We start from the raw sequence: 278,116 nt of genomic DNA on the forward strand, positions 1-278,116 counted from the left end.
CCATAGGTGTAGTGGCATTTCTGGAAAAAAATCTTAGTGTAGATAACAACTGCATTAGTGAAGGTCCTTTTTTACACCATACCTATGCATTAGCACAGCTATCTCTATGTAATTATATCAATGGCTGAAAACCTCAGTGTAGGTTTTATTAAGACACAGAGGCTAGTCAGAATAAAAACAATGTATCCTCTTTAGTCTCTCCCTTCTAGACAATGAAAGAGTACAGTTGGGCAAATTATTTTCAGCAAATGTATTTTTCAGGGCATTGAAATTATTTTCAAATTTGGATCTAATTCAGCTAAGGAGTTTTGGCTTAATTTTTTTTAATAGTCAAAATAGTTTAATCATTTTGAATTTTCATTTAAAAGCAATGTTCCAAAAATGGAACAAAGAACAAAACAAAACAATCATGTTTGGTCAAATTCCATGTTGTGTTTGATCTGAATCAATGTTTTTTGTTTGGAAGAGAAAATGAAAAATTTCTAGTGTAGATTTGAACAGAACCAAATTTCCGCCCCCAGATTTTTCAGATCACCCCTGGAACTGAAAAATCAATTATTCATTCAGCTCTTCTGGAGTGTGGCAAGCGAATTAAATTTCATTGTAGTAGTCCGAGGAATCCTCTTGTAACTGCTGGATCCCCACACATACCTATTTCACGTTACATTTCAAGCTTTGCCCATGCTCAGGCAGAATGTTGCTAGTTTGGGCTATGCTCAGTGTGGTAGTTGCTAACAGATTTCTAGTATGGTTTCCTTCACCAGTGTGGGCTGGGGTTTACGTGCTCTGGACAGCTGTGGTAGCCAAGTGATCCTTATAATGCAATTCTCATTCTAAAAACAAGAACAAACCTGCCCACATTGGCCAGGGACATCTTTCTGGAGTCCTGGCAAGCAACAACCAGGCTTAAGCACATAGAAGATGGTAGAATTTTGTGGTGGTGGTGACGGGGAGAGATAAGAAAACAGTGTTCCAGCTATGGTGCATGTGCAGGGAGAAATATTCAAAAACCCCTGCAAGAGGATGTTTGTTATGGGCTCAGTCCTGCAAAGTGCTTGCTGTTTCCAGGGAGGTGCTCAGGAGCTGTGGGCATGCCATAGTTTGAGCCTGTGAATGCTTAAAAAGAGAGGCTCCCACTGGATTCTAAACCATAGCTGCTTGTATTTAGGGCTTGATCCTGCTCATTGGCAGCATGGAGAGTTCTCTCTCTCAGCACCAGGTGCAATGTGAGAAGCAGGAGGAGGAGCACAGGGGTACCTAATTCTGCACTAATGAGAACACTGCTGTGTGGTTGCCTGGCAGCAGGCCTGAAGCCCAGGAGGGAAGCAAGGAGTTGACTGCTTTGTAATGACCATGCCTGTCCCTTTCCCTCTCTGCGTGTGCAAGTATAGGAATGCAGTTAGGCTGACAGTCCTAGTGCAAGCATAGCAAAGTGGTTAGGCTGACAGTCCTAGCATGTGTGGACAGAAAAATGAAACTGACAGGACTATCTGATGTGCTTTAGGATGTTCGATAGCCCCTCTGATCATGGGTAAGCTCCTGAAAGGCAATTCTGATCTGCAAAGCACTGTCCAAAGCAGATTTCATAGTGGAGCTAGTCAGTTGCATTTTGTTGCTCCATTGAGAACAGAGGACTTCCACATACCTGGCCAGAGGCCTTTACAAGACAGTATCTGGCATAAATGCTGGGCACTGCTGATTCCTGATTAAGAATCTGAAATTTAGCTTCTAAGGGGGCCTGGTGGAGAGAAGGCTGGACTGGGATTTAGGACACCTGGCTTTGCCACTGGCCTGCTGGGTGACCTTGGGCAAGTCTCTTTGCTGCTCTGTGCCTCAGTTTCCCCCCTCTGAAATGGCGATAATGATTCTTTATGGAATGCTTTGAGATCTACTGATGAATAGCCCTATGTAAAGACTAAGTGGTATGATTACTATTTTAAAAACAGTTCATTTGACTAAATATCCATGTATTAAAATGTGACAATGGCCATCACAAGTCATCACTGGGAACTGAGGGCTGGCCCTCCAGCGCTTATGAGTATGAGCTTCCTTAGCAGATTGCTGTAGTAGACTCCTATGAACGACCCACTAGAAAGGAAGATTGTGTAGCACACACTGAACAGTGCATTACACAGAGAGAACAGGGGTATTGTCTTTCAGATCAATATTTCACCATTTATCATACAACTTTTCAAGGGTATGTTTATTTCAAAACAAGGATGTTTTCCCTCTAGAGGTTTGTATTTTAACACAACAAGTCATGCAGTAAATACATCTTGGAGTTCAAGGCACTACAAGGAGATGAACAAGTAACATTTACATGCCCCTCCCCACTTTAAATAGCCAGAGTTCTCTATTCTTCTCTACCAAAAGCAATGTATTCCATGAAGCATACATTCTATATATGAAATCATGTAGAATTGGGTATGTTTAGTCCACAGAAGAGAAGGCTGAGTGGGGACATAACAGTCGTCAAACATGTAAAATGTTATTAAGAGGATGGTGAGCAATTGTTTTCCATGTTCGCTAAGAGTAGGACAAGATATAATTGGCTCAGCTTGCAGCAAAGGACGATTAGGTTAGATATCAGGAGATCCTTTCTAACTAAAAGGATAGTTAAGCACTGGAATAGGTGAGCTAAGGAGGTTGTAGAATCCATGTCTGTGGAGGTTTTTTAAAAACAGGTTGGACAAGCACATGTTGGGGATGGTCTAGGTCAGGGATCGGCAACCTTTCAGAAGCAGTGTGCCGAGTCTTCATTTATTTACTCTGATTTAAGGTTTTGCGTGCCAGTAATACATTTTAACATTTTTAGAAGTCTCTCTTTCTATAAGTCTATAATATATAACTAAACTATTGTTGTATGTAAAGTAAATAAGACTTTTAAAATGTTTAAGAAGCTTCATTTAAAATTTAAATTAAAATGCAGAGCCCCCGGACTGGTGGCCAGGACCTGGGCGGTGTGAGTGCCACTGAAAATCAGCTCACGTGCCATCGGCACTTGTGCCATAGATTGCCTACCCCTGGTCTAGGTATATTTCATCCTGCCTCAGTGCTAGGGGCTGGACCAGATGACTTCTTGAGGTCCCTTCCAACCCTACATTTCTACAGTTCTGTCTCTGCCTTGTACATGACTATGTGGGAACTATCCTCCTGGCTCAGATCGGTGGTCCATCTTGTCTAGTACACTGTCACTGAAGGCTGGACTACACTGAAGATTTACATCAATACTACTACATCTCTGAGCGGTGTCCAAAATCTACACCCCTCAGAGATGTAGCTATGCCGACCTAACCCCTAGTGTAGACGGTAATAAGCTGACAGAAGAGTTCTTCCGTTGACCTAGCTATCGGCTCCCGGGGAGGTGGATTAATTACTGCCAGGGGCGAAACCCCTCCCGTTGCTGTAATGCGTGTCTGCCTTGACGGCCTATAGTAGGACAGCAGCCGCGTTTTAAGTGTAGACAAAGCCTGAGGGTAGCCAACCCCAGATGCTTCAGAGGAAAGTGCAATAAACCCTGCACATGCTGAAAACCATGGAAAGGAAATGCAGGGTTATAACTATTAGAGCTGAGCTGTCCTTAACTGTACATGCTGCTGCATGGCCATGAGCTAATTATGTCTGAATCACAAACGTAATTCAGAGAAGGCAGTTTCCTCATAATGTTTCACTGATGCATAGTAAGATATTTGAAGGAACTTCTTATATCTAGACAAGGATTCTGAAGGCTACTACATTATTCAGAAATGTTGTGAATACTGATTTATGTCTCCGTTTTATTTTAAAATGTAAGGGCTCAACTCAAGAAACAGGGACTGTCATGGGACATAGTCACCTTGTAGTGCCCCTTGCTGTTGGAGTGTGGTGCAACTGGTGCCTTCAGTTTCCCTGTCCAAGGTGGGTCTCCCTACAGTGGTTTGTGCTGGAGATGGAGCTTAGCCCTTCAGCCAAATGACAAATTTAACCCCTTCTGGGGTAGGAAAAGTCCAACTAAGAAGTCCCAACAAACACAAAGTTTCCTCTGCCTTTCAGGGCTTTTCTTTAACACACCTTCTGGGCCACCTTTGAGAGTCTCTCTTGCTGTGGGATAGAGCACTTGTCCCCCACCAGGCTGATTCTCCTGGAGTACCATTTTCAGCCCCTTTCTGGGCTCTTTTCCCTGCTCTGATAGAGCACTGGGTCCCTGGGCTTGTTCCCCTGGAGACCCTGGCTCAGGGATTTCTGCAGAGACCTGCCCATTCCCTGTGGTTTCCCTCCAGACCGATCTCACTCAGCCCTTTTACAAAAGCCAGGTGTCCGCTAAGCTGTCACCTGACCCTCCTCAGTCCCACTCCCTCAGGCTGGGAACATTAATTCATTACGATGCAGGCATGGCTGGCCACATCCTCCCTTGAAGGAGCCAGTCACAGGGCCCCATTTGGCTAAGTGCTGTACAGTCAAGCAACAAATGAGCCAAGCCATGCCCCAGAGAGCTTTCAATGTAGTGTCAGACGGGATGCAACAATGGCATGGTGCCAATTTATGATGACTTTAGATCCTTTTGGGCAGGGACTTTTGTTGTTCTGTGTTTTGTACAGCATCCAGCACTGTGGGGTTCTGGTCCTAGGGTGACCAGATGTCCTGATTTTATAGGGACTGTCCTGATTTTTGGGTCTTTTTTCTTATATAGGCTCCTATTACCCCTCCACCCTCGTCCCGATTTTTCACATTTGCTGTGTGGTCACCCTACCTGGTCCCTGCGTGTGGCTCCTGGGCATTACCACAATACAAGTAGTAATAATCAATTTTAAGTTTAGAAGAGACCATTTTGATCACTTGATCTGACCTCATGCATAGCACAAGATTTCACCTGGTGATTTCTGCATTAGTCTGTAATTTCTGGTTGAGCTGGATCATATTTAGAGATGAGTTCAGGTGTCAGGTATTTATTAAGGGTGTGGAAAAGATGAAGCTCTTTAAACAGGGAGGCAGCATACAGAGGTGTTTCCCTGCCTTTGCTAGCCAGCCCTGGCTGCTGAGTAAGGGACATGTTTCTTCAGCTTTGCTGCTAGGAATGCCTGGGGCTTTGGTGTGATGCATCCAGTTCTATCAGGTGATCTGACCTGACTCAGTGGGGTGCATGTGCCGTGTAGTGATAAAAAGAAACAAAGGGCTGGAGGCTAATTAGTGCTCTCAGGGCTCTGAATTACACATATCTGTTTCTTTACTGAGTCGAGTGATGCATCTTTCCAAAGGAAAGGTTTGTGTCACCGACTCTACCGGGGCTGACGGTGGGTTTGAACGCAGCACCTTGAGCACTAAAAGAATGAGCTTCTGTTGCATGAGCTAAAGAAATAAATCCTCTAGCCAGAAGCAGTAGCTGTCTCCTAAACATCTGTGGATCAGCCCCTGGTTGGGGGACATGAGACACAAACTGAATACAGGCATCATCAGCTGTACTTTATAAAGAAGTGCAGTGTTCTTCTTAGGCCTAGAAGTAATTCCGTCGTATGTAAATCTACATTCCTGCTGTTTGTCACTGAAATGGGCATTTTTTGCTAGGGTACCTGTCTCCATACAAGGTATGGGGGTTGTTGCTGTGTAGGGTTTAAACAAAACTGAAATCAATTTGAGTCCATTGCATTAGTGGGGAAAACACTGTTATCTTCAGAAGCAGAACAGGTCAAGGGATAATCCAAAAAGGAAGAGATGACGGAAAATGCAGGAGGCTGAAATAGCCAAAGATGCATTGCCCTAACTAGACAGGCACTGAAGACAGATGAAGAGGGAGCTCATCAGACATCCCTGGGGGAAGTGAGGTCCACAGATAGGGGGGCCCTGAATTGAGTAGGCTCTGTCCTTAGGGTGACCAGACAGTAAATGTGAAAAATTGGGACGGGATGGAGGGTAATAGGAGCCTATATAAGAAAAAGACCCAGAAATCAGGACTGTCCTGATTTTTATAGGGACATCTGGTCCCCTATCTGTCCTTAGCCCAAGTCACGTGGAACCATGGCGGATGAGCAAGATTTTAACTCACTAGGATGGATGCAGGGAAAGATGGTTGCTTAAAATGCTGAGGGCATAAATCGCTCAGTATCCTATGGTTAAAAAAAAAATATTTGGCTTGTTAGCAACCAGCATAGGTCATGATGAAGTGGCTGTTTGTTCTGTCCCAAGGGGACACGCTCTGCAACTGCCACAGCCTCTGGAGCAGTTTCAAGGGAATTTAAGGATATAAGAAATGATGATCCCTAACCAGACAGGTCTGGCAAGGTGGGCAACCCACCATTGCTGGCTGGCAAGAGACAGGCTGGTTATGATGGGCAGATATGTGCACTACGCTCTATTCTTCTCCTCTCTGTGGTGGCTCTGCTCTTACCCTAGGCTGACTGGAGTCATTTAGTGCAGGACTTTGAAAGCTGCTCCTGGTTTCTCCTGTTGTGCTTGGTAGTAAAGCCTCTCATCAAGTAACTTGGGTAACTCTCTGAGTCCATTAGGAGCTCACTGCGATGACTTTGTGAAACCCTCTAATTCAAAAGAGAATTAGTCATTGGATCCCACAGCCTCTGTCTGTCCAACTCCTTTGTTCGGGGCACTTCATAGTCCTGATTCTTCTGTTTAGCTGAGCAGACAATCAGAGGCCTAATATGGGAGATTCAAAATAAATGACCTGCACCTGCACCTTTTGCTCACTGGCTTCTTTCATGAGATCTCTCAAAGCTGCTCTTTGCTGAGGATGCCCTTTGAGAGGTGGACAAAGCAGTCTCCTGTCCATGCATTCTGGATGCTTTGAAGTAGACTGGTACAGGGCCTGGTGTTTGGAGCTGCAGAGGAGACCGACATAAGCTGGTACAAAAGATCTGAATAGGCACCTATGTGCTTTCTTCCTGAATAAGAGAATGTCTCGGTACATTGTACCTATCCAGTTTGTTCAGGGCCTTTCCCAACAGAGGCAGTGTGTCATAATCTAGTGCACTGAGTGTAGTATGGAACTGGGAGTTAGAACTCCTGGGTTCTAATCATAGCTCTGCCACTGACTCACTGTGTGATGATGGGCAAGTCACTTAATCTCCCAGTGCCTCCCTTTTATCTATCTACCAAATAGGGAGAGTAATACCTGCTTCACTGAAGTGCTGAGGCTTTGTGTAACTATTCAGGAAAGCAGGGCTTCATTCTTAACATGCCTTTAGATTCCTTAATGAGGGTAATAACCTAATGTTCACAATCTTAACTCACTCATCTTCAGCTTCTAGATACTACCATGACTGACACTATGTAAATACCTAAAATGTGCAATAGCAAGTCACTATCCTATTATTGACCTCAGGATTCTACAGTGTTCGTCTGGCTTCAGCGAGTTATGGAACAGAATAGCTTTCTATAAGGATTCTAATCTTATCGTGGTCCACTGCTCTGGTACCTAATAAGGCCTGAAGCTGGTATTTATGCTCCCCTTAGTTTTATGTGAGGACAATACCTTCAGTTTTGAGACCTATTCAGTAAGTGCCCAGCTATTACATGTGTGTATTTCAATGTCTGTATCATTTGCAACACCTCCCTGTGTCTTTACGGGCATGTAAGTGGATCTGGTCTTCTGGAGATTTTTAAGTGATCTATAGAAACATTAGTCTTTAGAAATGTATACAACTAGCAAGAGAGCTCAACACACACAGCACTACTGGTGTTGAATTAACTAAAATAATATCCCATAAGGCTTCTGTTTCTAACAGTCATTTACACCATTCCTAAATGAGTTTTGATCAATATATTTTAATGGTGAATTTTTTTCCAAATGGGAAAATATTCATATTATTTTTAATACAGTTGAGCCTACCAGGGGTCAGGACCCTTTTGTGCTAGGTGCTGCACAAACATTGGAAGAAATTAAGGGTTTACAATCTAGGTTAATCGACTCATTCATTTGTTGCATCTGGTCAAACGCATTGGTGCACGTTGGGGGAGGGCAGGACAATAGGCTGAGATTTTCAAAGGAGCCAAACAGAGCTGGATGCTCAAATCCTATGATAATTCAGCCTTGGGGATTGTCTGCACAGGACAATTGACCAGAATAGCTATTGCAGAATAAATTATTCTGGAATAGCTCCTGAGGTAGACACTTGCTCTAGAATGAGTGCCTTTTTTTTCTGATTTAGCTTAAACTGCTTCAGAAAAAGGCACTCTTATCCCAGAATAAGAGTTTGCACAGGGGGTGGGGCGATATTCCAGAATAGCTATTGTGGAATAGCTTGTTCTGCAATAGCTGTCCTGGTCAATTTCCCCATGTAGACATGCCCTTAATGCTAGCAGAATGGACAATGTTACTCACCATCTCATCTTAGTTATCATCAACTAGCAGGGGTCTGTAGTCCTCACAGGAGACTCTTAAGGAGGGGGACTTGAAGAAGGGCAAGGGCGTGGCTTTACAAAATGTTGGGGTCAGATTGTGCTGGCAGCAGGAGGGAAAGCACTGAGAGATTGATCTCTCCACGCTCCCAGATCGTTAGCAGACTATGGGCCAAATTCAGTAGTGTTGGTGTAAGCTAATTGATGAAACAGGTGTAAAAGTGGCAAAGTAGCTTGCTTGGCACCAATTTCACAGTCAGTGGCTGTGCAAACAGAGTGCAATTGTGATTACTTTGAGGTGCACAGTGAAGAGGGTATTCTAGTGAGGCCACATGTCCACTTCTTGGAAGGTTTATTATTAGCCATAATGTTACTCGAACAGCGTTCTGCATCAGTAGTTGCAGGATAAATTACTACACAGAGCTCGCCTTTGCTAATATTCTGGAAGGCAGCCCAGGTTTATATCATGCAGGATGTCTTATAGCAAGTACAGTTTTTTTTCCCCTCACATCTGTTCTCTGCAACCTTTTCTACTTGGAGTAATGCTGAGCATAGCAATTGCCACTCAGTGTCCTCCAACATCATCAAATGCAAGGAGTTATCTCAATGTAATATTGCTGCTATTTTGGACTCGTATTTCACCTTTCATCTGGAGATGTTAAATCACATTTCTGGGGTGCATTAGTCCCATTTCACAGATGGGGAAAACTGAGGCCCAGAATGACTGTGACATGGCCCAGGTCATACAGCAATTGAGTGGTAAAGCCAGGAATAGAACCCAGGTGTCCTGATTCTCTGTCCCCCACTCAAACCACCGATAGCATTTCTTAGTGCCCATATAGGAGCAATCCATCCATCCCATTAATGCTGTAACCCATTCATTTTCCCTTTGAAAACTACCTTACAGTATGTGATGCAATGGCACATTACTCCTGCTGCTGAGACATTACCTTGTAGAAACTGTTTGATGCAAATAATCTTAGCTTTAAAGCATTCACCGTGGCAATAACCTTCGCACAAAGGATGTGTTCTAAAGCCAACAAAGCTAGGCTGATGTTAGAAAATAACTATTGCTTGAGAATGTCAACATTTGGCGATGACTGTGCCTTGCTATTAATTTTAAAGTCAGGATGCAGCTCAAAATGCTTTTGGTGTCAGTTGCTGACTGACTGACAGTTGGTGGCGCTAATACGCTGCATGGCTTGCAGTGCCTGCTGGAAGTTGTAGTGCTTTCAGTTTGCTGCAGATTCATTATTACAGTACAGGTAATAAGTGATAGGGGGATCAGGGGAAATAACTCTGTGTAGGTCACAAACAGACAGCCTCCCCTGTAACTAGCCGTTCTGTGAAGCAGAACACAGTTGTTCATTCATTAAAGATTAAATCTTGCTAGCAATTATTTATATTACATTAGGGCCTAGGAACGCTTAGCTAAAATCAGTCCCTGTTTGTTTTGCTGTGGCATAGTAAGAGACAGTCCCTGCCCTGTGAGTTTACAATCTAAATGGAAGAGAGAGACAAGGGAAGGGTGGTTATCCCCATTTTACTGATGAGGAGTGGAGGCACATAGAGATCAAGTGATTTGCCCAAGGTCTTGCAGGGAGTCTATAGCAGAGCTGGGAATGGAATCCCAATCCCCTGAATCCCAGTCTAGTGCCTTAACCACTTCTCTATTTCCTTAAATGGTGTTTAGTTTCTCCTACGCATCTGAACAGAGAACGATGAGTTCACACAGGAGTCTAGCCACTCTGTCATATTCACTATGCTAAGTGCGATAGCCAAGGGCAAGGCAAGCACTGTATCCATCTCCGGGATGCCAGACAAAGTAACATTGAAGGCAAAACAGTCTTGTGCTTGGTTCGTCCCACACCGTGAGCCCAAAGGCTAAGCAAATAAACCTTCCTCCCACAAGGTGTCTCCATTCCTTCAGGAGCGTAAAAGGTTTCAGATGACTTTATCATTCAGGCATCGACTCACATTTCCCTGATGTGAACCAGTCCAGCAAATAAAACCCTGTAGGGGAGAGAGCCTATGGAAACATGATACAGCTCACAGGATATACAAGCATCCTTCCTTGTCGGGGAATGATACTGCTGGAGTCCACGTTTTGAGGGATGAGTGAGTGGGAGAGATCAAAATTTGGTCATGGCTTTTATCTGACTATCATTGTCCTTTGAGCAAACCCTCTGAAGCTGAGCACAGGTCTCAACTTTATGTTAATAACACTAAAGTCTTGTTACTTTTAACAGTTTAACTCCATCAGTGTCCTTTTCAATATACACCAGCAAGTAGGAAGCTATTCAGTTTACTCACGGATTAAATCCCTGCTAAGCGATTCCTTTTGTATGAAATCACTAAATAGCGAGCAGCCTGTTTTATTATTAAAGAAGTCATTTATTATATTTTATGTGGTATTGAGAATATAGTGGCCACAAGGTGGTACCATTGCACAGGCAAATGGTGCACACAGTGCCTTGGTGGTGGATTACACAAAATGTAAATTTCAGATTGAGGTATCCTAGCCACCGCAGCTAGGGGGGAGAGGAGGGATGGAACATCAAAAGTTGAATAGTTTATAGCACAACTAGCCAAGGGTGTTCAATCCCATTGTATCGCTTCCTTTACATAAGTACTCCTTAAAATTTTGAGTTTCCACTGTCTTTCTTTAATTACAAATGTAGCCCCCCTACTGAACAAAAACAGCCTCACAAGACTCTTGCAATTCATTACAGGTGACTTGTGGATAGGGCATAGGGCTGGGAATCAGGAGATGTGGGTTCAGTTCCTGGCTCTGCCACAGACTCTGTGTGATTTTGGGCAAGTCACCTAATCTCTACAGACACAATCCCAATATGCAAAATGGGGTTATAATTATATTCTCTTCTCCAATCCCTTGTCTTGTCTTCTTAGATGTGAGCTTGTGTGTACGACACCTGGCACAATGGGGTGCCTGTCTCAGTTGTGCTGTTTGTGCATTGCCGTAATTACTTTGAAATCCTTGTCGGGAAGATGCTATAATGTTTCAAAGCTTTATTGATCAAATAAAATGAGCCCTATACAGATTAGGAGGTCAGTGGGAAGTCACTGGAGTTCTGTGCAAGCACAGGGATTCGCCAGCAGGGATCCCGTAACACGATTGGAGTCGTATTTGACTTGGCCCTTGCCCTTAACCAGGCTGGTTCCAACTCTTAATGCTTCTGCTTACATAATGTTTCAAAGATTTGGCCTTTTTCTGTCATCCAGACTGTTGAGCTCTTAATCAGGCCTTCATCTCCTATCTCGACTGCTGCGATCTCCTTCTGTGGCCTTGTTGCCTGCTTCAGTGACCTCTCTCATGCCCACGTGCAGCACTGCTGCCAGGATCATCTCCCTGGTTCCTCACTCCCACCGCATCACCCTCCTTTTTACATCTCTCTGTAGCTCTGCCCCACCTCCATCACATCAAACATAAGCTCCTTGTCTTTGCCTTTCAGGCCTTTCATGATTAGCCCTGCCCTGCCCGTCAGATCGACTAGCTTTCTCAGCCAGTGATGGAAGCCTCAATCCCACCTCTCCCTCAAGCCCCCACGCCCTTTCTTCCAGGCCATCTGTATGTCTGAGGTAACACGCACCATCAGCGTTCATAACGTTGCCATTCAAATTCCTCCTTAAAACTCACCTCTGCTATGAAGTCACTTGACGTCTTTAAATCAAGATGGGGTGTCTTTGCCTAAAAGAGATGCTCTAGCCCAATCAGAAATGAGGCGCTTTGTGAAGGAACCACTGGCTTGTGTTATACTGGAGGTCAGGCTAGATGATCAGAATGGTCCCTTCTTGTATGGCCTTTGTAACGGCCTTAAGATGTATGACTATGCAAATAATGCTTCGAAATCCCTCCCATCTACCATTGGTCAGTCAAATGATGAGCAGTGACTTCTGCTTTTCTACTAAACCATACTGCATTTATTGTTAACTTGTAAAAATGTCTCTGTCAACCCAGGCCCCACCCCATTCATCTGCTTCGTGTCTCTGTCACATCCAGTCTGACAAACAGTTTGTCCCTGATCCAAAAAGTTCAGAGATTTCTTTGTCTGCACAGTACCTAGCACAACAGGGCCCTGATTCTTGACTGCAGTTCACAGGCACTATTGTAGTGTTCATTATAAGGATGACCAGCCAGACCATCTTAAGGACTTTGCTAGAGACTGATCAGGGTGGTGCTCAACCTGCAAGGCGGCTATGTCCAGATCTGCCTTGATGATGATATGCATTGTAAAGTCAGGGAGTGGAAGCCTAAAGCCTGGTCTACACGGGGGGCAGGGATCAATCTAAGTTACACAACTTCAGCTATGTGAATAGATCTATTCTATTAGATCTACTCACTGTGGTGTTTTCACCACGGTGAGTCAACTGCTGCCGCTCCCCCGTCGACTCCGCCTGCGCCTCTCGCTGAGCTGGAGTACAGGAGTCGACGGGAGAGTGCTCGGGGGTCGATTTATCGTGTCTAGACTAGACGCAATAAATTGACCCTCACTGGATCGATCGCTGCCCACCAATCTGGCGGGTAGTGTAGACATACCCTAAGTCCTTAGCTGTCATTGAAGTCAGAGGCAAAACTTCCATAGCAGTTCTAAGACCCTAGCACTCTATCAGCTGTACTTACATGGACAACTAAACCTAAGGCCCTGTCTATACTTAAATGGTTTGCAAGTCTAGCTATACAGTCTAGCTACACCAGTAACCTTCCTGGCAATTGTGCTTTTTCCAATGAAGCTTATTTAGGAAACTGGTATAAGTTATACAAGGCAAAAGGGCTCTGCTGTTGGTATAACTGCATTGACACTAGGGCTTTTGCTGTCAGCAAAATAAACCCCAAAACACCATCACTAACATTATTATGTCAGGAAAACTTTTAAGTGTAGACTTGGTCTAAGGAACTGATGGGAAAATAAGTTTGTGCAGGCACAGAAACACAACAAATAATAAAGTGCAAAAATGGAAATTTTTGACTTTGAAATAACACTGTAAAATTAGCTCAGGGAGGGATAGCTCAGTGGTTTGAGCGTTGGCCTGCTAAACCCAGTGTTGTGAGTTCAATCCTTGAGGGGGCCATTTAAGGACCTGGGGCAAAAATTTGTCTGGAGATTGGTCCTGCTCTGAGCATGGGGTTGGACTAGATGATCTCTTGAGGTCCCTTCCAACCCTGGTATTCTATGACACTTCTCTATTTTAAAGTTTTAGCTCTCGTGGCAAATCACACATACATAATTTTATATATTATATATGTGCATATGTTCATGTATACTGTACACATGATAAAAACATTGTGAGCATGGTCAAGATTCAAAGACCAGGTACAAGATTAGAACTCAGGAGTCCTGTCTCCCACTCCTGTGCTCTGTTCACTAGGCAGTGCTGCCTCTCCACTAAATGCTACATTGCTAATATTCTGGAAGGCAGCCCAAGCCTTAAATACAGACAGAGGGGCCAGTGAGGTGCCTGCTAGGTCATATTTTTTGCAAAAGAATAGCTGGTTTAAGATGTAACCATCAACATTTGATGTGTTCCCAGTGTGACATTGTGGCCAAAAGAGAGAATGTGATCATGAGATGCATAAAAAGGGGAATCTCTGTAGGATTCTGTACTCAAGTAGGAATAGAGAGGTTATTTTACCTCTGTCTTTGGCAGTGCTGTGACCGCTGCTGGAGTCCTGTGTCCAGTTCTGGTGCCAACAATTCAAGAAGGATGTTGATAAATTGGAGAGGGGTTAGAGAAGAGCCACGAGAATCACTGAAGGATTATAAAACATACCTTAGAGTGTTAAATTCAAGGAGCTCAATCTATTTACTGTAGGTTAATAAAGAGAAGGTTAAGGGGTGACCTTGATTACAGTCTATAAGTTCCTACATAGGGAACACATATTTAATCATGTACTCTTCAGTCTAGCAAAAATAGATACTACACAGTCCAATGGTTGGAAGTAAAAGCTAGACAAATTCAGACTAGAAATAGTGTGTAAATTTTTAATGGTGAGAGTCATTAACCACTGGAACAATTTACCAAGGGTTGTGGTGAATTCTCCATCACTGACAATTTTTTAAATCAAGACTGGATGTTCTTCTGAAAGATGTGCTGTAGGAATTATTCTGAGGCAGTTCTATGGCCTGTGTTATACCGGAGGTCAGACTGGATAATCACAATGTTCCTGTCTGGTCTTGGACTATATGAACAAGGGAAGTGCAAATGGGATCTGTTTAGAGCAAGACAACCTTCACCTTTCCACTCAAAATATTGGTTAAATATATTCATTTTGATTTACAGGTGTATCCAAATATCGCTGTGGAACACAGCGAGTCCCTGATCTCGCCTGAGCCGCTAAAGCTGCTGTAACAAAACAATGCAGGTAATGAGTTAATGCCAATGTGTGATGTCCCAACCTAGGCCCCGTGGTTCTGCTGTTTTATGGTACTTGTGTTTTGGTGGCTGGGAGCTAGGAATTTCTTACCTGGTTACTCTTAGGTTTATATATTAAAACCCAATGGCAGGTGTAAAATACAGATCTTCTCCTCTCCAGTCTTCATGTGGTTCATTGAGATATAATAGGTTTTCTCTCAGCTTCTCACTGGAAACCAGTTGGGCCATGTAATTACTTAATGGACAGTGATCCCGGCAATCCGTAGGAACTGCTGGGCTGGCTTTTGCAGTTGGCCAAGAGCAAAAGCAAAGTCTGAAGCTGTTTGATGCCTGCAAAGGCTTTTTATTGCCTGTAGACTCTGTCACCATGAACATTATTCGTATTCTAGAAGGGGGAGAATGAGCCGCCATAAACCATCTTGTAAAATGTGCCTCCCCTCCTCGGGCTGGGCTGCCAAACAACACCGGCTTGTGGTCATTCAGGGCCCTGCCCAGCTCCCTTTATATGTGGCCGACCCAAGGCCACTCAGCACAGCAGACTGCATGTGGGCCACTTAAAGTCCTAAAATCAAGGCAAGGCTTGTCCTGCTAGCTGGTGATGCCCAAACTGTATTTGCCTTGACACCACTAGGAGAAAACGCAGCCTGGTAGCAGGACCCTGAAGGGGTGATCCCTCTCCCATGGGCATCAATGGCCGGACTTCAACGGGAGCAGGACTGAGTCCTGGCTGACCAGCTGTCTTGACCTGTCATGGATTCAAGAGTGTCTAGGACTGACAGCCACTAGGCTGCAACACTGCAGGCCATGGTGCTCTTTCAAATTTGTCTTGCCAGCCTAGGCCTTAGTTCACCAATTGCGGGGCGACGGGGCAATGCAACAGTGGGTTTAGTGCAAGGGGGCCTGCTGTGAGAATTTAGGCCTACTGCTGTCACGGCATCTCCAGTAATTTCTTACTCCCCGCTCCCACTGGTGCATGAAGGGTGGGGCAGGCCCTCACCCTACCATGGGGCTGGCCCAGAGATTTGTGGATTCACAGGATTGATTCAGACGCGGGGACTTCGCTACACTATGCCTGATGCGATGCCATCGACTATGGTCACTCTCGCTGGTGCAACAGTTCTCGGTTCACTCTGCATGTTGGATGATGACTGGCTCTTCCCCCCCCCCCCCGGGTATATTGGGTATTCAGAGAGTGCCATGCACCCAGTGGAGATGACAATAAATGGGGGAAAGTTTTAAAAATGAGAATTACCAAAGGCTGGCCTTTAAAAGCTAGATAGCAGGGTCTCATGCACTGGTTCTCAACCAGGGTTCTGGTAGGTCCCAAGCAGGTTTCCGGAGGCCCACCAAGGACCAGGCTTCAGCCCTGGGTGGCAAGGCTCGGGCTTGAAGCTCAAGCCTGAGCCCCACCACCTCCATCACTCACCTCAATGAACCACCCAGCCTTTCTGAGTTGGGGGAGCACAACCAAAAATTGCAGCATCACTGCAGAAGAGAGATCTCCCCCTGCCATCAGAAGGGGCTGCCTCACACACATTGACTCCATGAGCAGGCAGCAGCTAGCCAAGGAGATGCACCACTGCTCTTCCCTGCTACATCAGCACTTCAGAGAGCAGGGCCAAAAGGAAATCTGGGGGGAGGGGGAGGACATATGACTCCGTGTGCCCCCTCGCCTGCATGTATCACCTCTGGTTGGGGTCTGCAGGTTTGTCTATTTAAGTTTAGGGGTTCCTGGGTGGTGTTTAAAAAAAAATGAGAACCACTGGGCGGCTAGGACATGGGACTTGGAGTCAGGAGACCTACCTTCTGACCTGCAGCTTGACCTTGGCCAAATCACTTCACCTATCTGTGGTCCTGTTTCTCTTCCCACCCTTTGTCTGTTTTGTCTATTTCAACTGTAAGTAATTCAGGGCCACTACTGTCTCTGTCAGGTGAGTACAGCACGTTACACAATGGGGCTCTGATCTCAGTTGGAGCCCCAAGGCGCTGCTGTCATACAAATGAATATTAATAAAGAGATGAGTTGGATTATTGTCACTGGTGGGCTAAAGATTGAGCACACAATGATTGAGAGCTAAAACATTGTACTCCTTTTGTGTCCCTGTCCTCCCATCTGCAGGCTTGTTTCACCCATCTAGGCCTTGCTTTCTGGAGCATAAGTTTGTGAGGCAGGTGCCGTCGTTTACTGTGTGTTTGTGCAGCACCTAATACAGTGGAGGTGTCATCTGACTGAGGTGTATAGATGTTAATAATTATTTGTGTTGCGGTAGTGCCAAAATGGGCAAGTTGTTTCCAAGCATGGCTGAAGAAACAGTCTCTGAGCTGAAGGGCTTGCATTTGAATGCATCTAAACTCTGTCCTGGTTGTCCAGATGCCACAGTGTTGGGCCTGCTAGTAAGGCAGATATAGACTGATAAATTCAGATGAAACCAGATGTGAATATGGTCTTCTTAGCATGCTCTCCAACCACATCCCCAGGATTGACCACGCTGGCTGGGCTGCAGCCTGTGGATTATCTGTAGGGGCAGGGAAGGAAATGTATCCTACACATGATGCCATGTGCTTTGATGTATTCTGCTGTTCAGATGCTCTGATTTGAACACAGCCTCTTGAAAACAGTGTAGGGGTCCAACTTCCTTGAAGCAAAGGGATACACATTGACCACAGGATTGCTCCTCTGCTCAGTGTCCTCCTTTTAAGCCCCCTGGGCCTGACCCTGCTAACCCTTTCTTGCTCTCATTGAAGTGGATGGGGCAATTCTGGGAAGGAAGGGTTTGCTGTTTGTGTGTAGCTAAATAATTTCTTTCTTTAAGAGAGAGAGAAAATACCTTTTCATCTCAGGCATGCTTTGAATGGGCCAAATTCTCCTCTGTCACATGGTTGCTTTGTTCCATTCCACTGGTGCCAGGTGGGTCAGGAGCTCGCCTAGCCTACCATGGAAGGATCACCCCAGTAGAGGGAGCCTATGACAGCACACAGCCAATGTAGTAGCTCCTATGCCAGCTTTTTGCTTACCCCAGCATAGGCCACATGGCCAGGGGAAATGATTCTTGACTACTGTAATTGCTCATTGGGGCTGTTGGCAGCTAGCGTAGTTTAGAGCAGCCCTAAGGCTGCTCTGACTTACACTGGGGAACCAGCCCATTGCATCGCCAGGATATGATCAGGTGAACACAAAGATAGCTAAAAGCCACCTTTGCACCCCACCTTTGCTGTGTTTTTCTCTGCAGTCCTTTGCTACAGCTAAGATTCTAGCTCAATTTTTGTAGTTCGTCAGCTTTAAAGTGATGCTATTAACAGTTTTTGGAGCGCACCCCTTTTCTCCATAGTGTGACCTGATTTTTTTAAAAATAATTATTATTCATTCCTTTTTTTAAAAAGTGACAGGGATTTTTTGCTCCCCTACTGATGTCTTTGGAATAAGCCCAGGAACACCACCACCAAACATTCTCAGGCCCACCTCCTCCTACCCCTTCCACGCCCCTCCCAGACACTCAGCTTTCTTGGTGCCTCTGCCTCAGGAATTTCAGCTTTGCTGATGCTGCTGTTGGTCATGGAATGCCTGGGAAGCACGCACATGTGGACTTATCCCCAATGTTATGCACAGACAAAAGTGCAACTGACCATCAGTAAAAGAGAGTAACCCTCAGTGCACAAAATGTTGCCAAACGCACAAAGCTGACAAACAGAACCATTTTTTGCTTTAATCTTTCTGTTGCATAACACAATAATGAGTGCAACATTTAATGGGCACAGTCAAGGACACAGAAAAACAACAGAACCATTTAAGTGTGTGTCAAATTTAAAGTGTCTGAGGGTTTTTTTCATTAAAGATCAACACTTAAACAGAGCAATAAAAAACCTGGGCGAGTGTTAAACCCTAACTGAATATCACAAGAGATATAAAGACCTGTGAGGTTCTCCCCTCATCCCCCAATAATCTGTAGGCAAAATTAGACTCTACTGAACGTAAATAGTTAATAAATAATTGAAAATACCCTCTTACGAACAAACTGTGCTGGGGAATTGTAAAAGAATTAGGTACCCAAATGCCATTGCAATTCACTGGGAATCCTGAGCTTGCAAAGACTTACACACATGCATAACGGTATGCACTGTGAGTAGTCCCATTGCAATCAGTGATGCCTGAGGCAGGGACAGTCCTTTGGTTCTGTTTGTACAGCACCTGGCACAATGGGGTCCTGGTCCATGATTAGGGCTTCTGGGTGCTAGGGTCATGCAAATAATAACACAATGCGTCAGGTGAAGCACAGGTATAAGCTTTTGCAGGATCGGGGCCTGGGTGTCTAGTTCTCTCTAGCTCCTTTGAAAACCCCAGCCTACATAAAGCAGAACTCCACTCAGCTTCCCTTAAATTAGGCATTTTAGTAGCCCTGTATAAATAAAAAAAACTAAAAATGGTTTTTTACAGCTTTTCTGATTCATATTATTTTCACATACTGTAGGGAGGAACTGAGAAGTGTCTTTTCCATTCTGGAAAAGCTTTTGTTACTGCATATGGACTTTCAGCCTCCTACTGATTGCGTGGGAGGTGTAACATAGGAACTGCCAGATTGGATCAGATCTGTGGTTCGTCTAGTCCTGTATTCTGTCTCTGAGAGTGGCCAGCACCAGAGGAAGGCATTAGAAGACTCACAATAGGCAGAAATAGGATAATTTCCCCCAGCCCTCCCCTCACACATTAGGCATTCTCCTAAGCCCTATTATTTATATGTATTGTGGTAGCACTTAGGAGCCTGGTCATGGAGCCTGGACCGCATGGTGTTAGGAGCTGTATGAACACAGAGAAAAAAACAGTGGTCCTTAAAAAAGCTTATCTAAATCCCTAATAGTTAGAAATTGGCATAAGCCATGAAGCATGAGGTTTAATATCTCTTCCAAAATGTTAGCATTAACAGTTATAATTCTTGAATATTCTTGTTATCCATATGAATGTCCAGTATATTTAGGATGTTGTATAGGTGTTGGAAAAATCAGTTACGTACACAGTGGGCCCGGTCCTGAGCTAGTGGAAACTAGTGTCACTCCAATGACTTCATACAACATACGCCAGCTGAGGATTTTGCTAGTGAATGTGTTTGTGTTGCTCAGGAAGGTTTTTAAGTTGGCACAAGGCTGATGTGTATTGCAGAAAGAACGGTCCGCTGAGTCAAGGAAAGAGGTTTCTATGGTTAATGCATATATTAGGTCTAAATCCTGTCCTTGGCTCGGCCAGAGACTTGCTGTATGACCTTTCTGTGCCTCAGTTTCCCCACCAGTCAAATTGGGATGATACTTCCTGACCTCATAGGTGTGTGGTTAGAGTAAGTTTAATATTTGAAGTACTCAGATACTCAAAATACCACAGAGAAACCAATATATAAATACATAAAAATAAGCAAGAGAACTCTATCATTAAGTTTATATTGAGCCCTCCATAACTCAACATGGGTGTGATCCAAATCTCACTGAAGTCAATGGGAGTCTTTCCAGTGACTTCCTGGGCTTTGAACCAAGCGGCATAACTATCTGTAAATCTCTTTTTTGTACTGAACTTTTGGATTCAACCTAAGGATGGAAGTTATTGGAAAGTTTTGAGCCAGGTCTACTAATCCACGTGACACACAAGTGAAAATAAATGCATATACATTTTCTGCCTTGAAAAGGCTCTAGTACATGCATACCTGAAATGGGACTGCAGATTTTTCCAGGTGGCTAGTCCTCAGTGAAAGCTGATCTCCAGATCAATTACAAATAAAATAGTTGTGATAAATGCATTTTTGCCCAGGCACGGTATGCAGCTACCACCAATTTTGGATTTATAGGAGTATGAAACAAAAAATATTATTTTACAATATTAATTATTAAACATCAATAGTAATTAGTTTACACAGGTGTGTGTTTTGTGCTCTGTTTGCCTGTGGAATTTCTCACCTTAAGTTTTTAGACTATGTTATGTAGATTCTACAGCAGCCCAAGAAACTGAGAGAGAGAAATATTCTTTTCTTAAAGAAAAGTATGTGTATTGAAAAACAAAAACTAAGGTTCCTGTTTAGCAACGTACTTAAGCACGAGCTTTAAGTGGGTGAGTTGTCCTTTCTCTTCAATGATACTCTCAAGCTCTTAAAGGTAGGCAGGTGTTTAACTACATTGCTGAATCAGGATCTCAATCAGGAAATAGAAATAATTCATTTGGGAAGGTCAATTTACGCCCTGATCCTACAAACACTTAAACACATGCTTACACATGTGAGTTGTTCCATTAACTTCAGCAGATCTACTTAATTTAAGCATGTTCATAAATGTGTTTGCAGGATCGGGGCCATAGGAAGTCTTTTGGGTTATTAGTGGGGTTATGAATTGTATATGTTAATGCAGAATGAGTCCAATTCCGCCCTCAGATTTGTCTGCACAAATTCAGTTGGTGCAAATTTAGCGTCTGCCAGCAAAAACTGGATCAAGTGTGTATTCAGTGTGGGTGAATTAAAAGGGCTATGACAAAATTGGATTTCCTGATTTGGGGTGTTTTAAAATGTCTTTATACAAAGATATATATTGAAAAATGTTCTTAACAGCCTTCTGTAAACTGGAAAATAAGAAGATCCCAGCACAAATATACATCCACCTAAAATATTTTTCCTGAATGTGCTTGTTGCTTCAACATTTCATGTGGTTAGAAAAACAAACTCCAGCAATAAGACTCTTCAAATCTGCATTATAAAATAAAATAGAACATACACTCCCCATGGTAAAATATTATTCACTAATGTGTTCCAAAAACCATGCTAGGCAAAAGGCAGTAAAAGTATCTTTTTTTTTTTTAAGTTGAATATAAAACCTAACAGATGTGTTTTTCTGTTCTGTGAAAAAGCACCTACTTATTGAAATATATGGGAAACTCGAAAGAGTTTCTGAGGGATACAGTATTTTCTCTCTTTGGGGAAGGATGTGGGGAGCAGACATTTTTGCATGTTGACTTAATAATTTGTAAGTTTCCAAACGTTCTGTTGATCGGTGCTTATAAATGTGTAAGTTGCAGTGATCAGTGGATTCTTTGAAACGTACACGTTTCATAAATAATGATCAGTGTGGATCTGCCTATAGTAAATAGTGCCTTTATGATACAAGAGGGAAGGTGGGGAGAGAGACCAGGTGTAGCTTAAGATTTTGTAGCTATAGACCCACGTTTCTGGTTATTTCGTAATGGGGTGTGTGTGTTGGAGTCAATCATTTTATACTTAGTGGTGTTTTTCCCCCACAATCACATGAGTGAGCATCCTTTTAAAATAACCTTTATGGTAAATATATACAAATATTGGTTTGTAACAAGTATAATCGAAAGGGCTTGATTTAACTGTGTCTTGCTTTATACTTTGAATCACAGCTGAGGGCTGTATTCCCTTTCGTATCTGTCAGTTGCATACAAGTGAACTGCATTAAACCCTCTGTTCTGAAATATTTTGTGTTATCCCCACCCCCCCTCCAGCGACCCTTGTCCTTACGATTTTATTTCAGTTAAATGGAGGGTCTTTATAAATCAGGAATATAGTAGATGCATATCAGCTGGAATAAAATTTCTTACCCAGATCTGTGCTGAGGACTTTCAGATTGTTTGTTTTCCATTGGAGAAGTTAAGAGCGCATAGCCTGTCGGAGCTTTTCCTAGCGATCTTTCTGTCACAAACTACAACATGAAAGTAAACCATTTATTTACCTTTATCGTCTTCTCTGGTTCTTGAAAGACGTTCTTCTGTTATACACTTGAGAAACAAATGCATGGGAATGCAGTTCTGATTGGTGGGTATGCACACGCATATATAAGGTAATAATCATCTAGTTTCCAGGTGCTTGAAAACTGTCTTTTTAAGCAGATCGTAACAGCGGTCTATTTTATTTATTTATTTGAGAGACGGAAGGTGTAACTCCAGCACACTCCGTTCATTTCAGCTGGAGTGACTCCGGATTCAGACCAATGTAAACCGGGTTTAATTTGGATTTGTGCCTTTCAATGCATCAGTTTGCTTAGGCGAGTCAATTTCACACACTAGTGAAAGGACAATGCTATCTAATAACACGTGAAAACTAAAGAGAATGCACCGTTTAAAAACACGACTTAGCCAAAAAAAAAAAAACACAGGATATGACATACAGAAAACAAATCTGCGACTTTGCTCCGAGCTGACATTGATGGTTTAAAAATCTGTAGTTTGTAATCATTGACTCATCTGCTCCATTGTCTTTACCGCTTCCCAAAGAACCCCTTACAAAGGGTTAGTAGGAGGGGCATTGTCTCATTCCTTGTAGGTGTGCATTTGCTTTAGGTGTAGCGTAAGACAAGTTGGTCCTTGTTCATTTTCCAAACACTTGTGAGGTGTGGGAGGGGAGGGAGGAATAGTATTTTTAAAGAGATCTAACAAATCTGGTCGAATATTTAATATATTGGAGCGGAAATCTTTAACGTATCCGGTCTTTTAAGTGTTTAGTCAGGAACCTATTAGTAGTCAGCTGTTAGAAGCAATGTACTGTGTCCGTTTATAATAAAGAAGAGCACATGACATTGACCATGCCAGGATGTCCTCACCTGTTTTGATCCCGAAATGTGGGTGGAGGCGAGGGAGAGATTGCGCTTGAGGTAGAAGGAAATAACCACAAATAATTACACTTTTTAAAAAAAGAAAAGCGTTATCAAGAATCCGAGCGGTTTAAAGAAGAGCTCGGAATGACACCTATTGAAAAGGCGGTTTGGACCACAGAGTTAAGGAAGCGTAACAGAACTGGCTGGGTACTAAATCTTGGATTCTACTTCTGTCTGCTTTGGGAGGCTGAATTGGGGCAGAGTCGCTCCAGATCCTTCTTGTTGCTAAACTCCATAGCTCATTGTCTCGCTTTGTATCCCTTGGGCTGCTCTTTCAAACTACTAGTTATCTGCTGTGAAGCCTCATGCTCCAATTGCCAACCCTAAACGGCCCTTACCAAACTGTTTAGTTTTAAATGCGCTTTTATGTTCTTGCAGGAAGACAAAAAAGAGGCTTCCTTCCACTTTCAAGGCATCCTTTAGCAAGTCGTGTTTTTAAACGGTGCATTCTCTTTAGTTTTCACGTTATTAGATGGCATTGTCCTTTCACTAGTGTGTGAAATTGACTCGCCTAAGCAAACGGATGCATTAAGAGGCACAAATCTAAATTAAACCCGGTTTACATGGGTCTGAATCCGGAGTCACTCCAGCTGAAATGAACGGCGATGTCCTGGAGTTACATCAGGGGAATTAGCTGATTTTGGCTCAAACGGTATTAAACCCAGGCACTTGCTGTTGGAATGGGAGCTGGAAGGAACACTTCCATTAAGGATTAAAAACCCATCGTCCTGTCCTTTTAGAAGGAAAAAAACCCTCGGTGTAAGTAAATGATCTAAACTGTAGAGGAAGGGAGACCCTAAAATAAATGGCCCCTCTTCTAAAGCGGGGTGGAATTGGTTTGAGTCCATGCACGCCAGTTGGCTTGGATTATCTCACAGCGCCACCGCAAACCTGTCATGCCTCTCTGAAGAGAGCACAAAGATTTCAGGGCGGCTGCGATCCTCCCTCCTGCCGCCCCAAGTTGTACCCGCAGACAGACTGTTAACTTGGCATTGGAAGGGATGGGGGAAGGGGACCCTACGTGGGTGGGTGGGCAGTTCTGAGGAAATATTGAGCGGGGGAAGGGATCCTTTCATTTGTTCCTGAAGTGCCAAATTTTGGTGGCAGCTGTTGGGGGCAAAGAGGGTGCCCCTCCCCTGACCTGAGTCGGTGCCCTCTGACCCTGCTATGAATCCTTAAAAGCCAGACTCCCCTCGGGGACTGTGGCACACGATTCCCTATTGTCTTGAAACCTGGCACGTTTACCCCTGGGTCAGAGCTCGCTCTCCCTCACCCACTCAGCGAGACAGTGGAGTTTCCACCAAGATTTTGTAACCGATTAGACTTTATTGGATAAGCATCTTAAGGGAGCCTGGTCTGATATATTTTAACACATTAGAAGGACAGCAATCGGCTCTATCACTTGGAGCAGGGAGCGCCAATTATTTGAAAGCCCTTTCTCCTTGTTAATACACCATCCAGGGTCAGAACAAGTGGGATTTTTTTCCATTCCAGCTGTAGGAATACGTTCAGGGGCAAGTTAAATTATATATTACAGTGCCAGTGATACAAATAAAATGCAAATAAATCGTTCTTAACGCAGGAAATACACTTAAGATTCAGTGGGCGAAGGTAACTTTCCTGTTCCGTATAGATCACCCACTATCGTCTGTAAATCTAGTTTGAGTACTCTTGATTTCTTTCTTTGATGGTTTAAATGATCTCGACTCATTTCAGAAACAAACAGTGCTTTTCACAGTTGAGAAATTGTATCAAAAGATACTATTATTACACATCACATGAATGCTTATTTATACAATATATTGTTGTTAACCATAGAACATAAGAATGGCCATACTGGGCCGGACCAAAGGTCCATACAGCTGAGTATCCTGTCTTCCCACAGTGGGCAATACCAGGTGCTTCAGAGGGAATGGACAGAACTGATTGTTGTTCTTTAAAAAAAAAAAGTCAGCCTTTCCTTTTGCTAAACTGACAAATCACTCGATGCATATTTATCAATTCAGGGGGAAAGAAAGGTTAGTGTGGTAAATATCTTTGAACAGAGATCGCGTGGAGATTTATAGTTCATCTAATACCATGTATGTCATGCATGTAGACAGAATAATTTAGAGTCCCCTCTTCGCCGCCCCCCCCCCATCGTGTGTGAATGAAATATACATTTTTCGGATGAAAAGATTTAAATATTTTTTTAAATCAACTTTTATAATCATCTAACACTTAGTAGAAAGGCAGGCATTTAAAATGCAACTAACCGTGGTCCCTTTTTTGAATTTAATCAACTAGGTTTGAGACTGAAAAGAAATTTTTATTTCTCCTCCTAAACATAAAGCAGGTTAAAGAGAGGGGCTCTAAATAATGAGGCGAGGAAATCCATGCACTGTCCCTTTAACTATGGAACATCTGATTCCTTCATCTGGCAGATGGTCTTTGAGCACAGATTTGCATTCATTGTCTTGAAATCTGTTTTCGCGTTGGTGTTATATAGATTTCAGGGGAAGATCTATGCACAGATCAGAATACAAAAGGGCCATGAAGAAAATAACGCCAAGCCAAAAAGATTTTTTTTTTATTTTGTAAAGTAGGAACCACTCTCTGGTTTATGGATGAAAATAGCTATGTCATTTCAGCGGCTACATTTTTTGCCTAGATGCAACGCAATAAAAAGTTTTAAGGGACGATTTCAGAGCTCTGGTGTAGTGTGAAATTTTGTGTGCATTTTATGGATTGGATATGTGTGGATCTCTCTCTTTCTCCCTCGCTGACGCGCACAATCTGTCACCAACCCGTTATAGAGAGCACCTCTCTAATGTTTGGATTAGATCCTATTTAGTTTCCGCTGAAACTCTTTCTAACGATGATCCTAAAAGAATAGCAATAAGACATTCCAGATTTTCAAAAAAGGATGTTTGTTTTATTGTTTATGGTTACAAAACTCACCATCTGATGGCAGGGACACATACTATATAAGTCTCCTAGAATTTTTTCTCTTGTTTAGAATAACAAGATAATACCCTAGACTGAGTGGGTTCCACCTGAGGTTAACATACTGAAAGCGAAGTAATTTTGGTAAGGAACTTATTCAACAATCGGAAAAAGTCTGATTACTGTTGCTTTTCCCATTGGCAATTGTTGGTAGCCCGGAGCTGGAGTTATTAGTGTATATCAGCTTTATAATTGTCTGCAATCCTCCAATCGGGTGAGTCTATGCAAATAGAGTCCCCTAATATGGAAATATGCTCCGCCCCCTTCCTAGTATGTTTTCTCCCTATGCTGTAACCCATTGATGGTGACTAGCTTGGGGAAGCATCCTGGCTTCCGCAGTTCGGTGTGTAATCAGACTCTTGCGCTCCATTTCTTCCTTTCTTTCACGATTTATCGCGATTTTTTTTTTTGGATTAGGCAGCAATCAGTTCCCTCTTCCCGGTGTCTCTGAGAAACAGGTGATCCTGGTTAACAGCGGTCAGTGTTTGGATGCTGTTTCCTCGCCGGCGTTTGCAGGATGATAGGACCGGGCGAGCCTGCATGAGAGCATAACTTTACTTTGCAAGAGGAAAAACTTTCTATTTTGGGGGGAAGGCGTTTTCACCAAATCCCGTAGCGTCTAAAAGCAGAAGAAGTTGGTTTTAAAGCTGGACTTCTCCACTGGTTTTGGGATCTGTGCGTGCGTGTCAATTTCAAAGGCAGCTGCATTTTTTTTTAAAGAAACGGTGGCCTGTTGGAATAGACTTCTTAAATGTTTGGGATTCAAGATACTTTAGGAAGAGGACCCATTCTGAAAGAGAAATCTCTCGCTTCTGAAATGGATTCCGTCAGGTCCTGGGTCAGAAATGTTGGGGTGGTGGATGCAAACGTAGCTGCACAAAGGTAATCGAGATTCGTGTTTTCCCGTTTGAAAGCTCCCTTTCCTCCCGCTGTTGATCAGACTCGCGACTGAGTTTACTTCCCCGCCCCAGTCAGGGAAAATTCAAGAGGGCAAAGCTGAAGCGAGGGACAAACACACAACAGATGAAGTCAGAGAGCAGAGATTGGACGCGGGTGGGGGGACATAGCAATGCAAGCGAACAATAACTCTTTAGATCATTCTATGCCCGGACGTCTGACTAGGAATGTTCTTCCGGCTAAACGTAATGGCCATGCCTATTTTGATCCCAAATCACCTTGTTTTCCTTGATCCCAAGGCATACTTTGTATAGCTAATGCCACCCTGCTCCCCACTCAGGCTAGATGCACAGGGTTAGGCAGAAAGCAAGCCCAGCGTGGGTTTGAGTAACGAGGGAAAGGGGAGATACCTTTACCAAGATTTTGCAAAACTACCGGTCTCAGCGGTGCAGCAGAGAGCTCTTATGTGAATGATCTGAGTGGAGGAGTCCTTGACCCTACTTACCAACTCCTTGCGTTAGTCTTGTCAACTCAGTTTAGATCTCAGTGCTGGCTGGAATATAAAACCTATACAACCGCAGAGGAGGATGCATTCTTGCTTCTGTTTAGGGGATAAGCTCTCTATTCCAAATATGGCCAATAAATACGCTCCAGTGCCGCGTTCTCTTAGTTACAGACTTCCTCTCCCTATTTTCTTCTCTTCTATTTCTCTTTTTATGAGGGAGTGACAGGAACGAAGCCCTCCCTAAACAAAATATGTCCCCACGTTCCTCAGGTACCTCTTTAGACAGCCTTCGGGCACACGTGTGCGAAGGGGCTGAATCGGCCCGAGAAGAAAGTTGAGGATAGAGACACCTTTACTTGAGGAACATACAACCCGCATTGCATATACGTTGGGCTAGGAACCAATATACAAATACAGCCCTATATGCCCTCACCTCCCCCATCTGATCTCTATGGAAGAGTTTTCAAGCAGCATGAGAGGAGATATCATGTTTGTTTTTTAAATGACTATTGATAGTTTAATTTATATGAGGAGGAAAAATACCTTGATGGGGAAAGCGAAAGTAAAACAAATGTTAGATGCACTGTAAGAAATCGCCAATTCACAAGGGCTAATTGATCGGTGTTCGCATTGGGACGTCACTAATTATTCTAGATGTCTTGTAAAAATACAGTGATCAAAGTTCTTATACTCAAGATGATAAAAATCAAACTATTAAGCTGGCCGGGGGTGGGGGGAGGCGGGGAAAGAAGGGAAATTGTGTTGTTGCCCAGTCACATTGTACCTGTCCAGTTGGAGTTAGAAATAAAGGGGGATATCTGACTCTTTGAAAAGCTACAAATACTTTTCTCAAGTCTGTGAAGCAACAATATTAGATGAATTCATTTCAGGAATTAAATCTGGAGAAAGTAGGAAAACTTCATAGCGATGCTGTAAGTGAGAAATCTTCTCCACCGTATCTGTCTTCTGTGCCTTCCATAAAAATCGACATAAAGAAAAGAGTGGAACCCATTCTGCTAAAAAACTAACTCCTAAGATTTAGAATTTCCATTGTATGAAAAGATCCCGAATAATTCAAACTCGGTAAATGCGCGGAAGAAATCACCGCATATTCTGTAGCATGTGTGACAGAAATCAGGCAACCGGTGTTTAAATTACACGTAGTCAATCCACAAAACGGCACCGGGGAAGACCCACAGGTTGATTCAAATGGATCAGTGACTAAACGATATGAAATTGGTAGAAACTTCGCTGCCGAGAAATGTAGGCATATTGCTTGAACCCAGTTGCCTTCCCACCTCAGTACAGACACCTAATTGGGAAGAGATTTTAAGAGCGTTGACCTGGGCTAAAGGAAAAGTGAACTCAGTTGGAATTTTATCATTTTTCAGATCCTTTAGCATTTATATTCTACGTTTATTGTAGTAGAGACACACCCCTTGCATTGTACCCAACAAATGAGAATGAAAGGGAAAAAGAAGATTGATCAGAGGAAATTATCAAATATTTCTCCGGTTTTGGAATAACTTATCTTGCAATCTTTCCTTTTAATATACAGGTTCTGTTAATTATTCTTCTCTACGGAGTGAAAATCAAAGCATAAGAGGGAAAATTATTTAATAAAGTTTCCAGACGCTAACATTTGGGAGAAAAAAGTTCTTCATTTGGCTGCCACCAAAATTCAAGCACTTTTATTTAATTTAATGTTTTAAATCGAAAGTGATGTGGGTGCACAAAGGTGGAGAGGAAAGCACCGAGATCAAAGTCATTGGTAACAATTGACTGTTAATAACCCAATGTGCGACATAGACCAGGAGAATCCTACCCCCGCTCTAGAATAATTTTCTGTGCTGATTTTTTTGATTGCTATGCCACCTTTAATTCATCTGTTTCTCTCCCCTCCCTCCCCAATTCCATCTGTTTCCTCCACAGCGGAGTAGCTTTGTCCAGAGCCCACTTCGAAAAACAACCACCTTCCAACTTGAGGAAATCCAATTTCTTTCATTTTGTCCTGGCTCTCTACGACAGGCAGGGGCAGCCGGTGGAAATAGAGAGGACCGCCTTTGTGGACTTCGTAGAAAATGATAAAGTAAGGCCTGTCTATTTTTTTCTTACCTCCCCAAATTTACCGTCCCCGCACACCCCTTCTAGTACCTGCCCTTGTAAAGTAGTGTCATTCTCAGCCACCCTTTCCATAACAAAATAACAATCCCTGGTTTTGTGTTCAGGGGTTAGGTAGCAGGACGAGGGCTTAGTCCCCTGTTCTCAACATGCTCGCCTCCTTTGCTGTAATTAACAAGGTTTGTTAATTTCTGCCAGCCCGGGAGATACAAGGGGAATTTCATTCATCCGCTTAAAATAAAATAGAATACAATCACATAGGGGTCCAATACATTGTTGTATTTTTTTTATTTTTATTATTTTATTTTTTTTTGCATATGCCGGGTCTGCCAGGTTTTATTAGTATCCTAATCGAGTTGGAAGAGCGGGTGATTTGTCCTATTACCTGCTAAGCCTGTTCTTTTCAGACTCCAAAGTCAATGGCTGGGTGTCAGAAACGTTTGCTCTTGAGTTTTAGATCCAGGCTTTAAGCAGTTAGAAACCTTCTTCCTTCCCTCCAAACTATGTTTGGTTTTAGTTTAGTTACGGGCAAGGACTTTTAATTATGAAGGACGACATGAATAATTGTCTTCTGATGAATTACAGTCCCAGTTCACCTGAGAGATTTCCCGGTAACCTAACCTTCAGGAAATAAATACCGATAATGACTTATTGTAAAACTATTTCATTATTTTGCACGTACAGTTTTGTTTTAAAAAATACCTGCCAGCGTCGATCTGCTCCATATTAGCTTGCTTAAAATGTGTAAATTCACCCGATAAGGGAAGAGCGTTTATGTTATAAAGTTGGGAGCTTTATAGCAAGTGGAAAAGTTTCTGCAATGCCACAGGAAGGGATGTCTGTCCTGGGTCACTGGGAAGGTTAATTTATCCCAATCAGCGGATCCACCTCTCAAAGATCTTTCTTGTCACATCCATTAGTGATTTGCAAGCGGGTTGCTTTTGTGCTCCAACAGCACCAAATAAATTCTGGGACGATATTTTTAAATCTCTTTCAGGAACAAGGCAATGAAAAGACCAATAACGGCACACACTACAAACTTCAACTCCTTTACAGCAATGGTAAGTCACCTACAAAAGGCAGGGTGGGAGAGAAGGGGAAAGAAGGGGTTGGGAGGGAAGAACCCATGATAAAGTTTTAGACCTTGAAGAGATCGCTTCTATAAAATACATTGAAGTCCCTTTGTCTCTCTTTTGGAAGCAAAAATCCTCACTGTGGACAGTTGCTTTTCAGGTCTGGCCAACATGACACCCTTTTGTAAACCCATGCTTTGAAAAACGTCACCCTTAGACTTTCAGATGATGCTTGATAGGAAGTAAAACGAAATAGAAAAGTTACAGGATGGCTTAGGGGAAACAATCTCTGTAACTGTTGGATTTCCTATTTCTTCCCATTCTCTCTTTAGGTGTCAGAACTGAACAGGATCTGTTTGTTAGGCTCATCGATTCAGTCACTAAACAGGTGAGCTGAGGCCGCTTTTGTGTTGTACAGTCCCCACTCTTTCATTCCCCTCTCACCCTGGGCTTTATTTTCTCCTTCTGAGTGTCTGTATTGCATACCTTAATTTCCAGTGCATTAGCCTCTTCCTTCCCTCAGTGATCCCAGGATCACAACAATTTTTAAGTGACACTTGGTTATATGCATACTGCCTACCGTTGTGCAAAAAAAGACTTTGAGGGTGGGAATTGCAAGCCATAGTGCGTTGCAGTTTTTAAAAACTGACTATTACAAGAAACAAACAAACAAACCAAAAACCTCCTCCATATATTAATTTCCCTAATTTTCATAGCCCATCACTTATGAAGGACAGAACAAGAATCCAGAAATGTGCAGAGTTCTGCTTACTCATGAAGTCATGTGCAGGTAAGACAATTTTATTGGTGGCATAGGATTTATTCAGTTAATAAGTTTAGCTTCCAAAGATACTAAAAGGGGTTTTCCCTATAAGTTGTAGATATGAGGAGTTTTGTTTTTGCGCAGGGGACACTCTGCCAAAAGAATAATTCTCTTTGCCTGGATACAACCTTTGGTTTGTGTTACATACCCATTTATTTAGTACTACAGATTTGGAAACCCTGCCTAAGATCTGAACTGCACTATTTTTGTTCTATTTTGCACTGGGTTTGGACAACAAAATGAAAGGGCCCAGAATTCCCAACTTTGTATTTCTTTAAGCTTTTCCAGTTTGCTCTTCTAAAATGATTACTGTCAATTTCCAGAACCCGCCTGAAAATTAGAAAGAGCTCCCGATTTATTTTTCCCAGGTTACATATTTTAACATTATCAATTAAATGAACATAATTAACGTCCTTTAGTTCTGTCCCCAAAATACATCTTTGAAATAATTTTTTGTTACAAGCAATACTTACGGAACTTCTGCTTTTTTGTAAAATAGACAAAAAATTTAGGATGTTGAAATGATAAATTAAAGGATAAAATACTGCTAAAGATGTTTTTAATAACATTTGTGTATGTCTTTAGGTACATGTATCTTATGTATGTACATCTTGCTTCCATGATAACTTCTTATTTTTCCTGCTCACATAATTACTATTTTTGATGCATTTAATAATGCAAACAGGCAATGTCCTTATATTAAAATGTGTTAAATTGTGCACAGAATGCTCTTTCATAAAATGAAAGGCAAACCCAACCTTGACCTTTATTAAACATGTTTGTGATTTATTGTAATAGGTTTTTTAAAAAGCTCTTGGATCGAATGTTGCTTGTTTAAAAAAGCACATTGCACTAATAATTTTAAGTATTGCCTTCTAAGTGGATGATATAGTAAAAGCGATTTAATAGGATAGAATTTGTTGCTGAGGGGAAAGCATTTTTCACATTTTTCAAAAGGTAATGGAATAATTGGTGTACCCGGGAAACTGCAATGAGGGCGAAGTATGCAAAAGTGTGTGTGTGTGTGTGTGTGTGTATGTGTGTTCATACGTACACACGCGGGCACACCCGCATGCAAATCTTGCCTCTTATGTCACCCTCATTAACTGAGTAACTCTCTACCATTACTTCTGAACATTACAAATATTACTTTCATAGATGGGTGTGTTTATATGTGTGATACACAATTTGCTTTTTGTCTTTACATAACATATAATTCGCTCTGTGCATATGTATATATTAAAGAAGAGTGAGGTGGGGCAGGTTACTTTTTGGTTTCTCTAAAACGTACGTATTTATTTTAATCTATATGCTATCCCTGTTTGTGAAAGGCTTGACTTGGCCATACTTAGATAATCATTGGAAAAGCAAAATCTTTGGATTTCTATACACTAGGGTTTCTATTTGTAATAACAAAATGACAGCTAGTGTAATCCATTTTTTTCACTCCAGCTGGATGGAGAGAGAATCTATATTAAGAGTGAAAAAAACCAAAACAACCTCCTTTCTTCAAAACAAAATGGACTGATCTTTCCTTTGACAATAACCAACATTTTAAAAGTACTAAATAAACTCTCTGCTAAGCTTTTGTATACTGGGCTTTCATTGATGCCTATAAATATATTCCATGCTTGATTTAAGGTAATGTTCTACAAATGTAAACCATTATTCAGTTTGTACTAAACTCCTGCTTGATAGATTAGCCAAGGAAGAATTACAATTCAGGGCTGTCCTTTCCACATAAGACATAGATTAGTGAACCAAATCAAAAGCTCTGTGTAACCTAATCAAGACATTTGATTTTTAAATGTCTTGTTCAGAGATACTTTTAAAACAGGATGCTGCCTATTTTGAAGAGGTATTATACCATCATTTTGAATAATACCAGGGGGAATAAATGAATCCAACTCTAGTTAAACTTGACATTTTTTTAAGCACAATAATCAAATCCTCCTCGCTCTATGCTGCTTACGTGGTAGCATCAATTTTTAAAGCCCCTACTTTAGTTTGCATTAGTAACAGTACATAAAACATTAATGTACTGTGCCCACTCTGAGGTCCAAACTGAGGCCTGTTGTTGTTTTTTTTTTTAAATTTATAGGGTTTGTTTTCTTTTTCTTGTTAGTTACAGGTAAATACCCTTTTGATCTTTTGATTTGATTTGTCATAGAAAATCACTCAGTTATTCATGCTGTATACAGACAAGTGCATCCAAACATCCCCCCCCCCACCACGCATCTTCTAGTCAGACAGTGACAGATGTATCCTTAGCAGGAAAGTTGTCTAAATATTGATGTGGATGCAACAATCTGTCATCTCAATTGAAAGTTTAAAATCTCAACTCCCCCCCGCCCCCCGTATAATGAGTCCCTTCAGTTAGAGCTTTTTATTTATTTATTACAGTTCTGAACGTTTTAGCAATAGGCTTTATGCGTTTGGGCTATTACAGTGTAAAGAGAACTGTCCATCTGGGATGGAGGTCTCTCTTAAATATCCAGTGTCTTTTTTCTTTCAATGGTAGGAAATCAAGGTAAACAGTTTTTTCTCATGGAATAACGGTTTGTAGTCATCTTGTTCTACCAATTATCAACTAAGAGAAAACTAGTTGTTATGCTTCTGCCAGCAGCCCGCGATGCCCTTGGTGTGCAGAGGGTTAAAAGGTATTATAATTTGAACAGAAGTAGTCTCAGGGCCTACAGCTGGCTAATAACAGAGTTGTATTGAGTGCAAGCGAGCCCCACAGCTGTGACTTTCGCCACAAGGCTCAGACTAGACAGGAGCGCTAATCAGCTGGGCCAGGCGGCCACTGGGGCCTGTGTCTTTATCGTCCAGATGGTGTGAATTTAGACACTTTTGTTATGCAATTGCAGGGAGGAGTTGGGGAGAAGAAAACAAAACAAAGGCCACCATGCTGTGAGCTTATTTGAGTTTGAAATTAGAGACAGATTTTTTTTTTTTTAAAGTTAAGGGCTGAATTTTAAAACCATTTTAGTTGAGCTGGTGGGTGGGTCGGGGGGAAGGGGATGCATAAGCCTTTCTTTGATATAGGGCCTTATGGGGCATCTAGTTTCTAGGGCTGGCTTTGTTGTTCTTGTTGGTTGTTGCTTTTTCCCCAGTACGCTTCATATTGCTAGACTTATTGTATCCTGTGTGGGTCTGATTATATGAGAAAATGACATAGCTCAAAGCGTGGTAAGGATTTATTTTTGTGATGATAAGAAGTCTTAGGCCCTGATCCTACAACTTTATGCAAGTGAGTAATTCCAATGGGACCAAAGGAATGACGTGTGTGTGTGTGTGTGTGTGTGTATAAAGTTACTCAGGTGCTTAAATATTAGCAGGATCAGGATCTAAATTTCCACTTAAAGCAATGTTATGGGCCAAGTACTGGAGTCAGTCAGATTTTTACCATTGATTTACCTGGGAGCAGGGTTAGCCCAGTAAGGAACAACTATTATATAACGACCCAGTTGGAAGATTGTCAGTATTTAAATGCCACAGTGATAGGTTGTTTGAAGTCCCTTGGATAGGGGGGACCTGAAGATTTGAGATGGACTTCAGATGAAACTCCTGACTGGACTATCCTGAAATTTTGGAAATAATCTGATCCACTGCTAAACTTGTCATCTTCTGGAAAGGGGTAGTGCTTTCAGGATAAAATATTTCATGTGTTCTGGGGCTCAGAAAGTACTAAGGTGAGAGGAAATAGTTTAGTCATCTACCAAAAATGTGCTACAGTGGAGGCAAACAATGAAAAAATGAATATTTGAAAAGTGCTTGGACATCTTCAGGTCAAAGGCATATTTTTAGTAATGCTTCAAAGCTCATTAATGTGATAAGAAAGTATGCAAACTAAATCTAACAATGAGATGGGTTTATACCAGGAAGCAGGTATGTTGAATCCCAAATCTGCGTAATTTAATCTAAACAACTCTACAATGTGCTGACAACCTTTCTTGGAAACATGTGTGGACAAAGAGATTTGGTGTAGGTACTATTGCTTTATTCTGTTTGCATGTTATTGTGACATTATAATCTGATGTGTCTGTCTGAGTTATATGACCATAGGATATCTTTTGAGTATTATTGCAAAGAAAGGAACTGGTTTTTGTTAGTTAGCAATTAAAAAAAAACCACATCAGTGTAAAACTCTTTTAAAAACTGAGCTAGTTTTTTTGTTTGATAGCGGCAAAGAGTATACTGCATTAAAAATGAACAAGAGATTTGCTCCTGATTTCATTTCCAACTGGTCATAATATATGCTGCTTTAAAATAGAAGTCAACCCTTCTACTCTTCTAAATGAGGGTTTTCTGTTTGTTTTTTCTTTAGAATAGAAAATCTGAAATCTTCAATTTTTATTACCAAAGTATGAAACTTTGTCTAAATGGCCAATGGGCAGTGAAACTTATACAAGGTGCACTCAAAAACAAGTTAGAAATGGGAGTGAAGGGAGGAGAGAGTCTCAGCAGTTGTAAATTATTATAGCTTCACTGAAGTCAATGGAGCTATGACAGTTTACACCAAATAAGTACCTCCCCCAGGGATTCTCATATATCTAGTGAATCCTTTATTTTGAAAGGAATGGACTCAGTGGATAACTGTGGGATTGAGGCAAAGGAATACAAAAAGTGTCAAAATCATTCACGTTAGTGCTGCTAATGAAAGAGATCTGCTTGTTGCATCCCATCTTGCTGGGCTGTGTAAACTCACAAAGGGAAAGCCAGGCAGTTCCTGTCCATGCTACAGCTTGCCAATCAAATGCATGTACTTAAAATGCTTAATAGCTGTGAGATGGCAAGTTTTATGTCCCTGTTTATATTTTAAGCATTGTATATCTGAGTATTATTGACTTCAAAAGAGTTAATCCTTCATATTGTATTGCCTTGGACTCATTCATGCATTTTTATCTGTTTTTCCTCTGGTCAGAGCAATTCCCTGTGGAAAGCAGCTGAATTCAGGCTAACTAGGAATTTTGAAAATGCGTTCAGCCCCCTCAAAACCACTGCACATAAAATTGAACTGTCTGGGCCAAATTCAGCTCTCAGTTACATTAGCGTAAATCCAAATAACTCCATGAAAAGGCAATGGGACTAGCTGATTGGATTTATGCTGGTGTAACTGAAGCTGATCCACTGGTGGTTGGGGCAGAAGGGAATTTTGATACAGTGTGCTTAAATGTTGTTTCCCGCTGCTAACATCCTGGTTATGTCAAATGGAACTGTTTGATTTACCACAGCATCAGGATTCTCATAACACGTCTAATGGGCTGGCCAGATAAGGATCCTGGCTTTTGGTTTTCAAAGAGAATGGGCATGTACAAGGGTCTTGATCTGGTGCTAAGTGCCCTGTCTACATTGACGGCAATGAGAGTCGAGTGCTCCGTTACCTCCCAGACTTGGGCAGCAGTGCTCTCGCAGGATATATGTGCATGCATGTATGTACGTACACAAGCTTACACGCGCACACACGTAGTATGCGTGTGTGTGTGTATCTTTTAAATAAAGTCCTTATGCTGTACTTCAATCATTGTATCCCTTTGGGGGCAGGGACCTTGTTATCTTGCATATGCTTGTAAAGCCCTAGACATACCCATGGGAGAGAGAACTTGTATGTTGGTAAACTGGGTCCAAATTATATTGCATGTTCATCAGAGAGAGGCTGATGCATACAATTTCTATGCCATCCCATTGCTGACCACACTGTATAAACTTTGTTACATTCCCATTTATAAATAGGGTTAACAGATGTGGAATAAATGGGCAATCAATTATTACAGAGTCCAACAAGTTAGTAGGTTGCTTATAACCCTGGCTTGTCATCAGCTATGACACCTTCTACTGGTGGGCTTTTAACCGTCTAGAACACATGCTGTTCATGTCTGTTACATGCTTACAACATCTGTTAAACATTTATAAATGGAGCCTTAATATAAAGTGTGACCATATTGCTTTTCCTTTTGGCTGAGATTTTCAAAGGAGACTAAGGGGAGCCGAGTGTCTAAATCCCGTTGACATTAAATGGGAGTTGGGCACCTCCCTGAGACCCCTTTGAAAATCCCAGTTAGAATTTTCTGGATACCACTTAAATGTCCACAATGCCTTTAGTACAGAGTTCATTGCTTTGCCGTTAATACTCACAGAAATCCTCTCATTTTGGTCTCCTCCCCTCTCCAGCCGGTGCTGTGAAAAGAAAAGTTGCGGCAACAGAAACGAGACTCCCTCGGATCCTGTGATCATCGACAGGTAGGAAATAAAGCTCTCGCTTCCACACTATCCACCAAACCAAACCAAACTGCTGGGGTTGCTTGGAGACAGCCATGGGTCTGTCTCTCTCCTGTGCTTTGATGTCTATGCTGCACAATCCTAAAGGGCTACCCTAAGAGCTGGTTATTTTCAGAAAGGGTGTGGGCTTCCTTCGGTGGAATTTTTTTATTTTAATGCTGTCCTACATCTACCGATTTAAATTTGACCAAGTATTCTGTGCATGGTAAGTCTCTGACTACTGTCTATTCACCTGGGATGGGATCCAGCTGGATCACTGGAATAGATACAGTTTCAAGTAACCTGGCAGCTTCATTAAAATTCCTCAACAAAATAATGATGTTGCAGTTGCGGCTTTTTTGGGAAACACGTGATCCAGGTTTTAAATGCATGGTTTTGGGATTACCATACATCTTCTCCAATTTCACATATTTCTTGGCCTTCAGTTTCTGAGGGGGGGGAGTGTGTGTGTGTGTGTATTCAGTGACAATGTAAGGAGGCAAATTCGAAACTGATAGAAAAGGAAACAAATTTTTTTTTGCACTGCCTGCAGTTAGCCTGTGGAATTCATTGACACAAGATATTGAGGCCAAGAGCTTAGCAGGATATAAAAAGGGAAAACAAGAGTATGCAGTGTTCTTTTAATAAATATTAAATAATACTCAACTGAGCGCTTTATGTAGAGAGATCTTAAGACCTCATGCTTCAAGGCAAATGCTTCTGTCATCAAGGGTCAAGAGGAAACTTTTTTCCTTGGGACAGGTTATTCTATAGCTACCTATTGCAGGGTTTCTTCTTCTGTGGTACTGGCCATAACTGGAGATAGAATATTGGAGTGGATGGACTTTGAGTCTAATTTCTTCGTTATGCCTACATTGAGTGCATAACATTAGTAGCATATCTACATAGCATCTTAGTCATAGAATATTAGGGTTGGAAGGGACCTCAGGAGATCATCTAGTCCAACCCTCTGCTCAAAGCAGGACCAATCCCCAAATGGCCCCCTCAAGGATTGATCTCACAACCCTGGGCTTAGCAGGCCAATGCTCAAACCACTGAGCTATCCCTCCTCCCCTACATTTATACTTGGAATTAAGAATGGTCAGGTTAGTTTGAATAAGTATCTATAATTCCCTTTCCTCAAATTGTTACTAGACAATTTGATCCTAATCCTTTACGGAGGCTCTGAATTTTTTTAGCTGCTTTTTTTTCTTTGCCTTTATCTTTGCACCTTCAGAGTGTGGCTGAGACTAAAGATGGAAATGCCAAAGAACCACAGTATTCTGGCTAGAAAAAGAAGTGCTGGACAGGTCATATTGAGCTTGTCTGCACAATTTCTAGCCCATATTTGGCTGACTTGAGGTCTGGTTTGAGTCTGTATTTGAGAATTATCCAACCTCAAGTCTGAACTTCTTGAGGTTTTCCCATTGCAGCTGGGGAGACAATATGGTGCACTGGCTGAGGAGTCAGAAGATCTAGGTCCTATTCCTGGTTCTGCCTCAGACTCTCTGTTTGATTTTGGGCAAGTTACTTTCCCTCTCTGTGCCTCAGTTTCCCCATCTGTAAAACAGGAATTATGCTGTTTTAAGTGATTTGAAATCTGTGAATGTAAAATGCTTTGGAAGGGAAACTGTTATCTTATAGACAGCCCAGGGCTTTTCGTTCTAACCCAACCTTTGCAATACTTCATTTCTGAGGGATCTTTGAAGACATTAAGTGTCATAAAGTCCTTTCACCCCAGTCACCTTCATTGGTGAGAATTCTGCCACATGTTAATGATAACACAGGTCCCTACCTGTAACAAAGATGATTCCCACCAGATACATGGGAGTATGTTCCAGATGTCTGTCGACTGTTTCATATGAAGCTTGTTCCTCTTTCTGGCAACCATGAGGGGGACTTTTTGCCAAATAATTACAAATCAAGTAGAGGGGGATTAGATGCACTACTTAGCTGAAACAGTCCATGCATTATACTTGTCTTTAAAGGCCGTCCTCCAGATCAGGGCTGGAGCAGTGTGGGTGGAGTATGCTCTGCCACTGGGGAGCAGCGGGCTCTAGTGAACAGGGCACTGGACTGGGAGTCCAGAAACCTGAGTTCTTTTCCCAACTCTGCCACTGACCTGCAGTGTGACCTTGGGCAAATTGCTCACCTCTCTGGCATCTGTTTTCCCTCCCACCCTTTGTCTGTTTTGTCCGTATGGATTATGAGCTTGCCAGGGCAAGGACAGTCTTAACCTGAGTGATACTATAATGTAAATAGAATAATACTACCAATGATGTACCTATTCTGTGGATAAACAGAATTTAATTTTCCAGAATCTGGCAATCCGGCACCTTTCACAAGCACTGAAAGCCCTTTTAGGATTTTCAAACTAATCAAACAAAACTATAGTCAATGAATGATCCCCTCTTACCTCCCCACAAATGCTTGGGAGTAGTATGTGTTTCTGGAACCATCTGAGAAGCTGGATTCTAATTATTTTAGGGGATTTTACATTGTTTATTGGTAGAAAACAAACTGCTACAGCTAGGCACGCCGCACAGGCAGGTCACATTCCTCCACAGTCATACGTGCTGGTGTGTGTGTGTGTATTTAAAGAGAGGGTTTTTAAAATTATTATTCTAATTCAGGGGCCGGCAACCTTTCAGAAGTGGTGTGCCGAGTTTTCATTTATTCACTCTAATTTAAGGTTTCGTGTTTTTAGAAGGTCTCTTTTATAAGTCTACAATATATAACTAAACTATTGTTGTATGTAAAGTAAATAAGGTTTTAAAATTTTTTAAGAAGTTTCATTTAAAATTAAATTAAAATGCAGAGCCCCTTGGACCAGTGGCCAGGACCCAGGCAGTGTGAATGCCACTGAAAATCAGCTCACGTGCCGCCTTTGGCACATGTGCCATAGGTTGCCTACCCCTGTTCTAAATAATGGCTTGTTAGTTTAATATTGGCTTCCTGTATTTATTTATTGTTCTAACTTAAAAATATTAACGTTAAAACTATTCTTAGAGAGAGCTCTGCCATAGGTTGAAGCAATATTTAAATATGGAGATTGAGATGTTACAATTTAACAACCGTGTTGGAATGTAGCATTTCTTCGGTGAGTGACTATCACATACTTGAAGGCAACTGTGGCTCTGGATTGAAAGGAGCTAAAGTTCCATCTACACTAAAAAAAATTAATAAATTGCAGGCATGATGACCGAGATCTTTGCTGTCAGCAGGGCTCCCGCTGACTAGTCGGGGGGACCCACTTACAACATGACCTCATTCTCTTCTGTTGGGCAGGTAGGACCGATCAGTGCTTTACCATGGCCCAGAAATGTGCTGAAGTCTCGTATTTTAGCACAGTTCAGGGTCGCTGGTGAAACACAGTTTAGTCAGTGTGCAATGCAAGATTGAACCATGCCTGGGGCTCATCCTGTTGTCTGGGGTTTTCCAAGGAGCCTGAGGAAGTGAAGTGGGAGCTAGATGCCAACCTCCTTTGGGCTGTTCAGAAAACCCCAGCTGCTGTAACTGAATCCTCTGACCCAAGTGGCTGATGCCACATAGATAGACCTTGGTTCTGCAGACTTGAATTTACTGAGGGGGACATTCCTTTCCTTTCATAGCAGTTAATGTTAGTCTTGTCTTGAGCAAGGACTGCAGGATCAGACCTAGAGAGAGAATGAAAAATAAAGGAAGAAAGAAGGGAAAGTTTGATGAAGAAAGCTTGATGTTCAGCTGCCTCACATCCAGAATGAATCTGTGCGAGAAATGAGACACAACTAGTCTTCCATTTAGAAGGGAAGGAAAACTGAGATCACCAAGGGGCTGGCTGGATTGAATATGATGCACTAGCATTCCCTTTCTGCCTCATTCAGTTCATAGGCATTGCTGTTGCTGCAAGGGTTTGTGAGAAAATGGTGATTGGCACATGGGAAGGCCCATCTCCATTGTAATCCCTACCATGGTAGGGGACCTGATTGTTACATGGCTAAAACCGGATTCCATCTTGCAGCATAGAAGGGACTAAAACATGCTGCATCACTGCGAAAGGCTGCAGCGCGGTCTGGGAAGAAACCAAACACTTCTTAGTCCCCTCTGTTTATTGTTTATATTCACAGTGCATGCTGGGGTGCCCTTTTGTTTCAAGCAGCTTCCCCAGACATTGTGGCAGTTAGTGTAGTTAAAACTAAGACCCTAACTAAACATATAGGATGCTAACTTAAGAGTGCAAGGAGCAACTAGCCCAGAGTCTATTCCCATGCTGATGCAGGTTATGCTCTCCCCATCTGACAACATATTAATCTGACCATGCACTCGGATTCAGCCAAGAGGCTGAATTCTTGGCCCAGACCTTCAGCTGGCACGAATCAGTGCAACTCCATTGGAATTACGCCAGTTTATGCCAGCTGAGGATCTGGCCCCCTTGTGTTTTATCAGAGATGTTACAACCCTTTGAGCTGAAGAATGCACCTTTCACCCCTTTAATTATTTTTTGCCTTTTGCCTGCACTCGTAGCCTGGCCTGTTGTAAATTCCACCCATGTGGTGCTGTGCAGTGACAACTCGGTGACTTTTGTGGCTGAATCATGGGCATCTTGTGTTTATAGTTAAAGACGGGGAAATAGTTCAGTGGGAAAAATAACATCAGGCAGCCCTGAACAAAGTCCAAAAATCGTCATGCTGAAAAAGGCTATTGCTGCTGTAACCTTTGCTCCGGGGACTCGATTTAGATCCTAAGGACCTAGTAGTTATTTTCTTCTCAATCTTGGAAACTGATGTTTTTCTATATGTATTAGAGCATGAATGTTGCCTCGCTTGCATTCGCCATCCAGCCATCTCCCTGGGTAACTATCTGTAAATTACCTAATATGGTCCACACCCCTCCAAGCGAATGCTGATGCAGAATCCCCCTAAAGACTCATTCCAGCCTTACCAGTGGAAATCACTTACTCAGCAAAACACTGAAGAGTTATTGCGATTTTAGGAGCAGGCAGGTGTGCAGAGCTGTTATTGACAGGAAGACTCTTCCCCCAGTGCTTCCCCTAACTCATAGCTTTATGTGTTTGCTCTTCAGCACACGGATAATGTTGTCAGCAGGATGTTGGTTGGGTGAGTCTCACTTGGGTTGTGCTCTCCCAGTGGTGAAAAGTTTTCTCGGTTGTTGCTGTGTCATTCAGGATTTGATCCGACTGCACAGTGTCCATTTCCCAGTGTCTGGAATATTGTGTACAGGGGGAGTTTTTGGAATAAAATCAGTAAATTTCCCCTCTACGTTTTTCCCTCCCCCTCGCGGTGGGCCAGATTCTGATCTCACACACCCTGGTTCCAATTTGAAGATGCTTCCTTGACTTGAATGGAAACACAACAGATTTACACCGGCATAACTGAGATCACAATCTGACCCATAGCTATCATTAATGCAAACTATATATTGTACTTGTAATGAGGAATCTTGCTACCCTAAATCCTGCTATTGCAGCCTTCCATATGCAGAATGGGTCAGATCTCCAACTAGTGTAAACAGACCTAGCTCTGCTGGTTTCAGTATGTTCATATTTCAGCATGTTCATGCATTAATTCTATACCCCAGCCCAGTCCAGAATAGTTCCCGAATGGGTGTAGCCTCCATTGGATCCTCCCTCTTGGTTTATTTTTTAAGTTATTATCTAGGATCTTGGCAGCGTTATGGACTCTGCAAAATTATCGTGTTCCGCCAAAGCCAAGTTGGAGTCTTTCCTGTGGCTGAAATGACACTTAGTGCTGTTGCAATGTATGGCAGCTTCTGGAATGTAGGGTGTTGCCTCCAAGACTAAGATTTTCTCATATGCGGAAGGAAATGCAGGATGACAGTAAAACAGTGCAGGAATTCTTGAGGCAGATCTTTGGGAAATTATAAACCCTTCCTCTTGCCAATGAAACTTTGCAAGCTTTTGTGGTCTGTATCCTAGATATCATTGAGTCTGGTTATTTTTCAGAGCCTGAAGTATAACTGAAAAGGAAAAATGGTCTTGTAGGTGAAGCATTGGACTGGGACTCAGGAGATCTGAGTTCTATCCATTGCTCTGCCAAGAACTCCCTGAGTGACCTGGGGCAAGTCACTAAGGTCCCCATCTACAGAAATAGAGGTGATAATGCTTTCTTTCTCCCATCCTCTCTCTGCCTCAGGGGCGTCTTTAGCAAGTGCGGGGCCCGATTTGAACAGTTTCAACGAGGCCCTGGCAGGGATGACTTAAAAAAAATGTAAAAAAACACGTGGGGCTTGTACTCACCAGGCGGCGCTCCTGGTCTTCAGCGGCAGGTCCTTCACTCGCTCCAGGTCTTCGGTGGCACTGAAGGACCTGCCGCCAAAGTGCTGCTGAAGACCTAGAGCGAGTGAAGGACCCACCACCGAAGACACGGAGTGCTGCCGGGTGAGTAAAAATTAAAAAGGAGCCTCTAGCCAGGGAAGAGATTCTCAGCCACTTGCCCCCCTCGGCGGCCCTGCCCCTGGGCGCGGGGCCCTCTTAGGCATGGGGCCTAAGATTTGGGGGAATTGGTGGAATAGGCCTAAAGCCGGCCCTGCTCTGCCTTGTCTATTTAGCTGTTGGGACTGTCCCTTACTGCATGTACTGTTTAGTACAGCGCCTCGCACAGTGAGGCCCTGATCTCACCTTTGTCCTCTAGGTGTACCGAACTACAAATGTTACCTGTGCTTACACAGGGGGGCTCTCTGTGGACCATAGGGCAGTTTGAGTCCACTACTGGCTTTGAGTTACTAGAACTTGCTCAGGCAGCAGAGAGATCCTGGGTTTAGTTCCCATTGTTGAAGAGGGGATTGTTCTGGAAAGAGCCGAATGCATATTTGGGCTCAGTATGGAAGCACTGATAATCCCGGGGATAAAAGAGAGGAACAGAATTTGAGTGAGCTGTGGGGTGAGGTGGGGAATATTATCTTGGTTTAGAGATGTACTGAACTTCTGCAAAAGACTGAGGGCTAGATGATCCTTACCTGGGCCAGTGGAGCGATGCTGGTTTATAGCAGCTGAGTATCTGGCACTATAATTTCAGTAGGTGGTGCACCGCAGAATTGGTCAGATATTTAGCCATTTGCTGGGCTAGTAAAAAAAAAAAAAAAACTCCAAACCACCAGCACTTGTTAGCATCTCTGCAGAGAAGCCAAAGAAACTGAATTACATGCTTTCACCCTAGGGGGGTCATCCCTTCTCAGCAGAGATGGGCGCAGTGGGGATGCAGTTTGCCCTGCTGCTACCCATGACATCGCTGCTGTCTGGCTAACCGGAGGGCTGAAGTCTCCAGGGCTGTCTGGCACATTTCACAACCACTGAAAGTCACTTCAGGCAAGACAGTCGCTGCCAGATACAACTATTATAAATGTGCCACTGCAGTGTCCGTGTAGCGTGTTGAAGGGCTGGGTTTGATATGCCAACGTAAGAGAGGGGTTATGTTGCACCATGTCTTGCTGCAACCCAAGTGACAGCTGTGATTTATACATGCATTTTTTAGATTGCACACTCATATTGCTCACTGGCTCGAAATATCTGGAGGCGTCTCTTCAAATTTCTGTTTTTCTGTTTTCAATGATGTTGGTGGTTTTTCCTGCCATCTGTAGCAGAAATGGATGAGGAAACCCTATGTTCTAATGGTTAGAGCGCAGGAGTGGGGGATGGAAGACCTGAATGTTCCCAGTTATGCTACACACTTGCTGTGTAACCGTACGCAAGTCACTTAACTGTCCGTGCCTCAGTTTCACTTTTGTGTAAAATGGTGGTAATGGCCCATCTTTGTGAAGTGCTTTGGGATCTTGGCATATAAATTATTATTATTTTTTTCATAAATCTCTTCTAGCAGCAATTCTCAATACTTGGTCGCTTTGGAGTTGTTCTATTTGGGCCGCTTCTAATTCTATTAATTTCCCAGCTCCTTGTGAAGCTGCCAGGGAGACGTAAATGACTCTCTGAAGCTGCTGCTGCTATGGAGAGAAGTTATGAGAGTGAAGGGGCTGCAGCTCTTTGCTGCTCCCCGCAGTCCCCCTCCAGCTACCTCCCTCACTCCTCCGAAGCCTGCAGTGATCTCTGCACTTGTCCTAGGCAGTCAAAGTTCTTTGTTTGCTGCTAAACCCAGCACTCCTGCAAAGAGCTGCTGTTGTGCCATCTGTCTTTTTATGAATTTTTTAGTAGATTGGATGTTTGCGAGAAATCAGTAAGTTAGAATGCACTAGCCCAGCCATTTGACAAGTGGTTTCTTAGTCCCTTTAAAAAAAAAAAAAAAAAAAGAACAAAACCAAGCCCAAGTTTTTTTGGAACACTCCAGATTCCAAAATGGTAATTTTCCAAGTGAATACCGGAAGAACAGTCACGTAGATGGCGAGCAGAGCAAACTGGCTGCTGGTTTCAGCGTCTCACTTAATCAGTTTGTATGTGGCCAGACAACAGATTTGTCAGGGAGCTGAGTCAAAACAAGCATAAGAATCTCCTTGAATGCATATGCCAGAAAAAAGGGAAGGATGGTCCAGTGGTTAGGGTGCAAGCCTGAGATTTGGGAGACCCAGATTCAATTCCCTGCTCCACCACCGATTTCCTGTGAGCCTCTCTGTGCCTCACTTCCCCATCTGTACAAATGGGATAATAGCACTGCCCTCCCTCACAGGGGTGGTTGTGATGATGATAAATACAGTAAGGAGTCTGAGGTTCTTTGATACTGTAGGGATAGGAGCCAGGATTGCCGGAAACTCCCTAGAAGTGGGGGAGCCACTGGTGCCTGAACCCTGGCCTCCCTCACCCCTGCCTTTCCCTGAGGTCCTGTCCCTGCCATGCTGCTTCTCCCAAGGCTCCACCCCTCCCTGAGACTCTGCCCCTCCCTAGACTCACCCCCCTCCCTCCATTGCTCGCCCTTAAGGCAGGTAAAAAGTGGAAGGGCATAACCCTCCCACTTTTAAAAGTGACAGTGCTATACTCCGTGGTCCCATCCCTCCCTGTTCCGGTGCCCCTGAGAGGAGCCATATAAGTACCTAGATAGAAGAAGAAAGGGAAGGTAGATGCACTCTCAACATGATGCTGTCCTGTAGTAATGATTTTTGGGTGGGATGGGGTGATAGGTAGGAAGCAGGAGTAGGAGGCGGGAGATGGGTCCAGGATTATTTCTGGAGGTGGTGTCAGCAACATACAATGGGTCAGAGCTTCAGCTGGTGGAAATTCACATAACTCCATTGAGGTCGGCCAGGGGAGGTTATGGCCCCAGAATTCCAGGCTGGCCAAGGCTGTATGCCTGTGCTAAACTTTATTTCTTCTTAAAAGTTTCCCATCAGTGCTGACAACTGCTACCACTGGTGGGAAATCTTAAGAAAATAAGTCTAATGAGAACAAGTCCCAAAGGACTTTAGCAACTGTGCGATCTGATAAGATCCAATGATGCTGTAGCACAATTTGGACAGCCAGCGTGGGTGGAGTCCAACCTGGTTAGACTCTCTATGCTCTAACCCGGATAAAGAGCATTGCTGCCTGGTTAACCCCATGTTAGGTTCCTGATTGGCCAGCTCAGAGTGAAATCCTGGCCTCACTGAAGTCAGTGACTTAAATGGGCAGGAGAGGATTTCACCTAGTCTAAGCACCAAGGCCAGTGTAAACATAGAGTAAAGGGGTCGAATGGCCTGAGAGCAGCTAATAATAAGGGGTTTCAACGGGACAAAAGGGAAGGGCTAAAGGAGACAACAGTTTGAGTAGCCATTAGAGCCAGTGAGTTTAGAGGGGAGGGAATGGAAGAAGCATATGATGAAGACAGTTATGTGGCGCAGCTGGCTTCCCACCAGGACGCACGCATTTGGGTGTGTAACGCACTTGGGAAGTGTGGTGTGCATTCCCCTTTGTGGTTGATCCTCCCAGGGCCAGTGGTGTGCTATGACTCCCAGCATATGGAGAGTCAAACCGTAGAGATCTGTGCTTTGGTGCTGACGGGTCCCAGGTTCAAATTCTGCTAGCTGACCCTGTGGGCATGTTGTTACATGAGCACATTTCACCTGGACGCAGTTCTCATAGGGAAACCGTGCAGAATGCTCTTGGGGTCTGCTGGTTTCACGACTCACATTGAAACCCACGGGGGCTGAATCCCTCCTACCCCCATGCACACACAAACTGAAATTGGAAGGGAGTTTCCCATGAGCCAAAATTCTGTGTGTACAGGAGAGGAGGGTGGCAGTTGTTTTTGGCCTAGTGGGTTTAATAATTCAGACACACAGTTCTGGGTGTATAGAGAACAGATGGGCTGGTAATCAAACCTACATGGTTTCTGCCCGTGCTTTGCCAAAATGAGTGTCCAACTCATTGGCCCCACCCACACTGGAGGGATGGGAGGTCAACAGTGGTGGAGTGTGGAGAGCCATGTTAGACGCTTGCCCAGGGTCTGACATGGCTACCCTAGTGTACCGGGGCAGCAAGTTTGTATAATTTTTAGTGGTGCCCAGAATGGATCCAAGTCCCGCCCCTGCCCCCACACCTGCCTAAGGCTCTGGGAGGGGGTTGGGGTGCAGCCTGTGGAAGGGAGTTTGGGTGCAGGAGGGGTGAGGGGATGGGTGCATGCTCTGGGCTGGGGCAGGGGGTTGGCATGCAGGAGGGGGTGGGGGCTCAGGAACTGGGAGGGAGTTTGGGTGTGGCGTGCAGGCTCTACACTGTGGCAGGGCTTTGGGGTGCAGGAGGGGGTGAGGCGCTCACCTTGGGCGGCTCCCGAAAGCAACCCGCACACCCCTCTGGCAGCGGCTCCTAGGCAGGGGGGCCAGGGGTCTCTGTGCGCCACTGCCCACAGGAACCGCCCCTGCAGCTCCCATTGGTCACAGTTCCAATGGTAGAGTTGGCACTAGGGGTGGGGGCAGCGTGTGGAGAAGTGACACGTCGTCCAGGAGTAACACGTTGTGCAGAGCGAAGGTGGGCTGGAAGACATTTTAGCCGCACTTCGCTGCCAGTGGTGGGGGTCTGCAGGCCCTTTTCAATCACCTGGGGGCGGCAGGCAGGCCCGGGAGATGCTCCAGGGGAGGCACGCGGGGGCGGCAAGCAGGGCTGGGGGAGAGACCTGGCCCCAAACATTGGGGGAGCTGGGGCCCTGTTCTCTGAATATTCCTGGAGCATGGGCACCACGGGCCCATACAACTTGCCGCCCCTGTAGAGTACGCTTCCTCTGCAAATACCTGACCTTAAATGCTTCCCTGTTCCTTGGCACCTTTCCACCCTCCTACCTTATCCTCTGTCTAGACCTTGTTTTATGGACTTGTGCCCTCTTCTCCCACAATTTTGCTATTCATGACAGTCTCCTGATTCCCTTTGACACCTTTTTGTTTCTCTATAATCCCTCCCTTGGTCAGAGCATGCTTTCAACAGCTGTTGTTCCTGGTGGGCTCCCTTATAATCCTCATCCTCTCTTTGCCCCCAATTCCTGCCTCTGTAGGCTGTTTGCTTCATTCCCCTTGTATGTCATTCCTGAAGGCCTCCCCTCTGACAAGTGGGGTCTGTTTCCTCCCTTTCTCTTATTCAGTGCCCGATCCAAAGTCCACTGGTTTCCAGAAGACTCTCATTGATAGACTTTGACTCAATCTCTCATTCCATATGTGATACTTATATTGGCACTGAGTACTGCAGTATATGAGTGCCTCAGAATCTGTAAAGTATTTATCCTCTACATCCCTGTGAGGCAGAGAAGTGCTATTTTCCCAAATCTACAGGTGGGGAAACTGAGGAACAAAGAGACTAAGGCCCAGATCCTCAAAAGTATTTAGGCTGCTGACTTCATTAGTTTCATGCTCTGGGCCTAAGTCACTTGCCCAGGGTCACACGGGACATCTGTGACAGAGCATGGAATTAAACTCCGATCTCATGAGTTCCAGGCTAGTGCTCTCACTACTGGCCCATCCTTCCCCTCTTATATGTAACTAACTTTTCCATTTATGTTTGCAGTGCTGTTGCAGCCATGTTGGTCTCCGGATATTAGAGAGACAAAGTGAGGGAGGTAATATTTTGTTGCCAGACCAATCTCTGCGGGTGAAAGAGACAAGGTTTTCCGCTTACTCAAATCTCTAGCAGTATAAGCTCGGAAGTTTATCTCTTTCACCAACAGAAGCGAGTCCAATAAAAGAGAATACCTCACCTACCTCCTCTCTCTAATTTCCATTATGTCTTTCTCTTGTTTCCTTTGTAACAATAATGTGTTTCTCCCTTCCAAACCCCACTTCTTTTCCAACCTCTGTTAATTTCCCTCCCAGTTAAAGAACCTGGTGCTTATTTCTCTGTGGGCGTTCCATTTATAACTCCATGTTTGGTGGTTTTTACTTCAAGTGGAGTCCATTGAGCTTGTAAATTGTATTGGATCAGTGAGCCTATAATGAGGCTTCTAAGTCCAAACAGTGCAAGTCTGCTGGGATTTTATTGTTCATAAAGCTTCTTCCCTGGGGAGTGATAGTCATTAGGTGTGTGCTGTGTTTAATATTTGGTCATGACAGGAAGCAATAATTTTCGTTCTTTACTGTGGCTCCTGAGTAGTTTTTAAGTAGTTGGCTTATTTGAGTCACAGGGACTGTGAAGCAATTAGGCAAAAAAGAGCTGCTGTTCTCAGTATGAATTTGTATTTATCCTACAAATGCTATTAAATAAATGTGGCGACTTATCGCCATGTTGTGGCTTTTAATCACAGTTTTGCCCCTCTTGTGAACTCCTTCGGTCTGTAGCACCCGACGGGAGGTGGCAGAAAGCTGTTATCATCAGACAATGGTACTACTTTTACTGGAGGTATTGGATATTTATGCCTTCAGAACAACGACAATCTGCGCTGCTGTCTGTGCATTGTTAGCCTCGTCCCTTACAAGCCCAATCCTACCCTTGTTGAAATTGACTTCAGTGGGAGCAGTAGCAGGCTTATGTTTATGTATTTTTCCACCTAGAAGTTAGTGGTAAATAATTTGGGCCAAGGTTTTTCAAAAGTGATGAAGGATTTTGCGAGCCAAAAATTAGGGAACCCACTTGAGACATCTTAAATGGGCCTAATTTTCAGAGAGCAGATACTTAGCACTAGAACTGGTTGAGATACTTTTGTTGAAATGTAAGAGGGAATTTTTGTTTTTTTGGGGGGCAGAGGGGAATGAAAAGCTTTCATTTGGGGTAAAATTTTCTGATTTTCACCTGAAAAACCAGATGCCAAGAACCATAATATATTCAGGTTATTTTTTTGGGGGGGGGGGTGTCAAAAACTATTCCATGGAAATTTGGGGGAAGCATTCTTTTTTCAAAATTTCTTGTGATCATTTATAATTTTTCAACCAGGTCTACGCAGCATTTTCTGAAATGCTAAGGTGTCTCAAACTGAGCCTCCAAAATCACTGGATCTTGATCTGTAGTTATTTTCCAAAGATCCATGCCCTCTCCTGGTTCCTGAATGCCAATGGTAGCTACAGAAAGAACCAAACTATTAATTTAATAAAAAATCTTCTGAGCTATAGGTGGTTTTTTTTTAAATTTAAATATGTGTTTCAGGTGGTGTGTGGGGTGAAACTCTCTCTCTCTCTCTCAATTTTCTTCCCAGTAGCAGCCTGACACAACCAGCATGAAGAGGACAAATTTCACTCTCTAGCTTCTTTGGCTTTCTGGTAGAAAGTTTTCTTTTGACACCGGGAAGTGGTAACTTAAGTCATATATAAACACTCCCTCCACTCTTGTATTGCACACAGGGATGCAAAGTTGGGGCAGCAGAGAGGCAGGGTGGCGGAGGTAGGGGTGACAATGCAAACTGAGATCTGTCGCTGTCAATGCGGTTCCATTGCTGCTGTGCATAAGAAATTATTCACAGGAAAGCAAATCCAGCCCAGAGAGAGGTTGCATAAGGTGCAGCTTCCTAGCAGTCAGTTGGCGGAACTCCAAGGTGTGTGGAGTTTTTTGTTTTGAGAGCGATCCTTCTCCTTTGGGGAAGGGGTGGGGGTTGACTGTGGTGTGGTGCCTGGTGAGAGACTTTTTTTCAACTGATCAAGGGCACCCTCCCTTCGATTGCTGCTTTTCAACTGTTTTTCTAAGTTTCTCCCTGTTCTCTCTATTCAGGTTTCTGTAGCTGACTGAAGATGCATGATGCCAATATTCTTACGCCATGCATACCCTAGGGTCTGATTCAAAGCCTATTGAAGTTGGTGGAAAGACACAATGAAAAAGACTTTAATGGGCTTTTGGATCAAGCTCCTAATAGGGAGCAGGAATCAATAAACATGTGCAGCAGCATCCCAACAAACCACTTTTCTTATGTGGGCAAGGAGGGAGTTGTGAATAGAAAGGATAAGGAGTCTGAGGCAAGGGAGTATATAAAGCCAGGGCCACAGTTTTGAGCTATTGTGATCACAAATAGTTTTTGGTCTTCCATTAGCCTTTTCTTCAAAAGGGAATTTAATTATGTTTCACCACAATTTTTAACCACCAGGACGACAGTGTAGTCTAATAGATACACCACTGGGAGTCAGGAGACCTGGGTTCTATTCTTGGCTCTGTCTTGCTCCGCTGTGTGACCTAGAGCAAGTCACCTCCCCTCTCTGTGTCCCCACATCCCCACCCACCCTTTGTCTGCCTTGTTAATTTAAACTAGAAACTCTTTGAGGTAGGGGCTGTCTGCCAAGCACAGTGGGACCCCGGTCTCAGTTGGCACCTCTTGGCACAGCTGTAATACAAATGATGATGGTAATTGACAATGCTGACCATGACCGGTTGGAGTAGACAAGGACAAGTTGTGTTCAGCATCCTGTCTGCTAGCGAAGGGGCAACCCAGCTCCTCTCGGTGTTTAACTACACCTCACAGAGCTGTTGCTGAACGTGACTCGTGCTTGCTTACACTGCTCAGACAGCATCTTGTTGGCTAGCCTGAACTTTAATGTGCAAACCTGAGTGCCATCAAATTTCCTTATGAAAATGATAAGCCGGAGCAGGTGACCCATGGAAGCTCTGCAGATCCAGCCATGGAGTTCATCAGAACATCATGGGGGCTGAAGAGCTTAGTGACTGAAATGACTCTAACTCAGCAGCCTATGGAAGGTTGAGCCCTGTTCCCCCCAGCTCAGTTTTTGTCATGAAGGCAGTGAACTCTGTGCTGCGATAAATACGATCTTTTCTTTTTCTTTTTTTCTTTTTCTTTTTCTTTTAAAATCTCATAGGAAATCTGGATCCCCAGCAAAATAAAACAATGTGGTCAATTACCATAAATCCTTTCAGATTCCAGGCTCTGCCACCTGGTGGGAGGTTTCTCCTTTGACAACTTTTTCCCTTTTGTTATTGATCCTCCCCTCAAAGAACCATCCCACTTAATCCACAGGATGCGCCAAGAGTACTGTCTGCCTCTTTCACTTTCCACCATTACTGTTGACTGCAAACATGGAGCTGTATTTTCAGACTGGTGGTAGGTGTTTGCTTGCTCCCTATTAGTCTGTTCGCTTTCTCCAGGGGAAAGTTTTCCACCAGCGTTTTTTCCCTCTGGATCCCTGCGTAGATCTTTGGTGCTCTGTGCAAGAGGCTCGTAGAAGAAAGGAAAGGAATAATTGTCTTGCTCGTATGGTTCCGTACCCAAGAGCTGCATTGCAAAAACACAACTGTGCAAAGTGTATTTGCATTAACCACCCACCCACACATGCGTGCACACTTTTTCAAAAGGCCAACCTTGGAGGAACATCCATTAAGTGTTTTTAAAGAGGGAGCATAATGAGGGTAATTATAATGGAGTTGGAAGGAGTTGGAAGCCGTTACAGTGCGAGTATGTCACCAGCCTATCTTGTATAAAGAAATTGGACTTGCTACAGTGTGTGTTGGTGCCAGATACAAACTGGATTTAATTATTTTTGAAGTGCCACAATTGTGCACTCAGATACTACATTGATAAAAGCCCTGGTCTAGGCCCTGATTCAGCAAAGCACTTAGGCACCTGCTTAATTTCCACTGACTTCAATGGAACATAAGCATGTGGTTAAATGCTTTGCTAAAGCTGTGTTCTCGAGAGGAAGGGATGGTCTTGTAACTGAGGCAGTTGGACTAGGATTCATGAGACCCGGGCTCAAGTCCTGCCTTTAGCACAAACTTTCTGTGTGATTTCAGGCAGGTCCTTTAATCACTCTCTTCCTTAGTTTCACCATCTCTAAAATAGGGATAACAACACTTCCTTTCTCCCACTGTCTGTCTGTCTTGTCTATGTAGAATGTAAACTCTTCAGGGCAGGAACTTTCTCTTGAAAAGTGCATGTACAACACCTAATATGCAGAGGTCCCAATTATAGTGTGGGGCCTCCTCCAGATTCTAGTGTAATATAAATAAATTCCAGAGAGATGTTTTAGACCCTTCTCCCCGCCCCCAAAAAGTGCCACTTTTTTTTAAACTAATAAACTTTAAGATTAAGAAAAATGTTTTGATTTTTTTTTGAGTTGCTACAGGGCATTTTGTTTGGGTTTAGCAGATATTCCCCTGCAGAGAATGTGCATCAAAATGAAAGGCCAGAGATGCAGATGAATAGACAGGCAGGTTTATTTTCACTAGTCACACAGAAGTGCAAAAAGTAAACAGACAGCACATTGGAGACAGAAATTATTTTTGGTTTGGTAAAACTGCCTTGTTGTAGGCCTCAGTGGGAACCCACCTAAATATATCAGGATCTAGAACCTGCAGTATTGCCAAACCCAAGCGATCAATTATCATGAGTCAAGACCCCCAAAATTATGAGATTTTATAAATCTGGGGTTCTTTTTTGTTGCCTTTTTGTTTAGGGTTCACGTTTTTCAAGCTTGTCTCCATAACTAAAAGGCCTAGAAACGTTTTTTTTTAAACATGAAAGCTAAAATTCTCATGCATTCACATGACACCAGGAGGTTGGGCTTTGAGAAAAACACCAAACATCATGGGAGTTGGCAATGCTGAATGTGTCTTGATTTTTAGAGTGTGAAATAATAACAACACTTAGCTCTTACAAAGGTATACATAAATATAAATCTAGAAATGCTACATAGTATTTTCAAGCAAGCTGTACAACTGTTGGCCCCTTAGTTGCGATTTACCAAGTGCATTAGAAAACCCAACAGCTTTGTTTCTAAACTATGTCATCAGGTTAATTCTCTTAATAATTTTTCATACAAATGTTTTCCCTCAAAAACATTAGCAACGGGCCCCACCCTGCAAACTACTCCATAAAAGCAGACACTGTTGACTTCAGCGTGTTCTGTGAGGGTCCGAGGGTCTACCTGGGTTACGTTTAAAGGGCCTGATTCTGCAGGCTCACTGAGTGCCTTCTCCAAGGATTCTGAATGCCTTCTGCAACTGGCTTAGGCCCTGATTGAGGAAAGCCCGCCACATGTTCTTTAAATCCATTCAGATTCAGGAAAGCACGGAACTCAATGGTACTTAAGCTCAAGCTGTCTTGAATAGGGCTGGTTTCATGAATTGTGGCCTTTAATAGAACCTGTGTGTGTGTATTTAGCACCTTGTGGATTATATTCTCAAATTGTAGGGCTGTATCTGCTCCAGTGTAGAACAACATTCCGTTTGATGTTGACCAAATATCTGACCAGGGTAATGCCTGAGAAAGCTGCTGAAAAATGTTGTTTGGTCAGTCAAAATTCTTCAATTAAAAAGAAGGGTGGAAAAATATATAATGTTGTGTCAGTGTCACTTATTGACAGTGAGCCTCATAAGATCCTTTGGGACATTCTTGTTAAAGGGGGGAAAAAAAAGCCCTTTATCTTAAGCATTTCCCAGCATTCCTTCAAGACAGCTGGTTCTCTCATTTTCTATCTTGACTTCTGTGCCTTCAAAAATATCACTGTCAGTTTTTTACTATTTAGCCAAGCAACACAAGCAGACTGGTGGTCCTGCATGATAACTTGTCTAAAACATGGTTGTCTTTCAGAAGCAGTGACCTTAACCATGTCAGTGGCAGGGGGGTTTTGACGTTTCTCTGTGGTCCTGTCTCTATCCACCCACTTTGGTTTTGTAAGCCAAAATTGAAGCCTTCTTCAGATAAATTTAAGATAATGTGTTGCACTTAACACTACAGCATTTCTATACTCACATGTTTGATGGTATTTCAGTTCAGTGGGGTATCTCCACTTGACAAAAACAAAGCCAAGCAATAACAAACTGCCCTGAGAATAGCTCTGAGAGGTGGAAAAGAGGCAATTCTGGGATAGTGCCAGGTAGTGTTTAAGGGGCATATCCTAAGCTGGTTTAAACGGTCATAGCTCTATTGGAGTGATGACAATTTATACCAGCTGAGGATCTGCCCCTTAGACTTGAACATAAAGTAGGCACCTGGGATGTTCGGTTTGGGGGTGTACAAAACAGTGAGGTATTGATTTGTTAACAGAATTTTTTACTGTTTACTTTTCAAAATCTACCTACTCTGAAAAATGTGTTCCAAAAATATCATAAGTGGAGCTGGTAGCACCACCTCTTATTAAGCACCCAATACTTCCCATTATAGAACTTTATTTTCAGTTTCTTTCAACTTTGCCAGACTAACCATTTGAACATTTCCATGCTGGGTATCTGCCTAAGGCTGAATTCTTTTCAGAAAATATCAGCCAAAATCATTTCTACCATTTCCGAGAATGAGGCTAGGGAAAAAGATGTTGTTTTGGTCATGTTTAAAAAAAAAAAATCTGGAGACCTTTTCTTTGTAAAGCTCCAGAGCCCCTATGCTTTGGAACAGGGACTTCAAATTTGGCAAGGGAGTGGCCTCAGGACAAGGATGTGCCTTTTGCCATTCCTGTGAAAATCTGTCCTAACTTGGCAGGGGGTGGGAGCGAGGCAGAGCAGATGAGGAACAGAAGGGAAAGAACTGGGTTTGGCTGGGCATGGAGACTGAGAGCAACAGGCACTGAATGAGCCAGGGGTTCTGTGAAGAAAAAATGTGATCATGTAGTTAAAGACTGTATCATAATGCATATCCACAAGGGGGCTGAATTCAGGTTGGACAGGCAAAGATATAGTGTGTGTACAACTATCTATATAGATAAGTGTGTGTGTGTGTGAGAGAGAGAGAGAAAATAAATATATATATATATAGAGAGAGAGAGAGTGAGTGTGTATGCGTAGTATATGTGCAGGTGTGTGTGTATATATAATATATATATTCCATTCATCCACTATATATGTAGCATTTTAAAAGAATATTTATATTTCACCTAGTTTAATGCTACATCCATTTTTTCAGGACACTGCAGATGCACCTCTCCTATTAGCACTGGGGCTGAACAGAGAGGTTAAAACGAAAGTCATTGGAGAGACTAGCTGGTTAAGCGCTGACCTTTCCCCTCTGAAAGACAGAGATCTGAACTTGAGAAATTAACTTTGCCTGCCAGTGCCCCTGCTGCTGCTAACCCATATTGCAAACATTAAATATAAGCTTGCAGAATGGAGTATGACTGGCAGTCACCTCCCCCAGTAGAGGAGGCCCCAAGGTGGAAGGAGTACAGATAATGAATTGCTGTCTTTATCCCGGGAGAGGGATAGTTGCATTACAGTTCCCACTCTATTCTGCCGTCACCCACGCTGCACCAGACCCCCTGGATACAAAAGGAGCCTCAATTTTCAGTGTCATAAATCTAAGTTCTCAGACTTTTTTTTGCCAAGAACTATCTAAAATACTTCATCTTTCCCTGAAATAGAATCTGTTCCCTCCTGAGTTATTTGTAGTGTAATTCCCCATGTGAGCATGTAGACTGACCCTGTAGCCATGTGCTTAAGGCATCTTCCCATTCTCTGGTGTGCTGGCCCCGATGAGTGTCTTTCTCATGACTTGGCATTTATTTTCGTGCCATAGCAAAAGTCTTCTTTTCAAGAGGAAATGTCTTCTAATGGACAGAGCAGTGGAACGGAAGCTGGGCCTCTCACATTCAGGTTCTGGCACTGATCTGCTACATCCTCTTGGGCAAATTGCTTAGCCTCTCTGAGTGGGATTTTGAAGAGTACTGAAGTGATGTGGGAGTCCAAGTCCTAATGAGCATAATACTCAACATCTTCTTTGGTGGGGGTTGAAAAGTACTATGAGGTCCTCTTCTGGAAAGTGCCATCAAAGCAGTAAAATATAGCTTGGCAGTGTTCATGTGCCACAAATAATTGGAACCCAATTCCCATTTAAACCAAGGCTGTACTGCTCTGATAGCATAAAAGGGCCTTAAAGTAGGAGTATATTTGCCATTTTGAGACCCCTTTACACTCCAGTGGTGTAAATGAGAATCAGCCCCTTAATCTTTACTTACATTCTTTCTCCTTATTCTTTGTCTAGCTTGTCTATTTAGATTGTCAGCTGTTGAGGCATAGACTGTCTATTACTGTGTGTCTGTACAGTGCTTATCATAATGGGGCCACGGTCTATGTTGCAGTCTCTATGATGCAAATAATAATTTTAAATAGCAACTATTAATTGCCACCACCTGTAGAGAATTACACATTCCTTAACTGAACTGGATGGAAGAACTCATCCTTATTCTTTTCTTGGTGTTTGCATCAAAGCTTAGCTGTGGTATATAAACCTATTCCTAGAACTGGCTGAATAACCAGTTAAATATTCCATGAGAATTTTGATTATTTTTTTTACCAGTTTCTCAGAATGTTAATGAAATTTTTCAGTTGTCCAAAAAAATTAGACCAGCGTTATCACTTCTTGAAACTCCTGTTAAAAGCAAAAAAAATTCAACAAAAGCTTTCATTGAAATTTTTTTTTGGGGGGGGGGAAGGTTCTAGCAAAAGTAGAATTTTTTTTATTAAAAAAAAATTCATCTCAAACTCAAGATTAGGAAAATTTTAACCAGCTTTAGTGGTTCCTAAAGATAAATCTAGTCACATAGCTCAGGAGATTGTACCATTATCACAAATAATACTTGCTGCTAATGAGACACAGAACCTTGTGCCTTTTTAGTCACTTCTTCTAATCCAGTGGTGTTGGTTCTAATCCAGTGGGAACTGAAATATATGACAACTTTTTGGGGTGTATCTACACTGCATCTGTGAACGAGCCTCCCAGCCCAGGTTGACAGGCTTGTGCTAGCGGGGCTCGCCCTAGCGTGCCAAAAATAGATACTGTTTTGACATTGCAGCTGGAGTCCCTTCCCCTAGGCTCGCTCCCTGATGCTGTGTAGACATACCCATAGGTATGAAAGATCTGATTTTTTTTTTTTTTTTAAATTATGATTTGTCTTACACTAGTGCCTGGGAGACTCGGTCATGGACCAGTGCGAGGCGCTGTATGAATACAGAACCTAGAGACGGTGCCTACCCCAGGTTTTAGTCCATTATTGTTTTGGACTGATGTCCACATCACAAAATGACCACCACAAAGGGCACTAATTGGGCACCTTTGCTTGCCAGCTGACAAAAACTGAACAGGCAGCGATGGAGACTGAGCTATCTTTCCCAACCTTCTCAGGATTCCTCTAGAACAAGGCGGAGATGCATTGGTGAGGCTGCTGCTATCTTTCCTGTAACTGTTCATTGGATAAACGGACAACTTCAGTCAGCAGGCTGGTCCATGTGCAGTCTTCTACCAGCGTTACATTAATCTCTCCTTATCCCAGTGCTGCAAATGTAGTAGGTTTCGAAGTTCGTTCTCTCTCTCTCTCTCTCTCTCTCTCTCTCTCTCTCTCTCATTAAAGCTGTTTTCTCTCCTGGAGTTCACTATTGTTTTCTCAGCCGACCCATCACAAAGCAGAGGTCACATCAACATGACCTTTCGCTGGTACACGGAGGCTGCTAAATAATTCACGTGGCCAACTTGATTTCGGGGTCCACATTTGTTTTTTCCACTCTCCTAATCAGGATGCTCATTTAATTCTATTGCAGCACCTGTTCAGCAATTAACACCCTACAATTTGCATCTTACCCTGACATTTGCTATCTTTCCAATTAGTTTTTATATCAGTATAATTAGGTAGGGTTATTACAGTGCATCAAGCAGGGTCGAGGATATTCCCAAGCCTTTAAGCTCTTTCCCAGATTTGTTTAGGGAAGCCACTAAGGGTAAATGGTTGATTAGGATCACTGTTTTTCTTCTTCATTCAGATCAGGCGAAAACTGTTTCCCCATGTGGCTCATGAAAGATCAGGGAAATATGTCAGTCTATAAGAACTGATATTATGTAGTTCGTGACTTTTTGGTGAATTTACAGAGGATTATAAATAAGGGCTGTGCTATGCCCCACTCCTTCTGTCTTTAGTGGGGAACCATGCGTGTGAGCTTTATATTAAGATGAGCACATTTTTTAATGGTGCCTTCGGTTTTAAAGATAAATCTCGGAGGTAACTTATGTACAACAGCACCAAAATGGAACCATTAGGACAGGGGTCTCGAGGGACAATACTTGTTTGTATCAATAGAAATGATCTGACTAGTAATATCTTTAAACTTAAATTTCATTGAGTGAATGTCTCCTGTCTGAGGAGACTGGATGGATTTAGGTTATTAGTTTTTTGAGTCAGGGACTGCACTGTACACTCAGTGCCCAGCAGTGCATCTCGCTGGTAGCATTGAGCTTTCCGTCTATGCACCGATCTCCTCCTGACATCAGTGGGACTTCTGTGCATGTAGGGGAAGTGGGACAATGGGAGGTGAGATTTCTGTAGTATGGATCAGAGAGGGGCCCATTCACTGTGATCTTACACCCTCCCGCTCTGCATGGTGCCTTTTTCTTTCTTCTGTATGAAATGTGACTGTGAGCGGGCAGGCGGTTGACTCTTATGCTTAGCTTGAAATTATATCCCCCTCCCACTTCTTCCATCATATTTCTTAATACTCTAGGTGCATCCATAGGGGTATGCTATTGGGAGGGGATATTGCTTATGACAAGATTGTAGTATAGGAAACAGTATGATGCACTTCTTGCTGGGTGGGAAGGAGAGGTGTATAAAACCAAATTCATCTGCCTGGTGTGTGTTCCGATCCAAATCTGGTTGTTACAATAAGTACATCTGTGGCATTCCTTGATGCTTTCCTGCAACACAGTCCACAGACTGGAAGAGCTGGAGAGAAGCACTGATAGAGCCAATATAAATACCCATATCATATAGTTGGTGTGGTCTGAATTAAGATCAGTCAGTACGCCTAATTCAATTCTTTGTCCAAACCAATCCCTCCTCTCATGTCCCTCTAGTGGTTTGGTGTATATAATGGATTTACTTCTGCTCTATTGCTTAGCATTAGCTAACATCATGAATGGACTTCACCTCTCTCCACTTTGTCTTTTGATCTCCTGCGGGCAGTGTGGATGGGTGAACAGGTTTAGAAAACTAAGGGTACCCAGCTGAATCTCTGACAAAGTATTCCTGGACTCTCCCTGTGCCCCATCAGAGGTTCATTCGGGGCACCTATTATCCTGAAAAAATCCACAGTGGATTTTCAGCTATGTCTGATGAGGCCCCGTGCTGCTCTCTTCAAACTCAAGCAGTCACTGGGGCTTCTTCAGGGTCAGAGGCGAGCTGTGTGTTCTGGGGCCCTACTGATCTGAGACTTGAAGACAGCAGCTGTCATGGACTCAACAAAAGTCAAATCTGCTCAGGGCAGGAATTGGGAAGGGAGCATGTAATGAAAAAGAAATACGGGGTCTGAGTGGCTAATGGGAGTTATGAGGTCCAGAGTAAGGGAAGGGGGCTAATTATCTGGCTGGAGTAGGAGGCAGGGGTGGCTCTAGCCATTTCGCCACCCCAAGCACGGCGGCATGCCGTGTGGGGTGCTTAGCCGGTCGCCAGTCCCGTGGCTCCGGTGGACCTCCCGCAGACGTGCCTGCGGATGGTCCGCTGGTCCCGCGGCTCCGGTGGACCTCCCGCAGACCATCGGAGCCCCGCGGGGCCTGGAGCCACCCTTGGTAGGAGAAAGGGTGATCAGGGAAGGAAAATGTTACCATCCAAGCTTGATAAGCTTCAGGCAAGCATTCAATCTCTCCTTTCCTGGATGGGCCTGAACCAACTCTCTCAGCATTTTCCTGTCACTGTTTGCTCTTAAGGCTATAGGCTCTAGTGGTATAAATCAGCATAGGTCCTGATCCTTCATGATTTCAGTATTCTTTTGTATAGATCTTCCTCTTGGGTCAATTCTGGTCTTTGGTTTGTTATCCATCAGAGGGTTTTAAAGGTCTGGTTAGAAAATTGGGTTTTTGACATGAAAATGCTTTCCTTGGAACACACTTTTTTTTTTTTTTTTTTGGAGGGAAGGAACTAAAATCTTCACAATAAAACATTAATTTAAACTGTAAAATGTTTTATTTTTCAGCTGAAAATGTTTCATTTTTTTCAATATAAAGATGATCTGAATATTACATTCTAAACAGACAAGATGGACAGAGTAAGAGGGGAAACTGAGGCACAGCGAAGGGAAGTGACTTGCCCCAGGTCTCACAGCAGGACAGTGGCAGGGCTGGGACTATATAACCCAGGTTGTCTCCTGATTCCTACCCCAGCCCATTAGATCACACTGGCTCCCAGTGGGGGTGACCTGCACAGCCCATATGTTTGTGAGAGATGGAGAGTATTGGGTTCCTTAGTGGACTGGCATGTTTTCAGGGTGGGATTTTTTTAATTTTTTTTTTTTATTTCTGCTACTAACTTGGATTTGGGGCTGTCCTTGCTTATTGACATTCACTTTTTAAAATGTAAGTGCTTCATTTAAATACTCAGACAAATGTGATAGGAACTTTTTAAATAAATCTATTTAAAGGCAGAGGCAGATAGTCTGTGCCGACGAGATTTCCAGTCCAGTTTTTCAGACTCAATGAGCTCAGATAAGCATCTAACACTGAGCCCATGTGAGGTTTATTCCTGACTGTCACCTCTGTATCTAGTATTAAAATCTAGGGCCTCGTATACTAGGTCGGTAGAGGGGAGAGTAAACAAATAGCTCAGATTAAAATGGTAACCGTACCCATTATTGTGTAGGATAACGTCATTATCCGATCATCTTGTCTGCCCTGAAATCTCACACTTCATCTTTCCCCCTTAATAGATTTCACCTTGGAATGCAAACACACTTCTGCTGCTATTGAGCAGCCTAGTTAATACACTGCCCAGTTCCGCTGGGCCAGGGAAGGAAAAGAGAGAGTTCCTTACCGTACATCAGGAATGACTTAGGGTGTTAAAAGGCTAGCAGCTTCTAATTGAACGGCAACAGGATCATCTCAGGCTGTTGATATTGATTTAGGGAACTGTTTGGGGGCGGGAGGGGGGAAGAAGGAGGTGTAACCTCCTGAAAGGATTAGATCTCACTGTTGCTCTTTGCAGGCTGTTCTCAAATCCCCGCACTCACTGGAAATCCAAGCTTTCTCTGAAAATGGCCAGGCTTAAGGGCCGAGATTTTCAAAAATAAGAGCCTAGGCTCTTTAAATCCCTATTTCGACTGAGGTATTCAGAGCTGCCCATGAGATGAAAAAGAACAGAAATTAAGATTCCAAGTCCACTGGTGACTTTCAAAATCTCACCCAAAGATTCCCTCCCTCCCTCCCGCAGATAAGTGGTCTGCAAGATACTCAGCACTTCTGAACATCAGGCCATTTATAGCCTAAATATAGACTTAGGAGCCTAATTTTGAGGCAGACCTTCAGCCGGTGTGAATTGTCACAGCTCCATTGAAGTCAGTGGCCTATGCGGATTTATACCTGCTGAGGATGATCGGGTGCCTGTTGTTGAAAGTCTTGGCCAAGGCTTTTAAGTAGTTAACCATTGGAACAATGTACCAAGGGTCACGGTGGGTTCTCTATCCCTGGCAATTTTAAAATCATGATTGGATGTGTTTTTGAAAGGACATTCAAAAGAAATTATGTTGGGGAAATCCTGTGGCCTGTGTTATAGAAGTATAGGACTGGAAGGGACCTTGAGAAGTCTTCTAGTCCGGTCCCCTGCACTCATGGCAGGACTAAGTATTATCTATTCCATTTCTGACTGGTGCTTGTCTAACCTGCTCTTAAAAATCTCCAATGATGGAGATTCCTTCCTTATGTGGGAGGTCAGACTAGATTATTACAACAATCTTTCCTGGTCTATGAATTTATGAATCCAGAAAATCACAGGGTAAAATTTTCAAAAGTGCCTTAGGCCTGGTCTACACTACGGGGGGTGGGGGGTTGAACTAAGGTACACGACTTCAGCTACGCGAATAGCGTAGCTGAAGTCGAACTACCTTAGTTCGAATTTCCTACCTGTCCAGAAGCCGCAGGATCGAACTCCGCGGCTCCCCCGTCGACTCTGCCACCGCCGTTCACGGTGGTGGAGTTCCGGAGTCGACGGGAGCGCGTTCAGAGTTCGAACTATCGCGTCTAATCTAGACACGATAGTTTGAACTCCGAGAAGTCGAACTCTCCGCGTCGACCCTGCGGGTAAGTATGGACCTACCCTAAGTGACTTAAGAATCTAGTCCCCATTTTCAAAAGTGACTTAGGTACTGAGACCTTGATTCTTAAAACACTTGTAGTCCAATGATATGTAATGGTAGCTATCTCTTTTGTAGGAGAGAGAATTAAGTTAATATGAAGCCTTTTACACCAGTAACTGAGCAGAGAATTAGGCTTCTACTATTCATACAGTGTTTACAATACAGTCTCTTTGCATCCTTAGCTCTTGGGCTGGTCTGTCAATGGAATCATAGATTTGTGAAAAGTGAGGTCTTTTCCATCACTGTTAGGTCTTCTAGTGTGTTTCTGAACCCAGCTAAGGAATCTCTTATTGTACTTATTAATATTTTTTCCTGCTGTAACTTAGTGTATTGTTACCCTCAAGGAGGGGGCCAGCATGAATGGGAGTTAGGTTGACAAGCAGGGGGGAAAATTAGAACCTCAGTGGTGCTGTCTATGGGAATGTTAAAGCAAAAGAAACAAATCAAGTAGATAAATAATACTACTAATGATTCTTGCTAAATTTCAGGTACAGCGTGCTGGCTGGTGTAATTGTTCCAGCGCTTTGCGTGAAAGCCGGCATGCTGAATGAGAATGAATATTCCTCTTACATACATGCACACACATTGCCATCGATAAGGGGTTTTTATTTTCTAAATGCCTAAAAATAGGAGCACAGAGTGTGTGCAAGCGAGATTTGTAAATCTAATCACTAATAGCCGTGCTGCCAACTGTATTAAATTTCCTTTGGTTTCTGGTTTCCAAGCCCCAATGGAGCTTTGTCAGTTGCATTAATAGGAATAAAAGTTCCTCCTTTTTTTTGGTATTAATCCAAAGTAACCAGTCTGACCATTTCTTTAAATGTTGGCTTCTCAACACATTATTAAACCCAACTGGTGTAAATCTCTGCAAATTCCTCTTTAATCTTTAAAAGCAAATTTTCGGAGAAATGGTTAAAAAAAACCCAAACCCTACTTTTAAGTTAAAGCCAGAGTGGGGAAAAAACAACCCCAAACCCTCAGGCTATGTAATATCAGCAGGCTGTGTAATATGCTCTTCCAGTTTTCTCCACCTTTAAATTATCGCCAAGGAACTAAGTGATTCCAAGATACAAACGGCATTCGCTGTTGTTTGGAAATCAATTAATTTGTAAGATGAAAGGTTGTGCAAAATATTTGGAAATTTTGAAGGCGCTGGAGTCGAATTCAGTCGGCACCAGGAGCAACTATTGGGCTTGTCTAATCTCTACCACTGGTTCTCCATTGCAATATATGCATACAGTTTTTGGGGGGCTATTGGGGTGAATGGGGGTTCTGCTTGGAACAGGTGACCACTTGATTAATATGCTACTGTGTTTTGTTCAAAGAGGTGGGGAGAAGAGAGAGCGAGCTCTGTGTGGTTGCATTTTAACACCTTCTCTGCTAAGCAGGAGGCCAGCGCAGGGTGCTAAATTCCTGTCTGTGGCTGTCTGTGAAATAAATCTGTGTGTTGTATAGTCCCAAGCTGTCAGCAGTGGTTTGCGCTGATGGACTCTGAAAGAGGTTTCCTCTCTGTCTGTGGAACAGTCAGCAGCCACTAGGGAGCTGTCTTCAGCTCAGATTTCAGAGTTAGCTCATTAGACCAATAACAGCAGACACCTTCTTATTTCTTTTAAAATAAAAAAGAAGGGTGGGGGAGGGGAGAAAAAAGGTATTTGCAAAGTCAGATTCTATATAGATAAAGTTATGGCCAGACAATAATAATGGCCTAGTGACTTGGACAGGCACGGTTCTTTCACCAAGGCGAGCTTTCCTGTTTAGTTTTTATTCCTTTCTTTTTTCTTTTCTTCCCGCTGCTCTGCCTATCTTACCGTGAGTTTGTTTAGAATCGCCAGGCTCCATGCCTCTTTGCAGAGTAGGGGTTTGGTCCCTTCCATCTTGATCACTTGCTAACAGGGGAGCCCTGGCTGATTTTTGCATTTGAGGCTGGATATGCTGAATGTTATAAGTCTTTCTCATTTCCATTTCTCATTCACTCTAACCACCTTGCCCCTCCCCACCCCTCATTTCCCAGTTGTGTAATGCCAATAATATACTGGGTTAGTTCTCAGCAGCCTTCTTGTGATTCATGAAACGGTGCCAGTAAGAACTGCTGAGCTGAGCTTTTTTATTGGCCTCTGTAAAGCTGCTGTATGGCCTCTTTTGCACAAGTTTACTTGACTTTTAAGTAGTTTATTCTACTTAAAAATCTTCCTCGTGTCAGCTCTTGCCCTCTGCTATTGGCACTGGGGTGGTTGCAAGGATATGAATATCGTTTATGGAAATCAGTCTGGGGAAATGTTACGTTGTCACTCAGATCCAATCATGATAAAAATCCGTTTTGTGGGATGGGGTACTGGCCCGTGTCTCTGGGTGGATAAGGCAATTATGGCAGCTGTTGTGGTGTGGACTGAGAGCCAGGAGTTCTAGTCCTAGCACTGACTGCAATACCAAGTCAATTAACATCTCTGCATCAGTTTCCCCACCTGTAAAGTGGGAGAAAACCCTTACTTCCCAGGGTGAAGGCTCTCATTTAATAGTGTTTGTACCATAAGAGAACTTAGTTTGTCTACAGCTCTCTTCATATGTAGAATCAAAAGAGGTTTTATAAATAAGTAGAGCACCTTGAGTTTTTCATCTTCAACATACTTTAGTGCTGTGACCGGGTAGATATTATCCCCATCCTCCAGGAGCATGAGACTCAGAAAAGGAGGTGACTTGCCCGAGGGTGCAGAAGACACTGGTGATATGGCTGGGGTTAGAACTCCTGTTCTCCTGGCTCCCAGTTCTGTGCTTTGACAGAGCCTGTCTCAACAGGCTAGAGAAGAAACACTTATGAATTAGGAGCAGCCTATCTGACTGACAGAAATAGGGAAGAAATGTGGAGAAGGCTAAAATCCCCCTTGACACTTGCAGGCAGAAGGGGACTCCCAATGTTCAGCTGTTGCTGTGCATGTGGATTTTGCCTAGAAGCTGATGAAGAGTTTTGCCAATGGAGGGAGAACAGAAAATGAATCTTCTTGACTTGTGAGGATCTGGGAGGAGAATTTTGCCAGAAGGGCAGTAATAATGCTATTTGCACCATAGGTTCATCTGTACTAAAGGTATGCTTTTTGTTTGGGTCAGAATATAGCCATCTTTCCAACTCATGATCACACTCCTTGTGTGAAAACATCCTGGCTTTATCAGAATACCAGCTCGGTCTATGTGCTTTTATGGTCCTTACCACTGTAATATCTGTGCATAATAGGTTTTTATCCTCATAACACCTGTGTGAAGGAGAGATGTATTTGTCCCATTTTACAGATGGGGAACTGAGGCAAAGTACGACAACTTGCCCACGAGGTCTTTGGCTGAATTGGGAATTGGACCCGGGCCTCCTGAGTCCTGCTAGCATAGCTCTCAGGGAACACACAAGCCTTCCCATCGACCGATCCAGGCGCATACAATGGGGAAGGTGAATTGGATGTGCTCAGATCTAAAATAATAATATGTTAGCCCCAAGTTTTGCCCTATACTGTTAATTGTGTCATAGGCTTTATACTTCCAACCACTGAAAGAGATTCTCCTTTTAAATGACAGGATGTTCTTGCTGGAGAAAGAGGGCTTGAGTTCTACCCCTGCTGCCGTTCCAACATGCCAAGTGGCTAGTGGTGTGTAACATAGTAACACCCAGAGTTGGCTGAAACACCAGGGGGGAAAAATCATGCAGATTCTTAGTTTGCAGTGTTGTGTTATCTTGTTGGTCCCAGGGTAGCAGAAAGACATGGTGAGTGAGGTAATATCTTCTGTTGGTGGAAGAGACAAGCTTTCAAGCTTACATGAAGATTATTTGACCTTTTTACCATTTTTTTTTATTTGAAATTTCAACTATTTTTCTTCTTTAATTTGAAAAAAGGCAGCTAGCTGGCAAAAAAAAAGTCAATTCAAATATTCAACACAAACTTTTGGGAGGGTTTGGTTTTGAAAATCACAATTTGAATTTTTGCTGGAAAGCTGAGATTTGAAACATTTTGACCTGCTCTTGTAGCCAGCTGGGAGTTCCTAGAGAGACAGAGATTTGTTAGGATGTGATCCCATCCGACTTTTGAGAAAGGGCCAGAAAGAGAAGACCACCCAGCAATATCAGTGCTAAAAGTTTGAATGAACAGCAAAGAACGTTCCATGGAACCGCGCTACCTCATCTTATTGTGGTGCAATAATATGAGCAACTGTTTTTTTGTGATTGGGCAGAAATCGTATAGGTGGGAAGGATCTGAATGCATTGTGACCTCCCATTGTAAAGTTTCATCATCACCCAGACCCATGTTGTAACCTGGAAGCTGGGAGGTGAATCAGTGCTAGCCTGGTGCATGTACTTCATCTGCACCTGCTCTGAACTCTTAAATCTCAACCTTCTGTACCCACCCAGGAAAGGAGAAATGACCCATTGTTCCTAGACTGTGACTCTTGATCCATTTAAAAAGGACCAGGGAGAAAGCTGAAAAAACCCAATGTCATATACTGGAAGGATGTACTAGCCTGGGACCTAGGTTCAAGTCTCTGTTCCGCCACCAACTTCCTGGGTGACCTTGGGCAAATCACTTAGTCTCTCTAGATCTCAGTTCCCCATCTGTGCAATAAGAACCCTTTCTTACCTCATCAGGGGTGTTGTGAGGATGACTATATTAATGGCTGTGAGGTACTCGGATACAATGGTGATGGGGCCAGGCAAATACCTACAACAGATGGATCCTATGGTGCAAATTCAATGATGCTTCTCAATGTCTTGGGCATGGGGTGATCACACACAGTGATAGAAAGCAAGGAAGCCACTAATGGCCAAATCTTGATCCACTTCTGGGGGGATGGGAGTCTTGACAGTGACTTAGATGTGGAGCGTGATTTGGCCCGTAAAGGGTTTGTGTGGAGGTTAGAGTGAAAAAGGACATTTCTTTTTAACCCCCCTCCCCCACCCTTGTGATTCTGTGTATAATACCTCAGTTCATGCAGCTTTCCGGGTGCCTTGTGTTCTCATGCGGCACTCGGTTCTAGCGACAGAAAACTCCATGTGTGACTATAACATACATTATTCTTCCTCTGGAGATGGTACATCAGCCTGTTGCATCAAACAGTGTTACACCTGTAGGCAGCGACTTCCTCAGTTCCCGGAGGGTGCTTGACTCCTGCCCCAGGCCCTGCCCCCATTCCACCCATTCTCTCAAATCCCCACTCTGCCTCTTTCTGCCCCCTCCCTCTGCCCCCAGTGCCTCCTGCATGTTGCTGAACAGTTGATCGCAGTGGGCGGGATTGGGGAGAGGGAGGTGCAGATACGTGGGGCTGCCGGTGGGTGCAGAGCACCCACTAATTTTTCCCTGTGGGTGCTCCAGCCTCAGAGCACCCCCGGAGTCGGCGCCTATGGTTACACCCAATTCAGGGTAAAAGGCCTGTCTGCGGGTATGTAATGTGGACTATCTGATCTATCTCTAACAGAAAGGGATAACATTTCTAATAGTTCTGGAAGGGTGCTTGAGCTTCTAGTCTCCAGATGAGAGTAAAATAGTTGGAAATGAGTTTAAAAGTTTCCAATACAAGGTTAGACTTGTTGGAAGGTCCTGGGTAAGGTGGCTAATCGAGACCTGCCAACACCTCCAGAGGGTCTGATGCCTGAGCCAACTCCCACTGAAGTGAATGGGAGTCATTCCATTGAGTTCAGAGAATCTGGAGGTAATGTGATTGAGTGGCTAGACAGCATTCGGTTAGGATGCAGGAGACTTGGGATCTGTTCCTGGCTCTGCCACTGGCTGGCTGGGAGACCTTGGGCAAGTCACTTCCTTGCTTAAGAACATAAGAACAGCCATACTGGCTCAAAACAAAGGTCCATCTAGCTAAGTATCTTGTCTTCCAACAGTGGCCAATGTCAAGTGCTTCACAGGGAATGAACAGAACAGATAATTATCAAGAGATCTGTTGCCCATTCCCAGCTTCTGGCAAACGAAGGCTAGGGACACCATTTATGCCTCAGTTTCCCCATCTATCAAATGGAGATAATGATTGACTTCCTTTGTAAAGTGGCTTAAGATCGATGGATGAAAAGCACTGTATAAGAGTGAGGTATTATGGCTATATTATTATTATCATGCTTCCCCCCCCCATCTTCTTCCTATAGTAGCTTCTTAGCAATGGCCAATCAGAAAAGCTAGTAGAGATAATGTGGTCTAGTAGATAGGCACAGGATTGAGTGTCAGGTGATCTTGGTTCTTTAATCTCTGCTCTGCCTCTGACTTGCTGTGTGACCTTGGGCAAGTCACTTCACCATTTGGTGCCTCAGTTTCCCCTCTTATCCTTTGTCTGACTTGTCTGTTTAGACTGTAAGCTTTCCAGGGCAGCACCTAGCACAACAAGGCTGCAATAATGTAAATAATAACAGGGGGAGCTGTTAGTAAACTTTTCCCAAATATTATGTTTTACTTTGTATGTCCTCTTCCTGGAGGGGAATCATCACTGATTGGCATAGGTGTGGGTAAATGGATACTTTAATTGTGGGCACCGGTGGTTAGTTGGTATTTTAATCCCATTCCCTTTAGTAAGAGACAAACAAGAGATTCCCACTTGGCGATGTCTGGCCGGAAGCACTGGCAACCGGTGTATTAATTAAACAGCTGATAAACTTTCATTTGGTTCGTTTTCCCTGTAATAAAGCCCTAATTATACCAAAGTGAGAACATTTCTGAGCATTGCGGCAGTGTGGAATTGAAATGACCACAATCGCATTGAGCTCTAAATTAAGAGCTTTTTAAAAAAAAATTCTCATGTTTAGAAATTTGGAATGGAAGAATAGATGACGGCTTTTGTTTGAATAAGTCCTTCTGTAGGCTCAGCACTTAAGCATGTGCTTAACTTTAGGCATATGCTTAATTCTGTGTGAATTCAGTAAGGCATTTAATGGTGTTCTGTCCCACTACGTGGGACAGAAAACCACACCCAGGAGGTGTCTGGGTTATATATGCATAGTTAACTGCTAGAGCAGGGGTCGGCAACCTTTCAGAAGTGATGTGCCGAATCTTCATTTATTCACTCTAATTTAAGGTTTCGCGTGCCAGTTTTTAGAAGTTTAATGTTTTTAGAAGGTGTATTTCTATAAGTCTATAATATATAACTAAACTATTGTTGTATGTAAAGTAAATAAGGTTTTTAAAATGTTTAAGAAGCTTCATTTAAAACTAAATTAAAATGCAGAGCCCCTCAGACCAGTGGCCAGGACCTGGGCAGCGTGAGTGCCACTGAAAATCAGCTTGCGTGCTGCCTTCGGCACGCGTGCCAGAGGTTGCCTACCCCTGTGCTAGAGAAACCCCAGTGCTAGATGGAGGAGTTGTGGCCTACTGAATAGATAATTGTCTTAACAAGCTGCCCAAATGTGTATTTACATAATAGACACCTTCTGGGTCTCTTGGGTAAATATAGAATTTTTAAAATGGCATTAATGTGTATTGAATTGTCAGACTGGAAAAACTACAAAGAAAACAATGTGTTGAAAGAGACCCTACCCAAATAAAGATTTACCCAAGTCAGAGTTTTGCAAGCTCATTAGTATATTTCTCCTAGAATTACGACTGCTTCCTCTTTCTTTTTAAAGGACCCCACCCCCCCCGCAAATCAAGATCCCAATTCTGGTCAGGTTTGGATGTGGTTTAAGCCCATCTCTGGTGACCAGACAGCAAGTGTGAAAAATTGGGACAGGGGGTCGGGGGCAATAGGAACCTATATAAGAAAAAGTCCAAAATCGGGACTGTCCCTATAAAATTGGGACATCTGGTCACCCTAGCTGAGCTGGCTTAATGGCAATGTGCCCAAATCTTGGGATTTTATTGCCAATCTTGAGATAATTGATGTTTTTCTTAAAGTCCCAGCTCCTGGGGTCATGTGATTACCTGAGAGTCCCAGAGTTCATGTTGTTGTTGTTTTTTAATAAGTACATTTCCGGCCCTCATGTTTGCTCAGAAAACTTTGAAAATGGGAACTATCAAGGCTCATAAACCGGAAGGCAGATGAAAAGAACCCAAATTTTATTATTTTTAAAAATCTCTTTATTTTTACCCAGCTTTGTTATTTTTTTGGGAGTGGGATCCTCATTCACAACTTTTGGTTAGCAGTACTGCAGTGGTTTCTCTCTTTTGCAAGCAGTTTTTGTGGATTTGGTCACTGCATCCAAAAGCTATAGTTGAGGTTTGCAAGAGCAGTGGTCATGGTTTGAGGTCTGGGCATTCATCCTATATGATGAGATTACAAAGGTTAGAATTATTGAGCCTTGGAAGGAGGGGAGATTCTCTTTAAACTATCCCATAGTCACTTGAAGTTAATGCAAGAGGGGAATGAAGTGAAGGTGTAAAGTATTCTTTTGAAAATTGAGGCATTAATGAACCTCTTCAATACGTGTGTGAGACAGTATAAATAATCTGATCTCTAAAAACATAGTTTTTGGTGAAACGTTAAGGAAGTGCGGCATATAGCCAGCCTGTGGAATTCTCACAGGAGCTCATAGATTGATGCTGCAGTTGGATTTAGATAACGACAAATATTAGTGACCCTTAAACTGCATGTTAAGGATTGGACTAAACCATTGTAGTATAATCCAGCAGTCCCTTTCATGATTGCTGAGTCCAGGCGAGGATTTAGAGGACACCCTGTTTGATTACCCTAGGCTGCACAACCATTTAGAGAGCTTGAGAGACGGCGAGAACCACCAGGTTTGTCAGCGTCCACCAGCTTCAGTAAAGAATTCCCTTTATATTCCTTACCCCAAGTCCTGTCTCTCCTCTAGCACAATGGAAATGTACTACTCATCACCTCAGAGATCAGGAAGGATTTATTTCCTCCATGAAGAGTATGGCACAAATGCATTATGGGTGGGCTCTCACGGTTTCTCTGAAATTGTGGACGTTTCTTTGCTCTTTAGGTTCTTACACTCTGCCCATCACCATGGTATGTGAACACCTTCCAGCATCACATTAAGGGATGCAACTAGCATCTATTATGGGTTGTTGGCCACTTCCAATGCCAGGATGCTAGCCCAACTGGCCGAGCCAGTCTGGCAAATCCAGTGACCCTAGCTCTGTGACAATAGGCTCTGTGTTAGGCACTGGTTGTTCAAATGATTCTGGCAGTGATTGGAAGAGGCACCAGTGGTACTATGAGACATTAGGCCAAGCCTGTGTAACATGCTGTAATTGCCTTGCCTGGATGTTTGCCCTCTGTCGCCTCCTGCCTTTGTCCTTCATGGTTTTCAAAATAGTATCCAACTCCCTCAGCCTGCTAACCAGAGAAATTTCACAGTGGAGGCCCTGTGGATGTTAAGCATCAATATAACATGCCAAGCTCCTGTGGGCTCATATATTTATTCCTAAATCAGCCTACATCTATTTTAGGTACTTATGGCCCTCATTACTGTAGTATCTGAGCCCCTCACAATTGTTGTTGGGTTTATCCTCACAACACCTTTGTGAGATAAGGAAATGTTGTTATCCCCATTTTCCAGATGGAGAACTGAGGTCCAGAGTAGCAAAGTGACTCTCCCAAGGTTACACAGAGAGTCTGTGGCAGAGCAGGGGACTTGAACCCAGCCTTACAAGTTCTTAGCTAGTGCCTGATCTACGGGACAATCCTTGAGAAGAGAAAATGTTCCACTCATAAGATGCTGACGACACTTTTTCAGGCTTTGGTCACTGGGTGCAAGATGTAAATGGGTTAATTAATTTCACACTTGTTTGTGTCTTTTGCTAGGGTGTTTCTTCCCCCCTCTTTCACACATCCCTCCCATCCCTTTTCCATTCAGTTTTCCCCTGAAGTTTCAAGGGGTTACTGCATTCTTCTTCACGTCCTGCTCCAAATGGTCATGACAACCAGGGACGCCCCCAGACCAGAATGTTTCCACTCAGTCTGCACAACTGAGCCACTCTCCCTGTAACTTAGCAGGGTGTTTACACGGACACTTTATCTGACAGTGTCAAAACAGGCAACTGTAGTAACACAACTGATAATTTAATGGTAACCATCAGGAAAATGTATTCTCTGTTTTAGATAGTGATAAAATTAAAATATAAATGAAACTTTCAGTGGGCACTTACCATGCCCGACCCTGGAAGAGTAGTGGCAGTTCCTATCCTGGGTCTGGCTTCTTGCTCTGGGTGTTGCGATCTTATGTGTTGGGGTCTCTACACCACTCAGATTTGGCCCAGTGGCCCCTCCATCAAGTGGCGCTGCGACCCCATGCACCAAGTCAACTGGGGGGCTCAGAGCAAAATGCACCTTTTGTCCTCCCACATCCGGGTGACCCTGCCTCCTGACTGGTACCCTGATTACAGCATTTTTATGATGGCAGCTCCAGGAACATGGCACAGCACCCCCTCGTGCTATGCTAGACTCAGAACTGACTTGGAAGGAGCCACTCACTGAATCACGAACACGAGGTTCTGTAGGATCCAGGTGCTTTCAGCCCTGAATTGTGCAAAGCACTTAAACAGTCTTTAAGAGCCATCCCTATTCATCAAAACACTTAAGCATGTGCTTAAATCCCATTGAAGTCAATCAATACTAAGCATATGTGTTAGGCACTGGTTTACTGCTTTACTGAACAGGCATGGACTTGCCCTTGTGCTTACATGCTTTGCTGAGTCAGGGCCTTAATTTTCCAGTGCTGCTGCCTGCCTATTACTGCCATGTTACCCCCAATAGTTCAGTTCTGAAGAGAACATTTGCATGTAATAGACAACACATGCACCCCAGCAGCATGACCGTGTCAGTTATGGGAACGATGTTCCAGTGCTAATAATACTGAAGTGGCATCCCTTCCCTTATATATAAAAGCAGTTTACGAATCACCCTGCACCTTTGTCTAAATTCATGATGAGTGTGAACTTCTAGGCTCTTTCATGGAAGAAGACAGACCCTGCTGGCATTGATTTTAGTTGTATGTGGTGTTAGTGGTTTTGTTTTTAAAGGGACAACAATTTTACAGAGGCATTGCTGGGTGTGATTTAGTCCCACTTAAAAAAAAAAATCTAACCCCAAAACAACTCCCCCAATAATTTATTTATTTTTTCATTCCAACCAAGTGTCTTTCAAACCAGGCCCACCATCTCTCATTCCCTTGGAGAGGTTCCTTGTCTGACATCGTGATGTTGAGCTAGTGCACGAGATCCTGACAGGACTGTTAACTAGAAGCAAATGTGCAACCAACTAGTCTGTTGTTTTTAAGGGGGACTCTTCTAAGGCATCACCAGACAGAGGTGTACTGGCCCCTCCACTTCCACTGGGCTATAGTGTAATGGACAGAGAGCCATGGGAGCCTCAGGCACATGTGGGACGTGCTACTATTTATTGGTGATAGTGAACTGGTCATTAGACCTGATCCCTTATAGCTATGGTGCAAGTAGATACTCCTCAAAGCTGCCAACATTGTCACTGTAATAGTAAATGCAGGCAGCCCAGTGGCTGGGCCAGATCAGCTTGTAGGCTCTGTAATTTTGTGCTTCCACCACATCACATTTTTGACCCTTTATTCCAAACATGTAGTGCCCTGCAGGGCCGGCTTTAGGAACTGTGGGGCCCAATTTGAATACCCGGCGGTGGTCCGGGTCTTCAGCAGCACTTTGGCGGCGAGGGGTCCTTCACTTGCTCTGGAACTCCCGCCGCCGAAATGCCGCCGAAGACCCAGAGCGAGTGAAAGACCCCGTGCCGCTGAAGACCTGGACCGCCGCCGGGTAAGTAAAAAAAAATAATTAAAAAGGCGTCTAAGGCACGGGGCCCTCTTAGGCATGTTCCCGATTCTGGGGAATCAGGGGAATTGGCCTAAAGCTGGCCCTGGTGCCCTGAACTGCATAGAGTAAGTAGCCTAGAGAATGAAGTGGTGCAATTGTGGTGTCCCCCTTCCTTTCACAGAGCTGGCTGCCTTTCTTCCTAAGCCCTAGCTTGCCTCTCCACTCTCCTTGCGCAGGCTGGCTCGCCTCTCTGCTGCTGCACATTGCCAACATGCGACTGTAGCTCCTCCTCTAGGCTCTGCCTTTCACCTACTGCAGGTGTCTTACACAGCCAGCTACTCTGCTGCCTATCTGCCCAGCTGCTGCTGCTGCAGCTCCAACTCCACACCCGCCGCCTGCCTCTCCAAAAATTCGCTGCCCTGTAGGCTTGAGCACACTGCACCTAGCAAGGTGCAGCCCTCATCCCCGTTTGGAACCTCGAGGAGCTAGCACAATACAAAGATTTAACACTAATAATAATGCACCTATTAATTGATATTGCTTTGCTATTGGAAGGGAGGCATCCACGAAACCAGGCCATGCTTTGAACCTGCATTCCGATGCGGCCCCGGCAATCTGTGTTGCATGACTCCGTGCATCTGAGGAAGTGGGTTTTTTACCCATGAAAGCTTATGCCCAAATGAATCCCTTAGTCTCTAAGGTGCCACCAGACTCCTCATTGTTTTTGTGCTGCATGTGAGCTCTCCCCATATACGCATCAGATTGTAAGTTTTCATGCCTGATTTTCTGCTGTGAGGGGCCCATGTTTTTCCAGTGCCATTTTGTTGGGCTATCTCTGAGGTTAGTGAGAATAAAACAATACCAGGAAGGGAAACTGCAGTTTCTTTTAGCATTTCAATTCTGTTTCTGTCAAATGACATTTCAAGAGCTGACGGCTGTTAATGTTCTCTCCAAGGAACTGAGTTTCTTCTGAGAGGAGAACTATAGGGAAATGCTGCTGCTGCAGCAGCAGCAACAAAAGTGGAACCAGAATCCTTTAGACCTGGGCATTCTCTGAAGAGCTGTGGCTGTCATAATTTACACACCTTGCCTAATTCAGAGCACATGTCTCAGCTACAACAGGCATTCAGTAGACACGCCGCTGTCTTTCTCTCAGTGGGCCTGCTGTGAGTTTGTCAGCAGTGCTGTTAACAATGACAAAGTAGTTCATCAATATATATATATATTTAACACCAATATCCTGGAAGCAGCAATGATTTTGTGTGTGCAGTTTCTCTGCCGGTGGAGGAGAAGGCTGCGGGCTCAGCAGCAAAAGGGAGAAACGCAGGCGGTGGATCTAGTCCTTTGGGCAGCTGCTCCTGCTGTAACCACAGCCTCATTTAGTCAAGAAATATGAAAAATTGCCACTTCCTATAAGGTGTCTGCTGCAGCCATGTCACCTCAAGCTGGGATCTTGGCTGCTCTCAGAAGCTAAGCAGAGGCAGGGCCAGCTCAGTGTGCAAATGGGAGACCTCCCAGGTAAAAGGCTTGGTGCTAAAGAAAGTGGTCACTGGTATTTCAATAAGTAGCTCCTTCTCTCTAAATCCACAGGCCCTAGCATGTTAGTAGAGTTGCTGTGCAGGTCTCTGAGACATAAACCCAGACCGCTTGCCCCTAAAGCCCCCATTGTCTTGTGTGTGGGTTGGAAGGTTATCTAGTCTTGACCAAATTCTGATGCGGGTCATCCAATCTGCCAGTGTGAATCACCTTCCAGTTTAAACTGAATGTTGTGTCCTGTTGCTGTCTGCTGTCAAACTATTTCACCCTAGGAGTGGATGCAAATGCATGGGGTGTGTGTGTGTGTGTGTGTGAAGTGATTTACACCCAGGAGGCTAAACCCTGAGTAGCTGCAACTGCCATTGAACTTGCAGATGAACACTTGTAAGGATTTGCTCCACACGTGCAATTACCAGGTAATGAAGGATGGGATTCTCAGAAGGACTTTAAGTGACTTAGGAGCCCAGGTCCCCTTGGCTTTTGTGGGGAGTTGTGCTTCTCACTTGGGCCCTTTGAAAATCCCACTCAAAACCTGTAAATTGCTTTTGGGCTCCATCTGGACTGTTTTATCCTATATGCATTCTCATACCGAGCTCCTCACCATGGTATCTGCGTGCCACCTGTGATTCTAAAATCATTTTTGTCTGCAGTTTTCCGTGCAGATGTGTAATTCCCATTCATGTCAGTGGGAGCCATGCACTGGACTAGAAACTGTCTACCTGCAGAAAGCGAGAATAGAATGGGTTCAGAAACGAGAGGAGAAAATTATTAGAGGCAGGAAGAAATTTTCCCATGAGGAGAAAGCAACTGAAAAGATTGAGGGTGAAATCCTGGTCCCATTGAAGTCAATGGCAAAACTCCCATTTGATTTCTACGGGGCCAGGATTTTACCCTGAGTGTGTTAGACTGAGAGAGGAGATGGCATGATAGAAGTGTATATATAATAATGTAAGGTTTAAAAATCGGAAATAATTTCCCATAATTCAAGAACCAAAGGACATTCAAGGAATTTGAAACATGCCAAAAACTGATACAAAGAAATACTTTTCTACATGATGCATAATTAACCCATGGAACTCATTGCCACAAGATACTGCTGAAGCCAGGAGGCTAGCAAGATTAAAAAAAGATTTAAAATGTATATGGATAACAAGAAGCGGCAGGAGTGAGGTAGAAACTTCCCCTAGTGGCAGGTTATTCCAGAGTAGTCCATACAAAGCTTCCTGTGTTGGCACCACCTGAAACATCTAGAACTTCCCATTGTCATGTCGGTTACTGGATTAGCGGAACCACAGTACTGATCCGATATGGCAATACCCATGATCAAGGCCCCTGTAAGTTTGCAGAGCTGCTGAATAAGTATCCCCTTAGCAACAGGATAGTTGAACAAATGCAATATGAGCAGCAAAAATAAAGAGAAAAGCAACTTGCAGCTGTGAACCTTACAGAATCCACCTTGTTTTAGTATTAAAGTGTGACATGGTTCACAAGGTTTATTCTGTCCTCTGTCTCCATTTGCGGCATTGATCCGAGAGCATGCCGAGGCATGTACCAAGCCCCTCAGCTGATTGTCATTTAGGAGCTGTTGACCCACTAGAAATTTACTAGGCAATAAAATAGTGAATTCCACAGTTTTCATATGTCTTTTATGAGTTTCTTGTTGGTCTTCAATTTTCTGCCTCTTGGCAGGGCTGCTGTTTATGGATGCAGCTGTGCTGCTGCCAGCCCCCGGGGCTGATGGGATATAGCAGTAGACCGTGGAACAGGCATTTTGGGAAATTGCGCCTCTCACAGCTGATCCAGGATCTCCAATCCAAAGTCTGTGCAATTCCAGCTCTACCATCTCATTTACATAATGTCCTAGTGGGACAATTGCCACAACAGATCCTATGGAGAGAGGTTGTGTACTTCCCGTGAAGGACATGCTTGCATGTTATTTCTGGGTGGACTTCTTTCCCTCCCCAGGAACTAATTTCTTGATGGGAGGACACAATTGTCTTTTCCGGGAGCATCTGGCTGTCTTTCCTCCATGAATTCTGCATATCTTCTCTGCCTTTCCACCAGCAGTGGGCCTGTATTTAATGACTTATCTCCCAACTCCTCTTTCAATTACCCAGCAGGCTGGATGAGGATGAGAAAGGGGCTGATCTGCATTAAACGCATTGTACCAGTGTAACAAAATCAGTTTTTAAAAAAAAAAATCTGGTAATTTACCAATGTAAGTGAAATTTACACAAGCGAAGCGTAAACCATTTTAAGTGCCTCCACACCAGGGTTGCATTGGTATAACCGGGGGGGGGGAGGGGAAGTGGGGCAATTTGCCCTGGGCCCCACAGGGGCCCTGTGAGCCCTCGCCCGGCGATGGTCCGGGTCTTCAGCAGCATTTTGGCGGCGGGGGGCCCTTCAGTCGCTCCGGGTCTTCAGCGGCATTTCAGCGGCGGGGGGCCCTTCAGTGCTGCCGAAGACGCGGAGCGACTGAAGGGCCCCCCACTGCTGAAATGCCGCCAAAGACCCGGATTGCTGCCGGGTGAGTACAAGCGCCGCGGCCCTGGGTATAACTAGATCAATTTTAAACAAATTCACTCATTCTTGTGCAACTTTCCTAACGAGAACAAGCCCAGAGGCATTTTGTTTGTCCAAAGGAAGATAGGGACTCAAGTGCTGCACTTGTGCTTAATGTGTTGTGAAGTACAAAGCCAGCCAGACTCCTCTCCTAACAAGAGATCAATCTTTTGTGCAGTGCCAGGTATAGCTCTTAATTGCCCTATTGTAATGTGTTATCCCTGCGCTAATAGTTTGAGTTATTTCTTTGTTAACCTTTACACAGCCAATAACAAATTAAACATCATTATCTGAGTTTAAAATAGGCTGTAAATCTCCAGGCCCTGGTAATACTCGGGCACTTCCAATGAGGGAGCAATAAAATCACATTTAATGATGCTCTGAAACACAACGCAGGAAGCGCTGTAAGCATCGGAGAAGAAAACAGGGCAGTTATGAATTATCCATTGCAAAGATGAGTTTATAGATTCATTTTAAAACAATAATCATTTATAACTGGTAAAAGAGCAGTGGAAACGGGTAAAAGCCTTAGTTTTTGAGTTGAGGGCAAGTAACATGGCCAGAACTGTCTTTTTGTTCTGTGTTTGTACAGCACCTGGCACAATGAGGTGCTGGTCTATGACTAGGGCCACTAGGTGCTACAGTAAGACCAACAATAAATAATAATTATGTAACATTAGTGGGGGAAAGAAACCACAAAGTTTTCATGAAAATCATCCCCATTTTGTTTCAGGTGTTCTCTCTCCTAGTGAAATTTAGCTTTTCGATTAAATTCAATAATACGGTTATGTTTCCATGCATGAATTAGCAGGCAAGTTCTCAGCTGGTGTAAATTGACGTAGCTTCATTGATTTCAATGGAGTCTTGCCAACTTACATTTCCTGAGGATGTGGTCCCGCATTTCTAAAGCCCTCTTTTGCCCCAAATGGACTCCTCATCATAGGCGCCGACTTCTAATGGTGCCAGTGGGTGCTCAATCTCCCTCTGCCCCTAGCCCTGCCCTGACTCCACCCCTTCCCACTCCCATTCCTACTCCTTCCCAAAATCCCTGCTCTGGCCCCGCTTCCTCCCCTGAGTGTGCCACGTTCCTGCTCCTCCCTCCTGGAGCTTGCTACAGCTGTTTGGCGGCAGCAAGCGCTGGGAGGGAGGCAGGGGATCCTGGACGTGGCGCGCTCAGGGGAGGAGGTAGAGGTGAGGTGGGGTGGGGCGGGGAGCTTGGCTGCCAGTGGGTGCAGAGCACCCACTAATTTTTCCCCGTGGATGCTCCAGCCCCGGAGCACCCACGGAGTTGGTGCCTACATGCTTCATTGCTAGAGCTTGGTAAAAATGGGCAAACCATTTAGAAAAAATATATTTTTCATCGACATCACACTGCCTTCCCCCCACCCCAAAACACAGCAAGGTTTAATTAGTGCCCAGTAATGCATTCATTTCCACTTGCAAAGGGGCTCATAGTTGAGTGGAAAAATGAATAGAAGTTGGCTGTTTTCAGCAAAATGTGCCTGCATTTTCACGTGAGTTAACATGATATGAGTGAACCGAAATGCTGAGCAGTGTTGCTTGTTGGGAATATTTTGCTCATGTCTCCCCCTGTGCCCATGCCTTTCTCAAGTGGACCTCCTTTCAAGGGATTTTGGTTCCAAAATTTACCGACGTTGCACACAAATTTGCTATCCCCATGCTTTTATCACTGAAAATTATTTGCCTCAGAAATGAAGAATCCTGGCATAGGAGTTGTAGAAAGAATGATGTATGTTGAAGGAAGGGGGACCTCACATCAATTTAAGTTTCCAGGATTATTAATTTTTTTTTATGTCCTTCATTTTGGGCCTTTGTCATTTATTATGTCTTTCATTTGGGTCTTGGCATGGTATGAGTTACACCTACAGGTCTTAGGGATTTCAGAAGAACATGTTTATACAAAAGAAGTAGTGACCTAAATCTTTGGGCAATGCTTTCCAACACTATTTAGCCCCGAGGTTTGGAAAAGGTGGCTTAGTTTCAAAATTTTTGTGCTTTCCTCCTTCATGCTGGGACCAGGAGCAGATTATATAGATCTTAAAATAATATAAAATAAACTACTATTAAAAGTTTGGTAGATGTAAATGATCTGAATCGGGGTCAGGTAAGAACCCGAATCTTTTGAATTAGGTCCATTATTTCATGCATCAGTATGTACCCTTCATGGCATTACTTATATGCTCCCTCCCAACTTCTGTTCCTTTTCTCTAGCCACCCCTTCCTCCAAATTTATGAAGACGAAAGACTTAAAATTGCACGAGGAGGTAGTGTCAAGTGTCTAGAGCATCAGGGCTTCTGGGTTCTACCACTGGCCAGGAGGGAGTATAATCTAGTGATCAGAACAGTGGACTAGGAATCAGGACTTTTGAGCTCTATCACTGGTCTACACTATGATCTGTTGATTCGGATTAGACTAGGAGTTAGGATTTGACCGTTCTAGAACCCAAGATCTGCCACTGATTAACTTAATGTCTAGATTTCAGTGCCTCAGTTTTCCCTGTGTAAAATGGGGCCCATATAGTGTGCAAATCATACCTACTGTACAGGGGGTTATTATGAATCTTAATGAACTGTCTGTAAAGTCCTTTGAAGGTGGACAGTGGAGGGTAAGTACCAACTATTAATCAGATGGCTAATGAAATATCCTCACCTTGTATCCGTTTTTTATCCAAGCTTGAAAAATCTAGGACTTTAACTGCAAACATGGGCCCAAGCCATCGAGTTCTGATCTGATTATAACATCTCTGAATTTGAGGGCTTTTGGAGCCAGGAGGTCTGGTTCAGGCTTATGTTCTTCTATTTATTTAATTTTGGTGCAGCTTTATTTACCCTGTTTCTGCTATCGCACGTTTGGCAGGCTTTCCATATGTGTAGTGCTAATTTTAAATTCCATTATGCACGGGAAGAGATCACAGAGAAGCTGAGAGAAGCGTGCTTATAAGGTACAGAGCTGGCACCAACCCGATCTTCTAGCATATAGAAGCTACAGGAACAACTCAGGGAAAGTTTTATGCTGGAGCCTGATGCTGGTTAGCTCAATTTTGTAAACCAAGATTTGCTAATTTTTTAATCAAATACAGCTGACTAGATTTAGTATCTCTTGTATGTTTGGTGTATGGCTCTCTACTGCTTGTGTCCTGTCAACCGCATTTTCCTTTATTTAGGAGAATTTATGATGTTTTGTTTCCAGAGACTACAGATTGTGTATTTTTGTTTACTCTAGCACACTATATATGAGAGAGAGAGAGAGAGAGAACGAACACACTTGCTATCATATGATCAGCCACAGCTCTGAATTTTTTTGCTTTTATTATTACTTTCATGTTGCACCATTGTTAATACTTTAGCAGGGTCTTATGCACATCTAATATAGTATAATAGTAATAATTCAAATAGAAATCATAATACCATTAATTATTTATTAATTATTCAGAATAATTAATAATAATTCATATTATAGTAGTCAAAATTCAAATGGTTTCTCAGTGATCTAAGTAGCATTCACTCTGTGTGTGTGTGTGTGTGTGTGTGTGTGTGTATACACACACACACACACACACACACACAAATTTGGAGAGGCAAGTGTGGATGCACATATCTAGCAGATTGTAACTTCAGTCTACTTTACTCATGCTATTGATGGTATTAAGGAACTACTTGTATCCTCACTGGATATGTGCTTTCTAAATGTAAATGAATAAACCTGTGTGATTTACTTAAGCACCAAATTGATTTAAGCAGGGTTGGAGGTTAAGGATTAACTTAAATTTGATTATATCTCTGGGGTTGTATTATGTGTGTATACATTATAGAGGTAGATGAGTGGGTGTAATATAGTTTTGGGGGTTTAGTATAGGGGTGTGTGTGTGCGTGTATGTGTGTGTATATATATATATATATATATATATATACACACACACATATATGTATGCCCACTAGATCTGACCAGTCAGCAAAGTCTTTTGGTCATCTCTTCATTGTGTCTCAGAGATGGAGACCTAGAACCTGACTTCTTCTATGCTGGGATGACAGCCCCCATTATCCATAACCCGCTTATCCAAAGGAACCTGGTTTCCTCTGAAATGGTGGATAAACGGGGTTTATACTTTTTATGAGCGCCTGAATGGCAGAATATCAGAGGGGTAGCCATGTTAGTCTGGATCTGTAAAAGCAGCAAAGAGTCCTGTGGCACCTTATAGACTAACATATGTATTGGAGCATGAGCTTCCATGGGTTGCATCCGATGAAGTGGGTATTCACCCACGAAAGCTCATGCTCCAATACATCTGTTAGTCTATAAGGTGCCACAGGACTCTTTGCTGCTGAATGGCAGAGGGTTTTCAGGGAAATATAATGAGTCTGTCGAAGGGGAGGAAAATGTCCGTACTTCAACATATGTCTTGGATTTTAAAATGATTTTTACCTCGAAGATGGTGGCGTGTGGTTTGCTCACCAAAAGCCACATCTGTTCTCCTGTGATCCATCAGAAGAAAAGTGAGTTCCCCTCTTTCAGGAGAGAAAGACATCCATTGGGGGGCTGAGATGAAGGACACTGTTGGCCCGAGGGACAGATAGATACACAGGAGGGAGGAGCAGACATCATTGAGAGTGCGTAGGAGAGGCAGCCCCAGGAATTACTACCCTTGCAAAAATGGAATTTACTGTTTATTAATTATATTATGGTAACATCAAGAGACCCTAACTGAGATTGTGCTAGGTGCTGTACATTCGCCTAGGAAGCCCTTGCCCCAAAGAGCTTTTCATATAAATAATCAAGACACACAAAGGAAGGATTATTAATCCCATTTTAGAAATGAGGATTCTGAGGCACAGAGAGATGAAATGACTTGCTCAAGGTCACACTGGGAGTCTGTTGCAGAGCTGGGAACTGAACACAGATCTCTGATATGGTGTCTTGACCACACCACATCTTGCCGTTCTTTCTCTTATAATTCACCACCAGCGGTATCAATAGTAGAAGCTGTAGTTTAGACGAGGCTTAGGTGCTTGTTACAACCATGTCATGTATTGGCCTGCTAAACCCAGGGTTGTGAGTTCAATCCTTGAGGGGGCCATTTAGGGTTTGGGGCAAAGATCTGTCTGGGAATTGGTCCTGCTTTGAGCAGGGGGTTGCACTAAATGACCTCCTACTCCTGAGGTCCCTTCCAACCCTGATATTCTATGATTCTATGTATGCCCACGGAGACCGGTGTATGCTACAGCTTCCCTCCTTGCTGCCCGTGATAGAGCCATGCTGCAGGTGAATCACAAGACAATTTTTTAGTACAATGTGAGCACATAGCCAGCGAGGCTGAATTCCGCATCCCTCCCTCAATACGTTCCAAGATCAAGGACCAGACACAGCTGTGGCTGGGACCCTTCCAGGATGAGTGTGTCTGCACCAGTCACTTGCTAAATTTTATCAGTGAAGAGGAAGGAAGTCCCAACAGGATTGTTTTTGTATATCATAAGCGGACTACACTGGTTAAATCCTTTTCATTTTACTTTTTTTGTAAAGGGGGAATGTGGCAAAATATATCTAATATCATTAAGGTTCCCATGGTGCTTTTTTGTAAGAGGGTTGTTAGCACTGGGGCCCCAGCCAGATCCCAATTTAGAAATTGGGTCATTCCATTTTGCCTGCCTAAAAGTCTGGATGGGTTTGTTGGATACAGCTGTCCCTCATGCCCTGTACTAAGCAGTTGTTTAGGGTTGCTGATGAAATGCGTTCTTCCCCAGAGGTGGCTGCATTTCAGAGCTAGTCGTTTGTACTGTTTTCCCCATATGCCCTGTCTTTCCCGGGAGTCCTCTAGGGTGAAATATGCTATAGCAATGGAAATTACAATAAGTCTCTATGTCCCTATTGCATTAAAAAGATCTTCAGTACCACGGGCACTGAGATTCGGCTTGTGGTTGGGGGTAAGTCAGGCTATTTTGCATTCCACTGCCAGGCGCTATGAGATGTGGGTTAGCGGTTGCAAAGCTACAAACCACAAGAGAAGAATCTTTAGGGGCCTGATCCTGGAGGCACTTACTACTGAGCTGTACCACTATAAAATCACTGTGCTTGGTAGTAAGTGTTTGCTGGATTGGGCCTATGGACTGGATTTTATTACTAAAAAAATAAGCTTGATTAGCTTTTTAACGTCTTTTATTGCAACTTAAAGTGGAAACAACTAAAAAAAATGCAGCAGATATTTGTTTCTGGGTTGAGAACCTGTATATCTAATTTGATTATAGAGCACTTTGTATTATAGCTGGCAGCAGCTAAATCCTGGATATAGGTGCTCATAATGAAAATGCTGTAGTCTTAAAATACTGTTGTGTAATGATCACATATAGGTATTGAGAACATGGGCATGATCCAAGGACCTCTCATTCATGGCTCAGAGATGTTTTCCAAACAGTATTTATGGCATCATCAGGATGGTGTTTGGCTTGGTTATTTTCTTTGTTTATTTTGACTTAATGGGACTTTGGAAAGTTTGTGATGCGCGAACATCTCCAAGATGGACTCTGGGCATCATTACGGGTGTCAAAGGTCGGCGGTCTAGAAATTGACACACTTGACCCATTTCCTTGCCACGTTGGACCTTGAGTCTGACGTGAGATCCCCAGGGGGATCGTGCAGTGGGTTTGAAGCTGAGTCTTCAGCCCTTTCTTCCCATGAGGTGTATAATTCGATATTTATAGCCTTTCTCTCCAACAAGGTGTATGGCACCTCAGGGACCCATTCGGTAAAGAATGCTGATTCCCTTTATGAATTTTTGATGGGTGAGGAGGAGCATTGGAGGCCGCATGGGGAACTTGTGAAGCGTTAATATTTTTTTCTTTTTAGTAATGTTGTGAGCAGCCTCTCTGATTGCCTTTACCAGGATAAAGTTGTCTGAGCCTTCCCTCTCCTCCCCTGCCCCTGTTCTCCCGTGCAGAGCCAAAAAAACCCCCACAAACCCTCTGAGCTTTATACTGCTGTCTTCTACCAAAAATTGAAATGCTCATAAAACAAGATGCTCTCCTTGAGCAAGGGGTAAATTAATCCTCTTTGTTTTGCCTTATTTTGGTGGTCTGTGGGGGTGGCGCTCCTGGGACTGGGAGAGTCTGGCTTTATCTCAATGCAGAGGAGGAAACAAGGATCCAGCTTTTAGTTAGTATGTGTGAGTCCTGTGTGGTGCTGTGTATTTCTCCCCTCCGCCCCCTGTTCCTTTAAGAGGTGAAATGTTCACCAAATGATGAGAGGGTCTAACCACAGCTTCCTTTCTGAAGCATCTTTTATTTTCAGTTAGGTTTGAGCAGGGTCTTGTGGAAGGGCAACTCTTTTGTGCCCTTTCTCTGCTCTGCCATTTGAATCTGGCTTTTTTCTTTTGTTTGTAATTTTGGATGACATATGGGCCATCCTGTCATAAAGTGAGATGAACCATTCAGGTTAAATCTGCGCATCCAAGAACATCAGCCAGCAATTGAAAAGGACAAAAGTACTTGAGCTTTCATCTGTAAGAAAGGCCAGGGTAGGCGATGCAGTGGGAAGTGCCCATGTAGCCTGAGAAAACAGGTTTCTGTCAGATTTTCACTTGAAAAGGAGGCATGATATAGAGAGATGCGTTAGGGAGGCTATTAAGAGGCACTATTGTCTAGTGGATAGAGAATTGGACTGGGAATTGGGAGTTGGGGAATTTGTTCCTGGCTCTGCCACTAGCCTGCTGTGAGACTTTGGCCAAGTCACCTCTCCTCTTTGTGCCTCTGTTTCCCCTCCCATTGTTTGTCTGACATATCTATTTAGATTTTCAGTGAAAGGAGTGTGTCTCACTATATGCCTAGCACAATGAGTTCTTCAGTCTTGGTTGGATCCTCCCAGTACTAGTGCAATACAAATAGTAATAATAATACAGAATACCTGATTCAGAGCTCATTGGTGTCAGTGGAAAGACCCATCTTGACTTCAGTGAGCTTTGGATCAGGTCTATAAGGCTGGATTCTGATACATTTCCCCATACTGTACTACTGCTAATAATAATAATGATACAGGAGTATAAATAATGAATGGTATAGAGAAGTGACAAGCACTGAACTTAAAAGACAACAAATTTAAAACTGGCCATTTTAAAAAAATGGAACTGCATAATTAACCTGTGGAACTCACTGCTACATAAATGTGTTGATGGTAAGAGCTTATTGATATTTAAGAAAAATCACCATTCCATTAAACTGGATAAAAATATTATAAGGGATGTAAACTATTATGCTTCAGGGTATAAATCAACTGTTGACTTTCTAGAGTTAGGAAGAAACTTCCCCTATGGGAAGGTTGTCATATAGTTGTCCAATACAGGTTTTCTTGCACTTTCCTCTGAAACATCGGGTATCCCTGTCTCAGTGTCCCTGAGATAGGGATACTGGTCTAGATGGTTAGCTGGTCTGATTCAGGATAGCAATTCCTGTGTGTCTATTTTAACATTGCTAGTGCCTATTTTAAACTTCCTTAAATTTTTAATTTAATATTAATTAAATCCAGTCCCAGCAGGAGGCCAGTTTTAAGTGTGAGCCATAAACTTGGTCTACAGTCCTTTTTGGGGGATTACATTTGGGTCCAGCCACAAAAAATCTGATCACCTTCTTCCCCCTCCAGAGGCAAAAGGGGCTTTTTCAGTTGGAGCCATGCTGCATCTAAGATGATGTCTCCTGTAACAGGACAAAGCTCCATTCAGCATGAGGAGCTGGGCCACCCTTTCAGTATTGGGTGATGTGCGCGGTACGGTGTTGGCAAACCAGTTGTAACATCCACAGAGGACGGAGTATTCCATTTCCTGACTACAGGAATTACTTCTGTCTCAGCCCAATTCCAGCTCAAACAATTAGATCCACTCCTCTGTAATGTCGGGAGGCAATATTGCTCCTACTCAGAAACCAGGAGACTGAGAAAATGCCCCCCACCCCAACAAACAAACCAACCAACAACGTGTTACAGCATTGATAATAGGGGACATTTACATGGCATTTCCAAAATAGTTTGGCATATTGTCAGAAATTTCACTATTCAAAGCGCTTCAGCAATCTCTTCTTATATATTTCATACAAATATGCGGGACGATTGGAATCCGAAGACTGTAGGAAATTTTTTTCTTTCTAGCGTGGAATAGTTATTACTTAGACTAAGGGTAGGATTTTCAAAAATGCATCAGGGAATTAGGCAACAAATCTTCCTGGAAAGTCAATGAGAGTTAGGTGCCTAATTATCTTAGGGTGAGATTTTCAAAAGCACAGACATGACTTGTAACTAAGGGCTGGTCTAACCAGCTATGTCACTCAGAGGGGTGAAAAATCCACTCCCGCGAGCGACGTAGTTAAGGTGACCCAACCCCTGGTGTAGACCGCACTAGGTCGATGGAAGAACCCCTCCTGTCGCTGAAGCGAGCGTCTGCCGCTGCAGCTCTGCCGCTGTAGAGTTTTACGCGTAGACGTAGCCTAAATCAGTACTTGGATTCTCTGGCGATAATTGTGGCGGTAACACCTAAGCAATGTGTATTGTGATTAATCATGTATGTGGCAGTCTATGTAAAGTAGAGCTAAGCAAAATGTTTCCATTGAATTCTTTTTTAGCAAAAAATGGCCTTTTCCCCTAAATTAAACATTTTTGTGATGTTCAAAAAGTCCCTTTTTAACCAAAACCTGAAGAAAAAACAGAGTTTTAAAGAGGAAAAAAATGGCTGAAAGTACTTAAAATTTCCCCACAAACTCTAACGTAAAGCACTTTGAAAACACTCACTTTAAGCACTGTTCCTACCTCTCCCAATTACTGTGGGCACCATGCTCTTCCTTGTTACTCAAACCCAGAAATGTGAAGTCCTCTTTGATTCCTCTTTCTCTCTCCCTTTCTCCTCCCGTTGTCTGCACCATCCCCAAATCTTTCCCTGTCATTGCTCTACAAATTTGTCCCGGCCCCTCAGCTCTGCCTGCCAAGACTCTAATACGTGCCCTAGTTATCTCACACTTGGATTACTCCAGCCTCCTTTCCTCTGACCTCCCCTCAATCCCTATTCCAATGAATCCAAAAACATTTCTCCAAAATAATTTTCCTCTGCTGCCCCTCCAGCCTAGAGATGTGTTGCTGGCTTCTCGTAGTCTTCCTCACAGTGTTTAAACTATTCTTTTTCAGGTTGCACAGCTTGGCTTCTAGCTACCATATTTCTTCCTCCATCTCATCATCCCTGTTTGCTCCATTCAGAGCCATTTCTGAACTCTCCCTTTTTGTCTCCTTTCCCATTCCTATCTTCATAAGTTCCCCTCCACCCCCGCCACTTTGCTAATGCAAGGAAAGCTCTGTCGCGCTCTCCTCCTACAAAATTACCTTAAAGTTCACCTGTTCCATGATCTGGGGCCCATGATGATCTTTCCCCTCATGTATGTATTATGTTAGTCAATTTTGTTTTTCCAGTGTTCTAGCTCATACCTTTGGATAGTAAACCCTTCAAGCAACCTGACTGGTGTGACACATTGCCATGCACACTTACAACCCTACATAAACAATGCTTTGTAAACATTTGGAAAGGGCTTCAAGATCCTTAGATGGAAGGTGCTTTAAAAGTGCAAAGTTTCTGTACACATTTATGACAATAATAATGAAAAATCTCTCCACTGTAATAAAAGCAGGCAAATATTGAATACTTTTATGAACACCCCTGCAGTAATAAAAGTAAAGCACACTATACAAATGCTTATATACATCTCCCCCCAGTAAAAGGAGTTGACTATTGAATGCTTGTATAAATCTCCCCAATAGGCTATTATGTACACTTAAATGAAGCACCCACCACAATGAAAGTAACGTTGTCTATTTAAAATGTAATTTCCCCACCATAATAAAAGTCAGCTAGGATATTACAAAACATTGTTGGACCATCCCACCAAAATAAAAGTAGAGTAGACTCTACAGATGCTTCCATAAGCTGCACCATCATAATGAAAGCAAAGTTGATGTTCTATAGAAACCTTATTCCCCATAATAAAAGCAAATTAGCCAGGCATATACCACAGGCATCTGCCAGCAGAGTCCCTGATCTATTTTGAGTAACTTGGAGCATCTCAGCTCCCACCAGCCATCTTGACGTGCGGCTGCACTGTAAATTGCTTAGGGAGAGAGCCAGCACTCTAGCAGTCATAAAAAGAAATGCTGCCTGCTGCTGCTTGAAACAATGGCTGCTTTTCCTTGAACATTTTCTAAATTTTCTTTTAATGCTCCTGCAAGAGGCCCAGAGTCCTGACTCTAGTTTCAGGCAATGGGGGTTTTCTCTGGCTTGTCGGTCTGTCTCTTTATCTAACTGCTCTCTCTCTCAGAGCGAGGGGGAAAGATCTGTGCATGCGTAACATTCACTCCACTTTTCACAATGTGTCAAGAGTTCAGTGACAGACACCTCTGATGGGCTCTGGGGCTGAGGCCAACCTGCCCACCGGCCTGTGACGACTGACTTTCTTCTGGACAGGGTTCATGGTGCTTTACCTACCACTTCAAAGTGACAAGGGGGTCACTTTTATTTTTGTGAAGTGTCAGTAAAAGGGACTGATAAATGTGTGTGGAGAGGGGTGAGATTAACTCTTAGTTATTTCCTTTGAGTGATGTTAAGAGTGTCACCTTCTCTCCCTCACCCTTCTGGCCCCCAAGATGTATTGTGTGGAATGCTGGAAGTTTGAAAGCTGCCTAAGGGATTTGGATGCCCAATTGTCATTAGAAATTGATGTGGACTGAGCTTCCAAATCCCCTTTGGGCAACTGTGAAAACTCCATCCCAAGGGCTACTATTGACTGAAGATGGTAGCCAACCTCCCATCAACTTCAACACGAACAGGATGGGACCCTACCCTCTTGGAGTCAAACTCTGAGACCCATATACAATTTCCATTGGCTTGAGTGGGAAAAAGCCCGGGAATGGGAACTATCCCTCCAGTGCAGGGAGCTACACTGCTTAAGCCATTAGCATGGGGCCTAGTGGCACACAGAGCTTTCTGCATTGGGGTGAATTTCACTGATGTTTCTAAGGGCAAGTTTAGTCCATGAGACTCTGCTCCCCAGTGATGACACTGGTAGACATGGCAGCTAAGCTGAGGGTAATCAACTCCCATCTTTCAGGACATAAAATGATTGGAACAGAGGTCAGGAAGAAATCGTCAAGTACAGCATTGCACAGCTGGCTGTGTTTGATTCTGAATTTCTTGCCTTCTCTGAAGCATTGTGTATTGGCCACTGCTGGAAGCTAGATACCATTCTTGAGGGGCCAATGGTCTGATCCAGTTTGGGAGAGAAATGGACAGATGGTTGTGTAGTTAAAGCAAAGGATTAGGACTCAGGGGACCTGGTTTCAATTCTCAGCTCTGCCACAGACTTCCTGTGTGACCTTGGGTTAGTCACTTTGCCACTCTGTTGCCCCATTTGTAAAATGGGGATTGTCACGAAGCTAAATTAATCAGTCGTAAGTGCTCCAATTCCATAGTTATAGTGGGGAGGGAAGGTTTATAAATAAGTAGGTAAAAAAGCTGTATTGCAATATTTTACTGAGGGTTTTTTGAATGAACTGGAAAAAAAGAGAAAATTATTAATAATATATGCAAGTGAATTCTAAGCTGACTGAAAGATGGATCTGCAGTTTATGCAACATTTTGAATACTTTGTTTTAAAGCCTGATAATACAGCTAAAAGGCTCAGATTTGTCTTTCCCTGCTTGGGTGATATTTTATGAGTCCTCAAGTGGTTTTTGTGGCTTTAAAAAAAAAAAAAAATCTTAATCCATTTCCAGCCTGCCTCAACTCCCAGTAAACTAAAATCTCAACAAATACTGTAAGTGGTTATCAGTCAGTTACAGGCTCTGGGTTATTTCGGTTCGACCCTAACTTTGGAAATGCTTCTCTTTCTGTATTCCCTCATCAGATCTTGGCCAGATAACGGCCCAGACCTGGGAACACGAGATTTTAATGTGAAATGAATAAGTATCCTGAGACTGAAGCCTGTCACTAGGGTTCATCTGGAATCACTTAGCACAGGGAAAATTCACTAGAAGCTGCAATTTGAGTTAACGCTGGAGTTTAAAGGTGGCACACAATGAAATCCTCTTAATGTCTCAACAGTCTGATGTTGACAAGTTCATCTCATTAACCCCAGTTGTGGCAAAGTCCAAACCCTTTATTTTATACCATCAGGCAAATAATTTTAGGGAATTTACGTCTCTGTACTTTGCCCTGAGATGTCCATTCATAAAAATATTTACTCGCAACGGCTGCAAATAATTTAAAGGCCTGATATCCGCCCCTTGCCCACCACTGATCGTGACTCTCATTGAATTTGATTTGAGTTGTGTGTGCTGAAAATTGAGCCACAATTTTTTAACAAGGACTCTTCCCAGCTGAGGTCAGTTAATTTTCATGTAAACCTCTGGGCTCTTTTGTGCAGTACACAAGGAATGGAAATTCTAAACCTTGGGACATGGATCAGTTCGACAAATAAATAGGAGAGAAATACAGGAAATCATATCCAAATATTACCAGTCTTTGGTTGAAATGTACTGTATTTTTGGCAGCTAGCTCCTACTTTGTCATTTTCCTAAGGCTTTTGCCCAGAATATTATGAGTGATTCTAAAGCCGTCAAATAGCCATTCAGCTTCTATAGGGGCCTACAAACGGTTCTGGAAGTTAGAAAGCTTGAGCAGTGTTTAATAGCTGTCTGTGGTGGAGATTGCCAGATTGGCTAAATTATAAGGATTTCAATTCTAAAGTGGGGGAAGAACATGGAAAAAATTGCATGTAGTTTTTTAAAACTATAGTCAATGATGATTTAACAATTTTTAACCACATCCTATTTAACAAAAAAAAAGTTGTAGTTTATTTTCATAAAATACATGATGTAATGCAGTTTATTATATGAGAAATATTTTATTTAGATTAAAAATGAACATGGGAAAACATCTACGTAATAGAAATATTTATTTCATTGGCAAAACTGGATGTTGGTTTGAATCCTATCAAAGAAGCTCAGAAAGATTAACATAGCAGTGTAAATCTAACCACATCTGTTCATCTTCTGGGTTGTAATTTTTAACTTTTCATTGGCAGCTGTGTAAGCTCTGAACTAATATAACCAGAAACCCGAGTTGCTTAAACAGAATTCTCTTGTACTCTGATTTTTAAAAAAAATTCTTCCTAATCACCCTTTGTGTGATGCCAATTTTTAATTTTGAAGAATAACTTTGATGTAGAGAACTGCAGAAGCATTTTCCTTAAATTCTGTGGGAACTACATTTACCCTAACCACAAAGCTTCAGCTTAATATTTACGTAACCATAAGGACATCCACATGCTCTCAACTCCAGTTCTCAGCCAAATATTTTATTTTTATTAAAAGTTTACAATTCACACAACTTAAAGAACAAAACCTGATAGAGATGAGTTGCATAGAGTATTTACAAATAACAGGGTAGAATTTGAAGGTGTTTGAGTGCTATGAATCCATCAGTACACATGTAGGCATATGGATGCAGCAATTCTGCTGTGGATTCTTAGTTAAGGTACTGAAGTAACCGAAGTAAAATGATCAGTAAATATGACTATTCTTATGTATATTTGTCTAAATTGGCCTTGCTTTTTGTAGCAAATATTTTTCAAGCTTAATGACCAATTTAGCTACATTTAGCTGATATAAATGACCAAACACTCATGATATCATCATTATTATTGATATTATTAGTATTTGTTGTTTTTAGTTAGGGATACTGATGGCAGATAAAAGCCCCATTCTGCTAGACATTATATAGATATGGTGTAAAAAGCCAGTCCCTGCCCCAAAGAGTTTCCAAGGTTGCCAATTTTGCATGGCATCCAACTGCAGCAAATTTTGAAACTATAGCCATAATTAGTTTATGGGAGCTAATGAATAGCTTAGGCTGCAGTTATGTTTAATTGGAAATTGATGCAAACTTTTACCTTTCGATGAGCGGAGAGGGACCTAGTTTGAAAGAGCTAAAATACTGAATTATTGGAGCAACTTAATATGCCTAATTAATCTTTTGCCTCTGGTTTTCTATTTTAAAGGGGAACTGGCTAGTTCTCTACCCGTGTCAGCTTAGTAACAAGGGGGGAGGAGCAGCCGGTAGCTTGATTGTTCTGGATGAACTATCAGCGGTCCATTGGGAATACTGGTACTTTAACCTCTCTGACCCTCAAAGTGCTGAGTGTGGAAAATGTGAAGTCTCCATGGACCTCAATATGCACAAGATGTCAGAAAAATGCAGTTCTTAGAAAATTGTACCTTTAAAAAAAAAAAGGGGGGGGGGAGGGTTGTGCTAACATTACAAGTTTTCATTCTTTTTTTGTCCCCAAATGTATGTTTTCCTGTTTTCCCCTTGGATAATGTCTGTTTCTGTTGCTTTTAGGGTGTTTTCACTTGGTCTGAGAGTACAAAAGGGGTAATCAAAGATATTAAAAAACACAGTCGCCCTGCAAGTCACATTGTCTCTCTTAAATTTCCATCCTGATGCTAGGATCTCCTTTATAAACTCCTGTCTACATTTAGCCAGAATCACTGCTGAACTTTAGTAAACTCCCTACAGCTCCTTTTGGAATTAAGGATCAAACTGTATTTCAGTTTTGATATTAGGGTGTTTCCTTGGCAACATTTTCCATGTGGAGACAAACAAGGCTATGGATCATGCACTTGCTTGTCTGATCTCCCAAGCATTGTTTGGTGTAGTGGGCAGAACTCAGTACGAAGATGTACAATAACAACTCTGATTACAGGCTGGCTGTTTGTGGCTGATTTTGCAATTAAGGATTTATAAGCATTTCTAGTTTATTCCAGCATGCCAGTGTCCAGAGGTGTGCACAGTGACCATAAAACTAGAATTGTGGATTAAACTTCCTATCAGATTTGTTTGGTGGGCCAGCTTATTTCCTCTGAGGGTAGAAGGACGTATTCGATTTAAAGCTTATCTGGTGTGTCCAATAATTCACACACACACACACACACACACACACACACACACACACACACACACACACACACACACACACACACACACACACACACACACACACACACACACACACAATTTATAATACTGTATGTGAACTAATAGTCAAGAATCCAAGGTTCTCTTCTGCTGACTTGCTGTAGTTCCTCGAGCAAGTTATTTCCTTTCCCCATGCCTCAGTCACCCCATCTGTAAAAGGGGGGATAATGTAGCTCAAAGGGACATGGAAAGCTGATTTAATAATTGTAAAACATTCTGAGAATGTCACATATGAGTGAAAAATAGTAGTATGTGTGTGTATGTACAGTGCCTAGCACAATAGGGCACTGATCTCAGCTGGGGTCTTTAGATGCTACTACTATCTATTGTAATGCAAATAATAATTACTGGGGACCTAATTTTCACTTGTATAACTCAAACATGAATGATTGTTAAAAAATCCTAAGCTGATATTCCATAAAGTAGGTGCCGTCTTTTAGGTATATCAAAATAAACTAATTATACAAATTTGCAAAATAGCCAAGATAATTAGAACATGTAGGAGAAAAAAGGCTTTGTTCATTTACAGTCATTTCTCCTTGAATTAGGCACAATTTTCATTATACAATGTCTGCATCTTGAACATGTAAATATCAGAATGGCTCCAAAGGAGCCATGTTTCCATAGAATGCATATTTTTTTTGTTTGTGTTTTAAAGAAGAAATCAGGCCTGGTTCTCATTTACCCCACTTTGCTAGTATATATTAGAATTATTCCTGCATTTGAATAGCCAAAGTAGTGCAAAAGAACCTTAGTGTAAATAAGAATCAAGCCCATTATGTTTAATTAGAAGAATGATCACACTGTACATATACATTTTTTTCACAAAAAAACCTTAAATGAAGAGTCAAATGTTTGGGGTTTCTGCCCCCCCCCCAACCCCCTTCCCCCCAAATAAAAACAAACAAAAACCAAAACCTGCCTTACTTCATATTTACCTGAGAGACCAAACATAACTATGGGTGGTTTTCCGGTCTGGCAAGTAAATAATGAACACTTTACAAAACCACCTAATTATGTCATTACCCTAGATATAGTGTTTGTCCCTTGAGTAAATTATGTGTTTTATGAACTTGTAAAAAATTGTATACACACAACAACATTTAAATAACATAAGAGGGGAAGGGGGCTGTTTTATTTATTTACTTTTTCCCCCTCCTGTAAATGGACTTTATCCTAGAAATGTAAAGTTCTGGCAGATGTTTTTCTTAATTCATACCATTCTGCTTTTGCCTTTATTTTCATGAGAGCCGGAGTTTGTCAGTATCAGTCTTAACTTTGAATTTCCTGGTGTTTTTTTTTTTGTCAGCTTAAGCCAGACACATAACCTTATTTGAAAGTATTTTTCTTTCTTTAATTATTTTTTTTAGATCGAAGCAGAACTGTTATGAAAAATTGAAAAACGACTCCACGCCGACATTTGGCTCAAACAATTTTGAAGCCCAAAGTTATGTTTTGAAGTTTCTTAAAACAAAATGGAGTTAAAAAATGCTGGGTTTTTTCCTCCCCAGAGAGAGTGGAGGGGGGAAGAAGAGGTTTGTCCCTGATTTTGACTTAGCAAATATACTTTTAAAAATCCAGATGCATGATTAAAGTCAATGACTCAGAAAACAGTAAATAATATACCAAACTTCGCTAGAGAGAAGTGTATCTATCGCTGGGCTTAAAGAGACAGTAACAAGTAGAAGATGTAGGGATTTTTTTTTTCTGTTCATGAACCTTAAGCAAGTGTGACATACATTAACCTATCCATATTAGTGAGTGATTTAAAATACCAACCAACATTTGCTTGCAATAATTTCTGTTGTAAACTACTCCTTCAGACCATATTATTCAGGGCTCATAAATCAGAAACCAGTGTGTGTTGCTTGTATCTTGCCCCAGGATGGTTTGTGTCCGGAAATGGGTGTTCGTGTGTGTGTTCTCTTCCAGATTGACAAAGACTGTAACTGGATCAGGCCCATAAGTCTCTGCATCCAATTCCAGTATATGTTATTACCTTCTGATGGCAGCTCATTGGCTTAGGTGAAGTGTTCTTTTTGAGCCTCCATGCCATTGATTGCATCAATTAAAAATGCAAATTCGCAGTTTCAACACAGATCCCAAGAACTGACTGGGCCCTGGGGATGGAACGGCCCTTCCACCACCAAAAATTGTCCTTGAAGACCAGGGTTGAGGGACACGTGATGGATGAAAAGTTTGCCTTGATTCCTTCCTGTGCTGTAGAAATTTTGTGAATACAGAGAGAAGTCCAATGGTTAGGTTGGGATTTGGGAAATCTGGGTTCTGTTTCCTGCTCTGCTACTAGCTTCCTCTGTGATATTAGTCACCTAACCACTTTGAGGTTCAAAGATGCAGATAGGTGCCTACTGGGACTTTCAAAAGCACCTACATAGGTGGGGTGCTTAAATACCTTTGAAACTTTAGCCCTTACTCTCTTTCTGTCTCAGTTCCTCATCTGCCCAATGGGAATGGCAGCGCTGCCCTATGTCAGAGGGGTTTTGTGAAGATAAAGACATTAAAGGATTGTGAGGTGTTTGTGAGGGCAATGTGAGACAGAGAGAGAGAGAGAGGACCTGATTGAAATGGTCAGTGGAATTCAGACAACTGGTGTCCAGCCACTGCCCAGTTCTGTTCTGTAGCAACAACCTGCAAAGGTGACACTCTTCAGGGCGAGGGCCACTGCTTTGTTCTGTGTTTGTCCAGAACCTAGCACAATGGGTTGCTAGTTCTTCACTGTGGGGTCTTGGGGCTACTGTAATACAAATACATAATTGTCTCTCCACACTTCAGTCACATTCACTGCTGACTGTAAGACTGTCCCAGGAATAAATACACTTAAGAGAACTCTGTGACATTTGTGGCATTGGGTCTCTTCCATCCGATGTACAAGATCTTGGACAAACTCACCTAAGAGCAGCTCTGCTTGTTGTGGGTTATTTTGTTAGGGGAAGGGAAAGCAAACCCTCAGGTTTGCAAGTCTGTGGAGAGCTTAATTAAACTGATTTGCTGTTGCCTAAAATACACCCACACCTGCTTCTCTGGTGCTTTGAGAGGCTCCAGTCCCAGGAGGCCAGGGAAGGTGGGGGAGGGGATGGGATGGGAGAGTAACATTGCTTGTTTGTTTTGTTTCATCCACGTCTATGCATTTTGAGCTTGTTCCTCTGAATTTGAATCTTTGCAAGGTGGCTAAAAAAAAATCAGTACAACTTAATTTACAAAAGAGTTGGATGAAAATTTGAACACTTCTAAATAATTTTTCATTCTCAAGGTTTGGGAAAGGAATTATTTTTGTTTTGTTCCTAAATTCTGTAGGAAATTTTAATAGAAAATGTTTGGGGGGTTGGTTTTTCTTGATTTTTGGGGTGGTTTCTTTCTCTTGGTTTTCCTTTTTAGTCCATTTTTCTATTTTGCCACTGAAAGAGGAGGTGGGAAAGGGGAGGAATGGGGAACAAAAATGAAAACTGACAAATTTTCATTTTGGATTTGAAAAATGGAAAACTTTGGGGTGTAGAAAACAATTTCTTTGACAAACAAGGAAATTGGTTTATTTAAAAAAATCCATTTTTGCAGATTGGCAGTTTAGAAATATTTCGCTTGGGAAACATCAAAATGACCTTATAGAAATGTTGCAACATTATAATATTTCATATTTAATACAAAATATAAAAAATATTATGTAAAAATAAAAACAAAATGAAATGAGAACATCAAAACAAATAATTTCATAGACTTTTTCCATCAAAAATGTTGTTCAGCTCAACACTTTCCTGCAAAACATTTCAATGTAAACAAAATACATTTTCTGATGGAAAAAAATTCCAACAGTAATTTTCTGACCAGTGCTAGGTGTCAGCCCGGTGTAAGAGGCAGAGGATCTGATTCGTCAGTGCCTTGTACCTTCTGCCATTTACAAGCATTCAAGCTGGGTGTAAAATGCTACCCGTCTGGTGTGATTAGCATCTTTACACCTACTTTACACACATGTAAACAACTTAGGGTGACCAGACAGCAAGTGTGAAAAATCGAGATGGGGTGGCAGGAAATAGGAGCCTATATAAGAAAAAGCTCCCAAAATCGGGACTGGCCCTATAATATCTGGTCACCCTAAAACAACTGAACAAGGTGCAAGGCAGTGGAGAATCATGTCCAGTGAGTGAGCAGGCATGTTAATGAAGCCATCTAGTGGTATAGGGTCATGTTGCACCTGTGCTGCAATAACAACTGAAAAGCCTTGTATAGATTCGGACCCCAGTATGTTGTTTGGCTGTATCCCAGATGAACATGTGCCAGAGCAGGAAGATCATGGATTTCTAGATGTAAATATTTCTTCAATCATATAAGGGTCCGGACACTAACTATTAATTACCACACCCAGGGTTTTACTGTGAGCTCCATTGTGAATTGCCTACTACACCTGTCCAGTGTGGGTAAAGGAGCATAAGCCACTTTTACTCTGGGCCACAATGTCAGGGAGAGAGGAGCTGTTGTGGGTCTGCTACTCCTCTTCTTTCTTCCATGGGTAGGTGGGTTGGATAGGGAACACTCCGGGTGAGCTGGCTGGCACTGAGAGGGAAGTACGCTGCACCAGGAAAAGGGCTTGCACAGATCACCTCCCTTGTGGAACAAGGGGGAAGCAGGGACTAGATTGTTAGGCACAGTTCGGTCCCTGCACCACTCCTTGGGCAGTGCAATTGTGCATTGTGCCTTACTGAGGGCAGATAACAATCCGCCAGTCTAGTCCTGCATGACTAATCCCATTGACTTTAATGGGACTGCTCGCCATCGTGAGCCCCTTAGTGTTGGTAGCAAGTGTGTGCAAGATGGTGCCCATAGATAATCAAACACTACGTAGCTGAAGGCTTTACTCTGGCAAGCAGTCCCATTAAAATCAATGGGACTAGTCACATGTGGATTGTTAGAGTTTTTAGGATCAGGCCCTGGAGTAATACTGTATAGCTAATCACGGCACTTCCCCTTTAAGGCAAACATTGCTATTTCTTTGGGGAGGGCGAGATTCTGGAGGGAAAAAAAACAACAAAAACCAACCCAACCTTTTCATAAAGAATACATTGTGTTCTCCCTTTGCCCTCCCGCCTCCGAGTCTCAGCTGCAGATTCCCAGGCTCCTCTTTTCCTCTCCGTCCTCAGCAATGATTTAATAAATATGTTTAAAAATCACTTTTTCCTCTGCTGTTCTCCACCCAGCTGCAGGCTCCCACCCCTGATGTGTGTGTGTGTGTGCGTGCTGCATTCACATACACAGTCGAGGGTAGGTCTGATTTCACCAGTGCTTAAGCACATCGTGATTTTTTTTCATTAGCTCCCTTTTCATTATTTCCTCGCCAGTTGCCAATGGGCTGCTGCTGAGCCTTGGTTAACAGTTGCCCATGTGGTAGGCACGTGACCGTAAAAGAGCTGTAAGGACAATGCATATGTTGGGGAATTGCAGGGACACAGCATCTAAGCAGGGTGCTGTTCTACCTCCACCAGGTAATCTAGGCTGAATACTTTATAAAATGGCAATGACCTGTCTCCACCAAAAATTCTTCCTAGCCAGGGTTGCTCAAAGCCATACAAAGAGCATTGAATTCCTTGCTGATGCTTTACATCCAAGAGTATGAGGTTTCAATGCATTTTCTGTAATGGTACTAGCCTACTGTATATGTGTAGCACAGTCCTTTAGTGCCTGGGTGTTTACAGGACATAATAGCCTTTCTACTACCGAGAGTGAACACCAAAGGACCTGATTTTCAGAGGTGCTGAGCTGTTGTGATTCCCATTGGCTTCATTGGCAGCTGCAGGTGTTTAGTATCTCTGAACATCAGGCCAAATTCATCTCTAACTGGAGTAGCAGAGCCAGTGTTTTTGGAAAACACCAAGGTTCTAGGTTTTCTTCTGTCTTAGGCCATGTCTGTGTGACATAGTAGGGAACAACGTTGTCTGTAATATGCAACCTCAGAATCACTGTATGATGATGTTGTTTGGCTCCTACTGAAACTGGGAACACACTGTGCTAGGCACTACACAAAACACATAGTGAGAGACAGATCCATTGAATTGAACTAGACAAGACACAGGAGGATGGGGAAACCGAGGCACAGAGAGGCGATGTGATTTGCCCAAAGTGTCACAGCAGAGCAGTGATAGTGAGGGGAATAAAACCCATGTGTCCCGAGTTCCGGGCCAGCATCCTATCCATTGGATTACATTGTATTTGTTGCCTTAGCTTTAGTTTAAATTTACTTAAGCTCCTCAACCCATAGATAAAATTAATGCATAAAAATGAATTAAATAAAGAATCATATTCTGCCCCTCTACTCAGACCTTATTTTGTGAGTAGCTCCATTGACTGCTTCACATGAGTAAGCTAGGGACAGAATCTGGCCCTAACCTTCTTGCAGTGCTTGTAATATTGCAACATGTATATCAGAGCTGCTCCAGTTGGTGCAACGACGTATAGCAAAGGCATTAAAGGATATGAATTTAAGTGAAGTAATGTAAGACAAGATCCGTCAGCAAGGGCTTTAATGTTGCTTAGCAAAATATGTTACAGTAAATCTTTATAGACTGTATAAGTATGCTGAGGTCCAACAAAGTAAACCAAAGTAAACATTTCTCTTATGGGAAATTAAATTCCATGTGGTTAGGGCAGAGCTATGATTAATTCAGCGGCAAGGAAAATATAGTAAAGTTATTGACTGTATCTGAGAAACAATTTAATGTCAGCAGAAAAAAAAAACAACCAAAAAACCCACCAAATATTAAGAGGGTGAAGAAATAAAGCTGGAGTTTCTGATCTTTAATTAGATCATTGCTGCTGTAGGTGTCATTCACATCAGTTAGTGATATCGAGCCCACTCTTGTATAAGTTAGAACCCATAATATACACTGAAGCAGTGCAGCCATGAATGGTTGTGTGTGTGTCGTTTAGTTCCCAACCGTTATCAACAGGAACAGTGAGCGCACTAAGGGCTTTGGACTGAAGCCTCGACCGGAGTGCATGGTTTCAAAATGTTCATTTTAACTTTAAATGATTTTTAATATTCTACATATGGTTTCATGGTTTTAAGCCTCCTCACTGGGAATGAACAAGGCTGCGGTATTATGATGAATAGTGGATCAAGTCCAGGAACACCCACTTGCTTCCCTACATATCAAACATGTGGAGCTTGCATTAAATATGGGAATCTCTCTGGGGACTGGAGTTGTCCTATCTAATCCAGTCCTATTTTGTTCCCTCGACCGGATTGAGTAGGATGCATTGTTCCCATACATTCTTCTTTTAATTAAATGCAGTAGATATGTCATATCAATGAAATATTCCAGGTCTGTTTTTACATCTGTGGCCATTTCTCCTCCTTCACTTCCATTTGGCTTCTTGGAAACAAAGTCCGCATTAAATACAACCTTGGATTAGTTGATTGGCTATATGTCTGCTGCCAAAACAGTTCAAATAATAATCTTGTTTTTTTGTTTTAAATTTTTTGTCTATGTAAAACTAGACTGTAGTGTTACAGGAACACTATTCCTCTGAGAAGTTTAAGACCCACCAGCAAAGTCAGCATCCAAATAACCCGCGTAATTTTTTTTTTGTGTGTGTCGATAATTTTTGAAGCAATCGCACTGAATATTTTCCTCCTCGTTCTTGTATCTATAGTCCCTGTAGGTATCAGCACCATGGCCACTAAAGTAGGTTGTTTTTTAATTTGCTGGAATTATTTGGTAATTGATCCAATTGATATCAAGTGCCATAATAAAAACTCGCTCTGAATATATACCAGGAGATTACCCGGGTCTGAAAACTGATCTCCTATTAAAAATGCCCTGTTCAATTAATATTTTTAAAATTCTGGATTACAACTAGCAATCCACAAGAGGTTAAACTGGAGCCTTATTATAAGGGGAACTACAAGTAAACATTATTAATTATAAAAAATTGCTTAAATTAGGGCTTTTTTCCACACCTGCTTCTTTCTTAATTAGCTAGTAGTCCACATACTTCAGTCAGTTGAACTCTTTAGTATTTATTCAAGCATACTTGACATTAACATACTGTTTGATGTTTGATATCCCGAGTTTTTAATTTAACCACATGACAACAAATGATATTTATGAAATATCAGTGAGCTGGAAAAATATCCTGTGTTGCATTTGCCTGTTGTAGTGAGCTGAAAGCTGTTTCCTCTCTGAGGTTTAGGAAGAGCTTAAATGCACTGAGGGAACATGTGTCTTTCTCAAGGTAAAAACTGAGGAACCAGTCCAAAAATTTGCAAGTCAACACTGGCGTAAAGCTATCAAGAGACACTCAAAACAGACTTGCTGTGTGACTGGGGAAGGGAGAAGACTCAGCATCACTTAAAAACGATGTCTCAAGTTAGGATGTTCTTGCAAAATGGAATTCACACTGATGAATAGGTCATTGGCAAAATACTTGACATCTGTTATCTGATTCTTTTTCCTACACTTAGGGCTTGTCTATACTGCCCTGCAGTTCAGATGATAAGGGTGTGAATAGCAGCACGCACCACAGGGCTGCGCTGAAACTCGCCTGTGTGGACTCTGCAGGCGAAAACAAAAAGGCTCCTGGTTCATGTTAATATAGTCCGTGTCAAACAGGATTACATTCTTACAAAATAGGAACCTTTTAGTTCACATCTGCAGTGTCCACACGGGGGTGTTACAGCGCAGCACTGTGGTGCGCGCTGCTAGTTACACCCCCAGAGTCCGAACTGTGGGGCAGTGTAGACATAGCCAAAATTTCTGTGTACCTTTTATCAGAGGATCCCTAGCAACTTGCAAACATGCAACCAAAGTTCACACTTCCATTATTTATTATTTATACAATGGTAGCACCTACAGGCCCCATCTGAGATTAGGGCCCTGTTATGCTCAGCCCTGTACATACACATAACAAGATGGTCCATGCCCAAAAGAACTTGCATTCTAAATAGGCAAGGCAAACAAAGGGTGGACGGGGTAAGAAGTGCCACAGAGAAGTGACTTGCAAACAGTCACACAGCAGGTTGGCAGCCGTGGTGGGAATAGAGTCGGGCTCTCCTGAGCCCCTCTCTAGCACCCTACCCTAGACCACACTGCCTCATGTGAGTTAATTAGCTTTATTATCCCCATTTTAAAGATGTGAAAACTAAGGCATAAATGAAGCAGTCAAGTGACAGGGTTGGTCTTGTGGCAAAGGCTCACAAGACTGGGAGTTAGAAGATCTGAGTAAATTCTTGGCTCTGCTACAGAATCTTTGTGTGACCTTAGACGAGCTAATTCTCTTTTCTGTGCCACAGTTTACCCACTTGTATGTGTTTAAAAAAAAAGTGGGGGGGAGGACAGCTTCCACCCCTTTTAGGGGTATTGTGAGGCTTTTGTTAATCAGCAGTTTTAAAATGTGTTGAGCAACTCATATGAAAGGTGCTGTATTTATTTTTATTATTATTAATCAATGAAGAGTTATTGCATTTTGATTTCTTTCTGTTCCACTGGACTATAATTCTTATTGGGGCTCCTTAATATGTATCAACTCCATCATGGTACTTATTTGACCATGTACAGAGAAGTGTCTTGGTAATGTACAGATTCTGGCTAATGATATAACTCGTTGCAAGGGATTTATGTTGAAGGATTCTGGCTAACCTCCAGAAAGACACCAGTTTACATATGATCCCGATCAATGTCTGTAATTCATTTTAAGTTGGGTCATGTAGATATATATTTGTTCACACCACCAAACTATTGTTCTGGTTTGACATCCGTCATGAGCCCTGTTGGCCTGCCTGGGCCACTTAAATGTTGGCAGGCAATGAAGAGCGAAAGCAAAAAAAAAGTTTGTGTTCATACCAAAGCGCTTGAAAGATGGTGTGCATACCGCACCTCTGAAATGCGACTGCTTCGGGGCTGGGGTGCTAGCCATCAAATTCAGGGCAAGCTGCAGTATGGGGGGGAAGGGAGGAAGGAAGATTTTCAGTTTGGATACAGGGACATACTCCTGCCATTAGGGGAGAGTGTTCAATGGGATCTTTAATCTCAACAGAGAGAAGGATGTTTCCAAAGGCACACAGTGGAGATAGGTTCACTACTTCCCATAGCTTTCAGTAGACACAAGGTAAAATCCCAGGCTGACAAGGCTGCTTGTAGTTTTCACATGTGTTAGCAGCCTGAGATAAACACAAAGGGGAGACAAGGATTTCCTTGTAGAGCTGGACAACTTTTTTCGAGTGAAAAATTTTTTTTTTTACTGGCAAAAAATGCTGATTTGGTGATGCTGAAACATTTTGTGAATTTGTGTTGATTTTAGCCAAATTGTTTGTCCCCCTCCCCCAAATCTCATTTTAAAAAAATGTTTCAATTTTTTATTTGAAACCATTTTGGCTTAGAAATGTCCTTTTAATTAATTTTTTTTTTAAATCTAAAATGTTGCAAAAATGCTTGAAATTGAAAAGAAACTATTTAAATTTCAGGCTTTGTTTCCCCTGAAATAATTTTTGGGGTCGAGGGGGTGACTCTGATTCACTGAAATGAAAACAAAAATTGGTTTGACTCAAAATTAAGCTTTTGTTTTGATTTTTTTTAAATTGCCAGCTAACCAAAAACTCCATTATTCGTCTAACTCTATTTACCTCAACCTGCTACATGTTAATACTACAATTACCTTGTTTACACTAGGATTTTACCTTCTTTTTGTTACTACATATTGATTAACACAAGGTAAGAACATACCTTTTTTCCTAGTGTCGTTTGTGCCAAAGAAAATCTCACCCCATCTCCAAGAAATAAAACTGCACTCAATTCATTGACCTCTCAAGGACAAAGGGCTGATGCCCAGAATGCCAGCCTCAGAGTCTCGTCAATTCCAACATGAATTGTTGACCGGTAGGTGGAGATTGGTGATTCTCACAAGGTTTGGCTGAGACCTCTGGGCTGTGCCGTTAAGGTTGGAAACATCATGAAGGAGAAGTGCTGAGGTGACAGCGGCAGATGGCAGAGAGCACAAACTGAAGTAGTAATGCACAGTTACTTGCTGCTAGACCCAACTCACATAGGAAGAGCAATAAAGCTGGTCAGAAAATGGAAAAAGAAAAATTTCCAAACATTTGAAAATGCTTTTCTTTTGACGTCTGCAAAGAGCTGATTTAACTTTCAAGAAATGTATTCTGAAAGTTTTCATTTTTCCCCTCAGCCTTTTCTTCCCCATCCTTTCTCTCCCCTGTCCCTCCCGCCCCGTTTTGCCAGTGAAAAGGAGGGAAACAAAGGGGGGGACAGAATGTAGTAAACTTAAAAAAAGATCATTTTTTGTTTTTATTTCCAGTAAGGGGGCAAAACTGAAAACTATGAAAAAATGTTTGTGATGTTTTCGTTTGTGTAAAGAGTCCAATTTTCCACAAAAAAAACCCTGAGCACTTTCATTTGAACATTTTCAATCACCACTAAAGATCAAGGATTTGGAAGTGGAAGAAAGGGTAGGTCTTCCCATGCATTAGGAGGAAGAATCTATTCCAGGAAGTGGAGGTTGGACTGGAAGGATGTGTCTGTCCATAGATCCACAGGTTTGTTTTAGTGACAAAGGAATTCTGATAGATCCTGATTTCATGTACAGCAGCTTTAATTCACTCTGTTCTTACTGTCATGGCCAAAATCAGGAACTGCAGATACTCCCAACAGACAGCATCATTGGCAACAAAAGAAATTATGCTAACTTGTTCCCATCTCAGAGTTTGAGTTTAGGTTTTGGGTGCGGACAAATGTTGGATCCTGTTTTATATGAACTGGTTTTGCACATAGCACACTCCCAGGAACAATATGACTAGGGATAGATCCAGGCACACACTTCATATAAATATATATTTTCAAACACTTCTACTTAACATAATGCAAAATTAGGCTGTGGAACTCCTTGCCACATGATATCATACAGATGAAGAGTTTACCTGGATTCGCAAAAGGATTAGACATTTATATGACTGACAAGAATATCCAGAGTTGTTATAGTAAATATTTTTCTAAAAAAGCTTTGGCAAACACTTGTTTTTCTGTGTTTAAGCCAACAGATATCTAATAGGAGTTTAATTTTAACTTCTCCTAGGGGCATGCTAGCTCACAAGTGCCTTTAAGAGACAGGATACTGGATTAGATGGACCAATGGTTTGTTCCAGTATGGGAATTCCTCTGTTCTTGGTGTGTTTGGATCAGGGGTTTTGGTGTGGCAAGTTATAGAGAGAGGGGTGGTAGGTAAATGTGGACCTGGATCAATTCAGAACTTCCTGGTGTTTCGATCTGGGATTTTGGGCTGGGCCTGTCTTTAAGTCTGATATGACACTCAAAGAAAAAGCAGAAGGGTTGGATCCTCAGCTAGATCCTCACAGGCACAATGACTTAATTGGAGCTACAGCTGTTTACACCCGTGGAGGATTGGGCTTATAGTTCTTCCAAACGGCAGTGGTTCCAAGCAGTTCTGCTGTTTTCCACTGCCTGACCAGAGGTTTTGTCTCCTTCTCCCACTCTTCGTTTTGTGTCATCTTTCACCCTTGTCTCCTACACCTGAAAGTAAGAGCCTCTTGCTTCTTAGGTTCTACTGACTCTCCCTTTCCGTTCTCAGATCCCTACCTAAAGCCATCTCCTCCTGCAGGCTGGTCTCTTCACGGCCCCATTGCATGCAAATGATTACCCAGATCTCTGGAATTATTTTCTGTTTTGCAGTTTGTCACCGGCTGGTGGCCATTTGTGGAGAGGCACTGCCACCGTGGAAAAGGATGCCTCTCCCTGAACATAGCAGACTCCTCCACGAGGACATTATTAAGAGGAGAGATGGAGGAAGGAAATAATTTGAGGGGAGGAAACCTGGGTGAAAATAATACCAACCCATTTAGAATAGTTAATATCCCAAATCATTGCCTCAGCGGGTGTCAAACACCTCTTGGAATTCGCTGAGTCCAGGGCCCCCCGGGGGGGGGGGGCAGGCAAGTGGGGCAATTTGCCCCGGGCCCAAGCCCTGGGCCGACAGTGGTCTGGGTCTTTGGCGGCATTTCGGCGGTGGGGGGCCCTTCAGTGCTGCTGAAGTCGTGGAGCGACTGAAGGGCCCCCCGCCGCTGAAATGCCGCCGAAGACCCGGACTGCGGCCGGGTGAGTACAAGCGCCGCAGCTCCATGCTTTTCCCCAGGCCCCCTGAATCCTCTGGGCGGCCCTGGCCGAGTCTGAGCAGGGGTCAATGGAGCAAGGGAATTGATGCTTAGATTCTTGGCTTCCATCTAGTACAAAAGCAAATGTCCTGAATGCAGTAATTTGACAGCGGGAGAGGGATTTCCCCCTACTGTATGGTGCATTCCAGTAGGTCAGCATTGAAGAGCAGAGTGAAGGATGTTGGTCTCCAGACCTGTTTCTAAATCCTCATTGTTAAAGGCTAGATTTTCATCCCTTTACACTAAATAGTTCTTCACTCCAAGGTACTACTTGGCCTGGGTAAGTGTTGTCCCGTCTATGTGATCCAACGCCCACTGAAGTCAATGACAGTCTCTCTTCTGAGTTCAGGGAGCTTTGACTCAAGTATTAGGTTGTGTTACAGTGCCTAGGAGGTCCCATTGTGTTCAGCATTGTTCAGACAATAGTACAAGACCGCACGTGTCGCAATGACTTTACAATCTAAATAGACAAGACCAGCAAATGTTAGGAGGGGAAACACACACGCTGGGGGAAGTAACTTGCCAAGGTCACACAGCAGGGCAGTGGCGGCAGCAGCACTGCAAATAGAGCCCAGGTCAGTCTAATGCCCTATCCACTAGACAGCATTGCCTCCCCAAAAATCTAGAATTTGCCTCATTTTCCTCACCAGCTCTAAACCCATCCTCTGAGTGTGGCAGGTGGAATTGGTCGTAAGGTTTAGTAGCAGATTGTTTGTTGTCTTTGGGTTGGTGTGTGAAGGAGATCTGCACTACAGTATGTTAGCCAACGGGGCATGCAGCCAAGCTGCCAGCAAATGTGGGAACAGAGAGCAAAAAACGGTGACGAACCTTGTTGCTGCTGCTGCTCTTTCCAGTCGCATAAATAAATAACAGGAGAATGTGGCTCTGCGGCGTGTGCAAGACATTTGTGTCATAAAACCTTACAAGGAGGCACATTTCCTTTGACACTCTGAGATGTGACATCATCGCTACACAAGCCAGGAACAGGAGAATGTGTTGGAGCACATTACAAATCCACTCAAACTTCATGGGACTGAAATTTCCTCTTGGACTTGGGCTTTTTAAAAAAATGCAGCTTCAGTGAGAGAATATAGCAGGGTCTGAGCAATGGATCAAGAAGAAGCCTAATGGTGATTTGGGGACCAATCTTGTGTAGGGCCAAGCACCTTCATCTCCCCCAGAAATCTAATGAGAGTTGCGAACTTTGAGTATTAGGCCCTCAGAGAACTATCTGAAGTAAGGAGAAGCTTGTGTAATAACCCACACAGAGGATATCAGCAGGGTAGGAATCCTGGATCTTTGACCCAAAACACAGACCTCCACTACCTGAGCTAAAGAAGTGACTTGTTTAGCTGGCAGGAGTAGTAGGCCCTTATCTTCTATGTTGACCAACCAGTCAAGGTGGATAGAACACATATTACAATTTAAGCTGGGAGGGATTGTAATATGTGTTCTATCCACATTGACTGGTTGGTCAACATAGAAGATAAGAGCTAATGAGCACTGATGAGAACAGCAACGCCAATGCATATGGGTGAGGGATGCAATCCCGTGAATCTGTGACTTACAGAAAATGTTCTTTATCTTTTCATGCCACGGTTTCCTTAGGCCCAGATATTAACTTACCTTGAGTTAGTAGTTTGATCTAAGGCACTGACTCAACAGAGGTAAGGGCATCAGAGTCTGGTTTGTGTTTATTTAATTTATTTTATTGATGAGTTCTGAGTATTTTTCCAATGTAAAAAAATTGGAGAGAAATTTGCAAACCAAAGAACAGACTTGAGAGAGAGAGAGATTTTAAAAAGTGCTTTTGAACTTAGAAACGCAGAAGGTTTCCTCACTCCTGGCATTTACAGCCGTGATTTAAGGTTGAAGGCACCTTTGTGTGGGGGGGTTTACCTTTATGAAGCATATCTTTTTATTTGGCCACTAAAAAAGATGTTTTTAAGGCCTCTATCCTTCTATCAGTTTATTCCAAAAGTAGGAACAGAGCCAGATCAACAGACCTGTGTAAACAAGACACCCCAGACGTTCTTCTCTATATTTTCTTTATTTTATTTTTTTATAAAGAGGCTACTTCAGATTCTGCAGAAGTAATAATAAAACCAGACCTAATGGGTCACCATATGTGGAGAGGGGTTCTCTTGGGTCTTAAGATATACACTTAAAGAGTGAAACAAAGAAAAGGAAAAAAGCAGTAATATTGGCAACTGTTGTTAGGTAGTATAAACAATAGCCAGCCATTGGCTTGGAGCGGAGGATCAAGTTCCAATAGCACTCAATAGGGAGCCTTCCTTAAAAAATTAGAAGAAGCTGGGTTGGAGCTGGTCCATGCTGAGAATGGCAGAAGAAGCAAAAACAAGAGTAAATGAATGGAAATTAAGCAGCAGGAAATGGGGATTTGGCACAAGGTCGGAATTTGAAACTGCAGAGAGGTGTCAGTGATAAGGGTTGGATAGAGTTTCTGGCCAAAAACAGAGAGAAAGAATGCAGATGTGTTCATTGAATAAAGTACAGATGTAGAAAGTGAAAGGGGGGGGAGGGAGATTTAAAAAAAAAAAAAAGAACGAAAAAAAGAAGGGAAAAAAAAACCCCAGAGAAAATCCAGGGGAAATAATGCTGAGTGTAGGTGCATTTATGTTTAGCATTTTTTGAAATGATTCTCTTTGTGGGTCTGGATAAAATTACAGATCTGGGTCTCTTTCAGGTTTTTGCAATTTACAGGGAGCGTGTATTTGCCCTTTACCTTGGACCTTCCCCCTAGCATGTTTCTACCCTACGTATTTTGAATTGTGTGGTATTCTACATCCAGGCACGAGGTGAGGTTTAGGGATTTGCCCATATTATCACCTGCCTGTAGCTCTTTAAGGAGTGGAGGTGATGTTGTTTTGCGGAATTTGGGCTTTTGAAATTGTTATAAAGGGACTTGGATACTAAGGGCTTGTCTACACACACTAACTGTACCGCATTAATTATACCCAGCCTAATGTGGGTGTAGTCAGAGTAGAGTAATCTATCTATGGCCTCCATCACCATTTTATCTGCACAGCTCACAATCTTTAATGCATTTATCTTTACAACATCCCCTGTGAGGTAGGAAAGTGCTGTTTATCCCCATTTTTCGCAAAGACGAAGGGTAATTATACAACAATTAAACACCCCCGGTTGGCATTGGGCCCCGATCCTGCATTTTGGTCTGTGCAATGCCTCATTGACTTTCATAAGACTCCACATAGGTGCAAGAATCAACCCAGGAGGATCATATTGCAGCACTGGGGCCTTAATTAATGCTAAGTGCAAAGAGCCATGGTCACTGATATTTTAAGGATTTATGTGTATACACAAGTGTGCACATGCTATTTGTTTTCTTACAAAAGGACCTGTCACATGAGGATTTCAAGGCAAGTTGTATGCATGATAAAGCCTCACAGACCACCCTGTGAGTTAAGTATCATCATTACACCTATTTGATGGGGAAATCAAGGCACAGAGAGGTGAAGTAACTTGACCAAGGTGACAGTGACTACTCAGTGGCAGAGTCTAAAATAGGAGAACTTAGCAAGATTCAAATATGGAGTAAATGCTTATATGGGTACCAAGGGTATCTAGAGTTGTTACAGTAAATTCTGAAAAAAAAAGTTTCAGAAGGGATATTAAACCTCATATTTCAAGGCATAAGCCAATTTTGCTTAGGAGTTAGGACAAGGTATCCATGCGGGACATATTATGTCATAACTATGGGTTTTAGTACCTTGCTCTGAAGCATCTGTTGCTGGTCACGGTCAGAGACATCATACTGGACTGGTCTGATACAGTTTGGAAATTCCTGTCGTAGAACACAGAACATTTATGTGCATAATGAGACTAGTCACAGGGTAACTTTTTTTTAAAAGAGATACAAATCTGCATGGTTCAGGGCATAAACCAACCACTAAGAGCCTAGAGGTAAGTTGAAATTTACCCTCTGGGCAGGATGTGCTGTAATTGTCCACTAAGGGGTTTCTTATACCTTCTTCCAAAGGTTTTGAACTGGCCATTGTTGGAGACAGGATACTGGCCGGATCTGGGCTGGCAATTCCTGTCTTCCTGATTACCAGGGTCCTCCTTTAGCCACTAGACAGCATCCCCTTGTCTGGAAAAATTGTTTTACTGTATTTTACTAGCACTTGGTGAAATCAGTCCAAGTTTTCTAGTTTATATTACAGTTTAAATGGCTGTGGCGGGATATTGCAAATGCCATTTATCATTTGAATAACAAGGGGATGGAATAGTTTGGGAACCTATAAAAAACATACAATAAATGCTATCAGCATCCGAGGTCTGGAGCGGGTTCGCTGAAGTCAGAACAAGGAACACTTTGTTGTTGTTATTTCTGAACATAGATATCTATCTCTGATCACTCCAAGGAATGTTTAAACTTTCTAATGGAGTTTCTCAGTAGGGTATTCCAATGAATCTGCAGCTGGATTTTCAACAGAGCTCACATCTCGTTTAGGCACCTAAATTAAGCAGCTAGATTTTTTAAATGCTCAATGTCCAGCACTTTGAGCTAGAGACATATTTTGAAAGGTGAGGCGCATGTGACAGCTCCCACGGAGTTCCCCTGGAGTTGTGAGTGCTCAGTATTTGTGGAAGTTCGGCTCCTCAGGGCTGATTCTCCACTCACACCCCTCTGAGGCCCTAAGGATTCAGAAAAGCACTTCACTTCAGTGTTGAAGTTAAGCACACACTTAAGTGCTTTCCTGAATTGGGCATTCAATCAGCAGTAAAGAAGCATTGCTTAGATCTTTGGACAATCTGGCCATTGAGGTTTTGTCATGAAAGATAAAGCAGTAAAGAAACACACCTTTTATTATGACTCATACAGAGAAACAAAACAATAGCGATTAGCCAGGTCATTGTTTTTTGTATGACTCACGGGATATGTTTTGTCTTTTTAAGACAGGAAATAGGCAAAATATTAGGTGACGTCCAGCTATCAAGATATCCCGTGTTTAAAACACACACCTCAAATACAGAAAACCTTTATCGTCCTTTGAACCCTATTAAGAACTTGTGATGCTTTGTCACAGCTGGTGTGTTTGTTCTAAACTGTGAACAGTTGTTGCATATCATTTCTTTATGTTTCAGTGTTTGTTTTAAATTAAATTTATATTGATTTCCTGTATGATTATCTATTTTAACATTTGCCTCTGTTTGTTACCCTGGAACTCCCCTTCTTCCCCCCCTCCCCGGCGAAAAAAAATTAGCAATTGATGCATCCAACTCTGAATGAAAGAATATTACATAATTAATATAGAGATGCTGAGCATCTGCTTCATTTTGCTGTGTTGAAGTCCGTGTGAGTTCAAGGGCACTCAGCACCTTGCAGGATCTGGCCCTATAGTTGTCCATTCTCAGTGAATTCTCTGGGACTTCTTCCTGTTCTCAGATTGCAGGATCAGACCCTTGATAATCTAAGATGAGTTTCTTCATGCCAGCACATTCATAAGAACTGAAACAAACCGTATTTGCGGCACGCTATCCTATGCAGTGATCTGATCTACAGTGGCCCCATCCTATGAGGGACTAAGCTCTCTAAACTCCCTATTGCTTTCAATTCATTTTAATTTCTGAGGGCCCAATCCTGCAAAGTGCTGAGCGCACTCAACTTGGAGGCTGGGATTTTTAAAGGGCCCTATGGGAATTAGGTATCTACCTCCCACTTAATTTCAATTGGTGCCGAGTGCCTATTATTTATTTATTTATTTTAACGTTTGTATTGCGGTAGTGTCTAGGAGCTCCGAGTTACGGACCAGGACTCATTGCACTAGGGCTGTACGAATGCCAAACAGAAGAGTCTGTGCCCCTCACAGCTCAAAATAGAGCAACTTTAGGCTCCTTTGAAAATCCCAGTTTTAGAGACTGACGCGTTAAATTGAGGGGTCTCAGCCTCTCACCAGATAAGCTCCTGGATGGTGTTAATAAAGAAGCTAATAAAACAGCAAAACCAAATGCAGTTTGACGAGATACTGAGACTGGTTAATAAAAGGATCACAATCCCTGCTTTTAAAATAGCATCTGGCCACCTTGGTTCCTCCCCCCCGCCCCACCGCTCCATTCTTGCTTTATCTTCCCCCTTTTACAGGGTCTTTTAAGTATAGACACTACTTACATGCCTAAACCGCTGTAAAACTACCAGTGCAAACCCTCTGTAAATGGGTAACAGATGCAGGATGGTGAGAGAGGCATACAGACAGCACTCTCATCACACTGAAGGCCTGGCTAGGTTGTAATTGTTATGGGCTCTTCACCCCTTCCACAGCCTTTACTTCCTGGACCATCTAAAGCAGGGCTCAGCTCTCTTGTTCTCATGCCACAAATACAAAATAGGGGTCTGTCTACATTGGAGAAATTCACACTCAAACCTCTAGCATAGGTGAGTTGCACTCATCCAAAGCAAGGCTTATGCTGGTGCTCCTAAATCAGTTGAATAATCGGAGTAAGCCTCAATGATGTAAACCCTGCATTACATTCCAGGTCTTAAGACACTGGCGGTTATGCACAACTTTAAGATGTCCTTGAATCCAGGGGCCTTAAGCCCATACTGAGTATTTTGCTGAACCAGGGCTGATACTGGCACAGCGTGTCTAAATGAGGGGTCACGTAGTAACTATGGAGTGCAGACATGGTAACTATTCTCAAATGCATATAGGGTGTAAAAATGTTTTGGAGTCACTGACGTGCCAGAGAAACTTTGGCACGTCAATGACTCCAAAACATTTTTACACCCTATATGCATTAGAGAATAGTTATCGTGTCTGCACTCCATAGTTACTACATGACCCCTCATTTAGACACGCTGTGACAAATAGGTACATGCATGTATTCTCCCTTTTTTTTTTGTCGTCCCCCCCCATTCATCTTCACTACTTTTCCTTTCTTTTCTTCCTTGTTTGTTCTTGCTTTTATTTTCAGGTTGCCATCTCCTTTCTTCCCCATTCTTTTCCCCAGGTCTTCCTGTTTGCTTCAATTCTCCCTCCCCACAAGCCTTTCCAGGGGGTAGCTGAGCACCATCATGAAACTAACAAGATCTGTTTTCACTTTTCTGTTCCCTGCCTGGAACAGAGCAACAAAGTGAAACTGACAGGTGTTAACAGCTGATTTACAGTGCCATTAGAGGAAGCCATTTGCGGCACACAGGTTTTTACGGTCTTACAAAACCCAGGAACTGTGCTACATATTATTCAGTGCCATGTACTGGCACCTTATCTGTTAACTATTTACATATATACAGATACAGAACAGTCCTGTAATAGAGCTGCTCAATCAACGCATGAAGCAGAGCTGGCTTCAGCTAGAGCGGATCCCCCTGGTCTAACAATACACATAGGATGTGCAGGTGGCTAACCATAACCTTTGTATAATGACAGGTTTCAGAGTAGCAGTCTCTTAGAGTTGGTTGGGCAACTCCCACCTTTTCATGTTCTCTGTATGTATATATATCTCCTTACTATATGTTCCATTCCATGCATCCGATGAAGTGGGCTGTAGCCCACGAAAGCTTATGCTCAAATAAATTTGTTAGTCTCTAAGGTGCCACAAGTACTCCTGTTCTTTTTGCATAACCTTTGTGAACTTTAGCTCCCTACCTTTAGCCTTTTGTGCATACAGTGTATATGTTTTTACAACACTTTCGCCGGCATGATTTGGCTATTTACTTCAACCTTCAGGAAACATAGGGCAAAGGGACAGAATTCCTTATCTGAATTCCCCCAAAGTTTGGAGATGTTTGGATCAAAGACATCGGTTCTGGGCTGTTCCTACATACTAGGTCTGAGGCAGCATGATCTAGAAGTTAGAGCATGGAACTGGGAGCCAGGAGACATGGGTACTAGTTCCAGTTCTGACATGGATGTGACCTGTGGCTATAGTCACTTCACTGTTCTGTGCCTCAAGTTCCTCATCTGTAAAATGGGAATTATGATCCCCTTCCACCTTTGAAACTGACTTAGAGATCTATGGATGATCTGTGGCCTTATGTAAGTATGAAGTAGAGGCATCAGCAAATGTTGATTTATTTGGAGGGTGGGGTGGGGTGGGGAGAAAGGGAATCCAACATTTAAATCTTTTCCAGCCTAAATATTTTGGGTTTTGGCAGTGTTTAGTGCAAAATAAAAGTTTTAAGGTTTTTGGATGAAAAAAAATCAACTTTCTGTTTAGTCAAAAACCCAATTTTCCATCAAAGTTTTGATGGAAATGTTTTGATCGGCCCGAGAGCAAAATATTATTATTACATACAAATATGGGCCCTGACCCTCCAAACATTTTATGCACTTGCTTAACTTTATGCATTTGAGTAGTCAGTTAGGCACGTGCCTAAGTGTTTGCAAGATCAAAGTCCAAAGACACCAAGCAATACACGTAAGAACGGCCATACTGGGTCAGACCAAAGGTCCACCTAGCCCAGTGTCCTGTCTTCCAACAGTGGCCAATGCCAGGTGCCCCAGAGGGAATGAACAGAACAGGTCATCATCAAGTGAGCCATCCCCTGTCACTCATTCCCAGCTTCTGTCAAAACACCTAAATTGAGAGAGACAATTGGACCTTTACAAGTGTGCTTGAAGAACACCCTACTTCACTGAGGCTTTCAGTCCCCAGAGCTGTCAATTTAGTTCTGAATTCACACATCTGTACTTACGTGTGTGTGTGTAAATGTATGAAATAGTATTTTGTGTGTGTATATACACAGATTTATTTGTAGTGTTTCAGCAGATGTTCTATAGAATGAAATAAGTTCTCAGTCATGTGCAGACTTATGCACATGATGAATTTTAAGCACATGAAGAGTCCTAGTTGGTCAATGAGAACTAGTCAGATACTTGCAGTTAAGCATATGTGCAAATCCTGGCAGTTTCGGATGCCTATTTTAGTAATGTCAGGTTCTGGGCTAATCACTTGAAAAAGTTTTAAAATTAACTATAAATGATGTTGCTGGTGAGAATAATAATTTTTAAAAACCATGGAGAAACTAAACTAGATTTTTAATTTGTGGAACTTGTTTAATTTTTTTTTTTTAAAAGCCAGACAGCTAGTGAAAAATTGGTAAATCGGAGTTGCTGCTGGGTGGTTCATTTATGCCAGATTTCACTGTAAAACAGGGTTCGTTGGACAAAGCTAAGCCTCTACTGGAAATACTGACTGACCTCATGTTGCTAGCTACAGTGGCATAAATGTCACCGTTGTAATAACACATTTTCATTTAGGTTTTGGGGGCAGATGCATTAAAATATTGCCTCAGGGCTACAAAAGTTAGCAAGATTGTGTTACAGCCCCCGAAGCCAAAGAGCTGAGCACATTATTGCACAATTGAGATGACTTTTATGACCCAAAGTTAGTCACTTTCCTCTCTCCTCTTCTCCTGCCCTCCTCCTGGAAAAAAAAATCGGTTTTTATTACACTCCGGTTGGTAATTTGGCCATGGAAAATCACCATGTGTCTGCCTGCTTCAACATGTGTTCCGTAGACTCCCGGCCTGCAGCCCACTTACCTGAGCTTTGCAAGGCCATGGCTTAGATGAACTATGCCATTAGGGACCCATTCTTCACAGTGTGGAATACCCTTGACTTCAGTAGGATGCATAGCGGCTTGCAGCATGAAGGTCTTATTCACTATTAGGCATACACTAGTCAGCATGTGAGTGAGGGCCCTTGATTGAGTGGGAGTCAGGAGACCTGGGTTCTACTCTCAGCTCTGCCACTGACCTACTGTTGAACCTATGGCAAGTCCCCTATCGCTCTCTGCCTCAGTTTCCCCATCTGTGAGATTGGGAGAATACTTGCATACTTCCCAGGGAGTTGTGATTGTTTCTAAAGGGCTTTGATGGGCGCTGCATATGTGTGCAGTCCTGATACTAGAAATACACAACCACATCCGGTTCTATTTTAGGATCACTGTATTGGGCTCATTTCATCCTGGAAGCGCTCTACAAGTGTCATATGCATGCAAACCTGCTGAAATGCAGCCTGCTCTGGGGTGGAGGACAGCTATTGAGCAGACAACAGATGTCTCATGGCACTCAGAAGAGGGCAAGAATGTGTCCAGAAAGAACAGCAGACCCCTGCCCTTGCTGCCCTCCACCCACAAAAGGTGCTCACGGAATATTTGATGTCCATGCAGACCAGACAGAAATCTGGTTTTAAAAATCCTCCTTGTAAAGCCCCCCCACAATAAACGGTGTGGCATGTACTTTATTTGCCTTGAAAGGATGAATGGATGGACTTGAATTTGTAGTCCTAGGGACTGGACACATAGTTTAAATGGGGCAGCTTAACTGGGACATTTTAAACTTAATGATATGGGCGACTGCTTAATTGAACATCCTCAGGTTGTTATTTGGGGGTGTCTCTGTGATTCTCAGTTGTTAGTTGTGTTTCATATCCTCCTGGAACCTGCTGAAGCTGGTCCAGGAAATGATTATAGATTTTAGTGAGTCTGTATGAGAGTGTATATAGACCCTTGCTCTCCATTAAATCTGTTTTCATGCCCACCACTATTTAAAAAAAAAAAGGAAAAAATAGCAGACCCAAAGCAGAGTTTGTCCGTCTATTTTGTTTAACAGGCCCCAGTCCTTAGCCTCCCCAGGAGCATTACCATATCCAAAACACCAACCTCCCTTTGTGCAAATGAAACCAAATATGGGTCAAACTGAAATAGAAATGGGAATAAAGAAAGGTGCGAGCCATTTAAAAATAAAAGCGAGAATGGGATTTAAAATCTGCCCACTGATCTGTGTTGCTACGTGGAAGATTTTCAGTAATACGCGGGTAAGAGAAGGGTTTAACTGCATTGTCTTGGTTCCTTTTGAGATCTGGTAGCATTAAGGCTGCCATCTGGAACAATGGAGAGTAGACAAGCTTAGTTTTATATATTGTAGAAAGAGAGGAGTGGTGGGAATGTGATAACCACCATCTGTGACCAGGGATTTTTCTGTGGACCTCCAACTCTTGAAGAAGTGAAAGATTAAGTCCTGTAGCTAGATGATGTGACAGACTCTCTGCTTCATTTTTTTCCACATGGGAAAAAATGCTTTCTCTGTCCAATGGGATGGTGTGAGATTTACTTCATCAAAGTTTGTAAAGTGAGGTAGATGAAAAGTGCAGAGCAATGTAATATTAAAAAGTATAATTAGCATTTTACGTAGCGCCTTTAATCCCAAATCCTATACCTACAGCAGTATTGAAATGCAGTCACTTCTGGGGTGGAATGCAGCAAGTCGTGGGACATACATCATCCTGCACAACACTGGACATTTTGGCACAAACATGCCCAGGTAAACCTCATCCCTTAAAACAAAAAGCGCCAGCGGGATGTCCATGTGAAGCACAGGAAATCTTAAAGGTCTCATCAAAAGTCCCCACAATGGAGAGCGTTCCTCTTATTTGTCTTTACTGAACACAGAGTTGACGCTGTGGTCCGAAGATGGAGGGCCTAGGTATTACTAGTTAGATGCTAAGTCCCTGAAGCTATTCAGCTGTATCTCAATTAACTTTAGCTGGTTCAATCTTAAATCTGAACCAAGCTCAGTAATTTGTGGTACTGGCCCAATCCCTATCCTGGCAAATGATCAGATATTCTGTTTAGGGACAGATTCTGTGCAATGCCTCCTGGGAATCCCCCTAGCACTCAGTGGTATGCTCTCCCCCCAGGGCTGGTGCAAGAATGTTTCGTGCCCTAGACGAAACTTCCACCTTGCGCCCTCGCCCTGAGGTGCCCCCCCGTGGCAGCTACCCCCTCCACCCTGAGGCACCCCCCCATCCCAGCTCACCCCTACTCCGAGCACCTTGAGCACGCCATGGCTGCTTCACTTCTCCCGCCTCCCAGGCTTGCGGCGCCTAAGCCGATTGGCGCTGCAAGCCTGGGAGGCGGGAGAAGTGAAGCAGCCACGGCATGCTCGGGGAGGAGGCGGGGCAGGGGAGAGCTGGGGCGGGGAGTTCCCCTGTGTGCCACCACCCCCCACTTGCTGCAGGCGGCCCTCCTTGCGCTCCCCTGCCCCAGCTCCCTCCGCCTAAATGCCGGCAGCGACCGGGGCGGCCGAAGATCCAGCCGCCGCGGTCGCTGCCGAAGAAAATGGCGCTCCCCAAATCCCAGCACCTTAGGCGACCGCCTAGGTCGCCTAAATGGTTGCACCGGCCCTGCTCTCCCCCTCTGACTCCCAGCCCCTTTTGTATGCCTGCAAGAAGGAAGGGCTGGTTATATTGGCCCTACGCTACTCCTGCATCAGAGGAATCCTCCCCGTCCTATTATGGCTCCTTTACAGGCTCTGTATGCTACTGGAGCAGCATGTAGGGGGCAGATTTGTCCCTTTAATTTCTCAAGGGCAGCATTACCAGTTTTTAGAAGCATCCAACTGACATCCCCCCAGCCCCGCTCCCCCCACAAAGGGACCACTGGCAAACGAGGAGACCTTTGTGGACAAGAAAAGTGCCCAGATCTTGGGTGATACATTAATCCTGAGCTCTGTCTATACCAGTGACTGCCAGATTATAGCACTGATCAGGATCAGAAACATTTCCACAGCTGAAATCCAAGCTCTGCTTTCAAAGGCACGCACATTTCCAGCTGAGCTGCATTTGTATGCCTAGAGAGCCGAATTTGGCCTGTGAGAAGTAAATCCTTCTATCTGGGTATTTTATATGGCCCTCGTCACCCTGAATTTGAACACTTGTGATGATCTCCATGCAACTTCTCTTTTCCAATCATTGCTTTAGTGGGTGCTTTATTTCCAGAGTTGTTCTAGCCCAGGTATGTACATGAGATTGCCCCCAACAGTGCTCTCTCCAGTTAGTTTGTATAACCCAGTGGAACTTCTCTCTAGTTGAAGTTGAATACAGTAGCTCCCCACTAACAATGGAGCCAAATCAGAGTCCTGTACTGTGAAAGTTCGAGCTGGCCAAAAACGGTGTGACTTCTCCCCCTAAACTGAGCGAGACTCTTTTGGTTTTGGGGGGTTTCGTTGCAGTTTCAAAACTAGGACCAGGTTCACCAAGAGGGGTGAGTGGACCTCATGACCTATGCAGGCTAGTGTTGTTGTTTCATTGTAAAATTATGTGGAAGTCAGAGTGTTGACTAAAGACAGGCTGAGCCACAAACTGCAGATTGAGTTCCAGCCCCAAAATTCGTAGATCCAAGATTTGGTTTGAGCTCATCCCCAGTTTGGAAGCAGAATGAGATGAAACTGAGTTGTCTGGGATGATTTTTGTACTTGAATGGTTTGTGTGAACCCAAAATTCAAAGCAAAACTCAGCAAAGGTGCAAAGCGGGTGGATTAAAATGCTCGTGTGGTGTGCGTGCACAAACCACAATGAAGTGAAACTGCTGATACGCACAACTCTACTTACGATGAATCTCATTCCAGCAAAAATACAAGGATCAGGCATGCATGATGAAATGGTCATATGTAAAATGTGCACAAATGGCCTTAACTAGGCAAACTTTGGATAATTATTCTTTGCAGCATCTGTGTGTAATTCTTGAACTTTTCCCGGTGTTTTAATGCAACGTGCAAATTGCAATTCCGGGTACAGGGAACCTCTGCTTAAACTGAAGTTCTATGCAAAGAATTACTTCTGCCTAGGACCATTTCAAACAGCACTCTGGATGTGTGTGTCTGTAGCAAGAAAGTGCTATTTTGTTTTATCACAAAACTGCAAATCCATTGTGTCTTTCTGATTTTAGCAGTTTAGCCAAACATTTTAATTACTGTAATTGCTAAAGATTGTCTGACTGCATATCAGTTGTCTTTGATTACAAATATTTACACGTAACAAAGATTGAGAAAAAATAAATACCAAAAATGTGCATATGTTCTAATTTAAATGTGAAATAATAATCTGCAAACCAGCTAATATGCATCAAGAATAGAGCAATGCTGTGTTACTGGAGAATAGCTTTGAACATGCTAACGTGGAATAAGAACCTAGAATGGAGGGGCTCAAGGAAATCTTACTAGCACAGGAAACTTATAAGACCCTGATGGAAAAGTGGTATAGAATTTAAAGGAGAATAAGATCATTTCTATAGGACTTTTGACACATTCTGCTGCCTAGATATAATTTACTATTGAATTCTGTTTCCCTGCTGTAGAATTCAATAGATAGTTCAAAAAAGCCTATGAAAAAAATCTCATTCCCCATTAAATGCTATAAGTTTTTAGAGTAAATTTCTATAGAATATCACATATTAAATTAATATAGAGCCAGACTGACTTACTCCCTATTAAATTCTATAGGACTTTTCCACAAGAGAATTGTAGTATTAATTTCTTCAGCTATAACTATCACTGCCTGTTACATCAGTTTCACGTCTGCATTAGCCATGTGAACCAGTTGACAATAGATTTTAAAAAAAAGTGAGTGTCCATTGTGTGGGATGTCTGAAGTAAACTTAGGTCTAAAAGGAGGAATGCTCTCATCAGAGAGGCGCTGGAGTTCAAGTAGATCAATAAATATAGGGGAAATAGCAGAGGTTCATGACTTTCATATTGGCTCGTTTTTTACTCTCTCAAATGCCCATTTTAAAAAAACTCAGAAGGAACTCTCTCTCTGAGTGACTATCTAAGATTCTTCCTTGGAATCAAACCTACTGTCATCTTTATGTTTCTGTAAAGGTAAGATGTTTCTCCCTATAAAAAAAAAAGCAGATGTCTTGCTTTTCCTTCCATACTCATTCATTTCAGTGAGGTGCTTATTAAGTGCTCTTTCTGTAAGCTAAAACTTGCTATCTGTAACGGATTCATATGTATCTTAAAAAAATCTAGTAGGAGGTTAAGATATTACTCATCTATATGTATTTTAAGCCAGTCAGAATTTTTGACAGCTGTGTAGCTTCATTGATTTTTTTTAAAATGTATTTTATTTTTCTGATTTCTTTTTATTTCAAAAGGAGAGGGAGGGAAAAATAGCATTAACACAAAGGAGCACTTCTTACTAGAAGTAGGTGGGGAAAGGCATTGGAAAAATAATACCTCAAGATGCATTGCAACATTTTAGGGAATTAGGGAATTCTGCTCTCCTGAAGGGGGAAAAAAAAAAAAAAAGGGAAAGAAAATTAATATTAAAGACAAGCTGTGAGTTTCCATCTGGCCTTGCCGCTTTCGACTAACGCTTCCATGACGGAATTCATCTGTCCATCAACTGTCAAAAATTCTCCTGTCAGTAAGTCCCAGGGCACCCCTTCCAGCCCACCCCACTCAAAAATATTCCGAGCCACAAAGTATTCCGAATCTTTTATTTCTTTTCCTTTCAGATCTCTGCACTCAGTGATACAAAAGTTGTTGTTGTGGGGATGTCCCCACCGCCTTCCCTCTCCTTGTAATATTGGGGTGCTCTGGGAAAGAATGTAGTAAAGAGAGATTGGGGAGCGCTCAATCAACTGGAGATTAAATTCCACCAAGATCCTCCTAAGTCTTTCTATTACAGCCTGACAACAGACAGCCCACATCTGTTTTAAAACACTGAGTGGTTGTGAAGTGTGAACTCCCCACTGTTTAATGTAACTACATGACTATTTAATGTACACAGTGGTAGAGCAACTCCGAATGCCAAACTGTTGTGACATGCCTGAAGGACATATATAAACATAATATACAGTGGTTTATTGTGACAAAGTGCATTTATACCACTAATAGGAGGAGATCAGTGCTCTCGGTGAGTGGAGTCAAATGGAAGTGTAATAATATTTACCATTTTTTTTCCATTGTAGGCATAAGAGAAATGTACAGGACATGTATGTTCCCTAAAATTGCAGAGCATCTATTTAAATTCCCAGCGTAAGACTGACAAACTGGGAGCCTCTTTAATGTACAGATCCTACAGTTATTGATGATATAGATATAGAGGAGGAGGAGCAAAAAGGTAGAAAATTTAGAATACATCTACTTACATGTGAAAGATCAGATCAGCAGATGGTGTAAATCTGCATAGCTTTACTCTGCAATGCTAATCTCTGCCATCTAAGGATCTAGCCCAGAGAAATTTCTAACTTCTCCAAGACTGAAGGGGTTACACACCACAAAACAATTTTTGTTATCTCTCTTACCAGGGTTTTTCCTGACCGGGTTGAAAACTATACTGTATTCAAAACAGCTGCCGTTAGGATGGTGGAGAGTGTGGGGAAGAACATTAAATCTTTAAAAATACATTTGATTTCTGTTGCTTTTTCTCCAAAAAGGGTTGGTTACTTGTGGCTTCTGACACCTCATTAATCAAATGATCAGAATTCAGTATTTAACAGCAGCAAGACCAATTAACCTTTGCTAGCTACATAGCAGCCAAAAATAATTTCTAATTGTCAAACTGAAAGGAAAAAAAAACCCCTCTGATGTATGTAAGAAAAGCAGAGGTTTTTTGTGCTTTTGTTTTACAAGCATTTAATCAGAAAGGAATTTTAAAACATGCACTCATGTATTTCTTTTTCTGGGCTTGAAAAGTGATGGTGAAATCTGGATAGATGAAGAAAGTTCAAAGGTTTAAACTTTCTGCACAACCGTATAGTGCAAGCCTGCGTGTACTTCTAAGTCCTTTTGACTGAAAGATAAGAGTCCTCCCCCCTCTCCTGTAACCGAGTATTCCTGTTCTATAGAAAATTAGCGTTTTCACAGTAAGGATACTAATGGGAAAATCAGTTTAAGAAATTAAGAACAAACCATATTTAATATTTTTAAAGGAAAAACTTGAATATCTTTCACTTATCTATTGTTATTCAACTTACTGCAACTAGTTTCATGGACTGTAATACTCAGCTTCAGTCTTTAGGTTCACAGTCATACTCATAGTGGATAACATTTTAATTTCCATCAGCTGGGAATCTGGCTCTGAATACTTAATATTGACATTGGACTCACTTATTTAGTGCAACATACATGGAATAGCAGCTGTTTTTTAGCTTCCAATATTTAGGCTTTGTTTGCTGGTTCTAACTTAACAGTTCAAAAACAAAACTAACACTAACTATAAATACCTGGAAGAGTAACTTTTCAGCAGATATTTGTGGCCCTTTTAGAATAATACATTTTTATTTGGGAGTTGTTTTGTTATTGACAAGAAAATTGCAGCTTAAGTTATATACTTGAAATGAGACCTACTTAGTAAGTGTCACTTTTCAGCAGAGTATTACTTTTTAAAAAAATACATTTTAAATAAAAAAACCCAAACACACCCAACCTGTTTTTAAGATCTAAAATCACTGGGAACAGCAAGGATTGGAGAATAACAAAGAAAAGCTCCTCATGCAAGGGGTTACTTTACCAGGTTATCAGCTGTTTAGCCTCCATATTATTTCTGTTCCAGAGGATGAAAAGATGTGTTTAATCCATAGTCTTGAAAATTACATTGATGATCTTGAGCAAGTTATTGGGGCAAGGACCTGTTCATTATATGTGTATAGTACTTTTCACAATAGGGTCCTGATCCCTGATTGAAGACGATAAGAGCTACCACAATCTATGCATTTTGTTTGCTTTTTACATTGCTATTTAAACCCAGACCCTGGAGCTTTTTCTCCACATTAGATTTTAAGCAGACTTCGGCAACGTGAATAAAGTCACCGTAAGATGCAGCTGGCGCACAATCTTAGCAAATTTCTATTCCTTTTGGAATGGACTTTAAAAAATGTACATGATTGCAGCTCTGTGGCTGATGCTGTGTTGAGATTTGCAGTTAAAGCAGGACAAAACTCCGCCAGTGACATAGCTCAAATACTGCTGTTTGTTTACAAATGCTCTTTAGCGGCTAATTGAATTTTGATACATTATTATTATTGTTGTTACAAACCTAAACTTCACAAACCAACAGGGGCCAGTTCCTCTTAGTTAGTATTTTAAATCCCAGGTCCTCCTGTCAGTAAAGTCTCATCAATCATGCTTTTAATTAAAAAGCAGGTCATCTACATCCTCACGTTGGACACAAAGTGCATAATGAAATTGTATATCGGGGAGGACCCGGGAGTTTTTTACCCCCCTCTTCAGTGTTGTTCAATATATTCCGAGCAGAGGAGGTCAAAAACACTAGTGCATATGCAAGAGCCAAACAAATAGTCTTTCTGATAGGATTGGGTGACATGTGTCAACCCCTGTCATCCAGGAACAAGAGAGGCAATGTGCCCAGACAAAGAAGAGGGTGGAATCTCAACACACTGGCAAAACCTGACCCACACGCAAGGGCTTTATGCAGCAGATGCCGCCTCTTATTGTTCCCTGACTCACTCCCCACCACCCCTGACAACAGCCACTGCCGCTGGCATTCCACCCTGACATCTGTTCAGCTTTATTGATGCGCTCCTGGAGGAATTCCCAGTGTAAACAGGGAATTCTCTACGGGAACCCTATGTTGTAAAAGGGATGAGCTGCATAATGCAAAGATTTAACCACTATTTAAAGGTGTGACACTTGATTGAAAGTGACTTGGTTTCCCCCCTCCCCTTCCTTTCCCCCACACCCCTTAACTGTATTTGGCACAAACTGTCTGTGCTGGTGTGGTGGTTGTCCTCTCCCCCCCCCCCCACCCCTCAATTATTTTTTTTTTTTTTTTTTTTTGTGAAGCAGAACTGTCAGGAAGAATGAGGGATAGGAAATGGACTACACACAAACACAAAACAAAAAATCCATCACCAAAAGAGGGCTGGAAGGGTTAGAAAAAAAGAAAGGATCAGGATTAGAGTTAATTGAGTTTGGTTGCCCCTTTTAAGGCCTGCCTATGGCCACCCGCTCTCTTGATCGGTGAGACCAGCTGGAGCTCCCTGTTGGGATTTTGAAACCAATCAGGACAGTGCAATCTGATTGTACAGGAACCGGGGTGAGGAAGCAGGAAACAGCATTCTCCTGGCAAACTGACCTATCTCTGCATTGGTGGGCTTTTTGTTTTTAATGACTTGGTCCCGATACTGTAACACACAGGCTCGGATCTTCCTGGGTGGATTAGTTAGCAGGATCTGGCATCTTCAGGGTTTGATCCAAAACCCACTGAAGTTAATGGAAATCTTTCCATTGATTTTTAATGGCTTTTGGACCAAGACTGTAGGCAGTAAAATGGTCAAAATAGCATGAGGGCTAGCCATGGCTGTGTATTCCTGCCACCCAGGAACTATCAGGCAAAGACCAGATCTTGCATTATTTTGACTCCCTGAGCCACTTAAATAACCCTGAGGAAATTATATAAACACAAATACGTAAAATGCAAACACTAGACTTGAACTCAAACCTCTCCAACAGAAAATCCCCTTATGCAAAATTCCTATAGAATTTAATAAGAGTGAAACCAACATACTTCCACAGAAATTATTCTACAAACCAGAGAGCCTGATAAGTGTAGCTCCAGCACACACATGCTGACTTACATTATCTGAGGTTCTGGCCCATCGGCTCTCATTCTCTATGAAATTCCTGCTGTGGCTTTTATTTTTTAAACCAACTATAGAATTTTATAGGGAGGATGAAAATTTGTGTTAAATTCGATAGGATTTCTCCATTTAAAAAAAAAAAGTACAACAAAAGAGAGACCAGATCTAGGCTTTTATATGTGATTTTGGGGGGCAGGGGGAGGAGTTACAAAAATACATGTAAGAGGAAGAAGAGTTACAATATACTAACCTCTCCTAGATCCTAAAATGTTACCCACAAAAATGTGGTCTATATGTTGATATGGAGAACGCTAGGTGTGAATTTTTGTTTTAAGAGCAATATATAATCACCAGGCTAGAGTTTTGTTAAGTTTATTGAATGTAGGATGGCTAAAGTAATCTTGATTCTAGACTGAACATTCAGAGTCTGCATTGTTTAGATGCAATATAAATTGCTGTGGGAGCTGTTAGGGAAAAGTCTTATTGAAATAACTTGAGTTTTTATCAGACCCTCTATAGAATTTCACAGGCAGTCATATCTCTGCTCTAGATTTCTGCTGGATGTTTTTTTTTTCTTTTTCAAAAAAGTAGAGGATCTCATTCTCTGTAAATTCCCCTATAGGGTTCTGAAAATAATTTCTGTTAGAATCCCTTGGCTTAATTCCCATTACGTTCTATAGGACTTTTCCATGAGAGAGGGGTGAAGTAATAGCTAATCACAGGTCCTATCCTGTGAGGTGCCAGTAAAGCTGAAGGGAGTTGAGAGGTCTTGGCAGCTAGGGAGATCATTGTGTGAAAACCAGTTGTTAGCATGCTACAGATTAGGGCTTGATCCAGCTCCCAGGAAAGTCAATGGGAATAAGATCAGGTCCTTAGAGATTATTTCGCAGGGTTCCTAGGAAAAAGAAATGAGACTCTGAATGAAGTGATCACAGGGAGATAGATTTGCTGGTATGTGCAATAGTGACTCTAATTAAAATGTCTTATTTTTTCCTCTTGCGTTTGCTTTTTCCTTTGCCCTTAGTAGCTGAAAAATACCAAGTACAAATACCTACATGTTGATGGATGGCCAGAATCTTGGCCAAATCCCACTTTGCTTCCTGTACATTTTAAAATAAAATACAAAGTGAAGTTGCTCCTAGAATTCCCAACAATGGCATATCAAGACTAAATTTACCATAGAAATCCAACTTTCTCCTAGGAAAGAATAACTTAAATATTTAAATAGGTAAATAAATATCTAGCAAGATTTGTTTCAAGGATTAAAGGGTTTCAAATGAATATAATTTTGTCAGGATGTGCTTATTGACAGTATCATCCTTAAATCCTGATTTATTTCACAGAATCTTTTGGCACTGGAAAAGAATTTTTCGAAAACTGAGAGGCAGACAGACCTTTTTTATGCATCTATAACGTGTGTATGTAGAGTGTGTCTATAATTATCTCTATATCTCTCTGTGTGTATAATGTGTATTATACACACATGTACGTGTGTGTGTGTGTGTGTGTGTATATATACATTTGTATCCAGGTCAAATAACAGCTGTTGTTATTAAGGTCAGCTTTTATTATCAATTTGCTGGTAGATTCAGGTAGTTTAAAAAAAAAAGTCCACATCTGAGCTTTTTCCTAATCAGTTCTCTCATTTTGCTAATATTCTAACGACTGTCAATTTACTTCACTGGTGCCATTTGCAGAATTTTCCAATTAGCAGGAAACCTGTTCCACCTTCTCCCATAATTACAGGGGACTCGCTTCAGATCAGCTGTGGCCAGACAGCATATGATGTACTTGCCAAACCCTGTGCAGTGTTGGGTTGGTTTTTTTTAAATCTTTGCTTGAGCTGGCACAGTTTTAACATCTCTGTTTGTAGGCAGGGAGCTCCCTTGCTAGTGGCATGTGTCAAAATAGCAAAATAATTTCTAATAAACACGCCACAATGAAAACACAAATATGTACAGACTGTTCTTTGATTGATATTGTGTGTGATGAACATTCAGTTGATTGTGTGTATATGTGTGCGCGTGTATACATACATACACACACACACAGAGCTAAATATCCAGCAACTCCTTGTTTCCTACTTGTACAATATGTTTTTCTTTAGGAAACATTCATTGGCCCCTTTTTACCACCACTTTCCCTAATACCGAATAGCGTCAAGCAGCACAGCAAGGACAATGTTGTTCTGACGTCCTTTGATATTATACAGCCCGATCAAAAGTAATCAATCCCTTTTTAAAAGCTGCTTAAACAGCTGATATTGCAGCCATAACAATAGAGCAGCAATAACTATTATTGTTACATGAAAAGAAAATATATTTAATAATAAGCTCATTGATTTTTAACAGCATCTCTGCGTTGCCTAATTGATGGGAAGTTGTATGTTTGTGTAGCCAACGGGGGTTATGAATTAAATATGGTCGTCCTTCCTTGAGGGATGCATGTCAATGCAAGAAAGATGGAGGATCTACATCTCCCCCAAGCTAAACAATCCCCATGTAACAGACATAGGGAAGTCTGAAACACAGGGAGCAGGGAGGAATAAAAAACATCCATCACTGTTTATTAAGTGCTGCTACTTGAACGTAAGAGGGGTATTGAACTGTTTTTAAATTGGAAGGAATGTAGCTAGACAAAACCTTGATGGTAATATTAGGCTGGTGACAAATTTTATTCTTTTGTCCACATTCATCAAAGTAGCAATTTGGAGTGATTTATTCCCCTTGCCCCCGCACCATAGCATTTTTTTTTAAAGTACATGTTTATTCAGGGTCCTTTAGTAATAAAAGAAACTCTTCTGCTGGCAGCTTCACAAACCATGGGTAAGATCAATGGATTTTTTTTTAAAAAGCTGATGGTGAAGATTTTCAAAAGCGGCTTGTGATTTTGGATGCCAGGCTTGAGATTCCTGAATTTCCAGAGGCTGGTGCTTAGCACTTTGTGAAAATTGGGTCCACTAAAGTTGGGCTTCCAAAATCATTAGGTTGTTTTGAAAAAATCTTGATTGACATGTTCGTGGCATAGGCAATGGGTAAGGAACTGATTGGTGACATGTTAGGGTTAGCCGAAAGTGGGCCAGATATTCAAAAGCACTCAGCACCCACCCTTGAGGGCAATAGGTGTTGGTTGGTGCCAAGTGCATCTGAAATGCAGCTTGCCTGGATTTAGGTGTCTAAATGTGAGCTTGAGCGCTTTTGAAAATCAGGCCATGTAAGCAGTTGTGTGGGTGGGAGGTGTTGGGTGCTGAGCTCTCTTAGAAATCTGGCCCTTTCCCTTTGGTTTCGGCCAGGTTTTCCCAGTGCAAGCTCAGAAGTGGAGAATTTGAAACTCTAATTAGCTTGTAATTAAGGGGGAGTTTATGAACCTCTTACACAGATGATGCGCAGTTACAAGAGGAATCTCATTCCCTTGAATGAGCAATTGTGAACCTCTTTCCCACACGGATAAACAATCAGACTCTAAGCAACCCCAGAATATTCTCAAACTCAGATCATTTGCTCTCTAGATGCCTAGATCAGCAGTGGATGAGGTTGTGGCTGTGTGGTGGATTTTCAGTTGCCTTTTCTTTAGGTTAGCATCCATACCTCAAACTACCTACATGACTGAGACAAGGTAGGTGAGGTAATATCTTTTATTGGGGCAACTTGTGTTGGAAGAAACATGCTTTTGAGCTTCACAGAGTTCTTCTTCAGGCCTTGACCTCACTTGAAGAAGAGCTCTGTGAAGCTTGAAAACTTCTCTTCCACCCACAGAAGTTGCCCCAATAAAAGATATTACCTCAACTACCTTGTCTTTCTCATATCCTGGGACCAACAGAGCTACAACATTGCAAATATTCATTATGATTGTCAACTGTAACTTCCAAAGCCCACTGAAGTCAATGGAAAGAATTTCACTGACTTCATTGGGCTTTTTGATATGACCGTAAACGAACATTTAAACAAAAGTAACCCATCACTCCCAGAGACAGTCTGGGAAGTTAGCACTGCCACAATTTGTCCGGTGTTGATCTCCGGCATTATCAACCAAACACCTTTCACAAAGATTTGGAATCCCAGATATCCACTTCATTCCCCTTTCTAAGTTCTCATGCAACCCTTTCGGGGCCAGGTCTGTTATTTTCATGTGACTATATAGGAGGGCCAGGGTACAGAATATTGTTTATAGGACCATGATGTTTGGATTTATGTTACTGAGATAACTCTGCTCATAGGGAGAAGCCAAAATTCACCCCCACAATACAATATTAAGCCTTACTTTAACCATGTAAGAAATCCCATTGACTCATGTTTAAGAAAGTGTGGTCCCATTTCAACATGTGCAGTAGTGTTTGTAGGGTTGGACATGCTCTTGTAAACTCTTACTACAAGCAAGCATAACACTCACTACCATGTAATCTTAAATCAACCACTTTAAGTCAAGTCCTGTGCCTGCTAGCATTTGTAGTACATGGACCCAAGTTTAGACCAGACATGCTGATAGTTCAGGGAAGGCTGGGTGTAGAAATCAAGAATGGAAGGATTATTGGAAAGGAGTGAGTTTTAAGGGGAAAGTGGGAGAGAACTTGGTAGATAGGAAGTGGGTGATTTTTGTTTTTAATAACCAATTTCTAGTCAATTTCACTTTCTATTTCTGATTCAGCACAATGCTGCAATGTGGGTGGCAAATGTTTCAAGGGGGATGTTTGTAAAACAGAAACCCATCTTTGGACTAGGGGATCGGGGAAAGTCATGAAACCATTTCAACACATCTTTAGGTTTTTAAACTTTTGGGACATAGACCATGTCTTCCTCTGTGTTTTTACAGCCCCTAACATAACAAGGCCCTGACCCTGATTAAGGTTTTTGGGTGATGCCACAATATAAAAAAAAGCGCTCTATAAATCCCCGAATCTTAGCAATCCTAGCGTGCTTTTCCAAACCCTCAGTAGGCCTGAGGCTATAGTGATGACATTCATGGTTGTGGGGCATCCTCCTTGCCATTTAATGGTAGAGAGAAATATCCTTAAAAATTACTTAACAAATGAAAGTTGTGTTTTTAATTTTCTATATGGAGACTAAATAAAATGCCCAAAGCAGTTGCTATAAAGCGCGCACACACACACATCTAGGTCACTAGTAAGTGTATTTAGAATGAAGATGTGTGTTATGTTAGACTAGTCTGTTGTCGTCTTTCCCCCAAATTCTTATTGGATGATGACATATCCAAAGTAATTATTTAGACCAAATGAAATGGTTCCTAATAGTTAATCCATGGAATTCTATTTAAGTGTTTTCCTAAGCTGTACCACAAACCAGTAGTTTAATTAATCCACAAAAGACTGTTCAAATACCCTGAAATGTCTCAGAAACATGGAGTTAAGACTGAAATTCTCAGCCTGTTGAATCTAGGTTTTTCAGGACGTAAAGGTACATAAAACTGCTCATCTTCCAGAGACCATTAAAATGGTCTGTGCACGGGACAAAGGACAGAGTTTCTGCCTTCATGTTTCAAGTTGCAGAGACTCACGCTCAGCGTTTGAACTTGAGAGCTTCAGATCCACAGCACGGACCTCCACCAATTGAGTTAACTCATCTAGGAGGTCGCCCTAGTAGACTATTATCTTCAAACTGAACCAGCTACCAGAAGGGGATGTGTGTGCATTTTTGGCTGAGTTTTTCAAAACTATCTAAGGAAGTTAGGTGTCTGGAACGTATTGACTCTCAATCCCAGCACTGAGCTTAGTTTTCTGGCCGGAGCAAGACTCCCACGATGTCTATGAATGCACACAGCAGGAGGAGGCCTATTGTAATGGCGACAATGGAACAATGATGATGGTTTTCATATTTAGACCACTTTCAAAGTTCACGCAGTCAATGAGAGTTTAAAAACAAAACCCATCCAAACAATTGATCAGATACTGTTCCCATTTGTCATGTATAGCACAGATATTTAGAAATTAAAGAAAAACAACCCTTGTAATTGTTATCTTGTCAGGCTGTACTGGTTTTGTTGGAGTTGTTCTGGTCTGCTATAGAAATCTATATTTTAGCACCTTTTTTCCCCATCCTGTTCTCCCTTCCTTCTAAAAAGTGGATTTTGGACCCAACGGACCATAACAGCTCTGAAGCAGCTGTTACACAGCGCTTTGAGTTAATACTTCATAACAGCTCCAAAGGAACCATTACAGGGGATTGCATCAAGTCATGGTCTGGAGCCATTAGGATTTTCAGACATTTTTGCATATTGGGAGGGGAAAAACCTTTATGGGAAGGGAGAAAAAATACACAGTAGCTGATTTCCAAGGACCTGATCCTCAGCTGGTATAAATCATCATAGCTTGATTGACATCAGTGTCAGTTTACACCAACTGAGCATTTGGCTGCAATTGTATAAACTGTTTCAAGAAAAAATAATACCCAAAGATCCTGGAGAGTTCCTGGATCTAAGGGCTTATTCTACATGCAGAATTGTGCCAGTTTAAGGTGTGATTTTACAATCAATTTTAGTTAAACCGGTGCAAATGGCTGTGTGGAAGCTATTTTATTTCCATTAAACCAGGCTAACTTGACTTAAGCTTAAAGTGATTGGGAAAACGTTTATTAAATTGAAATAAGATGCTGTTAAGCTACAATAAGAGCATCCACACAGCAGGTTGCACCTGTTGAACTAAACTAATTTGTATTAGTGTATTGGTGAGGCCTAATTATCACATCTTCAATCCTGTAGTCCTTTTCATTAAAACCAATGGAAATTTTGCCTGAGAGAGAGACTGCAGGATCAGGACCAAGCTTTGAAATACATAGACTGCTTAGTACTGCAGGTTCCCAACATCTTTTTTGGTCGATAACTTGAACCCATTACAGTTTACTACACAGAGCATCTTTCAAGCAAGACCTTAAAAATCAAGAGCCTATCTGCTCCTTGTGTATGTTAAATGGCTGGGTGAGATCCTTGGCTAGTGTGAACTGGCATAGCCCCATTGAAATCTAGCCTAGAGATCAATTTGATGCATCGCATGGAAATTGGATAGTTTGATTTTGAAATTCATAGCATTTTGTCACTTTGCACCAGCTAACCATCTCCCTCTTCTCATAAGCCATATGGGTTTGCACCAATGTCCTTAGCTAAAATATCTCCCTCTGACCCCACCCACCTTGTCTGGAGGGTGCCACTGGATAGCTGCTCTATACCTCTGACTTGCTTGCATTTTAGTGGTGAATTATTTCCTGCTTTTGAGATCTTCCGGGATCAGATATGCTGTATGGCTATATGATACAAATGACAGGTTAAAATGTGTGTTGAAAAGAATTTTCTTACAGAAACATACCAAGAAGCGCAACAACTAGTATTCCTGCTTTTGAATCATCATAGCTAGTGAGAGGTGTGTATGCTCAAAGGTGAGAGTGCAAGGATATAAAGTGTTCTCTCATCGGACTTGACTCCAGTTGTATGTATTTCCTTCAGCTTTCAGCCTATTCACACTGCACAGTGAAGGGGATGATGTGGAGCCATGTTGTTGCTGCTGTTTGTATTACGGTAGGCACCAACCAAGATCAGGGCGTCATTGTGCCAGGCGCTGTACATATCCACAGTACGATAGGGTCCCTTACCTGAAGAGCTTGCAATCTAAATAGATAAGACAGACAAAGGGTGGGAAGAGAAGCCCAAAGAGGTCAAGTGTCTTGCCCCAGGTCATGGGGTAGGTCAGTGGCAGAGTTGGAAATAGAAGACTGGTCTCCTGAGTCTGTCCATGCTACCAGCTGTCCTGGCTTCCCAAATTGCAGCACAACCCAACGCAAAATAAGGTTGTACAGCAACTTTGATCTTTCATTTGGGAGCTTCAGAAAATCCTGTCAAAGCTACATCGGCGTAATAAACATGCGTTTAAAAACTAGAAAATAAGCAAATTGTAACTTTGAGATCGCTCTTCTTTTTAATTGTTTCATACTTGGGTGAAAGGACCATAAATGTTTATGATAAAAACACACACACAATGCAACCTCTTCTCATGAGGAGTTCTATCCAATTCCAGTTCAAACCCTGTTCCCCAATCTGTCAGTTGATGTCGTGCGTTCCAACAGGCTACATGTATTCATTCCCTTAACCCACCATGGCATTGAAGGCACTGGCTCCTTAGTCTAATGTCTCATCATACAAGTTCTTCCTAATGACAATGCTACTCCCATTAGCTTCCCTTGATGTCTATTTACTGTAACAGCTTCTAAATTATTTAAAATGCAAACATCTGGCTTCAATAAATGAAGAAAACATCCTGCAAATGTTGCAAGCACTCCAAAACTTTGCTCCAAAACTTTACCTTTAGATTTATGATTGGGGTAGAAATTTGAAGAGGAAAGCATGCCAAATTCATTTTATGCATTGACTATTCAATGCACTAGGCATGTAGGACCTAAGTCAGGAACAGCCAAGAGACCTTTTTTTGCTAGAGAACAAATTGTGATAATGCGCATGGAGCAATAACATATTATTTAAAGCCTTGGAACATGGATATTTTTTAATCAGTAAGCCAACGGAAAGCTTAGAAAGCTGTGCGTGCAGATGCAAGTGTCTACATTTTATATATATAATATACAATATGCCATACATCTCCAAGAGGTAAAGTGGATTGGACTAAGCTGCTACAAAGCCTTTCAAGGCCAACAAAGCATAGATTTTGCTCCAGAAATATATCCAACTCCTACCTTGCCAAACCCTTGAAAAGTCGAATATCTTGGCTTCTGAAACACAGGCTTATATACATTGAGTTGTATCTGGCTCTATGATCTCAAATTGGGGAAGTCTATTAGGGGAGTTTGAGGTGAGTGAGGAATGTAGACCATAGTTGCTGCGCTTGGAAACATCTGGAGACCGCACACAGTCTCATTAGGCCAACCATAAAGTGAAGCATTGCTAAAGCCTCACCTTAATGAGATTTAAAAAAAAAAAAGCCAGAACGACCACTTCAGGTTCTGACTGGGACATAGGAGGCTATTAGCCGTGTAATGCTCCTTACATGATAAAAAGAGCATTAACCACAGGGCTGCCTTGTGGGGCCAATGGAAATAGAGTTTGGCCAAGAAGGATCTGGTCCCAGATTGTTTGCATTCTTCAGCCTTCTGGAATTCTCATCAAAAAATATGTTCCAGGATCAGGCCCTTATCCTCCAGACGAGAAGACCCAGGAATCAGATGCTTGGTTTGGGATTTGGTGCGTTTCACGAGATGCATCTGATTCCCACAATAGGCAAGTCAGTTGCTGAAATTAATAAGCGGTAAACTTCGGACCAGCACAAAGAAATGCTTCCTCTCGCAGTGCAGAATTCCCTGGTGGAAGCAGTCATAGACTCCAGTTCAGTAGTGGGGTGTAAACAAAGATTGAGTAATTGTGCGACTGATGATAAAATTATGTGCAATGAACTCGTGGTCACATACGGATGGACACTGTGATAGTCACAAGGGATCAAACCTGTGGCCTTCCCTAGCAAAAGCACAAGCCCCCACTACTCTGTTAAAGGAGTAGATCTGCTTGCTGCCTGTCAGTAGCAGGCTCCTAATTTCACTGGAGGCAGACACTAAAACAAAACGTGACCCCACGCAAACCAGGCCCAATCCTGTACCCATTAAACTCAATGGCAGAGCTTCTGTTGACTAAAGTGGTGTAGGATCAGGCCCTAGGCCAGTGTATTACATATACCTGCTAAAATGAGATTAATCTCCTACCTTAGGGTATAAATCGGTCACTTTAAGGGTCAGAAAGTAGTTTTCTTTCCTCATTAACAGCGCAGCACAATCGGCTAGGTACGTGTGTGTGTGTGGTGAGGAGAACAATGACTTCTGTAGCACCAGCTATTATCCCGAGGAAGAATACTCGACTTACTGGGGCCTTGGTTTTATGGCAAACCTTAAGGCCAAGATGTCAACATTGACTGGTGATTTTTGAATGCTTCAATTTTGGGGTGCCCAAGTGGAGACACCTTACAGGGGCCTGGATTTTCAGGCAGTGCTGAGCCCCTGCCCTCTGAAAATGAGCTCTCATGAAACTAATGATTCCAAAATCATTAGCCGTTTCTGAACATGTTGTCCTATGTCCTGTGCATCTTTATAACATTTCAGGGCAGGACGTGTGCCCTGAAATCACTGACAGGCCGGAAACAAGCAAAGTAAAATGTTCTTGAGCACCGTCAGCATGTTAACTGAGCCAAACAAAGATGCAAAATTGAAATAAGAGAAGAGAATCTTTTTACTCAAACTGGAAAAGCATCTGAACTTCAGGAAACTTCTCCAAATCAAACTGCTGCATTTTTGACACCCACCCATTGCCAATAGATGCAGTTCATGTTTATATTTTCTCATTTGATGGCAGCAGGACTAGGATCCTGCACGACCTGCTGCCATAATAGCGGGAGTGGGATTAAGAATAGTCCCATGTAGGGCTCTAATGTGTGGTTATTTTCCTGCCTGAAATACTGCATCTTTCCAAGCCTCTGGCATGCATACACTATATCAAAGGGTACTGAAAAGGTTAATTACATTTGCAGGTTAGCAAGAAGAGATGGATGAAATGTTTGCAATGAAAGTTGGAATCACTTTAAATTTGTGATTTTAAAAAAAATCAGTACATACAGTATTAGAAATTATTTCATATTGCCCCAACTATGAAACTTTTATGAATTTCTTCAAAAATCTGCTGTTTTGCTAGTGAAAATTAACTAATTTCTGTGCAAAATGTTAAAGCATAGCTGAATATGGCTTCAGAATTTTTTTTAAGCAAACAGAAAAAGTTAAGGTTGGTCATTTTTTCTGCTTCCACAGAACAGCAGGTTTTGAGGGGGCACCAAAGAGGTCTGAAATGAAATGCTGAAATCTTTCCTGGACCCCATGTTAGTTCAACATCATTAATGACCATTTCCACAGTCAGGAAATTGTGAAATGGTAGGAAACCCTGAAAATCAATAATCCCCCAAGAGGTGTGGATGTTGAAATTTGTTGGTGGCCACATGTTAGAACTGGAAAATGCACCAGGAAATTTTCATTACTTTGCTGCAAGAATTGACTCAAAAGAATATCAGAATCCTGTGGCACCTTATAGACTAACAGAGGTTTTGCAGCATGAGCTTTCGTGGGTGAATACCCACTTCTTCTTCTTTGCTGCTTTTATAGATCCAGACTAACACAGCTACCCCTCTGATAAGAATATCAGAATATCAGTTGGCTTGGTCGTGTACACTGGACTGAATTGGTACACTGGAGATCTGAGTTCTGTTCCTGTTTCTGCCTCAGACTCCCTGTAGGACCGAGGGCTAGTCTCTCTGGCCCAACTCGGCCCAGTGTAAAAAACCAGGATTGGGTCCATGTTCCATTGGTTTGTTTTGGTTTGAATTCCTTATTCAGCATCTATCTTACCTATTGAGATAGATATGTTAAAGATAGATTAAGAGAGAGATCTCATATAAAAGAAATAAAAAAGCACCTTTCTATTTATTTTTATCTTCTTGGACTTCTGATTGCATCCAATGGACGCATTACGTGGCTATGGAAAAGTTCTGTATATGCAGGCCGCCTAAAGCTAATACAGCAGAGAATTGTTACAGGAGCTGTTCCTCTAGTGGTATTGTCTAGCTCCAAGGTGACATGGAGCCATGTGTTCGTTTGATGCCATCACTCTGTCAGTCAGATGGTTAGGATTCAGTGTGGGTGGTCAGTGCAGTTTAGAACTTCTGGATAACTTTTCTTCTCCTTAACTAACTTGGCCTTGAGTCTGAGGCTAAATATAATTTAAGCATCTAAGGTTTGTACACATCAGTCTTCTAGGAGGTGACCTAAAATGGATGAGGAGGCGTGATTGACAGAAAATGCTGAGCACCTGCCCTCTGAAAATCAGGCCCCTTTACTGTGTCCCCAGTTGGCTAGCCAAAATCACTAGTCGTTTTTCAACATCTTGGTGCATCATGCCCCTTTCCAAACCAATGTATCTGTTGGTGTGAGAGTGGTTGATCTCAGTTATTTGTGTGTGTGTGTGTGTGTGTGTGTGTGTGTGTGTGTGTGTGTGTGTGTGTGTGTGTGTGTTTTGGGGTGGTACTAACTGAAATCCATCCCCCTTCCCAAACTATCTCTTTGCTGATTCTAAATGGTTCGATAACTTCTCAGAAAGGGAATGCATTTCCCCTGATCTCTTCTGTGTGGGTCAAATCCTGAATTCCTGGCTCAGCAGGGGTGCTAATTGAGTTAAGGGCTAAGTGAAAACCAAATAAGAACCTTACAAGTTGAACCTGTATTATTTCTAGCTTGCACGATCGCTTGCTAAATATGCCACAAAACTCTGCTCAGTACACAGATTTCTTTTTTGTGTGTGTGTGGCTCCCCCTTTTCTGCACAATTAAATCACTTGTTGAGATCTCAGTACTTGGTCTCCTTTATGCATTAGGGTAGTCTTGCAAGTCGGGAATAGACACCGAATTATGTTGCTGCGCTATACAAATGGCACTTTTTTTTTTGGAACACTTTGACACACATGTTTGTTTGAGACTAAGCTCTTCTGCATTAAAGCGAGACCCTTCGTTTTAATCATTACTGAATGGATCCAGTACTAATGACACTTAATCGTTTCACTAGAATGATCTCCGTTGGTTTTGGCAGCTGAAATGAAAACAATTCCAAATACCATCAAAGGAGCTTATCCTCACACAGCATGTACAGGGAGAGTGTTTTGATATACAGGGGCGTGTTAATATCATATCTCCTAATGCTACATACGGTTCTGTAATCCTTTCCGTCTCAGTCTATGATCTCAGAAGGTAAAAGCCCAAGGAAGAAAACGCAGAGACAAAGAGCACATTAGTCTCTGCCCCTGCAAATAATGGTCTGAACGTTTGTTTCATCCATATACCTATATTAATCCTGACTTTCTTGTATCTTGTCTGCTAGTTTGAATTTGTATGCGACATCAAACATACCTTTTCACATATGTTCTTTCCAGATTTTTTTTAACAGTTACTTAGCAGTTTATAGAAGGAAGTGAATGATCTCATCAAGCTGCTTAGAAATTAAAAAAAAATCTGTGCTTATTAATTATGCAGGATTAGTCTAATTATAATTCAGCAAATTAATTAGCGACAGAAGGTGTTCTGAAACATTGGAGTACATTTGCATGTTAAATGGAGAGGCTAGTCTGTAATATATGTAAATTTATGCATGGCTTCATAGTTTAATTTAAAAATTTGCAGCTGCATATGGTATGGGAGCAGGTGAAAAGTCAGTTTTAGTTTAATGATGCTAACAAACATTGGATGCTGTCCTGTCTTAGGGAAGGAATGCACCCTTATCTGCCAATCTATAAATCTGTCATAGGAATATAATGTTACATCAGTGCTCAGATTCAAGGTCATCAGTGAGTAGACCCATAAGTACAATAGGTGTAAAACTACAAACTGAATAGACCTTGGAGGAGGAAGGGGAAAGATGTATATGGATCCAAGGTGCTTGGATGTCAGTCTGCTTCCTCAGCAAATGAATGCATATTTATTCCATACAACAACAGTTTAGGGGCACGCAATGCTCTTGACTTCATAGATGAGTGAGAGCATTCGTCTGAGTGATATCCACTCTGGCAGGTGTAAAATAGGTGCCTAACCTTGATTCTGTCTCTGAACATTTACGTCTGCCCAACGTTCCGATCTCCTGGAGTCACGGGAAAGTTATTACCAAGTGCTGAATTAATGGCAGGATAGAGAGTTTTTATGCTCTGGCCTCTACCATCTGGCAGCAATAGTAAAAACCAGTGGACCAATCAGCAGCAAAAAGACTATTGTTGTAATTGGTGTTCACAGTTCAGCCTAGCATGGATTGTTTTTGTGAAGGGAGTGGTGGAAGAATCCAAAGATAAATTCCCTGGGTTAGATGGGCGTCAAATAACTTAATGTTGTACTTTTCAAACAATCATCACTGCACTGGAGAAAATGAATGGGGGTCAAATTCTATTCTCGCTTGCACCTCATGCAAATCTCTTTGTAGCCAATGGGGTTTGCAAAATGTAACTCAGAGACAATAGCACTACAGACATCTGTACGGTGTAGCTACAAGGGTAAGGCACCGCAGAAGAAGGTATAGGTGTAACCAAAAATACAGAGCGCTATAGAAGTTGGCAGGGGGTAACTGAGATTGTGTAGCACAAAGCGTAGATGTAATGGAGGAGAATGTCATCTGAAATCCCATTCAAAGTTAGTTTTTGAGACACAGAAATGTCACCACTGTTTTTCTATTGAGGAAGTGGTAAAGGCACAGATGGGGATGTGAAAGACATTCATTTAATTCACAGCTTGATCGCAGAGTTGCTCTATGATCTTGGGCAAGTCACTTTAATCTTTCTGTGCCTCAATTCCCCATCTGTAAAATGGGGATAGTAATCCCTCCTCCCTCCCTCACTTTGTCTGCTTTGTCTCTTTAGACTATAAATTCTCTTACGATCTGACTACCCATCACCTAGTGCCTGTAAGTACTACTGTACAAATAAGAATAATATTTTAACATTCCTTTCCAACAAGCAGCCAGCCCAATCCCCTGTTTTTATTGACTTCCCGTGTACTGACTTCTGATTATGCTAACACATTTGGTTATGGGCCAAATGGTGTGAATAATCTGGATTTTACTGTATAAATAAGCTCCCAGCCATTGTCTTGTAAGTTACTGGAAAGTTTTGGAGCAGAAGGAAAACCCGAAGGAAAAAGGGAAACTGCTAATATTGCAAAAAGCCCTCAAAAGGCTTTTTTGGAGAACAATTGCAATTACAAACACGCTGTTAGTGTTGTGTTTCATTTTCAATTCGAGCCCATAGAGTTCAATTATTATTTTCATTAATGGTGTCAGATTTTCATCAGAGTGCAAAAAAACAAGGAGGTTTTCCTTGGAGATTCTCTTTCCCAGCGAGTGTTGCCATGCCAAATAACTGCATGCAGCACTGAGAAGTGCCAGTGTATGTCACAGGCAATGCACGCTCGTACAATCCCAGTTCCTTGAAGACGGGATCATTTTGCAAGACCTCATAAGTGAATTGTTTACCAAATGGGTGAGAATTGGAGCCTTGGATGTATAGGTCTGTTGTTGTCCGCTGACAGTGGAACATCATCTATTTCAGAGAAGAAATTAGTGTATAAAGCAAAGAATGTGCAAAATATGTGTACGTGGCTGGGTTTGGGTGACGTGCTGTACCTTTACATTTGATTTTGCTAGTTTAGAACTTAAATAAGCTCTTAAAAACACCCCCCGCCGCAGGACAACAAGGAATGTTGCATTTTATTCTACAGCAGAAGTGGCCGAATATACTGACCCACATACAATAATCTTCAGAAATTTGAGCGCAACAAGACACACACAGCCTGCCCCACGGGGCGGTGCCTGCTAGGCACGGGGTTTCTGCCCCAATGACCCTCCGTGGGGTGAAATCCCTTAGACCTGCATCCCTGCTGGGCAGAAGCCCCTAGCCCCATCACCCCACCGCGGGGCAGAAGCCCTGAGCTCCCCCAGCCCCATCTGGTAGGCGGAGAATGGGAGCATACTCAGGCCGCATTTTAACTGTAAAAGGGCTGCATGCGGCTCACAAGCTCCAGTTTGGCCAGAACGTGTTCTAGAGAGAGACAGGATGTGTAAGGAGGGATAGTTTTGTGGGTAAGGCACTGGACTGGGACTCAGCAGAACTGCGTTCAGTTCCCAGTGCTCCACAGAACCCTTGGAGGAGATCACATAACCTCTCTGTAAAATGGGGGTATCAGCGGAGATCAGTGCTGGAAGGCTAAGGGACAAGGAAGGACATGGAGGAGAGAGAGGTAACTTGGTAGAGATGTAGGTTACTGTGTCCATCATAACTGGTAAGGATGTAATCATGACACTCATAAGGAAATAAAGCAGAGGTTTGGGAAGAGGAAGAGCCTGAGAGCTGGGCAGAAGGAGTCTGAGGCCTGAATTGAAACCGCGCTATGTCGCTCAGGGTGTGAAATGTCGTAAAGCTGACCTGGGATAGACCCTGCGAGGAGGTGGACAGAAAAACCCCTTCCGTCACTGTAGCAAGTGTCTAGGCCCGAGTGCTGTAACCCTTATAATGTGGACATACCCTTTGTCTAAACTGGGAAAAATACAGGCAGGCAGAACCAGGGATTCAAGAACCTGGAGGATGGTTATGGTACATATTAGAATTGAATGAGGACACTGGATCAGACTCTCTGACACCCTTGTTGTATCTCTGCGCTCCTCCCTCCTGCAGGTCTGGCTTCCACTGACATCAGCAGGAGCCCTGTGCTCGGCACTTGCTCAGACTGTAACCGACGACTGGTTGGAGAGAAGTGGGGCTGCCGTTCGGTGCCCCTGTAGCTCAATCCCTGTGGATTGGAGCAGGTGATTTTATCTGACTGGAGTGAAGTGCTCCCTGATTTTTCTAAAGCAATGTTGGAGGGACCCTAGAATGGAGCCACAATGTGCATGCTTAAAAAGCCTCTGTTGTGCAACTGGAATCTCTGCATGGTCTAGTACCCTGAGCACAGATCTGGGTTTGGCTTCTATTCCCGAGGCCAACAGTGGCTCCCTCTACAAATCTGTGCAAGTTACCCGACCTACATGTGTTGGTTTCCACATCTGTAAACCAGGGGTAGAGGGTAGCAGCTAGCGCAGAGGAATGTTGTGAAGATAAATTAACTGTTGTGTGTGAAGTATTGTACAAATGCGAAGGGGTATTATTGTAGCATCTGTCAGTACTTACACCAGTACAGTGCACGTATGACCTAGATTGCTGTAGTGAAATGTCCCATGTCTGTAACTCTTGAAAAAGTGGGTGGTCCTCTGATTGACTCCCTAATAATCTCTGCTGACATAGAGCAGAATGACTCCAGCGAATAATGTGCAGATTATACAGAAGATCTTGAGATATTCATCAAGATGATGCTGATGATATCAGATAAATGCAATTAACCAATTTTAAACACCTACTTAAAATGCGCAAGACCCGAGTTCACACCAAAGCAGGAAATTCAGAATAAACTCTTCCAGTTTGTCCTGTTGTTCCTTTTGTGTTGTAGCATCAGGTAAGGTTACGTGTCACACTGATCTCAGAGCCTGCCATTCCAAGACACACATGGGTGACTTAAGAGACAACTGAGACCCTGAGCTCAGAATTTCCTTGCTTTGATTAAGTTGATGTCAAATCGTTCATGTTATGATACTTCTGATGTGGTTCTTGGGGTGTTTAAAATTAATATAGTTACATTAAAACAAGGATATTCAAAATAGCAGCACACCTTTTTTCTTTTAAATTCATTCTCTGCCATTTTGGTAACCCTTCAGTTTCTGGAGGCAGGATGTTGTCATCTCACTATCTCCAGTTACATGACAGCATCATAGGATTTGCTGGAAAACATAAAGTAGGTACATTCTCATGTGAGAAGGTTACTAGGGCTGTGAGTTCGAGTTCCATGGCAAGCCAAATAAACCCAATTTGTCTCTGGATTTGCTTTTCAAGTGCTTTCTCTTTTTAATGCCCGGGAGAGCCACTTACAAGGATGAAATCATGTATCTGGAGTTCTCCTGATATTTCACCTCTGAAACAGCAGCGCTAATGCGAGCAGACTATCAAATGGTGAGAGGAAGGATGGTTAAGACAGAGGACTGAGGGAGCTGAGTTCTAAACCCAGCTCTAATCCCAGGTGGTGGGGAGCAATTCCTCCCCCCTATCTGACCCCCACTTTCCTCACCTCTAAAATGGTGACAGTCACCCACATCTGCTGCATCTCAAAAGGGCTTAGTGAGGCTAAATTAACTGAAGTTTATAAAATACGTTAGGAGCCACAGGATGGGGCTGTCAAAACATGAAGTGTTGTTACCTCTTCGTGAAGCTCCAAATGGGAAGACGGACAAGTCGCAAATCTTTTTTAATTGATTAAAAAAATGAACACCCTTCTGCTGCATGTTGGATTGCTCTTTAGTGCCCCAATCCAAAACTTGCTGGAGTCATGGAAAGACTGCCACTGACTTCAGTGGGCTTTGAAGCAGACTCTTCTCAATCACTGGAGAATGGAGATTAAGGAAGGATAGGCATTGCCACAGCCTTCCACAGACATACACCCCACCGCCGTGTTGCATGGAAGCATTCCCACTGAAATGTTAGATCATGTTCCTATGGGATTAGGAGAGTGAGTGATGGAAAAGACCTGTTAGACTGAGTCCCAGCCTTGCAAATGTCAGACAGGAGGCCCTGTCTGTAGCCGTTCGATTTTTCAGGGAGTGGCAGAGGCAAGAACTCTCCTTGCATGATGATGTGCCTGCTGGACAGGGTCCTAGATAAAAGGTAATTGCAGGATATTTGGGCCCTGAAACTTAAAAGGGAGTGGGGCAGGGAAACCAACAAAGTGGCCTCTCTCAGCCTGACCAGAATCCTGTCGACGTCATTGAGAGTCTTTGGCAATGAGCTTGGGATCAGGTCCTGACACCAGCATTACCCTCTGCACTGGCATCTGCATTCAGCTCTGGTTTCTGGTCACCTCCAGATCTCTCCACAATTCCGCCCAACCTCCTTCTTTGAGCTCATTTCTCTGCCCCCACTTCTTGCTCTGTCTTCTGGCCCTTCATCTCTTTCTCCCTCTCCCAACGGCATCCTTTCCTCCATGCCTTCCTTTATGGGTCAGAATGGCCTCCCAATTAATCGTTGCTAAGTGCCCTCCCTCTGCTTCCACTGGCTGCTAAAATCCTGCCTGGTCTTCAGTGCCACAAGCTGTAACGTCTGCACGTTGCACTTCATTATTTCCGCTGCTGTATGTACTTGTGCCATCAAACTGTAATGCTGTGAGGTGCTGACTGTCCTTAGCTCTGAGATGAATGGTAACTGAGGGATATCAACACCTCAAAGGATCAGGTCTTTAGAATATAAGCATTTGGTAGAGGAGAGCTGATTTCATTGGTTTTTTTAAATAGTTAGTATTTTATTAGTGCTTAGATATGCCAGCTGAAATCTGTGCTGAGGTCTATGTACACCCACTAAGAGGCAGTCTCTGCCCCCAGTTTACAGCTAGGAAATGGAGGTCTGGGTAGATTAATAGATTCTAAAGCCAGAAGGCACCACTGTGATCACCTAGTCTGACCTTCTTCTATACTGCACGGGCCATTAAGCGACTTGCCCAAAGTCACACAAGAAGTCTGTGGCTGAGTTGAGAACTGAATCCAGGTCTCCCGAGTGCCAGTCCACTGCCCTATCCACTAGACCATTCTCTGTTTCCGCATACGGAGCCTTGTAGACGTACAATACTTCACCAATCATTAGTGACAGCGGGATACTAAAACAGATTTTTGGTAGCATGTGCAGGGTCTTCCAACATGACACCTCCAAGGCCCTCTCTGGCTGTGGACAGAGGAACCAAATAGGAGGAGGAAGAAAAAAGAATTTAAAAAGAAAAATGATGGCCCAAAACCTCTTTTAATTATTTTTGATGTACATGCATTAAAATACCTAAGTCTTCTATAGCCCTGCCAGATATTTAGTGGTAGTCATTCAAAGTTAGCTTACTAGTCCCTCAGTGCCTCCAATGCTGATATACAGTATGAATGAGCCATATCTCTCACTTCTTGGCTGGAAACTCAGCAGTCTGCTAAACCCATAGCTAGCATGGTCCTTATGGAGGAACAAAGGCCAGCTAAGAAACAGGGTCAATTTTTTATTTTCTTGGTGCATGTGTGGGTTAAGTTCAAAAAGTTGCTAAAGGTTCTAATTTAAAAAAATTAATAAAGCCCCTCTGTAATTCTCCGGTCACCCCTAAATCAACTTCATTCAATGTTAAGCCTTGCCTCCTCTTTGTTTTCCCCCACCAAAAAAATTCATTTTTATTGTAATGCCTCAATAAATATTAATGCCTTTCCCAGATGCAACCATTTAAATATATATGGATATATATAATGACAGGCCGAATACTTTATACGGGTGCCCAGTTGCAGTTAAAATTGACTGGAAAATATCTGAAGGGAGAGAGTGACCTGATTCAACTGGAGGAAAGATGAAAATTCCTCTGTCCATGTGTTTAAGTCTTAAACCAGGGGGGAAATATTAAGCACATTAGTATATCCACTGGGCTCTAAAGAAAATATAAATGCCATAAGCCACAATGCAAGCAATGGCAGAATGATACTAGAATACTAAAATATTAAATACCCAGGCCAAGATTTTCAACAGTGACTCTAATGATTTTGGGAGCCCAGCTTTTAAGACATTTTAAAGTCTGATTTTCAGAGGGCAGGGGCTCAGCACTTCCTGAAAGTCAGGCCCCTTAAAATGTCTTGGGTGGAGCACTGCAAACCACTAGTTGTTGTTGAGTATCTTGGGGCAGATCCCCGAAGCCTCAGTGTGCTGGGGTGCTGAGCGGTCTCCATTCCAATTAGGTCAATGAGAGATGAGGGCTCTTGGCATCTCATAGGGGGTGATCAGGCCTATAAGGAGCAATGAATGGTTTTCTTTAATTAAAAAAAAGACAGTTATGGCCTAGATCTTTGGTTGGTTGCTCAGACTTCAATGGAGTTTTGCTGATTTACACCACCTGAGGATCCAGCTCCAAATATTTTGGGTTTGGTTCCCTTCCTGGGTTATAGGAGGCTCTACTTGGGTTGAATTTCTGTCTATTTAGACCTAGGTGGAGAGAGAGGAAAAAAAATGAAGTTGGAAATAATTTTTCTGAATAATTTAGCCCTTATTTCTGTTTGTGTGCTACCCACAAACAGGTCATGATTCTTAAGACTTTGTTTGCAATTACTCTATGAATAGTTAGCTCATGATTTCTTGGCAAATGGTCTCCAATATTTGTTCGGGATAGCTGCTTGCTTTGGTCACATGGCATTATTTGTTTTCCCTGCTTGGATGACCTAAGCTTCCTAAACAGGAGAGGTCCCGTTGTCTTTTTGCAGATAATCTGCAAGCATTTGTAATTGTTGGAATGCAGCAAAAAGAGTGTTTGCAAGTGAGAGCATTTCTGGCTTGAACTTGCAAATATTCACATGTGCTAGTATGCACAATGTTTTTTCTTTCTGGAAACATATTTGCAAATAAAATTTTTCTTACCAAAAAATTCAAATAAAAGGGGCCACGAATTCCACACCAAATGGAATCAACAGGACTTATTTGTAAGAATATTAGTGAATATGTTTTTGCTGCATTCACTTAGCTCTGCTCGTAAAACATGAAGTTTTGTATGATTTTTTGGTTCTATGCACAACCAAGTGACTAGGGCTCTGTTCATAGAAGTTGCCCTCTGACAATGGAGCATTGATCCATCTTCCACTGCTGAACTTGAATACCAAAGTGAAAAGAGACTGCAGTATGGACACTGTGCTTTTAGCTTTATCTGCATCACACAAAGAACCAAGAAGGTTCTATAATTGTGAGCAAGGGGAAAGCTAGCAGCAAATGATGGGGATAAAATGATTGTTTCACAAAGGAAAACTTATGAGAAAAAGGGTCAGAAAAGGTTCAGATTGGTTTAAAAATAATGGAACCCTTTGGTGCAGCAGAACCCCATAGGAGGGTATTTCTGTTGTGGGCCCATGTTTCTAATCTCTTTGGGGGGGCTTGTGGGGAGGATTGCAATTGTTTTTTGAGACACACGGAAAGGAATCAGATTCCTAAGTATTTATTTTGTGTGCTGGGGGGGAGTGGATGTTTGAGAGGTGTAAATAAAAAGTGAGGTGAGGAAGCAAAGTTGATTTCTGGTTTATTATTATTATTTTGCTGTTGGTAAACCCTGGAAAATATACATCTTTCTCCTTTAAAGTTCTAATTCAAGGCATGAATGTGTGAGTTCTGAAGGGACTTTGGGACTGCGGTAAAAATCGTTGTCATAGTAACAGAAAGGGAAATAGGCCTAGCTCACCTGGGACTTTAACTTACTGCAAAAGCTGATTTTTTTTTTTTTTTTTAAGAAAAGCACTCAGCAAGCGAAATAAATAAATAAATTGTTCACTGTATTCCATGCCAATTCTTCAACTATTTAAAATCTCTCTCCTGTACTAATGCCTCCTCCCTCCCTCGCAGAGCCTACACAAATTTGCTTGTCCCACTTAAACCCTGTTTTGTTCCCCAAATGTAAATGTGCTACTAGAACAGAAGCACGGAAGTTGTTCACGTTCACGATGGAGGACACTTTAAATATTTCTTGTCCGTCACACTGGGATCGTGATAGCATGGTTGGGGGGTATTTTGTATCCGAAAAGTGCAAATGTTTGCAGTGGTTCTGTTAACCCCTTACACTCCTGAAATTCTTGAGTCTTATCAGTGCAGCCATCATTAGAAAGATGGATTTGCTTATTCACATGGAAGACTTTTGTACTCAAGGGCCTGTTGAGAATGGCTCTCTAGTGATAGCCTGTCAAGGCTGTGCAAAATCCAAGCACTGTGGTTCATAACGTTTGGCAGTTTCTGCCTAGAGTGCTGGAGATGGAACTTACATAAATGACAAACCACAACCATCCAGAATTGTAAAGCGTGAAGGATCGGTGTATTTGATGGAAAAAAAAATCATTGATAACTTTTAATAACACCAGTATGTATACCTACTCTAAATCATCGCCTATATTCTGCATTGGGTCTGCTATATTCCCTTAACTTCTGTTTTTGTCACCCTCTCTCTTACGATTATGTAAGGTTGTAATTTGGACTGTCAACAGTTCTGTTTATCTTTAATAAAAACTTAGTATCTAACTGTCAACATGAAATCTGGTCAGCTTTTTTTTAATGAGCTTAAAGTAGTTTCAGGTCTTTCACCTGCCCCAGAGTTACCCTGCCAATTTTTCTGGTTTTTACAATAGCATTATCCTCTGATGTTGTTGCACAAAAGACCTACACAGACAACAGAAGAAATAAGAGAACCTGGCTAAACACAAAAGGCAGTCAAATACACAAAGTAAGGACACTGCAAAAAATAGAATGCCAGATTCTTAGCGGATATGAACTGGTGTAGCTGTGTGGAACTAGGCTGACTTATATCAACTAAGGACCTTGTCCAAAGATGATATTTAATTTCCTATTTCATTCATAATCACATTAGATGGTACTTATAAGTAACAAATTTCAGAGAGAAATGTGATTTATTTTTTAGTTTTTCAGACAGTCTGTTTATATACCCTCACGTACATCGCTATGATGCACACTTGCATCAATGCAAAGCAGGTAAATAATACTAGATGTTAGTTTCTTGTTAATAGAAGTGACCCAGTCCTTTCTCTTTGCAGATTCTTCTTGAAATTTTTCCTCAAGTGCAATCAGAATTGTTTGAAAACAGCAGGGAACCCCAGAGACATGAGACGTTTCCAGGTAAGTGTTAGGAGACTTGACATTAAGTAAGTTGTCTGCTTTCTTTTCTTTTCCTTTTTTTCGCCTATATTGTTCATAATAAACAAGGTGACAGTAAATGATAAACCGCTTCAGATATTGTTAAAGATTTTCTTCATTTGCTGCATTTAAACCTTTTTTTCTTCAACCCCTCCCCCCTTTGAATACCCAAGGGGGGGGGCAATGTACTGTACCAACCAGCGGTGGATATTTGATTTGACACCCTCGGGCAAAGCACTCACACCCACAGCAGGGATCATGTTTGTGATACTTAGATGCCTCAGAATTTTTCAAAGTAGCTCTGTACATGGTACACAAGCACCCCTCCCTTCTATTCCCCACTCTCCCCTGCTTTTTAACTCTTGCATACCCTCCCTTTCAGCCTCTTTAAAAACAGCAGCCAAAATAGTCGTGGTCACTTTAAGATCTCGCATGACAAAGCAACAAGACCCTTGGGACGATGGCCCAGCTGCTTTGCAGAGAAATCTGCCACTGGTTTCATCATAGCTGTCGCTGATGTATTGAGAATACCAGCTAATAAAAACACAGAGGGAGGTGAAGTGTGTCAAGTTGCAAACACTGGTGAGGAGAAAGGCAGATACAGATACACCCCTAATCTTTTAAGCAACTAGATTTAATAAATAAGTATTGCACCTGTAATTCATCCCTCGCACAAATTATAACCATTTCTAATGCTGCCTGGAAGCACTGCAGAGCACACTCCATGCTTAGAAAAGTGACATTCTAGAGGTCACTGTGGTAGAGGACCATGTACAGAGAGACAACATGGTCTAGTGTCTAGGTTACTGAATTGCAAGTCAGGAGATCTTGGTTCTGTCCCTGACTCTGCCACTGACACGCTGTGCGACTCTGAGCAGGTCATTCCACGTCTCTGTGCCTCAGATTTTCCACCTATCATATGGGGATAATTTCTACTCTGCCACAGACTTCCTGTGAAGCCCTTTGAGAAAATAATGCCACTGCTCCGTGCCTCAGTTTCCCCATTTGTAAATGGGGGATCATATTTCATGGGCGTTTTCTGAGGCCTAGGTCATTAACTTTGGTATCTAGATATTGCAGTGATGGGCATAAGAGAAATGCATAGAAAGCCAATACAGCTAGGGAAGAATGAGCAGGATTATATTCTCTCACGTATCAGCAACAAAATTCTCAGCCAAGCGGCTCTACTGCAGAGACAGCATGGTCTAGTTGGGAAAGGCAACAATGTCTGGAAGAATAAGGATGGGACTGCAAGACCTGCACTCATGTGTTAGACTCCTAGCTCTGTATTTGAGTTGCTGTGTGGCCTCGGCCAGGTCCCAATAACAGTTTGGTGCCTCAGTTTCCCCATCTATAAAATATAAATTAAACATGCCTACTTACAAGATACATTGTAAGGATCGGTTACTGGGTTCTATCCTGCAGTTCTTACGTGAATAATTCTATTGATGTTGGGGGGGAGGGGCTGTAGGACTGGACACTCAGTGTTTGTAAAGTGCTTTAAAGCTGAAGGGGCAGGTTGAAAAGAAGGGGAACCGCTAGTTAGGTGCCCAAAATGAGAGCCACATGAGCACTAAATATTTCCATATACAATGGCCATCATCATTAAAGGCTCTTCTTGCACTGAAAGTTATTGCTGGGGCTGGTCGAAAATTTTTCATCAAAATGTTTTTTGGACAGAAAATGGCTTTGTTTGACAAAATAGAAATGTTCCCCAAAAGAATCGTTGTCAAAAATTGTCAGATTTCCACTGAAAACTGAACATTCTGATTGCTGAAAACAAACGCAACAAAAGTTTTCAATTTGCAAAGCTCAAAAATGTCAGAGAAAAATGTCAAGACCAAAACACCTGTTCATTTTTGTTGAATTTTTAGTGGGCTTTGTTGAATTTTTAGTTCAGATACTTCATAGTTATCTCCTACTCTAAGTTTAGGGAATGGCTAATGATATCTTGGATACAACACTGTTAACTGTCAGCGAATAAACCTTGACTTTTTAATGGCAACCCCCATCAGCAAAGGAGCGTAGATTGTTATTTTGATCCCAGATGTTGCCTGCCAAGATTTGAGAAAAAAATCTGAAACAGGAAGAAAAATCATCGTATGACTCATAAATGGGAGCCAGCACGTACGGAGACTGATCGAGAGAGACTGATTTTGGAATGTAGTGAAACAAAACTGTTAGGGATGTCTTTTTGTTCCACGTTTCTACAGTGCTTAGAACAATGGGATGGTCCTGGTCAGTGACTGGGGCTGCTAGACACAATTGCAATAAAAACAAATCAATAAATAATAGTATTGGTTAGAGGCTGCCCCAGAGCCAAACTCTGGATCCAAGAACACCTGAACTTTAGATCTAGTTTAAATCTAGTTTCAGTTTTTTACCCCATGCCCCGTCTCTACAGTAGGTGAAACCGAACCCCTGGGTTCACACCATGCCCTAAACTATGGAAGAGTTTGGATCTGGATCCAGATTTTCTGGCTGAGGTCAGTCTTTAGCCATCAGTCTTACTCCCAGTTTGACTCTCTTGACTCACACCATCAAGGTGGTGATGTTATGGAGCCTGAATGAATTTAAATTTCCAGTTGAACATGGAACAAGGAGGCTGAAATCAGCCTTAGTCATTCACGTGATTACCAATGGAATGCCTTGAGCCCATCCGCCTGGCATGCCTCTCTCACATGCCTCTCCATTGCTTTGAACTTTGTACCAAAATCAGCAGCTTATTGGAGAAGAAAATGAGCTGGGATAAACTCTTTCTCCTTCTGGGTTTTCTACCTTCCTGCACGCCAAGCCTGAAAATTGGAGCCAAATGAAATTCTCTGGTTTTGTTTCACAGAGCTTATTTAAACTCCCTCTGGTCTCTAGCCCATGTGGGTTTATATCCTCGGAGTTTCACTTCGACCTTGAGGGTCAAACCCAAAATCTCATCAAGAGACTCAGTCACTGCCCCTAGGTTTCTCTAGTTCTGTGTCAAAATCATGATGCTAGCCTGACTCTGATCCAAAATAATAAAGCTGCTTCCACTGCAATGGCAAAATCTTATTTATTTCAGTGAGAGCAGGATCTTAGTCCAGGTTTGCTCAGAACGGTGTATCTAGGTTCACGAGCTTTCAGGTGAGCTTAGGTCTTAGTTCCCAATTTGTAACAGAGCCTGAAATTTAGGAGACTTCAAGGACAAGGGAAATGTTGTGAATAGCCCAGGCCCATTGTGAATAAGTTCTGTGCAGATTTTGGTTAGGTAAAGATAGAAAATGAATATGGGCAATGATTTTCTTAAGAGCAGTGCAGTGGGTAGGGTGCAAAGAGCAGTTGGATGGGAATTCTCATCTTCTAGCTCTACCTAGTTCTTTTCTCGTTTTAATTTGTGCAAACACCTGTTTTATCTGCCTTAGCGTCAGACAGACGCTGCCGGCACGCCCACGTGGTGTCAAAAGTTTAAACATGCGAGTCATCCCAAAATATTGGTTGTGCGCTCTCACTCCAAACACACGTTCATTTTAATTCCACTCAGTAAGCTTTACATCAACAAAGCTAATGAATGTGACAGGGTTTTTTTTTATGAGGTTAGAAGAGACAGCTGTCAATCCTAGAAATGCAAGCCCATCATAACTGGGTAAAGCAGAGTCTGACTTCTAGGCAAAAATAGGAAACACAGGGCTATTTTATTGATTTTCCTGATTTAATTCATTAGGTTTTATTTGTGGACCAGATCTAAAGAATTTCAATGGCTTTCCTTAACAAATTCTTAGTAGAGCTTTTGAGGATTATTAAAGCGCTAGTTCTGTGAAAACTTACACAGGTGCTTAACTTTACTCACATAAGTAGATTGACTTCAGTGGTGTCACTCATGTAATACACTGTGCATGAATATTTGCTGGATGAGGACCTTATTTATTTACTTCTATTGTGGTAGCACCTACTGGCCCCCACGCAGGGGTTGGAGACCCATTTTACTAAACACTGTAAAAACACAGCACAAACAGTCCCCTGCCCTACACTGACATGGTTATGATTTGACCTGGTTTCATCAATTGAAATTGAGTTGGTTTCACCAAAGAGTCTTCTTATGAATTTTGGGTGCATTAAAAAGCATGAAGCACACTCAAGCTTTGCTGTTAACACACAACATGTATGATGTAGATTGAAGTTGCACTACATGATATGTTTTACTGAATTCTTCAAGCCCAAGAGGCTGGGTTAGTCATAACTTTGGATCACAACCAAAGCTTAAGGGTGCTGGGATCCAGAGCATCGGCTCCAGCTTATTTATAGGAAAGGTCTAAGTCTTAGCTATAATGTACTGCTAGGAGAGACTTTAAAAAAAAAAGAAAGAAAAAAAAAAGTAAAAGTTCATTTCATTTATATCGCACCTGTTTAAAAAAATAGAAAAACAAACCGGTTAAATTAACACTGAATTGTAAATTTAATGCATCTCCAGATGCCTACAGAGTGTAGGGTTGTGTTTTTTTGGAGTGGGGGGAGGGTTACTTTTTTGTTTCTTGTTTTTTAAGAGTAGTTCTTCAGTTTTGAAAGCAACACCAGATGGTTTGTGATCTCATCAACTGTTTGAAATGTGCTTTGCTACTGAGCAGGAGCTTCAAAGACACAATGAAAATCACTTAACTTATGGCCTTTTTGACCAATCCTGGAGTCAATTTTCTACTGTGGGGAGAAACCATCTATTTCAAAAGTGAAATGGTTTGCAATTATTTTATTTTAAATTATTTACAACATGCGCACATCTTTCTTACATGCATCCTAATGGCTAAGCAGGAGATGGAAACCAGGACTCCTGGGTTCAGTTTCTGACTCTGCCCTTGACTCGTGTTTTGTCCTTGAGCAAGTCAGAACATCTAGTACGCTCTTTTATTCATATGCAAATTGAGAGTAATTATCTTTCATGGGGATGTTGTGAGGTTTAATTAATGTTAGTAAAGTGCTTGGAAATACTTGGCTGAGGCTTTAGAAGTGACATGCACTATTTACAAAACCAGAATTCTGGAGTGGGGAGGAATCTGATTGTGGGAAATGCTTAGATTCTGTGTGCGCGTGTATGTGTGCGAGAGAGAGAGAGAGGCAGGCCTCTTGGCTAATGTTCCAGGGATTAGACTGGGGATTTGGAGAACTAAAAGGATAAATTGCTCCATTTTACACAAAAGAGCCAAGGCTCTGTAAGTGGAGTTGAACAGATTCACATCCTCTGTGGACTGGGCACAGACGTGGGGACCTGTAACCACACGCTTACCAGTGGGTTGTGGCAACAAAGGTTGAAACTCAGTGAATTGTCATAAAATACAACCCAAACTATTTTTATTATGACAACAATGATGCACGCTGTGATACTCACTTACATCCAGTTACCCTCCTCAGATGTTTGAAATCACTTGCCATAGGTGCTAAAACTCATGCAACTTTTGGGATTGGTGAATATTTTCCCAGGTATCTAGTGGCTGTCCATATATTGGTCCCACAAATTCTAGACAACTCAACTCATCAGTACATTTATTAAGGAAAATATTTGTCGTTTGAGGTGAGACCCTCAATGGAGCTAGGCCAGTTTACACTTGCTGAGGACCTGGCCCCCTTTTTTAATATTGGCAATTGGAGTTCACCTGAACTGGAAATCTAAGCCTTCATAATTCCACCATATCCATCATCACTATATTTTCAGAGGGCAATTCCCCCAAGAACAGCATAAAAACACATGATGCATTCCACTCCACTTAATGAGGCCTTCTCCCAGGGAACTTGATTGAAGTCCAATGATACTTAATGGTAATGACCGCTGCGTAATGGGGGACGGTATTTCTGTCGACCTGTGATGAGACACTTCAGCTAAGATGCTTAGCTGAGATTCAGCGCTAAAGCCTTAGCCTCCTGTAGACTGGGAATTCTCCTTGATCCGGGATCATCCTGATTGAGCAGATCCTAGAGCACCATTGTGGTTCAGAAAGTGGATGAGAAGGAAAATATTAGCTTTAACCACAGACCTGTCTACCCACTGCATTTAAAAGAAACATGGGATATACTCTTATGGGTTTTCCCCTTCTCAGTGCTCCAGAGGGAGGTAGAAAGGGGAAAAAAACAAGGTATATCCCTGGGGATATTTTTTCCTGACCCCAGATTGGTTACCTCAGTTCATCCCTGAGCATGTGAGAAAAAGGTCACCTTGGCTAAGAATTAATCCACAAATTCTAACATACTAAAATCCATGGCACTCTAGGGTCCCTGAAATGAGGTCAATGCAGATAGCCCTCTGTGCCTTCATTGTAGGATCGGGGTCTAAATGTGGAACTCCAACTGAAATCAATGGAAGTTTGGTGCAGAGAGAGGTTGCTGGCATTTTTCTGTTAAGCCCATCCCTAGTTCAACTATACAGCAAACACAGTATAGTAAGCATCTAATCCTGAAGTCATCATTTAAACAAAACTCCCATTGACATCAGTGGGAATCTTACCTGAGTGAAGACAGCAGGATGAGTCTGTGTATGTAGGTGTACATGTGTAGCTTCCACCCAGGTGGAAAATAATAAAAAAAATAAAATCCACATAGTGGTTATTCTTCTGGAAAAATTAAAATAACACGGTACTGTGACTGCACAATTAAAAGGGAAAGTATATCAGGAATTTAATATTGTTTCCAGATGTCAAGTGTCATAAATAATTTTTTCCTCACTTGGAATGGTATCAGGGATTGGTTTTTTTAGAGATCATTTCCAGTGATGAGATGTGTTGCATGTATGTAAATGCATGTATGCCTGATGTGTATTCATGCATATGTAAATGTGTGTGTTTAGGGATACAAAAGCAATATGTATTGTCCATGTACAACACTGTGTGTATTTATATGCATATATATAATTTGGTGTGGAGCATATTTGTGTGTGTAGAGACAGATATAGTGTGTATATGATGGAGAGTTTGCTATGCTTCTGCCTTACATTTTCGTCAGAGGATCTTGAAGCATTTACAATTCCTAACACATCTTCAGGATAGGTAAGGAATTCTCCTTCCTCGCCACCCCCGCGGACATTGAAATATGCACCCTGCTGACAAGGAGACTCAATTAGCAAGGATTCTCCATTGCGAATGTCCAGCTGCTAGTGTCCAAGGTTTAAATCTTGAGTCTGTTAATCACAGCCTTCTAGACAGATCTTCGCTGTCAGAAGGGGTGTGGAGGATAGGTGGCCTCTCACTCAGTTAGCCAGGTAAGGAATTGTAAATTAAAACTAGCACTTTGAATTGTGTTTGGAAGCAAAAGGGAGCCCAGTGCAGCCTACAGAGCCCAGGTTTAATGTGTCAAACATGGATAGCACTTCTGTTCTCTGCGGTAGTTGAAGCCTTAGCTTGGTCTTCAAGCAGAGTGCATTACAGTAATCCAGCTGGGAAATGAGAAGAGCACAAGGATCTAGTAAAAAAACTGTTACTTGCCTTCTTGTAACCATTGTTCTTTGAGATGTGTTATTCACGTCCATTCCAATCAGGGGTGTGTGCGCACATGTGCACAGTAGCCGGAAGATTTTTCCCCTAGCAGTGTCCGTTGGGTCGGCCTGGGCACCCCCTTGAGTCACGCCTTCATAGCGTCCAATAAAGGGCCCTGCCGACCCACCACCCTCTCAGTGCCTTCTTGCCGGCTACTCAGACAGAGGGTTAGAAGGGTGGGTATTGTTCATGTCCATTCCAACACATCTGGAAGAACAATTACGAGAAGGTGAGTAACCGTTTTTTCTTCAAGTGCTTGTTCATGTCAATTCCAATCAAGTGACTCACAAGCCCAAGTTCAGGTGGTGGGGTCGGAGTTGTCCACTGATTGGAGCACTGCTCACCCAAAGGCCGCATCGTCTCTGGCCTGCTGGGTATTGGCAAAGTGCGTGGCGAAAGTGTGGATGGAGGACCACATTGCCGCCCTGCAGATTTCCTGAGTGGGAACCTGCACCAGGAATGCTGTTGGTGAAGCCTATGTCCTGGTGGAGTGCACAGTGATTGGAGATGCAGGGACAGCTGCCAGGTTATAGCACTCATGAATACAGGACACTATCCATGACAAGATGCCTTGTGATGACACAGGCTGACCTTTCATTCTGTCCACCACTGACACAAATAACTGGACCAATTTTCTGAACAGGTTTGTTCTCTTGATATAAAAGGCAAGCGCCCTGTGGACATCTAGAGAATGGAGTCTCTGCTCCCTGCAGCTGGAATGCAGCTTAGGGTAGAATACCGGGAGAAAGATGTCCTGGTTAATGTGAAACTGCGACACAACCTTCAGTAAGAAAGGAGGGTGAGGTCTGAGCTGAACCTTGTCCTTATAGAACACAGTGTAATGGGGCTCTGAGGTTAGGGCCCTGAGTTTAGACACCCTCCTGGCTGAGGTTATTGCTACCAGGAACGTGACCTTGTGAGATAGGTAGGGCAGGGAGCACGATGCCAAGGTTTCAAAGGGCGGTCTCATGAGTCAAGAAAGGACCAAGTTGAGGTCCCAGACTGGGACAGGCTGATGAACCTTAGGGTATAGCCTGTCAAGACCTTTTAGAATCCATTGGGTTAGCAAAGACAGAGCAGCCCTCCTCGCCCGGGTGGAAGGCTGAGATGGGGGCCAAGTGAACCCTTATTGACAACGATGAAAGCTTCCACGCTCTGAGGTGCAGCGACCCGAAGTTCAGATGTTGGCGACAACCATGATCTTGTGTCAGAAGGTCTGAGAAGAGCAGCAGGCCTACTGGAGCTTCCAAGGACATGTCTAGGAGAGATGTGTACCAGTGCAGGCTGGAGCTATCAATATGACTTGAGCTCGTTCCCTCCGGATCTTGAGGAGAACCTTGTGAATGAGCGGTATGGGCGGAAAGGCGTACAGGAGACAACCTCCCCATGGGAGGAGGAACACGTCCACTCTGGAGCCCAGGCTGTGGTTTTAGAAGGAGCAGAACTGCTGGCACTTCCTGTGGTGAATAGGTTTATCTGGGGAAAGACCTGCCTCTGGACGATCGAAATTGCAACGTCCGGGTGAAGGGACGACTTGTGGCCATGAAAGGACCTGCTGAGGTGGTCCACCAGCTCATTCTGTACCCTGGGAAGGTACGACACTTGCAGGTGTATTGAATGTTCTGCACAGAAGTCCCACAGCATGAGGGCTTCCTGGCACAGGGGAGAGGAGCGTGCTGCCTTGTTTGTTGCTATAGAATAGAATATTGCCGTGGTGTTGTCCGTCATGACTGATACACATTGTTCTGTTAAGTATGCCCAGAAGGTCTGGCATGCTAGGAGCACCACTCTCAGCTCTCTGACGTCGAGGCGGAGACCCAGGTCCGCCTGAGACCAGAGACCCTGAGTCCTGTGGTCTCCTAGGTGTGCTCCCCAGCCCAAGTCTGATGCATCTGTCACTAGTGAAAGAGATGGCTGTGGACTGGTGAAGGAGACCCCTGAACATACCTCCGGAGGGTTGAGCCACCACAGGAGAGAGTCGAGGACTGGGCGAGGCAGGGTCACAATCCTGTCCAAGCTGTCCCAGGCTGGTCGATACACAGATGCTAACCATGACTGGAGCAGTTGGAGTGACAACTGCCATACACTTGGTGAAGACTCAAGGTGCTGCTGACAGGCCAAACAGAAGGACTGTAAATTGTTAGTGGGTATTGTTCATCACAGACCTGAGGTACTTACTGTGGGGAGTCCAAGGGGAATTTAGCTATCGCCAAGCAAGTATTGTAGGAGTACCTGCTGCTGATGGCCTGCTGGTTAGATATTTGGAGGAGTTGTCCCCCTGTTGAGTACACCTTTCGCCCACATAAGTCTATTTTTTCAGTATCCTTATTCTTGGGGAAAGGGCCCTGAAAGCCTTGCCTCTCTCACTGGTTAGCAGCATCCACCACCAGAGAGTCAGGCAGGGGGTGGGAAAATATAGGTGTTCATAATCCCTGGAGGGCACAAAGTAGCGGTGGGTGGCAGCAAGGCCAGGGTCTGCCACAGGGTCTTAGTCATGTCAGTTAATTGTCTTTATAAATGGTAAGGCGATATGGTAAGCACCAGAGGGGGCCAGGATGTCAACCATACGGTCTGCATCATCCACCACTTCCTCTACCTTAATGCCCAGAGCCTGGGCGACCTGGTGCCGCAACTGCTGCAACACCCTGGAGTCTTCCAGAGCTGGGATTATAGAAGTGCCCTCCAGCACCTCATGTGGTGAAGAGGAGGAGGAGGCCACCAGAGGTGGTGGTTGCTCTCTACCATCCCCACCCGAGGGATCTCGAGACTCCGGGGGGACGGTGGTATTGGTGCTGACGTCTGGTCCCACGCCAGTGTTGGTGTAGACACTTCGTGTAGCATCTGCACCGGGGTCTTCATCGACGCCATTGCAGTCAGCGTTGATGACGATGTTGGTGCTGTTGTCAGTGCTGAAGGCGCAGCTGGCACCGTAGCAGCCGTCTGAGCTGCTGATGCCCCCTGTGGCGAAGGCAGCGCTGTGCTCAGTGCTGATGTCGGTGACAGTGCCGCAGCCAACGGCATTGATGCCAGAGGTACTGGCTCAGTCGCTGGTTGTGGCAGAACAAACGTTGCGGACGCCACTGATGCAGCTCCCGAGTGGGATCCTTGGCTCAGACTCTCGCCCTGATGGAAAGCCCACGGAGTCCAAAAGGGCCACTAAGCCAGGTTCTATCATTGTGAGGGCCACTGCATCGGGTGGGACCCTCTATGGTGCCTTGAGCTGGACCTTCTGCTCCTGCTATGGTACGAGTCTGACTCCAACTCTGATGTTTCATAATAGGAGGACCAGGGCGGCGCTGCACTTCTCAACATAGAGCATTGGGAGCCTGGGGACTGACTGCACTCCCTGGATGGAGGTGCTGGCGTCGGGGGGTGCTGAGGTGATGGGGATCGGCGTGACATCATCACCGGCTTTCCCTTTGACTGAATGGCTGCTGGGATGGTGCCTGCGGTGCCGGCACATCCTCCTGCCTCGGGAGCAAGACTGGCGCCATGAGTCTCAGCAGGTCCTGTGCTGCCGCAAAAGCCTCCGTGGTGGATGGGAGTGGCAGATGCTCCGAGGGGTTTGGCGAGTGTGACGGGCCCAGATTGACTGCCTCACTTGGGCAGGCGTCAACGTAGCCCCACTTCGAGCCTCAGAGCCGTGGCCTGACTGAGGTGCCACTGATGGCTGGTCCCTGGATCTTGCCAAGGGGGATTGGTTTCTTTTCCTCGTCATCATCTTCTGCACCAGCGATTGGGACTGGTGCCGAAGACTGGAGTGCTCCCCAGAGGCTCCACGACGGTGCTGAGCCTCCTTGGCAGTGTCTGTCTTCGACGTCGGATCTCTCAAAGATAGCACTGGAGCGCTCTGCACCGAAGAAGACGTACTGGGAGTGGGATTCCTGGTGCCTGGGTCCAACTGAGGTCGGAGAGCTGCCTCCATGAGGAGGATTTTAAGCTGCTGCTCCCTCTCTTTAAGAGTTCTCGTTTGGAACACCCGATAGATCTTGTAGCGGTCTTTTTGGTGACCCTTGGCCAGACACCGTAAACAGGAGATGCGGGGGGGGGGGGTCACTTTTAGGCATGCATTTCACGCAGTCCTGGCAAGTCTTGAACCCCGGGGATTGCGGCATGTCCCGGTGACAAATAAGGAGGGGAGGAAAACGGGGGAGAGGGGAGGGAGGAACCCCCCATACCTGAAACTTATAAGTGAACTAACTATGCTATACTAACATACTAGAATGAACTATCTACAGCGAAAACCAAAAGTACTGCTAAGCTACTTGCTGAAGCAAGAGCAAGGGGAAGTTCTAGCTACCGTCACTGGTGGTAAGAAGGAACTGAGGGGGTGGTGGGTCGGCAGGGTCCTTTAGTGGGCACCATGAAAGTGCCACTCCAGGGGGCACCTAGGCCAACCCCGTGGATGCTGCTAGGGGAAAAATCTTCTGGCTACTGTGCATGTGTGTGCGCCCACACCTGATTGGATTGGAATGAACATGAACAAGCACTCAAAGAAGCATGCAGGTTTCTAATGTGGAAGGGGAATAATTAACTAATATCTGAGGCCAGTAAAGAGGAACCATCCAGACTAGCAAAGCAAATCTTAAGAACTGCTGGATACCCCACTTACAAGACCACAAACATCTCTCCATTGTGCTTGCTGGAACCCAGATTCGGATCTGTGAATGTGTTGCCTTGTCCTTTTTTATTCTAACTTTTCAGGTCACTACAGTCTTCTTTTTCTCTAAAACTACAGTTTGGGGAACTGGATGACTCAAGTAACTGGGATGCAGAATCTTTTGCTTCTACGTAATCGGTTAAAATTGAGCCCCGGCCAGCTGTGACCCAAAAGGGTGTTTGATGCCCTATGTAAATAATTTGGTGTTCTCAGTCTATTTCCCATAGGCAAGAGTCTACCAAAGCCACTACAATGTTTAACACCAATTGGTGATCTTAGTGGAGCAGCCATAAACTGAATGAGCATAGTGGCCAAATCTCACCCGTAAAGGTGGTCTCATCAGATCAGGAATCAGACACATTGGTGTAGTAGTACCAGAGGTAACTTGCCTGTGCTGTGGATAAATTTGAGGACTTAAATCTCCAGAGAAGTTAGGCCAGCACCTTTCACCAGCACTCAATGCACATAAAGAAAACAAAGCTTGCCATGTTTTATGATCTTGGGAGAACAAGTGGTATTGATGGATATGCATTCAGAAGGGCATTGGCAAAAATGCCTATAAATGGTTAACAAGGTAATGGTAAGAAATGTTGACCTTGATTTGTTTAGCTAAGATGTAAAGATTTTTGAAGGTCAAAGGTGTCCTTGTGTAGTGTTTTGGAGTCTAACTGTGTCTGACCCTCTAACATTAAGCTGCTGTGGCCTGTAGTTTTGAAGAGTGAAGCAAACCAGGGGGAAAGAGAGAAGGGGGAGAGAACAGGAAATGGAGTGAGGTGTTTCAGGAAGTTGTCAGGAGTTGACTGATTGATTCCAGATGGAAAGGGTCACCCTCCGTGACCCAGGAAATACTCACTGGGGGAAAGCAGTTGTTGGCTTGTGAAAGGGGAGGGCCTGGGAGCTAGAGACTATGGTGGAATGCACATTCTGCTTCCTTTTATTCTTAAAATGTTGAGTCTTAATCTTCAGTATTAAACAATTTGATTGTCCTTGCCCAGCAAGGGGGAAGTGAGTGGAGCTAAATCTGGCGCTCCAGTAACTTTACCTCCATAATCTAAAACATTCTTACTCTGTAGCATAGATAAAAAAGTGAACCAGAAGAATCATAGTCAAGACGACACAAGCTCTCTTTTGCTGAATTGCAGTAATGCCGAGAGATGGGCCCAAACCAAAACCCAAGCTCTAACAACCTCCAAAACACTGAGCGAGTTCAGAGTTGGGCCCATCTCTGAGGGTGGCTTTATTTATTTACTCCAGGCTTCATCCCATGAGGTGGTGTCTTCGCCCACCCAGTGGTGAACTTGGGAGGTGACAAAATGAAACCACACATGAGAGGGGTCTTACGGGGGTTCAGCAGTCCCCGCTCACCATGAAATTTGAGGGTGCTCAGCACTTAAGAAGAATGCGACTTCTGTCTGGAAGTTATCACTCCTGTTTCAGGGACCAGTAGAACATTGTGAATGGAATGTAGATCATCTGTATTCTCTCACTTTTTGTGTATAATACAGATACCTATATAGTCACACACCTGTAATGTGTACGGTTTTATTTGTGTGTATTAGTATATTACTATATATTTTGTGTGTGTGTGGATATATAACATTGTCTCTCTGTGGCTGGGTATTTGTATTTTTTGTGTGTGTGTGTGTGTGTGTAATTTTATATATATATATATATATATATATATATATAAAATATGGGATATATTTTTGATTTACATTTGGTTACAATTTAAAATCTTGTCGTAAATATTTCAGACACTGGAATGATTCAGGTCTATTCCCCCGTTGCCATAGCGTGGTCTGTGCTGGCCAGTGAAAGATTAAAATTTATTTCCATTGTTTAAGGGAAAATAATGAGGTGCATCTGACTGGGTTCAGCTATGTCATGCGGGAAATGTTCACTTTGGAACAGAGTCTCACTCCACCCAAATGTGCAATGATGAAATCAGTTGGCACACACAAAAGCAACACATTTTGTGACAGGAATGCATGAGAAGTATTAATGTACAGTATGACAAGAGCCTTTTGGAATGAATTAACCTTGTCGTAAAAAAAGAGAGAGAGAGAGCATTCTTTAAACCAGCAAAATCCTACAGGAGGGCAGGGTTTCCCTGCTGTGTGCTGAATACAGTTTATCAACAATTAAAGCCTGAAATTCCCTTACTTAAAGCATGACAATTGCATCTTTAAAAATTCATGCACACGCTCAGGGTTAGATCCTTAACAGCTCGCTGCAAATGAGGGTAGCTCTGTTGAAGCCAGTGGAGCTACACCGATGTGGACCAGCTGAGGATCTGGGCTTCAAAGTTCTAACGAGATGCATGTTCTTCAGACTGGTTCAAATGATGGATTTTTTTTTTAACATATGTGGTTTAAAGACGCACGTATCTCTGGGTTTAATGGATTTATAGCTTAGGACATTTTGTTTTAAAGAGAGATCTCAGTGAGACTGAGTAACAAATACAATTATTTCCTCTCAGAGTTTACTTGTGTCCTGTTAGAACTCAGCAAGATTGGACAAAAAGGGCAAGATTTTCAAAATCTGTGATTTTGAGAGCCACAGTTTTTGGGTGCCCAACCTGAGACACCCTTAAAGGGACCTGATTTGCACAAAATACTGAGTGCCCACCTTCTGAAAACCAGGCCTTTCTACCCCTTGCAGCTAATGGCAGTTTCTGTTTATCTCTGTGGATAGAAACCTATGTTTTAGGAGCAGATGGTTGTAAGTTTGATTTCCTATGATGCACGTGTGTGTAGGATAGCAGATGGCTGTGCTTCTATATATACATAGCAGAGGGCACATTATTCTGGTGCTCCGCAGTCTGCCCTCATTATCTGTACATATAGACCTCTATGCTACAATGCATCACAGAAAACTAAACTTAGGATAGTCTCGTCACTGGTTCATTATGTCATGTATATTGAGGATAGCATATGGGCCTTCGGATGCCATGTTAAATGGAATGAAGGCACAGGATAGACGCTGAAAATACTTTTTCACCCAGTGGGAAATAAACGATTCTATTTTTCAAATAGAATAGGATTTTAATTCAATATAATAATAAATACATCAAAAGCTGAAAACTGAAACAAGTCATTAACCTGCCTTTTTCCCTAGGTTGTGTTATCAACAACAGTGAATGTTGATGGACATGTATTGGCAGTGTCTGACAACATGTTTGTTCATAACAACTCTAAACATGGACGGAGAGCAAGGAGACTTGACCCCTCAGAAGGTATGGAACTTTGTCTGGAATACGGTACACCAATGAAAACAAACACATGCACTCTGCACTTGAATTTTTGTTTGTTTTGGTGGGAGTGGAGAGAGCTGCAGAACCTCAGGGGCTTTAGAGAAGGAAGATGAACCAAAAAAAAAAGAAGCTCCACAGCATGCAGAATCTGATCCTTCTACATCTAAGAGAGAGACTCCCCCCGTCTATTAATTAGTTAGCTTGTACAGGGCTGTGAAGATGAAAAACTCGGTAAAAGTGTCAACAATTAGCTAAGAATTTCAGACTTACTGCTCAGCTGGCCTAGACTTGATTTCAGGCAAATTAAGCAACATGACATCTTACTTAAACAGAAACATTACAGTGCAAGATGTGTATGAAAAAGTGTCAGTTGTTCCCTTAAACAAACTGTGTGCAAAGCATAACAATGCGCAGAAGGAAACTGACACTAATTGATTTTAGTTTGTTTGGCTAAGCAGGAATTGCCGTCATCCATGGGACTGTTCTTGGGAGTATATTAAAGCAATTACCAATACCTGTATCTGTTAAGCTTCAAAGTGGGTAAACCCTGCTCTCTCTGTCCCTGCCCCTCTCACAAACTCCACTTCTTTAATCCAGGCACCACTTACAATAACTTAACAATCATATCTATGTCTCTTCCCTCCTCCTCCAATCTCCCTGAAGCCTGTGAAAGTGAGAAGAGTTTGTGATGTTAGTAGAAGAGACAAGCACAGCTATTATTTCATTACACTGTTTTGTTGCCCCCCTCCCTTCTTAAATATGCCCTGTATCAACCTAAAGAAGAATTAATGAACTGGAAGAAAATGATTGAATCAGTAAAGAATTCGGAGCAGTGTTAATTCCCCCCCAGCGGGCAGTGAAATGGTAGAAGGAAAATCCCAGGATTCCAAGCCTAGGAAGCCATCCAGTTTTTCCTTGACTGATTGGATGTGATTGACTGGCTGTTCAAAGGAGTCTCATGTTTTTGGAGCCCTGCCAAAGTTCCCCTCCACCTCTGACCCTGTCAACATTGGGAATGGAGTGATGGATTGACTTTGGTTATGGCCTGGAAACCATATTGGGTTCCTGATGGGATGTATAGTCCAGAGGCCTTGAACATATGGAAAAGAGCAGAAAAAAAATCTATTCCATAAAGTCACAAAAATTATTAGAAATTGTCTCTTGATAGGAATTGGAGAAAACACAAGATATTTCCATATCTCTCTATCCCATTGATAAACACAGTAAATCGTAACACATCCCTCCTACAGCCTGCTTTTTTTGCTCTTGTGTGATCGTATGCTAATAAGTGTTTTTAAAACAGCCTCTGCGCAATCACTTAAGTGTTTCACTTTTACACCCACTACTACAGTTGGCCTATTAGGCTTTAATGACACAATGTTAAGTGTCGGTAATGAATAGGCGAGTAATGAACACTAGCAAGGCAGAGAACAAAATTATTTTATTTTATTTTTGGTTCCTTGGAATGGTAAGCAGCCTTGGTGGGTGAACGAATTAAAGGCTGTGGTGGCACTGGGGATACAAGCCAGCAATACAGCTGCAGCAGTGCAAACCTTCTAGAGTGGACAGGCAAAAGTGCAATAAGCCGTGATTTGCACCAGTGCAATTTGCGCAAATAACAGCGTTGCCTATCCACTCATGAGGTTTAACTGGCCCCAACCTACCCAAAAACCTAACCTCCAAGACCAGTTGCAAGAAAACTAACCTACCACTCTTTTTTAATCCCTTTTTTGTTTAGCCACACCATGCATCAAAGCTATTAGCCCAAGTGAAGGCTGGACTACAGGGGGCGCAATGGTGATCATTATAGGAGACAATTTCTTCGATGGGCTACAAGTGGTATTTGGGACCATGCTTGTATGGAGTGAGGTAGGCAAAAGTAACTTGCTATTGCATAGCTGAAATAGATATTGCTGGTATAGAGAAGGTCGATGGGGAACAACTATTCGCTCATTCTCATGATAATACAAGAACAAGGGGACGGTCCATGACATTGAAAGACGGTTACTTTAAAACTGAGGAAAGGAAATGCTTTTTCGACCAGTGCTTGCTTAGTCCGTGGAATACTTTGCCACATTATATCATTGTGTCCATGAACTTTTAGTGGGATTCTAAAAAGGACTGGATGTTTATATGGATAAGAAGAATATCTAGAGTTACAGGGAGGATTAAAAGAAAAGGCCAGGAGTTTGGGAAAGGAAACAAACCTTCAAGTTTCAGGGCATAAATCAACAATTAATTAATGGGGGACAGGAAGAAACTTTCTCTGTAGGCAACTTATCCTGTAAGTTGCCTTATGCAGGATTTCTTGTAGCTTCTTCTGAGGCAGCTGGTGCTTTGCATGATTGGATACAAGATGCTGGAGTAGATGGACCACTGGTCTGATCCAATCTGGCAATTCCTAGGAAGTAGTAAACAGTTTCATTTGCTTGAGAAACACAACCAGGGGCCAGTGGGGAAAAAGGCAAACATCCCATACATGACATGCTTCTCTCTTGTTGTTATTTCCCAGCTGATCACACCTCATGCTATTCGAGTCCAGACCCCCCCTCGTCACATTCCTGGTGTAGTCGAAGTCACACTATCGTATAAATCCAAACAGTTCTGCAAAGGAGCCCCGGGCAGGTTTATTTACACCGGTAGGTGAACGTGATTTACTGTGGAGGGCTGGAACATGAATGTCTCTTCCTCTCAGTAATATCGATTACTCTTTTTTAAATACTTGCCACATGCCATTTGAAAACTGTTCTGCTATTTGAGGTGTTTGGAAGTGTAAGGAGATAAAACCTCTATGCAATGAGGAAGCTAAGGGAATATTACGCCACATGTTAATATATTTTGCAGATTAAAGCTCATGCTGATACAGTACGGCGCTCTCTAGATATATTAAGTGTACAGTAACTTGATAGCATTGCTCTGCATACTAGAAGATGTTTTATTTATAACAGTATTTATTTTACATTTCTCTCTCACTGGGGGTAACCTCTCGTTTTCAGGATGGCCCCCAGGGACTGGCAGAATGTCTTATGTCTAAAGAAGCCAATGAGCTGAGTGCAAAATAAATCTTGATTGCTTTTTTATTTTTAAATGGATATTGTCAACTTGTTTAGTGCCCCACATTTACCTCTGCCAGCAGGAGAATAATTATATTTATATATATAAACACAGAGAGAGAGAGATTTATAGCTCTAGAAAGAGAAACCAGTGCAACTAAAGAAGAATCTTCATTTGTTGTCAGTATACACAATAAAGTTTTATCTCCTAATACATGTGGATGGAAAATGGGAGCATGTTTTAGAGGATTATATATATAATGACTAATAGCTCCTTAGTAGTCGTATTTTATTTAGGTGGCTGAGAATTTAAGCAATGATTTTTGTTTTAAAAAACCTATTATTACTGTTAGCTCTGGTAAACATTGATATTTCTAGAATATCAAATTTCGGACACATTTTGCAGCAAAAAAATTCAATTCTCAACCTGAAAACCTCCAGAAATTTTTCATTCATAATTTTGCAGTTTTTTGACTACCTGGAGAGCCAATCAAAATGTTTCCAAAAAATGGGAAAATTTTCAATGAAATGTTGATATATTTATAAATTTGTGAAATGTATAATTTTTTAAAAAGCAATAATTCTCATTTTAATTTTAATGTGTTTTTACAAGCTTTCATGATTATTACTACTTAGGAATGTGTTTATTCATTTGTATTATAGTAGCAGGTAGGAAATCCAACCTAGGACCAGGGCCCTGTTACGCTAGGTGCTGTGCAGACAAATAACAAAACAATCCTTGACCCAGTGAGTTTACACTGTAGGGCCCTGATCCAAAGCCCGTTGAAGTCAATGGAAAGACTTCTAGTAATGGCAGTGGACTTTGGACGGGGCCCCAGATGATTAGGGCCTGAAACTGATCTTGCCCCAGAATAACCTCACTAAAGCGCAAGGAGCTGCTCTGGATTTATACCTGTGTTTGTGAGGTAAGACTTTAGCCATAATTTTTTGTAAGCAAATTCCTTTTAAAGAGACAGCTTTGATTTGTGGCCCTCAATACATTGAGCACAGCTTCTTTAACTAGCAGATAACTAACTGAAATGCAAGTGACTGTGATCTCAAATCTGCATGAAAACATAATTGTATTGTACAGAAACAAGACTGAAAAAACCCATAAGGGACCCAGTCCTAGCAGGCTTATGGAAATGAGCTTTCTCATTGATTTCACTTACTAACAGGCTGCAGGACCAGGGTTGGGTCTGGTATGAAATTTACCAGGGGAGGGTCTGTTAATTCTTGAGCATATCCTGAGTCAGAGACTGAAAATTTAAGTTCTTCTGTGGCACTTCTTACTTATTTAGGCCCTGATCCTGCAAAGATATAAGTGCATGCAATGGACTTGGACTGCTCACATGCTTCTGAGCAGGATCAATGATGATGAAGAACTGCATAAACCAGAGCAATGTATTTCTATTATGGGGAAATTATTCCTCTTTTTGTAGGTCTGTTTTTTACGTGCAGGGCTTATCTGTGCTATCTATAGAGGGTTGAATTCAAAATGTAGTGCTGCTCTCTGACATGTTAATTAGTGTATTTCCACCAAAGAGGACATGAAGATGTACATGACAAATAGCAGAAGAGAGAGAGAGAGAGAGGATAATATAATCTGCCTATTTTGCTCTTGTTATCAGCGTGGAGATACTTGTTTAGATTCACTGAGGAGCGAGTGGGTGCTTACTGCCATATGTTACAAAATAGCATGTTAGCAGAAGATGCAGAGGTACATAAGCTGGTGTAAAATTAGACAACTTTTCAATCTATCTATCCAAGGACTTGTAGTTCTCCCATCATGTTAGGCAAAATGATAAACACAGCTATTAAGTATAGTGTAATCAATTCCCCCAGGTCATTGCTGCTGATAATAGCAGCAAAAACAACTTCCAAGCTATGAAAATAACATGTTTATTTTTCTCTCTCCATGGCTGTGATATCATGAGTCTGTTTTGACCGTGCTGTGAAGAAACACAAAGGTTTTAAAAAAAAATTTCTATAGCTCTTTTTGTGTCCATAGTGCTTTACAAACTTTACCTACTGCACCAGTAAAATGCAGCCACTTCTTGAGTGGAGGATGGCAGCCAACGGGCACATACAACAATAGTGAGGGAAGGGAAATATAGCAAAGCACAGGAAAGCCTCTCTCGTGGAGAGTAAAACAGCTACAAGTGTCTTAAATACTTCCTTGATGAGTTCTTTATAAGCATTGGCTGTAGTTGCTCAAATTTATGTTGTGAGGGAGGTGGTCTGTGTGGTGGCAGAAGGGAGGAAAGGTTGGTCCTTGCTATTAAATTGTGTCCACAGTATGAAAAAGTGGAGAACCCTTTGTTTAAAGAAATACTCTTTACATTCAACCTCCATCAGGCAATATTCCTCAGAGAAACATAGCGCTTAACACATAAGAACATAAGAACATAAGAAAGGCCGTACCGGGTCAGACCAAAGATCCATCTAGCCCAGTATCTGTCTACCGACAGTGGCCAATGCCAGGTGCCCCAGAGGGAGTGAACCTAACAGGCAATGATCAAGTGATCTCTCTCCTGCCATCCATCTCCATCCTCTGACGACAGAGAGGCTAGGACACCATTCTTTTCCCATCCTGGCTAATAGCCATTTATGGACTTAGCCACATGAATTTATCCAGTCGCCTTTTAAACATTGTTATAGTCCTAGCCTTCACAACCTCTCAGTAAGGGAGTTCACAAGTTGGACTGTGCGCCATGTGAAGAAGAACTTCCTTTTATTTGTTTTAAACCTGCTGCCTATTAATTTCATTTGGTGACCCCTTTTCTTGTATTATGGGAATAAGTAAATAACTTTTCCTTATCCACTTTCTCAACATCACTCATGATTTTATATACCTCTATCATGTCCCCCTTCTCTCTTCTTTTCACCAAAGAGTCCTAGCCCTCTTTAATCTTCTTTCATCATATGACTCTCTCTAAACCTAATCATTTTTTAGTGCTCTTTTCTGAACCTTTTCTAGTGCTAGAATATCTTTTTGAGTGAGAGGAGACCACATCTGTACACAGTATTCGAGATGGGGCGTACCATGGATTTATATAAGGGCAATAATATATTCTCAGTCTTATTTTTTAATGATTCCTAACATCCTGTTTGCTTTTAAGATCTTTTTCCTGACTCGTTGTAGCTAAATTAGCCCCCATCATATTGTATGTATAGTTGGGGTTATTTTTTCCAATGTGCATTACTTTACATTTATCCACATTAAATTTCATTTGCCATTTTGTTGCCCAATCACTTAGTTTTGTGAGATCGTTTTGAAGTTCTTCACAATCTGCTTTGGTCTTAACTATCTTGAGTAGTTTAGTATCATCTGCAAACTTTGCCACCTCACTGTTTACCCCTTTCTCCAGATCATTTATGAATAAATTGAATAGGATTGGTCCTAGGACTGGACTTTGGGGAAACACACTAGTTACCCCTCTCCATTCTGAGAATTTACCATTAATTCCTACCCTTTGTTCCCTGTCCTTTAACCAGTTCTCAATCCATGAAAGGACCTTTCCTTTTATCCCATGACAGCTTAACACCATCTCCAGAAGATCAAAGAGTGAGGGACACCTCATCTTATTAGTATTATTCTTTGTATTATGGTAGAACTTAGAAGGCCCAAATAGAATCCAGAATCCCGTGGTGCTAGGTCCTTAGGCGCAGATTTTTAAAGATATGTAGGTACCTGACCCCTTGATTTCAGTAGGAGTTGGGTGTCTAAATGCTTTTAAAAATCTGGGCCTTACTGTTTATAAAGTGCTGCGAGATCCTCAGGTGAAAGGTACTAAGGGTCACGTGGTGTTAGAAGCACTGAATAGTTGGCTAAAGGCAGATCATGGGCATAATTAGATATTTAGTCCTGCCACGAGTGCAGGGAATTGGACTAGATGACCTCTCGAGGTCCCTTCCAGTTCTATGATTCTATGACTATTATCATCTATACTTTCATACTATACGCAAATCTAGAGGACTCCAACTAAGCTCAGGGTTTCATTGTACCAGGCACTGTACATAGACAAAGTAAGTGACAGGCTGTACCCTGAAGAGTTTGCAATTGAAACAGATGAAAGGAAGTATTATTACTCCGATTTTACAGCTGGGGAATTGGGACGGAGAGAGATTAAGCAATTTGCCCGGGGTCACACAGGGAGTCTGTAGCAAGTCTGGGAATTGAACCCAGGTGTCTTGAGTCCCAGCCCAGAGTTTTAACCACAAGATCATCCAGATCTATTATAAAAAGGTGGAGATGGAACAGAAATGATTTTGGTAGTTTGAAGTACATGATTCCCTGTGATTTGAGTAAAGCTTTCAATATTTAATATACAATCAAATAGGAATGTTCAGCCTGATGAAGCTTTAGCTTTTTATAAAAGAGCAGCATTGACAAGTTGAAGAAGAGAGTGATATAAACTGTTAAGTATAAGAATCAGAGAGAAATTTCAAGGGTAAGTCTGAATGCCACAGTGGTGCTGTTACAGGAGTGCATATGCTCCCTGTAATGTGTATTCAGAATAGGCTATGAGGAAAGTGCGCTGTGCTAGCAATGCTGCAGTTGAGGTTCTGTCAGCATCCCCACTCTTAAGTGCTATCACTCAGGGTGCTGCAAGTCAGCCATCACATTCCTCTCATCACCGGAATTTGATGTGTGGCCTTTTCCATAAGGATCCCATTATGGAAAACGTGTACAGAATTTAGAGGTCTATGGAAAAGTCTTGAAAAATGGACTGACATTGTTAGATTGTTTATGGAGTTTGTTGAACAGCCTTGTTGAATTTGATAGTGCGGATATAATTCTATATAAAGTGAGAGAAACAAAAAGCGTGTCTCTCTCTTTTTAATCAATGACTATGTAAAATGTCATCCTTAGGACAAAACATTGTCCTCTAATATCTTGCAGTATAAAAAGGTGACACACCCATTTCCGGATTCTTGGTACAGGAAGGCTGTTCTCCACGGCTAATGTAGCAGTTGCCTTATATTCTGCCTCTAATAATATATAAGCCCAAGTTCTTGACTTTAATGGCGCTCAGGTCAGGATCTGGCTCATTGTAATCTTTTGGATCTTATACTTGACCCCAGCTCTGCACGTGGTTTGTTGTAGGGAAACTCATCTCAAACATAGTGTGGCAGGAAGATTTTGAACATAGTTTTTCATCCATGTACAGACAGGCTTGATGGGTTAACTAGTCTGATCAATGCAGTATAAGAACAGGTTGGACAAACACCTGTCAGGAATAGTCTGGGTTTATTTGGGCCTGTCTCAGTGCAGGGAGCTGGACTTTGATGACTTCTCGAGGTCCCTTCCAGCCCTACATTTCTCTGATCCATGGGCTATACCGCACTCCCAAGGGACTGCCTTGGGTTGGGATATATGCCAGCTGCACATTGTAGGAGGTGCTGTTTTTTTAAGGTTTATAAATTGGAATTGAGAATGCCTTGTTATCCTCCTCTTGGAAGGGAAACAGTACTTACAAGGATGGAGCTAGCACTGGAAACTAACCTTGGGAAGAGCATGTGATTTTCTTGGGGGCAGCTGTTGTCCTGCCGGAGCTTATGAAGGGCACGTTCCAGAAAGGGGCATTGAAATAGCTGTAGGACTGTACGGAGTTGCTTGTAAAGGCCCAGCAAATACAGCAGAGGACTCAATGACATTGTCATAAATTAAAGGGTGCTTTGAGTGTGGGAGACAGGGATCAGACTGGGGAAAAAAGAAAGGTAGTGGTACTTTTTCAAGCTTCACCCACAAAATAAGCCCCATGCATGTGATTCACCATGAACAGTAGATTGTGCAGATGCTCAACATATACTTTATGGGCTCCAGTCACTCAGCTTTCCTGTGGTGGGGTCAGAACACACCCATGGGCTCTGCTTGGTTTCCCTTCAGTCATACCTGGTCCAGTGGGCTTCTTGTGCTTGCTTGCACTTTGCGGAAGTTTCTCAGCTGCCCTGCTGGGCTCTCCTAAATTCCTTGGATTGGTCCCTTCTTGATAGGAGGGGAGAGAAAGAAGTGGTATCTCCTAAGACCATTCGCTGCTGGCGTCAGAATGAGCTGTCACTCACAGTAGATTGTGCATGTCATCCTCCCTCTCCTGTCTTCGTCATTTGATTGGACAGAGAAATAACAATGCTGCCATTTAAAGCGTTAGCTTTCATTGAGAAGAATGGGAAATGGCACTACAGCAGTTCCCTGAGTGTGAGTTTCTGCTTTTGAGGTGATCTCAACAACTGTTACAGCTAGAGACTTAGGGTGTGGCTGCACATGAAGTTGTTCCTGATTATCTACAAATGTGGACACTCTTATTCCAGAATGAGAGTAATCCAAAATTGGTTAAGCAAAACTGGGGAAAAGTCACTCATATTCTGGAATACAAGTGTGCACATGGGGGGGCAGCTGCAGAATGGCTATTCTGATAAATTTCCAAGTGTGTCATAAATGAAAGCTTAGATTCTGGAGAATAAGAGGCAGCATAAAAGAGGTACTGGGTATGGCATACCAGCTAAATCCATGCCCATGCATAAGAGAAACTAAGGAGGGTCCAGTGCATTTAGACCTAGCTCTGTTATTGACTGTAAATGTTCTGTTATCAAACCAGTTATGTTAGAGTGATGTGAATAGTTTAGGTGACAATTGGATTTGCTAACTAGCTTTTACTCTTTTTACCCTGTTCCTTGATGTCAACACACAATTTTTTTCCTGTTCTTGAAAATTCAACAGATGTTTAGTGTGTGAAACTTGACCTGCCAAAGTGGCTTGTCACAACTATGGTGATCTGAAACAGGAAGATTTTGTAAGACTTCTAGCCAAAATTTTCAAAAGTGACTAGTGATTCTGGATGTAATACTATTTAGATACCCAATTTGAGACACCAGAAGTGCTCAGCATCCATCCTCTGAAAATCTGCCCCCCTTAAGGAGGTTCCAGCTATGCACCCCCAAAATACTAGTCACTTTTCAAAATCTTGGACTATAAGCCTTTGGAATGAGCACATATATGCCTTCTATAATCTGAACATCCCACAGCATTTTTTGTATGGGTTGGGGTGGTAACAATGTCATGGCCACATTTCAACCTGGGAACTGAACCTAAATCCCTGCCACACCCTTCAGCTTCAATTGGAAATGTTTCCCTCTGAAGGGGGTTGCATTTCATTGGTGAACAAAGTGAGCAGCTTGGATATTTTGGGCATGTCCTTTGTGATCAAAGCTGCTATATATATAATGTGTGTAAAATGGTTGAATTGTTCTCAGAACAGTTTTATATGATCTAAGAACCTTCTGCTCTTAAGATGTCAGAGCACAATACAAATATATACATGCCAATCCCTTGGGGAAAAAATAATGTTGGGCAATAGGCAGTTCCTTTCCTTGAGTAATAGATTTGGATATTCCTCATTTGATATTTTTAGTTAAACATATACATATACATATTTTTGTGCTTAGTCCAAGATATATAACCTAAACTAGTAGACTCCAAGCTAGAAGAGAAATGGCACATAATGATGTATAGGCCCTCCAGAGAATTGTCATGAATTCTCATGATTGGCAAAAAAAAAAAAAATTCCCCCTTTCTCAAATGGGATTTAGATTCTGTGGCAGTTGAAATGTGTATTATTAAACTCCTTAAGCAAACCTGAATGGTTCCCAGTGGAGAGCGAAGACATTCTAAGTATAGCCAAGACTAAATTCTCTGGTCTGGGTTTTCTCTACTCAATTCCCTCTTTATTAGCTCCTGTAATATTTAAACTTCATGCCATGCTGTAATTATTTAATAAAAAGTAAATATAAAATGTATCTCAGTGGGGAATATGACCTTTTACCTTCATGGTGTTATACCAAAGACAGACACAGATAAACAGAAAATCTGGATGAGAGTAATATTCTGTGTCACTTGATGGTTTCATTCTTCTAGTGCCTGACTCTTTGATTCTGAAAGGTGCTGAGTACTGTTAGTTCCTTTCCTAAGTGCTGGATAGGATGGGACACTCTCAGCTATTGGCACCACTTCTTTCAAGTGACCATTTTTACAGGGACAAAGTGGCACAAGAAGATGGAAGATGCTGCTATTGAATGGGGACTCTGCCAAATGAGTTAAGCACATGTTAATCATTGAATAGTACAAAGAATTTTTAGCAAGATTCTCAGCACTTGGTTGAGTTAATTTCTTGTTTAAATCCCATCACCACTTACAAGTAGCGTTTTCAAAAGCTAGATCCTTGATTTTATTAGTAAACATTGTGTCTGAGGACAGCCAAAGACTTTGGGTACTCTGAGATTTGGAAAAGTCAATTTTGGTTTCTAATATAAATTTTGAATTGGGGGGACATAGTTGAATTTTGGATCATCAGGGTTAGGCCAAGGGTAAGTCTACACTGCAAAGAAAAAATGGCAACACCGAGTCTGAGCCTGGGTCAATTGACTCAGGTTTTTGTACTCAGGCTTTGTCTACATAGCAGTGTAGACATTCAGGCTTAGGCTGGAGTCTGGGCTCTAAGACTCTCCCTTAATTGGGGCCAATTTTTCATTAAGGTTATTATGTTAAGGACACTGTAGGGTTTGGTGTTCCAATCAACGAGAGTTTTTCCTCTGACATCAGTGGGCTTTGTATCAGGCTTCTGCGGAATACACCTCAAGGCTTCATGTTTTGTTTTGTGGGTTTTTTTAAAAACAGCAATTGCCTAAGGCTCACACTCATGTCTGGCTACTCTTCTTTTCCAGCTTTAAATGAACCCACCATTGATTATGGTTTCCAGAGACTGCAGAAGGTCATCCCGAGGCATCCCGGTGACCCAGAGAGACTAGCCAAGGTAAAAGATTTGCTAGCATTTCACTAAGCCTTTTAAATTGCAACTTTTTCCGCTGATATGTAATAAAGCACAGAGTGGTAAATCGGATCTTACCGTTACAGCCCATGTGTTGCATGCGGAATATCTTTTATTGGTAGTGTGAGAATCTGTTCCATAGCTGGGAACCCACCATTGCAGACACCCTCCCAGCCCATATCTATAGTCTACTGCCCTTATCCGCAGCAGCGGACCTTTGCACTCAAATGGCACCCCATTGAATTCTATAAGGATCCATGGATCTGCCTGCACAGATCCAGTTTTAGGGGGTCTGTCAGCAGAATCACAGCAGGAAAGAGGTGAGCTTTAAGGTTGCCTGCTTTGAAACCACATGGAACAGATACATTTATAATGTATCAAGACTCATGTTTATACAGCACCTAGCACATGGGGTTCTGGTCCATGACTGGGGCTCCTAGGCACTATTGCAATACCAATAATAATAGTAATAGCCATGCTTGAGCCTTCCATTGCAGAATCCAAGCCTAATTTCTGATGATATTTAAAAGTAATAATAATTTTGTATAATTTGTCTGATGAAAGAAGATAATGGTAATTTAAAAAAAGCCCTATAACCAGAGATCATGAACAGCAGATGACAGAAACACTGAAGATGGCTTTGAAGAATCTTAATTGTTTGTTACAATTACTGAGAAAAAAACCATGTGTGTAATTTAAAGAATAAGGGTAGGACTTTTCAGGGCAGGAAAAGTGCCTGAGGATGGAACAAAGGTCCCATTGCAAGTCAATGGGGACTCATGCTCTTAATTCATCTAGGTGTTTTTGAAAACCCCACCGTAAATGTTCTAATCAATGTTCTGAAGAGCAATTTCAGGACTATGGAGAGCTCCTAGACAGGAGGATGGAACACTTATCAGTTAAAGTATAAAACTGTGATTTATTGATGCTCTTACATGTAGGTAAAAACTTCCCAAAGTGACTGGTGATGTTGGGTGCCCAACCTGAAAGGGGGGGCCAGAGGTCAACACTTTTTGAAAACAAGACGCCTTCAAAGTGTACCAGGTTGAGCCCCCCAAACACCAATCACACTAGAAAATCTTGGCCCTGCTTTTTATTTCAAATAACAAATCAGGGCAGAAAACTGTTTTTTTGTTTGTTTGTTTGTTTGCGAGGGGAGAGGGGGGGTCTCTGAAGGTTTTCCATTTTCATACATCTCTTCCTCCTCCAGGAGATGCTGTTGAAAAGAGCCGCTGACTTAGTTGAAGCACTGTATGGAACACCACATAATAACCAGGTTAGAGTGGCTGCTTTTGGGGGAGGGGAAAAAAAACCAAAACCCTTTTTCAAGGTTTTGTAAAAACGTCCTGAAGTTAAATTGACCTTAGGCTGTTGCTGTCTTATAGGATATTATTCTGAAGCGAGCTGCGGACATAGCAGAAGCTTTGTACAGTGTCCCAAGGAATCCTGGCCAGATCCCTGCTTTGTCTAGTTCTCCAGCTCATAGCAGCATGATGGGAATCAACTCCTATGGGAGCCAGTTAGGAGTCAGCATCTCAGAGTCGACACAGGGGAACAACCAAGGTAATGTCTGTTATAATGTTTGCACAAAGTGTGAAGCTCTACCCTAAAATGTGATTGCAAAAATAGTGTCAGGGGACATCAGATTCCATGTTGATCTCTCAACTTCAGTATCTACTCAGTTTAAAAGTAGACACAAGGCCTTTTTTATTGCTAATGTATTGCTGGCAAACTGGACAAGCTAGTTTCTTTCTAGCTCATGTGTCAACAATGAAGTTCTGCAATAGGAATTTAGGTAACAACTTTTTTGGTGACATGAGACAGGATAGTGGCTCTGTGGGGCTGGAGTAAATGGTACAAACTCCTTATTTTTGTCACTAAAGAAAGAGGTGACTCAAAACTAGAGCTGGGCAGGAACCTGGTTTTCCATTTTGCAGGAAATGCCATAATTCTGAATTTTTTCCATTCTGTTCTGGACCAAAAACAAAATTTTGAAATTTCCCGAACAGCAAATTTCAAAATTCCATTTTGGCTGAGTTTTATTCTGATTTTGACTTCTTCAGACTTGTTTTAAAACTGCTTTTTCTAGATAAACAATGTTGTTTCAGAAAAGGTGCATCATTTAAATTTCAACAAAATTTCATTCTGAAAAAAATTATCTGCTTTTCTAAATTGATGAAAATGGCACTTTTCATTGAAAAACCTTTGACAAATTTCTGGCCCACTTTCCTCAGAACAAATACAAGGAGTAGATCTGATGAGTAAATGCTTGATCCAAAGTCCTTTTACTTCAATGAGTTTTGGAGCAGATTCTAAGAAGGGAACATTTTTAACACAGGGTAACATTTTCAAAGCACCTACGTGAGTTAGGTTCAAGGGCTTAAGTCACTTTTGAAAATGGGACTTCGGTGTGTTTGAAATTTTTACCCATAGTCTCTTTTCTAGCAATCTTAAGTCTGAATTCCAACTTCCATTTCAATTCACATTTTTCAGTCATATCAATGCCCTCAGAAAACACCCAGACAGTAAATGCATCCACTACCATTGAGAAGTGAGGCTGAGAATTTTTAAAAGTTAATTGTTTCTTCTACAATGTTAACTTTGCCAAATTGCATGTATTTACTAGTGCTGTTTTCCTTGTTGAATGTGAACCTTAATGTACCATTGTTAGTAATGTGTGCCATAAAATACATGCAGCTCAGCAGAACTAACATCAGGGGAGCAATTTAAACTTTTGGAATGTCCTGACTGGAGTGCTTGATTTCTCAGTTTAACACTAGATTTCTGTAATATACAATCTGGGTAGTCTGAATGCACAGTTAGTTGGACACAATGTCCTCCCAGGAGGTGAAAGTCATGTCATATGAACGTATGTCCAGGTATATCCTGCCAAATGTAATTAGAAAGGTAATTTTACACAGTTTGGCAGTAAGGTCTCAGCACTGACTTAACCTGGGTATCATGAAGTATTAACAGTCTCCAGAAAAACAATTATTCATGTTGATTTGCATTTCCTTTATTAATTTACCTGGACTAACTCAACTAGTAGAAACCACTGATTTCCTAAATGGTAACTAACTTACATTAAACTATTGTTGAATGAAATTTTTCTAATAAAGTTTCTTCACTGAAAAATAACTTTGAGCCTAAAATGAAAATTATGAAAAAAAATTTTTTTTTACTTCATTCCTCTTTTTTCCCCCAGTCATTTTTGAAAACTAAAATTATGTTTGATGCAGGGAAAAATGGCCCAAACCCTGCTCCTACCGTATTTGCAATCATTGTCCCTACTGGTCAAGTTGGGCTATTTTTTTCTGACTTATGTGGCCAACCTTTTCTCACACCGAGCAAGACAAGAAGGAGGGTATATTCAAAGTTGATTCTATAAGTGACTGCATGAATATTACTAAGAAATTTTGGTACTTTATTTTTAAGTGGTAATCCATTAATTATTTGGAAAGTATAACCTCAACCCACATGTTGTAGCAAAACCATTAAAAGATGAGCTTACTATTTTTTTCAGATCTTAGACTCCAATTTCAAGTTTGAAGCAATCAAATCTGATTACGAAAATACACACACAACTTCAAAAAATGCAAATTCCTGTGAGTGTTTTAGGCCCTGTTTCAGCAAAGCATTTAAAGACAAGCTTCAGTCCCATTAAATCAATGAAACTTGCTGAAGTGTTTTGTTGAATCTGGGTCTAAAAGAGCAATCTCAAAAGATTTTGTTGAGACTGGGAAAATAGAGAAAAGAAAAGTTTCAGGCCATATTCATTGACTCACTGTGAAATGTTTAATTTATTTCAGGTTACATTCGTAATACAAGCAGCATCTCCCCTCGAGGTTACTCTTCCAGTTCAACACCTCAGCAGTCTAATTATAGCACCTCCAGTAATAGCATGAACGGCTACAGCAATGTCCCAATGTCTAACCTGGGAGTTCCCAGCTCACCTGGATTCATTAATGGCTCTCCAACAGGATCTCCCTATGGAAGTAAGCCCATCTCTTTGGTAGCAGACTTTTTTTTTGCTTAAGCCATACGTGGATCAAACTTTGCATTTAGGGTGTCTTTCAGCTGAGGATCTCAAAGCCTTTTACAAGCCTTCATGACAGAGGCATCTGTCAGGCCTGTCAAGACTTAATAATTTGTTATATCGTTACCATCAGAACTGTCCCCCTTGCTGGTGGTATCAGCAGGGGCCAAATGCTCACTTATAAATATGTCTTTTATATTAGTAATAGAAAAGGATCACATGTCAATGGTTTTATCCCTGCTCCATAACAAGATGGTTGTAAAACATCTGTTATAATTTTTATTAGATGGGTTAGGTTTTTGGAGTCATTTCTAGACCCTCTAGGTGTTTCACCTGGGACTCTGAAAGAAGCCTATAGGGAGTTATTCACCCAAATCACACTAAGGGTATGTCTTCACTGTGGGGTGTCATTGCAGTTCATGTAGACGTATCCAAGCTAGCTGTAACAGGAATGCCCCTAGCTTTTTTACCCTCCAAGGCCTAAAACATTTTTGGTGTCTCCCCCCCGGTCAATCAGCAGAGTTTAAAAATCTGAAAGGCAAATGCCACAGCAGTATGGTGCCCATAGATGCCTGAAGTGCTCAGAGCTTGTGCTGAGTAAATATCCAGCATCCCAGGTGGACTTGTATAGTTCTGAAGTACACAGTTCTGCAGCTCCACTCACACTCCATGATTGCAGTGTAGACACAGATTGGAGCTAAGCACCTAACTCCCTTGGGGAACTTTGACAATCCAAGCCTCCCCCCTGTTAGAGTTGAATGGGCTGTGAAACTGCCCCTCCTGCCCCTAGAGGTTTCCTCCAAACAGGATTGGGACAGAGTGGCAGGTGGAGCTTATATTACCATTGCCATAGTCTCTGTAATAAACATCCCTCTCTAAAAGGATGACTTCAGGCACCAGGTATGTTAAGCCAGACATTTGATTTTTGGGGGGAAAAAAATAAATCTATTGCACATGATGGCCCCAAACTGAGACTATTCCAGACTGTCAGCTAAGGCTTTATCACCTATCTATGGGTTCCTATGTGTAAGGGGCTGCACAACTGGGAACTAATAATTGCATTTGTGTATTAGCACATGCAATGAAAGTAGGGTTAACATACTTCATGTACACAGTATGACCTGGTATAAAAAAAAAAAGCACGAGTCTGCACTCGCTAATGGTTTGCAATATCAAATGGAATTTGGCTGTATTTTAGAGGGAAGGGTTCTTGGTTTAATTAAAACTACTTTTGAATTACACCAGTGAACCTCTCCTCCATGCACACACACAAATAAATAAATCTGAAACTTGCCTCTTCTATTGTTTTTGTGCTGGGAGAGTTTCAAAATGGCCAAACAGATGTTTTTCAAATTTTTACATACAGCCTTAACTTCCTGGCTGCACGCTCCGTGCCAAGTTTCAGCTCAGGGAGAGAATTTTACGGCTGAATTATAAACCCCTGACAATAAGCATTTATAATGAAATGCTGACAGACCCCTTAACTAAAGCAAATGTTCTCTTCTCTAAGAAGAATAGATGCAGAGTAAATTCCAGCTGTGAATTTGTGAGCATGGCCTTGTGTGAAGAGAAGAGGGTGTTTGCTTCATTTTGGTCTCTGCCAAGCTGCAGCTCCACTGATATCATCACATAATCCATGCTGAATTACTTGTAAAAGATACATTTAAAGTCACTTAATCCCCATGAAAACAATAAATGAATCGAATTAGCAGTAACTGGGACCTAAATTGAGACAGTGTTCCTGCAGAGTTTCACTTTAATCTTGAGCTATGAATGAGTGACAAAGGGTTAGAGAGAGGAGAGGTCTAGGAGTTAGACCCCACTTCTGGCTCTACTACTGACTTTCTCTGTGCTTCAATTTCTGCATCTGTAAAAATGAAGACAATGTGTACTACCTCACACTGATGGACTGAGGCTCAACAGGATCCTGTAAAGTGCTTTAAAAAACATCCTGGCTGAAAGTAGCTCTAAGTGCAAATTATTTTTTCTTTTGTTAAAATATAGCACAATGGGTGACATTCTATGGCCTGTCATATGCAGGTCAGACAAGGTGATCATAATGATCCATTCAGGCCCTGTAATCTTTGAATCCCTCAGTTTTGGGGCACTTGAAAATAATTGTCATTGGTGTTAGAACAGTGATTTAAGTTTAAAAGTAATATGCACAATGTTCAGGTGGATACAGGGCCTGCTCCCTGTTTAGTTAAGGGGAAGTTTTGCCAGTGACTTCAGTGGAACAGGATTGGGCCCCACACCGTTTCACTGCAATTCGTTTAGACTAGCACTCTGTTCAAGCCTGAGTTCATCCCTGGCCTCCCACTTTGAGATGCAGTTCGGATTAACAGGTTGCTTTATTGTGCATATTGTTTATTTCTTAATGGCAAACATACAGCTGTTTCACACTTCCAAGGTTAACATAATGTTGCAGGGGGAGAGGGGTTTCTAGACATACCAGCTTTTTTTTTAAATGAACATTTTTCAGATGTATGTATTTTTGCCCTCCTCTTCCACTGGGGAAAACTAAAAATCTAAATATGTTTCATTTCCTTTTGGTTGCTAAAAATTGCATTTAGATTTTAAACTTTCCATTTTGGGGAAGGGATATTGCTACCATTATTTAACCAGCCCTAACCCCTCCCCCACCCCCCTTCAACTTATCTAGTAGCAGATCCTCTTTTGTTTCATACAACCCATGAGCAAAAGATAATTATCCTCTGTAGCGCCTTCATATTAACAGTTCTGGGCTATCACTCTGCCATTTTTCAGCTCTCAGCCTGAAAATATTATTCCCCAAGCTTATATTTAATTTTACCTTAGAAAAACTGTGTTTAAAGCATTTTGGGATATGATTTGTATGAAAGAAGTAATATTAAATAAAACTGCATTTGCTTGAGACATACCTATCAGCTGAGCATGTTTAGCTATTCTGTGATGGGAACAGCTTCTTATTAATAGTATTTTTATACACACACAACTGAATCAAGGTGGGAGAAAAATATTTCAGACAATTTTACCTCGCCTCTTATCAATTCCATTGCTGAAGACGATCACCTCTTTTTTTCATGTTGCAGTAATGTCTTCAAGTCCAACAGTTGGTTCTTCCAGCGCTTCTTCCATCCTTCCATTCTCCTCCTCCGTCTTTCCTGCTGTCAAACAGAAGAGTGCCTTTGCCCCTGTCATCAGACCCCAAGGGTCTCCCTCCCCTGCCTGCTCTAGTGGCAATGGAAATGGGTTTAGAGGTAAGAGATTTACAATTGATTTTCACCCTGCACATATGTAGCAGCCCCTGTACTGATAGGGCTGGAATGATCTTGTGAGCACTGAGTTATGCAGATTTACAGCAGCTCAGGATCTGATGTGTGTTTATGTCTAAACAAGATTCTAAACATCTCAAAATGAAAGTGCTGCAGATAAACTCAGCATGTGGCACCCAGGGCCTTCTCTGTTGTGAGATTCACTAACCTTTTTTTCCCCCTACATGGGAAGGGAAGGGAGATGTGTAAGCGGTATCTTAAGCTGCTGCATTTTTAAACTAGGTGAAGGGCACCTAGAGCGTATGGAGGGGATTTCTCTTCTCTCCCCACCCTTTTTACCATTTTTTCTAAATCTAAATAGAACGTGTCGCTAGATCCAAATATTGGGCCAAATGCTATAAATCAGCATAGCCCCACAGACTTCAAGAGAATGACCTTGATTTCAAGGGAGCTATGCTTGACTCACACCAGGTGAGGATCTGGCTCACTTAAGTGGTAGCTTAGACCTCGCCTATGTTGGCAAAATTTACATCACTCAAGGGTGTGAATACTCCACCCCCTTGACCACTCCTGTGTACAACGCTATGGCGACAGGAGTGGGTCTCCCATCAGCACAGAATGTCTTCACCGCATGCATTGCAAGTGTAGATAAGCCCTAATTTGTATTTAAAAACCAGCTCTTTTGAAAACAAGGGCTTCTCTCTGACCTTCAAGGACATTTAAATCTGCCCACAGTGTTAATCCACAGCTCTATAGGAAGCAGCCAGTTTCTTAAAACTTGCTGCAGGATTTAGGCTCCTAGAGGGAATTGAGTCCTACAGTGCATTTACAGCCTTTTTAAAGGTGATCTGCAAAACAAATGTGAACATTGAGATAAGAATGGAGGGCTGTCCTACATTCCTTTCTCAACAGGCCGTGGGGGAGGCATGAGGCACACACATACGCTCCAACTTGTCATAAAAAAAAAAAAATTATAGGTCCTGTGAAGCGATCTGGCTCCTTCAGGGTTCATTAGAGATACCCTAGAAAACACGGCTCTGGGACTTCAGCCATGCCAAGAGTCGGTGGTAATTCCAAAATGAGCCATACAAAACACACCTGGTTGGGTGCATTATTAATCCCTACCTAGGCCACAGGGACTGCACATAAATTTTCTTATTTTATTAAAGAATCACACCCCATATGTGCGTCGGACAAAAATAATTATATTTTTAAAAGCCAACTTATAAAAGTATGCTGTAGCTGTTCCAAAAAAAAAATTGCCACTTACCTGAGAGATTTCTTGCCTTTAATACAGGTCCATATGAAGCAAGTTAGTTTCAGTGAGATTTCCTGAGTGTTGTCTGTGTCTTAAATTACTTCTGTCCCAATCTGCTAAAAAGGGGGTGAAAGAATTTGAAGAAAATACTTGAACTGTAGGTAAATAAGGCTTTGTCTACATAGACGTTGTACCCCTTTAAAATCAGTGTGTGGACACTCTTAAATTGATATAGCAATATCTACATAAACCAGTAGAGAAGCCCTAAGCTGCTTAATTTAGGATGTGAATTTAAACGGATCTAGTTAAATTGGTGCAAACCCTTATGTAGAAATTTTTATTTTAGTTTACTTTGAACCTGTTCCCCATAGACTAGCGCTTAACTGAAACAACACACGTTTGCACCAGTTTTAGCAAAATCTGTTTTTAAAAAGCCTTATGGCTTGTCTCCACCATAGTGCAGTGCACACTACAGAGGCGTGAATTATAGATTGTGCTAGCATGTTGCACCCAAGCAGCTCCATGTAGAATTGAAAGGGAACTACACAAGCCCTTTGGTAAACTGCTCCAACTGGTGTAGAGACAAGGCCTCATTTTAGGAAGTCCCCTAACATGTAAGCTACTCAAAACTGTGATTGTCCCACTCACCCTTTGTAGTTACGCTACACTAGCCAAAGGGAAGAAAAGTATATAAAAGAAATCAACCACCTCAAGATAGCCAACCTCACTTGGAAACACCACTCTGCATCTACACTAGGTTCTGACATCTTACAGCTGTGTTAAGCTGAGGCAGCCTGGGGTGGACCCCTACTAAAGTAGCTAACTGAATTTTTACAACACATTTTTTCCTAGTCTAGACATACCCGGTTTGTCTTGTCTATTTAGATTGGATGCTCGGCTACACTTTATATCAAGGTTCCATTTTTAAATAGTTTACAAAGGGTAAATCAATTGTTCAGTCACCAGGTTGCTTATATCCATCCATAACTCATGTTGCTCAGTGTCTATTCCATCTATTAGCCCTTCATCAGTGAAACCTTACTGGAATGTGTGACCAGCAGCAATTTGGGTTGGAACTCACTCTCTCTCATGGGTGCTCTCCATGCGCTTTTTGTACAGGTCCCAGTGTGGATGCAGTTATAGCAATAAAAGGCACCTTTAACCGGGCATAGAGTTATTACCATATGGAACGGGAACACGCTAAGGGGAAAAAACAAATCTTTATACCAATCCAACTGGGGCTACACCAGGGGAGTATAGCTACAGTTAAAGCAGTACAACTTTTACATTTAGACAAGCCCTCACTCTGTGTATGTACAGTGCCTGGCACAAGAGGTTCCTGTAGGCAATACTGTAAATACTAACCTCAGGAAGCATTTTAATTTTCAGAGAAGGGTAGAAAAGCTACCTCCCAGCAATGCCATGTTAGTGGCTCACACCTAGGATCCTTAGGCCTGGTCTAGACACAGTTTTTAGTGTGGATCAGTTTTATAAAAGGTGCCTGTCTACCCCTATATATCTTTAGTCTACTTAAATTGATACTATACTGATTTCACATCACTACAGTGAAACTAGTACTAAAAATTGCTTATAGACCAGCCCTCAGAGGACACTGGCTATGCTGCAATTCAGATTTCTAATCCTCTGCTTCTGCGCACAGTAATGCCATTTAGGGGCTGTCAACACTGTGAGAATGTTAATTTGGAAATTAGGCCATGGGTCCGGATCCTGTCTGAAACACAAGTTGCCAGGGGTCCTTTGTCAACATTATTTTAGGGCTGGCCTAGCCTAGGCTAAAAGGTATCTTTTTAAAAACACATTCGCTAAAATGTTTAGTGCATTCTAAAACCCTAGTGTTGACAGGGCAAGTTGGACTCTAAGATGGTGGGTTCACATTCACCAGTTAACACATGTTCTAAAAATGTACATTTTATTGGAGCATGGCAATGCTCTTAGTAAAGACTGATCTAACCCACTTCGTAATCAATGGCATTCTTTCCATGAGCAACTTCAGGGGATTTTGGATCAGGCTCATGGAAATGAAGTATATAGCCTAGCAATGAAAGCACAGGTCAAAGAGTCAGATGTAGGTTCTATTCCCAGCTCTGATATGGGGCAAATTATTTGACCTTGTATCCATCTCAGTTTCCCCATCTGTAAAATAGGGATAATACTTACATCCATCACAAGGCTTTTTGTGAGTGTTAATTTAGGGCTTGTCTAGACAGGAGCTATTCCTGATTAACATTCTGTGTGCATGTTATTCCAGAATTAGAGTGTCCACATCAGAAGTTAGTCAGGAATAGCTACTGCGCTTTAAATTCACACCCTATTTTAATCGCAATTAACTTCTCTGCGTAGACAAAGCCTTAGTGTTTGTAATGCACCCAGTAGTACAGATCCACCCTACCTTTCAGCTAAATACCTTTGAGAATCTGGACCTTAGTCTTGCCATTGGTGGAGTTTACAGCAGTGAGAAATTTTTGCCAAAATCCCCTTGCGATCCTCAGATGGAAGCTGCTAGAGAGGACAAAGTATTGTTTTATAGAGCAGATGTAGAAAGCATGCCATACCTTAAAGAGTGAGGTTAGATAGCAATCCCACATGCCTCTTGTACAACACAAAGCTGAGAGCCAACCCACTCAAGCCATGTGGGGATACCCTCAGATAACCTCATCCTGTGCCATGTGTTCCTGCTTACATCTTTCCATCTGCTACACATTCCCATTATATAACAGGACACGATAGGGTGGAACAAGCAGCAGTCCATCGTGAACACCATCCAATTCTATACACACTCCAAATTGATAGCAGGCGAGCCCGCGCCGAACAATTGCATGCTGATTTCATGTCATACGTCAAGCCCGTTTAAAAACGGCATAGGGAAGATATAACATGACGCGACATGAGATGGCATGATGAGTGCACTATGCCTAATCATCTCATCGCAGATGTAAGGCAGCTGATAGGAAAGCAAGCAAATTGGAAACTGCTGACTGCCTAGATTACTATTGGCCAGCTCAGGACATTTCAGTAGAAAAATTATGCAAGGAACAGGAGGCAACCCTCAGAAGGTCAGTGGTTCAGTTACCCCGCATGACCCTAGCCAATCCAAAGGGCATTAAAGTCTTGTCTACACTTTGGAATATCTCCAACTCAGTCATCAGTATAGCTGCAGAGAGTCCCGAAGGCCACAGAAAGGCTTTGGGGGGAGGCACCCATTGGTGTTGACCCCAGCTTGAAGATGAAGTGACTTGTTCAGGGTTGCAGAGCTGGGAACAGAACTCAAGTCCCCTGATTCCCCATCCCGTGCCCTATCGTTTTCCAGGTTTGGCCTGGGGGCTCAGCAGTGATGTAGCTACCCAGATTGTAAGCTCTTTGCACAGTGTCTAACACATGGGCAACCTGGCAAAGGCTTCTAGACACCACCACAATATACACATCAATAATACACCTCTGGCTGACTTATCCCTGAGCATAGACAAAGCCTTAAGCATGTTACAGGTTACCTGCAAAGGATTTTTATTTTTTAAATTGGGTTTCTTCTCATTTCAGGCTGTCTAAACATCACAAGGAAAGATTTTTTTTGTCAAAAATGCTATTTTCTGCATGTTATTTACATTTGAAATATAGAGGGCTGTCAGTATTTTCCCCCAGTTTCTTGGTTGTAGAGAGAAGTATTGGGAAATCACATTTCAGAGCAGGGTATCTTAAAGGGGTCTTTTTCCCCAAGGGCTGTTTAGCCATTGAAATGATTAAATAGGCATTAACTAAAACTTAAAAGTTTTAAACACTTTTCATAAAAAGATTCCTCCTCCCTTTACTGTTGCTCAGCTTCACTCTCTGAGATGGTCAATTTCACTAGTTCGCCCGGTGCCTTATAATCAGCCAGACCTCCATTTCTAGTGTAAAATACAAACAGGTTTTTATCGTCTATTTTTAATTGGAAAACATATTTCAGGCCCTATTCACACACCATAAAGAGGGGGAGGGCAGGAAGGGCTCAGTGTCCAACTTATCTTTACAGCTGAGCATCAAAGAAATGTCTACACAACAATCAGGAGGGGTGGTAACAGCACTGAAGCCATAGCCTAAGTACAAGCCCATCTGAAGCCTGGCTGCATACTCAGGGGGCTAGACCATGCTGCTGTGGCTTCACTGCTATTTTTATCAAAGCTAGGTGAAGTGTGCCTATATGTGCTGCCGCCACACCTCCCATTTGCAATGTATCAGAGGGGTAGCCGTGTTAGTCTGGATCTGTAAAAGCAACAAAGAATCCTGTGGCACCTTATAGACTAACAGACGTTCTGCAGCATGAGCTTTCGTGGGTGAATACCCACTTCTTCAGATGCAATGTAGACATACCCTAAACGACCAGTCAATTTCTTGGTGTACGCTGCAGGAAGGATGGGAGGCTACTTGGGGTTCACGAGCAAAAGCTAGTCTTTACCAACTTTAAATTCCCCTCTCAACACCTGACCTGGTCAGGAGAATGATAGGTCCCAAGAAGACAAGCTCTAGGGCTGAGGCCTGAGTGGCTGCAGAAGAGGAAAGAGAAGGAATAGAGACCTCATCTACACACACCTTTGCACCAGTTTAGTTAAACTGATGCAAATCCTGGTGTGGACACTCTTAAAAGTGATTTATTTTGGTTTAGTAGAAGGTCATTCCTAATTGATTTAGGTTTATTGCAGTTTAGCTTTTCTTCAACTGCAATAAGAGTGTCCACGAAGCTTTTTGCACTAGTTTAACAAACTTGGTTGTTCGTTGTTGTTTTTTTTAAAAACCCACACCTTTATTAATCTGGTGCAGATTTCCATATAGACAAGACAAGTTAACCTATTTCTCCTTCTTCCCTTAGGATTCCAGGGGCTTGTCTAATCTGGAAAAACATGGGGTGATTTAAAACACTACTTAGGAGCTAGCGTAGACAAAGACAGAGCTGTTTACAAATGTGTTAGCTGGTCAGGGTGAGATCCTCAGGGTTGACCACACCCTCCTAGCTAGAGCTGGTCAAAACTTTGCCATCAAAACCGCTTTCGTGGAAAATTGGGGTTTTGACATTTTTCCAAAACAATGTCTGCTTTCCAGGGAAAATTTCAGCTTCATTTTGAAAAACCAAAACACCCTACAATGTAAAGGTTTTGGCCATTTTCCCTTTGGAAATGCCATCATAGTGCCTCACGCCCGCCTATCACTTCTATGGGCCAGACTCCCCAGCTGAACTACATCTCCCAGGCTGCCTCAGCTGGCTGGAAGGCTGTGCACACTGTAATCCATAACGCTTTCCTACCTTAACCTCTGCAGTCTAATGCCTGTTACAGAGCGGCAGCTGGTGTAACTCATTGGTGTTCTGTGTGGTCCCCTTCTTCTAGCCTTATCACTTGATTAGTTACACAAGGCAGCCTGCAGCAATTAAAGGAGGGAGAAAATTTAATTGGCACAATTGTTTTTATAAAAAAGCAAAAACAAATAAACCCACATTTCAATTTAATACAAACATCTTCATGGTTGTAACACTGAGACTTTAACTTAGCATTCGCCATCCATCATCCCATCTGTATTCCTGGCAGCCATAGCAAGCTCTCTGTTTTTAATTCTGAAACCCATTAGTGAGGCCACAGCTGATCAAGTACAGGCGTTCTGGGCAACATTCAGCCATGGAGGCCCTCTGGAGTAGAGTCTGGACTCTGCCAATATATAGAGAAATGTTATTTCCACCCTCCCCAACCCCCGCATTCTGATTTGGAGGGGATAGCAATTTTCTGTCGATGTGAAACTATCATAAGCTCACTCACATGTGCAGGAGTGAATGCTGTGTTTTGCTAGAAGGCGGTGCCACATATCTCTGACACAAGCTGGGCCAACAGGGCCACATCTTGCATTACCCGCATTCTAGTCAACATCCTTTCCTCAGATCATAGCATATTCTTCACTCAGCCCCCAGCGCTGCCATCAAGTGCTTAAACAATTTGCCCAGTTGGGGCTTAATTCCCACACAACTTTTACCATATGCAAGTGAGAGGCTTCGTTGGTCCTTTTGTTACAGCAGAAGATTAGGAGCTGCATCCTTATGCCAGTTACAGAGCAACAGCATTTCATTTTCTTTGGCAAAGTTGCAGGTGTTTTGAAAATGTAAAAACCCTAGACAGCTTTCATTCTATGACAAAAGGAGGAAAAACAAAACCCCTCAAAATATTTGGTTGTGATGAAAAACGGAAAAAATCTTACACAAAACCCCGAAAATTGCCTTAAAAAAAGTTTTGAATTAAAAATTTCAGCTGAGTCTATTGAGAGCCAATGGGCCTGATTTTCAGAGATGCTGCAGCTCCCATTGACATCAGCTTGAATTGTGGTCTGCCCACAAAAACAAGGCCCAATAGTTTTAGGATTAAACCCTCTTATCAGCATGTAAGCCAACAATTTTCTTGAATTCCTTGGGGGTTGGAAGTGCTGTAGCTTGCCACTCTGAATAGCCATCCGCTGTTGAAATGGAAGCTACCGTCCTCTTGCTTCCATGAAGCAACACGATGGAAGAGGCAACTGATGATGCATGTCTACTTGTTCCAGATGAAGCAAAGTGTAATTGCAAAAAATCAATTCCATTTTTTCAGTGATTAAGCCAGACACATTTTAATTTGACAAACATGTTTGACTTCTTATCCCAAAGCAGTGATTGCATTTTCACCACATTTGTTTAATACTAATTCAAGAGATCTTTGAAAAATATCAACCCTAATCATATTTAAATTACAGCTTTTTGTTGTTTCATAGCTAGGATGCAAAAGAAAATATCCCCAAACTTGAGGTTTATATTATAAGTGAAAGACAAGGCCTTTGCTAGAGGGAAACAAACAGAGGTGGTTGTGTAGGGAGTTAGTAAAGGGAAAGGGGAGATATCTAAGAACTTGTTAGACCTTGGACTGCTTAGGTCAGGCTGTGGTGAATCTTCTTACATTGGCCAGGCAGCCTTGTCAAAAAATTACCATGGTAACTGGAAAGGAAAAGAAAAAAAAAAAAGCTGGGGCAGGGGTGTAAAAAAGTGTTTCATATTTAAATAAGAGTAAATGTATATATTACATCCCAAAAACTATGTTGGAAGAACACTGAAGTTGCAAAATCAAGCACCCAAAAATTAAGACGTGCCAGAATTAAAGTTGCCTGGGCAACCTGTCCTCCACCCACCCCAGGTCTTGTCCCCCTAGTCTCTGATTTTTATATGTGATGAGCACTGATAACTCTCATTGAGGTAACTGAATGCTTAGCATTTCTGAAATACCATGGCCACCTAAAAATCACCAGTTGTTTTTGAAAATCTGGTTCGCTGCATATGAGGTTACATTACTATAACACCCTGCCTCTTTAAAATTCTTCCTAGCCAGCTAGGTGAATTCCATGAGTAAAACTGAATTCTTTTCCCTACAAGGCAAGAAGAAATTTAAAGGGTCCATTGCTGTGTAGTGTCTATTATTATTATTAATTACACACACCGAAGAAGCCTATCACCATAGCATCTGGGTTGTATTTGTGTTTGATATATAGATATATATAAAAATTCTCCAACCTTGTGACAATTTTAATCAAGTGTTTCAGTTGATAATTGCAAGCTGTCAAGGCTAATACAATAAGGCTCATCTCTAATTCTTTTTCCATTTCTCTCCAGGAAATAAAAAAAACCCTCTGGGATAATGACTGTGCTTTCTATATTCCCAACCCATCAGGGAGTGTCCTGCATTGAACCACCTTTATTGAAAAGTTACATCGATTCAATATATAGTAATACAGGCAAAAATAATTACAGCTTTGCTAGCAGTGTAAGACCTTAATCCAAACCTCACAAACATTCAATAAGAAGTGGTACAGGCTGGGAAATAGGCTTTTGACAGCACAGCCCCAAAGGGAAGGGGGGCGGGAGAGGGGGGGCAGAGGAAAGAGGAGCAGATCCAAGCCGTTTACATGAGCTGTGGAAAGAAGTGTGCGCACATGGGGTGTGTGTAGAAAATATTCTTCAATCTACTTACTTGTTGCCACAGGAACAGCTGGAGGTGCGGTATTCAGATGGCAGTGTCAGGGGTGATTAGAGCTCTGCCCAGCACTAGGAGAAATGAGTCTAATTGGTATCGCTGCCTTTTTTAATCTGTAAAAATATTAGCCCAATCCACTGGACTGTACAGCCTCTCTTTTAAAAATTAAAACAGTAATGAATTTAGTCAACATTATCATTCGGACAACTTTCCCACCTTAAAAAGAATCCAGGGCCTGGTTCCCACCCAAAGTTGCATCAGTTTAACTAAAGGTCCAATGTTAAACTGACTTAACTAAACCAGCAAAGCTTTGTCTACAGCCCCTCTTACATTAGTTTAAGCCAGTGCCACTTGTGTGTGCAGACATGCTCAGCTGTGTTTCCTTTCTATATGGGAGGAGGAGCAGGGACTTGTTTATGCACAGGGAAGCACACTGTCTGGAGTCTGTTTCAAGCTGTGGCACTAACCATCCTTTGGCAGCCCATAGAACAAGGATCACACCACCTTTTTTGGGGTGGAAAGTACCTTAATACATCATGGGCATTAACAGAAATGGTCACTCCACCTCGTAGTGGCTTGGTCTCCCTCACTGTAATGTAGGAATAAAAATACCTACCTACATGACTTGCGTTTTTGTACATTGCTTTTAAGATCCTTGCATGAAAAATGCTAAGGAATTCTTAGAGACGCAAGGTGGGGGAGATCATGTCTTTTATTGGACTAACTTGTGGATCCGTAGGCCCTACAGATGCCTATCACAATATGTGGACCACCACAACTATTGCACTAAATGCCCCAGTCAAAGCTATGTGGGTGAAACTGGACAATCACGACACTCTCAAATGAACTCATGCAGAAAAATGATGAAAAAACACCCTATCGCCCATGAGTGAATATTTTTCACAAAATGATCACTCCATATGTGACCTCTCAGTCTTCATCCTCAAAGGAAACCTGCACAATACCTACAAAAAAAAAAAAAAAAGCCTGAGAGCTTAAATTCATAACTTTATTCAGACGATTTTTAGTGTCTTGCAAAAACACTGGATTTATGACTTATTATAACAATCTATAACCCACTATCCCCCATTTTTTTTTGTCCTATGACTGCAGAGGTGTTAACGGGCCATTTCACCTTGAATGGTCTTTTAGAACGTTCGTTAATTGCTTACACTAACCAAACTGTTCCACCTTGTATTTAGCTGTGACACACTGAGAACTTACAGCAGCATAGCTACCATGATCAAGGGTGTGAGAAATTCACATGCCTGACCAATGTAGTTAAGCCAACCTAACCCCCCAGCATAGACAGCGCTAGGTCAGGGAGGTGGATTACCTGCACTGACAGGAGATCCCCTCCCATTGGCCTAAGTAGGGTCTACATTGAAGCACTACAGCTGCAGTGATGGATCTGTGCTACGTAGACAAGCCCTTAAGTGCCACAGCAGTGCAGGTGTAGCACCGCTGTAGTGGTTTAAGTGTAGACATACCCAGAGTACCTTTCCCAGACCTGAAGAAGAATTCTGTATAGCTAGAAAGCTTGTCTCTCTCACCAACAGAAGTTGGTCCAGTAAAAGATATTACCTCACCCAGCTTGTCTCATTAATATCCTGGGACCAAGATGGCTACAACAGCACTGCAAACAAGGAATTTAGGCTTTTTTTTTTTTAAAGAAAGATTTCACTCAGCAGCGACAATTAATCTAGACTGGTCAGTTTCACTCTCTCTTTCTGGTTCTGTGCCCTAAAATTGCAGGGTAGCTTTATTCCTCATCATCATTTCTGAACACAAACACATTTATTTACATATAATGCTAAATGATCCCAATTGTGGGCCAGATCTCCAGCTACTTAAAATCATGTAGCTCCACTTAAAAAAAAAAAAAAAAAAAGGCCCGCTGAAGATCTTACTCTATTCCTGCAATTTACTTTAACACAAACATAAGGGTGAAATTCAAGGCTTTGCAAAGACAGGACTTTAAGGACATGAATAATCTGACTGAATTCAATGGGCATCAATCTTTGTAGGATTAGGACAAGGCCCCTTTGAAAATATGACCTACTAGCTTTTGTTTTATATATATATAATAAACAAAAACAAACAAAAAAAAACTTACCCAACAAAGCTTTTGGAAACAGTCCCAATTTCGGGCAGCTTAAAATGCTCCACTTGTCTGTTAGGAAAGATACAGCTGCAATTAAAGCCGGGAGAGTGATTAGTAAATAATTTACATGTGTCCAGTGTTCTGGGAACATGCCCGGTAAACTACAGCGATTCAGAGAAAGGGGGTAAACCAAGTGAAAGAGAGGCTGGTGTGTAATTTCTACGGAAGCTAAATGAACAAAATCCAATTCTGGTCACTCTCAGATGAATTGGGAAATGCAACCCTTGGCCCAGATCTTGTAAATGCTTCAGATGCACAGCTCCCATTTGATTCCATGTTACCACTACCACTGCCACGTCATAGCCTAACCATTTTGGCAAGTGAGAAATTTAAAGCTGGAGAGTGGGGGAAGGAGAATGGAGGACCCAAGCCGAGTTTTGACCTCCCAAAAGGGAGAAGTGCCAGATATTACTGAACTCTACTAAGGACATTGAGCACTTTTTGTGTAAAACCAGTAGCAGATACTACGGTGATGGGCAGCAGTATAAAACTAACATAGATGGATGACCCTCCCTCTCAATAAGCTAATATTCATTCCTAAGCATCATCATCTGACTAGGCACTCTTAAAAGGAAATCTGGGCTTTTTTTTTTTTTTTTTTTTTAAAGTAAGCAGTTTATACAGTCAAGGCCTGAGAACTCATTCTCTGCCTCACTAGGGTTTAGGTGGGAGATGGAGAGTTATCTTTAACGTAGTGCAGAGGAAAGGAGCAGGATTGACAGCCCTGGAGACAAAACCTTGTAACTCATGCACAGAAGGAAAACAGGATGGGAAGTGGCAGTGCAAGCTTCCTCCAAGTTTCCCTAATATGAAGTGTGACCCCCATTCTGTTGGGGCCACCTCTAGGGGGCTAGAAGTGGGGTTGTTTTCATGTGTAGTCCATCTTCAGCCACTCTGCTGTGACTGCTCACCCAGGGATCTGGTGGTCGTGGCATGTTTTGACACTTGAGCCTACATTTTGAGAAGTGATTAGTGATTTTGGGGACCCAACTTCAGACACCCGAAAGGGGGCTGATTTTCAGGGAGTGCTGAGCACCCACCCTATGAAAATCAGGCCATTTGAAGGCATCTCAAGCTGGGCACGGTGCTGAAGCCACCAACTCACTTCATTTAGCCAACAAGCAACATCAGAAGGCAAGAAATTTTGGAGGAGTTTATTCTAAACGAGCAATTTGTTCATCACTTGTGGCAAGCTGGTTGGGTCACATGATGCTAGCTCCTCTTTTCAAGCTGCTAACTGGCACTAAAAGAAGCTGAAGGATCAGTGCGGGCCTTGGGCACTGCTGCACCTCAGTCTCTCCTATTTTCTGCCTGTGGCACATAATAGTTTAGTCTCCTGTGGGCTGTAATACTTTGGTCTAATTTCAGTTGTTGGGTTTAGTGTGTGGGTGCTGGGTGGGGTTGGTGGCCTGTGATACACAGGAGGTCAGATGAGATGATCTGGTGGTCCCTCCTGGCCTTAAACTCTATGACTAATAAACTTGTCTAATATTACTTTTCCACAGATAGTTGCCATGGGGATATTTGATCACAGGTGGGAGAGGAAGTGGCTCATGTGTCAATTTCTCTATTAAGACATGGCTCACTATTTTGCATTCACAAAAGAGCTGCCAAAGTTTCAACCTTGTCAATCTTTATTTTCAGCCATGACTGGTCTTGTCGTTCCCCCGATGTAAAGAAGAGGACATTTTGCTTTTGTTTTGTTTTTCATTTTTCTTTTACAGCACAAAACTACTTATTGTGACGGACCACTAAAAAGAAAAAAAAAAGCACTACAAGCTCTTTTTGGGGGGAAAGCCACGCCTGGAAAAAATAAAAAAGAACAACTGCTACAAATCGGATAAGATAGGAGTCTGGATCTTTTGTGTGTTCCATGTTTCTTATGTAGCCATGTCAACTCCTAAAACGCTGCAAACAAAGAATCAGCCAAGAGCCAGGATGGACAGCGGTTGGCATGATGGGGTCAGAAACACAAGGTCTTTTTTGATGGACATGAAACCTTCCTAATGTTTGTAAAATACGAAAAGGAAAAAAATTGGCAAATGATTCAAGCTTGATATTTTGGATACTATTTGTTTTACTATGTAGGGGAAAAAAGTTGAAGTTTCTATTTTCTATGGAGCCTTTCAGATACCAATTTAGTTTATGCAGAAAAAACAAACAAACAAAACAGGGTACCAGCATGGAAGAATTTCTAGGACAAATTGACATGAATGATGGAACTTTTGATGTATGTGTGTGTTTACTTATAGTTTAACCTCTTTAAAAAATGTAAGATGTTTTACAATTATTTAAATAAACTTGTAACTTATTGTATGTAGAGGTAGCAATTAAGACCTTTTTTGGACTTTTTCCTCCTGTTGTACAATGAAGAAAAAAAGATGCAAAAATGTAGTGACAAGTTTAAGAGACGTACTATTATTGCTGCCATTGCTACTTCTCTCCCTCTGTTGAACTATGTGCAAGGATGTATAGGATTCTTTCCGATTAACTCATCACAAACTTTTATACACATTACAGTATATATATACCAGTAGTTAATGTAAGAATTTTATCCACATCTTTTCCCTCCTTCTCCATCTTTTGCTTCACTTAAGATTTTCAGGTACTGGGATAAGGTGGTTAGTTTCAAAGACCCTATTGGTAAATGAATGGCTTCTAAGGGCATGTCTACACTTACCTCTGGAGCAATCGATCCAGCAGGAGTCAATTTATCATGTCTAGTGAAGACACGATAAATCGGCCACCGAGCGCTCTCCCATCGACTCCGGTACTCCACCGGAGCGAGAAGCATAGGTGGAGTTGACGGGGGAGTGTTATTCACGTAGCTGAAGTTGTGTAACTTAGATTGACGCCCCTCCCACCCCCCAGTGTAGACCAGGCCTTTGTGTTTGAACAAATCAGGTTTTCATGTGATGATGAGTTTATTTTTCAAATTCTCACACGGACGAGAGGCGGGATCAGAAAGGTTCTCTAAAAGATTGTTTTTCATGAAATTATGGCAGACTTACAAAATAGGATTACATTTTATATTACGGGTGCAGTCATAAAGGGTTATGTAACAACAATAATAATTAATAATACCACCTAATTCTGATATAGCACTTTTCATCAGTAAATCGGAAAATGCTTCATAGTCTTTAATGTATTTAATGATTAATACATTTCAGTAAATGGTCATGCAGTAGTTGTGCAATCCAATAAGTTATTTTTGCCATCTTCCACTTATGTTCTTATAACTAGAGCTAGTCGTAGTCAAACAATACTAAGCATTTTTAATGGGAAAAAAAACCACCATATTTGTTTGGTTCAAAATTTTCAGCATTTCAACAACGAATCAAAAAAGAAAAATTTTACTTGTTTCGTTTTCCATTTCAAAATGGAAAAAAAGAAGAAAGGAAGCACAAGGGGAGGGGGAAAAGCCACACCAATGAGAGTGTTTTGGTTTCCTGATGAAAAATGAAAAAATGGTCATGAAAATTTCCATTTAGTTAAAGAGCCATTTTTCATAGAAAGATTTTCAACCAGCTCTTATAATGAGTGTCTCTAACACACACTACATATGGTGGTAACATTCTTATAACATCTATTAAGAAGTAATTTAACTATTTATAAATGCACCCTTAAGATAAAGCAACACCCAAAATTTGATTTGCCCATTCGCCAAGGAGAATCATTGTGTTTGATGGGTGAGTAAATTATTAGTTTATTCTGTGATCATTTAATATGGTAGAAGTGGGGGAGTGAGTCAACATTCATGACACTTTGACAGTGTATACACTAATGTGTATTTCTATTTTGGGAGTGGATTAGTAATAGGGTATAAAGCCTCAAATCTAGCCCAGGTTATTTGTGACTGAAAGCTGCTTGTATCCCCTGACTTCATAGATCTTAGTCTAGTCTCTAGTGGACAGGTGTTTCCATCTCAAGAACCAGCATCATAGGACCATATCCTTAAAGCAGACATCTGGATAACTTTGCTCATGTAAATAATCCCAATGGAGACAATGGGATGGATTAGTTGCGGCTCTGATCCTGCATTGCAGTGCACCAGAGTTGAACCTGCGTGAGGCTCCATCTTCATGGGGTGTAGTGCAGGATCAGGGCTTATGTGAGAAATTTTACTGAATGTGCTTAAGTGTTTGCAGTATCTGGCTCTTAATTAGCTCCCAGCTCAGCAGAGAGGCCAAGGAAACGCAAATGATCCCTGTGGGACAGAACTGGGAGGCAGGGGAGGGAGATGCTTGTGTTACTGCTGACCATGCTGTGGCTGTTTGATAGATGATCAATTAGGTAGCATGAAATCCACTTTGAAAAGGGATTTATTTGCTTTTAAAATCAACGCCCCAATTTAAAGAGCAGCATAAGTGGCAATTAAGTGTACCCTCCAGGAGAGAATTGGTTGGGGATATTTGATGTTCCAGGAGCAAAATCATGAGTATGGAGTTAACCAAAGTCTTGTAGTTAGACTAGATAAAATGTCTGAATTCCAGAGAAGATAAAATAAGATAACGTACCATTAACGGTGGTTGTGAGAATTAATGCCTCTGCAGATCCTTTGTGCGCCCTTAGCAACATCTGGGAGTGAACAGGTGGCTTTTCTTGAAACTAAATGAACTGCAGAAGAAGGTGAAAGGACCTTATGTGGTAAGGAGTCTTGAGTGAAAGTCTGTACTCTTATAAATTCACTGAGATTCACCCTCAGTCTGACTAGCCTGGTGACTGTTATATAACACAAATAATCTAATAATGTTTATATACTCAGAGATATCAGTATCATAATGAGACTAGAAGGCTACAGATTGATGGTTCAGGCTCCCTTGTATATACAGAAAATTTGCATTACAGGCTATAAGAACTGGAGTCAAGGCTCCCATTGACTTCAGTGAATCAGGCCCTACATTGCCAAGAGATGGATGAAACTCACTGGGGTATTTTTCACCCCTCACTGTCCACCTGTCATTCTGGGCCTCTCCCATAAATGCTGAAGAGTCTCATTTTTTCCATTCTTTGCCACTAAAGCAGTCCATTTGCTCCATAAAGTGCATAAAGATGTGTGTCCCTGTTTTCGCCTCTCCAACAATTCCCATTGGTTACCTTCAAATATTGGCATCTCTGCTATCAAAAGGAGACGGAGCCAGTCTTAAACTTCTGTGCACAAAGAAAATCCTGGATATGGATTTCTAGACCATATTTTTAATTAAATAATTTCATCTGTTGCTCAAAACTTTTCGTTGGAAATATTTCTTGAAAATACTAGCTTGCTAATTGTTCAAAATGTGTTTTTTTGATTGGTCGTCTTAGACATATTGAAAAAAATCCTGCCAATTTTGAAAAGAGAAAGAAAATCAGACCATTTAAACAAATGCTTCTAAAATTATCAAAATTCCTGTGGCATTTTTTAAAAAAGTTATTCTGATGGTCTCTATTTGCTAGTCACGCACTACTTGGAAAGTCAGGAGTACAATTTAGACCTAAAGAAAACCTCCCTAGAAGACTCTGTCAAGTACCTGGAGAAAGAGAAATATGAACGTAGCTGCTCACAAAGTGAACAAAAAAGAAGTCTTAGCTTGATTTGAGCTGACCAAAAGTAATGACATTAACATAGCCATGATTTAGAATATAAATTTTGCTCATGCATGGAAAGCATCTTGTTCAACTTGTTGGCAGCTTTATGTGGAAAAACATGTGTAAATAAAAACAACCAGAAATCCTTGATCACAAAACAAGGACTTTGGCAGTGGCAAAAAATAAAAAAAATAACGTGTAAATTGGTGTGTAAGGATTTTTTTTTAAAAAAAAGGAATAAACTAATCAGTCCTTTTTTTTTAGTCATTGCTGTTTAAGAATTCTCTACCAAGTTTCCTTTTTGACACTAGAAAGACAAGTGTTGCGATAGGTAGTTACAAATTTTATCATAACTTTGAAAGAGTATGTTTTATTTCATTATTTATCTTGTTATAGCATCTTTAATCTCCCTATTTCTTTGCACATTTTCAATATGCATGGTTTTAAAAGACCGTTCGCTCCCTTTTGTAAAATAATTTCTCCCAATTGTATAGTTCATTTATTTTGTATTTTTTTTTTGCTTTGTCAGTTATTATATACGGTATGAAGTTGCTATGCACAGAGCTTTTTGTAAAGATAGCTTTTTTTGTTTACTGTTTTTAATGGTCCTACTTATTGAAGAATATCTTGTTTGTAAAATGAATATGTCTACTTCAGTTTTAAACTTTAAATTATCCTAACAAAAAAAATAAAATTTTTGTACTGTAAAAAAAGAATGGTCTGAAAGTTTCTGAAGGTCAAATAGCCTTTATTATGTATTTCTTCTTATCTTCGTGGCTCTATCTAGGTACTTCTGGGGCAGAAAGATGCTAATTTTTAAACAGCACATGTAATTGACAACAACAACAGGTTACCAAGGGAGGTGGGAAATTTGCCATCATGTGAAGTCTTTAAATCAATACTAGATGTTTTTCTAAAAGAAAGGTTCAACCCCAAGTTTTGGGGCTAGATGCAGAAATCTTTGGCAGACTACATGACCATAATGACCACTTCTAGCCTTCACATTTATCGGTGCTGTCTTAGAAATGGGGTTATATTTCCTTTTATTGGGAGAGAGGGGTCAAACTTCAAAACATTCAAATATTTGACTAGCCCTAGAAATCTACAAACGAAAACGCGGATAGGGTTTTAATGATTATCTACTAAGGGACAGATTTCAATTAGAGGCATAGAGGGTTTTTGTTTGTTTTCTCTTCTTGTTCTTTTGAGCTGGCAAGCAGCAAGTCATTTACTAGAGCTGATCAAATAGGAAAAAAAAATCCCATGAACATTTTCCCATTAAAAATAAAAGTGCTGAGTCTGGTTTGATACGACTCCTGAGTCATATTTTTTTTATATGACCCATGGTTATGTGGGCTAGCCTGTATCTTTAGGTAGAACCCCAAGCAAGGGTTCTACCCTCAGCTGCAGTAGCCCAGGAGACATCATGACTCAGACTTTGAGTCACTATTCCCTCTTGCTTCATTATGTGCATATTAATTTGCTGCTGCTGGCCTCGATCAATAATAAATGACCAGACTCTCAGTACCAGCTCAGCTGTGATGACCAGCAAGTGGGTTGAAAGGAAGAATCTTGGCTCTAACCATTCCCACCCACCTGCTCCTGGAAGGGAGTAGGGAGGCATGCAGCACTTTCTTACCCTTATGCCTCTAAATCCAAAGTCTGTAGGTAGCTAGTTAAAAAAAAAAAAAAAGTTTGTAGTTTCTTATGAGAAATTTTGAAGAGAGAAATGTGAAAGGAGGAGAGTGTTTTGACACCTCCTGTTCAATTCCCCCTCCCCATCAAAAAACCAAAATCTGAGGACTGCACATCATCTGGTTTTGGCCGGGGGGGGGGGGAGGAATTCAGCTTACAAAAACTGAACATTTTTCAGTGCTTTTGTCAAAATAAAATCAGAAACTTTCAAATGAATGTTTTCTTTTTTTGCAAACATTTTCACTTAGGGGAGGAAAAAGCCATTTCCCCTCAGACAGAGTTTTGGCAGAAGTTTGTTGACAAGCTCTAGTGCTTAGTTCAAGACAGAATCTGGCACTGGTGGGTGTTCAGACATCTAGATATGAAAGTGTCATCCAAAAACTGACAGTGGGAAATGCATTTTTCAGTCATTCGTTCAAGGAGCAGAAACAATAGCCATGCGTCCTTGTTAACAAACCACACGTCCCCAACTGTCAAAGCGAAGAACCCATCAACTTGTCTTGAGTCAAGCTACACCAATTTACACCAGCGGAGGATCTGGCCCAGAATATTTAAGATTAGGCTTGACACTTTCTTTTTTTAAATAGGCTGCTGGAATTTGACGGTAAGCAAAGACTTCTAGGGATATAATTACACATTTAGCTTGAAAGGGATTCCTGGTCTACAGCAATGACCTAGTTTTTATATGCAAACGGGGGAGAGCTCATTGTGATGGTGCAGAAAGCCCAGAGATTCGCTATGCTGTGCTACCAATGTGTAATCTCTTTTGAGAAATTTCGGATGTACAAGCACACTGTGCGCTTGTGATATGTTATCCGACTGCCCTTTAGAAACTCCCCATCTGAGTCAGAGTAAATTCCAAACAAAATGCTGCAGGGAGGGGGAAAAATGCATGGAAATCTCACGGCTAGTCGGTTTTACAAAAATGATTAACTCCTGACTTCAATGTTACACACACACACACACACACACAAAATGCATTTTGGGTCAACCACACTCTACCATAGCCATGCAGTGGAAGGTATGTGTGTGTGCTCTGTGTTATAAAGCCCAGTTTGTTTAGGCTCGCCAACAACTATGAGCTCTTGGATTCTTATGGGGACCCGTCTCCTGGCTGGCCTGCCTCTGGTGACCGTTCCATTTCAGAAGGCAGTTTTGCTGAGGGAAATATCATTCCTTATCTTTGGAAGTATTCTTTTTCTTAATTTATGTGAATGGTTCCTCTGGGGATGAGTGGGTTCAGAACAACACAGTTATAACAAGCTTGCCTCATCTCAGGAACAGTATTGACAAGCGTTTTTTGACTCATACTGCAGAAGGCAAAACTGCCTCCGAAAACAGGACCAGCTCAGACAGATCCCTCTGCCTGCCACACAATCTTCCCTGACCACATGACCTTCTGGAGTCCACCACGAGGTGCACCAAGTCAAACAATTCATTCTCACTTTTGCAGCCGTGCATGATCCCTTAAGGATTTCGCTCCTCCCCACCAGGGTCTAAATCTACGTTATGCCAAGTCAATCTGTCTTCCAATACCCTTTACCTCTGCCCCTCTCACCCAACTCAGTGCTAGATTTAGCAATGATTCCCTATGGCAACAAATGGCTCCCTGATCAAGCTCTTCCAAATCTGTCCTCTAAATGCACTTCCTCCATTATGCATCCTTGCTGGGATTTTCAAAGGTGCCTAACGGAGTTAGGTGCCCAACACCCGGACTCCTAACTCCCTTACCCTATTGAGAATTCAAGCCTTTCTCCCCCAATTCTATCATGCTTTGCCTCATTACCCTTAAAATTTAGCTCATGTTCAATGTTAAATCAAAGCCTTGGAACACACAGGCAGCCTGGTCAGTCATGTTGCTTTCCCAGTGACATCTTTCTCCCTCATCCTTCATCTGTGTTTTGTATTAAGCTGTTTACACTGGGGACCTGGGCTTCTTGTATGACTGCAGCACCATGCATAGGGGCTGGTCCTGTCTGTAACCTTTTCCCTCGCATAAATGGGGGACAAGATTAACCATCCTTTGGCTAAACAAACAGAATTCCCTTCTGCCTCTCACTGGTGAACATACTGGTGAATGTCAGAGTCCTTAGCATTTTTGAAAATATTAACCCATCACCACGGTAGGCACTTAAGGTAGCTGTCGGGCAATTTTTTTCAAATCACGTAATATCCTGCGGTTCTCTACAGAGCCTCATTAAAGGGATCTCAAAGCACTTTACAAACTCATCAATCAATCCAGAAGACACCTCAAGGAAGCATGATTTAATGGGTAGGCCTCCTGAATCCCAGTCCAGTGCCCCTGAGTTCTATACCCCATCCTGCTCCTGGCCTGCTGTATGACCTTAGGCAAGTCACTTCCTCACTCTGGGCCTCTCTCTGCCCTTCCACCCTTTGTCTGTCTTATCTATTTAGACTGTAACATCTTCAGGGCAGGGTCTCTCTCAGTACACGCCTGTACAGCATCTAACACAGCAGGGCCGTGTTCTCAGTTGTTGCCTCTGGGGAAAACACAGGCATACACAGAGATTAAGTGACTGGTCCACATTGGTTAAGAGGGACAGTGGCAGGAAGACAACCAGGAGTCCTCATGAGTTCCAATCACTGGCCAGCTCTCCCAGCTGACTAATATTTTCTCTGTGAAAAATAAGGTGGGGTCCTATTTCACACGTGAGCTCAAGAACAGTGTCATTTTTGCATTTTGTACAGCACCAAGCACACTGACGCTTCATTGATGATTGTAATTGTAATGCCAAGGGCTATGCACAAGATATTGTTGAGAACACAATCAGCTGCTACTTGGCCCATGTTCAGACAATCAGGATCCGGCTCTTTTCATTGTAAATCTCTGAATACCTTGCACAGGAAATGCCCTACAGAAAACAAAATTTTATCAACCACTGACCAGCCACAACAATCTCCCTCCCCCGCCTTCTGCACCTCCTTATAGGTTGTTTTTAGACATTTGTTTTGTCAGAACTTGAATTCCGCTTTAATACATAGTGAAACAGTAGCCTCTCTTCCAGCCACTTACACGGGGCGACTAGGGAATTGACAGAGCAGTTAAAATATTTATCTCAATGACAATACGCAGCTGCTGAGGTATAAAGATCTGAGGCTCTAATCACACCAGGTTACATAAGTAGGAATGTCTCATTAACTCTGCTTGCAGGACTGGATTAGACAGACAGCTGGTGGCCATACAAGAGGGTGCAGACAGAGCAGCCGTGAAACATAGACAATGTCTAGCAAACATCAACATCGACAAGGGGAAGTGGGTAACCCTACACTTCCTCCTCCGAAAGAGACTGCACCAAAATACTGTCCCACAGAGGCAATCCAAGGATGGTGTCTGTCTTATCAGGTTTCTTGGTTCTCTCTGTGCTTCTGCTAAACGATCTATCCTTCACAATAAAATGCAGCCACATGCATAACACAAAAATCAACCTAACTTATTGCCAGTATTAATCATGATCCATTGTCCATTCCTGATGTCAATACATGAGTTGGCTACTTCATTTATTATTTCCATTTAATGTACTTAGTAATCTGTTGTAATTTTTTATAGCACAGTAAGTAGGTGCACTCATCACTTACTCTTATTTTTATGATTATCATCAATGATCACTGCAACCCTGCCTGGGCACGAACAGCTGGATTATTTTTGGATGCTGTTCCAACCTAACCAATAAATTGTGCATGATCCACAGTTGTGGGACAGAAACATGCGGCTATGTACATTATGTGGCTGGGATGAAAATGTACAGCAACCAGATTAGCTGGAGTAGGCAGAGTTCCAAAAGTTGATTGCTGGCAAAAGGCAAAAACCCACAATAGAGCAAGATGAGGTCAGTGCCATTCTGAAGGCTGTAGGGAGTTGGGAACTTCAGAGAGAATCAAATATCCAATCACCTCAAAGTTAAAACTTTAAAACCAAACAATTTTCCTTAATAATTGGGCTACACAATGGCAAAAGGTGACACTAATTAGGCAGGAATAAAATTAACAGACATGCATCTGTAACACACTGGCATTGGCTCTGGTCCTGCTCCATTAAAGTCAATAGGAGCTTTGCCATTGACTTCAGTGAATATATGATCAAACCTTAGTGCATGTAGTCATGTGGAAAGCTGAGAACTGGAATTTCTGTTCTCGGGGAAAGACCAGCATTTTAAAAAGATTAATTCAAATCAGAATGAAAAGCTGGAATGTTAAGATTTCCCACAGAATGAAACTTCCAAACATTTCCAGTTTGGAACCATTGATCCATTTTGTTTTGATCATGGTGAACTGTTGTTTTGATAAGGTAACACATTTCATTTCAGCTTTATGATTTTGATTCTGTCCATTTTGACTTTTAATGTTACATTTATGTAGATTGTATTTGACTAGAATAGAGTCATAATTAAATTAATCCAAAAGACAAAACAAATAAAATATTTTTACTTTCTAGAATCAAAACAATAGACACATTCCCATGTAACAGGTCTGTTTCTATGAAACTCCTTTTTTCGATGGAAACCTGTCAATTTTTTCATCCAGCTCTAGTCATGTGTTTTTCTAGCGGCTGCCAGCACCTGCTCTTTCATACATTTTTAAGTCCAAAAGGGACTACTGTAAATTAATCTGGTTTGACCTCCTGTACAACACAGGACATAGAATTTCACCCATTCATTTCTACAGTGAAGTGAAGTACCCTTCCTCATTCACTCCCAGCTGAAGACGTGCTACTTCCCTTAACTCAAGTGGTAGGGGCTGGGGCTTTCCGTAGTGAAGAGTCCAAGTTTGATCCTTGCTAAACAACCTTTGTTGCAGTATGCAGAATTTACTACACATCCTTATTTACCTTAAAATCTCTACCAACAGTATTTGAGAGGTGGTGGAACAAAGGGAATGGGGATGAGTAAATACAAGTGAGAGAGATTGCCTCTGGATAATAATAGTATCCCTGTTTTTGTTTAGAAGCTGAAAACTTCTACAAGACATGGGCCAGATCCTTGGTAGGTGTCAATCTAAGTCAGTGGAGCGACACTGATTTACACCAGAGGAAGATCTGACCACATAAATTACTTTCCCCTCTGGCCTGCAAGCTAAAAGTACAGCTATGAAACGGTGTGTGGGGGTGTGTGTAAGAGAGCTTTTGAGATTATTTTACTCCTGTTCAAGCCAGCACATTGGCCTGGAGCACAGAGCTCACCCTCATTAGTACTTACAATACAATTGTGCCTAGCGACCTCAACCAGGATCAAGAACCCATTCTGCTAGGCAATGTACAAACAAGTATTAGAGATGGTACCTGCCCCAAAGAGCTTACAGTCACAGTTACTGATAAGATGACAGGGGGATTTAACAAACAAGTGGATATAGAGGATAGGAAGGGGAAGGCAGCAGTAACAGAAGCATGTTTTCATACATACTAGTTTTGCACACAATGGTCCTGTTTCCTCATTTAAACTAAGGCTCTTTTACAACATTCTGGCAGCATGAAGCATCCTTCATGTTCCAGGGCAATGTAATGTATGTATTTGCAGTGTAGCCAACTCTCTCAATCTTAAAGCAAGTTTCACCATGATTGATGGATTTTATAAAGCCCCAGCTCCTGGATGCATGTGATTCTCAGCTTTAGTTTACAAATAAATATATAAATAAGTAGGTTTTTAGCTCACTTGGTTGCAGAGAAAAGCTTGAAAATATTAGTCAAGTGCATTCTAAAGTTTAAAAAAAGTATTTGCCTTGTGGGTTTTGAAAAAGATCTCATGATTTTAAGCAAATCTAATGATTTCCTGAGGCCTCACATGATTTTTTAACTCAATATAAAGAAATATTTCCAATAAGTGAATAAGCTGCCAAGACTGCACCAAGTTAATAAGGGAGAGTTCAGCTCATCTTTAATTAGAGGTTCTAGCTACACCTCATATTTCCCAATACGTTCCAGGGGAGGGGGCAAGTGAATATAGCCATACCACCTATCGCAATCCAGCAGTTCTGCATGATTCAGCTGCAGAGGGATCCTGTCTCAACACTTTATGAAAATATTAGGAACTTGATTGAAATTTACCAGCAGGGTCCCTATGACACTGCAGTTGCGGCAGTCATTTCTTTGTCTTTAAAATACCATATAATTGCTAATGTAATTAGTGATGTATACAGAGGGGGCCCGTGCAATTACCAAGTCCTAAGATCAAGTAATTAATGTTCTGTCAACAAAACAGCAACTGTTTCATTAACAACTGTCTGAATCTGAAAATAGATCAGCCCACAATGTTACCTACTCGGCTGAGTTCTCCCCCCCCTTCCCCCCGCCCCGCTCCGCATTAGTAGCAAATTCAGACCAAAAGTACCCTGGCCATGATTGCAGGAGTTGGGGGAGAGGATCAGCCTCAACCATAATGCAGAGTTACAGCACCCCCCAGCCAAAGACACACCCTGACTTATTAGGAGAACTAACATTGGTCAATTCTGGCATCTCCTTCAAGCAGCAGGATTGGTTCATGGTGCACCTACAAGGCCCCTTCTCCTCTGCCTCTCACACTGATAACCTGGAGTTTACAGTTGGCATGACAACTGCTAATCCCAAGCATTCAGAAATCATGAGCCAGGCCCCAAAATGTTAAGAGATTGGCTTTAAAAAATGACAAGGTTAAAAAAAAATGTTGGGTTCTTTTCATTTGCCTTCTGATTTAGGAAACTTTACGGTACACTTGCTTCACATTTTCAAGATTTTCTCCACAACCCTGAGTGCTAGAAACTTATTGAAATAAAAGGAAGCTGATGTTCTCCTGCAATTTCTCGATTCCAAGAGTTGGGGCTTGAAGCAATACACCAATCATCATCAGACTCAAGATAAAAATCATAAAAGAGACGGCAACACAGGATAGGAAGGTCTGTTCAGGCCTTGGACAGCTGGGGTAACTGAATACTGAAAATAAGGGCTGGTCACAGGCCAGCAACATCATCTCTCCCACCTTCATCATCTCTGCCCTACCCCCTGGGTAAAATTATTTTAAATTCAATACAACAAAACTAGTGGCCTCTCTGACGCTGCTTTTAAAAATTTTCTCTCTCTTCCAGCCTCAGCAATTACCACTCTCTGTGTGAGGTTTTAATCAAAAGATCCACCCTGCCTCCTCCCTTCTTGCTAAACGTAGCATCATTCCATCGGTAAAAGTGTTTCCAAAGCACAGCACCAAGGAGAGGAGGCGAGAAGCAGCTGTTGTTGAAGGCTGCCAGAGGAAGCCACAGTGCCGTTTTATTGTTCCTACATAATCCAGGGACTTCACTCGATATTCTTGATTGCCATCTACTGGCACTTTATCTATTAACTGGCTATTTACATATATGCAGAGCACTCCTGGGACAGCTTTGAGACCACCTTCTCCATAACGCATAAGGCCCTGATCCAGCAAGGTACACGTGTAACATTATGTCCCGGAGCCGTCCCTCTGGCTTAAATTTAAGCACGTGCTTAAGTCTCTTGCTGAATTGAAAGTCTAAATCCCCCTGCACAAGTTCTCCCATTTCGTACTCTCCCAGTGCACTGGCAATGCAGTCTTCCCATTGCATTTGAACCTGTCAGAAACCAACTTAGGAGCCAGCTTGCTCTCCCAAACCACTTTTTTGTAGAATCACATCACACACTGGTAATGTAGTTAAATGATAATCAATAGCTGAGGGAGAGTGGAATTAGGCAGTAGAGGCCAGGGGGATCTGAGAGACTTTCCGGTGAGATTTGAAACACAAACAAACATAAAACCCCTGAAAAGTATACTAGGTTTCCTCCCCCCCTCTGTGTGTGTCATTTTATTACAGGGTAATTAAAGAACACTTTAAAATTTTGATTAATAGGCTATTTAGCTTCAGAGAAACCAAATCTTTGATGTCAGTCACTTAAACATTCAGTTGCTTTGCCATTGAGGAATACCAATAAAGAGAGAGTTGGTGTATTTTTTCCCCATTTTGCTTATTAACAGAAAAGTTTTTGAACTTGAGGTTTTAAAAAGATATAAGTCATATATGGGACCTCAATCCAAGCCCCTTTGAATTTCAGGGGAGGGAGAATTCCCAGAGCCCAACTGGCTGCTTGAGGTTTTGGTTCTACGATAGATCCAAACCCAGAAGGGTTTATTATCCTACCAATAGTTGGATGATCTTCAGGTAAACTTCTACTCAGCTTGTTTGATGGGAAATGTAGAGCTTTGAGCAGGGGGTCGGACTAGATGACCTCCTGAGGTCCCTTCCAACCCTGATATTCGATGATTCTATGTAGATACCAACATCTGTTCACAGAGCATTGGAAGTTTGTAAGGGGTACTTCAATATATTCAGAAGAAATGGCACCAGTGAGAACAAAAGACAGAAGATGGTAAAAAAAAAACAACCAACAACACTGGGGTGGGGTGTGGGGGGGGAATCATGATTTTTCTTCCCCCTAACAAAAATATAAATAGGGAGGAAAATATAGAAATGTCAACATTTGTAAAATTTCAACCAACTCTATAGCTAGTCAAAAATTCATAAAAAAATTATGACAATTCCCCCCCTTCTGTTCTTGAATGTTTAAAATTTGAATCTTAAAAAAAAAACCCCACCACCACATTATTATGTTTTCAGATATTCCTGGATCAACAGAGAGGAATTGATCATGGGTTAGGGAGTTAGCCTGGGAAACTATACTATCATGATATGGGGCATGTAGGGGCCACAGATATGATGTAGCTATCCTTGGAAAATTATTATTTTATGAATCTCTATGACCAGATATTACCCCCAAAATATATTTTTAAAAATTGCTAGCAACTTACATTTTAAACACGTGGATATTATTCAAAACAAAACTAGACATGGTCATTTATTCAAAATGTAATGGCTGATGAAGTTTGCCCATCTCCTTTTTTGGGGCTTGCCAAATATGGGGATTCTTAAAAGGAAACTGATTTTTGAACGGCTGTTCTCTGAAAATAAGGCCTGTTCTTTTTAAGAGGGGTCAGATCGGTCCTGCAAAAACTGAGCACCCCAAAATCACTAGCAATTATTGCGAATTTAGGCTAGAGTTACCAAATGAGAGAAAAGATTCCGAGTCAGGGAAATGCAATCAAAACCGTGAGCAAGTAAGGAATAAACAGGGAACCCAGAAAATAATTTCACTCAAAGGCTTGTAGTCAAGTGGAAGAGTCTGCCAATAGAATCTCAAAGCAAGGAGCTTGGCAGAGATATAACTAGATATTTTTTCTGGAGAGAAAAGGTATCTTACATTAACCAAACAGGCAGGTAGGACTGAGATTAACTTGGAAAGCCAGCCATGTTTGAGCCAGCCAATCTTTGCATGTCTCAGTTTGTTGCGTCGTCCTGATCTTTCAAAGTACTGGGCAAATAAAATAGCAATCTGTAAATAAGTGGGTCGAAAATTGATTTTGTACCTGAGATCATCCATTTTAGGACAAAACTCTCCCTCCAGAGCACAACAAATGTAGGGTATTCAGAGATTACAGCAGGGGTAGGCAACCTATGGCACGCGTGCCAAAAGCGGCACATGAGCTGATTTTCAGTGGCACTCACACAGCCCAGATCCTGGCCACTGGTCCGAGGGGCTCTGCATTTTAATTTAATTTTAAATGAAGCTTCTTAAACATTTTAAAAACCTTATTTACTTTACATACAACAATAGTTTAGTTATATATTTTAGACTTATAGAAAGAGACCTTCTAAAAACGTTAAAATGTATTACTGGCACGCGAAACCTTAAATTAGAGTGAATAAATGAAGACTCAGCACACCACTTTTGAAAGGTTGCCAACCCCTGGATTACAGATTAAGTCCAGAAGAGACCATTCGATCATCAGGTCTGACCTGAGGAATTCCTGGAAGGATGGAGGCAGAGAGCAAGTAATGTGCAAAACAAACATTTTCAGAAAGCTGCCAGGGACAGCTCACAGTACTTGGATAGTAATCAGGTTCAATGGCCACTACCCCTTCAGCCACCACTTACTGCAGTCCTGCTTAAAGAGGAAAATTTTTCTCCAACAGTGGACTTTTCCAGTGCCACTTTGAACAGACCAAAACAACCCACTTTAAGTGCTACACAAATTAGAAAGGGAAGTTGAAAACCTCACTACTTAAGATGCTTCCTTCTTAATTTACATATCCTAGAAAGCAGCAGAACATGGAGACAATAGTCATGGATTTCCCATTCGTACCATGCAACGACGCCCACCAAAAAACACAAACAAACAAAAATAAAATCTTGCCATGCCTGCTAGCTAGTTGGCAGACCAAAAAAAACCAAACCAAAACCACCTGTGCACACAGAAGTACAGTTGTATGTGTGCCATTGCTTTTGTTCACGCTGCAGTTACATATGTACAACTAGTATACAAAGTATTGTACAATTTATACCATATGCCAGCTGCTTGATTTATGCCAGCTTGGCAACGGATGCATCTGAGATATTCAACAGTACAATTAAGATGATTTCTGTGTGTGTGCGCGCATGCGTGCGTGCGCGTGTATGCTCTCTATGCAGCATCTCACATTTCTGTGATTATTCTGGTTTATGGCAGTGGAGGCAAATGCCAAGGAGACAGTTCATAATCTAAACCCAAGCAGTTTTTCAGCCTGTCAGTTGCGTGTGTGCAACTCCCATTGACTTCAACGTTTTGTATTCTACAGCAGAGATAGGTGAAAACCTCAGATATAAAAAGCCCAATTTGGGGAGACAGAGAGACTAAGTCACTTGTTCAAGGTCACAGAGGAAATATGTGGCAGAGGAAGAATTTGAACACAAGTTCCTCAAGTCCTGGGCTAGTGATCTAAGCACTAATCATGAATAAGATTCCATTGCTAAGAGAAAAGTGGCTTTTGGGAAAAAATGTGGGTCTTGCAGTTTGATCTAAACAAATTTATGCATTAGGGTGTAAGGGGACAGTCACAAGTAACTGATATTTTTAGCTTTGGTTCACTATTTGTCAGTGTTTTTCCTCATGATTCTCCCCCCCCCACTCAAATATTTGTAACGTGTTGCATCTATATGCAGATTAAAATTGTGGATGCTTTTGGATGAAGGTGGGGGCGGGGGGAGGAAAAGGAACCAAGTTTAATACTCTACAGCAGTAGCACAAATCTCCTGGGCATAGAACATCGTTCAGGTAGACACATCTGGTGAAATGCATCACATCAAATTAGTATCAAGGGTATTGAGACTCTAAGACGACCGGCAGACAATTCCCCTTCTAATGTACTGCTTTTTAAATTGCTGAAGAAACTTGAATCCCAAATCTCATGTGAAATGAGTGATACTAACATGCCTGCTCAACTACTGAAAGTGAAGATCAAAGACGCAGTGTCCAAATTGGCTTTGCAAACAAAGCAGCCCCAGACAGCCCCAAGAGAATGTGGTGCTAATTTTATCAGATCTCCTTGACTTTTTCATCCAAACAGTTTGCCATTTAAGAAAAAATAATAAGGAGAAGGCGTTTCTTGGTATCTGTCAGAAGCCTGTTTGTAAGTCGAGCAAACTCACTTCCTTTTAAGCATATGCTTTGAGAGTCACCTAATAGTCTTAATCTATTTTAAATGAAAAACGAGACAGACTTACACTCTACACCTACACCTCATTGCCTGCTACACACACACAGCCATGAATATTTCAATACGAGTCAGGCTTTCAGATCAATACAGGCAACTCTCAAGCTCTATTGATTTTCAGAGGTTCAACTCGCAAGGGTGATAAAATATTTCTCAAGTTATGAAACCTGAGTTAAAGAGCTTTTGCTGATACTTCAGCATTTACTAGCCACACAGCTCTCTCTCTCCCCCCTTAGATTTATGACTTAGCAATAAGTCTTGGTAAGGTGGGCAATATCATCCCTTAGGGTCCACTTTGGGTCAGAAAGAGGCAGATATGATAGGTCAGCCTTTAAGGTCCTTAAACGCCAGTTTTGTGAGGCAGTCTTCCCCATAAACCTGAAATTCCTTATTGCAAAAGTCATTCATTAGTCAGGGGATACAACTCCCTTTCAGCATATCCTTTAAGCCATCTAAAAGAAAGGGACACCAAATAAAGGAATTCCCCACTGAGGAGAGGAGGCTAATCCTCTCCATATGGAAAATAAACTTACTTAATTATATATTTATGCATGTTGGATTTCAGGCTTTTTATGTTATTTCAGTTACCTCCACAACGATCCTAACCTATTTGAATATAATGAGCAAACATTTGTATTATTCAGATACAGTTTTCCAACCCTTTCCCTGCAGATTGCTGCAATTATTGTTGTATTACCATAGCACCAAGAAGCCTCAGTCCATGACCCCATTGTGTTAGATGCTGTACAAACAACAACAAAAAATATGACCCTCGCCCACAAAGAGTTTGCAATCTAAGTAATTGCCACAACCCTCTAGACTCTGTGGATTTTAGTTCCAATACAGTAAACGTCTCCTATTAAGAAAAACCAAACAGTCTCAGACAGGATTTCCCCCCAAAAAACTGCTTGGGGATAGTAGGTCTCCGACAGTTGTGTGGTCGCATGGACTGATAGTCAGGTGACCTGGCTCTGCCACTGAACTACTGTGGGACTTTGAGCAAGTCACTTAATCTTTCTGTGCCTCAGTTTCCCTTCCCCACCTTCTGTCTGTCTTGTCTAGTTAGAGTGAAGGTCTCTGGTGCAGGGACCATCTCAGTTTTCATATGGGTTTTGAACCTCATTAATAACTCTGCCCTTAACTAACATCTATCACTCAAGCATCTTGACACAGTTTATGAAAGGTGAGTGCTTATTATCCCTTGGAAACCCATAGGGATATAAGGGAGAGGGAGGTTAAATGACTTGACCAAGGTAGTTGAGTGAGTCAGTAGCAGGCCTTCTGGCTCCCAGTCACTTATTGTAGCCTCTGAAACATGTCCCCTCCGTTTGGGGCTAGCTCTTGTGTCCATGAGAATTAAGATTAATCTTCCATCAATTGAAACGAAAGACCCTGGGCCTAGAAGAACTTTGTTAGCCCCCGATAAGTCCTACAGACTGTAATTACACTTGAATGAGGTCCCCTTCCTGCAGTTTAACAATAAATACTGAATATTGGCTACATACAAATATACCAGACATTTTTTTGGTGTGATATAAAATGTATTCATTTAATTTAATGGGAAATAAATATGAAATTACAGAGCTGGATGTTAAAGGATATTGAAGATACACTAATTGCTGGCTATTAGACCCAGGAGCAATATTCCTTTAAACCCTAATCCCTTTTACAGCAGTTGAACTGGCTCTTAATATACAGAGATGGTAAAATGCTGCTGTGATTTAGAGGACTGAATTCCACTCAGGATGCCCGGATTCTATTTCTAGCTCTGTCAGTGACTTCAGTGGAGCCAGGCCATCTTACACCAGCTGAGGATCGAACCTTAAGCACCCAATTCTGCCCTCCTCCATCTTCTGCTTTTTTGACCCCTTTAATAATTTTGAATACTTCCATTCAACCCACAGAGGCCTGTTTCCTGAGAGGAATCGTCTCAGTCTCTCAAGACTTTCCTCCATTACAAACAATCAGGAAAAGCCCAAGGATCAGAACTCTATGAGTCCTGCTGAAAAGCAAATGCTTTGCTCCCGGTGAGGTGGTATCCAGAGTTCTTGATGTCTGGCTGAAGCAGTTTAACAATAAGAAGATCGCTCCTTTGATCTGTATTCTCTACCTCCTATTAATGCTTTGCACTGAGCTGGTTTGCATTTTTTCCCCCCAACTTCAACGATACACTGGGATGATGGCTTGAAGGATTTTGCTACAATAACCCCTAATTCCCTTTCCTGATCAGTATGCTCCGGGGCTCTTCCATTTAACACGTACTCTCGGTTTTGGTGCATCGCCCCCAGAATTCTTATTTTACATTTGTCTGCATTAAAACTACATTTTCCATTTACTGGCCCCCAAAGAGAGCTAAATCCTTCTAAACATGGTGGCATTTCCTTCTTACCCACCACACCTTTTACTTTTGTAGGATCCACATACTTCAGATTGTAACATTTAATGTGCACTGTCGGGCCACAATTTTCAAGGACAAGTCTAAAGACAGGCTCCAAAGTTAATGTCTGGTGGTAAAATTTTCAAGATCATCTAAGGTGAGTCAGGAGCCTAAACCTTATAGTCTTTGGGTCGAAAATGTCACTTAGGGTACGTCTACACAGCTCATGGCGGTGAGCCTTCCAGGTCGACAAACTTGGGCAAATGCTGCCGTGCTAAAAATAAACAGCGCTTTTAAGTTGCGACTCAGGATGGGGCTCAGGCTCTGAGGCCCACCCTCCACCTTAGGCTTCAGAGCCCAAGCTCCAGAGCTATCCATTGTCTATACAGGTGCACCCTGGCAGACCCATCCGCAGGATCTCACCCAAGCGGCTTCTCCGCAGTCACATGGGGTGTCCGTGGCAGAGCTAGGAAGCAAACCCAGATCTCCTGAGTCCCAGTCCTGTGCCTTGAACCATGATTGTCATTCTTCCTTTTTCCCTATTAACATATGCACACGAGTACAGGCACAGGCACGTTTTTAAGGAATATGAGCTAAATTCAGTCAATTACGTGGCACCCATTCAAACCGAGTCTACATTCCATCCCCATGAGTGGTCAAGAAGCCTGATTTTCCACCTCATCTAAAACATATTTAAAATTGACTCAGCGGCACAGCGCAATGAAACTAACAGGAGTTGTGTGGTTGCCTCCCAGTTCACCACTTTGAAAGTTTACCCCTAGTGCAAGGCTATCCAATCCAGATGCATTGCCTCCCACAGCAGCAATACCTTTGAAGAACTCCAGGTTAGTTAAAACTTCCCTCAAAAACCCAAGTTGGCCATCTCTAATCAAATTACACTTTCCAAGCTGTTCACTTCCCAAATCCCATCAAATGGTTGCTAATATTTTTCCCACAACTGGTGTTAAACTATAATTGCTTGCTGTATCTTTTGCCCTTTTTGAATAATGGGTGTTAGATTTGCCACTTTATAGTCCTCCAGAATGTGACCTGTCATTATAAAACTTCTTAAAAAGAAAATCAGTTAACACTTCACAATTTTCTCTCCTTTATTCCCTTTAACAGCCATGGACGCACCCTCTCTGGATCAGATACTTGATTGGCCTTTGAGTGCTTAACTTTTGCGCAAGGATTTCTATAGTCACTTGCACGCAAACACCTTTAGTGTGCATGGTAAGAGGCCCGATCTTCAGTTGGTGTAAATTGGCTTTAATAGAATGATGCCAGTTTACACCAGTTAAGGATTTAACCCAGAATATGTCTGTCTATAAATAGTTCTCCATCTATTACCCTCTTCAATAAATCCAAAACGTCCATGGGACTGCTTGTGTGTTTAATATTAAGGATGTGCTCCTTCCTGAATTGGCACCTCAGTTTCTACGTTCAGGGCCTGATAATCAGAGGTACTGAGCATCCCCAGCTGCAACCTGAAGTAGGCAGCACTCATGGGTGCTTATTACCTCTGAAAATCAGGCCTTCGGTAAATAGAATCATCAGAATTCTCAAACAGGAGATGCTATTTCAAGGTTCTCCTTCTGAGAATCAGACGGGAACGGTGCCTGCCTATTAGAATGAAGGGACAAGAATAGCTGCTTACACCAGCAGAGAACTTAACCTTATATCTGCAGGCTCTATCCAGAATCTTCTCATCACCAGATTGCTTATCTTCTGGGAAACTTACCCAAAGGCCCAGGCACTAAGGCACTCTTGGAATGTCCATACCCTGAGCTGCAGGTGCAATTCCCAGCTTGAGGAGACATACTCACACTCTCATCATGTTAACACACTAAAAAGAGTGTAGCTGTGGTAACACGGGCAGTGGGAGGGGCTAGCCGGCCCTAGTGCACTACTGTCAGAGACACTAGTGATGTATTTGGGGCAGCTAGCCCTCACACCCCTATGACGACATTCTGGTTTGATTTCGCTAGCTCAATGAGTGCTAATGTGACTAGGTCTCCGTGAGCTGGAAATCACCCCCAGCTCAAAGTGTAGACATACCATCGGACTCCAGTACCACTTTGGAAAATTTTACTGAGGATGGAAAATTATTATTTATGTCTCTTGTCTTATACTGGAGAACTCTTTGTAACCCTATTTATTGTCATCTCCCTTCTCAAACACTAAACTATAATATTTTTATAGTCTCTTTCCTAATTGGGGATTGTTGCTTTTTTACAAAGTCCAACACGGTATGTCTGAGAAGCCCTACCTTTTGCATACCACACACACCAGAGGGTACCAGCGCAGACTCACGTCCTTTACTAGAATGACTAGAACTGTACTAATGCTCTCATGCAAAGATACCTAGTCTCAAAGAGAGAGAGAGACGCGTGTGCTATATTCAGAAGTGTTGCGAAAGCTCCTCTAGTAGGTTGACCCCATGACCTTCTTCAACAATCTTTAATACACAATGTTACATGATTCCTAACGGCACTTGTTTTGGAGCTGGATGGGGCAGAGGTCAAGGTCTGGAATGTCACCAGGGCCGCTGTTTACCGAGCAAAGACAATTAGATGATTGTCTAGACAACCGTGCTTTGTGCTGTGTGATAAGCATGTAATTGACTCTGAGATGATACAAACAAGATACCCTAGTCACTAAGTTTTCCTTCTTTGGCTTCCCCCTCCCTTTCATTGGACTCCATTACAGTCTCCCTCTACATGCCCAATAAGCAGTCCCCTTCCTCAATTCCCTTTCTTTGCATTTGAACTTCTCGGAGCAGTGGGATGCTATGAATCATGGTGATAAGATGATGTCAGAGAGAGAGAGAGATTATTCAAAGGCATGAATGGGAGTTAAGACATCTAACACCTATAGACTTTCAACACGAATTCAGAGCCTAACTGTTCTTTGTGCCTTTGAAAAAACTCTCCCACATCATCAATTATTCTTATTTCTTGGTCACTATGGTAAATTGAGTCTGGCATCACTTTAGGAGAGGAACAGTCTTTGCTCTGTGTTTGTACAATGTCAGGCACAGTGAGGTTCTGGTCCAAGGCTGGGACACGTAGGTGCTACCACAATACAAATAAATAATAAAGATGGTTCCCCAATTAATATCACAAGAGTTCTTTGCTACTGGATTCTTGGTGCTAAAACTTCCATGTTCCTCAGAATCCATTTCTGTTGTTGGGACAGATAATACCATGGTGCTTAAACTGTTGGAAGCTACTGATTTTCCATTCATCGCATGCCACATTCCTGCTTGAGACCCAGAAATGGTGGGAGACAGGTTTCTCAGAAGGAGCCACTGGAAAACGTATCACACGCCTTGTCTACACTATGGAATTGTAGCACCAGTGGGCACTCCGGTGTGAATATGTAGACCCTGATGCAGCAAATCACTTGAGTGATTGTGTCCGAAGCATGTGCTTAAGAGGTTTGCTGAAGAGGGACAGTTTCCTGAACTGGGACGCTGGTGTTTAAACAATGGGTGACTAACCCTCTAATGCAACAGAATTTTGGTCTGGAGAAAACATATTGGGACTAGGTAGAAAAGGCAGATCTGAAGAAGAGCTGTGTATAAGCGCAAAAGCTTGTCTCTTCCACCAACAGAAATTGGTCCAGTGAAAGATATTAGCTCACTCACCTTGTCTACCTAGTCCCAATTACAGTCCTGGCAAATGAGCATAAACACAACCACCCCAAATTATGCCTCTATGCTCAAAGCAAGTTTTGACTGAAGAGAAACCAGGCTCATTAGAACACAAGGCTTTTCCAACTTTGAGGCCTGCAAACAAACCCACCTGGACTGATGCCTATGCAGAAACATTTTAGAGAACCCCCTTCCAACCAGGGAGCTATTTTCCAGCCCCATGCAATACAGTGCAAGCATGATCAATAAAGCTCACAGTTCTGTGTCTCACTATCAAGTCTCACTGCCTTGATTTAAGGAGTTCCCAGTAACTTGGGACTTAACAGTAAGCTTTGCACAGATTGAACATTAAGTGAGGACAAATTCCCTCTTACATCAGCTGCAGGTTGACTGTACCCCAGTTAAGAGCATACCCAGGACATGTTTTATTTATATTCCTTAAATAAGCCTCAGTGGAAAACTTGGACTTTTAGATTTTAGTTTTAAACCAACTTTTGTCCAATGAGTTTGTCTGAAGATTTCATGTAAAGCACTGAACAAGTTCTGCTGAGCACAACCAGGTCTGTATTTACTATTTTCCAAGCTTTCAAGGCATCTCCTTTCACTCTGATCGCACTGTGATAGGGCAAGGATATAAAACCCGGGGAAATTACTCAAGGCTGTTAGTATCCAAACTATTAAATACAGAGCTCCTGTTTGTGAGCCTCAGAGGTTTCTTAAAGTGTAAAGAATCATCATCAGTCTAATCATGTTAGGAACTGTGGGCTGTTTAAAGTATGATTTTGTGCTGTTTCTCTTAGGGCCAGTCACCTAGCATAAAGTGCTGCCTTGTATGAATTTAGAGATTTCTATTAAAACGGGGAAAGAAAGGCCCACATCTGTTCAAATATTCTCTCTCGTCAAGACCTGCAATACTCAACCCCAATACAGAGAAGGCCAGGGAATACAATTAGATGCTTAGAAAGATTTCTGATAAAGAAAAATAAAAGATGAAGGGTTAAATTTTCAATGCACCCACGTGACTTAGGAACCTTTCCTATGTTCTGAACCAATGGTTCTCTAGTTCTCATGCAGCCCTTGTTCAGGCAGATGTGAAGCACTCAGACCCTGTGGTTATGAGGTCCTATATTTTCCTAGGAACCTAAGTCACTTCAGTATTTTTTAAAATTTTACCCTAGGACTATTTAGTGAGGAAGGGCCAGAATTACAAAGGTATTTAGGCACCCTACGTGCACATAGGCATCTAGTAATGTTTAGAAAAGTTAGGCACCCAGGTCCAATTGACTTCAAATGGGAGTTAGAAATCTAGGCACTTTGGTAAATTCCACTAGGCTCATACTTCAGGACACTATCTGGGGTAAAGAAGGCAGCTCTCCCCTTTGGCACGTTATGGCACAAATGTCAATTTGGGGGTTTCTCATTGCCTCCTCTGTCACATCAGGTAATAGCAAATGTCAAAGACAGGATATCAGTCTCGCTAAACCTTTGATCTGAGCTGGCATTCCTTATGCACTGAAAGCCGTGGTTCTCTAGTTCTGATGCAGCCTCTCTTTAGTCAGATATGAAGCACTCAGATCCTGTGGCGATGGAAGTCCTACATTTCCCTAGACTTGTGACTGTCCACCTTGAATGTAGCATGGAGAGATGTGATGACCTTTTCTGGACTGAAGCAGAAGAAAGAGGAGACCACCAGAGGACCCAGGAAAAGGTGTAACAGGCCATGCCTGCCCGGAAGACATTAACAGATAAGAAGGGGAACAACTGGTGTCAGCAAGTCACCCAAGGAGACTATTTATCTCAAGAGGTAGGAACCTGTCCTTGTTGGAGGAGCAAGTTCCATAAATCAATCTGGGTTTAGAACTGTGGGATTCTGGATGGCATGAGCCCAAAACAGGGCCCATCACCTTTTTTTTCCTGCATTTGTACAGTGCCTAACACAATGGGGTCTTGGTCCATGACTGAGACTCTCAGGCATTACCTTAATAAAAATAATAAATAAATAATGAGAGAGACATTTGCACAATCTGTAGGTACTTTGCAATAACCAGCTAAGAGAAGTGAAAACTTTATCGGACTCTAGCCTGTATTAAACTTGTTCATTAACTCCTATTTATTATAAATCTCTAACACGCTTCTGCAGTGTTGACCACGTCTCAGTCCCTTCATACAATCTGACCACCAAGGGTATGTGAGTGCCGCCCTCCTCCTCCCTCCTTGCCATCTGGGGTCGCTTCCCTGCAGTTCTCTTCCCCACTTTCCAAAACTCAGCTGGAAGCATCTTTCTTCCCTTCTTGCCTGTGCCTCTTAAATAACAGCAGAAATTAACTCATTAACTGAATTAATTTAACCTTAAAGCACATCGAGTGAATAGATTTTATGAAAGATCTGATACAACAAAGTCTCAGGCCCTTATGCCACTAAAAGGACCCTTAAGTGCAAATGAGAATCAGGCTCTTATTTTACAAATTCTACATCCCTGTGTGACTCACAGACTCCATTCAGTAACTAAATGACTCTAGCTGATCAAGGTCCCATGCCTCTGATGTAGACTAAATATTCAAGTATCCTGAACAGTGGAGAAATTATTCTTGGACCTCTATGAAACAAGACCATCCATCATTTTTCTCAGACGTGTTTCTTACTAAAATGCCTTTTTCTAAAAAATAGTGTTTTATTAGAAAACATTGGGAACTGAGTAGATTCCATCACGGTGGTTTTACCTTTTGCTGTAAGAGGTGACTGAAGAAAAAAAAGAAAAAGAAACCAAGCACAGAAATAACAAGGAAGTCGCCCTAAAGAATGTTTATTTTGCTAGGTGCACTGATGGCTTTGAAACCCAGCAAGTTTCTCTTCCAGGTCAATTAAACTTTTGTTCAGTAAAATCGCACTGGAGACGAGAATTTAAGAACATGAGGTATTGATTGCAGCCTCCTTGTACCCAGGGAGGGGCAGTTCCAGCTGGCCACGGGTAAATGGTTTTGCAGTCTATAATTTTCCATGTATATAGTCAAGTGGGACCAGGGAGACAGTTATCACAGAGATTGCAATAGTGTGCTCTGTGCAACCAGTACAATCTGCAGTTAATGGGAACTATGGCCCTGTAGGAGGATCAGATACTTTCCCATAGAATATCATGTCAAATTCAAGTTCTTGATCCTCATCTTCAATGCCCTTAATGATCTGGACCCGGGATACTTAAAGATGAAACTTTAGGCAAAGAGAAGGGCCACAGTCAGCCATTCTGCTCCTTTGGTGTAGTGGAATGGTCTACAACCAGGATAAAGTGGGTTTGTGCAGGAGACTGAGCTTTTGAGGGGGCCAGTCGAAGACTGTGGAATTTTCTCCTGCAGGATGTAAGATCTACCACAAACCTCACCGCCTTCCATTCCAAGTTCAAGGTGCATTTCTTCAAACCACCTTCACTAATAAACAGCCACACCAAAAAAATCATATGTTTAAGAAAAGAAAAGAGAACCAATGTGGTCCACTGGATAGGGAAATAGACTTGGAGATGTGAGTTCGATTCCCCCAGTCTGCCACTGACTTGCTTCGTGAGATTGGGAAGTCACTTTCTGCCTCTATTTCTCCTCCTAACCTTTGTCTGTTTGGACTGTCCTCTCTGTGGGGCCGGGATTGTCTCTCACTATACGCCTGTACAGTACCCACAGCAACAAGACCCACATCTTTGTTGGGGCCTTTCAGTTTTAAATGCATACATATTCTATCTTCTCCTTGATGAGGAGCTAGGAGTAGGAAGAAAAAAAAAAGAACCATACATGGCTGATGCTAATAACCCCACTTAAAGAGCTTCCACCCTACAGCGATAGGTGCAGAAAAAACGTATTCAGTTCTATTCGGAATAGGTGACCTAGCAGCTCTTTCCTCCTCTGTAATTTTTAGAGTTCCACTGATTTAGAAGACTCTGCTAGTCAACAAAAATGCTATTCACAAATCAGCACCAAAGAGAAGCCCTGGTATCAGAAACACATCTGAGACTTGGAGCAAACGGAGCCAAAACCCAGACCTGTTCTTGTTGGCCGTTTCCCCTCTGAGCAGTAAACAAACAGTAGGGCTGAGAAGCTAAACCAAGCTAATTTAGCCAGTTATTATTTGATTGAAAGGTGATACTGCACGTTTAAATGGTTTATCCCCTTCTTGTTAGTGGCATCATTCAATCAGGACGACTAAGCTTCCAAGTGAATGGATTGCAAGTGCCAAGGGAATTACTCACTCAAACCAGGAAATGTGAGGTTTGTTAGTTCAAACAGCATCTGTAGGAAGCTGGTAAACAACAGCTGAGATGATGAAAGATCAAATCAACTCCTTGCTTTGAAGTAAAAGATATTAAAACCACGAGTGTAACAATTCTTATTATAGCTCATCCTCCCCTGCCTGCTGCTCCCCCAGAACACGGCATGGTTGCTCTAAGCTGCATAACAAGCTATATAATAAAAATCCATAAAAATATCAACAAGGCACTTGAAAGTGACATGGCAAAGCGACTGAGGCCTGTTTCTGGTGACGCTGCCAATAAAAGTAATTTGTTACTTTATGCCTGGAATGAAATCAAACATTCCTCTGGACTGAGTGGGACATTTTTATTCAGTTACATTAATTTGGAAACCAAGACATGTTGTCATCTGGACGGGCATATTACAAATACCCAGAGACAGAATTATTAGCATTACTAGTAGTAATGATGGCATGTCAGGCAATTTACAAAGAAATGCAAGGCTAACATTTGCCAAAGCTCCTAACTAACTTTGTCAAGTATCAGAGGGGTAGCCGTGTTAGTCTGGATCTGTAAAAGCAGCAAAGAGTCCTGTGGCACCTTATAGATTAACAGACGTATTGGAGCATGAGCTTTCGTGGGTGCTCCAATACGTCTGTTAGTCTATAAGGTGCCACAGGACTCTTTGCTGCTTTAATTAACTTTGGAGACTGACTAAAAAATAATCGCGGCACTAACTTGACATTTGCCACCATTATATTGTTCACTGTGCTTGTGAGTTATACCCTTTTCTCCTCAACCAGTGTCTTACTTGTCTTTTTGGAGAATATTGACTCATTGTACTCCCCATCGGTCTGTATCTATCTGTTGTCTTGTCTTATACTCAGATTGTAAACACTTCGGGGGCAGGGACCATCTTTTTATTCTGTGTTTGTACAGCTCTTAGCACAATATGGTCCTGATCTATGTCTGCAACTCCTAGGTGCTAACGCAACACAAATATCAAATAAATAAGACGTAGTCGTCCCATTTGCAAAGGTGACTTAGATCAACCTTTCCTCCACCGCCATGTATTGAATGTCATCTTTCTAAAAACGATGCCACACCTTCCCTCCACCCAGAATTGAAAGGTTGGAAATACATATAAAGCGCAAATTATGTTAAACACTGGCCTACATTTTGGAGACTGTTTTAGGGATGAATGGAGACTTAATACTCAGAGCTGTTCTCAGAAGATTCAGGACCTTGTCCTATTTACCTGTGTTGTTTCCAGTTCTTCAGCTCAGACTCCCTTAGTATTTTGCCAGTGCAAGTTCACAAGGCTTTTCCAATGACAGAGAAAGCAAAACAAAAAACAAAGGTACTAGGGCCAACAATAACCATTTAGAGCTATGGGAGATATCCTATGTGAGGTGCCTGATGTCAAGCCAGATGCTCAGATGACATGGGGATGGATATAGTACAAGAACCTGAAGAGAGCAGAATGGAGTAGAATTTTAAGGCCAGCTGTCATTTAGGCACTTGAATGGAGCGGGCGATATTTTCAAGAGGCCTCCGTACCCAGCAGCTCCCACTAAGGAGCCTTTGGCTCATTAAGTTCATTCAGAAATCCTGCCCCTTCATTTAGGGACCTAACTGGGATCTGAGCTTTTGAAAAAGCTGGCCCCTATTTATGGGTACTGAGCACTTTTGAAAATCTGGCCTTAAAATCATTTTCCTCCTTTAGAAAACAGCCGGTTCCATTCTAGCCACAGCACACCTGCATAAATCACCCTCATCTCCTGCCACTCAACCAAGTCCCCTCCTTTGCTCCCTTTCTCTTACCATATTAGATTCACACTATGCCAACATCTCAGTCAAGGCCCTGTATGATCTTATCCTCATCTACAGATCTGTTTTCATTTCTTCCTACCACTCCCTATAATCTTCCCGGTCCTCTCGCCTTACCAACCTTTGTACCTTTTCTCAGTGTCCCCCTGCTTGGAACCATCTCCCACTTCCTGTCCAACAAGACTGCTCTTTTCTCCACCTCTTACTTGTCCTAAACCCCTTCTTAAAACCCACTTTTCAGGATTTCTTCCTTCCTTCTCTCTCCTCACCAATAAACTAGCCTTTTTCCTTCGTCCTTTAATGGCCGCCCTGTGTCTTCCCTTTTAATAAAAGGAGGCAGCATTGTCCAGTGCACAGGGCACCTAGAGAGAGCCCTGAGGCTTGGGTTCTGGCTCTGCCACTGACCTGCTGTATGATCTTAAATAATTGATTCATCTCTCTGAGCCGTTGGTCTGTAAAATGGGGATAATGATACATACCTTCCTTTGTAAAGTGCTCCGAGATCTGCGGATGAAAAGTGCGATCTGAAAACTACACATCATTAAACCGTAAGCTCTCCAGGGGAAGGGATGAGTCTTATTTATGTTTGCAAAGTGCTGAGTAAAATTTGTTTTGCTGTATAAATAATTTTTCACCCTAAGTTACTATTATTAACAATCCCCTCCTCCCTTTGTTTCTACAGCCTTGAGCTTTTTCAGTTGCTTGGGCCCACCATTAGATAATTGCTAGGTCAGTAGGAATACTACAAACAGCTGTAACTGTCCCTGCCAACATAGCCTCTCTGTTTGGAACTACCATATATCTCCAGGCCAAAGAAAGCTACTATCAGCTAAAAAAACCCTAAACCTCTAGATTATGCTTTTTTGTAGTAATGGAACTATGCACAATCCAGAATATCTAAACACATATTGAAACTAAGCCAGCATCACCAGCATACAGAAGGTAAGGAAAATGAAATAGTAATACAGTATTTCAACACATTTGCCTCACCATAGTATTTTAATGTCTTTTATTGAGACACCATAGAGCTAGAGGGTCTTACTGAAGTGCTTTAGGGTAAAGTACATCTAGCTTCTGGGATAAGTAGAGAGATGTCTTAGGCTTTGATCGTGCAAGGAGCACCATGCAGGCAGACTCCTGTGCACAATGGAAGACTCAGCACTTTACAAGCGTAAATAAGGCACATCCTCTGCCCTGAAGATCACAAAGCCAAGGATGAAGCATGTGAGAGCTGGGGACAAGGCATACTTGGTTGAAGGGTTAAAAGCAGCTCCCTCCTGCTCGTCGCCTGGGCTCCTGCCCACCAGGGAGAGCAGCAGAACAAAGCGCCCCCCCCTCCCCCCGCAGGTAACAGGGCAGGAAAAGCGCAGTGGTCCTGGGCTGGGCACAGAGGGGGAACAGACATGTGACCTGTCCTTTAGATCGTGCTCCCCCATTATGGGAGACACCAGTTGTATATGGGGTGCCCTCGGAGGGAGGGGGAGGAACTGGGGTGGGAAAAGGTGGGACAGGGATGGGGCATTGGGGGAAGGGACATAGGACAGAGCAGGGGGGGGTCGAACGCTCCCTGGGAAATCTGGAAGTCGGCGCCTATGTTCCTAAGCATGCACGGGATGGTACCGGCGGTGACGAAGACCATCGGGTGGGCATGTTTAAGCTACGGCCGTGCCAGAAGAGTGCACCCAGAAGCTCACTGGGCTCCAGTGGGGCCCATTGATTGTTCTGCCCTGGGGCCCAGATTTTCTGTCGGTGGGCCTGGTGCTCGATATGGCAAGAACCAGTCCCTACTCCAAAGAGCTTACAGTGTAAACACACCAAACAAAGGGTGAGAGAAAAGTAGTATGATTACCCACATTTTACTGATGGGGCACTGAGGCACGGAGAGATGAAGTGACTTGCCCAAACTCACACAGGGACTCTGTGGCAGAGCCAGAAATGGAACACAAATCTCCCAGTCCAGTGTATTAAGCAGCAGGCCAGCCCTTCTTTGCACCATCACTGGACTGCCCCCACCTTAATGAGCACGGATTCAATCAACTCTGAAATTAAGGATGCAGGAACAAATCTGTTTAAATTCTGTCCTGATGGGAAGGGCTTAGCACCTTTGTAAAATGAGCATTGAGATGGAAGGCAAATTCTGAAAATGAATTAATTACACTTCATAAAAGAACAAGTAGGCTCAAAATAGTGATTTATTTGATGTTTCAAAAGACAAGACTGGGAGCTTAAATACATAACTTTGCTAGACACTAAAAATCATGGTTTTAATAAGGATGCTGGATGTATAGCTTATTTCAACAATCTGTAACGCACTAACCTGCTGTTTTGTACTATGACTACAGGAGTATTAACTGGCCACTTCACCTTGAATTGTCCCTTGGAATATGTGCTAACTACTTATGCTAAACTATCTGTTCAACCTTGTATTTAGCTTTGACACTCACTCTTAGGGCTTGTCTACACTACCGTGCAGGGCCGATCTAAGGTACGCGACTTCAGCTACGTGAATAGCATAGCTGAAGTCGACGTACTTAGATCTACTTACTGCAGTGTCTTCACTGTGGTAAGTCAACAACTGACACTCTCCCATTGACTCCGCTTGCGCTCCTCATTCTGGTAGAGTACTGGAGTCGACGGGAGACGCGATAAATCAACCCCTGATGGATCGATCACTGCCTGCTGATCCGGCCGGTAGCGTAGACAAGCCCTGAGTACCTTTCTCAGACCTGAGGAAGAGCTCTGTGTAGCAGGAAAGCCTGCCTCTCTCTCCAACAGAAGTTGGTCCAATAAATTACCCCACCCACCTCGCCTCTCGTTGTATTAAACAGCTTCCCAAGTAGTAATTGCAACAAAAAAAATCATTTCATTTTAAAGTTTCATTTCTCAAGGCCTGAATGTGACAGCATGGGACAGTGGTGATATGGAGAAACACACATACACCGGAACAATCTGCTGATCGCCAGGAAGGCGAATGAATGTAGTGCAGGCTTTTTGAAACCTGCTATTCCTTCACCCACCCCCTCCTGCCATGAAGGTATTTGCCTGAATGAAGGGGCTACAAGTAATGCAATAAAAAAAATCCAGTTTTCATTTGACTCTTGTCGCACTGTATACCAGAGCTGCATGCTTTACAAGTCTACTTGAGAGAAATAAAAAGTTAGACTTCCTGTATGTCTGCTCCATTTTTCAGGTTATGAGGCAGAGAAAAATCAGTAATTGCTTTACACAGAAATGTGAAAACAATTTTAGAACTCCCTGGCCCTTTATCAACATGCATGCATATGTCTTTTATCGGCTCTGAACTGCATATTATCATAACACATAAAGGTAACGATAAAGGAAGGGTTATACTCCATGGTTCTGCCTTTACCTGCTTATATCCAGCCCTTCACAAAATTACTTTCTTTCCCCAGGGTGTGCGAAGGGGAGTGGAGGGTTCTACAGCTTGTTTTATTTTGCAACGGGAAGCAAAGTAAAATATATGTGACTATTAACACCCCCCACCACTCAAAAAAAAGGAGAAAAGCTTTAAAAGCCACTCCAGTATTGAAAGAGGAGGGGGAATTTAACAGGTAAATTACAGCAGCCACAAATGCAGACATGATATCATTTTATATGGACTGATGACTGAGCTGTATTGGGTGCTAATATTAATGTAATAACGGGGTGGTGGTAGGAGGGTGGGGAAATGAATACTTGTGTACATTGTGTATATTTCATTGAATCCATTGAAAAAGAGGGACGGACAGAAAGTGAAATATACACAGTGTAGGGAAAAAAAAAAGAAAGACAGATCAATTGTATCTATTTCACTAAATTCAGCAAAAGAAAAAGTAAGGTTCCATGTGGGCTGATCTACACATATCTTGCACCAAAATAAGCGAATTCACACATTTTGTTATTTCGGTGCCAGTCTATGCACATACGCCAGTCCTGTATTCAGCTATATCCATCAACAACAGAACATGTGCTCCAGCAAGGGGGGGCGGGGGAGGGGCAGGGAAATCAATAGTATGCAATTAAAAACATTTCTTCTAAGTAGTAATAACATGTCTTTTCCTTTTGCAAAGCAGACAGCTGAATGCTCGTACAGTATGTATAAAAAATTAGCCCAATTGGACTTTCTCCTCCAGCATTCATAAGGAAACACTGGAGCTCTCTGTAATGCTTGAGGGGGGGAAAGAAAGCACTTACATAATATAATGAATTGCCAGAAGCAAATTTTAATTCCCCCCTTTAATTCCAACCCTTCACCATGCCTGTTTGCCCTGCTTGTTGCATATGACCAGCTCATTCTTTGCACCCTGATTATGTCTGCATGGCAGTAGTCAAAGCTCTCTCAACAGGGACCATGGCAGAACAGCTCTGCTAGTTAAAAGTAACAAGTTGCGAGCATGAATGCTTTATAGAATGTTTTAAACCTTGATCCTGCCAGGAGTTCCTTGCAGCCCCACTGATTTCAATGGGTCTATGTGGGCACAGGTTTGCCCCACATGGAGCTACTTACAGAATTTGGTCCTTTCATAGATTTCATAATCAATGTCATCAAAAGCTGCTATTTCAACTTGACATGCAGTGTTGACTTAAAAACTGAGCTCACTGTGATCAAAACAGGAGTACGTCAGGGGTGTGTCATGTCTGCAATCCTCTTCAACATTGCCATCGACTGTAATGCGGCGTACAACAGAAGACATGGCAAGAGGCATTAAATGGACACTCTTCTCATCCCTTGAAGACCGGAATTTTGCAGATAATGTCACGCTCCTATCACATACCCAACACCATATTCAAGAAAAAATTCGACTCAACGCATTCAGTCAGCAAATTGAACTGAAAAATCAACCGCAATAAGACAGATATCATGACCTTTAATATTGCTTCACCATCACCAGTAAGGATAGAGGATTATGTTCTCACCAATGTAGAAACATTCACATACTTGGGCAGCACCATCTGCCAGGATGGTGGAACAAGCCAGGACATCCGGAACAAAATCAATAAAGCCAGGAACACCTTCAGGAGCTTAAATATAGTCAGGAAATCATCAAAATACAACACCAAAACCAAACTCAAGATTTATCAGAGCTGCGCACTTTCAACACTACTTTATAGTGCAGAATGCTGGGGAATGAGAGAGTATGACATGTTCAAACTGTCTTCATTCCATACAACCTGCCTCAGAAAAATCCTCCGTATCTTTTGCCCCAGGACAATCTCAAACCAAGCTCTACTGACACAGTGCAGCCAAGAGGATCTGAGCACCATCACTGCCAGGAGGTGTCAGATATGGATCGGTCATGTGCTTTCGATGGAAACTGATTCCATCCCCAGAGTAGCAATAAGATGGACACCTGAAGGCAAGCGAAAACGAGGCCACTCGAAAACAAGATGGCGAAGAGCTGTGGAAGCCGAGCTGAAAAATCTGGGGCACAGCTGGGGAACCATTGAAAGACTTGCCAGAACGAGACAGGAGTGGAGGAGCTTTGTCACTGCCCTAAATGCCAGAGGCATAATAGGAACATGATGATGATGGTGATGGTGATAGATGAGAGGCCAGAAGGAAACATTACATCATCTGGTCTGCCCTTCTGCATAACACAGGCCAGAAAATTTCACCCACTTTCCCATACATTGAGCCCAATAACTTGTTTTTGGCTAAAGCATATTTTCCAAAAAGCATCCAGTCTTGATGGAGCTAAAGCATTCAGCTGAGAGATGGAGAATCTACTACTTGCCTTGGTAGTTTATTCCAGTGGTTAAATAGCTTTATTAGGGGTATGTATGAGGGGAGTTAAAATTTCAAGTTTAAACTGCAAGCAACTGAAGAGTTGGCAAAAAACCTATTTTGAGGGGAGGAGGGGTGACAGTGGATGGAATTTTGCTTTGGCTTCTTTTTGTGCTTCTAAAATGTGATATTTTCACACCGGCAAAATTTTGTGACCCTTTTGCTTCTTTGCAAGTTAAAAAAAATGGTAGAACTGAAAGGCGAGATAGGTGGAAATTGTTACACGTAAGACCTACAATACTTGATTGTGTTAGGGCTAGTGTTAATAGGGATAAGCATCAGTAGAATTTGAATTCTGTTTTCCAGTTCAAGTACATTAATAAAGACAAATATCAAGGGTTTAAAACAACAATGAAAAATCTCATTTTTCTATGAGCAATGAATTATTCATTTTATTTTTCTCACTTTTCACAATGAAAACTTGGAACAGGCCAAACCACTGGTCTATTCAATCCAGTATCCCCTCTCTGACAGTGGCCAGTATTAGCTGCTTCAGGGAGAAACAGCAATGGAACCATCAAGATGTGCCTATACCATAACTAAGTTACCATATGGTCTTGTTACAGCAACCCTTTCCCCTTCCCTTGTCCCTTACTCCATTGTTTGTCATCCTTCCTCATTGTCTTGCCTCTAAAACCAGAAAGAGGCAGGGATCGTGCAAGTCAGTGTTCCATCCTTTTCAACCAGATTTGGATCAGGCCCCAACTCATTACATTTGGTCTGTAAAGCGATAAGCTGGTCAAAAACGGTCAACAAAATTTTAAATGGCTTTTCACCTCAAAATTCTGATTTTTCCCCCCAATGGAAAAATCAAACATATATTTTGAGTTTCAATTTTGTAAATTGGAAAAGATTCACAGAAAACTTCAACAAAAAGATTTGTCGTCCCCCTTCCCAAAGTGTCCGGCAAAAAACAATTGGAATTTTCTGACCAGCATTAACCAGTACATTTTAAGCCTCTTAATGTACAATAAACCCTGATATGGGACATTATGGAATAACCTGCCCACATGCAAAGTTTCTGCATAGCCTCCATTAGTTTATGTTTGGCTTATACTGAGAAGCATGCAATTTTATAATCTTTCCAAACGTTAGGCGTTTCTTTTCATATTTTTGCCGATTGCAACTCTGGATGTTGTCCTTATACACATAAATGCTCCGTCTTTTTTTTAAATCCTGCAAAGCTCTTGGTCTCAATAATACCGGGTGACAATCAGTTCCACAGACTAATTGCTTTGCTTGAAAATTAGCACATTTCAACACATGCAACAAAATCTCAACTACAGGATCAACTTCAAATTCACACCAGAAGTGCCCTAAATTCAAATATTTTACCACAATCTATTGCACAAGTTGCTCACCAAAAAAGGTAGAAAACAGCTGAATTTCTTCAGTTGACTAATGCAGAGTCTGCAGGGGTAGCAGGAATGCCTTCCATCAAGGTGACAGATTTTGTTGCACAGGTATTGTCCACAGGTCACAAAGCATGTTGATGGCTCAGGGGATGCTATAGTCAGAGATAGGGTAACATTTTCAAAAGGGCCTAAAAGACTTAGGCTCCTAAGTCCTATTTTTACAATAACTAGTCCTACTGACTTTCAAGCAAAACCCTGAATCCTACACGTTTTCAAACATCATCTGATTCTGAAAAAAAAAAATTTAAGCAAGATAAAATTTCATGGCAGCTCTGGGCAAAATGAACAAGGGAAAAAAAAACATGGACAGTCTCTCTCCTACCCGTGGGGAAGGGGGGGAAGAGATAGCTAGCTCAGTGGTTTGAGCATTGGCCTGCTAAACCCAGGCTTGTGAGTTCAATCCTTGAGGGGGCCACTTAGGGAACTGGGGTAAAAATCTGTCTGGGGATTGGTCCTGCTTTGAGCAGGGGGTTGGACTAGATGACCTCCTGAGGTCCCTTCTAACCCTGATATTCTATGGCAGTAAGAAGACAAAGGCAGATATTCTAGTCTGCCCACTGGGCATGCAGTGCCACCATTTATACACTTATTTGGTACCACCTAAAGATTATGGTGCTGCCCAAAAGGCTGCTGAGGCAGCTGAATGACGACTGGCAGGAACTGCAGCTCATTTCCCCAGATGTAATTTCTGGAAGCAACACATCTAGGCAGTTAAATCACCTTGCATATGCAGAGTTTTGTGATTTTTGGATAATTTATTATCTGTATTACAGTAGGACATAGAGGTCCCAACCAAGATGATGGCTCTAATATGCTAGGAGCTGTATGCACATAGTAAGACACCCCCTGCCTTGAAGAGCTCAATCTAAAAAACAAGAGGAAATGGCCAAGGAAAGGAGATATTTTAGTGTTATTACACATGGACACAGACTGGTTTAGCCCCCGGTCCAATGCCCATTGAAGTCAATGGAATGACTCCCACTGATAGCAACAAGAATGGGATCAGGTCTTAAGTGACTTGCCCATGGTGACACAGGAAGTCGGTGGCCAAGCCAAGAATGGAACCCAGATAACCTATCCAGTGCCTTAACCACTAGACCATCCTTCCTTTTAATTCCCCTTATTCTTTTTAAAAAGCATTTATCCCCACCCCCATCCCCTGCTCTGCTCTTTGGTGGAAAGAGGAAGATGGCACTTTAACTTTCATAGCTGCGCTCTGTCGATTCTTCTTGCCACTTGGGATGTGCTGTCGCTTCCATGGAAACAGAATTGTGAATCTTTTCCCTGGAAACATCTCCAGCCTCCTTTATTTTGTTTTGTTTGTTGTTGTTTTCAGGTGCATTGGGAGAGGGTGCAGGAGTCGTGCTGTTATTTAATGTAAAAAGCCTTTAGAATCTAAATTAGATTCTATGTTATATAAATGTACAACGTCCTCTCCTCTTTCAAAGCCTTTCCTCTGTTCTGCGTGGAGCTCCTTTGACAGTGTTTGTCTCACCGTTCTGAGGGCAGGTGGGTATTAAAATATTCACCACTGTATCTGTATGTACAAGTAAAATAAACTGGTTTGACAACAGGGAAATTCACGCATGTGTACTGTATCTGTCACGGTTGAAGAGAGACAGGACTCTGATGTAACGAATAGAGAGGGGTATTCTCTGCCAAGGCTGCTGGACCCAGACGCGGCTATGTGGTTCACCCTTGGTCTCAGACTGATTAAGATGGCCTGTGCTTCCTGTGGTCACCACATTATGGCTACCATCTTGGTTGACACTGGGGATTGAACTGGAGCTGAACATGAGTCTCTACAGCTTGGGTTACAGATCCAGGCTCTCTTGCTGCGGGGTTGGAAACACATACTGGATAAGGTCCAGAGGAGGTAGGTGGGTTACAACCACACAGGGTGGTCTTAGATCCTGGACTGGATTAGGTAGTTGTAGAATGTGTCCTGCTCTACTCAGCAATCCATCACTTCAACTCTATATAAATGTTTCTTACTATTAATATAACCATGCAAAGTTAGTGGTTCTGGGACGTGACTTGCAGAGTCAAATAATGTTCGGTTATTCTCGGTACTGCCACATGTGAAGGGGAAGACTAGAACCTCTTATTTACTACTAAACTACAGGGAAACAAATAGTTTGGAGTGCACTGAATGGCTCAAAGACTTTGGGACTGGGATACGGAGCCTTTTATCTACCTCTAGGTCACTGATTTGAATTCAGACCACATGGGTGATAGGCAAAAGCTCTTACTATCTGACAACTGTTCAAGGACCTATGTGAACTCAGCTGATGGGTTTCAGTCCAGCTCCTACAACACACACAAAAGCTACAAAGCACACTTGGTACCTTTGATGGTAAGTCCTTCAGAGTTCTTCCTCCCAAGGACTGAATGGATCCCAGAGTCAAAACCTTCCCGTCCCAGGAAGTGGCGCAGTGCGGGGGACTACACTGTTGCTAGCTGTACTTTTTGCTGTTGATCAAACCGAGAGTTTCAGTCTCCAGCACTGTCAAGCAGGCACCACTGCTGGGCAATATAATGTTGCTTACTGTGATCCTCCCAGAGAGGAAGGATGGTCTTGAGGCTCAGATAGTGGATTAGGTCTCAGGAGACCTGAGTTCAGTTGTTTTACCACAGCCTCCATGGACAACCTTGGAACAGTCACTTCATCTCTCCATACCTCAGTTCCCCATCTGTAACCTGGGGATAACAATCTTCCCTTTCTCCCACTGTTTGTCTTCCTTGTCTATTTAAATTGTGTGCTCAGTGTGAGTGAAATTTTCAAAGAGCGTAAGTGACTTAGGAGCCCAAGTCTCCTTTTCAAAAGTGACTTAGATGCCTCAGTGTCACTGAAAGTCAATGACATTTGGGCTCCTAAGTTACTTTTCATAATGGGCGTTAGGCCCTTAAGTCACCAAAGATATGTCTACACTGCATGCTAAACCTAGGCTCTTCTTTCATCCACATACAAAATAGTCTTACTCGAGTCAGCAAGCACTCAGGACCTAGGTCTTGGGCCCTGCTAAGAGTCAGAGCTTGAGTCCCACTAGGATTCTGGTCCAAGGCCGGTCATTTGCAGTGTCATTTGCACTATGCAGACCGGAGTCAGAAGGTCTGCATAGTGCAGCATGTAGGTGTCAGCACAGCTGCGAGACCCAGGTCCAACAATTGTAAAGCAGTGTGGAAGCTCAAGCATGGGCTTGGAAACCCTCAGTCCACAAGCTTGGTTCCCACAAACCTGGGCTTAGTGTGCTGTGTAGACGTACCCAAGGGGTATGTCTATATTGTAGCTGGGAGCGAGACTCCTAGCCAGATAGGCAGGTAGCGGGGCTCAAGCCATGGGGACATTGTGTGCTCTGGCAGAGACTCATGCTAGCCACCCAAGCTCAAGCCCACCCAGTCCCCTAGGCTTGGGATCAGATGGGTAGCCCAAGTCTCTGCCAGAGGCTGCAACATGCAGAGCTTGAGCCCCGGTGGGAGACTTGCTCCCAGCTGAAATGTAGACATAACCCTTAAGGGCTCCAAATTTTTCTCCCCACGGTCTCGCTTACTGTATGTGCATACAATAGCTAGTACAGCAGAGCTCTGATCTGAGCTGGGGCTTCTAGATATGACCGGAATACAAACAAACAACAATCACTAAGGCAATGGACACTCCACATTCTTCTTAAGAGCAGCCTATGGAAATCTACCCCGATATGTCAGGGGGTTGTTAACCAACTGGATCCTGAGGCTGTATATTCCTGTGCGCCGCTGAGGCAGAAGAACTTCCCCAGTCATGTTCTTGCACCCAACTTGCAATATACAACAAACAATTCTGGCTGTAAAAGAAAAAACTCTCCTCCTGTTATAGCTGCAGTGCTAGTGCAATCCACAGAAGCCGTGTTGGTTTCATGTATCATAACAGCCTGAGGGAAACTTTACTCTTTTTTCCCCCCCTTTTCATTCTCATCTCTTTCTATATTTCCCCTCCTCCTGCAAACAATTAATTATAAAGCGGCACCTAAATTATAAATTACCAACTTTAAGGGAAGAAAAAATATATTTCTTGATATTCCGAAGGGCTGATATGTCAGGATTGGAGAGAAGCAGCTGTTTTGGAAATGTTGCCTTTTTCTTTGTTCTGAATGCTATTTAAACATTGGCAGGGGGCCTCATTAAAGATGAATCGATGAATTAGTAAGTAGTGTTGTAGCCAGAAGAGACAGCATGTGCTCCTGTGGTGAAAACAGATTTCCACAAAAGAAAGGAAGGGAAGAAAAAAAAGATACCCCCAATCCCGACACGTAACAAAGTCAATGTTTTACATTATTCTATCACAGCTGTGTTGCTTTGCACCAATTCCAGACAGGACCCATCAGCATTTCCAATATAAATTCAGATTTGGGGATAGAGGTCGGCGCTTGGATGCAAAAATTTGCTCAGGGCTAAAATGTAATAAACAAGTTTTGAACCCTGGAGCAATTTAGTTACCAAGATGTTATTAAGTGTGAAACAATAATAATTAGCAACATAACATGTGAATCACAAAATGCCAAGATATAACACATCTGAGTAAAGCAAAGGTAGCTATCAGATTGGCTGTCACAACAGATAGATGCATATATTAATGTTAGTTCAGCAAATTTACTATTGACCTGAAAAACAGCTCTGTGTGAGCTCAAAAGTTCGTGTCTCTGACCAACAGAGCTTAGTCCAATAAAAGATAGTATCTTACCCCCCTTCTCTCTATAATACCTTGGGAACCACACAGCCAAATCACCACTATATTCAGCAGAAGTGTAAGAAAAGAGGACAAGATTTAGCCAAGGATCTGCAGATGGGTTTCAAAAAGAGTCCAGGATGGTTAGGGAACTTCAAACAAACAAACAGCAAGGAGATGGGTCAAAACCAGAACATTTATCTGACTCCCAAATGTGAAGGACTCACTGAAGACAATGAGTGGTGAGGGATGGTGCAGGATCTAGGCCTCATTTTGGAGAGTCAGATATAAATAATGATGGAACTCGAACCAAACTGCCTCCTTGATCTGATTTTGTAAAACCCAAAGCCAGCCTCCTAGGCCCCTCTCTCAATAACAACAATCAGTATTATCTCCTAGATGTACATCCCACTAAGCAGGCTCTGCATGCCTTTGCCACATAACCATGGCAAATCAAATATAAAGCAACAGAACGTTGCAGGGGACTAAAAAAATTCAATTTCCTCTTTAAACAAACACTAATGTTGCAGAGAACAAGGCACTTGCATTGATCTAAAAAGTATATGCAAGAACCTTGGTCTTTGCAAGGATTCGTTTCCCTGACGAGGATGTTTTGCCTTCTGTCTCAAAAGTATAGGCATGAAGATTTGTCTGGTGTCCTTCCAGGACCTTAATGAAAAATGAGATGATCCATCATTATTATTTGTATTACAGCATCATCTAGAAATCACAAGCAAGCTCAGGTGCACAAGGCATTGCACAATCACATATTAATAAAGAGTTTTGGCCCCCAAAGAGCTTATATTTTAAAAAAGACAAGAATAACACAGGATGGGAGAAAGGAGACAAGTTATTATTCAGTTTTGCAAGGAGGGAATTGAAGCACAGAAAGGTTAAATGACCTACTCAAGGTCATTCAGGTAATCTGTGGCAGAGCTGAGTGACAACTGAACCCGGACCTCTTGAGTACAATGTCTTCAACAGAAGGTTCTCCTTCCTTTGAGCTATGAACCATACTGCAAACCCTGCCACAAAGGATTGTAGGGATTGATCAGGAGTTCAAGTGATTTCAAAGGACTTTGGATCAAGCCCTTAAACGCCTTTGATCACCATTAAATTCAGTTTTACTTCAGAGGCTCAGATTCATTTTTCATCTATCACCATTAAAAAATCTTAAGAAGAGAGTCTCATTTTTAAGACATTAAGGGCCTAATGGCAGGGTAAAGGGATGAATTTCTACCCACACGAAGGTTCCTTTCCACTGCCAGAGCAGTTCAAAGAGGTCTCAGTGTACTCGGTGTAACTGAAAAGAAGGCACTTACGGTCCTGAGCGTCAGAAGAGCTGGCTTCCTACCTTGGAGGATTTGCTCAGACACTCAGTAGCTCCAGATACTGGTAGTTTAATTTCTGTAAACGTTGGCAGTAAAATGTAAAAATCCTTTACCAATGCAGATGTAATTTGAGGCACTTTCTATCCAGCATATTCCCTATCCTCCTCCTGCCTCAACCCTTGGAGAAAAAAACAGCCCCCCCGAAGCCTGCAGAAATTACTTGGAGCCTTACACGGGGGAGCCAAGGCACAAGAAGTTTGATGACCTACACAAGGTCACACAGGAATTCTGTGGCAGAGCTGGGAACTGAACTCAGACCTCCTGAGTCTCAGTGCCTTAAACCTGAAGAACTTATTGTGATCCTTCCCATCTCCTCACGCTGCCCACCCAGCATTCCCAAGCAACAGCCTGGTTTAGCTCAGATCTGAAATGACTGTGACTACACAGTGTACATTGCTGCCTTAACTCCAGCTTCCTCCCCCCCGCCGCATATTGCGATGGATGGTTTTGGATAACAAAGGCTTCCTTCCAAAAGGACGAGTGCTCACTGGCATTCGAACAATGTTTGCGGTATTAGCATGCGGCCTGAATGAAAGGAGAAGCGTAAATGATTTTAGATGGGATTAAAGCCAACTTCTGAGAGATCATGGTGTTACTTTAAGGTGAATAGGAGGGATATTAAACACACATTTTTTTAATTAACTTTATGTCCCTTGATTCCTCCTCAGCCCCCCTCAACGCATTATTCACTTTGATTTCCTAAGCACTTTGGAAACATGACCCAGATTCTCTCCAATGCAGTGATCGGCTCAGGCAGGAGAGTTAGGGAGCAAGTTATGCCTCCTTGACTCTCCTGGTGCATCCACACCAGCCCCAGTTCAACAGCTTCAGTTACAGCAGCCTTTATGCTGCTCTAGCTTATACCTGACTGCAATGAGCCTCATGAGACTGTGTATCACAATAGAGAAGAGGAGGAACATTGTCCTACACCCTCCTGCTTCCAGAATGTGCCCTCCCATCCCTTATACCAGCATGAGACACACATCTGGCATAGGAGCCGACTATGCAAACTGAAAAATCCCCTACACTCAAAGAATTCAAAGCTGGACAGTCAATCATAACTTTTCACTGCCTGAACCACGTGAAGTGGCTAGAACAGTGGGAGAAAATCAGGCCCCGTTACTTTGATTTTCTCCACGCCTTGGCTAAAAGGTAACTTGAAAAAGTATCCCACATATAGGGGGCAGATTCTGCTGCCTTTACTCACAGTGAGTGCTACCAGACTCCATGAAAACAATGGAACAATTTGCAGAGCAAGGTACTATAGAATGCAAGGAAGGGTAGCAAAATCTGGCCCATATAAAACACACCAGGGTAAATTATGCATTGGACCAGATTACCAAGGCCTAGGGTAAATTCTCCTTCACTGGGAGTCTTTACATTAAGGTGGCAGTCCTTTTCTAAGAGATATACACTAGCTCAACTGCAAGTGATCAGCCTCACTGCAGCAATCACTGCGTGAAATTCTATGCCCTTTGTTATGCAGGAGGATAATCATAGTGACCTAGGTTTAAAGTCTATGAGACAACAACATTTTAGACAAGGTGCAGATGGAAAGGGCAATAGAAAGGGAAGAAAAACAATCTAGGGATGGAATGCCAAAGAAATTCCAGGATTACAGCCCAGAGATGGTTAATGCCGAACTTGTCTCTCATAAAAATCTAGCTTGCTGCTCTTCTAAACCGACAAGGCTTCCGTTCAAAATGTTTGTTTCGTACCACTGCCATATCTCTGGCTTTGCTGTACTTTCTCTGGGTAGGGTCATAAAAAAAATATTGTACCTTAAAAAAAAAATGTACTTGAAACTATTGATTTCTGCTGTGCTAAAGCCCTTGACATTCTGGCGCGATGAAGATATTGCTCTGGACCCTGTGTGCCTCCTCAGACTTCTTCTCTGCTTATAAGGGTCTCTAAGGATGGTATTAAAGATATTGTAGTTCCCACTTTCCGACTCTGGGATATCAGCGAGATCCTCCTGTGTAAAGAATAATTATCAGCACTGCTGTTACCTCTAGTAAGTGTGTAATTACATGCTCTGTTTTGTGGGCTGTAGGCTGTGCAATTTTAAATTATACAATAATGTCAAATTCTCTCTCCATTTTTTTCCCACTTCCCTTAACAAATAATAATAATACAAAAAGGGAGAGAACCCTCTTCCCCTACTAGGATTGGCAGCTCGGTTTGTATTTTTTCTTGCTGTTGTTTTGAGCAAGATTAAAAGGAGACCTTGAAAGGTATGATTTCAGTCACACACATACAGAAAAAACCAAAAACAACCAACCATACAGGAAAGGGAAGATAAAATAAAGGAAAAGGGAACAGAGAAAGAGAGGGAGGGGTAGGAAGGAAAGAAAGATGGAGAGAAAAGGAACGAACAAAGAGAACCAACAGAGAATGAGAGTTGAGAGCGAGCATGGGAGAAAGCTCAAGTCCAATCATCCAACAGAACTTGAATCGTATCTGTTGGAGAGTCTGGTCAATAACAGGAGCCCAGTGCATATTGGAATCCTTTCCAAAATAAATAAATAAATAAAAGAAAGTCTCTCCCTGCCAGCCTCAATGTGAGATTTCATCACAAAAAGAAATCAGCACTGGGCGAAAGAAATTAGCCTGACCGTGATAAACAACATGTAGTGCAAAGCACATGTAATCAGTTCAAGAGATCAGATGTCAAAGTGCTCCCTCGCTGTCCCTTGATCGTCGCACCAATTAGCGATTAAACATTAAAACAAGACTGCTGTGTATGTGCTGAGATGGCTAGCAGCTATTGTACATATGCTCTCTTGCCTACGCAGACAAAGACACCTATGCCGCTGCACACTGAGCCTGTTTAGAAAACAGGCAACAACAACAAGAAGAAAGTGGCAAAACCCATTTGCAGTGACAGAGGCAACATCCCTCTTTTGTCGTAGGAAGATTTTCTTGCTTAAAATGTATTCGTGACCTGTGGACCAGATTCTCAGTGGGTGTAAATCAAACTAGCTTCTTTGGCCTCAGTTAGAGTGATCAGATGTCCCTATTTTATAGGGACAGTCCCGATTTTGGGGTCTTTTTCTTATATAGGCTCCTATTACCCCCCACCCCCGTCCCAATTTTTCATACTTGCTGTCTGGTCATCATAGCCTCAGTGGAGCCACGTCAATTTAGAACAGCTAAGAATCTGGCCCACAGTACAGAAGTATATTGAACTCCTACAGTTTTTCTATGGTCAATGCCCATTTTTGCGGTTGCTGAAAATTATAGGTGTTCACGCACTATGGGAAAGTCCTATAGAGTTTAACAGAGATGGAATCGATAGGGATCTATAGAAATTACTTTATAATCCTATAGTATTTAAACACAGAATTAGGTTATTTTCATAGGTTGTTATTTTGGGTAGTGATGGGGTGGAAACTATCCTATAGAAGTGTATACAATTTTCCATTCAATGCGATTGGATGGCCCCCAAAACAAACTATAGACAATTTATCACATACCATTAAATTCTATTGGATTTTTTCCATAGTGTCAGGATACCATTCCTGGCCCCAGTCCCACAATCCTTCCTCACATGAGTAGTCCCTATTCACAAGAATAGTCCCACTTACTTCTTGTGCAAGTAAGAATTGCTCATGTGAATAAGGTTTGTACAACCCAGTTTTAACTACTTGCAGGTAAATTCAGTAGCATGGCCAGAGTTTTATAGTGACCGATTCTATGCGAAGATGGGCAACAGAGTATGAATAACTTGACACTCAGTCCGGAGAGATGATGAATACCATTTGACTATGGAAATTGAAAGTCCTTCGTGCCTCACTTGATTGTATTATGGTAGCACCTAGGGGCTCCAATCAAGATTAGAGGTTCATCGTGCCAGGTGCTGAGCAGACACACAAAAAGAGACAGTCCCTGCCCTGAAGATTTTATAATCTGAACAGACAAATTGCAAGAGGAGAAACAGGCATAGAGAGGTGCAAACTGGTCAGTGGAAAAACAAGTCTCCTGATGCCCAATTCAGATAATACTGCCTCCAAGTTCTAAATGATGTGCCTCAGCATATTAATACATTGTTGATAAGCATGTAACTCACCAGTCATGTAAGCATAGGAAGTATTTCCATTGCGAAATTGTATTTCCAGTGTCCCTGAATCATATTCTTCACATTGTATGTGAAGGGGAGGAATATTTAACTAACAGGAGGTGTGTAACAAGTCATAGTAGATTGGACAAAAGCTAGCATGGATAACTACAGTCTGACTTGCATCTCTGTCACAAGAAGTTGTGTGTCCGTCATAGCATCACACCCTGCCTCTCCAACAGGTTATCTGCCTGGGTTTTGCCCAGAAAGAAGATACTGCCAAACCAAACAGGCTATTAATGGATTTTGTTTCAAAGATACAGATCAAAGCTCTTGGAGGGATGTTCTTTCTGCTCCTCTAAAAAGTTTCTTAAAAAAAAAAAAGCACCCATTGCATAAAGAGGGGAAAATACTATTATTAAAATATACTTCATAGTAACTTTCCACTTGGATGTCCATGTTAGCATGTGGCTATGTTTAGCTTTCCTTCTCATTACAATTCAGTACTGGAAGTGATCATCTGTATTAAGACATTATAATGTTATTTTCTTGTAAGTGTAAATATATTTGCACTGCAAATGTCTCATTATGTATGATTAACGCATAGAAGGCAGGCAGTCTGAGCTGAGACAACCATCCAAAGCTGTCAATATCTTCTTGAAATCTGATGGTCATCCACTAATGGCTCTATCTTGCAACATGCTGAATATTGTGGCCCCAATCCAGAAAAGCACTTATGCATATGCTTATCTTTCAGCACTTAAGTGAACCTGTTGAAGTGTGTGGTTTTTTTTAAATGGGCAAATAAAACAGCTTTTTTTTTTTAAAAAAAAAATTTTTGTTCAGATAGGAGCCAATAGAAAATAATTTCCTTTCCATAGGATTTATGTTCCATCCTTGTAGCATTTAATGAGGAATTGTACTTCTGCAGTAGAACTCTACAGGATAATGTAAAAACAAACAAGCAAGCAAAAGATCTAGTTTTCTATGAGGTTCTATAGGTTTTGAGAGTAACTTCTATAGAATCTTATTGATTTAAGGAAAGATTTTTCAAGGTGCAACAGGCAGTTAGAGAAAGGCAGTGGGAGTTGGGGACCTAACTAGCATTTATGCCTTTGAAAATCTCTCCCTGCTCATTTCAGGTGCCTCATGCCTTGTTGGATTGGGGCCAGACTGATCAGCATCTTTTAGGATGAAGCCCTAAAAGAACAGGGTGAAGGAAATGTGACTCAGACACATCCAAAATAGGAGTTAAGACAACCGGGCAAAATTGTCATTCAAATTTACCAAAAGAGGGCTGATATTATCATGACTGTCCTTTACTGAGTCTTATGGGAAAAGTCTTATAAAACCGAATAGGCACTGAATCAATAGGGTTCCATAGGAATACAGTTAGGGCTGGCGGCAGCATGTGTGGGATCTATGACATGGTGAATTGCCCTAAGTGCCACCAGCAGTGAAAGCAAGTACCCTAGAAGGGAAAAGAACCGAAATATCTCAATCATTTCAGGAAAGTAATAGTGAAGAGAGAGATGGGGGAAATGAATTGGGAACAGCTGAGGAAAGGCCAGCTGGTCAAGCTATGCAGAGTAAGACAGCAGACACTGAGGAGCGGATGAGGGTGCAGCTAGTCGACTTGTTATATTCTGATGACCAGAAGAAAAATGATGGTCCAGGTTCACAGGGAACATCCAGCCCACTGGCAGAGGGTCCAGCAAGTGGGGAAATCTTTGAGCCGACTCCCTGGTGGGAGAGTGGAGAGAACCTGACTAAAGCAGCAAGCACGTGCATTTGGATTATGGACTGATCTACAGGTAGCTCAAGAGAGGATACAGCTGGAGAGGGACCAACTGCATCTGGAAATCCAACAGCTTGCAGTCTGGCGGCAAGAGAAAGCAGACCAGAAGCCTAAAGTGGGCTCCATTTGCTGGGCCACGGAGAGGGAATACAGGTGCAGTCACCATGAACTGTGACATAGGGTTCTATAGAAACTGCTCTAAAATCTTTTAAAAAGTTCACCTCCCCAGCTCCAGGCACCTGTAATGATGTACAGGATTATGCGGTTGACCAAGTGCATTATGGGTATTTCATTTTCCTCTGGAGCATCTGGCATTGAACATTGCCAGAGGCAATGGACTTGTTGGGTGAGTGGTCTGTCCAATATGGCAAATCCTATTTTTTACCATATCTAATTTTCAGTGGCAAAGAGATTGAAGCAAAGCAAAGAACAGCGAAGATGGAGTTAATACAGTGTGAAACCATGCAGCATGTCTGCAACACACTTGTTTTGCACCATGTAGCAGACAGTGCAACATTTGCCTGAGAAGAGAGTGCAAATTAGAACAGATGTAAATCATAAATATAGCAAGCAATAGGCCTGGATACCGAAAGACACTAACTACCGAGAATTCCTATTCCCTTTTCAATAAAGAGTTACAGTGTTCACATAAGAGCCATGCAGATACTAACAATAAAATAAAGCTAATGCATTGCAATGAATACCCAGACCATTCTCGACCATAAGTTTATAACCTTTCCTGTAGGTTAAGGAAGCTACTGTGTGCCATACAAATGGAGAGAGCTATTAAAATCTGGAATAGCCTCCCACGGGATGCAGTTGAAGCCCCATCATTTGAGTCATTTAAAAATAGTCTGGACAAAGCACTGGAGAATATTCTGTCGGGACCAATCCTGCATTGGCAGGGGGATGGACTTGATGAATTAATAGGTACTTTCCATCTCTAGTTCCTATGCCTAGTGGAGAAAACAAAAATATTTTGGAAAATATTAGCAATTTTTTTTAAGCGAGGCTTTTGTGATCTTTACAAACCATGGTCCCAATCCAGCAAACCTTTACGCATGTGCTCTATTCCCATCTCTAGCCCCAGTGGACTGAGAGAGCGGAACTATACTCCTGTCTCTGCCACTGATCACGTCTCTACCCTTCCAGCCCTGTTTACTGTCCAGTCTTTGTCCAGACAGATGGGGAATTCCTAAAAAAAGCCACCTGGCTATCTTCCTTAGGAGAACTGGAAAATTCCAGCCTTAGTCTGAAAGTCATTGGGGGCAGAGAGTGTCTCTTACCATGTGTTTGTACAGTGCTTTGCACAATGGGGCCTTGATCGCAAAATAATGGTAATACATTTTTTTAAAATATGCTAATTACAAAGTATTTTTAAAAACACTTTTTTCCCCAGGATCTGTGTGTCCCTGGAGTAAGTCACAAAAGGGCCTGCTCCCAATTCAATTCTGGGTGCTCAGCACCAGGACCAGAATCTCAGGACCAGAATCTTAACCCCTCTTAGCCATCTATAGAAGTGAGTGTAAGTAATACCTTCATGACTGGAATATCAGGAGGCTTAACTACCATTCATACGTGCTTCAGGATCCTCTGATGAAAGATGCCCTGTAAGCACTAAACACTATTCATTGGGAAACATTTTAAATAGCCATGAAGTAATTTTTTACCTCCAAAAAAAAATGTCAGGTGATTTTTGCCGTCCTCCCTCTCCCTAGTCAGAGAACAGGTGCAGGGATTTTAACCTCAGCGCCTCACCCCAAATTTAATGTCAGTTTCACATCCTCTTCTATCAAGTATCAGGGGTAGCCGGGTTAGTCTGTATCCACAAAAACAACGAGGAGCCCAGTGGCACCTTAAAGACTAACAGATTTATTTGGGCATAAGCTTTTGTGGGTAAAATAGCCACTTCCTCAGATGCACATCCTCTTCTCTGACTCAACATTTGAAATGTGTCAGCCGTTGAACTTTTACTTTCCCCAGGATTGATCATAATTTAATTTCTTGGTTACTCTAAAGCTTATGAGCCCCCCCCCCTTTTTTTTTTAAAGCAGGCAGGCCTCCTCTGCTCAAGTCAGAGGTACATTTCAGATTTCGACTGGATCTCTTTGCTGGAGTTTAATTGATAGTGAAAGCCTGATTTCTGAAGCCAAGGTAAGGTACTGAAGGTAAGTGATCAGAACACTGCCCTGGTAATAAATCACTGTAGTCCAGGTCACAGTTTGGAGTGTGAATGCAACGTTCAATAAAGAAACACACGCCACCTTTCAGCTTCACGCCGACCCCAGCTAATTGACCTCCTTGTGGTCCCACCATTAATCATTCTGGCACAAGGGGCAAGAGGCAGCTCCACTGCACAGACGTACAGGAGGTGGGGGGTAGAAATAAAAGGTAAAAGGAAATCATAGACAATTCTTCATTAATTAACTCATTGGGTTTTCTGCTTTGTTGGAAGCAGCGACTTTGCCAAAAGAATATCAAGACCAACGTACATGGTCTGGCTGGTCTGTATTTGTTTAGCACTTGGATCCCTAGCACAGCAAATAAAAGCAGATGTGAACTGTTCTGTACAGAACCATGCAAAGATGCAGAAAATTACAATAAAGCAATAAATACAGCCATTCGTGTTCATTGAGCCATCAGACCACAGCCATTCATGAAACTGCACATCAGCTATCTGCAGCCAGATTCCACAGTGTCCCTCACCTCATGTTGTCATTTATAAGGGAACAAGGGCAGGGCCAAATATTACTAACTCTGAACCAGGGCATTTTGCACACCTACTTTGGGCTAGCGCAAGTAATACACCATGAGGTGTAGGGAAATGGAGAATCTGATCTTTTGTTTGCCATTTCATCTTCCATAGAAAAGGGCTAGTTTCAGCCCAAACTCAACCCAGGTGTTTTGCAGCTATAATTAATGTCACTTCTACGTTTGTCTATGTACCTGATATGCAGGGACACATACGGATGCGCTTGTCTGCGGGCAGAACAATATCAGTTTAACTTAAGGTTGGAATTTCAAACAACTGGTGCTGTAGATAAAATTTTCAAAAGCTCCTACATCTTTTAGGACCCGAAATCCCATTGCCAAGGGAGACTTAGGGTAAGTCTACATGACCAAAAAAACACAAAACAAAACAACAAAACAAAAAACACACAACCCTGCAGCAACAAGTCTAAGTCAACTGACATGGGCTTGCAGGGCTAGTGCTATGGGGCTGAAAATACTAGTGTAGAGGTTTGGGCTCTGGACAGAGGCTGGGCTCTGAAACCTGGTAAAGGTGGTGGGAGGGAGGGGGCGTCTCAAAGCCCATGTCCAAATGTCTACACTGCTATTTTTAGCCCTGCAGCATAAGCCCAAGGCAGTTGACTAAGAATTCATCCATTGACCTAGTTGCCGCCTCTCAGGGAGGTGGACAACCTATGCCAAAGGGAGAACCCCTCCTGTCTGTGTAGGCAGTGTCTACACGGACGTGCAACAGAGGTGCAGCTTTGACTCTGTAGCCTTTCAAGTGTAGACAACCCCTTAGACTCCTAAGTCTCTTTTGAAAATGGGACTAGGGCACTTTTGAACATTCTACTCTGTGTCTTATTTCGGGTTCAATCCGAATTATTCTGATTTCATTTAAATCCATTAGGAACAGGCCTAACAGAAACCAAACCAAGCCACTCAAGCTGAAATGAAGAAGTGAAATGGTTCGGCCAGGACTAAAACTTAGGTCGACCTAGATACAGCATTCAGGGCTGTGAAAAAATTCAGTTAGGTTGTCCAAACCCCCACTGTAGACACATGTAGGTCAAAAGATTCTTCTGTTGACCTAGCTACTGCCTCTCAAGATGGTAGATTTATTACAGTGATGGAAAAATCTCTTCCATGGCTGTCGCAAGTGTCTATGCTACAGCAGTGCAGCTGCAGAGCTCCTTGGGTAGAAGTATCCTAAACCAGTGCAAATGTGTGTGGAGACAACAGCCCCTAGTCTGAGAGCTTCAAAACTGCCTAAATAATTTTACCACCTAATTCCCATTAAAGCGAATAGGAACAAAGGGTCTAAATTTCCCAGGCAGCTTTGCAAATCTCACCCAAAAGGAACATTAATAGTGCTCACCAGGAACCAAGAATGTAAAAAAAAAGGATTCCAACTTTCAGAAGCACATGTCTGCCGTCCCTTCCTCAAGTGAATAGTCTCAGTGGATTCAATGGGACGAAGCTAAGCAGGGACTCTGCATGAGTTGAGGAATGCAGGATCCGGCCTAGTGCAACTGTATCACAATGCCCAATGAACAATGTTTATTTGTATTATCACAGCACCTAAGAGCCCAGCCCTAAACCAGAACTTCATTGCGTGAGGCACTGTGCAAAATAGAGGACAGAAAGACAGTCCCTGCCCCAAAGAGCTTACACAGTGTTGGGCCGATCTTTCCTTTCCAATACTGCACTGGACTTTGCCATTTTGCTTAAAGCTCTTGCTACGATTAGATACAACTCTGCCATGGTAATGGTGGTAATTTTGAGATGGCTGAACTTGAAAGCAATCAGGACCTGATTTTCAGAGCTCCTTAGCATCGCTAGCTCCACTTACTCCAGAGCTCAGCACTTCTGAAAAGTCGACACCCCCAATTTCCATTTCTGAGGGCGTGCTCCAATCTTCTCCCCCCCCACCTTCCTCCATTTATATCAAGCAAATGCTTGAATGCTTCCCTGCTAGCAATACAAAGAGAGGACAATCCCCTTGGAGCTTGATACACAGAACCTATTAATAAGCAAATGGAAAGAGCTGGCACATATTCCTCATTGTTTAAGTCCTCAGCCACCAGAGTCTGAAGCATTTCCCTTCAGGGTCCCATCTATGCAAAGGCATCTTGGGAGATTACTTATGCTATTGTCTTGAGTGAACTACCATAAACTCACACATACCAATGACTTGCAGGCACTGATTTAAAAACCAAACTGAGATTTGGTAGGCATGACAACCGGGTCCAGACACCTCAAGGGGAGAACAAAAGGTTCAAACCCCCAAAATAAGCAGTTAAAATCAAGCGATTGTTCACAATGTTATTGTACTACAAAAATATATTAAGTATGGTCTTCTGTGAAAGCTTGTCATGTTGTGAACGTGATGGTCATTATGAGATAAGCTGGCAGATTGTCGTTACTAATTCATGTATGTCAAAAACCATGCTCATAAACTTCAGCCTCACTGCATTTCCCAAACCAGTTGTTACATGAAACCAACTTCAGATATCCATGCATTGTCCAGCCCAGGAAAGGACATTGGTGGACCACTAAAGTTAAGGGAAAGACACAGACAATTGGGATTTCCCCACCCTGAATAACCGTAAGTCACCATACCTGGTGGGAGAAAAAAAACCAATCATCATCTGACAAACACTTTTAAAATAGGAGGGGTTTGAAGTGAAAGGATCCAGAAATTGAGTGACAGCCTCTAATCAGGCAGCTGTCTAAGAAACACCAGCTCCTCCCTACAGTTAGGAGGTACTCTGGGAAATTGTTTAAAGGAAATAGGTAACTTGTATTAGAAAAGGGATTTATCTAATATACATGTGTGAAGTCTGGGGTTCCATCCTTATGTTTATTTACTGTGTAACTTGTATACATTTGCTTTTCCTTACTATTTCATCTTTGAATTGGACGTTTTTCTATTAAATAAACCTCTTTTGTTTATTTGTACCCCAAGTAGGTCTGTGCTGTGGAAACCATGTGAAGTGTGTGTGTCAAAGTGAGGTGATAACTGGGGGGCTGGTTTCACGACTTCAGGGGTGACAAGCTAGCGGGGGAAAATCCAAGCTCTTTGGGGCAGGGACTGGTAGTTAAGAACTTGGGAAGGAAGAATTGAGGGGAGACTTGTGACTGGCAGGGCTGTTGGTGTTACCCTACAAGGAGTTACTAGGCTGGTGGAAGCCAGGGTGAAATATTGTGTTTGTGGGCAGGCTACTGGTGTCAGGGATCTGAGCCATAACAGCACGGCATTAAGGCATCCCAAGGTTATCAGGCAGGCGGCAACAGAACCACTTACTGGTTGTGGTGATTCTCAAAATGTCGCAGTAAGGAACAAGCCTCTCTCTCTCTACATACTCACCATACCTCTGGGAGGCTATCAGTGAGTGAAAAGAGTGCAGAGACTTTAAAGGGAATGACACTGCAGGACCAGTGAACTGGGTGAAGATGGCTGAAGAGAAGAGCAAGTCTTTATCTCTAACTGGAAACCTATCACTTAATTTTCTTACTCCCAGCATTGTCTCAACTACACTCTATTGTCTTTTGCATTGAGGACCAGATTCAACATATGGTGGCCTGGATCTGGTTTTAATTAAGCACTCCCCGGTGGATCTTCTGGGGAATTTTTCATTCCCCATTTGCTTTAGGGCAGTGGTCACCAACCGGTCAATTGCGATCGACTGGTCGATCCTAGAGGATCTCCCAGTCGATCACGATCTTCAGTGGCACAGCGGGGCTGCCGCTAATGCAGGTTCCTTGCCTGCCCCAGCCCCACGCCACTTCCTGAAGTGGCCAATGCGCCTCACGGCGGGCAGGGTCTCCCTCTGCATGCTGCTCCTGCCTGCAATCACTGCCCCCGCAGCTCCCATTGGCCGGGAACAGAGAGCTGTGGCCAATGGGAGCTGCGGGTGAGGTGCTTGCAGAGAGGGGCGGTGCACAGAGCCACATGCTGCCAGCCCCTCACCCAGGGGCTGCAGGGGTGCATTGGCCCCTTCTGGGAGCGGCAGGGGGCCAGGGTAGGCAGGGAGCTTGCCTTAGCGACAGCTACACTCCACCGCCAACTGGGAGCCACCATAGGCAAGTGCTGCCCAGTGGGAGGCTGCACCCCAACCCCGAACCCTGAGCCCCCTCCCAAAGACAGCACCCCATATCTCCTCCTGCATCCCAACCCCCGCCACAGCCCTGACCCTCGTCCCAGAGCCAGCACCCTGTACCCTCTTCTCCACCCCAACACTCTGCCCCAGCCCAGAGCCCTCTCCTGCACCCAAACTCCCTCTCAGAGCTTGCACCCCTCACCCCCTCCTGTACCCCAGTCCCCAGGCTCAGTCCAGAGCCCCCACCCACACTGCAAACCCCTCAGCTCCAGCCCAGAGCCCACACCCCCTCCCGAACACCAACCCCCTATCCCAGCCCGGTGAAAGTGAGTGAGGGTGGGGGAGAGCGAGTGACAGAGAAAGGGGTGGATGAAGTGAGTGGGGCATGGCTTTGGGGAAGGGGCGGGGTAGATCCTGGGTTGCCCTTAAAATCAAAAAGTGATCTTGGTCAGGAAAAGGTTGGAGACCACTGCTTTAGAGGCTACAGATAGGGCCCAATTCACATAGTCATTTCCATCAGTGCAAAGACAGTGCAGAAAACTACCATTCTGATATAGTAACATTTTACATCCACTTTGCACAGATGTAAATGACTACAAGAGGGGCCAGATCCAATGTCCACTGATGACAATAGAAAGACTCCCATTGACTCCAAGCCATTAGATCAGGTCCAAGGGACAGAGCATTGGTGAATTACATTTCCTCCTGTCCTATAGGAGTTTTCCAGCCCTGCAGGGTGAGTTCCTGTATTTTTTAAAAAAGGACACCCTTCCTACAAGCCAGATGGGATATTAAGTTTCTAGAACACTATATTACAGAATTAAAATAAAACAGCCCTTGTACCTCTGGGGTTAAAGCTTTGGTGCTGTGCTGTACTGACTGTCCCAGGTTCATCTAGTAACAAAACAGTTTGTTCAACAGGTTGCAATCCTCAGACCGGGATTTACCTCAATTGGTAAATTGAGGTAAATCATACGGTACCCATAAAGACACAAAGGCTGGGAAAGCATGCACTGCATTCCCCTCACAAATGCACTGGATTTTCTTCTGCACATAAAGTAAACCTCTTCTGCTTCAGCCTCTCAGCCAGTGTGGAAAACAAAACCCAAAAAGGACATTTTCCCTACAGAATAGATCCCACAATATTTGCTAGATCCTCTCTCAAAGTTTCTCCCCCGCCTCCTCCTGGAGCAGGCCTACTGAGTGCTTAAATCACAGTCTACATGACAATACTATAGGGCATACCATGCATTATATTCTTAAATCATTTCCTTGTCTTTCATATTGACACATACTCAAATTCAATCCCATCTCATAAGTGTTTCGGTGACATGCTGAATATACATCAGACTCCCTGGTGGACACTGGTCATTTTAATGTTGTGAACAACTTGTCACACCTTTCAGCTTCCTGCCACCTCGTTCCATTTGCTATTTCAACTGTATAAATTGGGGTGACCAGAGGATAACAATAATCTTACATTTATACAACACTTGTCATCCCAAAGGGTCCCTAAGTGCTTTACAAATTTTACACATTGTTCTTCCCACTACTTCACTGGATGAAACACAGTACTAACTGGCACTGCACATCAGCTGAGAACAGGATGCAAAGAATACTGTATCCATTTGAAGTTATAAGGTGAAATTGTAGGTAAGCGGAATGTAACTAACTAAATTGGGATGCGTCTAGGCCAAAACACTTCTTACTAAAAATGCTTTGGGATTTTTTTTTTTTTAATAAATCCCAAGTAGTCAGGACAGTTTATATCTCACAGTCCAGCTTGAGACTGCCCCCTACCACCATACAGGGACCAGGCCCATGGGCCATTACTAGAGATGGGCAGATATTGAAATTTACATGAGTGTGAGTGATCAGTTTGTTCCAAAACCACCTTTATTTACATCTCAGTCTGGAACAGTTCCTCAGATTTGTCACCTAAACAGAATGAATCACTTACTTGGGTTCGTGCCACATTTGCATGAGTGACTATACACAAATGCATACACATTCATCCAAAGAAAGTTAACAACTTCCCCTGATTTATCCAACTATTCTGAAGCAAGTACAATAGCTCAGATTTTAAATACTCGGAATGTGCCATTCAAACAGTAATCCAAAAATTACGGCAAAGAGTGAATAAGTTAAGGAAATGGCCGTTTGCTCACAGATATTTGACAAGCAAAAGGAGATGCTAAGTTAGTCAATACTCATTCAACTTTTGGCATTAGAGAGAGTACTTAGGTACTCCCTCTGGGTAGCTCAGATGGAAAACCTGAGGTGCTGCCCATGTCACCACAGTCACATTGCTATTTTTAATGCACTAACTCAAGCAAAGCTAGTGCGTGACTGTCTACCTGCACCAGTAAGAACACTCCCAGCTTCTGTGTAGACACTGGGACACATACAGCAATTTCTTGCAATCTCTTTGGGAGAACCTACTGCATTAAGTTTGTGTATCATTGTGGGCCAGGGGACTGTAGGTAATTCCATGGGGAGAAGCGACCACAGACCTACAGGGACTATCAACAGTGGGAGGGAGGGGGGGAAGAGGAAAAGAAGGGAGGTGGGGTGATTAGGCAAATTCGATCAGGTTGTAACACCTCCAAAGATGTACCACCACCACCACGAGAGTCTTTCATATACCAGTTCAAACGGGATTCTCTAAAGACCAATTGACTCAGGGCCTTCTTTCTGATATAGCAAATGAATGGAACCTTCTGTCCAAGAGGCAGGGGGGCGGGAAGAGGGGAGCCAATCCTTAGGGAAGGGTTGACACCTGCCAGAGCCTGAGGTTGGAGTTGTAAGATCTCTAGTAAGCTTTTTAGCATATGTGTAGGTTCTTTTATTGTTTGTAATATGCTCTCTTTGTAATGCTGTCACCATAAGAATAAATGTGCTTGCTTAGAAAGAGTTACGTGGTAACACTATTCCAGATGAGGTCTCACCAACGCCTTATATAACAGTACTAACACCTCCTTATCTTTGCTGGAAATACCTCTCCTAATGCATCCTAAAACTGCATTAGCTTTTTTAACGGCCATATCACATTGGCGGCTCATAGTCATCCTGTGATCAACCAATACTCCGAGGTTCTTCTCCTCCTCCATTACTTCCAACTGATGCGTCCCCAATTTATAACTAAAATTCTTGTTATTAATCCCTAAATGCATGACCTTGCACTTTTCACTATTAAATTTCATCCTATTACTATTACTCCAGTTTACAAGGTCATCCAGATCTTCCTGTATGATATCCCGGTCCTTCTCTGTGTTAGCAATACCTCCCAGCTTTGTGTCATCCGCAAACTTTATTAGCACATTCCCGTTTTTTGTGCCAAGGTCAGTAATAAAAAGGTTAAATAAAATTGGTCCCAAAACTGATCACTGAGGAACTCCACTAGTAACCTCCTTCCAGTCTGCCAGTTCACCTTTCAGTACGACCCGTTGTAGTCTCCCCTTTAACCAGTTCCTTATCCACTTTTCAATTTTCATATTGATCCCCATCTTTTCCAATTTAACTAATAATTCCCCATGTGGAACCGTGTCAAATGCCTTACTGAAATTGAGGTAAATTACATCCACTGTGTTTCCTTTGTCTAAAAAATCTGTTACCGTCTCAAAGAAGGAGATCAGGTTGGTTTGGCATGATCTACCTTTTGTAAAACCATGTTGTATTCTGTCCCAATTACCATTGACCTCAATGTCCTTAACTACTTTCTCCTTCAAAATTTTTTCCAAGACCTTACATACTACAGATGTCAAACTAACAGGCCTATAGTTACTCGGATCACATTTTTTCCCTTTCTTAAAAATAGGAACTATGTTAGCAATTCTCCAGTCGTACAGTACAACCCCTGAGTTTACTGATTCATTAAAAATTCTTGCTAATGGGCTTGCAATTTCATGTGCCAGTTCCTTTAATATTCTTGGATGAAGATTATCTGGGCCCTCCGATTTTGTCCCATTAAACTGTTCGAGTTTGGCTTCTACCTCAGATGAGGTAATATCTACCTCCATATCCTCATTCCCATTTGTCATCATTCCATTATCCCTAAACTCCTCATTAGCCTTATTAAAGACTGAGGCAAAGTATTTATTTAGATATTGGGCCATGCCTAGATTATCTTTAACCTCCATTTCATCCTCAGTGTTTAGCGGTCCCACTTCTTCTTTCTTTGTTTTCTTCTTATTTATATGGCTAGAAAAACCTTTTACTATTGGTTTTAATTCCCTTTGCAAGGTCCAACTCTACATGGCTTTTGGCCTTTCTCACTTTATCCCTACATGTTCTGACCTCAATAAGGTAGCTTTCCTTGCTAATCCCTCCCATCTTCCACTCATTGCAGGCTTTCTGCTTTTTCTTAATCACCTCTCTGAGATGCTTGCTCATCCAGCTTGGTCTACAACTCCTGCCTATGATTTTTTCTCCTTTCTTGGGATGCAGGCTTCTGTTCGTTTCTGCAACTTTGACTTGAAGTAATTTCAGGCCTTCTCCGCCTTTAGATCCACAAGTTCTTCTGTCCAATCCACTTCCCTAACTAATTTCCTTAATTCTTTAAAGTTAGCCCTTTTGAAATCAAAAACCCTAGTCCCAGATCTATTTTTGTTTATCCTTCCATCTAGTTTGAACTGAATTAGCTCATGGCCTGGTTAGGATGTCTGGCTTGCCAGGAATTAACACACTGTAGTCAGGGAACTGTGCAGCCTGGAAAAACCCCGCATGTCTCCACCCAAAAGAGTGACAGCTGGGAGTCAGAAACCTAAAAGTGGATGTCCTTGCTGGACCGGGGAGGGGGAATACAGGTGCAGTTGCCCTGAACTGTGACAGACATATCCTAAGAAGCGGCATCATCTTCTAAATCAACACCACAACGTCCTAACGTATCCTGCGTAAAACTGGTTGAAATTTTTCAAAGTTGAGGGTGAGAGGGATTTTTAAAAACACATTTTTGCATAAATTTCCCTTTTATTTTTTTTCAACTCACTATAGAACCAATCAAAGTTTCCCAAATTACAAGTAATAAATGGGTTTAATCTGAGTAAAAACAATCATAAAGATAGCTTTTTCTCATGGCATTTCTGTATTTCCTGTTCTGGCGGCAGCCATCCCCAAGGTTCACACAGGTGTGTGAAAGGTGCGTATGAGTAAGGCTAGACAGTCTCAGAATAAATACTTACAAAACAGGTGCACAGATTTAATTAGCATCATGTTTTGGGTCCATTTTTATTTTAGCTGATCCAGTTTATTTATCTTTATGAGATAAATACACAGGTTTTGTCCTAATCATATCATTTTTCTTTTCCTATCTTCTTTTAGAGTTCAGACTCTTGTATCTCACCCAGATACTACCCCACTCTCTTTTACTTTCTTCCTTGCCACAAAAAACCTATGCAGAAGTTCACCACACTTACCTTTCTGGATGGGAGGAGGTGGTCTCTCCAGCCAACAGAAGAGCCAACTTTCAGGACGTCCTTATCACTTGTCAAAGGATGGATTCTTGCATCAGCAACCTGAAAAGGTACATTGACATATAATGGCATCATTGGACTTAGGAGCACAGTCATAGCTTCAGCAGCCTAAATTGGTGAGCTGTAGCTCCAATCGAGCCCTGAGAAACAGGCAAGAAAGTAAAACTTTTCAATTCTATTTCATTGGAAAGAGCACTCCCATCGCAACAGCTGAGCAGAAAAATTCTGATCCAGTTATAACCGTCTCCAATGCCAAAATATTTAAAATATCAAGATACTAATAATATAATGGGATGGAGTGTGGTCTTGTGGGCAGGACAGTGGACTGGGAATCACTCCGATGATGACCTAAGGCAAACACTCATCTCTTTGTGCTTGTTTACCTTCCTATCATTTGTCTGACTCATCAATTTAGACTAAGATCTTTGGGATAGGGACTGTCTTACAATGTGTTTGTACAGTGCCTAGCACAAAGGGGCTCCAGTCTCGACAGAGACTTCTGGGTGTTATCATAGTCATAATATAAATAATTGTTCTTCTTTAGAATATTTGCTTTGAAGAGTAGCCTCTGGCTTAAACCCACTAGCAGAAAGTTCCAAACAAATCTCTGGCCTCAAAATGATTCAGTTCCATTGTCTGACTTCTCAGAGGAGATTCACAGTAGAGCTTGCAACCACCACACAATGTGATCCTATCAGGCCTCACAAGCTAAGCAGAGTTGGGATGGGTTAATATTTAGTTAGAGGATCTCCAAGAGATCCACTAAAGGGTCATCTCCCTGCCCCTCCCAGTGTCCACACACGGCCAACGCCATATTCCCCCTGTCATAATATGGCTTCATCATATTCACATGGTACACCCGGTGGTGGTGCGCCCGGTTCGACAGCTCCACCACATAGTTTACCTCATTTAGTTGCTTGATAACCTTGAAGGGCCCTTCCCAGGCGGCCTGGAGTTTGTTTTTTCTCACGGGGATGAGCACCATCACTTGATCCCCGGTGGCGAAGGCGCGGGCCCGCGCCGTGCGGTCGTACCAGACCTTCTGCTTCCTCTGGGCTCGGGCCAGATTCTCCCTGGCTAGGCCCATGAGCTCGGCAAGTCTTTCCCGGAAGGCCAGGACATACTCCACCACCGACTCTCCATCGGGAGCGGCCTTCCCCTCCCATTCGTCTCTCATCAGGTCCAGGGGCCCCCCTTACCCGCCTTCCATATAACAGTTCGAAAGGCGAAAACCCAGTAGATTCCTGGGGTACCTCCCTGTACGCAAACAGCAGGTGAGGTAAGTACTTGTCCCAGTCCTGTGGGTGCTGTTGCATAAATGTTTTTAGCATAATCTTTAGCGTCCCGTTGAAACTCTCCACCAGCCCGTTGGTCTGGGGGTGATATGCTGAGGCCCAGTTGTGCCGGACCCCACATTTCTTCCACAGGGACTGGTGCAGGCCCGACATGAAGTTGTACCCCTGGTCCGTAAAGATTTCCTTGGGGAACCCCACCCGGCTGAAAATGGTCAGCAGAGCATCTGCCACGGTGTCTGCTTCGGTAGAGGACAAGGCCACCGCCTCGGGGTAGCGAGTGGCAAAATCTACCACCACCAGGATGTGTTTCTTCCCTGACCGGGTCGCCTTGCTGAGAGGTCCCACCATGTCCACGGCCACCTTCTGGAAAGGTTCTTCTATGATGGGCAAAGGCCTCAAAGCTGCTTTCCCCTTGTCCCGGGCCTTCCCCACCCGCTGGCAGGGGTCACAGGATTGGCAGTACTGTCAGACATGGGTAAAGACCCCAGGCCAGTAAAAGTTCTGTAGCAGCCTTTGCCTGGTGCGCCAGATTCCCTGGTGCCCTGCGAGGGGGATGTCATGGGCCAGGTACAGGAGCTTGTGGCGAAACTTCTGGGGAACCACCAGCTGCCTCCTGATCCCCCATGACTCCACCTCCCCGGGGGGAGCCCATTCTCGGTACAGGAACCCCTTCTCCCACAGGAACCTCTCCTTGCAACCTCTCCTCATGGTCTGTACTGCACTGGGGTTGGCCCGGTCCCTGAGCTTCCGCAAGGAGGGGTCTTTCTGCAACTCGGCCTGGAACTCAGCCGCTGGGACAGGGACCAGCCAATGCTCCCCAAGCAGGGTTAGCTTCCGTGGGCGGCGGGAGTCTCCCCAGGCGGAGCTAGCTGCCGCAGTGAGGGTCTCCTCAGCTGGGGTTAGCTGCTGCAGGGGGGGAGCTCCCCTGGCGGGGTTAGGTTCCATGGGAGGAGGGAGGGAGTCTCCCCAGCCGGGGTTAGCTTCTGTGGAGGGGGGGGGTCTCTCTCTCTGGGCGGGGTTAGCTGCAGGGGGGGGGCACCCTGGGTGAGGGAGGTGGAGGGCTCCCCGGGTAGGGGGTGGGTTAGCTGCCGCAGGGGGGCAGGGTTAGCTGGGTGGGGGGGTGTTGCAAGGTGGAAGTTTTGCCTAGGGCGCAAAGCTTCCTTGCACCGGCCCTGGGGGGGATGCCATTTCTGACGAGAAATAAAACCAGATGACCTCAACCTCCTGACCACTCCTGGCCACCAGACTTCCTGGCACTTCACAAGAGCAGGGATGTTAGTTGGCATACTAGTCAGATACCAATGTGGTTAATTAAATGCTGCCAACCTAAAATTCCCTCTGCAGTTTCAACTGAAACAGTAAAGCCATCTTTCTAGCCTCAATTGGAATCCTACAATAAAAAGGAGCACCTAGCCATATGTGTCTGAGAAATAAAAATAAAACAGCAACTCACCCCTCATTAAAACTGGTCACTCCCCCCCCCTTTCAAAGAACAGTTTCTCAGCAGAAAATGCTGTTTCGATGAAATCAAAGTGTAGACAGAATCTTTTTGTAAAATGATTTCAAATTGAAATGGAGTGTTTTGTCTTGACTTTCATTCCAACTATTGGTTTGTTTTTAATTTTATTCTATATTTATATTTTTATGTAGTAACTGTTGAAATGAAAGGTTTCAATAAGGCCATATTGATGTTCCTGAATCAAAATATTTCAGAATTTCCATCCTCCATTCAAGATTTTACTTTTGGTACTTATTAGAGATGATTTTTTTTTTAAACATTGGAATATTTTATGGGATGGAAATTCCCTTTTCTGGGCAGTTCTACCCCCATTCAATGGAACTGAACTTCCCTACAAGACCTAAAACACCAATTTCCCTTCCCCAGCACAGCTCCTCACCGCCATCCATCCCCAGTGTCACTGCAGCCTGGCCTTACTGCTCTATTTAGATTTGTATACCAAAATAAAAAGAGGTTCTTGTCCATCATCCTTGCCATAAATTATTCGAAACAGCCAGCCAGCAGAACACAATACTCCCCCCTCCCCCAAGATCAACCCCAGCAAACCCCACCCTGATGCATCTTTTGCACATAGATGTTCTCTGCTGTGCACTTTGAAGGTCAATAGCCTTAGGCCATTACCTGTGAGGCGGGCAGTGTGGGAGCTTGGTTCACAGCTCAGTGTGTCTCACAGAGAACACTCTACTGCCAGGTCCCTGTCTTAAATCAAGGACCCACCTCAAGCAAATATCTCCAAAGGCCGGAGATAGGACACTAGATGGAGAGAGTCTGAGTTACTACAGAGAACACTTTCGCGGGTGTCTGGCTGGTGGGTCTTGCCCAAAAGCCAAGGATCTAACTGATCACCATATATGGGGCCAGGAAGGAATTTCTCCCCCAGTCAGATTGGCAGAGATCCTAGTGGGGTTTTGCCTTTCTCTGCAGCATAGGGCACAGGTCGCTTGAACTAGAGTAAATGGTGGATTCTCTGTATTTAAGTCTTTAAATCAAGATTTGAGAACTTCAGTAACACAGCCAGAGGCTATGGGCTTACTACAGGAGCGGGTGAGTGACGTTCTGTGGCTTGAGATGTGCAGATCAGCCTGAAGGATCATGATGGTCCCTTCTGGCCTTAAAGTCTAGGAGTATGTCAGCTAACTGCAGCTGTGGCAACATAGTATGATGAGAGAGGCTATTGGATGTTCGGAATGGCTTTGTCCTATTATGTTCTTGCTGCTGTATCTTACCAACGGTGATGGGGGTGTGACACGTGGATCTTCCAATAAAATGCTCTGTACTATATATTTCTATATACACATGCCAAGACTATGAGAAGTTGTGGCAATTTAGGACATGATTTTCTCGCAGTGTTGCATGTTTTTGCAGAAAACAAGCTGAGAACTAGTGCAGAATTAGGATAATAATTTCAAGTCACATCGCAACAGATTTTACATAGTTACCTCACACACACGATTTGTAAATTGCCTTAGGCCACTGCTAGCTGAAAGGCATGATATGCAAATGTCATGGTGGAAATCAACTTCCCTTTAAGCACTCCAGGCTCTCTCTTTATGATTTCAATGTGCTGGCTTCCTAAACACTGGACTACATAGATAGATTTTTTTTATTTTTTTTTAAATAGAGTCACTCATTTCAAAATCTATGGTCAGCCAAAACAGGAAGAGTAATGGATGGCGACATAGCCCTTAAGAGGACCAAAGTTATTAGCCTAATGCATTGAGAAGAGTGATGCATTAAGACATTAAGAATCAAAACAATCACATTAATGCTTGACAGCATAAGCAGGAAACAAAAGATGAGAGATGTAATGTAAACCATATGGCTTAATAACTAATACCTCATTTAAGCATCTTTATTAAAACAGCTCTTATAGGTTTGGGTCTTAATAAATATGTAAAACATTGTTGGCAGGATGTTATGTTCTTTTATCCTCCACCCCCACCCCACCCCCAAACAAAACTGTCAAAGATCTGAATGCTACTTTTCCTTTCAAAGTCCAAATTCTATGTCAACCCAATTAAGCCTACGCAGTTATAATAAATGAGGCTTGTCAGTTACTCTCACTTGAGACTCACACTGTAGCTAATATTACTCAATAATGCAGATGTTTTCTGTCTCTTTTCCTTGGGAAAAAAATACATTCAAATGAATTAATGATAAATAGGTATTAATATGTAGAGGACATGCTACAGAGTGACACAGGGCGGCTTATATGTCAAGTGGCAGAGATGCGTGTGAACAACGAAGTCCTCTAATAGTCTGATGTATTCTGGTAATTTATAAGTTGGTTTGTTTCTGGACCACACAAGCCTTCTTTTACACACTGCATAAAAACGTTAGAGTTTAACAAAAGCCATGGGCAGTTTCCCAGCTGACATAAATGGTCTTCGGTACATGGCTTCAGTAGAACTATATTGCAATTTACACCAGTTGAGAATTTGCCCCACCAGGAGCGTTAAAGAGACAATGTCAAGATAAGAATCAATTTGCACAGGTTGAGGGCTCCCTGAAATTGAATCAGAGAGATGCCAGCCACCAGCTAGATTCTCAGCCGGTGGAGTTTCAGTAACTTAAATGGAACTGTGTCTATCTACATTAGTTGAAGGCTTGGCCCCATTTTGTTTTTAGAAATGATCTTCTCTAGTGTTACTTTTGGTTATTAAAAGTGAATTAATTTTCAAAAAAATGAAATCTAATGGTTACATGCAGGGTTTTATCCTTTTTTTTTTTAAATAAACTTGTTTCCTTCAATTCCTAAAATAATTTCCATATGGATTAGTTTTGGAATGAATTTTTGACTTTTATGCTTCCCATCCTGCAGGATTTCCTTCTTTTTATGTAATAGCTTTACAAATTGAAACTAACGCCAGCAAATTTGGAGCCAGATGACAAACATTCCAAAGCTCGGGGAGCATTTGAATCCAGTGTGAGAAAGATCTCTGGCAAATGGAATTATTGTTGCTGGAGCCTGGACTGGAACCCTAGTGTCCGCACCCCTGGGGAGTGCCCTAACCACCAGGCTATACAGTCTCTCTCTCTCTGGCCCCACTGACTAGTCAAGTATTTTATACATAGATGAACTTCTCCTATAGGAGAGGCTGAAAGAGACCAACCCCAGAATAGCCAATAGCCTGGCAGAAAAGGGTGCTCACATAAGAGAGGAGAGACCTGGATTCACATCTTTGCTCCAGAACAGGGATTCAAATGCAGTTTCCCACATCCCAGGGGCGTGCCCCACACCACTGGGCTATTGTACATGAGGAGGGCACCACCAGTTTTGTGAATCTAGCGCTTCGTTTGCTTTTATTTAAAAAGAAAGGAGGAAAGAAAGAAAGAAAAAGGTAAGTTTAAGTGCCTGAAATTGAAATGTTTCTTTTTGAGTCAAACAAAACATGTCATTGACCCAAAATGAACATTTTTTGATTCACCAAAATTGTAGAAAAATTTCAGGTTTGGGTCAACCCAAACCCATATTTATTTATTGACACTGCCAAAGAACCAAAAAGCCAGTTATTTGCACTGGTCTAATTAGAAGCCTGGGGGTCAGAGGTAACAGAATAGTATAACCATGCAGACATAGCAGGCCAGATTCTGATCTTAGCCATATTGGCGTAAATCCTGAATAATTCTATTAGGGCTAACGGTGTTACTCCAGACCCAAGAACGACTACGATCCAATCCAGTACTATGCCCTGTGGAGTTTTGCCACTGGATCAAGCACCTGGCTTCTGATGCTTCGGGTATGTCTACAATGCAATCACTGTTATCTAGTTAGCTTGCGTACTGATAGCAGTGGAATTGCAGCATGCAGGCTTCAGCAAGGCTTGCCCATGACCCTGGAGTAATTACGTGGGCAACTAGCCCATACTGTTGTGGCCTTACTGCCACTGTAACGGGCTAGCTAGAGCAAAGCTGGCTCAGGTATGCCTACACAGGCTGCAATCAGACCTCCAATCACAGCATAAACATACCCCACCATGGCACTACTTCAGAGCACTGTCACTGGTGTGGTCTAAAAAAAAACCAAAACACTCTCATCTCACCACCTTCTCCACATATAAATGAAGAACAGGAAGAGTCAGATAAAGTCCAAAGCAGCAATGAATTCTGATTCCAGGCTTTTAAAAGAAAATGCAGAGTAACCTCCGTTATTTTACTTAAAAAAAAAAATCCCATTTCCTAATCTCATGTTTGAAGAAAGTTGGGAAAAACTGTCAGTTTCCTGTTTTAACTGGAGTCTCCATCTTTTGAGATCTATAGTAAGTAATAAATAGATTCTCACCTACCTACTTTCTGAAGCAATTCAAAGCCCACCTGGGCTACCAAAGTGCCTGCTTGCAATAGAGAATAGGGTAGGAGCTGAAGGTTTTGACACTGCCCCAGACAGACACTTAATAAATAGTGTTCTCTTGATAGGATTGAAACCAGCTGGGTGAAGTGGAATGGTGTGGAACCTTACCTCAGTAGAATGAAATAAAGATAAAGTCAGAATAAATGTGTGTCCCTCTCCTAAGTGAGCAAACCTGTTTTTCATAACTTTAAAGAGCAAATATCCAGGACTTCCTACCAAAAAAAGAGTAAGCCAATTTTTAAACTATTCCAAAAAAAACATGAAAACCATTTGCATTTCTTCTGCATCTCCAAGAGATCAGCAATTCCAAAGCTTTGACTGGCTTCAAAGGAAAAAAAAAAAACAGAGCAAGAGTTTCAGTCATGACTTTGGGGTAGCCAACTTGAGATGCCTCACAAGTTTTCAAAAAAGTGCTGAGCACCTGCCCTCCAAAAATCAGGCCCTTTAAAAGATATCTGAAATTGGGCATCCAAAATCACTAGTCACTTCCGAAAAACTTGGTCTTCAGTTGAAGTGCCTGAAACCATTCGTCACTTTGGAAAAACCTTGGCTCCAAAAAAAAATAATCACATTGATATAGGACTTCTTATCCCCAAAGGATCACAGAATGATTTATGAACCTGTGCTACATCTACCAGAGGAACCACCACATCTACCCTTGAAGTGCAGCCATCACTGGGGTGAAGCACAGCAGCTGTTTAACTGCGCATGGCCCTGCTATGCAGCTGCCCAAACTAGTTAATGCACTAGAATATAGTATCCAAGGGAGAGTGCAGGGAGAAATCAAGCAAGTAGAAGGTCATTAACCCGATCAAATTTTGCTCAGTGCAAACAGCTGTAATACCTGCCTCTAGCAAAAGTTGCTGGAGGATCTTTAATGATAACAAGTGGTCATGCTGTCTGTTTAGGTTCAGGGGGCAACTTTAACAGCACAGCACCAATCTCAATCACCAAGACCTATTCCTGATCCTGCAAAGACAAACACATGAGTAACTTTACTCAGGTGAGTACTCCCATTGCAGCCAACAGGATCAGTCAGGTGAGTAAAGTCACCTGCATGCTGCAGTCATTTCAGGGTTGGCCCCCCAACACAGATTTCTCTGCTAGGTCCCTCACCCAGTCACTGACTGGGTCTAACTCTGTTTAGTACCAGAGCACCTTGCAGGGTTTGACTATGGTGAGGAGGATGGTATGAGAACCTACATAGAATAGTTATATCTGAGGAAATCAGGTCAGTAAAAGTGCATATGAAACGAGAACAAACTGAACCAAAACATTTTTTTTAAACTGAGCACTTGAGGGACATTAAGTTTCTTAATCAGAAGCTAAATATGCATAAACAGAGAAGGGCAATATGCAAACAAGAGAAGAAGCCAGAGAACACTCCTCAAACCCATTGTACAGTTACAGAAATCCAGCAACCTGCAGGCAGGGCCGGCTTTAGGCCAATTCCACCAATTCCCCCGAATTGGGCCCTGCGCCCAGTGGCCAAGAATCCCTTCCCTGGCTAGAGGCTCCTTTTTAATTTTTACTCACTCGGCGGCGCTCCGGGTCTTCAGCAGCACTTCAGCAGCAGGTCCTTCAGTGCCGTCGAAGACCTGGAGCGAGTGAAGGACCCGCCTCCAAAGACTAGGAGCGCCTCTCGGTGAGTACAAGGCCCATGTGTTTTTTTATGTGTGGGGGTTTTTTTTCTTTTTTTCAGTCATCCCTGCTGGGACCCCACTGAAACTGTTCGAATCGGGCCCCTCACTTGCTAAAGCCGCCTCTGCTTGCAGGGGCTGGAGGATTTTCTTTATATTAGGTTTATGTCCAAGAGTGAAAGGGATAAAGTAGCCATCCAGAGAGGGATGGGAGCTTAAAAAGAAAATAATATTCAACACTCTGGAAGCTCATTTGTCATGAGACACACGATAACGGACTTGAAGAAATGCAGGTACTGGCTGTAAAAGTCATTAATTTTAGGGCTCTTGTGCAGCGATCATCAGAGGGAAGAGGAGAATATTAGCACATGCAGATGCTGTCAACCACATTATGATTTTAGTTATCTTGGTGTAAATCCAGACTAACTCCATTTGTGTTATTCCTGATTTACAACAGTGCTAATGAGAGCTGAATGTGGCCCTGTATTTTTCTGGATAAACTTTTGATTGATTGATCAATCAATTAATAGTAAGGATTTGGACTGTCCTCCTGTCAGTGAGCAGGTTGTTCTATTGTTGAGATTTTCAGATTACAGGCTTATTTTTTCTTCATTTGATTTCACTGGAGCTGCACCAATTTACACCAGCTGAAGATCTGACCCATCAAGTTTCAAAGCATTTGTCATTCTACAAGCGACTGTTCTGCCTATCTGCCAGGGTTTCTTGCACCTTCCACCTTCTAGTTGCATCTAGAACTGGCTACTGTCAAAGACAAGACAGTGGACTGGATGGTGCACGGATGTGATCCAATGTGGCAATTCCTACATTCACATTAGAACTGGTCGGAAACAGACTTCAGTCTGAAAACACCAGTTTGTTGTACCAGAGATATCTCATGAAAGGAAGCTGGGTTCAGCCACCTTTCACTGAATCACAGGTAGGTTTTCATCGGAAAGCTCCCTACTTCCCTGCTAGCTCGCCTGGTGGGCTGCTGGGGAGTTCTGCCATGAGGACAGCTGACCCCAAGACTCTAGAACCCATGATTCTGGGGTAGTTCTGCCACATGTACTGCCCTGAAGCCAGGGAGTCCAGGGCTCTGGACTCCCAAAATAGACATGTAGTCCCAGGCCAGCTGGCTCCCCCTGCAGCATGAAATGAAAACTTAGTTTTATTAAAAATGTTCACAAAAATACACCAACATTTCAAACAACTCTAAGAATGACATCATCTTTCCAATGTGGCTTTCCTTAGAGTTATCAATGGCTTTCCAGCCGAGAGAAAAGGGATCAGATTTTCAAATGTATTTAGGAGACTAAAGATATAGATAAGCACTTAGTGCAATTTTCAAAAGTACTCAGCAGGGTTAAGTGCCTACTATCCATAACACATATGGGGGGAGCATCATAATTTCAGTGTGAGTTAGGCACCTAACCTGGTTAGCTGCTTTTGAGGGGGGGGGGAAATCACATTTGTTGCCTACCTACATCTTTGGGGTCCTAAATACCTTTGAAAATCTGGCCCTGAGTAGCTATCATACATTCTACATGAGGCTCCTATTGAAAGCTATTTGGAAACTTCAGCTACTGCAGACCCTTAGTGGAATCCTTAATGATCACAGGTGGAATCATAGAATATCAAGGTGAGAAGGGACCTCAGGAGGTATCTAGTCCAACCCACTGCTCAAAGCAGGACCAATTCCCAACTAAATCATCCCAGCCAGGGCTTTGTCAAGCCTGACCTTAAAAACCTCTAAGGAAGGAGATTCCTCCACCTCCCTAGGTAACCCATTCCAGTGCTTCACCACCCTCCAGGTTATGTCTCACTCAAAAGACATTAGGAGACAACTTTCAGAAAAGCGCAATTGGTAATGAAACACCTAACTCCCATTGACTTTACAATGTAGCTTTCCTTAGAGTTTCCTTAGATTTTCAATGGGAGTTGTGTGCCTAATTGCCTTTTGTGCCTTTGAAAATATCACCCAGCATCTCCTAACACAACATGCCGGGCCATTGGTTCAGCACCTGCTCAATGAGAATGCTTTCTCCTAAATAACCAACACAGCTTCCCTTTAAAACATTTTCCTTAGAGATCTCACTGTATAAGAATAGACCAAAAGGTATTTGTCACTTAGGAGCCTAAACACCATTGATTTTAATGGGATTTAGGAGCCTAAGTGAGTTAGGTGCTTTTTAAAATAAGACTTCAGGTATACACTTACTAAGCTTATGAAGTCTGATCAGTAACACTGTCTAGTTTATAAGTTAAGGCTTGTTTACATGGGAAAGTTATGCTGGTATAAGCTAAAATGTGAGTTTAAACCACTATAGATACACTGCTCTAATCCTCCATGTGGATGCTCTTATTCTGGTGTAAGTGCACCTTCCTTAGTTTTAGCTTATGTTACTTGGGAAGGAGTTTAAGCTAAACCAAAAAAATCCCCACTCTTATACCGAAATAAGTGTGTCCACACAGAGAGGTTATGCCAGTTTAATATTCTGGTAAAAACTTTCCCACGTAAATGAGGACTTAGTTCACAAAATCACATCAGATGATATTCATCCTCTGAGCAGAGGGACCAGCACAAAGCCTATGCACTGCTTACAACCCACTTAAAGTCCTCACAATTGCGCTTTAGCATACATAGGACTTGTGCTGGTCCTCTGAACAAGGATGAATTTTATCCAAGGCATTCAACATCTTATTTCAGAGATGTCGCATAAAAATTTAAAAAAAATTACTTTATAGTTCCTAATTTGCATTTATTTTTCAATTGGGATCTAGGCATTTTTTTAGTTGAACATTTTATTGTGTTGTCAGCATTTCTTTGTAGGAATGTTATGTTCTCTTAAATTCCCCTGTCTTGAATTTGGCCAGTTCAGGAGCAAAGTGGGAGATGCAAATTCAATCAATCCACTTTCAGGGAAGAGGCCATAATTCTTTAAGAAAAGATAAATAATTTTTAAAAAGTCTGAGTTCTGTGAAGAAATGGGCAGGAGGGTTGAGTCTGCGGGTACATGTGTGCAAAAACTAGACAATTCTCCCATAAGCATGAATCATCAGATGATTTCATAAGCCATGAAGGTATCATTACATTTCTGCCATTACATGTTATAGGACTTCATGTGACATTTCCATTTCTTCCCTTGTTCATACAAACCCAGCTTCTGCCAGGAAACAGTGCTTCTCCAGACTCTCCAACATTCTTCATTGGACTATAAAACTAATAGCATTTAAAAGAGGAAAAGGAGAGACCATACACTGTATTTTCATGGCCATAAATACTTGTCTCATAAACTAAAGAATATAGGAAGCATGGATTTGAATGTGGTTTATTGTACTGTTCAGATAACAAAGTTTGGATTTTTTTTTTCCTTCATAGAGGCAAAAATCCTCTACAGGTCAAGACATTTAATTTTATAGTGCGTAAAATATTTACGTTTGCATTAAAAACATCCAGCTGAAAAGTGCTTCCTTTGTGCCATTCAGTTGCACAAATTGTTGTTTTTGGTTTTAATATCCACCATAATCATAATTTAAACCAAACAACTTATTTTTCATACATTGTACTTTCTTGGATAAGGATTCCCAGTTAGCTCCCATGTTTGCTTTCTCCTCGTGTCTTGAGCTGGAATAAGTTGGGGGTGTTCTTTCATAATTATATACTGGGAACAATGACGTAATTATAGGCAAGAAAAATGGACACTGGATATATTGCAAATAACAATTAGTGAATTATTATTCAGATCATCCAGATAAACAGCAACCAAACTTACATTAAGTAATCATCACAAGTCTCTGTTTTTAAAGGCCATTATCTCCAGAATAACCTGTACAATTTTGTTGGACCTTTAAATATCCCATTTGCTGATCAACTTGTTTTGCCAACAGCTTAAGGGACAGATTCTGCCCCTTTAAGTCCTTCAAGCAGCATCTAAAATTGCAACAGTCCCATGGATTTCAACGGGGCTACTCACTTTGCCAAGTACTATGCGGCATGAGAAACTATGGATGGATCAGGCCCTAAGTCAGGTGCTTGAGCAAGGGATGAAATCCTGACCTCATTGAAGTCAATGGCAAAACTCCTGTTGACTTTCGTGGGGCCAGGATTTTACCTAATTTCCACTGTGGCTGCAGTAACTAACACTACTGATTGAAGGATAGATTGTACCATTCGGCACAGCCCTGAACAAAAGGTGGCATGTAAGATGCAGGTGGATGTGTATCTTTTAGTCCTCTCTCTGGACTTATAAATCCAACTCACATTTAGCAGACTAAAAGATGATCAATTGTAAGGTCTTTGGGGCAGGCACCATCTTTTTGTTGTATGTTGGTACAGCACCTAGCACTGTGTCGTCCTGGTCCATGACTTCAGCTCTTATTTGCTATGATAAAAATAATAATCAACTTTTTTTTTCTTTGGTTCAGCATCAGGCTGCAAAAGAGGACGTTGTGTCTGACTAATTGTATTAAAGAGATATTACATCTACTATTAAACTAAAAATACCCACACAGCTCAAGTTTCAAATATTTGTGATCAACCCACAGAACAAAAACTGAAAAAAAGTCAGTCAAATTCCCTATAAAAAAAAACAAACAACAACAAGTCTGGAGAAATTGCAGTCAGTTCATGGTGAGCAGAGGAAGTGTCTCAAATTTGTCAAATAAATTATTCAGCATGAATTATTCACTCCGATCTAGTTCTGATGAGATTTAATACTCCCTCTTTTCCTTTGGTCTTTGACTTTCCTTTCCTACCTCCAGGAGGGAACTCAAAACCAAGCAACAAACAATCAGGTGTCATAATGACAGACTCACAAAAAAGGATGGAAAGATCTAAATGTGTTTAGGCTGGGTAGGAGATGACCGGATAGAGGAGCCTGCAAATATTTGAATGAAGTCAACACCAATGAGAGGGGGAAAAAGTTATTTAGAGTGACACAAGGGGATATAACTAAGAGTCAAGGGATGAAATTAAGAAAGTCGGCCTAAATTTTCCCTATCGGGAAAAACTTCTTGACAGTAAGATCTATTGGGTTGTCTAGTTGTCTCCCAAAGGAAGCAGTGAAAGTCTCATCACCTGGGACATTTGAAGTTAGATCTCCATCCCTAACTCCTATTATTTCCTTTGTTTAGCAGTCAGTGTAGCGCAGGAGGGGGAAAAAAACGTGATGTGGTGACTTATGATGCTTTGAGCTTTGGTCCATATTTAGGACAGTGACTTCTTCTCATTTTATATTGGTGGTGTCTCTTTTAATGGTGAATTTCTAAGCAGAAAGGTGTGACTTTTTGTTTCTTTATGATGCATAAAAAACAAAGGGTAACATTTTCAAAGCACCTAAATCCCACTTGCAAGAGACTTTGACCCCCCTAGTGCTCACAGGCCAAATTGTTAAGGTATTTAGGTGACTAATTCCGGTTGATTTTAATGACAGTTAGGCACCTAAATACCCTTTAAAAATCTGGCCCTTAGTCACTTTTGAAAATGGGGCTTAAGCTTCTAGAGTCATTTAGGTGTTTATGAAATTTTTATGCCAAGTCTCTATTACTTTTATTTTTATTTATTGGCCCTTTGAGTTGAGATGAGAATGGGAAGTTAGCCTGGGAAGAAACCCATTGTTCTAACCAAACTCAGGAATCCATTTGACAAAATAACAGCACACGGCCAGTGCTAATGGGCCCCCTTATTGGCGATTTCAGCAGAGGGGTCAAGAACTTGACTTAGATTGCAAGCTCTTTGGGGCAGGGACCGTCTTTGTGTTCTGTGTTTGTCCAGTGCCTAGCACCATGGGGTGCTGGTCAATGACTGGGGCTCCTAGGCAGTATGGTAATGCATTGAAATAATGCATCAGGCAGACTGAACTCCCGTTTTGCCCCTAAAGGTGATTGCTTAAGGGCAGGGTTGAGACACATTGAATGGGGCAGTATAGAGATAATGTGCAGTACCTGGTCACCAGCATTGTACACAGTGCATAAGTAACACAGGTGTTTTGCTTCCAATTTGCCTCTCTGGCCTGGCCACATTCGTACAATAAAATGCAGCTTTTTAAAAACCAAATTCAAATATTCAGGTCCAACTAAACAAATGATCAGAATTCTTGTTGAATTGCTGCTCCCCTAAAAGATCATGCTTCCCTTCCCACTCCTTCACTAGCTCATCTTCATTTCTTGTTACCTTATTTATCCTGTTATTATTTCTATTTCTATTATTTCTATTCTATTATTTCTGTAACTCCTAGGGCACCTACTCATAGACCAGGACCCCACTGTGGTAGGCTGCGTCCGCTTGACTGTTTACATGTCGGTGAAGCACCACATCTGCCAATAGGACACAATAATTCTATGAGCAGCCTTTCACTAGCTCAAAAATTCACTTAAAATCTTTCCAGAAGATTAAGGTTGAGTTGGAAGATTTTGTTAGAAGAGGTAGATTCATTGCAAGCGGATGCTTCCCCCCACCCCCCTTAAAGTAACTTCCAGCATACAGAGTAGCACTTGTTATAAAACACTAAGGCTGGGATGTTCAAAGCCACCGGAAAGGCTTTTGACACCAAATTCTCACACATTTTAATAGAAATTGGGTATTCAAATGTCTTAGCCATCTTTGAAAAAATCTCAGCCCCACATTTTAGGCATGGAAGAAAATCTCAGATCCTGAAAGTAACATGCTTGTAAATCATGTGTCATCTCCCCCTATAGGTCACATGGGGATAACAGCCTACTACTTCAGGCAGATAGCATGATTACTCCTTGAGCTCAAGTGGTTTGGTGCTGAAAGTCCTCCACTCAAACCTTTATGACCACTAGGTGTTAGGATCACTCACTACACATACACCCTGAACTCTGGGAATGTCAACCCAGAGCCAAGTTTATGGCTTGGGACCTTCTTTATTATGGACTAATGCACTTAATTTTTAAGTCAAAACATTATAGTATTCTGCTAATGCAAAAGATAATCTTAAATCAGCCTTAACAGTTTGCTTATTCACTTTACATGTAGAAGCACAATAATAGTTAGCCCTTGTATAGTCCTTTTCACCCACAGACTTCAAAATACTTTGGAAAGATGGGGAAGCATCATCATACCCATTTATAGAGATGAGGAATCTGAGAACTGACGTGTCATGTCCAAGGTCACACAATGATTCCATATAAGAGCCAGGAATTAAAAAACCAGGGTCTCTTGCATCCTGATCTAGTGTCCTATTTATAGGCTTGGGAGAATTCAATTTTTTTATTTTTATTTTATAATTTCAATGGATAATATTGATGCTTATTTCTAAGCATTTGTTCCCATTCCTAGAGATCCAAAACTTCTTGCAACTGTGAAAATTTGGAGGGGTTAGACAATTATTTGGAGGGGCTAGACATTAACATATTTTCAAATCAAAGCTTTATTTATAGTCATTAAAAATCAAAATGGTGTCCCTAGCCTCTGTTTGTCAGAGGATGGAGATGGATGGCAGGAGAGAGATCACTTGATCATTGCCAGTAAGGTTCACTCCCTCTGGGGCACCTGGCATTGGCCACTGTCGGTAGACAGATACTGGGCTAGATGGACCTTTGGTCTGACCCGGTACAGCCGTTCTTATGTCACCATCATGTCAAAAAGATACAAAGTAAAAATCCTTCAGAACCAAGAAGTTCTCAAGCAGCATTTTACTTACTTTATAAATTTCAATCACCCCCAGTGGAAATATTTTTCTGTCGGTTTGCGTGTGCAGTGAAATTGGCTTTGACTGACTCTGAACGGTGCGAATCTAATCCTTCCAAGCCTACCTATCTACTTGACCATGCTGTTTACAAAAAGAGCACGATGTGCGTGTCTATGGAAAAATTATTATACATTGCAGTAGCGCCCAGATGCCCCAGGTGAGATTGCCGCCCCATTGTGCTAGGTGCTGTACAAACACAGAGGGAGAGAGAGTCCTCGTGCTGAAGAATTTATAGTCTAATCAAGCCAAGGCAAACAAGGGGTGAGAAGGGAATCAGGGACACAGAGTGGGGAAGTGATTTGCCCAGGGCCATAAAGCAAGTTGATGGCAAAGCCAAGAATACAACCAGCTCTCGTGACCCCTAGCTCCATTCCCTCTCTGCTCATCCACCACTTCTTCATAAAATGAAAATAATGCTCACTGAGACCCAAGCTTGGGTTGCTAAGTTCAGCTCCACACTGTATTTTTTTTAAACAAACAACTCTAATAAGAACCTTGACAGCCCCTTCACTGGGGTGGTGCTAACAGCGCAGCTGTGCAAGGGACAGGATAGACCTCCCACACCTGATGCATTGCAGACCTTCCAAATGCTCCACGAGGCTATCAAGAGACTGCAAATCATGATGCTGACAGCACTCTGCCAGACAGGAATAAAAGCCCTGACATGCCATTAATGGTATGAAATTAGAACACAAGCCCGGATTTATGGGGGCTTGGCGATTCCATGTCTGTCACTCACTGTAAATCGATTAGCAGGCAGTGAGGTTCTATTAGAGAGCTATTGTATTCATACAGCATCTATGGCCTGATCTCAAACACACGCGCACATACATCCAAACAGAGCCCTCAAATAGGGGCAAAGCTTCCCAAGAACAAGTAGCCCCAAACACAACAGAACCACCTGGGTTCCTGCAGGAGAGGAGGGGGCCATAGAGAGGATGTTCTCTGTGGTGGTCTTCTCCAAACAGCAAAGGACATGAGAACACACAACCCAATTCAAAGCTCATTGAGAATCAATGGAAAGACTCCCACTGTAGTGTGTCTAATT

At 42.4% G+C, this 278,116-nt stretch overlaps 1 protein-coding gene and 1 long non-coding RNA gene across 4 annotated transcripts; one reads left to right on the top strand and one right to left on the bottom strand.

Moving 5' to 3' along the window:
- Positions 1 to 26,694: 26,694 nt before the first annotated feature.
- Positions 26,695 to 200,392, top strand: EBF2 (EBF transcription factor 2). 3 transcript variants are annotated; one of them, XM_039522209.1, is made up of 16 exons: positions 26,695 to 27,219; positions 29,672 to 29,828; positions 30,858 to 30,921; positions 31,266 to 31,321; positions 31,650 to 31,723; positions 37,931 to 37,999; positions 152,050 to 152,131; positions 167,411 to 167,528; positions 169,285 to 169,415; positions 170,059 to 170,185; positions 179,324 to 179,412; positions 180,638 to 180,703; positions 180,813 to 180,990; positions 183,237 to 183,422; positions 186,535 to 186,702; positions 195,639 to 195,887. In XM_039522209.1, the coding sequence occupies exons 1-16, from the start codon at positions 27,089 to 27,091 to the stop codon at positions 195,662 to 195,664; spliced, it is 1,722 nt and encodes a 573-aa protein (XP_039378143.1). In that variant the 5' UTR covers positions 26,695 to 27,088; the 3' UTR covers positions 195,665 to 195,887. The 3 variants fall into 3 exon arrangements, with proteins under 3 accessions (XP_039378143.1, XP_039378144.1, XP_039378142.1); XM_039522210.1 differs by lacking the exon at positions 195,639 to 195,887 and adding an exon at positions 192,837 to 193,682; XM_039522208.1 differs by lacking the exon at positions 195,639 to 195,887 and adding an exon at positions 199,808 to 200,392 and having other exon boundaries at positions 26,696 to 27,219.
- Positions 186,507 to 236,300, bottom strand: LOC120396951. Its single transcript, XR_005593555.1, has 8 exons — positions 236,246 to 236,300; positions 202,681 to 202,780; positions 198,116 to 198,190; positions 195,997 to 196,070; positions 193,269 to 193,381; positions 190,401 to 190,492; positions 187,988 to 188,088; positions 186,507 to 186,609 (listed from the first exon to the last, which is right to left on the bottom strand). It is a non-coding gene; the product is annotated as an uncharacterized LOC120396951 (long non-coding RNA).
- Positions 236,301 to 278,116: the final 41,816 nt, after the last annotated feature.

Source organism: Mauremys reevesii, linkage group 2, assembly GCF_016161935.1.
Source record: "Mauremys reevesii isolate NIE-2019 linkage group 2, ASM1616193v1, whole genome shotgun sequence".
NCBI classification, from domain to species: domain Eukaryota; kingdom Metazoa; phylum Chordata; order Testudines; family Geoemydidae; genus Mauremys; species Mauremys reevesii.

Bases quoted from the DNA above. Each gene is read 5' to 3' on its own strand.
- EBF2 (XM_039522208.1), top strand. From the start codon at position 27,089: ATGTTTGGGATTCAAGATACTTTAGGAAGAGGACCCATTCTGAAAGAG. The intron at 27,220-29,671 runs GTAATCGAGATT...TTTCCTCCACAG, and splicing joins GCAAACGTAGCTGCACAAAG to CGGAGTAGCTTTGTCCAGAG. The intron at 169,416-170,058 runs GTAGGCAAAAGT...GTTATTTCCCAG, and splicing joins CCATGCTTGTATGGAGTGAG to CTGATCACACCTCATGCTAT.